This window comes from Neolamprologus brichardi, chromosome 16 (genome assembly GCF_056152115.1).
Source record: "Neolamprologus brichardi isolate AB-2024 chromosome 16, ASM5615211v1, whole genome shotgun sequence".
Taxonomy (NCBI): Eukaryota; Metazoa; Chordata; class Actinopteri; order Cichliformes; family Cichlidae; genus Neolamprologus; species Neolamprologus brichardi.
Window position 1 is genome coordinate 30,521,816 of NC_142119.1, and position 288,358 is coordinate 30,810,173.

The 288,358-nt window shown below is 39.0% G+C and overlaps 8 protein-coding genes across 19 annotated transcripts in view; 2 read left to right on the forward strand and 6 right to left on the reverse strand.

Annotated features, from left to right (window-relative positions):
* Positions 1-17,243: 17,243 nt before the first annotated feature.
* LOC148098306 (serine/threonine-protein kinase pim-1-like) lies at positions 17,244-22,431 on the reverse strand. 3 transcript variants are annotated; one of them, XM_087830246.1, is made up of 10 exons: positions 22,356-22,431; positions 20,962-21,087; positions 19,946-20,188; positions 19,672-19,824; positions 19,456-19,550; positions 19,271-19,318; positions 18,949-19,167; positions 18,083-18,263; positions 17,826-17,996; positions 17,244-17,736 (listed from the first exon to the last, which is right to left on the reverse strand). In XM_087830246.1, the coding sequence occupies exons 3-10, from the start codon at positions 20,172-20,174 to the stop codon at positions 17,645-17,647; spliced, it is 1,188 nt and encodes a 395-aa protein (XP_087686372.1). In that variant the 5' UTR covers positions 20,175-20,188; positions 20,962-21,087; positions 22,356-22,431; the 3' UTR covers positions 17,244-17,644. The 3 variants fall into 3 exon arrangements, with proteins under 3 accessions (XP_087686372.1, XP_087686370.1, XP_087686371.1); XM_087830244.1 differs by lacking the exon at positions 22,356-22,431 and having other exon boundaries at positions 20,962-21,216; XM_087830245.1 differs by lacking the exons at positions 20,962-21,087; positions 22,356-22,431 and adding an exon at positions 20,615-20,792.
* Positions 22,432-25,867: 3,436 nt separating this feature from the next.
* LOC148098307 (serine/threonine-protein kinase pim-1-like) lies at positions 25,868-37,211 on the reverse strand. Of its 7 annotated transcripts, XR_015716621.1 has the most exons (13): positions 37,125-37,211; positions 34,646-34,719; positions 33,177-33,356; positions 31,542-31,784; positions 31,262-31,414; positions 31,046-31,140; positions 30,861-30,908; positions 30,539-30,757; positions 29,373-29,553; positions 29,116-29,286; positions 28,624-29,025; positions 26,286-26,465; positions 25,868-26,203 (listed from the first exon to the last, which is right to left on the reverse strand). XR_015716621.1 is itself a non-coding variant. In XM_087830241.1 (11 exons), the coding sequence occupies exons 1-11, from the start codon at positions 37,163-37,165 to the stop codon at positions 28,934-28,936; spliced, it is 1,422 nt and encodes a 473-aa protein (XP_087686367.1). In that variant the 5' UTR covers positions 37,166-37,211; the 3' UTR covers positions 28,532-28,933. The 7 variants fall into 7 exon arrangements, 6 of the variants coding, with proteins under 6 accessions (XP_087686367.1, XP_087686366.1, XP_087686364.1 ...); XM_087830241.1 differs by lacking the exons at positions 25,868-26,203; positions 26,286-26,465 and having other exon boundaries at positions 28,532-29,025; positions 33,177-33,281; XM_087830240.1 differs by lacking the exons at positions 25,868-26,203; positions 26,286-26,465 and having other exon boundaries at positions 28,532-29,025; positions 33,177-33,302.
* Positions 37,212-55,382: 18,171 nt separating this feature from the next.
* gmppaa (GDP-mannose pyrophosphorylase Aa) lies at positions 55,383-69,581 on the reverse strand. 2 transcript variants are annotated; one of them, XM_087829802.1, is made up of 13 exons: positions 69,449-69,581; positions 67,300-67,397; positions 66,982-67,085; positions 65,139-65,331; positions 64,907-64,966; positions 64,690-64,820; positions 64,529-64,543; positions 59,453-59,587; positions 59,025-59,122; positions 58,887-58,933; positions 58,270-58,362; positions 56,345-56,513; positions 55,383-55,987 (listed from the first exon to the last, which is right to left on the reverse strand). In XM_087829802.1, the coding sequence occupies exons 1-13, from the start codon at positions 69,486-69,488 to the stop codon at positions 55,887-55,889; spliced, it is 1,284 nt and encodes a 427-aa protein (XP_087685928.1). In that variant the 5' UTR covers positions 69,489-69,581; the 3' UTR covers positions 55,383-55,886. The 2 variants fall into 2 exon arrangements, with proteins under 2 accessions (XP_087685928.1, XP_087685929.1); XM_087829803.1 differs by lacking the exon at positions 64,529-64,543.
* Positions 69,582-72,993: 3,412 nt separating this feature from the next.
* On the reverse strand, positions 72,994-81,031 carry pnkd (PNKD metallo-beta-lactamase domain containing). The gene is made up of 9 exons (XM_006799106.3): positions 80,861-81,031; positions 80,366-80,481; positions 80,048-80,160; positions 79,203-79,261; positions 78,128-78,220; positions 77,571-77,734; positions 76,207-76,293; positions 75,870-75,985; positions 72,994-74,430 (listed from the first exon to the last, which is right to left on the reverse strand). The coding sequence occupies exons 1-9, from the start codon at positions 81,013-81,015 to the stop codon at positions 74,257-74,259; spliced, it is 1,077 nt and encodes a 358-aa protein (XP_006799169.2). The 5' UTR covers positions 81,016-81,031; the 3' UTR covers positions 72,994-74,256.
* Positions 80,871-88,231, forward strand: LOC102778817 (protein lifeguard 3-like). Of its 3 annotated transcripts, XM_087830176.1 has the most exons (13): positions 80,871-81,070; positions 81,693-81,821; positions 83,595-83,864; positions 83,968-84,035; positions 84,128-84,192; positions 84,299-84,352; positions 84,476-84,526; positions 84,634-84,673; positions 84,869-84,906; positions 85,021-85,108; positions 85,468-85,563; positions 85,698-85,751; positions 87,452-88,231. In XM_087830176.1, the coding sequence occupies exons 3-13, from the start codon at positions 83,609-83,611 to the stop codon at positions 87,599-87,601; spliced, it is 960 nt and encodes a 319-aa protein (XP_087686302.1). In that variant the 5' UTR covers positions 80,871-81,070; positions 81,693-81,821; positions 83,595-83,608; the 3' UTR covers positions 87,602-88,231. The 3 variants fall into 3 exon arrangements, with proteins under 3 accessions (XP_087686302.1, XP_087686301.1, XP_035767172.1); XM_087830175.1 differs by having other exon boundaries at positions 83,595-84,035; XM_035911279.2 differs by lacking the exon at positions 80,871-81,070 and adding an exon at positions 81,388-81,605 and having other exon boundaries at positions 83,595-84,035.
* Positions 87,911-121,174, reverse strand: dars1 (aspartyl-tRNA synthetase 1). The gene is made up of 18 exons (XM_006799108.3): positions 121,026-121,174; positions 112,950-113,052; positions 109,762-109,791; positions 109,354-109,411; positions 107,560-107,652; positions 106,225-106,327; positions 101,374-101,476; positions 100,607-100,687; positions 98,951-99,010; positions 96,196-96,307; positions 94,102-94,236; positions 92,386-92,533; positions 90,104-90,250; positions 89,760-89,802; positions 89,301-89,381; positions 88,769-88,880; positions 88,565-88,636; positions 87,911-88,472 (listed from the first exon to the last, which is right to left on the reverse strand). The coding sequence occupies exons 1-18, from the start codon at positions 121,046-121,048 to the stop codon at positions 88,381-88,383; spliced, it is 1,596 nt and encodes a 531-aa protein (XP_006799171.2). The 5' UTR covers positions 121,049-121,174; the 3' UTR covers positions 87,911-88,380.
* A 2,752-nt stretch (positions 121,175-123,926) lies between these two features.
* Positions 123,927-126,062, reverse strand: cxcr4b (chemokine (C-X-C motif), receptor 4b). Its single transcript, XM_006799112.3, has 2 exons — positions 125,925-126,062; positions 123,927-125,546 (listed from the first exon to the last, which is right to left on the reverse strand). The coding sequence occupies exons 1-2, from the start codon at positions 125,940-125,942 to the stop codon at positions 124,416-124,418; spliced, it is 1,149 nt and encodes a 382-aa protein (XP_006799175.1). The 5' UTR covers positions 125,943-126,062; the 3' UTR covers positions 123,927-124,415.
* Positions 126,063-198,647: 72,585 nt separating this feature from the next.
* thsd7ba (thrombospondin, type I, domain containing 7Ba) overlaps positions 198,648-288,358 on the forward strand; it is a 196,442-nt gene continuing 106,731 nt past the window's right edge. Inside the window, exons 1-6 of the mRNA XM_087829901.1 lie at positions 198,648-198,866; positions 244,532-244,868; positions 248,164-248,340; positions 282,602-283,460; positions 286,186-286,434; positions 287,424-287,593. Coding sequence (XP_087686027.1) covers positions 248,181-248,340; positions 282,602-283,460; positions 286,186-286,434; positions 287,424-287,593 — 1,438 coding nt within the window. The 5' untranslated portion in view covers positions 198,648-198,866; positions 244,532-244,868; positions 248,164-248,180. The remainder of the gene's footprint in view (positions 198,867-244,531; positions 244,869-248,163; positions 248,341-282,601; positions 283,461-286,185; positions 286,435-287,423; positions 287,594-288,358) is intronic.

The following is a 288,358-nucleotide window of genomic DNA, read 5'->3' on the forward strand; positions in this document are numbered from 1 at the left end:
TGTGTGTGTATATATATATATATATATATATATATATATAGATAGTAATAAAAATGTTGAGGTTGCTCTCTAATTATTAGAGAAAGGATGGTTCAGTAGGTTTAATAATATTTTCCAAATCAGTTTAGCATGGCTATAAATGAAGCTGACTGCAAGACCGACAATAAGTCATGCAAACCTCATTAGGCTTTTCTTTTTGTGAGTGTGCGTGTGTAGTAGTTATACCATTTAACTATAATGCAGATCATGAGATAATAGCTTATTAAAATTCAAAGTTCACTGTGGTCGTGGAAATTAATTTCAGGTATGGAGCATAGCTTTTTGTAACATTTAAGTTTGCCAGACTTCCTTAATTGCACGACAAACAGAATTAGCCCAGTGGATAAGCTAATATAAAACTGCAGCGCTGTCATTTTCAGGGTGGCTGATGAATGTTGCAAGTAATGTCCACATGATTGTTATAAATGAGACAGTCAATTTGCTAAAAATATTTTTTATTGTCGGGATTAAGCATTAAATCACCCTGAAATGGCAATATCCTGTGTAATATGGTCTCATACAATGATTCTCTTTATTTTCTTTCAAAATGCTTTTAGTGTGGACTTGAAGGATTAAAATTTGCCACTGAACCGGTCTAATAAACCCTGAAACTTTCCGTTTCATTTACTGTTCACTCAATTTACTATTTAACCTTTTTCACTTTAGAAAATAAAGATCAGAAACTTCATCCACAAAGGCTTTCTTTGGTAAAGTCTGTAATTGACAATTATTGCACACTGCTTTGGACAGGTGTAATTATTTGTTTCATGAAAAAGGACACATGACTGAATAATTGGTAAGCAAGCCTGTTATTATAACTCCTGAAATGCCACAGTGGAAACACCCTGCCAAACACAAGAGTGGTCATATCCACCCATTTGAAAATGCTAAACTACAATCTTTACAGAGTAACAGAACTTTTTAAATTTAAAAATGTGACGCTACTGCTAAAAGCAAAGCTAAGCAGGGAGAGCAAGAAGAGATCACTTTTCATTGTGTTTCAGTCAAAACGTAAAATGGTAAAAAGAAACCAGCTTGTGCAACAAGAATAGGATCGAGTATCAAGTATACAACATTTTATGGAAATCTAGCTTCTGTCTTGCCTCTTAAACTATAACAACAGAGAAATATGACTATATCACTAAGACCAGAGAAATGTCACCTTCACACAGAAGCGGCAGTGTCATCTGTGCAAAATACGTCACCCTGCTAACCAAGATACTCGAGGAGAACTTCCTCACATTTAGTTGATGTGAAAGATAATTTAATCCAAATCATAATCTTTTCTGAAACTTACTCGTGTACTTTCATTGCTTAAATCTAACTAAAGCGTGACTAAAAATGTAAACAAAAACACAAAGAATTCCACCCATAGGACATGTACCCAAGTCATCTGAGTGAAAAAGTCATGAATCATTTTCTCTCATGACGAGTGTTCCGCAAGTTGGTGATTTGTCATCCAAATGTCAGTCTAGAATAGAAAATGCAAATGGAAGTGCGCAGTAGTTGTGCCTTTATGAAAAATGATCACCCCTAAAGCTAAAAAGGGAATCTTTCTGATGTACTTATATGCGTTTCCAAGTTTAGAGACCTCTACGGTCTTGCTGGGTAGGTGCGTGGGTGGTCTTTTCTCATCTTACTTAATAACGATCTCACTCAAATCATGTCTTCCCTCTTGGAAACACATTTAGAGCTCTTATCCTGTCTGTGATTTTAGCATAGCCGGGGTCTTCGCAGACCATTACTCTTCCTGAGTTTCTGAATCAAGGCTAAGGAGCTGAAAGCCTCTTGTGTGCTGCCAGGTCCTCCAACTGTACATCTCTCTCCATTAGTTGTGTCAGCCTGTCTCTGTCTGATCACGGTAACACACACACACACACACAGCCATATAAGCATACTAGTAGTACACATAAACACAGTTGGAGGTTGCAGATGGGCAGTGTCAGATAGCCTTGCTCTGCAAACAAGCTCGGGAGGACGACATCATGCCAAAACAGCTCATTAAACACTATTAGCCTGTCATTTCATCTAAGTAAATCCTTTCTCGATTCCTCTGCTTAGCAAACAGCTTTGGGGTCACAGCTAAAGACGAAGGTAAAAAAAGAGACAAGCAAATGAAGCAGGGCCACTCGCCCTAATGGTGCTTTTGGGACTGACATAGAGGATAATGTGTTGTCAACGATCAGAGAACAGAATTTCAATCTAATTATACACTGAAGAGCAGTGGATGGAGGATAGTTTGTGCTTTTGAGAACACGCGTACCCCCCCCCAAAAAAAAAAAAAACCCTAAATAACAACATCCAATGAGCTGTGTAACACAAAACAGTTATTCAAGTCATGCAAATTACCAATACAGTCACAGGCCAATTGCAGAGTTAATGTTGTGTTGGGAAACTGTAATAGTTTCAAGAGCATTGAAACAAGATAAACACAAGGATGCAAAAGCTGGTTAGAGACAGCACATGCAGATGTGCACACAGAAAAGAAATAAAGTCTTCTTGAAGGTCCAAAAAGACTAAATTTAAAAAAAAAAAAACAAAAAAAAAAAAAAAGAAAACAAACAAAAAAAAAAAAAAAACACTCAGTTTTTAAATCAATTGAACTACAGGAAATCCTTGTGGTTATGCACAATATTGTCTAAATTCATTAAATTAGCTTGTCTGGTACCATTTGGCCTTTACTAAGCCTGGTCCTAGCTGCTAAATCAGTCTTTGTTAAGACCTGTCTTTATAATGGATGTTACACTGTCTCCATCAAGATCAATTAAGTCTTAACTATGCCCAGTCTAAGCAATGCATGTGCATATAAATACACACACCTATGGCCATTGTCTAACAATATACCGTCATCAGAACATAGTGATTTCAACATGATAGCAAACTAACAGGAAATAAATCAATATTAAATAAAGACAGCCTTATTTAGAAAGCATCGTAAGGAAAAACCTGCTTTAAGCAGCAGAAAGTGGCAGTGGCCATCTGCTCACTTGTGGACACGACAAACAGCTCTTCAGTGAGCTTAAATCGATATTTTACAGATTCAAAACCACAGCTCCTCATTACTGTATACTGTATATCCAGCTGATTGCTTCTGCCTCCACTGCCTAAAAGTCAGTTTGTTCTGAACTCTACATGTGACTGGCAACATTACCTGTGGTGTTACAGGTCTCATAGAAATGGCCAAGATTCTGACTTTGCTCCCGGACTTGACAAGGCAGAGCCTCTTTGGTTAGTCTTGGTGTGAGGAAGGCCTAGATCAGGGGTCTCAAACTCCAGTCCTCGAGGGCCGGTGTTCTGCAACTTTTCCACATTTCTCTGTTGCAACACACCTGAATAAAATTAGCGGGTCATTAGCAAGACTCTATAGAACTTGATTGCATGCTGAGGTGGCAATTCAGCCATTTGATTCATGTTACAGCAGCTCATGAGTGAATGAACATGGTGCAATAAAAGTACTTTTAGAAGTACATTTTTCCATACACTTACATTTACTTAAAATTACCTGAGTAGGGTTGGGGGTTGCCACTTCAGCATGCAGTCAAGTTCTATACTCTTGCTAATGACCTATTCATTTTATTCAGGTGTGCTGCAACAGGGACACATGGAAAAGTTTCAGGACACTGGCCTTTGAGGACTGGAGTTTGAGACGCCTGTCCTAGATGCAACTGGCGGAAGTATTGGGTGGGACTCAGTACACCAAGTTGCAATCAGTTTAAGATAGTGTAAGTCCTGTTAGGATAATTAATTCCTGATGTATATCTTTACAGTAAAAATTCTATTATGCTATCATTCTGTCATTTTCATGCAATTCAAAAGATCAAGGATTTTTATTCAGTAAAGCAAGTGGTAATGTCTGTTAAAGAGTTGGATAGGATCTTCTTGAAAAATCCCTGATGACTCTGACAAGCATTCAAAGAGAAGCCAAGTGTTTTCACTTGAAATTTGAAGTGCAAAAATCATATATAATACAGCAAAGCCTTTAAAGTAAAGTCTATTATGATCTCACCAGTTTATTTATTTATTTATTCACTCTGATGAACAGGACCAAATGGTGTCATTCAACTTTATCTGAAAAGTTTTTGTCTGGTGCCTCCCTGCAGACGGCTGTATAAATCAATACGACTCAACAAAGACAGAATATAGCCTAAGTGGGGGCTAAACAGATGATTAATATGTCTCAAGGTTTTTATAAAGGTCGATTTCGTAAAAGTATGCATCGGTTTGAACCAATTACCACCAGTGATCTGGCTCCACCTGCAAAATTAGAGTTGCTATGGATACTTGCTGAGCAGGAAAGAGTGATGCTTACCCAGCATGACAACATTTTAAATGTATTCATTACATCTGTGTTTACCTGCCAGTAAAGCTGGACACATGGATTTCTTCTGAATATTCAGCAGCAGGATTTTGTTGTATATGTGGTAAACTATGTGCTTTCATTTTGGGAGAGCACATGACATTAACAGACATAATGTTTGTCTGTATAAAAAGAACTAGAGGCTTAACTCAAGCACCCAAATCATTATCTTTTTATGATGATAAAAAGCAATTCCTATATAATAATATATAGGAATTGCGAATTACAAATCCTGCCCCGATATGGCTGGCCAAATATTTTGGACTGGTTTCACCCCTTTTTTAATTATCATAATTATTATTTATTTTATTGACCCGCTATTGCCACCCTACTTCAACCTCGTGTTAGTCAGACTTCGCAGGTCTGACCCATGGATATTACAGGTAACTAAAACTACACAAAAAACTAAAACCACATATAAAAAAAAAATTAGAGTTAACTAAAATAAAAATTTAAAAAAAAAAAAGTTGTTTTTTTCATATAGAGCTAAAATATAGAGCTAATAGTTTTAGCATCTGTAAGTCTGGCAAAACAAAATTGTTATTGCAAATTATCTGATGAACCACTGATGGACATATTTTTTTAAACTTTGGGTGTCAAGACAACCGTTTTCAAAAAACAATGTTTTATTATAATAACTCTAGTGAGTTTCCAAAATCTTGCCTCTGACATACGTCCTCCATACAATAAATAAACAGAAACTATTTTTTTCCAATAATTACAAAAAATGCTAAAATAGGAAAATAAAGTCTGGACAGTAACTGAAACTAAACTGAATTAAACCAATAAGCTCCAATGAAATAAAAGGAAAAAACGTCTAATGCAAATGCAAAACTAATAAAGCTGACCTGAGCTTTAATTTAATCTCTCACTTTCAAAGTTTCATAACTATATCTTGCACACAGCTGTGATGAGATGCTAAAAGAACACTTCATTAGTTAACTAGGACCAGCATGTCTTGTAAAAACACCAACCTACACTGAAGTCATTTGTTTGTTTTCAAAACCAAAGCAAATTCAAGCATTGGTCAATTAAGTAATTATTAATGTAGTGCCACATATAGCACCTCATAGCCAATGCCATGTTTATTCTTCCCTCAGCACGCTCACACTTCTAACTTCATTTCTAAAATGACTAGATTTTCTTGCACTAACAAACCTGTCTCAAGTGATTTAATACACAGTAAATCAAATTTCCTAGTGTCACATATTGCTCAGGGATGAAAAACCTTACATCTTTCCTCTTCACACATTCTGAAATTGTTTCACAGATAATCCGTAACTCATCAGTGTCCCCATGTTCACCGAATCAGTGATCAAATCAGTATTTGAAATTGAATTTAGTGGTTCACCCCGAGTTAACTACAAAACAGTTTGACTCTCCAAGAGGGTGTGTTCACACACTGTCTAAAAGACAGATGTAGAATCTGAATTTGAAAAGTGGACTCTATGCAAAATTGCCAGGAACCCGAATTCTTTCTATTGGCCACAAGGAAGCAACTCCTCTACTTTCGAAAAGGAAGTCCAGTCGTATCGAAGCCTACAGGAAAATGATCCTTCATCTCTCTTGCCCAGTAGCCTGTTCAGTTTCGCTCATTGCCAGATTGTTAAGTGCGCTTGCCTACCTTTCAAGCTAAATTCAAATTAGATCATATTGTCTCAGTAAGTTATAATTACATTATTGATCAATAATCAGTGGGTAATTTAAAGGGTAATTAAGAGGGTAGAATAAAGAAAATGTGAAATATTCCAACATTCAAGCTTGGTTTTATTGCAGCTTATGCAATGTGGAAAAAACATTTTTCACATCACAGATACTAATCTGTTGAATGTTGTACATTAGTTAATGATGTTCGAACTGTTCTATCAGAGTCACCATCTTTCATTATATAATACGGTTTTATACATGCAATTTGCAGAGAAAGTAAGAAGAATAAAAAAAGCTGGCACACAATTTTCATCTGAGTAATTGAAGATTAGATAACTTCACATTAAGAACCAAAAGGTATATTACAACCCACAGACCACAAGGTCAGAGAAGCAAATACTCATGTAGTATATTTAAACATGGGAAGTGTCGAGCAACATACTCCCCCTGGCTCGGGGGGAGTATGAGATGCGACTTCTCCAAAGTAATAATTTAAACTTACAATTTTTCCACTTTATACTTGGCCCTAAAGGGTGACACCTCCATGCATCACTGTAATTCTTTCTCTGAAATATCTGCTGCTGTGTTTTGCAAACTTTTTTAACATCTTTAAATTAAATTAAGTAAGCAAAAAAAAGCACAGATTTTTATAAGATTCGGTGTTTCTCGCTGGCAAAATATAACACTTTCCTCAGTGTTATATTTTTAAGATATGGCTGTCATCCACATGATTTGCAAAACTGTCATTGTCAGTAAGATTTTAGCAGATATTAACATGGGGTTGTGACAAATATGATGATAAACCGAATCCCTTTCAGACGAAGATATCTCAGAGCAGTGACACTGCCTTCTAAGTGAGAAGGGTTTTAATTAAACCCACAAAGACAGAAGCTATCGATAAAGTTTTCACAACTTAATGCCCTGTGAGTTGCTGCCGTGGATGTGAGGAGGTTCGTGGGGCTATTTACACCATAGTGGCTCAGTTAATCTTCCTTGATGCTCTTAGATCTCTAATCAAATGGGAAGAGATTGTAAATACCACAGAATAATCCACCCAACCTTTGTGGTGAAGAGTCAGATGACTTTCAGAGTTTACACACAGAGTTCATCCGAACAAATTGGGCTTAGAGCATATGTAGTAAATACTCATTTGGGACTATTACTTCGGTTACTAAGTGCTGCTAAAAACCCATTAATAATTTAGAAAAAGCAAATCTCATATAGTGCATTTCCATTTATTTTTTATTTTTTATCCCACCACTTATTTGTTATGTTATTGTAGGTATGAGTTGAGTAAAATACAATGAGGTACCAACCATACAATTAGTTTAGTGGAGAAGACTGCAGGCGCAGAATAAATATTGGGGAAACAAATCCCATAGCAGCTGAGTAACCTTTTTTTTTTTTTTACTGCTTCTCAAGCAATAGCTCTCGTCAATTAGATTTCCCATTTTAAACTAATTTAGCACCACCCCCGTGCATACCTTGGTGCACTATGCTTTAATACTATTTCCAGAAGTTGATATGTTTCTCCTCTCTAACGTTCTCCTTTTGATATACAAATATTTTAATCTGCAAAAAAGAAAAAAAATTACATGTGGAAATTTTCCATGCAAAACAGATTTTCATAAAAGCTACAGACTTAAAAGAATCATCAGAACTAACTGTATTACAATTCCTCCACATAAGTAGTGATTATCAAATAAAATATGTATCCAGCAAGAAGTAAGGTAAAAAAAAAAAGAACTTTATGGTTAAATGTGGCTTGTAATTTAAAGAACTTGGAGTGATGAGGAAGATCAAAAAAGGTTAAATAAAAGATACTCCAGTTTATTCCATTAGGTGAATTTCAGTAATTGGACACACGAAGGATGTGGCACAGGTGAGAGGCAAACTGTACTAGCAGACTGGTGCAGCTGATACATAAAATACTTCTCTGCACAGAATGGGAGCAATATGGCCTTATAAATATACAAAGATATGACATTTTGACTTTCAAAGTAGCTTCAACACAAGAAATTCTGATGCTCCAGAATATACAAAATGCACTAGCACAGGTCTGATACAACTAACTAAAAATACAATGGAGAAATGGGGAAATTCTACAGTACAATGCAGATATTAAACAGAAAAAAAAATCCGCTTTGATGTCTAGTTACTGTCTTCGCAGATAAAAAAGTCTCCGGCGAGCTTGACGAAATTGAGGCAATGTGCATGTCCTCGCTATACTGGAAGAAAAGGTGTGTATATAACTCTGTCCATCTCTTATGAAACCAATCACACTCTGAAACCAGGTAAAAAATTAGGGGTGAAAGTCTTTGATTCTTCAATACACTGTGGTTTATATGCATATTTCTTGGTTTATTCATATCTCCTACACAACTGTGAGAGCCTTAAGGCCAAAACCTCTACTGAAAGGATTAAGTTCAAAGGCAAGCGAGAAAATTACTCACAGACTCAAAGTCTTCAGCTGTGCAGCTGGTCTTTCCAAAGCGACAAGACTTCACCATGTCCCACAGGCGGTGAGCTGAACGGTCGTACAGCTTTTCCCAGTCGAACTGGCCGCAGCATGGAAGCACTGCTTTGGTCCCATTGAGCTATTTCAAAGTTTCCCTATTCATCTCATACACAGAACTTGTGATGTTCCCTGTAAGCTTTGCAGGTATACCGCACATCTCTCTCAGACGTTCTGTGTCGCAGGCAGTGAGTTTAGACTTTCTAAGAGGATTTATATTACAGGATGTAATAGCAGGGAAGGTTTTCTCAGAAACTCTGATTTCTTCCAAGTTTGGTGATATGATGGAACTCAAAGTAGGTAGACAATCCCACTAATGCTGTAGCAGACAAAGAGTAAAAGACACCCAATGAACGAAAATGTCCAGAGGTAATGGTGGACCCTAGAGGATCCTTTGTCGACAACATTACCCACACCATGTAGAGAGGTCTCGCTGGCAAATTGCTGCAAACTCCCTTTCCTCTGAACTGATGTCAACATGTTTGGGGCAGGGAGTTGACACTGGGTACGTTTCACCCCAGGCCCTCAATGCTGAATGTGTTATTGTGCAGCTCATAATCATCTAACAAGCCTGAAGTGGAATCTAGTGCTTTTATAGGAAAGAGCGGGTGCTGCACAAAACAAAGAAGGAAGGCATTTCCATTCAAATACATTATCTCTATCCATAACAAAACCTTTTTCATCAACTATCCATCTCACACAAATCAAGTTCACGTCCACGTGGCCCATTATAAAACAAATAAAAGCAAAGTTTATGCAAAATGGAAGTTAATGAACACTCACATTGAAAGACTTTTTTTTGTCTGAATGAGAGAGGAATTTCTAATGCAACTTGCTCTCACTCGTGTTGATAAAAAGGAAAGATAAAGGTTCACTCGATAGACAATTAAGTATAATTTTTCTGCCAGAGCAGAAATAAATTTGATGATTCAAAATGTTGTTTTAGTCTGAAAGCACTGTAGCAAAACAAAATTATGCCCTAATTGTTTTCTCTGGAAACAATGGCAGTATAACTCTGTCTTAATGGTTTAGAGAACTAACATGCATTAACATGACTCTATCAGTAGATGCTTGTACACATGTGATTTATAGTTACTTCAAGGTAATAGGGTCATAGCACCAGAGCACGTATCCTCTCTGTCCCACTGCCCAACATATGTCAGTATAATTTCTACCATATTTAAGCTGCACATCATGATGCCAATCTCCCATTCCACCACATCTCAAGGGTGATCTGTTGGATTGAAAACTGGTCACTGTGGAGTCAATTTCAATACAGTGAACCCATTGTGATATTAAAGAAACCAGGTTGAGGTGATCTGAGCTTTGTGACATGGTGTGTTATCCTGCTGAAAGTCCCCATCACATGACGGGCACAATGTGGTCACAACATGATGAGACTGTCAGAAAAAATAAAGTGCTTTTACAGGGTGTGGTGTTAAAATGAAAATGGGTTGATACTCAGGGGTACCAAGAAGATATCTCTTACACCACTACATCACCACCAGCTGCCTAAACTGCTCATTCAATGCAGAATGGATCCAAGTTTTCATATTGTTTACTGCCCCAATCTGACACTGCTATCCAAATCTCACAGAGGAAATTGAAATTCAGACCAAGAAATGCTTTCCCAGTCTCCTGCTGTCCAAATTTAATGAGTGAGTTGTAACCTCGGTTTCCTTAGCTCCCAGTGGTGGCAGCCATTGTGTTCTTCTGCCGCTCTATCCTATCTTCTTCAAGATGCTGGAACTAGTTGTTTGGAAAAATCCCAATCTCACCAAAATCCCAGTATAATCTGAAATACTCAGCCCAGTCCATCTAGTACAAAATACTCAACTAACAGTGCTGAATCGTCTCATCAACAGTGGCCCTAAGACACTGTAGAGAAAAAAAGTGTAATTGTAATCATGATGTCTGTCATCTTGGGGAACTGTCTCGATAATAAGAAATATCAACATTCATAACTACACTTTATAAATTTAAAAGTAGAATGGGAGGCAGAGCCTTCAGTTTTCAGACCTCTCTTCTATGAAACCAGTTTCCAGTGTGGATTCCGGAGATGGACACCATCTCTACTTTTAAGATTAGGCTTAAAACTTTCCTTTTTGCTAAAGCATATAGTTAGGGCTGGATCAGGTGACCCTGAATCCTGCCTTAGTTATGCTGCAATAGGTGGAGGTTTCTTCTTGTTAAAAGGGAGTTTTTCCTTCCCACTGTCGCCAAAGTGCTTGCTCATAAGGGGTCACATGATTATTAGGTTTTTCCCTGTATGTATTATTGTAGGGTCTTCCTTACAATATAAAGCGCCTTGAGGCCACTGTTGTTGTGATTTGTTGCTCTATAAATAAAACTGAATTGAATAAATTAAAAAATGCATTTAATAGCACATTAAGCATTCTTGCTGCTGTGTCATTAAACTGTGTTTTCACAGTATGAAAACTTTATCAAGTAAAAATTTCAATATAAAAAATAACTAAGTAAGCCAGAACTGAAGGAGATAATTGGAATTCAGCCATCACTATTGGTATTATTTACAGCTCTGGTTTGCCACTGTGACACCTGAATAAGTAAAAATGTTCATTCCATGTAAGTCCACTACATTCTAAAAGACATCAAACAAATGAGCCTTTTTTAAATGAGTAGCACCGGCATGAAAAAATATTGTAGGCAGGGACTAAACCATGAACTACACCACAGCCATTACACTTAGATATGTGCATGAGATTTGAGTTAAAACACTGCTTTAACTCAAATCTCATGCACATATCTAAGGCTGACCTGAGTTAGAGTAATGTCTTGTTTTTTATTTACAACAGTAGTCAACAAAATATATCTCTGAACATATCTAAGTAACTTGTAAACCATAATCAGCTTTCTAGTAAATGACACTCACTAACCTTTTTAAAATGAAAAGGACAATGAGCACCCCATCCTTGTACATAACAAGTAGCTGGATTCTGTCTATGAAGTGTCAAATCTGGAGTACATAACAGAAGCTTAGAGGTTTACTGGCACAGAACATGCAGTGACAGGAAAGTGGCTTATTGCAAATGGTAAACACATCTGAGAAAGGTCTCTAATAACAACCCATGCAAATAAGAAAGTACCTGCTTTTGAAATATGCCAAATATTAGATATCAGGTAGGTATCAGCTTCGCAATTACTGTGCTTTAATGCCATTTCCATAAAAAACAGAGATTAAAACCTTCAGTGAATAAAGTTTAGAATGTGGTATTTTGAGCTGATAGCACAGTGCTGCACAGTGGATACATCTAATTTTTACAAACAGTGTGTAGTTAATAATGCTGATATGAAATACTTAGTGGATGTGTTGAACATCAAAATCTGGAATTATAATTTAATCTAAAATCTAAAAAATGTTATTCGTTTGTATGAAGTCTTGAAAGTTTTCTCAGACCTGGAAACATTCATAAAGTACACAATGTAGACTAAAACAGAGCATCTGACAGTGATTTAGCTTAATTTACATGTAAGAAATAACTTTAAGATTTACCAACAAAGTAATAAAAAATAAAAATAATTCTTGATTCTTGAACTCCAGTAAATTCTATATTCCTGTATCCACTGATCTTGGTGGATTTAGCCATCTGAATTTAACAAGATACAAGAAGATGTTATGTAAGCGAAATGCCTGATTTCCAACCTCTAAAATGCACTAAAATAGTACATCACTTTAAAATCAATCACATTAATGCATTAAACTAGTATACTCCTCCACTATTTGCCTGGTATTTTCTTGCAACCTCCAATTAGCAGAAATCAGGGTGTTCAAATATGTTTTGCATGTTTTTTTTTACAAAACCATTAAGGGTCACATCATCTATAGATCCAATATCTGATTTCAAAATGAATGAAGACATTACAAGTGAGCTTTACATTTCCAGTCTCATGTCACTTGTTGAGCTGTGCTTGGCTCTGAAAATAATGTATCATCCTTTCTCTGTTCTGTTTTTATCTTTTTCTTCATCTGTCAGTGCTGTATTAGCATTAACATTTTTGGGGAAACAACTGTACGTTGAGCTCATAGACACATTTCGTGACAAACTGTGCAGAAACACTATGTTTCACTGACATGTTTTACTCTGGTTACTCTCTTTATGCTTGTTCATATTCTGTATTGCTAGCCAGATGCTTAAGCATTGCGAATGCAACTTTACGTATGCACGACGAACGCATTGCAGGGATGTGAAGGATGTGTCCAGGCTATAAGCAGGCCATGGGATGTCATTATTTTCTTATTACTGAGCAAGAATCTCCATGCCATCACTGAAAGCAATGCCAGGCTGCAGCACATGAAAAATTAAGTCGTTCAATAGTAATATGCATTAACCTGCCTATCAGATTTAATTACTCATTAAATGAAGGTGGCGGCATGCCGTTCTGGATCGTTCAGGCCCACTTTAACCCCTGCTTATAGCTCTTTATGGTTAATACTGCATGTCTTAATTAGGAGTTACAGTATATCAGAAAACTCAACTCTGAAAGAAAAAGCTAATGTTTTAGATGCTTTAGAGCTGCAGTGACAAATAAGTGTCACAATGCAGAATGTCAAATCTCAACTTGATGCCAAATTTTCTAACCCATCTGAACTGTACGTCTCCAAGCTTATTAATTCTTATCAATTCTGGCATGTTTTACTGACAACAGGGAATTGCACAACAGTGATGATGAAATCAAACTCTGGACTGTAGAACTGGGGCCTTTTTTTTCCTGCTGTTTCCAAACAGTATTCAGACTGAAAGATAATACAAACATTGTATACGTTTTCTTGTCTCACACAGAAATCTAATCAGTAACAGAGGGTTAGGGTGACTAAGGGAATCGATAAAGAAGGTGACTAAAGCAGAAACAATAACACCGCTGATATCAATAATATTTTTTTAATATTCATCTCTTGCATTCATATGAAAGCAGTGATTGTGTTGATTTCTCCAAGTATCGTTCCAGCAAGGCCACATTAAGCACTTAAGCTTTAACCGAAAAATGAGCAGTCACAGTGACAACACTCATGCACCAGACACCATCGGTGGCAAAACATGAATAACTGACGTACAAACACTGGGTTTTTAAAAGCACACTGAGTTTCCTTTGAAGTTCAGAAGAGCTAAACCACCAATGATGCAGCATGTCAGTGTTTGGACTTTGTAAACAGGGAGATTCCTCATTAACTTGTGAATTAGTTGACATGGCAAACTGCACACAAGGAAAAAACACAATGATTGATGAGTTCTTAGATTGTTAGACTTTTCTGCCTTAGTTGGGTGATCCACACTTGTTTGTTGGTTTGTTTGTTTTTATCTACATCCTGTGACCCTTTGAACTTCAAATGAATACCATACAATACTGTCAGCTCAGCTAGCTGGAGGGAACATGCAGACTCACTAATATCACTAAACTGCACTTATCTGTATGTGTCACACTGTGTGTAAATCTGTCTAAATTCTAATTCTACCAGACACAGAACAGCAGGGCAAAAAATGCACTGCAGGAAACCACAATCCTGCCTTCTTTGCAGGATACACGCTCTCAGTATAACAATAACACGAAGATTACTACAGCATGTTAATTTTTTTTTTAAATAATCTAATAAAGTACATAAGGGCCTATAACACAATGATGTTCTCTCTGTTGCTTCTCATCAACTTTCACGTGGGTCAATTTTCCTTTTGCATTTGTTGATGGTGTCTTTAATTAAAGCTTAAAAGTTTAACGCTTGTCTGATAAATTTCTAGGTCTCAGTCGCTGAGAAATATGTTATCTTTGTAGTGGGTGCATAAGTCAATGCTGCTTAAAGATTTGTCATAAAAAGAGCCTAATAGTAGATCACGAAGCAGCATTTTTTACACTTTGACATCTCTCATACAGAACAGTTTCTAACTGTAAATGTAATCACGATTAAATTCAAGTCCATTCAACAGGGAATGAAGAGAATGTAGTAAAAAAATAAATAAATAAAAAATCCTGACCGCCCCATTCACAGGTCATTGTAGCAACGTTATAATCAAGATTAATTCAATGTCCACGGCACATTTTTCATTTATTCTGAAACTCCCCAAAGACCTCCATAATAACCTTTTTACAGTTTCCATCAAAAATAATCGATATTATTAAGGAAAAAAAATCCTCCTTGAATAATTCACATGCAGTAAGAGAAAGTTATCTTCCAATGTGCTACTTTCTGTCACACTCATTTCGATGTTGTTAATTGAGTTTAAAAATTCAGTCTCCTTCTAATTGTTCCCGATAAAGCCTCAGGCTATCTCTCAGTGTCATCACTGCTTAGGGATTTAACTCTCTTGCCAAAAACACGAAGAGTCCACTAACATCGATGGCATGTCAATTCTCTTTCAAGGATAGACTCTCTCTTAGACAAATGCAGTGAGTGTTTAACATGTTAAAAATTTCCCTAATACATAATTTCATCTCATATGTTTAATTACCATTACTTCTTTATATTTTTTTGTAGATTGACTGCTTTATGCTTCCCATGTCATTAATGACATCAGCTCACTGATCAACATGAATATTATTTGTTTGTTATCTAAAATGAGTCACTCACGTTCATGCAAAGACAGCTTCCTTTTTACATTTTATTGTTTAATGTATTCAGTGCAGTCATGAGCATACACTGTGGAAGCATAGTCTTTTAGACAAGGAAACAAAGTAGAGAAAAATGATAATCTGTAATCTTCTTAGTGTTTGTTTATCACTGCTACATTGTATAAATATTAAACTCACAGGATGACAATGGATGTTCATTAAACAGCGATAATGATTTTTTCCCCTTTTTTTAATATAGCTCAGTTTGTCCATAATGCTCTGAAATTACCCTGAACTAGCTGTGGGGTTTTGTACCTCTTATCTTTCCAAATAGAGTGAAAAACATGTTCTTTTTTTATATAATTACTTTCACAAAATTATAACACCCAGCTAATTAATATTTTCATGTCTGTCATCAGTAATAAAATGATGGATTAGATGGGATTACATTGGGTTGTGGTCTAATAAATTCATGTTTTAAGAGCATTCAGGGATGAGAATACTATTCAAAAATATAGATTCGAAAATGATTTCCATCTAGCCTCCCAGGAAAGACACCACCAAAACATAAAGATTACAGCAAACAGTGGAAATGTGAGGTTCAAGTCCAAGCACGTCCTTTCTCCAGTTTGCACAGTGACGGGTCAAGCCCTGTTTGTGTGTTACATGAAATGACTAAGTCTAATGTAGAATTCCAGTGTATTAGTGAATGGTAAAGGTTTTCATCATTATCAACTTTATCTTCTATTAATTAGGAAACAGGTTCACATACAGTGCCTAACAAATTTAGAAGATAATTTGTCATAAAAACAAGAAAATACAAATATTTATGTTTTTATAGCTGAAATTAGACTCTTCTGAGAAGTCAGAGACTAATTTAACCACTTAACCTTTATATTTATTTTTCTTCAGGAATGAAAGTAATTGAATGCAATGTGGCATCAGGAGCTTGGAAAGAAAAGCGTCTGGACTTCTTTAAGTTGCTTGAAGACGTTTCACCTCTCATCCGAGAAGCTTCTTCAGTTCTAAGAGTCAAATGGTGGAGAGTCCCAGATTTAAACCCAGTGGGAGAATCCCCCCACAGAGGGACAAAAGGACCCCCTGATGATCCTCTACCTAATCACATGAGCCAAGGTGTGAAAAAAATTATATTTTTGATCTAACTATTACAGAAACATAAAGACATATTTTGAAATCACCAATACTGTTAATCGAGGGCAGCTGTTGCATAAAGCTTAACAACAGTGGTTCTGTTCTGTTTTTAAAATTTCACACCTGACTTGACTAATTCAGTGAACGGACATACACGCAAATTCAGTCCAAGCTCAGATTGAGATTTAGTTTTTGAGATTGTTTTTGTCAATCTCTGCAGTCCTCAGTGAGGATGTTGAATATTTAGGTTAATGAAAGTACAAAGAACAAATGTGGAATTCACATATATATATAGAAATATTTATAGAAATAAATGAATAAACAGTTTGTTAAATTATTACGTTATGTCTTAACAGTAGCTTAACCAATATTGCATGAATTCCATCATTTTTAAATCCAGTAAATTGCCTGCTTCTGCACATCTCCGATAAATTACAGCAGTAATTTTGTGGCCAACCTTTGCAGACAGGTAAGAGAGCGCAGACTGTCATTAGCATCACAGCGCATTCTTTTGTCACACATTAGGTGATCAGTCAAACAGCTCACAGTTCACACCGAGTATAGATGGATATTAAGAAATATCAAACTTCCTTTCTTGAACGGAAATTAACAAATAAATTCAATCGTAACTATAGCATCAAATCACATCTGTCGTCTAGCGTCGCTTTACATCGTAAGGTAGAGAACCCACAATATTAGAGAAAGAATCCCACCAATCAGACAGCCCACTATGAACAAACAATCAGCAACAGTGGGAAGGAAAAACTGCTGCAACCTCTGCTAGAACCAGGAAATCTGTCAAGACTGGTTGGGGGTTAGGGCAACAGATGCAAGTCTTCAGAGCAGTGGCAGTGTGACTTTCTTTGTATATACCTGAACCTGATTTACCTTTTAATTTTCTTACTTTTCAAAATACATCGTAGGTAAAATACAATCCTTGAGATAGTAATAACACAGTATCCTCAGCAAAGATGAATTAAACAAGTTTTATTTTAATGGAAGTTTACTTCAAGTCTTCAGATTTTTACTGTCTTTTATTTGATTACTTTAAAGTATATGATTACATTAGAGTAATTAAATGAAGACAGTTTTGATGGAGCTCCTGACCCAGCCCAAGCTCTCTATGAAGACGAGGAAAAACTCCCCCGGGGGGCCAGATTGACGGGAAGAAACCTCGGGAAAGCCCATTCAAAGAGAGATCCCCTTTCCTGGGATGGCTGGGGGGGTTACAGGAATTCCGAAACACTGAAATTTAAAGTGGGGCAATTAAAAAAATTATTTCCTGTCAAACAGAAAAAAAGAAAGGTAATTCATAAATCACACATAAATGATAACGTCTGAATTGTGTGTGTTTGTGTGTGTGTGCGATAGGTTTATCTCAGCCAAGTGTGATGCTGTAGGCCCTCCAGCGTCGGCCGCATCTCCGGGACTTTGGTTAAACACGCGTCCAAGAAATCCTGGCAGTCTGGAAAGAAAGGAAAGAGAAAAAACATGAAGATGATAGTTCCAGTGGTCCAAGCCATTAGTCAGTCTTGAAGTGTGACATTTTCTTACCTTTGGACAGATGTCTTTTGAATTTCAGGCGCTTGTTGAGGAAACTCCTGGTGTTAAAGTCCCCCGCATGAAGCGCTTCGTACAGAACCACTCCCATTTGCCATACCGTGGTGGGTCCACACCTGTAGCAACTGCGCTTGTACCACTCGGGAGGGGAGTAAATGTCTGTACCTAATAAACAGACACAATTGCAATTTCTTCTAAAACAAAAGGCGAAAATTGTGACATCTGTGAAGAGCAAGAGTAGAATATGTTACCATAGAAGACGCGGTACTGCGACCGCTCCTTAACAAAGCAGCTCAGTCCAAAGTCAATGATACGAACACGCGGTACATCTGAGCCGGTCTCAATTAGAATGTTCTCACTCTTGATGTCCCGGTGAAAGATGTGTTTATCCTCCAGGTGCTTCGCAGCATCAACCAGCTGCTTCAGAATGACCTGGAAATAGAGCAGGGCGATATGACCAAAAATATTTATCACGATATACATTTAAAAAGTTGCGATAACCATATAACTGACGATATAATTGACACTAGACAAAATACTTTACAACTCCACAACTTTATTAGTGCAAAAAAACCCATCAATGTATTTTCACTTAAACAAGCAGCTGTTTTTTTATGTCCATTAAAGTTATATAAAAATGTAACAGTGCAAATTCCTTGCTGACAGTTTAACCAAAAGGCATTTCCAGCGGAAATCCTCAGCATAACCATGTATAATATCCACAAAACTTAAAAAGAGGTTATACACACACAATAATATAGTAATATAGTAATATAATGTTAAGGCGCAGTATGTATCACTCCGCGAGGCGCCTGCCTACGATAGCCGTAATGCTCCGACAATCCATCGAGCGGTGCGGCTTCGTAGCTTAGCAAAGTCGCCGTGTACATAAAATCGTTTCGAGGTCAGTAAACACAACCAGAATTCATACATAAGGCTCATTGGATTATAAGGGGCACTGTCGAGAAAAATCAAAGGATTGATTTTAAGTGTGCCGTATTTTCCAAACAACACGGTAATAACGACGGCCCAATCAATGGGTTAATGTTTCTCTAATACTCTGTGCTTTGATTGAATGATGTACAGTCTAAGGCTCTTCTAAGGCAAGTCAACTTGCCTTGGCCTTGTCCTCTGGCAAAAATCCTCCATTTTCTTTTATGTATTTATCCAGGTCCACAGCGGGGACAGGTCTCTCCATCACCAGGATCAGCTCTCTGCCAAAGTCAAACCACTCCAACAGAGACACTGGGGCTGATGATACCACTGATCCATCTGCTTCGGCTGCAAGCTTCAGCATGATGGCAACTTCCACTGACAGATGCTTCCCGTTATCATCCTGAAATATTTCAACAAAGTGGATGATGAGGCACAGACGTTCCACAGGTGAACACTGCATGCAATCCACTAATGTAAAAACAATTCAAGTCTTGCACATTTACCGTCACTTTGCAGTACACTTTCTCCTTTGGGATGTGTTTGATGGCCACCTAAAAGACACAGGGCATTGATGAGCATTTCCTCAGTGTGACATAATTAAAGGTGTAAAACAGCACACGTCTCAGCTTACGATATTATCCCTTATCTGCGTTACTGCCTGTCTTACTACCACCATCTGAACACTTACTTGTAAATGATCCTTTATGCGGTAGCCAGCAAACACTGCTCCGCATCCTCCTTCTCCAAGCCGGTGCTCCTCCACGTATCTCGCTCGGAAGTCACCTAAACAGACAAACACAAATTGGGTTTTACTACAGCTGTCACACACATTACTCTCTGCTGTACCCTAAATGTTCATTTTGCTCTTCACCTGAATATAAAAGCCAAGCTGCTTGCTACTTACGTTTCTGTTCAGCCACTGACTTTTTGGCAACACTTTTGCTTTTGTCCTGGTCCACGTTCTTTTTCTTAGGTGGGACCCTGCTGTCTCCCGCAGCTTTCCTTTTGCCAGCCTTTTTGTTTTTACTGCAGCTCTCTGAAATCTCTATGCTGCAGTCTGCAGAAAACACCAAAAGCACATCAGCTTAATAGACACAAGTATCTCCCAAACACTAATATCTTAAAACTAGCAACCAGATGTACACTTAATCTACCCCTCACTCAACTAATTAGCCTACCTTTACCAGTGTCCAACCAGGAAGATGCCTGCCCCTTGTCACCGCTCATATGGTCAAGAAGTTTACACTTTTTTACTGGATTGGTTGTCTCCGCTTCATCTTGTTGGACCTTTCGCTTGACTCCTCTGACCACATGAGCATCTGAGCTGGTGGAAGGACCAGCCTGCTCAGTGACCCTCCTTCTTTTTATGGGGGTCTTTTTTTCAGGACTGGCCTTTCTTTTAGCCATCCTGCTCTTACAATCTATAAACAACAACAACACATTAGTGAAAAAGAGCGCTCGACATCAGGACTAGAAGGATTTTGATACCATTAAATTTTAAATTAGTATTGCTTACAATATAATAACAAGTTTATCCTTTTGATAAAAAACACACCAGCACGAGTCCATATTAGGTCTACTAAGTCTAGATACTGATGACACTTCTTGCTCTGTTTTCACTGCTCAGTCCAAGAATAAACTTGTCACATTATTTTACCAAAAGACAAAGTGCCGCAGTAACCTTTCTTTGATTAGACATGTTGCACTTACGTTAGTTTCAATCAAAACTAGGATTTAAATCCTCTAAAAATGAATCATTTTATACACAGAGCCTCAACATTGTTAGAAATGTAGATTCTGTTATTTGGGGGATTTGAGCTAGATTTTCTTTTGTTTTTTTTACTTACTTTGATCTCCTGGATCTTTCTTATCTGCCTCAATCGTAACTTTTCTTGTTTCCTTTTTCATCTTAATTTTTTGAGAACTTTTAAAATAGAAAATGTCGCCTTAATGAGTGAATAGTCCTTCAAATGTCTGGATGCTTGACTTCTCTAACTAAGCTGTATAAGTCAGTTCTGTAAGTGAGCTTTAAAAGTAAACTCATGAGACTATGGCAACACAACATTAGAACCTTGCCTTTTAGTGACATCACTGACTGCCAGTAAAAGTGTCCCAAGTAGTTTAAAGAAAAACACTCTGGCAGACAAAGCCATAATATTTCATATAATTCAGTAATTGTTGCTGAATGCTGTACCTCCATGACTGCCTGGCAGGCTCTGCTCCTTCTGCCCTGGCAACCAGATGATTCTCAGCCAGGGTGGCTTGCTGGTCGACGGCAGGGGACCCCTCGGGTGGGCCACTTTGTCCAGCAAACCAATGACTGTAGAAAACATGGATGATCTAACAGTTCTCCAAAAGTACATGTACTTACCTAAAAAGCAGTTAATGTCATGTTGCATTTATTTATTGTTATTACATTGTTTTACAGCAGCTAATTAAAAACCATCATCTTTACTACATGTTTTGATTTTTTGTTCTTTGTTGTTGTTGCTTTGCACTTGTCCTGTAGGTGATGGTGTAGCACAGAGACTGAACTAGTGGCTAGCTAACAGAGAATGTCTTTATGAAAGACTCACAGGTTAAGTAACTTTACAATTTTCATATTCCAATATAATTTTAGAGCATGATTACAGCTCTGCCATCTTGATTGAAAATTAAATACATCTGGATGGTACCGATCTAAGTATGGATATCATCCATTAAGACCATTGTTTGAAAGATGAAAATTTTATCTACAGAAGAGATGCTAAGAAATGTCAGGAAAAAGCTGAGATTGCAATACGAAAAGTCTAAAGACAAGAGTTTTCACTTTAAGGAATGTCAACACATAACAAAAATGAAGACTGATATATTTGGCTTCATAATGACAAAAATACCCTTTAAATCTATCATGAATTTACTGAGAGGACCAGTGCCTTTTGCAGGCATCTTCTGACCTACCAATTGAATCAGGATAACTTGGGCTCCCCTGAGCTGTCTAGTATTAGGGTCACTGTGCACACCTCATGCTCTTATGGTAGCAAAAAGCACTCCAAGTTCACATTATGAAAAAAATTTATTATTGTTAATTTTCAGAAAAAAGACAGAATTTTGAGACTGAAGTCAAAATTAAATTACAAGAAAAAAATTTGAAATACTATTTAGAGAAAAAAAATGAAATGTGGAGATTACAGTTATTGTTTCAGGACAAACTCCCAAATCTGCTATACCCCCTAATAATTCTTTGTGTAGATGAGTTAGTGAAAGAACTTAATCATTCTCATCATGTCGTCTGATACAACATCCATCCTCCTTTTTTCTTAAACATGTAACAATCGAATTGCATCTTTCCATTGCCAGCCATCTCATTTTGTACAAATCCAGCCAACTCTTCCCAGTTTGTGTAGTTGTTGCAAGAATTGAAATGTGTCCCAAATATCTGTATCCCATCAGAGGCTAGTTTCTTAAAGGAGAGGTAGTAGCTGCTCCACCATGGGACCAGTAGGACCTCCAGCACACAATGAACACTTAATTAACATTAACACATTTATTAAAACACAATTTTAAACAATAACCCTTTTCTTTTAGTGTGTTTCAGTTTGTTCCTACCGCTCCATTGGAACGGTGTACTATTGGTCTCTCCAATGTAGAGGTCTGGTCATTCCTCGCTGCACTGTACAGCATACACCACATTGTTAAGTTTGTGTTTTGGAGTTTTGTCTTTCGGGTGAACCAGTTTTTGTTTGAGTGTGTTGCTGGGTCTCAAATGTACCGGGATGTCGTGCTTGGAGAAAACTTTCCTGAGTTTCTCTGATATCACATGATAGGGTGGGGCCAGGTTTCACAATGAGCTCACCTGAAACCCTGGCTGATTGTGACCCACACCTGTTTTCACTAGTGATGGGATTTCCGGCTCTTTTTCGAGAACCGGCTCTTTCAGTTCGGCTCACTAAAAAGATCCGTCTCTTTCGGCTCCGAACCGGCTCTTCAGGTTGTTTTGTTGCTTTAATTAATTTATTATTAACAATAATATAAAATTATGCACAAAAGGAATTACTAATGTGAAAAAAAAGGTTTTATTTATATATGTTTATATGTAAATATATGCGGTGGCCCCTAGAGACAAAACACGTACAAACTCCAAAAAGCATTTCTAGCATGAACTGAACTTCCAAAACAGAGCTACCTAGATCACTTAAATTACACAATTGAAAGCATGAAAGCATATGTGTATTGTTTGTGTATTTATACACAACCATTCATATATAGTCAAATAATAAAAAAAAAAAAAAAAAGTTCATTTACCTGTTATTACCACACACCAAATCCGGTCGTTGGTACTTGCTGGCTTGTGTAGCCCCTAGGTAACAAAAGCTCAACACTGCGCCTAGCATCCTGGAACACTTCTGTTGTGTTGTGTACGTGTTTTGAGTTTTTATGTGCTTCTGAGTTTTTACGTGTTTTGGAGTTTGTACGTGATTTGAAGTTTGTATGTGCTTTGTCTGTAGGGGCCACCGTAAATATACTTTTATTCATTTACTCCACATAAAATGTAATAAATAAATCATATAATACAAAAATCAACTATTCACATTTCAACTTTTAACTATTAAAATTTTCAGCTTTTTCCTTTTACAAATTTAAAGTGAAACAACACAAAACACTGCAAACCACAACACAATTAAATATAAATTAAAATATGAAAACAAAAAGAAGATGCATACTCTCTGTCATATGGACCTGCATGAATAAACTTTCTGAATCCTTTATCATCTGCAACTGAAAATAGTTGTGGATGATTACTATACCTTTCTAATGTGACGTTGTTGTCCCTGGCTCTCTTTCTCTGTTTTTCCCTCCTCTGTTCCTGTGCTACTGAGTGAAACTACCGCGGGGGTTTGAAGACGATGTGTCGGTCGTAGTGATGGGATTTCCGGCTCTTTTTCGAGAACCGGCTCTTTCAGTTCGGCTCACTAAAAAGAGCCGTCTCTTTCGGCTCCGAACCGGCTCTTCAGGTTGTTTTGTTGCTTTAATTAATTTATTATTAACAATAATATAAAATTATGCACAAAAGGAATTACTAACATAAAAAAGTGGTTTTATTTATATATGTTTATATATAAATATATGCGGTGGCCCCTAGAGACAAAACACGTACAAACTCCAAGACACATTTCTAGCATGAACTGAACTTCCAAAGCAGAGCTACTAGATCACTTAAATTACACAATTGAAAGCATGTATGTATTGTTTGGGTATTTATACACAGGCACTCATATATATTCAAATAATTTTTAAAAAAAAGTTAATTTACCTGTTATTACCACACACCAAATCCGGTCGTTGGTACTTGCTGGCTTGTGTAGCCACTAGGTAACAAAAGCTCAACACTGCCCCAAGCATCCTGGAGCACTTCTATTGTCTTTTGTACGTTTTTTGAGTTTTAACGTGCCTCGGAGTTTGTACGTGTTTTTACGTGTTTTGGAGTTTGTACGTGTTTTGGAGTTTGTACGTGTTTTTACGTGTTTTGGAGTTTGCACATGCTTCAGGGTTTGTACGTGCTTCAGAGTTTGTACGTGATTTGAAGTTTGTATGTGCTTCGGAGTTTTTATGTGCTTCGGAGTTTGTACGTGTTTTTACGTGTTTTGGAGTTTGTACGTGTTTTTACGTGTTTTTACGTGTTTTGGAGTTTGTACATGCTTCAGGGTTTGTACGTGCTTCAGAGTTTGTACGTGATTTGAAGTTTGTATGTGCTTTGTCTCTAGGGGCCACCGTAAATATACTTTTATTTACTTCCTTTTACAAATTTAAAGTGAAACAACACAAAACACTGCAAAAACCACAACACAATTAAATATAAATTAAAACATGAAAAAAAATAAGATGCACATTCTCTGTCATATGGGCCTGCATGAATAAACTTTCTGTATCCTTTATCATCTGCAACTGAAAATAGTTGTGGATGATTACTATACCTTTCTAATGTGACGTTGTTGTCCCTGGCTCTCTTTCTCCCTCTCTCCCTCTGGCTCTGTTCCTGTGCTACTGAGTGTAACTACCGCCCCTCCCCCCTCTGCCCAGCGTAAAGCACAAGGCTCGCGTGCTGAGTGAAGCAGAAAAAAAGTGCAAGAGAGAGGCTGAGAGAAAGAAAAAAAAAAAACCCACGTGACGGCTCGCGATAAGGAGCCGGCTCGCGTTGTTCACGTCAAAGAGCCGGCTCTAAGAGCCATTTCGTTCGCGAACGACCCATCACTAGTCGGTCGGCTAAGATATTTGAAGTTTACACATCTACATTCTCACCTGAAAATATGTTAAAAGTTTTTTTGCGACCCAGAAAGAGAAATAAGAGTAAAATTAAAACGAAGTCGCTGCCGCCATTGTTGGAAACTGGAATTGGCTGGGCTGCGCTATGAATTCTGCAATATGGTTTTTCAATTTTGTTGCCCGGGTGGAAAATCGGGAGAAATTCAGGAGAATGGTGACTCCGGGAGATTTTCGGGAGGGGCACTGAAATTCGGGATTCTCCCAGAAAAATCAGGAGGGTTGGCATGTATGGTTGTGGCAACATCACTAACCTTTTCAAACACCTCAGGGTAAATCATATCACAGAATATGACGAACGTATGTTGAGGCGAACTGAAGAGAAGGACAGGCACAGGTGCTGCTAGGGCGAGACAGACGTCTCTCACGGAGTCCTTTAGTGCTGCAGGCAGACGGTGTTCAAATAGTGCACAACTTCTGTTTTTATTTCTATATGATAAGCTCTGCATTATTAAGTGATAAGAACAAGTAATCTCATTTCCTGTAATCATTATGACGCTATAATTTGAGATACAATAAATAAAATACGTTTTTGTACAAAGTATCGGTATCGGATCAGTATCGTCAATACCACCCTGGACATTACTTGGTATCGGAATGGAAAGGAAATCAGTGTTATCGCACATCACTAGCGCGGAGTGAAGCGGTGCGAGAGAGAAGGTGAGAGAAAGAAAAGAAAAAGAAAACCCCACGGCTCGCGTTAAGGAGCCGGCTCGCGTCGTTCACGGCAAAGAGCCGGCTCTAAGAGCCATTTCGTTCGCGACCGACCCATCACTAGTTTTTCACACCCGTTTTCACACCTTGGCTCATGTGATTAGGTAGAGGATCATCAGGGGGTCCTTTGTCCCTCTTTGGGGGGATACTCCCACTGGGTTTAAATCTGGGACTCTCCGCCATTTGACTGTTAGAACTGAAGAAGCTTCTCGGTGTCACGCTGGACGGAGGCCAGCAACTTGAACAGAACCCAAGCGCAGACACACAGAGCGGAGGCAAGAGGGCCAATTTATTGGTGAATATATAATATGGGTGAAAACACAATAACGTGGCAAACTGCGGTGTGGAAACGTAGCCGTGGAACTATTAGGGTGGCATGAACGTGAGGACAACTGGATCTAGGCAGGTGAGTATTGGTCACACTGGGGAGAGAGGAGAGCGGAGTTAGAGCTGGGTTGAAGTGGATTACCAGAGAAGGTAATTAGGAGAGTCTCTTCAGCTTACTTGCAGGAGGTGGAGGTGTGGTATCGAGGGGGAGGTGAAACGGCTGACCTGGGGTTCGTTGGATCCAAAGTGGTGAGTGAGCAGGAGGGCAGGCAGGTGAGGTTTGGAGATATTTCCCAGTGAGGTGGAAAGGAGCTGAGATCCAAGCGGTGAGCAGCAGTCGACACTGGAGAATAGGTCCTGAAGCACAAGAGACAGCGTGAGTCAACAACTTGAGATTAGCAACATGAACGTGGGAGCCGGTTACCAACATCAGGTAGTTGACGAATTAGCAGGGAGGAGATGACACCGCAGAGCTTAAATCCCTCTTTGCAGTGTTGCCAACTCCTCAGTAAGGAAAATCGCTATTGGTTGTCCTAAAAGTCGCTAGAAGTCGATAAATGATGTCATCACCTAATTTGCATAATTGACCATGCTAATGTAATTGTAACCTACGTTGTTGGAGAGAGAAATAACATCGTGGAAGAGACATAAAGTGAGTAAAAAACGTCCTAAATGCATTTAGAATTTATTTAGAACTACAGATTAAATTTATTTTAGCAATTATTGTTTTTTTAATGTCACAATTCCAACCCTGCTCCTTTATCTGGGCTTGGACCGGCAAAAGTGACCCGAAATAGGCACTCTGGTGGAGTTACTTTGTGTTTTGTGTGTGTGTGTGTTTATTAGTAGTTTTAAAACTTGTGATCCACAAAACAGCATAACAGTACAATAAGATTTGACTGCGTTACAGTCAGTGCGGGAGCAGTGGCTTCACTCATGCGCGATTCATTTGCAGTTTGGACGCATAGGTGTGAACATCTTCTGCTCTGATAGCAGCTGGGGGAGGACTATCCTCCACCCGTGAGTGCTTTGGCACGGGTGAGGTGCACTGTGCCAAAGCACCGCTGCTTGTTGAGAGTAAGAGCGATACGCGCTTTCACATCAAAAAGTCGACATAAATAAGTCTCCAATAACACCAGAAAGTGTTGCCAGATTTGTCGCTTTTTAGAAAAAAAAAGTCGCTAAGAGGGTCTGAAAACTCGCTAAATATAGCGACAAAGTCGCTAAGTTGGCAACACTGCCTCTTTGGCCTGATTGCCCCAATTAGCTCCAGATGCGTGAAGCTGAGGAAGTCCTGCCCACGGGCGGAGCCAAGGGTGCTCTGGCACTGATGAAAAATCCCAGCTGCTCACCCAGACCATGACACTCGGATGAGAGGTGAAACGTCTTCAAGCAACTTAAAGAAGTCCAGACGCTTTTCTTTCCAAGCTCCTTAATTTTAAGCATTATATTTTTGATCTATTACAGAAACATAAAGACATATTTTGAAATCACCAATACTGTTAATCTAGGGCAGCTGTTGCATAAAGCTTAACAACAGTGGTTCTGTTCTGTTTTTAAAATGTCACACCTGACTTGACTAATTCAGTGAACGGACATACACGCAAATTCAGTCCAAGCTCAGATTGAGATATAGTTTTTGAGATTGTTTTTGTCAATCTCTGCAGTCCTCAGTGAGGATGTTGAATATTTAAGTTAATGAAAGTACAAAGAACAAATGTGGAATTCACATATATATATATAGAAATATTTATAGAAATAAATGAATAAACAGTTTGTTAAATTATTACCTTATGTCTTAACAGTAGCTTAACCAATATTGCATGAATTCCATCATTTTTAAATCCAGTAAATTGCCTCTGCTTCTGCACATCTCTGATAAATTACAGCAGTAATTTTGTGGCCAACCTTTGCAGACAGGTAAGAGAGCGCAGACTGTCATTAGCATCACAGCGCATTCTTTTGTCACACATTAGGTGATCAGTCAAACAGCTCACAGTTCACACCGAGTATAGATGGATATTAAGAAATATCAAACTTCCTTTCTTGACCGGAAATTAACAAATAAATTCAATCGTAACTATAGCATCAAATCACATCTGTCGTCTAGCGTCGCTTTACATCGTAAGGTAGAGAACCCACAATATTAGAGAAAGAATCCCACCAATCAGACAGCCCACTATGAACAAACAATCAGCAACAGTGGGAAGGAAAAACTGCTGCAACCTCTGCTAGAACCAGGAAATCTGTCAAGACTGGTTGGGGGTTAGGGCAACAGATGCAAGTCTTCAGAGCAGTGGCAGTGTGACTTTCTTTGTATATACCTGAACCTGATTTACCTTTTAATTTTCTTACTTTTCAAAATACATCGTAGGTAAAATACAATCCTTGAGATAGTAATAACACAGTATCCTCAGCAAAGATGAATTAAACAAGTTTTATTTTAATGGAAGTTTACTTCAAGTCTTCAGATTTTTACTGTCTTTTATTTGATTACTTTAAAGTATATGATTACATTAGAGTAATTAAATGAAGACAGTTTTGATGGAGCTCCTGACCCAGCCCAAGCTCTCTATGAAGACGAGGAAAAACTCCCCTGGGGGGGCCAGATTGACGGGAAGAAACCTCGGGAAAGCCCATTCAAAGAGAGATCCCCTTTCCTGGGATGGCTGGGGGGGTTACAGGAATTCTGAAACACTGAAATTTAAAGTGGGGCAATTAAAAAAATTATTTCCTGTCAAACAGAAAAAAAGAAAGGTAATTCATATATCACACATAAATGATAAGGTCTGAATTGTGTGTGTTTGTGTGTGTGTGCGATAGGTTTATCTCAGCCAAGTGTGATGCTGTAGGCCCTCCAGCGTCGGCCGCATCTCCGGGACTTTGGTTAAACACGCGTCCAAGAAATCCTGGCAGTCTGGAAAGAAAGGAAAGAGGAAAAAACATGAAGATGATAGTTCCAGTGGTCCAAGCCATTAGTCAGTCTTGAAGTGTGACATTTTCTTACTTTTGGACAGATGTCTTTTGAATTTTAGGCGCTTGTTGAGGAAACTCCTGGTGTTAAAGTCCCCCGCATGAAGTGCTTCGTACAGAACCACTCCCATTTGCCATACCGTGGTGGGTCCACACCTGTAGCAACTGCGCTTGTACCACTCGGGAGGGGAGTAAATGTCTGTACCTAATAAACAGACACAATTGCAATTTCTTCTAAAACAAAAGGCGAAAATTGTGACATCTGTGAAGAGCAAGAGCAGAATATGTTACCATAGAAGACGCGGTACTGCGACCGCTCCTTAACAAAGCAGCTCAGTCCAAAGTCAATGATACGAACACGCGGTACATCTGAGCCGGTCTCAATTAGAATGTTCTCACTCTTGATGTCCCGGTGAAAGATGTGTTTATCCTCCAGGTGCTTCGCAGCATCAACCAGCTGCTTCAGAATGACCTGGAAATAGAGCAGGGCGATATGACCAAAAATATTTATCACGATATACATTTAAAAAGTTGCGATAACGATATAACTGACGATATAATTGACACTAGACAAAATACTTTACAACTCCACAACTTTATTAGTGCAAAAAAACCCATCAATGTATTTTCACTTAAACAAGCAGCTGTTTTTTTATGTCCATTAAAGTTATATAAAAATGTAACAGTGCAAATTCCTTGCTGACAGTTTAACCAAAAGGCATTTCCAGCGGAAATCCTCAGCATAACCATGTATAATATCCACAAAACTTAAAAAGAGGTTATACACACACAATAATATAGTAATATATTAATATAATGTTAAGGCGCAGTATGTATCACTCCGCGAGGCGCCTGCCTACGATAGCCGTAATGCTCCGACAATCCATCGAGCGGTGCGGCTTCGTAGCTTAGCAAAGTCGCCGTGTACATAAAATCGTTTCGAGGTCAGTAAACACAACCAGAATTCATACATAAGGCTCATTGGATTATAAGGGGCACTGTCGAGAAAAATCAAAGGATTGATTTTAAGTGTGCCGTATTTTCCAAACAACACGGTAATAACGACGGCCCGCTAGCATGCGCTACCAAAAATTGTGCTTTGTTGTGTATCTGACGGACGAAAGCTAAACCAGTTCCACACCACTGAAGTTGCAGCATTTTTACAAACCAGTTCTGGTTTATCCGTTTCATTCAACGATTCTGCGTCACCGCCATGTGCGTATGTAAACATAGGCACTGCGCATGCGCGTTTTACCCATATTCTATAGCAATATTTCTTTTTGCTATCGTTGCCCAAAATTACACCGGTATTACCGTGAACGGTATGATATAGCCCAGCCCTACCTGGAAATGATGAAAAAGACAATAATCAATCAATGGGTTAATGTTTCTCTAATACTCTGTGCTTTGATTGAATGATGTACAGTCTAAGGCTCTTCGAAGGCAAGTCAACTTGCCTTGGCCTTGTCCTCTGGCAAAAATCCTCCATTTTCTTTTATGTATTTATCCAGGTCCACAGCGGGGACAGGTCTCTCCATCACCAGGATCAGCTCTCTGCCAAAGTCAAACCACTCCAACAGAGACACTGGGGCTGATGATACCACTGATCCATCTGCTTCAGCTGCAAGCTTCAGCATGATGGCAACTTCCACTGACAGAGGCTTCCCGTTATCATCCTGAAATATTTCAACAAAGTGGATGATGAGGCACAGACGTTCCACAGGTGAACGCTGCATGCAATCCACTAATGTAAAAACAATTCAAGTCTTGCACATTTACCGTCACTTTGCAGTACACTTTCTCCTTTGGGATGTGTTTGATGGCCACCTAAAAGACACAGGGCATTGATGAGCATTTCCTCAGTATGACATAATTAAAGGTGTAAAACAGCACACGTCTCAGCTTACGATATTATCCCTCATCTGCGTTACTGCCTGTCTTACTACCACCATCTGAACACTTACTGGTAAATGATCCTTTATGCGGTAGCCAGCAAACACTGCTCCGCATCCTCCTTCTCCAAGCCGGTGCTCCTCCACGTATCTCGCTCGGAAGTCACCTAAACAGACAAACACAAATTGGGTTTTACTACAGCTGTCACACACATTACTCTCTGCTGTACCCTAAATGTTCATTTTGCTCTTCACCTGAATATAAAAGCCAAGCTGCTTGCTACTTACGTTTCTGTTCAGCCACTGACTTTTTGGCAACACTTTTGGTTTTGTCCTGGTCCACGTTCTTTTTCTTAGGTGGGACCCTGCTGTCTCCCGCAGCTTTCCTTTTGCCAGCCTTTTTGTTTTTACTGCAGCTCTCTGAAATCTCTATGCTGCAGTCTGCAGATGTGGAAAACACCAAAAGCACATCAGCTTAATAGACACAAATATCTCCCAAACACTAATATCTTAAAACTAGCAACCAGATGTACACTTAATCTACCCCTCACTCAACTAATTAGCCTACCTTTACCAGTGTCCAACCAGGAAGATGCCTGCCCCTTGTCACCACTCATATGGTCAAGAAGTTTACACTTTTTTACTGGATTGGTTGTCTCCGCTTCATCTTGTTGGACCTTTCGCTTGACTCCTCTGACCACATGAGCATCTGAGCTGGTGGAAGGACCAGCCTGCTCAGTGACCCTCCTTCTTTTTATGGGGGTCTTTTTTTCAGGACTGGCCTTTCTTTTAGCCATCCTGCTCTTACAATCTATAAACAACAACAACAACACATTAGTGAAAAAGAGCGCTCGACATCAGGACTAGAAGGATTTTGATACCATTAAATTTTAAATTAGTATTGCTTACAATATAATAACAAGTTTATCCTTTTGATAAAAAACACACCAGCACGAGTCCATACTAGGTCTACTAAGTCTAGATACTGATGACACTTCTTGCTCTGTTTTCACTGCTCAGTCCAAGAATAAACTTGTCACATTATTTTACCAAAAGACAAAGTGCCCCAGTAACCTTTCTTTGATTAGACATGTTGCACTTACGTTAGTTTCAATCAAAACTAGGATTTAAATCCTCTAAAAATGAATCATTTTATACACAGAGCCTCAACATTGTTAGAAATGTAGATTCTGTTATTTGGGGGATTTGAGCTAGATTTTCTTTTGTTTTTTTTACTTACTTTGATCTCCTGGATCTTTCTTATCTGCCTCAGTCGTAACTTTTCTTGTTTCCTTTTTCATCTTAATTTTTTGAGAACTTTTAAAATAGAAAATGTCGCCTTAATGAGTGAATAGTCCTTCAAATGTCTGGATGCTTGACTTCTCTAACTAAGCTGTATAAGTCAGTTCTGTAAGTGAGCTTTAAAAGTAAACTCCGGAGACTATGGCAACACAACATTAGAACCTTGCCTTTTAGTGACATCACTGACTGCCAGTAAAAGTGTCCCAAGTAGTTTAAAGAAAAACACTCAAAGCCATAATATTCCATATAATTCAGTAATTTCACATTAAACTTTCTTTCATTATCCTTTCATTATTTGTTTAAAGACTTGATGTGTGGATGCTACTATGAAGACTTCTAGTTGAGCAAACACTAATAAACACTGACTAGTTTATCTGAGATAAAATATAACACTTTTTTATTAAGTCAGTGTTAACTCTATTTTTTTCTGTTAGGATCATTCAATAGTACAAAGCGAGGGTAGGTCCACGCGGCAGGAAGTGATCATCAATTTCTATCACTTTGTCAAAGGCTGAGCGTAGGGTGTCACCAGTGGAAAATCTTCTGTGGGGCGAATCATCGGAATCGGCGTCGGACAACCCTGCATCACCGCTGAACGCCACGCAGACACTACACACTACTTAATATTGTGATCAGAACACCACATACTGCACCAGAAGTTTATTAAATCCCTGTCAACGTGTTCCTAAAATTAGAAGACGCCACAGGCACAAACTGACTGCAGCCTTTATTCCATGTGTTTTGTCTGTGAATGCCCCCATGCACACATTTAACCTCCACCCACTGCAATACCGATAATGTCCCAGGGCGAAGCGGGGTTTGGTGAACCAGGAGCTGCGTGCAGCCCGTGTCCACCAAAGCCTGATGTATACCCCCTTGACACCTTATTAGAATGCTGTACCTCCATGACTGCCTGGCAGGCTCTGCTCCTTCTGCCCTGGCAACCAGATGATTCTCAGCCAGGGTGGCTTGCTGGTCGACGGCAGGGGACCCCTCGGGTGGGCCACTTTGTCCAGCAAACCAATGATTGTAGAAAACATGGATGATCTAACAGTTCTCCAAAAGTACATATAGTACTTACCTAAAAAGCAGTTAATGTCATGTTGCATTTATTTATTGTTATTACATTGTTTTACAGCAGCTAATTAAAAACCATCATCTTAACTACATGTTTTGTTTTTTCGTTCTTTGTTGTTGTTGTTGTTTTGCAGTTGTCCTGTAGGTGATGGTGTAGCACAGAGACTGAACTAGTGGCTAGCTAACATAAGAAGGATGTACTTGAAATGTACTGTACTTGAAACTTGCATCTCATCTTTGCAGCATTCACTTTGAAGAGAATGTCTTTACCAAGGACTCACAGGTTAAGTAACGTTACAATTTTCATATTCCAATATAATTTTAGAGCATGATTACAGCTCTGCCATCTTGATTGAAAATTAAATACATCTGGATGGCACCGATCTAAGTATGGATATCATCCATTAAGACCATTGTTTTAAAGAAGAAAATTCTGGCTACAGAAGAGATGCTAAGAAATGTCAGGAAAAAGCTGAGATTGCAATATGAAAAGTCTAAAGACAAGAGTTTTCACTTTAAGGAATGTCAACACATAACAAAAATGAAGACTGATATATATGGCTTCATAATGACAAAAATACCCTTTAAATTAAATTAAATTTACTGAGAGGACCAGTGCCTTTTGCAGGCATCTTCTGACCTACCAATTGAATCAGGATAACTTGGGCTCCCCTGAGCTGTCTAGTATTAGGGTCACTGTGCACACCCCATGGTCTTATGGTAGCAAAAAGCACTCCAAGTTCACATTATGAAAAAAATTCATTATTGTTAATTTTCAGACAAAAGTCAGAATTTTGAGACTGAAGTCAAAATTAAATTACAAGAAAAAAATTTGAAATACTATTTAGAGAAAAAAATGAAATGTGGAGATTACAGTTATTGTTTCAGGACAAACTTCCAAATCTGCTATACCCCCTAAAAATTCTTTGTGTAGATGAGTTAGTGAAAGAACTTAATCATTCTCATCATGTCGTCTGATACAACATCCATCCTCCTTATTTCTTAAACATGTAACAATCGAATTGCATCTTTCCATTGCCAGCCATCTCATTTTGTACAAATCCAGCCAACTCTTCCCAGTTTGTGTATTTTTTAAACCCTTGCAAGAATTGAAATGTGTCCCAAATATCTGTATCCCATCAGAGGCTAGTTTCTTAAAGGAGAGGTAGTAGCTGCTCCACCATAGGACCAGTAGGACCTCCAGCACACAATGAACACTTAATTAACACATTTATTAAAACACAATTTTAAACAATAACCCTTTTCTTTTAGTGTGTTTAAATTTGTTCCTACCGCTCCATTGGAACGGTGTACTATCCAGTAACAGCATCCAGCTGGCAGAAGCATACACCTGCAGCAAGGAGAATCTACCAGGCAGGATAGCGCAGTGGAGTCATCAGATGAGGATTATCATGAAGTGGTTTATCCAGCAGGAACAGGATACCAATAGGGGAGAGGGAAAAACACAGAAAGCATAGTCATGACCAGTGTTGGGACAGTAACTACGTTATTATTGTGGTAACGAGCACGGTAACTAGTTATTATGCCAAAATCAGGAACGCGTTAGTCATTACTGGGATTTAGATAGGCTCGTTACTCGTTACTTCGTGTGGTGGCTATCGCAGAGCTTCCACAGATTCAGTAACATTAGCAAGTGGTGGAGGCCAGCAGGTGGATGAGAGAAAGGGGAGGCAGGAGGAGGAGCAGAGACCCGAAGTGGTCCGACTGTCAGGTGAACTGAACTTCAGGTATGAAGTTATGACCTGCAGTCTGAGTCAGATATAAACCAAGTTTAGGTGGAGTTTATTTTCGTTATTCTGACTTTTTCCGTACTGCATACTAGCTAGCATGACGGAGTTTCTATACAGCTGGGTGGGTGCTATGAAGATGTTGAACTTTATTTTGTTCATAGGTTAATTATTAGAGTTTCCAACCGTCCCGTAAAAAACAGAATCGTCTCGTATTCAGAGAAAATATTGCGCGTTTCGTGTTGAGGTGAAAAGACACACAGTTTGTCCCGTACTTCAGCTACAATGAAAAAGACACAAAGCTGGAGTTATTCTGTGTCTTTGCTGCACAGCTGCTTCTTCTCTCATTCTCTCTCCCTCCCTCTCCTGTTTCTACTTCAATCATGAAAACTGATCAACGATCAGCTGATCGGCTTTTCTCTCTTGTTTATCGCCCACTTTGCGCCAGAGAGAAAAGAGCCGATGTCGCGTTAAACAACAGCAGCACGTTTAAGCTTGATCAGCTGTTGTTAGAATTTATTTAATATTAATTTCTACTATCAGCTGGTGTTTGCTGGAGCCACAGCTGTTAAGCTGCTGGTCATGATATCGGTTTGGTTATCTGGTGAGAGGGAAACATGAAGATGAAACCAGGAGATGTCCTTACTGAATCATCAGAGCTGAGCAAGTGATGGAGAAACAGGTTTACCTTTTAGGTGACATGAATGAGTTGAAGGGAAGTTATGAACTGTTTCTGAGAGACAGATAACACCAGGATCCTTTTTATGCTGACAGCTGGTAACTGTGCAGGGGAGGGTCTAGCAAAGTGTCAGGGGGGCAGGTAGGGCATTAACAGGGAGAGGGGGGCACAAAGAAATATTTTCTTTGTTATGTCATTTAAAATGTCTCGCTTTTAAAAAATAATTATCTGAATCTTACAACAAACGATTGATAGATTGATACATATATACCATCAGAACAGTGTACATCACTGTCACAACAGCGTTTGTTTTCATTCAAAGGCTTTATGATTTTTCCTATAATGGTGGGCCAGTCTCTAGTCAAAATGCCCGTGCCGATTTTTTGTCCCCGTCCAGCCCTGTATGCAGCTCATCTGCAGTCTGGTGTTGCTTACATCTTCCTATTCAGAAGTCAGAATTTCCGAGTACAATCAAAACCATCACGACTGCAGTTTTTGTGTTGGATGTAAAAAGCGCACATGATGCTGTGACGTAGGCTAGAATCATGGCCGCGGTCAATGACGGTCCAGGCGTGGGATTTCTCTCGTGGAAATATGCACATTATTATTATTTTTTCTATTGGTAGGTGGCACAGTGCACTTGTGGCAAGTAAGCAAGCTAGAAGACTGGCAAAGTTATGGAAGCAACACATTAACAAGAGAATTCTGAGTAAAGCCAAAGTTACTTTCCCTAGTAACTAGTTACTTTGAAAGTAACGAGTAACTTGAAGTAACTGAGTTACTTTTGATAGAAGTAACTAGTAATGTAACTAAGTTACTAATTTAAAGTAACTTACCCAACACTGGTCATGACTAACTCAGTGTCACTAACAGCTCATCTAGCAGTCTTAACATCATAAATATACAATGCTGGTCCATATAAAAAATATTAACAGAAAAAATAAATGCTGTTAACCAAATTTTCTTAGGCAAAAACACATAATCTTGATATTTGACCTTGTATCAGCCGCCATATTGGAAAGGTAGCCAGGTTTCCTTAGCTGCTAGCTTGCTAACAGTCTGCTATCCAGCCCGCTAATAACTTCATTCACATATTTTACAACATTTAGCTTTCTTCCTTAACAAAAACATCGCAGTTGTGGATTTGAATCTTGCTGCAGCATAATAAGACCCAGAACATTCAATTTGAACATGTGCTGCAAGCTAACTCCCCAGAGGAGTTCATGCAATGGCGAATTCCTGTCAGATTCGGCTCATGACTTCTCTCTCTGACAACACATTAAAACATCAGTTTCAAGTATATATGTTTCATAAACTTATCTACAACGACTCATATTAAATGTACCCAAGTTTCCAGCTGGCAGTGGGCACAAGAACACTCCTCATCAGATCAACAGGAGGAAAAGAAAATTCTAGAGCTGGGCTGGCTGGCTGCTATGCTCACGGCATTGTGGCACGTTCAATGACTGCCAAATAATCAGAAATCTCATACTTCAGAAAATAACCTTGGTTACAAGAGAATTCTTAAAAATCGCAAAATTAATGACTATCAATTGAAACATATTTACTATACCTCAAAAAAGTATGAGTGTACCAATTTTAATTGCCCATTGCCAATATGGTAAGTCATGAGGGTGCTAACCATGCTCTATGACTGTATGACTGACAGTTTTGCTATGCACCAAAATGTCAGTTATGTTTAACCCTTTAAAACCGGTCGGAGCGGGCACGCTCTGTTTTGCGTAACTATTTTTAAATCCCGGTAGCTCTGCAACCACGTGAGCTAGCGCAATATTTTTTTTTGCATATGAAACCTGAGGAGTTGTACTTACATCTTATGCCATCAGCTTGTCCTAAGTCACAGTTTCCTTCCACATATAGCTTTGCAAAAACTGCATAAAAGCACTTGCAGCAACAAAAACATAATATTCCAGAAACACGCTTTGCCGATCCGATCAGCTGTTTGTAACACTTCCTACATTGGATTAGACGGCAGCGCGAACGATCGCATGTCCGCCATGACCTGCCCGAAACCGGAAGTGACGTCATTTTCGCGGAAATGTAGTTTTTTACGGTCCGGGCCTCAGTGAGCCTATACTGGTGTTTTTAAAAGTTATGTTTGACTTTATAACTTTCTGTGTCGTTTCTGGGATACTTAGGACTCATATTGCACTGCTGGAAATAGTTTATTTTGATGCATATGCTGCTTTTTTGCAAATTTGCAGTATAATATTTATTTTCGTTTTTCCTGCTGTGTATAAAAATTGGTGTATTTCAAAAATAAAACTATGAAGGCACTCAAAATAAATTTCCTGTGGTGGGAAACTATTTTGTGCAACTTTTTTGTATTTACAGTTTTGAGGGATAAGCCTCTTAAATTTCTCTAACTAGAAATATATGTTAAAAAAACAAAAACGATTTTCAATTTTTTTGTAGTTTATTGCACTTTTTTGCAATTTATGTAATCACTATGCACTTAATTCCTACATATTATTAAAATCTAGGCTGTAATGGTTGTATTGATGTATAGCAACTTGAAATGCTCCCAAAAATGGCACTACAGCATGTAAAAATATAATATAAGCTCTGGCGGACTTGGTTCTATGGTAGGTCTTAAAGGGTTAATGCTATAAATAAAAATAACTTTACTTATATTTTAAGATAGGTATGTTAAGATGTGGGAATGTTAAAGCATGAATATTAGCTGTTGTAATTAGTATATTTTAATGAGTCGTTTTTTTGCACTGCACGAGTCACTTGGCTGAGTGACAAAAAGGTTCTTCCCACTGAAACCGCTATGTCCAGATGAACAAAATCCACTTTGGGGGATGTACTTACCTGGGTGACTGAGCATATATCAAGACAATGAGTCCTTTACTTTAGTAAAACTGTGTAATGCAACAAGCACAAAAAATGGGCTGTAAAAAAGAAAAGAAAAAATATCTGAACTATAGCACCGACTTTTAAATAGCAATCAAGCCCAATAAACAGTTTCTTTTGTTAAAAGAGGGGCCTAATGTCCTCCACAGTTATGTGAGATGATAAAGCCATACAGAAAATGATTACTTCAAGATATAGCTGCTAAAAGTCGTTCTACTACTGAATTATGCGCATGCGTCCTCTCTTGATTTATTTCCAAAGTTTACTCACTTGATTTGGATTACTGAATGGAACCTAATCATTTTATTAATCTATACACACAGAAATAGCCACACAAACTAAATTAGTTGGTCAAATTTTATCCAGACACTCGGTGAAATAATCATACAATGTAGTCCCTCTAATGACAGCAACATCCTCTTGTTAGGAGGTGGTGGGATTGTCACATGCAGTGAGCTAGCATGATTTACTTAAAGCTGATGTGATTCCCAGATTGGATGAACTATTTGCATTTTCCTCCTCATTATTTTTATTTTTGTTTTCTGATTGCTGATTGGTAGTGGTTACCAGAAATATTCTTTCGCTTAAAATACAGTGTTAGCCGCTAGTGCCTCAATTTCTTGGTTGTCTAAGAAATTCATCCTATCAGAGCCTTCAAAAACAAAAAGTAAAAACAAAAAATATATTTTACAAAACATAATTCCAATTAAAATTGTTAGCTGGGTAAAATGCCACATTTTTTATGTCATGGTACAGTTACGATTCATGATTCTTATGATAAAATGTAATTATATTTTAATCCCACAAATTTCTTTTTTTTTTATGAGCTCACACACTTAAAGGATATCCCAAAGTCACACATTTTACAACAGCAACCTCATTTTATAAATGCAATACACTACAAAACAAGGGGAATAAAAGCAAAACATTAAGAGCTTTTTATAGAATAAATTGCATGACTGCAGTGAGAAAGCAGTAACATCACGACAATGTCAGTAGGGAGCGGGAAGAGGGTTTTAGGAAGGATTTGAGTGCCAGGTCTTACAACTGCAGCACAGATCATAATAAAATTGCTATTTGCTTGGGTATTACCTTCATGAATGACATCCATATTAATAGGAAGCAAATTCTGCATCTTCAAGTTAGGATTTTAAGGGGGATAAGGGGCGGGGACACCAACTGATGTGCAACTTCTACTAAAGCTTTAGCATAGGAGTAATACTAATGATTCTTGACGCCACCGAGGCTGACAAAGTGGTGTAACCATTTGGGTTTTTTTTAAAGATAGAATTTCCGATTACTGACATCATCTAGAAACTAGGGTTTGACTCCTGTGTGAGACCGTAATTGTCTTTACTTTTCTTTATTTATGTAACTTTTGTTTTCACTGGCAATTTAGTGTTAGGTTAGGACAAAAAGTGAATTAGGAAGGTTTCTTAAGGCAGACAAGTTATGCCAGCTGGGTCAGTGTCATATTTGTTGTAATTGACGTCTGGTTTGTTCTGTTCCCTAGTGATGGGTAGGGATGGCTACCGGCACCGGATACCGGTACCCATATCTGACATAAACGGTAGTAACCAGACCGAAAAGCAGCGCACATTTTGGTGCTTTATTTCCTGAAATGTCATACACTTTGGATTCTAGCCAATCATTTTACCTTTGCAAGGATAGTAGGCGGGCCCAGGTACGTACGTTCTTTTAGAGCAGAGCTACAGATTAAAAATGCCCAAGGCGAAGCGGTTAAAGTCTGGCTGTACTTCACAGCAAAATATGCAAACTCAGCAGCCTGCAACAAGTGCTTTAAGGTGATACTGTGCAAAGGAGGTAACTCCTCGAATCTGATGAAACACCTGGCGACGTACAGCATTTTGTTAAAAGCCAAGAAATGCGCCGTATTTGATAGCTTGCTGCGAGACCTCACACCGGGCACATCTACTGCGGGTGGGTTGTGTTCTCCATTCTTTAAGCACCGGTTCGAGCACCGTTTAAGCACCGTTTCAAAAGTTCTGGTTTGGTACTGGTATCGGATAAAACCTAAACGATACCCATCCCTAGTGATGGGTTCATGCTACTCATCTCTCTGCTTTAGGCTTTCCACACATGCGTGTGGAAGGATTGGGACTTCTCAAAACAGACTCATGCTGTCAAATATAATTAAGTTTTTGCAACTGGAAATAATCATTTCTTTGAATAAAGTGGTCCTGAATGAGCTGTGATTGTTTACCTGAATAAGAGTGAGCAAAATATAAAAGGAGGAGGCAGGAATACAAATGGCGAAGAGATGTTCATTACAAATGTAACTGAAATGTCACAAAGGATCGTAACCCGAGAGGAAATACATTTCCATTCAAACATGATTAAAAAACGTAGTTTCGTTGTGCGAGAACCTTTTTTTTATTTGGAAACAAACTTGTGTGGATAGATTTTACTTGTACAGACTGACAGATGTATTCTATTTCCCCAGCATTGTTTAGTGCTAATTGTCAGCTTTTGAGTAGATGCGTCTGCCCCTCAGGACACCGTCAAACTGACTGTTCTCAAAAGTCATTAATATACGTGCCAGTACTGACTCGCTATTCAATATTCTACAAAGACATCATGCAAATATCAGAACTGTGGTGGTAAGAAAAGGCTGTGGTGATTTTCTTCATTCACTGACCTTGAAAGCCAGCAGCGGTTTCTCGGCATTGCAAAATACATCGCTATATATAGATATATATAGCGATGTATTTAGTATACTCGGTGCTGAGTGTTTTTCATAATTCTTCACAGAACTGATGTATTTGCCTGAGCTTGCTTTATCAGATGTTCCTTTTTTAATTATAAAGTAATCATGCCGCCATTCAATTCACTTCATTTAAACTGTATTTATGTCTTTACTTCTCAAAAACAGTCAAACTAAAGGTGACTATTCCTCATCAAAAGGAATTAAACAGAAGCTATAATTATGCACCAATATTCTTTAAAGAAAAAAAATCGTTTCTATTCTATCCTTAAACGACGTCCATCAACACACGATCACAGTTCTCTAGAAAATAACCTTAGCAATGACCCGAATCCAATCCACTGGAAGACATAATTGTTTCTGTTGTCAAAAACTGAAATGCGCAATTGATTTTGTTTCTTTTTTAGAAAGTTTTAACTGAATAAAATTTTATAGCTCAGAGTTCTAAACAATATCTAAGTACATTTCCACTTCTTTGATATGACTAAGGCCTTTCCTGTGAAACAAACATGAATTATGGACTTAAAAAGCATATTATTAAGTTTAACTGCACACTCTCATCTTATTATTGATCATCTTTAAGTTTCAAAAGCAACTAACAGCATTCTTGGAATTTTACCTGCTCTTATTTGTGCAGTCAGTGCGTTTGCTGTTGATTTAAAACTCGTCTAATTAATTATTCAAGGGTATTATTTTCTACATTGAATCTATTTCCTGCATCAGCGATGCCAGTAATGGCTCCCAGAGGATTCTGGAGTGCCATACTTTCACCTCCTCTGCTTATAAGAAAGTGCCTTCATAATAGGGCTGCAAACAAATTCAACACACACACAAGCACACAAAAATCGATGTTTCAAGGACTTGCAGTGTTTAACAAAGTACTAAGTGAATCTCTGTTCTTGTTAAAGTGCAAGTTTTTTTCCCCCCAGTATCCTCTATTCAGCTGAAGCTGTTTCAAAGATGTAATACCAGCTACAGTGCAGCTGAATAGTTTAGGTGAACTTAAATAGAGTATAAATTGAGTTTTGTGTGACTCATCATGCTATTGTACCAGAAGTCTGAAATGCCTGCCAAGTTCCACTCTTTGTTCAGAGCCCTATTGTATTATTAAAGAAATACGAAGTTAATGACTTTATTTTTCTTGTAAAGGTATATTTAATCAAAGCCAAGAGTGGCTAAAGTGGACACAGAGGACCAGCTGATTCATCTGACTGGTAATTGATGTTAATCTCAAGTATTACATAAACACACAGACATGTTACATATAATAAATAAATGTGAAGAAAAATGTGGGAGTAGTTATTTATAAAACCGCATTTCCATGGAGAAATAATGAAGATAATCTCCAAACAGGCTCTAGTCGTGACATAAATGATTCTCCCGTTGATTAGTTTAGATTAGTTAGAAATATTGGGGACATATGTGCTTCGAAGCCTGCGGTGAACTTTGCATGGTCTTTATGAAACGGAGCGACTGGAATTTTTAATTAAAGGTGTTAGAAATAAATGACCAGACACAAGGTGTTTTGAACAGGATGTGATGTGTCATATTTAAAAGAAGGGACCGTGGCTTTTCTTCTTCGCAACTTTTAAAAAATCTGCTTCTCTCATTTAAAAGATGGCTGATTAGACCTCTTATCTGTTCTGGTGTTATGTCATGGTAAATCATGTTCAGTTTAACAAACCTTAAACTCAAGTTTGCAAAAAAAACAACTTTTTCTGAAATAAGCCTACTGCACAAAAAAGCCATATAACCGTGATAAGCAGGACAACTCTTCAGATTATATTAGATTAGAGGAGATGAGTTACAGGGACAAAAAAGTACCAATATAATCTGAAGACACCAGAAAGGAACCCCTAAAAGTATTCTCAAGATATGTTGTCTCAAACTAAGGAATGTTTTGTGCCTTTAATGAACAATGTCCCCCAAATTACCACTCAGAGAGCCATTTAAACTTTGAAGCCAGTGGACAAAATAAACTACAATCATTTCTTCTAAAAATGTCCAGCTGCACAGTCTTCACTTCCAGAATAGTTTTTGACTGAAGGAAAAAAAACGTCCAGATGAAAAAATGCTGACCACCAAGAGTTAATATCTCTATACAGAGTTTAAATAAGGAGGCATGAGGCAGATTCCTCATCCAGAAGACCCGGTTAGCATGGGCCTGGTTAGGTGTAAACACTTACAGCTACTTAGTTAGGAAACAATCATGGTTCATTTTATACATAAACCATGTGATGAAAAATAAGCAGTGTCATTTCAATAAGCAGAGAACATTTGGAAGAACTCCATATGTTTTATTGAGATAGAAAAATTAATGAATTTATTTGGTAATTAGACTCTGATGACCCATCATGGCAGGGCTAAGTGGTTATAGGATTTAGGACGGGACACCCCCAGAGTCTAAGCGCTGGTGGTGGCGAAGATGAAGAGTGAGGCTTGGATGGAGCGCTGAGTGACTTGGATGACAAGAACTGCTCTTCACTGGATCTTCGTGTTAACTAGTAGTTGAACAGTTCCTACCTAAAAAGTACCTAAAAAAGTGGTTAGTGTGTGCATAGCTGCACTTTGGCTGTGCATAATACTAAAGATAATAAGCAGAAAAAGTCGAAGACTGAGCAGCTGCAGGCAATACCAAAGAAATGCATACAATATTGTTTTACATCCCACTGTTTGCTTAACAAGCATCACCACAATATTTGAATTAGTTCTGTTCATTTATTTCACATGCCATCAATTGTAGAGACAGGCCAAAAAAACCTTTGTTGTTCTTTAGAATTATGGCAAATACTACAAGTGTAGGCTGTCATCAACTGTCACCTGCAGCAATGTGTTAGTCGGGAATTAATAGAAAATGTTTTCAGGTAAAAGAATGACTCACCGAGCGGCTGCTGGGCTGCCAAGCTGAACAACATTTTATCACAATCTGCTACTTACAGCTTTTATAATCTGTTCTTTATGATACTAACAGAGCTGAATGTTGCTGTGTGCAGTCAGTGTCCTGACTGCTCTGTACACCTTAGTGCTTTTGAATCGATGAACCTCTGAAAAAGAAAAAAACATTACCACTATGGATAATTACAAGGCTGCCAGCCTGAGCAATTAGACTCTTAGATTAGAAAAAGATTTCTCTAATTCTAAGAATTTCTCAGTATATTTTACAAGTTAAAGAACAGCAGTGGTGAAGGGATGTAGGCAGCATGCATCCAGGGTTTGAGTCCTGGCTGTGTATAGCTGATCCAGCAAATGCTGTTTGGTAATTTTAAAGAACCTACAGAGTTAACTACCCTGAGAAAGTCCAGCCAGGAGTTCCAGTGCTGAGGGCGAGAGACTTAAAAGACCAAATCAGGAATAGTTACCTATAGGCAACCCTTGCCCAAGGATCTTCTGGTTGAGGCGTTACTCATTAGGGACCCATATATAAAGAGTTTAATTAAACATGTTAAACAGGTTAAGTTCTGATTATACAGGACTTGCTGGTGGACCCATTCCATAGAATCACACCAGTAAACATGATGGTGACCTCCTTCTGCCCCATCAGTAGTCAGCATTGCTATTAACACCCAGTCCTGGACCTTTGTGTGCAGCTATAAGCATAACCCATAAAAGGTCCAGTTGCAGAAAAGGGAAAAACGTTCAATTAAACATAATGCAGTATAATGTAATGTTTGGAATCCAGTGAATCCAAATACATTTAGTTTGTGCCGTGTGTATATTACATAGGTTATATTTCTTCCACTTTAAGGATTCTGCATACAAGAGTTAATAGAAAAACAATTTCAGATTAATCTTAGTAATATAATGCCAACATTATTTGCCCTTCCATTGCCAATTTTCTGATATCCAGTTTACAATTTTCTCCTACAACATAAATATTTTTTTCTCTCAAAACTGACAGTAATTGTAGTAAAGAGGACAATTAATAGCAATGTCAGCTTTGCCACAAATAATGTCTTCCATAGATAAACCCCATTTCATTTAAATGAATGTGCCAAGTTAATCCACTGTCTTATTATTGTCTGCTGATAATTTTGAGTGTTTTATAAACGATGTTTTGTAAAGCCAGGAGCAGAACAGATTCTGCATGACTCTCCCCATCAGAATGACACTTAAAAAAATCATTAAGCCTCTGCATTTAATTTAGTGAGCAAACCTCTATTTCTATAATAACAAAAGGATTGCATAAACAGGAACAGACAGATGAAGACACTGGAGGGAAGGCCAGTAGTAAATCTATATTTCTACGTTCATATACAATAGAAAAGAGTCAGGAGTGATAGGAAAAGATGGGTAAAAAGAAAGATGAATGAGAAATGACTTTACACAAAGGATAAAAGCATTCATTAATATAATTCTGTCCATTACTTCATTCAAAAGGACAACATTATAGAGACTCGTTGATGAAAGTGGCCAAGGAGCCTCACCTGCAAGATTTAAAGTCATTCTTCTTCTCTTAGGTATCGTTTCTCATTTGCATGACAGTAGGTAGATTTATATTAATGCATTCAAATGTTCCAGAATATTCTTATACATTTGGACCATATTAACACCTACTTTTAGGCTCATTCATGTATCTAAATCCAGTGGTGGGATCACAGCTTTGATTTGAGACAAAGGTTCCATAGATCAGTTTTGTGATCTTTAAAAAAAATATGATCTTTATTATTTTTATGTGTTTTTCCTGGACTTACAGGTGTAGGGAGAACACTAAAAGTACTCAGTCTCACAAAGTCTACACAGCTTTGCTCAAACACTGTAATCATTGGGTGGTCACACACAGACACACACACGAGAGACATGCCCGGCCTTAATGAATATCCACAGTGCCCTCTACTGGGGACAAAGAAACGCACCCTTTAACTTCACCTTTGAGAAGATTAATTTTGAACAGAAATCCCAGTTTAGGGAACAGGTGTTCACATCAATGACAGGAAGGAAATTTTGTTACTACTTTTATTGTGTGTGCATGTGTTTGTGTGTGTGCACTGATCGTTGTCTCAGCCACATTTCAAGAACCTGAGATCTGGAGAGCTGTGGGGGAAAAAACTATTTTGCAGTTTTCAAATAGTATAATTTCTACAGAGACAACTTAAAAGTGAATGTAGATTTAGCATTGTTTTAGCATATTTTAGTGCAAAAAACAAAATTCTGAATGTTTGAAGTTAACCAGCCTTCAAGAAGATGTTTCTTTGTTTTTCAAATCTCTTTCTAGTCTCAGAGGTAGTCATATCTTATTCTGTAACCACTTATAGGTTCATTTTCAGCTTGTTTTGAACATAATGGAAGATCAAAGATAACATCTTTTGTTTAATCGCTCACTTCTACCAGTAGACAACTGCATGGGACACATTGTTCCAACTGCACAACATGTGTTTTGCTCTAGTTTGGTAACCAGCTAACTCAGATGAAGGGAAGCTGATGTGTTACTGAACATAACTATACTTTGACAAGGCATCAATATACATAAGTCTATTTTAATGCAGGAGCTGTCTGACAGCTGCTGCCAGCACAGCAGAAGCAAATACCCCACCCCCAGGACAGGGTGTTTCTCAGATGCTTTAATCTTAGATGTACAGAATGTGCAAAATTATGATTTTATGGAAATGATGCAAATAATCACACTGCCATCCTCCATTAGTATGTGACAGCCTTACATTATGCAATGTTATGCATAGTGTTCTGTCCACCCACCACTATTGCAGTCAGAATGGAGAGTGATGGTGTGCATGTCTAATAAATATTGCAGGAGGATACATTTGGACCATCTACCAAACTGCATAAATCAAGAAGCTTTCCAGCCCCACATTATAAAGCCTTCTCTTGGCTGCATAGCTGCTTGGCCCTTCTACTCTCCAGCAACTGTCAGTGGTTACTCATAAGCATGTATGTATCTATGCTTTCATGTTTGCCTGCACTTGGATTAGTCTCTCAGCAAGACTGCACATGTAGTCCTCTAACGTCACATAAACCATGTACAATTAATTAGTACTCAACTGAGTAGAACGGGGCTAGCAGTTTCTACCAAATAACACCTGCCAGGTAAGACCTTCATTTATCAGTGTGGGATAAAAGTTTACTGCGCCCCATTTCTTAGAAAAACTGGGCTGGTTTGGCAGCTTTTTAATATGGGAAGCAACGACAGCAGGTATTGAAATCACTTTCAGTGAGAAAGGGCGAAGGTTTTAGGGATATGGCAGGTCAGGGTCCTGTGAGATTTGCAGCTTGTGTGCCACTAATCCACATCCTCAGGCACATCTCTGAGATACCAAAATTCCACTTTTTAAGATGACAACCCAGATTTATCATCCTTACCCTCAAAGTCCTTTTCTGACTTTGAGTTCACAATTGGAAGAAAATGTCATTTTATACTCTTAATTATTCAACTTTATAGTGTACATTATGCTGCAAATTTTTAAAAAGGGGTATACACAGAAAGGCTGGTGTTTGGGAGCCTTCCAGCTGATACTCTACTCAGCCATTTATTTGTCTTCAGTGAACATGACGAGTGGGCGAGCACATTACCTCGTGTGACCGTGGCTTTTGAAAAGTCCTTAGTGTGCAGTAATGCAGATTTGTATATAAGTGCAAACATAACGAAGCAAAGCAGAGACTGAATCAGGAACACTGCAGCTAGCCGGCTGGTGGGATTTAAAAATTCCAATGTTAGAGAATGGGATTTTGCACTTGGATTAAAGAAAAGTCAATCAGTCACTTTGTTGTGGTCAAACGTTCTTCTTCCTTCCTTCTTTCCTGCTATAGTGTAGTGTTACCTTCCTCAGTCTAGGGGTTGTGGGGAAGTAACAGTATATGTGTCCAGGAGAAAGAGGCAGGAAGCTAGAACTGGGAACAAAACAGAGGATTATTATTAATAATTAAACTCAAGAAGAAAGCCAAGTCAATATTACAACCAAGAACAGAAAGAAATGGTACAATAAAACTCAGAAGCTGGGAACAAGTCAATAAGAAGAGGGAGGGAAAAAGGAGCGCTCAACACAGACAGAGAAAAGACTTTTTACCGAGTCCTCTTCCTCTGCTTAACTACAAGAGCTGATTGCTGAGTGAAGCTTCAGGTGTGCACATTTCATCTCCAGAAGAAAGAGGCTGGTGTCTGTGACAAGAAGGAGAGAGCAATACCACACACCCACACAAGTGAAACCACTGCAGGTCTGCTAGGGCCATAATATCAAACAAGAGGAAAATATGTTAGTGATTGTTACCTCTACAGAACTTATACAGTGAGAGAAAATATCTTCAGGAAGAGGCTTTGGCCTTTGTCTGTATGTAGAGCTACTGCATAAGCTATTTGCAGGATTGTTTTTATGTTTGTTTAACGCCACATCACATCAGTATGCTACAGAAAATAGATAATAAATAGAAAAAATAGTAAAAATTCAAGATACTTTTTGAGCATGAATAGATAGCATGACTAGATAATGATTTTGTTGCCGTCTTGCTTGAAATATATTAGTCCAACCTTGCCTGACCTAAAACTTATGTTAATTAAGGGAAAATTCACAACATCAGTAAGAACAGCTCAGTGTATTAGAAATCCATTGATATAGGGCAGCACAGTTCATAGAGACACATAAGGACGTTCTACCAGAAACCTTTTCCAGTAATTAAATGATGTAATATTAGCAAACTATTGCTTAAAGGAACAAAATAAGGGAGGGAGGACTTGGGGTGGACTAATTAACAGTACACCTTAACAGCAAAGTCAAACAGAAGACCACTGCTGTGGGACAAGGTGCCTCACTTACTTCACTGCTTCTAAGAAAAATAACTATTTCACTGAACTCATCCATTTTACCTTTACTGTATTTAGTGACTTTTTTCTCTCTGCTAAGAGCTCAGAGGTGTGGGTTTGTTTGGGTTTCTTTTTTTTTAAAGATACCCAGAAGCTTAATGCTGAGCTGGAGCTCAGGAAGCACAAATGGCTGCTGATGAAATCAGTCACTGCCAAAGCTGTTGTAAAGTTGAAACTGAAACTTGGCCACACGTAGATGTGGATATTCCTTCAGAACTGAGGCAGGCAGCCTGTTATAGGTACGCTGCCAAAATAGCTGGAACACAAATTCTGTGACATTATATTACAGTTTATTATTTTCTATCAAACAGATAAGAGAACATGAGTAAAAAATAGAGAAAAAAAGGAAAGATGTTGGTTTTTTCTTGAGAGTAAGTGAATTTAAACAAGATTTGGGCAAAAGGGTTGCAGCAGCTGTCATCGTGGAGAATGTAAGAGCAAGTGGAGGTGGAGAGAGTCCACTGACTTTATATGAGGGTCTTCTTATTTTCAGTCCTGCGGTCTGTGGCACCTTCACTGCAGACTCAGAAAGGTTTTGCTGGAAAGCTTTAAGGTATCACTGGGTCCCAATGGCTCATTTCTATCCCTACTGAAGGACACTGAGTCCAGCATAATTAACAACATGCAAATTGGGCATCACAACATTATAAAGGAGTCTATTTTATACAGGTATGTCCCAGACTATTTTAACAGTATTCAGCTTCTTTGAAAGGAAACAGATTTAGACCCAACTCTTCCTCATAACTACTGTCCAATCTCCAAATTACCTCTACTTTCAAAAATTCTTTTTTACCGATTATCTCTTTTACCTTTTAGAGATAAACGAAACCAACGACGTTGACGCTTTAGAAAAAAACACCCCTTTTTACTTAGGGTTGTGGCATTTTAAAGAGTGCAGACTCAGGTAGTTTTACTGTTCTTATTTTACTAGAGCTGACTGCAGCATCTGACACAGCTGACCATACAATTCTCCTCAAAAGACTTAGAAATGAGGCTGATGTTAGTGGAAAGGTGCTGAAACTGTTCTCATCCTACATATCAAACAGAGTATTTACAGTTACTATTAACAATTTTACTTCATTAGCTGCTATCATGGCATTCGGGGTCCCAGAGGGCTCAATCGTTTTACCTGTTTTGTTTAGTTTATGCGTGTTGCAACTTAGTCATGTGATCAGTAGTTGTACTCAGCAGCCAGTTTGTTAGGTGTGTCTTACTAGAACGAGGTTGGACCCCCTTTTGTCTTGAGAGATCTTCGTAGTATAGTTTCAGCAAGGTGCTGGTAAGATTCCTCAGAGATTTTGGTCCATGTTGACATGCTTCACCACACAGTTGCTACAGATTTCCTAGTTACACATCCCTGACAAAAATCCACCACATCAACAACAACAAGTGGTTATTTGAGCTGCTGTTCCCTTCTATGAGCTCAAAGAAGTCTGGTCATTCTCTTCTGACCTCTGACCAAGAGAACTGCTGCTTACTGAATATTTTCTCTCTTTCATGTCATTCTTTGTGAACCGTAGAAATGGTTTTGTGCGAAAATTTCAGGAGATTTGCAGTTTTTTAAATACTCAAACCAGCCCAACTGTACTGGTATGGTAAATGGTAAATGGCCTGTATTTGTATAGCGCTTTACTAGTCGCTAAGGACCCCAAAGCGCTTTACATATCCAGTCATCCACCCATTCACACACACATTCACACACTACATTGTAGCCACAGCCACCCTGGGGCGCACTGACAGAGGCGAGGCTGCCAGACACTGGCGCCACCGGGCCCTCTGACCACCACCATACCATACTTTATCCTTCTTTTTCACTCTATAATTAACATAATGGCTGAAACCTGAAAGTCGATATTAACAGCAGGGGAGCAATCAGTTTTTTTCCACAACTAGACATGTTTAATCAACCACAGCTGTTGCCCTCTGTCGGCCAATGAAAGGATTGTTAAACTTAAGTTGCTTGACAGCCAGAAGCTATGTCCATCTTTTATGTACAGTCTATTGTCTACTTCCACTTGTCAAATGAGTATCATTGTGGTTTTGCATTTGATTTGCTGTTGTCAGTATCTCAGAATTTCTTTTATTCAATTATAAAGAGATCCTCAACAGTACTTTGAAGAAAGGTTAACTAATGCAGTGTCTGTGCATTGCAATAAAAGCATTTCACAAAAGTGTACTCTAAAAAGGGGGGTGGGGAGTTTATGCAATTGCAATTTTATTTCATTTCAGACATTGTGGTAAATCCTTTGCTGGAGAGACAGCAGCCAAGTTTATGAAAGTTCAGCCTGGTGAGAGAAGTGGAACTAAGACTGTTTCAATGTAGGGATTCGGACTTGGCTCAACCTCTCTGTATTAAACTTCACAAAGCATACAGAGAAAAGAAAAACACAAATGGAACTGTAAACATCATCGAACTGCAGAGCAACTTTGTTGAATTTGTGTTTTCAGAGCAGTATCTAAAAGCTACATTTAAAGTCCAGTTAAAGCTGTCAACTGGTGGAGTGGAATCACTGTGACAACCAGGCAGATTTCAAAAGAAAAATACTGTTATGTGGTGCCATGAAGGTATGAATCACAGCCATATTAGTCAGACTGTCAACATTTGAGCAAAAATCTATAGAGGCTGTATTTATCTTGCTAAATCCTGACTCAGTGTGCCCTGCAGAGGCTGAAATGAGCAGCTTGTGTGTATTTGTTAAGGCACCTTCAAGGACACATCTTGAAAAATCGTTCTGAAAAAATAAAGTAAGAATATGAAATGATCATTTCACTTGTTCAAGACTCTGTAAGTTGGATGTCATGTATATGGTATAATATTATCCACATTCATTTTTGTTTTTGCAGTGTACAGTATTTTATTAGTTTTTCTGCATTAAACAAGCTGTCCTCCTGTGTGTGCAAAAGGGAAAATATGCCTAACACATAAAAGATAAGAGAGGATTTATAGTATATGTCTGGTTGTTCAACAGGAGAAGCAACATTTTATTCATAAGAGGAAAAAAAAGATATCAAATCAGTTTCCACAAGGGGTTGAAAACAAATGCTGTAAAATTTGTACAAAATGTAACTTTAAATCTTGAGGGTTGAGACAAGTTTATTGTCTGGTTTTCTGTTATGTTTTGGTTTGTTTTACAATGCATTTTATGCATTTTTCAAAGTCAAAAACAAAAGATTTCTACAACACAGCACGTCTGCTGAGTAAGAACAAAAATGCCCCCTTTACACCTCTTCGGGGAACTGGTGGGCTTGGATGTTCTCAGAGCACAGTTTAGCAAAACATTAGCATTCACCGGCAATGCATCACAGCCAAATCCTGTTTTTCTTTACCGTATGAATTTGAGCACCGTGAGATGTCAGTTTCTATTTGACAGCTCATTTGTCAATCCTTTAGGCTTCTGTTAGGCATCTTCCTTTCAGTGTACTCACATGCAAACCCTTCACCTGTCCTCTCAAGTGGAAACTTCCCTGGACCTTTGCCCAAAGTTGGTCTAGCTTCCACTGTTAGCCCTCCTACACACATTCAGAGTATCTGAAAGCAAACAATGACCAGTGAAGCTGATTTCATTGTTTATTCTTTCATATCAGTGGACATTAAGTTTGTCCACTAAGGTTACGGGCCATCATCTCAGTTGGTAGTTTTGCTTTTTCAAAATCAAACCTTTGTAATGTGTATGTTGATGTTAATGCTGATGTGTACGTGAAGAAACATGCAGAATGTGACATGCATCGTTGCCATTGTCTTTGCATACCTCCTTGCTACCAAGATTGGAAAAAATACTACAGCTTGTGGGAATTATATTTTTATTATTTTGGCTATTATTACTGTCATACATCATCACATATTACATATTATTAAAACCTGGGGCTTATGTTATCCATTTCAATTGCATCTGAAACTTGGGCTTGTTATATTAATAGAGGCTAATGCAGTTTTCTGCCTATGCTGAGCTACATTTTGCATCCCTGGGCCCTCTAGTTCCACTAAAAGGAACTCTTTAATGCTTCAGCATATCAAGGTGTTTGTTGTTGTTTAGACAATTTCATGCTCCCAACTTTGTTGACGTTTGGAGATGACCACTTGCTGTTCCAACATGTCTGCATATCAGTGCACAAAGTAAGGTCCACAAAGACATGTATGAGCAATTTCAGTGAGTCCCGATCTAAAGCTGCAAAGAGTTTGCTTAAGACACAAATAAACATTAATCTAAGTCCCAAAAAGTTGATTCTGTTCATCTGGACGGAGCATTTTCAGTGGGAGAAACGTTTCATCACTCACCCAAGTTAATTTAAGTCATATTATAACAATTAAATTCGTGCGAACCTTTACTGAATACAGCGTATCGTGGTCTTTCAAGGAAGGGCTGCCCTGAAAAACTGGAAGATTCGACTCTCACTTTTTGAAGGGGTCACTGGAAATGAAATATGGTTCAAAGAGCTCAGCAGCGAGAAACATTCAGCATCGTAAGCACTGAAGCACACGCAGGACACACACGAGTCTAGTCTCAAACTGGCAGGAAGTGAGGCACTAGAATTGGATGTCACCAGCCAGCAGATCAATGGCTGCTCAATGGATCTTGACAAGGAGACAAGCACTTCACTAACCTGGCCTCTAATAGAAACAGTCAGAACTGTGGAAGTTGTGAATCATTAGCTTCAAAAATGTATTATTTAAATAAAAAGCAATTTGTTTAAAATTGATGTGTAAGCATCTAGTTAATTGTAATTGATCTACTTAGTGTCATCTGTTTAGATTAGAGTATCACCTTATATGAATACCTCACATGTCTGTAATAGACACAAGTCGTGATTCATGAATCAAGTTCTGCATTTTACCCAGTACAATACAATACAGTGGAGACTTTCTAAAGGCTAATAGAGACACTTAAGCTTTCCTCATGCTTTATTTGCTAAAGACACACTGTACTACCCAACTGTTAACCACAACATGTAGCACGAGAGTGGCTGGTCAGATTGTGGAAGCAGCTAGTAACAAAAGCTGGCATGAAAATGAAGAGGATGACCAACTACGATATATACAGCAGCTCTTCAGCAAACATTATTGTTTTCCTGATAATGAAATGTTCATCCATCCATCTATCTATCTAGAAGAACAAACAATCTTGGAATCAGTATTCATTTGCAACAAGTGGAGGTTACAGTGGTGATGACAATAATTATAACATACAGGCAACAAAGACATAAGAGCAGAGGAGTTTAAATACCCACTTCTAAAAATCTATGGTGACTGAAAAAGATGAGCACACACACTATGCTCTCTGACTCACCACACTGAAATGCTCTTCATTTAGCCCGAGCAGGGAGGATTTGTCACATGTCACCTCTGCTGCCTTTCCCACCTGATGGTTTCTGTCACTCTGTCCTGTATATTTTACACATGTTGTAAACATGGCTTCCCTGCTCACACACAAACCATTTCTCCCCAAAGGCCGAATGAAAAAAGAAAAGCTGGACAAGCATGCTGTTAGATGTTTGGTAAGTAATACTGCAATTTAGCCATACTAGTTCTACTACTTCTATAACTGCGAGTACTTCTCTGCGTAAATAAATTGTAATTTTTTACTGTTATGGGAGTGGAAAACCTATTTGATCTAATGAATTTTAGGACTGCCTTTCATCTGGGGAACGTGGAGATTTGCCTCATCCCAGGCTACAGGGCCTCATTATAGTGTTTTTATCCTCTTGGTGGGATAATCATCAACTGGGCTCAGTCTTTTGAAGCTCTAAGGCACCTGAATTAACAGTGAAAAGCATGTAAAACCTGACACCAACCCACCATGACTGAAAAAAATGTATGCTCAAATGTGCAAAACAGATTTGATTAAAATATATTATAAAGAACTTCCAGTATCAGAGTTTAGACTTTCTCGATAGACACTCTCATTGTAATAATTAAAGCAAAAGTACCGAAGTGATCATGGGTGCCTAATAAGTAAATGTTAATGTGCTGTATACATAAACTGGAAGAGTTTCTTCAGTGATTGCACAATTTAAGTATCTCGTGTTGCTGGGAGAAGCACCCCACTCCCACAAAATTCACATTTCCAAAGGCAACATTGCTTGATTGCAATGTAAATCTCAAGTCTGCTGATTTATTTTGATGGCAGACAATTCTTTAGACTAACAATGAAGCTGCTAAAAGGTTTTAATCAGCGCTCCAGAAAAATAATCACTTCTTAAAATTAACCACAGTTGGTAGCCAGTGATTTTTATTTTCCAATAATTTCCCGTCTCATGTTGAAGTAACAGTTCACGTTTGTCAAGGATGCCCTTGAGAAACAGAATATGTGTTATCTATAAACTCTTTTTTTTTTTATTATTTCATTTTTACATCATATTAAATCCAACTACATACATTACATTAGTGTCTGCGGTAATTTTACAGTTCGGTAAATTTGATAAGTAAAAACAATATAAAACCTCTGGCATGACGGAACCTTTCAAGGTGAATCAACATGCATGATTAGCCTCTCTCTAATGTTGCTGACACTCAATGTTGCATAAAGGCTCGAGGACAAATATATATAAAAAAAAAACTATTTCAAAACTATGAAATGAATCTTCCATATATTCATTTCTGACATCTTATATACAGTAACTCAGAGACAGAGCCAGCAGTTGGGCAGCAGCATCCTTCATCGGTGACAATAAGTGGACAGAAGCGTGAGGAAGATTAACTAGAGAATAATTTGGTTTTTGAAGCCGCGGTTGAGGTCTTTATGTGGGAGGACAATTGAGTTCAGTATAATCACCTCAGAGGGGATCGTCACGTTACAACCTGAGGAGACAAAGCAAGGCAGTATTAAGTCTCTGCAAAGGACAAAGACAGTTTATTGCTGTTCTGACTCTCACATCACTCCCTAACGTTATTTGTGTAGCTCTTTTTAGCCACAGTTTACTGAAATGTAAAAACAACTGTGACAATTAGAGAATTTTAATTTGCATACCACCTAATTCAAAGTGCCTTACCTGTGATTTACAAGCTTATTCACAAATATCTTAAATAACTATTCAAATACATGCAGGAACTGGGCCTTAGGTATTGGTTTCTTTCCAATAACTTTTCATTTCTCAGAACAATACACCGAACACAATACTTGAACAGATATATATTTTCAAGTCGGAGCAGGCTTACCTAGAATTGTAATTGAGGGCGTGAGTTTTCCTTCTCTGAAGAGTGTCTCGCTGTCGATCTTTGCATAGGGATCATTTGGATTTGGGTCACTTGGGGTTCCCTCTACTCTTGCCCACTTGCCAATGGTACTATCCCATCCCACAATGCTGTTCAAAACACAGCAGTGATCCTTGTGGAAGGGGGGGAAAGGAAGTTAGTGAAAAATTGGGAAGCCTTCAGCAGGTAATTGTTGTGTTTCAAGTCTCCACATCTGCTTTAATACAGGTGTTCCAAATTCTGGGGGAGACGGGGGATATGATGTCACGTATTCCAAGGATACCTGACCATAGTGTGTAACAATCAATTCAGTGATTCTATTGGCTCTCAGAGATAATAATAGAGGGTGGAATATGCTCTTTTTCTTTTCCTATGTGGTCCCCATCTTACACTTGATTATTTTGCAGAACCCTTGGCTATAGGTCATTAGTCCCTGGAAGCCCTGAAACTCCACTTTAAGCATCACTCCTCCATTAGATATTGTTCAAACATGAAGAGAGGAAAAAAGCAGTGAGTATTACAACAGGTAGTGATGATTTGTAAGTATTGCTTACATTACAAATTGTTCTTCTAGGCAATGCGCAATGAAAACAATAAGTCACCAGCACTATAAATTCATTTTAAAAGGCTGCCAGTCATTGCTGGAGGTGTGGGATTCAATTATTCAGGCCTCAAAATCGTTAAAAATGACATCTTTGTGTGAGTTGCATGCGACAATATTTCTAGTCTGACAGATGAGTAAAGATAAATTTCAGAGAGGTCACAGCTGAAGTGTGGATAAAATGACTAATAAAATATAAAGCTGATCACTTCAGATAAATTCACTTCCATGTCAATTAGTTTGATGTTTAGTATAATGCCAAGCAAGACATGATGTCTGATGAAGTGAAGCAAGTTGAGCAGGGAATTGGAAATTACACTGCTCAACTTTAAAGGAACGCTTTTAAATCAGAGCATCAAGTCAGTTAAACTTCTGGAATATTGATCTGGTCAGTTAAGTAGCAGAGAGGGTTGTTAATCAGTTTCAGGTGCTTTCGTCTTAATGAAATTAACAACAGGTGCACTAGAAAAGAAGCAGTGATGAAACAACATCCTTACTTCCTATTTTTTCACTGTAGTTTTGTATTCAGGTAGCGTCAGTGTCACCACTGGTAGCATGAGGTGATACCTGGACCCTACAGGGGTTGCATAGATAGTCCAACTCCCTCAGGAAGTCACATCAAGACATGCAATTACTAAAAGGTTTGCTTTGTCTATGAGCAGGGCCTCAAGAGCATGGAGGAGATAGACAGTTACTCAAGGAGAGCTGAACAGGGTCGTAGAAGCTTCCTAATCCATCAGCAGCACCGGCATCTGCTCCTTTGTGCAATGAGGAGAAGGTGCACAACAATGAATGGCCTCATGTGGCAGTTTGTATGCAGGCAGTTTCTAAAGAATGAAGGAGGTCATACCACCGACTGGCCCCCATGATCGCCCAACCTAAATCCAATCATGTTTCGGTCCATTCGATGCCGCATGGAACCTCAGACTGTCCCGGAGCTCAGTGACGCTGAGGTCCAGATGTGGGAGGATATCCCCCTGGATACCAGCTGCCTCATCATCAGGAACATGCGCCCGTATTGCCAGACATGCATACAAGCACGCGGGGCCACATGAACTACTGAGTACCATTTTGAGTTGCTGCAATGAAATTTCAGCAAAATAGACTGTCACGTCATTTTTTCCACTTCTGACTTTCAGGTGTCTTTGAATACAACCCTCTGTAAGGTGATCACTTTCATTTCCAACCTGTCATCCTTTCATTCCTAACACATTACCCAGTCCATATCAGTATCGATATCAAGCATGATTTTTTTCTAACAGTGTACTTTATATTCAGAGGCAGTCACCTGTAAATTTGCACCATGGAGGATGATAGATTCTCGAACTCTGACACCAGCGCCAATAGTCACTCCAGTGCCGATGGAAACGTTGGGACCCAACTGCAAAGAGAAAATAAATTACTGCATGAGATAATATCTGTACCATTTCAACTAGTAACCCCAAATTAACTTATCAGACCATCTAAAACAGGAGTGTCAAACTCAAATACACAGTGGGCCAAAATTCAAAACTGGTCGCGGGCTAACATTAATATTTATTGGAAAAAAAAAATCTTCCTCCAGATTTAAGAATGAATCTTTTCTTATGGACTCAAACAAGTTTTGCTGAAAAACTGAATATGGAACAAGCAAAGCTTAATACTAAACAATATATATATTAGCTGTATAATACCAGTAGGCCAGCTCCAATAGTAATTTGGTATGGCTTCGCGGGCCAAATGTAATTAGGCTGTGGGCCAAATGTGGCCCGCGGGCCAGAGTTTGACACCTATGATCTAAAAGCACATCCTTCTCTTTTTTAGAGTTGAATGCAGTACAAAAAAATTAATATGAGGCTCTGCTGTTAACAAGACATGGCATTTCTATTTAAAGCATATTGCAATACAACAAAGGAAAACCCTTACCACAGCTGTGGGATCAATATTAGCTGTAGGATGAATATAGACATTACCTGGAGAACGGAAAAGAAAGCGAGTCTAAATAGATTCGTTTGTTTTATTATGAGGAAGAAAAAAAAGATACAGGAAGTTAATAAATTGTACCAGTTATTTTGGGGCCTCCCTCCTTATTTGACGCCAGTCTTTCAGGATGAGTTGTGTGATACTGGTTGAGGTACAATCGACTGGCATAAATTGCAGACCTGAGGGGGAAAAAAAGTCAAAGAAATAAAATAAAGAAACAAGTATAAATCAAGAGTCTCTTCATTTAAGGTGGTAATTTTTTTGTACATTTTTGTACAGCTTATAGCGTAATCACACTGCACAAAGACTGCCTTGGTGAGTCTACATGGACTGTATAAACAACTATAAAAACTTACTCTCTGTGTCAAAAGAAATAAGTTGTACTTCAACAAGGTTTGGAACCAATATGTATGCAAGTCCAGTGTCTCCCATATTCTTTGACATTCAGGGTTGCAGTATCAAATTTATGCTATCTTGAATGCGACACCATTTATGACCCATTCACTCACCCTGCAGATTTAATCTGGCTCCAGAAGCTGAGGGTTTTATATACGTAGAGTTTTCCCTGTCCTGCCAGGGCAGTGAAAATGTCCTGCTCCAGCCTGATGGCCTCAGCTCGGTGCCAGCCGTTGGTTGGCTCCTCTCTGCCAGAAATAGATCATCAGTCGCACAGAGTTACAAATCCCATTTTTTAAAATATTGTGCACAAAGCTTGAGGCTGGAATTAAATTCAAGACAGAATCGGCATAAACTACCCTAAACTGAACGAAACTTTATTTTTCGAGTGTCAGCTGAAACCGTATATTTTCTGAATTTTGAAAAACATGAGATGACAAGTTTTCCAGAATTCATAACCTAAAGCTGTGGCCAAGCCTTGCCTGCTCACCAAGACGAAAACTGATGACTTGCATGCCAATGTTGCAGCGTAGACCAAGCACACCTATTTATAACCAGGGTTGGTCGTTAATGATCAGGTTCAGCTTTCTCTCCAAACATCAAATAAACAATTCACATATACAAAATGTGAAGTTTATCACGTTCCTTTTTCTTGCCAAAGGTGAATAAAGAAATGTGAATTACATCCCGTTTTCCCTTTCACTCCTCCCGTTCTTGAGTAGCTATTGAGATTCTTCAAATATTTAGTGTACAAAAAAACCCCAAAAAAACAACAACAACCCAGCGGTTCCCATTACCTCTAAAGTCTCTTCAGAAAACATGAATTTATTGCCCTACTATCCAGCCTGCAGAGTCAAATGAGAACACCGAGTTAAAATGCATCACTGTTCTCTTTGATGGTGTCAGTGCTGGGCTGAAACCAAAGCTGATTACCTAGTTGTGATCCAAAACTTAAGTAGAAGAGACTATGTGTTCCATACTAATCAGGGTCTCTGGCATAGTGTATTGTGAGAGCCCTGAGATGAAACAGAGTGTTAAATATTGATGAAAAGAATATTTTAAAGGATTGCACCCATAATCGAAGTTTTACCAAGAAGGAGGGGGTGTGGTTAGAGGCGAAGCGGTCCCCGAGAGACTGCAGTAAAAGCCTTCTTATTTCTATCAAGTATCTCTGATGTGTTCAACAATTTTGCTGATTCAGTGCCCAGCTTGATTTAAGTGCTATTGATGTTAGCAGGTGAATTATGCAAAGCGCGGTTTGACCTGTTGTAATATATTTCAAGTGTCCTTGGTGTGGTATTTGTTAGGTCAGCTACTGTACCGTGAAAACAAACTGAAAAAGTGTCAAAGATTGTATTTTTAAAAAACATATATTGATCCCATGTTTTATTGTATCTTCTGTGTCTGGGCGATCGTGGCTCAAGAGTTGGGAGTTCGCCTTGCAATCGGAAGGTTGCCAGTTCGAGCCCCGGCTTGGACAGTCTCGGTCGTTGTGTCCTTGGGCAAGACACTTCACCCGTTGCCTACTGGTGGTGGTCAGAGGGCCCGGTGGCGCCAGTGTCCGGCAGCCTGGCCTCTGTCAGTGCGCCCCAGGGTGGCTGTGGCTACAATGTAGCTGCCATCACCAGTGTGTGTGTGTGTGTGTGTGAATGGGTGGATGACTGGATATGTAAAGCGCTTTGGGGTCCTTAGGGACTAGTAAAGCGCTATATAAATACAGGCCATTTACCATTTACCATTTAAATAGCAGGGTACACTCAGTCCACATGCATATTATTATATTTTTTAAAAAAGCAAGTCCTCTAGTGAAGCGATGAGCAAAGCGAGACATCTGTATCAGTTTGACGTGAAGCTTCACTATCTCGATTATAGTTTTTTTTCTAGCTTATTCAGCAGAAACTATAGAGACAACTAAATGTGTTGAGCCTCTTTAAAAAAAATAAACAGACCATTTCAAAATGCAGTTCCTCAGAAGAGCAGGTTACGATAGCGTAGATGTTTCTTTAAACCTACGCATATGGATGTGAATTGCATTTTGTCTATACTCTATAAATTTGCAATTACTCCTGGAAAAAGTAAGAGGACTGAATAACCATTCTTATTAAATATGAACATTATCCTCCATTACAGATGCTTTATGTAGTGCTCTACACTAGAGGGGTTAGCGATGTTTCATAAAAGCAGGCAATGGGACCTCCTGATCTGAAGCTAGTTAAGCTTCTTTAATCTCTAGGACATACTGAAGTCAGCAGCAGCAAAATCTTGGCTCCTGTTAATCTTGCTCTTGCCAAGAGCTTCAGTTTACTGTGTTTACTGGTTCGTTCACTGCCTGCTAGTCCTTCAACATGACTGACTAGAGGTCAAAGACAGTAGGGAAAAATATGGGCAGAACAGAAGCTAGATGAATTTACTATCCTATCTAGAGGTGAAATGTGGTATTACACAGGCCAGACTAAAAGCCTATTTATACCTGCTCTTGTCACCATCCTGAAAAGCGATATCACAACTGCCGGCCTGAGTCATTTCAGTTTTTTGTGCCCCTTTTGACTTTTTGTAACTCGCCATGGGTGGCACAGTTGGATTGAAGAGTTGGAAGACACGAGTGTTCGATCAGTGATATATCAGTATATCAGGTGCTCAGGGTTTCCCAGATTATACAAGGGGAGATGCTGCAAAAGGCTCAAAAGATAAGACTTTATGAAGAAAACTTTGTGTTGCTTTTTTTTTTCTGGTTTCAATTTCTTCTACTCTTATAGCAGTGCTGATGCAGAGGGTTTTATCTGAGTGGTGACACGCATATTTCAGCAGAAGAATGCAGCAAGTCTGGCATGCGCTCAGTGTCAGTATAAAGGCTCGTTTATACTTCGCTGCAGACACCGACATGGACAGCAGGAGATCTGACAGCTGAGTAGTGATTCCTGTTATACCTCTTTGAAGCCTGCAGCTCATGAGTAGTTGGCGTACTATAATGTAAAATCTCCGTGGATGACTTGGCATGGTCGTGAACAACAGGCAGACACACAGAAGGCCGCACAGACCCATCGCACTCACTGTCTAATGACAAAATCTGCACTACTTTGACCTGAGCATGCCCTAGCAGACTTGCAGAAGTGGAAAGTATAATCAAGTATACTCAAGGTGGGTGGGGATGGCGCTGTGGTGATGTTACAGTTGTCATGTGACAACACGACTGCAACGACGATAAGCAAACAATAAGCTGGTTGGCATTCTAACATTACTAGATATCTTTTAAATACAATACAGAGACATCTTTGACGTAACATTATAGCTGTTGATACTTTTAGTTAATTTTCAACATCTTGAGCTGTTTCACAAAGCATAATCTTATTTATTTCTTAAAATAGTCCAGCTAGGACGTCATTAGTAAAACCTGGGTACACCAACAGAACAATGGTAAACTGAGTTTAAATTATGGCTTGTGTACAGACTGAAAAGTAGTGATGTGCGGATCGATCCTGAAATATCGATTCCTCCGATACCAGTCATTTATGTTCTAGAATCGATTCTCACATTAAAATATCGATATTTTAGTAATTTAGGGTTAATTTGTAGTTTATCATTAACAGGAACACAGTGGAAAGAAACTATAACATTCGGATTGTCTACATTCAAAGGAACTACTTCCTCTTCCGCCTTTCATAGTCATGTGCGAAATACGGCTGTATAAATGTCTCGCAGCCCCTTGGCGCGCGCACTCACAACAATGGCTGAGCGTAATTGTGGGGACTATTTTACCTCCGCAAACAGCTGAGACGTGGTTTGCGATACATGTGGCAAAAATGTGGCAACTCCTCACTCCAAGAGTGAGGAGTTGTGGCCAAACTTTCCCAACCTTGAGACCTCAGAATTAGGGAGACATTCAAAAGGGCTGTTGGGGGGGGGGGGGTGATAAATACATTTTACAGTGTTTATTTATCGGATAAAATACGTTAAATGTCACCGTTATTATTGGCCGGCCCGGAAACAGCGGGGGTGTCCAAATTCAGAGGCTGCTTCCACCTGAGGACCCGGCCTTCGCGGTCTAAAGAAAGCCGGGTAGTACGTCACGAGCTCCCTCGATGGAGTGAAACTGCCGTCTGCTCCTTCCTATCTAAAATATAACCGGGCGCTGGCGTAAACTCTCGACCGTCTCACACTTTCTTTAATTAGTTTTCTGTTTGATGTTTATTCAGCTGTGTGAAAACCCCGGAGGAACCCACCCGATGGATCAATAAAGTTACATTTAATTTAATCTAATCTAATAAATTTAATCTCAGCCAAACCGATTTACTCACGAACAAATAAAACACTAAAAAAGCCAAACAATAACATTTTTAAGTTATCAAAGTGACTTATATATCATGTTTAACCCGAGTAGCGAATTGGCTGGGCCGCGCTATGAATTCTGCGATATGGTTTTTTTAATTTTGTTGTCCAGGTGGAAATTCGGGAGAATGGTGGCTCCGGGATTCTCCCGGAAAAATCGGGAGGGTTGGCATGTATGGTTGTGGCAACATCACTAACCTTGTCAAACACCTCAGAGTAAATCATATCACAGAATATGACAAGCGTATGTTGAGGCGAAGTGAAGAGGAGGACAGGGACAGGTGCTGCTAGGGCGAGACAGACGTCTCTCACGGAGTCCTTTAGTGCTGCAGGCAGACAAGGTGTTCAAATAGCACAACTTCAGTTTTTTTATTTCTATATGATGAACTCTGCATTATTAAGTGATAAGAACAAGTAATCTGATGTCCTGTAATCATTATGACGCTATAATTTGAGATACAATAAATAAAATACGTTTTTGTACAAAGTATCGGTATCGGATCAGTATCGTTGATATCACCCTGAATATTACTTGGTATCGGATCGGAAAGGAAATCAGTGGTATCGCACATCACTACTGAAAAGTCCTACTGGAGAAACGTTTCCTACTAGGTGACATTTTTTCACCTAGAAATCCAAAGAGCTGTTTTACCAGTTTCCAGTCTTTGTGTTAAGCTAAACAAAACTGAACTGAATGTAAACAGTGCTCAAAATGTCAGACCATGAAATCTAAGAAACAAAAAAATATTGTTTCCATGTCACTGTGCACAGAAAAGTGATACAAGTAGCATTCACAAGGAATTCTCACCCCATACACTAAGTGCTCTAAAACCACACCATGCAACCTAATCATACCCACTTACCCATCATAGGGATATCTGATGATTGTATGAAGAGACAGAAAACATGGCAGGGAGGAGAAAGGAAGGAAAAAAGACAAATGAAGAGAAACAAAGAAATGGAATAAATGGTATTCACACACATTCCCACGCGCATACCAACAAGTGGGAGAGCTACGACTCACAGTAACATGTCCTGCTGGTTCTTCTGAAAGACTGCGCCAATATGTTGGAAGATGTTTGGGTTAAAGAGGTATATACCACAGTTGATGATGTCACTCACAAATGTGCTTGGCTTTTCCACATAATGCAAGACCTACATATCAAGAAAGAAAGATTAATCATAATTTTAAGTTTCAGAAGTACAGAGTAACTGTCTAGGAAGACCAAATGGTTAAATACCTCGTTCGATTCTTCGTGTTCCACAATACAGCCATAATTCATGGATTGCTTTCTGTTTGCCTAATTAGAGAAAATGTCAATATAATTTAGCATAATCTCAAATTCTATAAAGCGAAAAGATCTAATATAACCATTTTAATTGTAGTCAAAAAGTCAAAGAAAAACCAATCAAGTAAATCTAGTTTTACTTTCACTACAGTTCACGTTCCAGAAACTAATTATAACGTTTTACCGTTGTCCCAAGGATAACAAAGCTGTTTGGTTCTCCGTGTTCTTTCTGAAAGCTGAGCATCTCTGTAAGAGGAAATGCTGAACAAACATCAGCATTCAGTACAAAGAAAGCCTCTGGACTGCCAGAGACAATCTGATCTCTGAAGTGATAGATGCCCCCTCCAGTGCCCAGGGCTGCATACTCCTGCAAGTACCTGTGGTGAAGAGTTAAGAAGAGTGAAATATCTACAGGTATTCAGCAATGGGTGTACACAATGGCAAGTAAAGTATTACATTTACCACAAAAAAGAATAACTAAAGACAAACAGAATCAAAATGGTGTTCTGGTTTGTGTCGTATACAATAGAGATGGACAGATCCGATATTACGTATCGGTATCGGTCCGATACTGACCCAAATTACTGGATCGGATATCGGTGAGAAATAAAAAATGTAATCCGATCCATTAAATATCAAAAAAGCACCTCACAAAACTTGCTACAGGGCGTAACTCGGCTCATAACCGTAGCACGTTGCAGCAGTATGCATCACGTGATTGAGCGGCTGTGTGTATTTGTAGCGTCGCTACCAAACCAGCATTTCATCTCCGAGGAAGTTTTCCCAGAGAGAAGTAAAGCAAGTGTGTAAGTTCATCTCTGAATGTCTGTAAAGCATTCCCACCTTAAGCTTAACAACCGATATATGGAGCGACTGCCTCTCTCTCTCTCTCTCTCTCCTGCTGCTACTTCAATCATGAAACTGATCAATGATCAGCTGATCGGCTTTTCTGTTGCAAGTCCGTCTCTCTGCTTTGTTTTTGGCCCACTTCTCACCAGAAAGAGGAAACCAGCGGCTGAACAACAGCAGCACGTTTAAGCTTGATAAGCTGTTGTTAGAATTTATTTAATATTACTTTCTAGACCAGGATCTTTTTCTACGTAGCTGACGGCTGTAACTGTGCAGGGGCGGATCTAGCAAAGTTTAGCCAGGGGGGCCGACAGGGCATGAACAGGGAAAAGGGAAACATACTTTTCTTTCTTATTCTCATTTAAAATGTCGAGCTTTTAATAAATAATTATCTGACTCTTACACCCAAAGTTTTAATCTGATGTAAAATGTATAGAAGTCCTTTACTGTATATAGTAACTGTTAAGTCTAATATACCCTAGTAAGCTATACTACTTTTTCCTTTGGGAAAGTACCATCTGTGAATTCTGCAAGTCTGCAAAGATGTTGAATCTATTTAATTATTCTTGAAAAATAATTTAATTCTGTGCATTTTCCCCCTGCATCAAATTAAATTTGATTACATCGATTAAGCATCATGAGGTGGAGGTGGGGGATGATTCCCTATTTTTTTTTTGCTGGGAGTTTGCAACCCTATTAGTTAGGTTGCTTAATATTTCTGCTAAGTACTCTTTAAAATACTAGAATAGGGAGGATGGAGCAGGTTTAACTTTATTAGATTGATCAGTTTTGCTGAACTATGAAATATTTTGGGCGCAGGGTATTTTTTACATACAGGTATAACAGAATAGCTTTAGTGTTGTTGTTTATTTAAACTTGAGTATAAACTTATACAAAATGCAGCAAGATATTAAAAAAACGTTTAATTGATTAAAAAACACACTATATCGGATTCATATCGGTATCGGCAGATATCCAAATTTATGATATCGGTATCGGTATCGGACATAAAAAAGTGGTATTGTGCCATCTCTAGTATACAAAATGTATTTATAAATCTTGACACTGAACTATCACATCCTCCTAATTCTCACAAGCTCGTGTCGCTACTATCGATATACCTAGGAAATGTAAACATTTTTCTATAAAAAAGCAAAGCCAACAGCTCCACTGATTACCTGATTGAAATTTTGAACTCCTGCTGTGCATTTAACAGAAATCTATTCAGTTCTTCATTTGGCTGATAAAAACCAATGAGCAAAATCTCCTTCATGTTTGGAACCTATATATATAAAAAAAGAAAACAAAAAGGATCAGCATTAGAGTGATTGTGGGTGATGTCTGTCACAAAACACAGGCCAAGAAACTCCCAACACCAACTACTAATGAGGCGACAGTTGCTTTAGTATTTTAAGAATTACTAAGCTCTTACAAAAAAGAAAAAGAGCCAACATTTCAAAACTAGTGACAATCCAATACTTTAAAATGAAACTTGCCTTGGCACATGCTTCAATGTGGTGCTGAAGCATGGGAACACCAGCTACTGGAAACAGGGGTTTGGGCACTTCAAATGACAGTGGCCTGAATCTTGTGCCTAAAAAACAGTGTTTGGATATTTTAAGAAAAATAATAATAACAACTTTATTTGTATAGCACTTTTCAAAATAAAGGATTAAATGTGCTTAACAGTTCAAATTAAACTCACACATAGCAGATAGGTATACAAGTTAACATTAAGACAAACAGACACAATCAACCACATGATTAGACATTCATTCAAACATACACACATACACACAATTTTACTATAGTTGCAAATAAAGAGGAAAATTTAAGGGAAAGGTAACCTTTAAAAATTACTTTTTAGCTAATTTTAGAGTCATAGAGTCAGCAAACCTGATTGACTGAGGAAGGCAGTTGCACAGTTTAGGCAAAACAACCTAAAAAGCACAGTCACCTCTAGTTTTAAAGTCAGAGTGGCGGACAGGTTTTCTAACTCCTAAGGTGTAACTAGACGTTCTAGATGACTGAATAGCAGGTTTCATTTTTGTACCAGTTCTGAGGTGAATTAAAAAGACAAACAAGTGTCTTTTGAGATGCAAGCATTCGCTGAGGTAGGAGGGGCTCTTGAGGTTGTTGGGCTTGACAGAGAAGTACAATTATGTGTCATCTGCATAAAAAATGATAGGAGAATCCACTTAAACTACTAAGCAGAAGCACATGTAACGTATATAAAGAAAACAGAAATTGTCCAAGAACTGAGCCCTGAGGGGTTCAGAGGTGGACATACATTGACTAATATGAATTCTGAGGTATCTGTTCAATAAGTGTAAAGAAAACCATTTGAAAGCAGTACCAGTGATGCCAGCCTGTTTTGTAGTCTATTAATAAGAGTAGCATGAACAAAGGCTGCAGATAAGTCAATCAAGACTAAAATAGAATGTTCACCCTTCTCTTAGTGCATAAGAATATCATTGGCAATCTCCAATAAAGGTGTTTCAGTGCTGTGGTTTTGTTGGTAACCCGACTGAAATTTATTTAACTTATTTTAAGATGTTCTTCCTTCAACAATCTGAAGACACTGATGAGCAAGAACTTCCTCAAGGCTTTTAGAAATAAACAGGAGTTTGGAAATTGGCTTGTAATTATATAAAACAGTGGGATCTAAGGATATTTTTTCAGCAGAGGAAAGACACTCGCTGTTTTAATGCCACTGTTATAATATAATTATAATCTCAGGGTCTCAGTTGTGTCATCACTATACAACAAGGAGTTTATGCATGAGAAGATCTGCATTTACTAATCTGCCTGCAGTTCTAAGTGCTTGAGTTGGTAGTCTATTCTTCACATCACTTCCACCTTCACCATGCTCTCACACTCAATTCTGTCATCATCACTCTGTTCTTGCCTGCCTTCTGTGAGCTTCTGTTCTGTGTGCTTTACATGTCAGTCCTCTTCTATAATTTTGTCTTTCAATCTTTCTTGATTTATTTTTTTTATGTATTATTTTATTTATCTTATTATTTGTTTTGGGCTGTTCCTCCAAAGCATGCCATCTTCTGTTTTGTAAATGGAAAAGTCTGAGCAAATCATATCATGAGGGCTCAGTTGTTAAAAAGATAAGAATACAAAGCAGATACAGTAAAGTATTGTATCTGCTGTAAGTATGTAGCTGGTTTCTCCTAAGTATAAAATAAAAGACAGGCGATCTTGCCGAGCTATAGAACCTTTCATTACACATCCGTTAACTTTATTATTTAATCTTTACTAATTATTTTTTAATAGAATAAGTAATCTAAAATACTCTTCTATAAATAACTGTCACGCTTGCTGAGAGGAATGACATTAATGCATCAGTAGTGGAAGGCAAGCTAATGTTTTGGGGGGGGGGGGGGGGTTTCAAAAAAAAATCTGTGCTCAGGTTGGACTATAGTTTACAAGACGTGGTGATAAAATATTAGGGTATAAAAGCTATATGGGTAAGATTTTACTTCTTGTTCGTGGGACACGTTGTGACCAATGACTGTATTGGTTGTGACACGTCAGTGATAAAAACAACTTCAGCCAGCCTGTTACCATTAGCAGCCTAGCCTTGCTTTAAACACACGTTAATGACTTTGAAAACACGCCAAGGAAAAGAGTTACCTTTCTGGGGACCTCCGATTAAAATGACCGCCTTCAACATCTTGACAGAAACGCTGTTTGGTGACACGCAAGACCTGGCTGGAAACTATCTGCAGCAGTAAGCAACAGCTGTGAGAGCATTTCCCGCACTCACTTCCTGATTGTGACGTTACGAGATTATCGTGAAATCACGGACCAGAGTGTTCGGAGTGAAACGGAGTCAAGCGCCTGAAAGCTTTGGACTACAAATGCTCTTTTTGAAATCACCAGAATATGCCTTTGTGTACGTGCGACAATATTTCAAGATTATGTTTAACTGCATCAATTATGATGTTATTAATTTATAGTATGCTAAATATTATAAATACTAAAAATATATCATTTATAATACCACTGCAAACGCTTATATAAATTATATCCAGGCTCAGTAAACCTTGTGTACCTTATGTGTCTCCTATACATCAAACTAAACATCTGAACTTTTTTTTTCTTAAAACTCCTTCTTTGTGCTTTAATATTGTTGCATTATTTGTTTGTTTGTTTGTATATTTATTTTATGTAACACACTTCTTCTAGGTGCTTCCTTTAGAGGTCGTCACAGTGGATCTTCCTCCATCTCACTTTATCTCGAGCATTCAGTTTTATCACACCAAATCTCTGCATGTCCTTCAGTACATCCATGAACCTTTTCTATGGTCTTCCTTTTTTCCTCCTGCCTGGCAGCACAATTTAAAACACTCTTTGTCCAATATATATCCCCTGTCCCTCCTCTACGCATGTCCAAACCACTTCAGTCTTGTGTCTCTTAACTTTGTCTCCAGACCACTCAGCCCAAGCTGTCTCTCTGATGTGTTCATTTCTAATGTATTTCATTGTGGTCACTCCCAGTGAAAACATTGCATCTGTAAGTGTTCCACCTTCAGTTCCACCTCTTGTCAAACCAAACATGATAACATTTTTTTAATTTTTTTATATATACACCTAAGTGCTTTCGATCTAACTTTCACATTCCAACTTGGTATTCAGTATCTTGCCCATGGATACTTTGGCATGCAGACTGGATCAGCCACCCTTCAAGCAGCCACCCTTTGATCAAGTCATTGAACTACCAACCTCCTGATTAGTAGATAACATGTTCTACGCCCTGAGCTAAACCCCATACCACATTATACAAAATGTAGTCTTGAAAGACTTTGCAACCGTGTTGTGAAAACATTCTAAATGACCTTTTTTTAGTGAGAAAATAAGAGCATGAAGACCTGGGTCTGACATATCTTTGATTACTGCAGTAGATAGCCCAAGCATATCTAGACTAGACTAGATTACCACAGTATTAACTGATTATACTTAATCCTAAACCTGTAATGTGCCACAGTTTGCCACTTCTTACTTGCACTGTATTATAGCTCTTGTTTTAGTTCTAATAAATCCAGTTCTACCTTTGTAAAAAAAAATTTTTTAAAAAAACCTCCAAACAAACAAAAAACAAACAGGGTATAAAATCTGATTATTACAAAAGACAGGATTGTAATCCTACAGCTTGCTGTAATATTTTCTTACTGTTCATCTATTCCTTTTTTAGAACATCTCTTGCATCCACACAAAGTAGGTTATTCCCTTATTTCAGCTGAGGGAAGTTCTAGCAGTGGGGAAAATATCTCAGCTGTCAGTTTTGAATGCTTGCAAAGACAACACTTATACAGCTCTAATAGAAGAGTTTACTTTCATGCTTACTCATTAAAACATAACCTGAAGTAAAACAGTCTCCCATGTGGTAGTATTCATAACTCAAACATATGCAAATAAGGTGCGAGTCTGCATCAAACAAACAGAATAACATTTTAGTCAACAATCACCAAGGGACAAGGTGCTCTGGTACAGGCTTTTCTGGAGGAGCAACACAGAAATCTGAAGCGCTTTCAAACCCCCTCAAAAGTTTAAAGATTTATTTCTTTTTCATTTTGGCCCTCTGCACATAGACAGAAACTGCGTTATACTTCCTTTGTATAAAAAAAAGACACAAAGAAGGAAAACAAAATGTGCAAAAGACGACGTTTTCTCCACTGTATTGTCACACATTTTACGCTATCAAATGTTCTTATAAAATCCTAATCTAGTTAAATCCCTTCTGAAATTTGACGTTTAAATTCTAGCAAGACTGGATCATAAAAACTGTACGTCAAAGTTTCTTTTTAGCTCAGCTGCTGTAACACGTCTGTTTTTGTAGACGTTTTTTTAAATAAGTCCAAATTAACATCAGTTTTAGGCTAATTTGTTTTTACAACCAACATGAGCATGCATTGCAAAGATGCTTTGCAATCCTTGCAATGATTAATGTCTTAGACCCGATTCACTATTTAAATGTGAACTTCAGTGACATGAAAATACTGAATCTATGGAGAAGAGCTGGCAGAACTGGAAAAAACTCACTTTATCGATGGGCACAGTCACGTGACTTTCCACTCACAGTCGTTGGCAGACTTTAAAATGCCAAAGACTGTGAGGAGTGAGCATGTGACCAGACTGTGGGTGTAGCTGCTAAAGTATTAACATGAAATATCCATGAATATGGGAGTAAAACAATGGGATGATTCCTGCCATGATCATGACCAATAAGGATCATTGCATGGGATACAAGTGGTATGCAACATATAAAGGCAAAGCAATACTTTCAAACTTTCACATCATTTGGCACTTCATGAAGTTCATGAATATGTTAAAGACTGATAAATATGATTTAAATTGATTACTGTTCAAGACATCAGATGGTAAATGGCCTGTATTTATATAACGCTTTACTAGTCCTTAAGGACCCCAAAGCGCTTTACATATCTAGTCATCCACACACACACACATTCACACACTGGTGATGGCAAGCTACATTGTAGCCACAGCCACCGTGGGGCGCACTGACAGAGGCCAGGCTGCCGGACACTGGCGCCACCGGGCCCTCTGACCACCACCAGTAGGCAACGTGTGAAGTGTCTTGCCCAAAGACACAATGACTGAGACTGTCCAAGCCGGGGCTCGAACCGGCAACCTTCCGATTACAAGGCGAACTCCCAACTCTTGAGCCACGATCACCCCAGAGGCAAACATATTATGAGACTGGAAGAAGTATGCATGAAGGTTATAGTGTGAACATGGACAAGTGCCTATAAAAATGACCAAAAAAAGTGTCCTTGAGGACAATTTTGGTAAAGACCCATTAGATGATTATTGTGGGTAAGTTTGATTAAATTCTGATCAATACTATAGAAGTAGTAATTATTGTGACTTGTGGAAGGACAGTCCATTGGCAAGATGAGCTAATAGCAGAGCGATGACAGTTTGAATATGAGAGAGATGCGATAAAGTGGACGCTTAATAAGTTTGGGTCTGTTTTCTGAACAGGAAGCCATCCAAAAAAGCAACAATTTAACAGAAGCTGAGAGTAGTCACATCATGAAAATCATCCGATACAGTTAAAACGAACGAACGAACGAACGAACGAACAAACAAACAAACAAACAAACAAACAAACAAACAAACAAACAAACAAAAAAAACAAGACAAGAAAAGATAAATTTTGCATTCCAAAGGTTTTAATTGGTCAAATACACCAAAACAAAAAACAATATTTCTTTTGCCACAGTCACATTATAAATGCAGTCTTAATTCAATCGTCCCTTCAACATGAATTCAGTCATGTCTCACTACAGTTAAGTACCAGTTAGATCCTTCACATATTTTGTAGTTCACATTCAGGGAGTGAACAAATTTAAAATGATAACAAGAAGTTCACAAAAAAATGATTTGCTCACAGGCACAAAAGAGATCTGTTCAAGAAAATATACATTTTTGTCTTTGGCCCACTTGTTTACGTTCTTCACATCAACTATAACATGAACTATAATGTACGAATTCTTAAGGAAAACCAAAACCAAATTAAATAAAAAAACTAACAGTACAAGTAGCCCAAACACAACCGTTGCAAAGAATGAATGTTTGTGTTACTTTTTTTAAGTCAAACTAAAAAAAAAAAAAAACTGCATTATTAAACTGACTTATTATAAAAAAAAAAATTAATGTACAGACTTTTTTTGTCACATTGTGCTCACTTTCACACAAGGTACCAACAGCAAAGTGCCTTTGCGATTTATTAAATGAATCCTAGCATTAATTTGGTGAATATGTTGATATCACAATATCAAATATTCACAATCAAATACTCAAATCCCAAACTGTCAGTCTTTGGGGAAAAGATAATTACCCTTCAGCATCACTGTAAGTCTGAAACCAGGGTAACAAATACAGCGTGTGTACCAAAGATTGTCTCAGAAACCTTTTAAATATAATTTATTACTTGTTCTAAAAACTACTATTGAGTAAACAAATCAGTACCTAGCATGTAAACGGTTCAGTGTAGTGAATTGTTATCACCCTGTGTTTCAAAAAAAAGAAAAAATTCAATAAGAAAAAAAAATGTCTATGCTCTAGTAATGCAAAACAATAATATTTACATCCTATGTAAAAAGTAAAAACAAAATCAGCACTGCTCTTCCCATGAACAAAAAAATGACTGTAGTTTACAGCATTTGGAGAGGTAATAGAACTATTAATGAGTATTATGTAATAACGAAGTTGTGGTTACCATCCTAGCTACAGGTCTACAGGTCAGAAACTACTTAATGCCCCTTAACACTGAGAGAATAGATCAAACTGTTTCTACAGTACCTTTAGAGATCAGTTTATTATTAGCTTTCACCTGCAAATAGCTGCTTTTGTACCAGTGCCTGGTGCAGCTGAGCTCTGCTGTTCCCTAAAGTTTAGTGGACGTCTTGGTAGTACTATCTCCTGTTGTAGAGGTCTTTGCGTTTTCGCAGTTCCTCCAGCACCCTTGCCCTAAACTGGGTCCAGTCTTCTTCCTGGAATTGCTGGACGCCCAGAGCCAGGTGGAGCTCTGCAGAGTGGCTGCGCAGGAAAGGATTGTACTGCTTCTCTTCTCCAATCGTGGAGGGACACTGGAAACAAAGAGCACGTCAAAACGCAGCCCACCTCAAAGGCTCTTGATTGAACAGTGTCAATCATTTGTAGAAAGATTAAAAATAAAGGAATCTATCATAGAAGATAAAATAAGTGATTTCTGTTACTCCCTTCCCCATCACAAAACAGACAATGCATTTCTGCAGATGGCATCACCGTGAGTATTAAGAAAACACAGCAGCTAATTTGTTACCAGGATACACTGACGTTAATTTGGCAATAAACCTAAACAAAGCAGACACATATCACAACAGGAAAAGCGCAACCTGGATTCCTAGACATCTGCTTCCTCTTTCCAGCATCACAGCACAAAGGGATGCTTGAATAAAACTCGGTTAATTGTTAATAATGCTTGGTCTGTTCCTACTATGACAAGCCGAAAACAATCTGTTAAGTCAGACTTTCTATCCCTTACCAATAACAGTTTAAAATCCGCCAATGAGATCTGGAATTAGCAAAGGCATCAACCTTAATTTGAAAATCCTAGATGCTTTTCAGGAAAGGTCGCCTTTGACTTTGAGGTCAAGGTCTCCAGGATTTAAACCTGTCCAAGATTTTTAGTAACTGCATGGCATGAAGTTGAGAATCCTAGGTGACTTCCTTCTTGAGTTATTGCGCTCACAAGATTTTTAGAAAACTTGACCTCTGACCTTAACCTTGAGGTCGAGGGAAATGATATTCAAACTTGTTAGAGACTTTGAGTAGATGCACCTGTGGTATCAATTTTAAAATCCTACTTTACTTGTTGTTAAGTTCTCGCATTCGCAATCTTGGGTGTCCACGCCGCATGGCATTTAGTTTTTATTCAAAGGACCTGCTTAACCGAGTGAGTCACAGCAGTGCTACAGTTGCTGATACATTTGGTCAAATACAGATGCAGTGTTTCAGAAGTTTAGGTCATCACCTTCAGGCAGCTCTGCTATAAGGAAAACTTTACAGTTTTCATGCATGTTTTTTTGGTGTACTATATAGTTGATCTTTTTAATAAATAATACTCAAAGATCAAACTCAGGAGACATAAATAAGCAAAAGACTACGTGTGAAATGTGAAAACATGCAGACAGCAGAGGAAACGTTATAGTCATTCAATAAGTTTTGGAGGTGGAAATCATCAACTGGAAGCTCCAATCTCGTGAAACTGCCTTTAGAGGCATGTATTGATAACAGATAAAAAACTAATCTAAATTCAGGATGGGCACTTCACTGAACAGCAAACCTTTGCTCTGCTGCAGACTATATCACAGATGGACTCGACTGAGCCTGGAAGAGGGGAAAGCGAGAGGGCGGCGTGCACTCAAGAGTGCTGTCAGCACGAACGCTGTACGCAACTGATAAGCCCTTATTTCAGGTGTTGGACAACATGAATCCTGGGATGGCTCGCTTGAGAGGCATAACAATGGTGATACATCATTCTCACCGTGCACAGCTTCTGGCCTCGCTGCTGCAGCACCCACTGATATTTGTTTTCCCTGGCTGTGTTGTGCGGCTCAACCTCAGCAGCAAACAGCAGGTTGTCCTCTGCATACTCATGACCTGCGGGACAGCCAGTGGACACACAAGAAAAATATCACAGCCACATGTATAACCATACTTAAAAGCCTACAAACCTATGCAACCCGTTCTTATGGTTTGGCTGTATATAGATAAAACACTCTTTTTTAAAAGCAAAGACATATTAAAGCCACAACTTCATCCGCAGCACACAAACATAACTTTTTTGACACTGAATCAGACAACTGAATAGATTCTCCTACCAGGCCATAATAGAGTATCATCAGTCAAGGAGCCAACTGTGTCCAGAGATGACAGCATTGTTGTCGCACTGCCTTCAAACATTCTCCCTAGAAACAATAAAGACAGGTTAACAAAGAGATTCCAATTTCCAAACAGGGTTCCTGAAGCATTCATATGGTCTAATCTTTAGTATTACCAGGATATTTTCATTACTGCTATAGTTAGATTGTCAAATTGGTTAATTGGAAGATAAAAATGTCCAATTTCTCAAAGGTCATGAGGATGACCACTAGCTATTAAGACACAAACTACTGTACAAACTCTGTATAATACTTTCAACTTCTCTCTTATTTCCCAAAGGGGTCATCACATCAGATGGATCCACACATAGATTTTACCCAAGGCTGGGTTTGTGTCTCCTGCTGATCTCAATATTTTGTGCATAATGAAAATGTATTAATTGCTAAACCAGACAATCACTAAATTGCTATACAAAATCTATTGTATATTAAAGAACATGTTAGAAAAAAAGCCATTGGTATTACAAGGGAACCAAAACAGGCCACTAAATATACAATACTATAATTAAGTATATATTTTAAGTACTTTTTGACGCAACTGATTAAATTATTTCAAGTCTTAAAAAAAAATGTTACATTAAGTTATGCAAAGGAAATCTAATCAGCATTTCTGATGAAATATGAAAAGGTGTAATTTGCATGCAACAGTATTCAGTTAAGATGGTGCTGACTTGCATTAGCAATGTTAAACTTGCTTTTGAATGAGGTAATCTGGATGTGAACCAAAAATGACAGATGTGAATGCAGAAAAGGCATCAGGTCAAAGATCCTTTTTAAAATTGCACTGATTGAAACACTGATGACAGATAGGTTTTTCATATATATCACATGGTACAATTAAGTCAAAATCACGCTTCCTTTGTATCACACTTATGCATTTTAGCTGACTTTTAGAAAGTGCGATCATCAGGTTCTCAGACTTCAGCATTTTTACAGTATAGAAACCCCCCCCCCCCCCCCCCCAAAAAAAAAAAAAAACTCTAAAAACGCCACACCAGTTTTTTTTAAGTTGCTTTTACTTAAGCATAACATATATTTTGATCAAATTGCCAGGAATAAGAGGGCAATGCATAGACTTCTGTTAAGGTAACAACTATATCGACGTGCAGACAAATTGTGTTTGCATGCATAGTCACTCCCTGTAGAGAACAGTTTTGAGCCAGTAAAACCCAGAGAACCCGTGTAGAATGACTCCACATCAAACAAACTATTTCATCCTGCATTTTCAGTAACTCTGAAAACCCCCCAAAAAGAAGCAAACAGCTAGAATAATTCGTCTTGATCTGGTTTTCTGCATAACTTACCACATCCTGAGAGAAACACCAGGTCACCAGAGAAGAGGCTGGAGGGGGCACCGACTGTTTGACCATCCAAGAGGTAGATCATGTGGCCTACCGTGTGTCCAGGGGTAAAGAGGGCCTTAAAGCGCATACGCCCAACTGTTACCGAGTCATTGTGTGAGAGAGGGCTGGAAAGAAAAACAAGTAATGAAAAAACCTAAACCAAGAAGTGTGGAGTTACTGATTTTTAGTGAAAATTAAAAGATTAAAAATAACTGAAATAGACTTCCATTTCTGAAATGTACCAGTTGAGCAAAGGTATCAAAAACGACTACCTTCCCATATTATTTTTACATTATTAGAAAAAAAATGTGAAAAAAAAAAATCTTTAGTTTGGTGGTTTGGAATTCCTAAAATAACCCTCCATCCCCTCAGACATAACAGAATAGTCACTCATGCCACGATAATTTAGTGTGAAGTCAGCTGCTACCACTACTGACAGTGGGAACAAAACAGGACTTAGTACAGTGAGAATGATTCAAAGTGAGCCAGTGGGCTATACTGTGCAAGCTGGGACTTACTGCGTAAGGCCTGGAATGTTATCAGCCACATTTCCATAAACTCGGCATGAGCTGTGCAGCCGTTTCAACCCTTTGTTTCCCCCACTGTGGTCCCTGTACACGGATCACAAAGAAGGTTCACGCAGCAATTTAGACAATATCCACACATTACAGATACAAAGTACCTTTTTAAAAAAAAACACACTGTGCTTACTTTAATCAAACTGAAGGCAGGACTTTCAAAATGTGGGGAAAACATCTATACATACAAATGCATGGCATTCTTTTAATCTGCAGTACGGCAATAATAAGTCTAACTTCTTGTGTTAAAGATGTGAATCACATTTTTATTTTACTATACCTACTATATAGTAAATATTGTATGATTTTTTAACCTTTTGTGACATGCTGAGTCTTGTATGATTATCACATTAACATATATTTAGATTTTTTTGCCTTCAACTGCAAATTATTTCCTCGAAGTTAAACATTTTTAATATCTGTCTTATCCAATAAGATAAAGTTACCTCAGGAATTTTTTTAGCTACAAAAGGAGATGGTAAAGTACACCAAAACTGTCACTAAGACCTACTATAAATGTTACCAGTGTCATATTGAATGGGGTCAAGTTGGCAATGACATCCAATCTGTTTCTGATATTGCAGCAATTTACTGTTATAAATATTCAATAGCCACATTAAACTATTATATTTGCACTGATCAACCTTCCTGTTCTATAGGAATATAACCAGAATACAATGAGCTGGCAGCCCATTAAGTTTAAGTCCCTTCAAGTTGTAATCATTAATAAAGACTCGTTCAGACTGATGGCAAGATGTTGGCAATCTCTCTGCATTTATACATTTACAATCTGTCTCATAGTAATTCCAGTCAGTCCAAGCCAGACTGCATCTGTTTGCAGAAAGGTTGCCTCTTATCAGGTGAGATAAGCCCTCTTGTTCACAGTATTTCCAAAATAAAATATCGATAATTGGTGTCCCTGTATCAATATAACACTGCTATGCTAAATATCACAATACTATGCTGTCTTTCCCCCCTACTCCTTTTTTATACATACAAATTACATGAAACTCACCAGTGCTTGTGTGTACATAGTATTGCTTCTAACATTACTCCTTCTGCCTCGAGGACTGCCTGAAATAAAAAAATAAAATAAAAATAAATCTGGTGTTGGTAAAACCTTCAGTCAACACTTCAGATTCATGACACATCACAGCGTTATTATACTTGTGTATTTAATAAGGAGAGATACCATGGATACAAAACACACTCATTCACAACAGCTGGCTACGGACAGTCAACAGCTGCAGCTGAAGTAAAACACATGGTTGTAAGGTAGCAGAAAAATGACAGTGCAGAGATACCAGCTGTAAGAGAGAGAGGCTCCAATGTCAATGAGCCCTACAATTACAATCAAGCTTTCAATACAACTCAATTTTTTTGTTTACACACCTCATACTTTTATAAATACAGCAATAATTCTATACAGGCTTTCATATATTGTTTGTAACTCACACTATTTATACATTTTAACCCCATCTATGTCCTGTATGTGTATATAAACTGGCTTTGAACTGAATGACAATCATCACACTTTAATAGTATTATTCCAACTCCCCTAAAAAATATTTCGTTTTCTTAAAGATCTTAATACTAGATATTATACATTTCATATAATACCTTTAAGGATCAGAGTTGTGGTACATATACAAAATAATGCTGAACTAGAAGCAAATCAATCATGTTTCACTAATATCAGGCGATATCTGTCCTGACTTCTCTGCAGCAACATGTTCTTAAGAAAAAACAACAACTTTTCCCTTGGAACTAACTACACAGTTACTGATTGCTGTTTTCAGCGCAATAGCCTAAATCTATTAACCCATTCAAAGACACATAAGTGACATTAGAGGCACTCACCTGAACTATCTGAGGGTCTGCAGGGTCTACAACGACTGCGATGCTCGAGGCTCTGTCAATGATAAGGTAGCTGTAGTTGTCAGAGAGCACAGAGATAGGAATTATTTTAACACCTGTGGGCAGAGAAAGAAATGACATAATAATTATTCGGGACAACATTAAACATGCACTAATAAAAATATCCATCTTTAATGAAACAAATGCTAGAATTTTGTACTGATAGTAATAACAATTGGTTCTATGGTATGTACAGCGTGTGACAGCAAGGCATTGTTTGGCCCAGTGTCACCCAGTTAAACCAGTAATTGTTGCATATACCATTGAACTCCACGGGATCTGTAGCTGAATGCCCTCCAGGGTAATTTTCACGAGCTTTCCGCATTTGCCGTTTGTAGTACATGTAGCCAAGTCTGGTCTTAGTGTAGAGTGTGTACCTGGGAGACAATTGGAAATGTTATGTCCCAATAGTAAAAGCTGTTAACATTATTAACCTCGCCATGCAGTTACTGTCATTTCTTTGGTTTGTTGAATGAGCACAACTGACGTAACTTAAATGGTTGGTATGCAAACGTCTCTTAAAATAAAGTTGAAGCCACTGCAGCATATGCTGATAAAAAAAATGCCATTATCGCGAGAAGAGCCTCACAGCAGAATACCAACAGCTGTACTTTTCAAATGGTCTTGTCTAAATTAAATTACGTGGGATAAATCTATAGCACATAAAAATGGCTAGATGTTGCTAAGCTACGCCAAGAGAATCGCCAAGGAAACGACAGAAATCTCTGTCGCCAAGGAAAGTGGCGCCATACTCACGCTATTCGGAACAAGGGCTTCTCCGTTCGGGCCATTATCTTGCTGAACAATTTTCTCCAAAACACCTGTCCTGTCCGTCTGTAGCGAAGGCACAAACAAAAACAGATGAAGGATGAAGTGGCTACCAGTGTTATTATCCAGTCAGGAAGCGCCATAGCCTTTGAGCGGAACGTAATGACGTATCTAGCGACACGTCACAACAGTCCCCTGGTGACTTTTAGGCTCACTACCGGTGTTGTGCTAACACCTGATTTCTCGTGTTTACGTTATCTTTTATGTATTAAAACCGAGTATATTATATTTTTTTCTGTATATTTTCACTATACATTTTTCCCATCACATTTTGCTTAGGTTTAGGCATCAGAACCACTTGGGAAGTAGTAGTAGTAAATTAAATTAAATTTAAAAAAAAGGGTTTTGACAGTCTGTCAGGCAAACTTTAACATGCATATGAACTAGCAAAAATACTGTGTGATTTTACCTGTTTTATATCCAAATCCACTTTGTATCAAGAAACACATAAAATGGGAATTTCTGTTTTTATAATCACATTTCTTTCTGATGTAAATGTTGAATAATTATCTGTCTGTTGTTATAACCGTATTGTAGGTTAATTCTAATGATTTTTGTAGTACAAGAAAAAATACATTGACATATAATTATGACTTACAATTACCCTTAGACAAAATGCCAAAGCTGACTAGGTATCAAGGAAGCACTGGCATTTAACTAATTGCAGAGGCAGGTACAACCAGTAGTTTGTGTTTTGGTAATATTGGTACTTTTTAGCAGGAGGCGACATGAGTAACCAGTCTCCTCTTTCTGAGAGCAGCAGTAACAGTGTGAGTTTCAGCCAGCATATCCAGTTACAAAGGATGACATCCTCCTGTTGTGCACGGCTGCAAATCTCCAAGGCAGGACTGAAGGACACAGTGAACCCAACTCAGGCGCAAGCCACAAGGTAAGTAACCTTTTCTGCTTTGTTTTCATTTGTTTTCTGGGTGACCAGATCATAGCAAACCAAAAGTGGGTCAAAGAGATTACTTGAGTGCAGTGTTGTAGTGTTTTAAAATTTGTATATAATGTATGGCTGGGTTTTAAAAATAACACAGGCTTAATTTTCTGTTCACAATCGGCAGTATGCTTGCTTTTTTCTCTTTTCCTATCATAAAAATTCTTAAGTACAGTACTAATTTTTATGAGCAATCTGACTAGACTACATACAAAAAGAAAAATGTATGCAGTCTGGCCTTTTCAGACCGGTGAGGTGCTGCAGAGGGATTCGACTGCTCTTACAGGTGCTTTAATAGAATAAATGAAACTGAAGGTGAGCTGCATATTGAAAGAAGAAAAATCATAACTTTAGATGGGGGAACTTTCCTTGGCCTCCAAGTGTCCACATACACTTCATTCTTAAATTAAACAGAATTACAGTCATTGGGTTCTACTCTCATACTTTGCGCGACCCTTCTTATATTTTATCAAGCAATAAATGTGAACACATGGCATGACTGTGCCTTCCAGACACAATAATGTTTAAGTTGTTTAAATGTGTCTTGTGAAACTATATGTTGAATTACAACCAAGAGCTGAGTTAAACTATAATTCAAGCAACAGCACCAGACTGCTAACTTTCCCAGCTAACCACACCTTTTTTCAGCCCTTCAAAATATTGCAGTTTCATTACATGTGGCCCAATTATCCCGAACAAACGTGGCACTCTAATTTAAAATATTTATAGTAGTCAAATTAATTTTTAATTAGCAAGTGACTCACACTTAAAGTACAAGTGTAAGGAGACCAAGGGTGTCTGCGGTGTTACAGTACATACAGATATACAGAATGATAACAAAATTACATTTTTAATGTTAAATTTAAATGTAATTTATTATTGTGAGTTCCAAGTTTTCAAAAATCTGACATGGCTGCCGCTGTAACAGGGAAAATCTTCCACACTTACCCCACATACACATGTACAAAGCCAGAAATATGGAATAATACCTTTATCTAATACAGTTTTTAAACCAAAGAGGGAGACACAGTGAGCTTTATGCACAGTGAGAGGTTTTTGTACTCAAGAACTGTGCAAAAGTATCAAAATAACACATATGCACACGTTCCTGCTCCTGACTGCCACTTATTTTTCAGCATTTACCTGCCTTCTCTTTTTTATTCCCTCCCTCTTTCCTCCATCGTTCCCTTTCATCTGTTCAACGTGTCTAACGTTACCTGGTTCACGTCGCCTGCCTTGCTGAGAGAGACAGACAGAGCAACAGTTTTGCATGTCTTTGATGTGGTAGATTTGCGTGGTTCCTGCGTGGTGCTTGAACCAGCTGAAAGTTCACAGCAAGCCAAAACGTCCCCGAGGCCACCAGGACGTCCTGTAGAGACAGCCTTCCCTATTTTCTTTACAGCAACTGGAAACGAGTCAGACTTTAGAATTCTGTTATTCGGTGCTGATTTCTGAGAATCACATGTGAAACACAGAAAAACAGATAATAATGCTGTGCGCAAGGAGGGACTTGTGTGATCACCCTTTCTGAAACTAGGGTGACCACATACTTTCCAGGAAATAATAGCACAGAATTAAGCAACGCAACATACTGTGATTTACGATGTAATATAGAAGGAAGATTTTATTTTGTAATTGTGAAAATGGAAAGTCAGCAATAACTAGTGGATAGTGAAAAGATGTCAGTCTGACATAGCTTTGTACCACTCATCCTGTCTTTAGGGTAGTCCAGAAAAATGATGACATCTAAAATTGACAGTCCTCCCCCCTACGAGGAAGCACTGCATCATCCTAAGTGTGATAACTTCCCCTACCAGCCACAGCATGGCTCTCCTCTTCCCCCACCTCCATCTTACAGTCCCAGTCCTGGCTACTGGGGCCAAGGGGGTGTCTACCCGCCGATCAGCATGTGTCAAGGCCCTGGCCTTCCTCCATCTGGGATGCCCACCACAATACCGACTCTGTCTGCTGGACTGCCTGCCTCCAACCCAGGTTCTTAGCGAGTGGCACAGTCTTGAAGTAATCACACCCTGCAATATATTTAGATTAGGTGTAACAAGGATAAATTACCACTTGGCTCTTCCAAATTCTGCAGGAGAGATGGAGGATTTTCTCAGCACCCAGTGGGAAAGCACATCTGTTCGGCATGCCTTCATCAGAAAAGTAAGGGTTTGTGACTGTGTCTTAACTTGCTCTTTGTGCCGGTGACAATCCTGCTGCTCTGATCTTTCTTTTTTTCTTTCTTTTTTGGACAGGTTTACTTAATTTTATCAGCACAGCTTGCTGTCACCTTCTCAGTTGTTGCTGTCTTTACATTTGTGTAAGTTTCCCCATTTATACATCCATCTAGCCACTGGTGAATGTATCTGGTGAAGGGTAAGAAACACAGTCTGGCCTTTGGTGACGCCATGTATCTGCTTTCACAGTGACCCAGTGAGGATGTTTGTCATCAGTTACCCTGGCATCTACTGGGCATCTTTGTGAGTTACTTTTAAGAAACGACCGCACAGTTTTAGTGCAATTACATCAATTGATAAAAAAAACAAAACATGTGAAGAATATGATGCATGTAATAATAATCACAGTGGTGAATCTTTCCGTAGTGTGGTTTACTTTGTGGTTTACTGCATTCTCATCTGCTGCAAAGAGCCGAGGTAAGCATGGCCAAATAAGTTGGAAAAATTAAGTTTTATTATTGCTATTATTATGGCTTATTAAAATATTCATAAACAGTGATGTTTGTGGTTTCTGTACTTTTTAGGAGGCGTTTTCCATGGAATCTTGTGCTGCTTGGAGTATTTGTAAGTGTTGTTTATTAGACTAAGGGTCAGACATTGACACTGGTAATGCCACAGCAGATATATATGTGCAGAACTAACATAGTGTGAGGTGCTGAAGACTGAAAAAGTAAAGTCAGTAGAAATAAGACATCTCTAAAAAGTGCTAAAACTCGCTCTGACATTTAAGACACATTGTATTCATGTTTGATCTTGCAGACTCTTGCCTTGTCTTACATGGCCGGAGCAGTTTCAAGGTTTGTTTATTGGCTTTATTCAAACAACAGCTCAAAACAGCACATTTTGATCCTGATGGTATATATGTGCCTTTTTTTTTGTTTCGTTTTAATCGCTACATGTGTCCTTTACAGCTATTATGGAACCAAAGCAGTGTTTATCGCCATGGGAGTAACAGCATTAGTCTGTATAGCTGTGACAGTCTTCTGCTTCCAAACTAAGGTACACGGAGATGTAAACTGTCTCGCTGTAGCTCAGTAGCCTGTGGCTTGTCAAGGGATGTCTTTGTTGTCGGTGTAAAAGAACTCCTTTGTCTTGCATTACAATGGGGGCACTGAAATCCTTTAAATATTTATAACATTTTGGGATAAGATGCGAATCCAACTTCTCTGTCTGATGCAACTCGAGATACACAAGTTACATTTTTGGCTTCTACAAGACACGTTTCACACACGCACACACATATATTTCTCTTTCACCTTATTCCGATCCTCTTTCACAATAGTCTCACTGCTCTTTCATGTAGCTTGAAGCATATCAGCTTCACTTTCATCCCCTTAATGACTTGTTTCTCATCACAGGTGGACTTCACCTCCTGCGGCGGACTCCTCTGCATTGCGGCCGTTCTGCTCATGATCATTGGGATTGTTACAGCCATCGTCCTCTCCTTCCAATATGTGAGCCTGCTCTGGTCAAGTCATTTAATTTATTCTGTCTACTCGTGTTTCTCTGCGTGAGGAACAGCAGCTCCCAAGGGTGTATCTGTGTGACTGATTTCACATTCAGGAGCCTTTCTTATGTCACTCAACAGGTCCCCTGGCTGCATATGCTCTACGCTGCAATTGGAGCCATAGTTTACACTCTGGTGAGTCCACACTGACACAAAATTAGACCGAGTATTTCTTCTTGGGATTACGAGTCTGTTGTTGAAAAGCAAGCGAGACATTAGCAGTCCTTACACCCCCAATACATAGCTATTTAGGAGCCCTAAATAATGTGGTGATAATCTACTATTCATCATCGTATTTGTCTTGATTTTGATTGGTCTATCAAATAAAAGCTTTTTTCACCTTAGAACTATGGAAGTGTCGTGCCAGCTGACATGTTTTTTTGTGATTTGCCTTTCGTTAAATCAAGTTTTAGTCTAGGAGTGATGCCAAAGGAAGAAGCTCCAGCATGTCCAAAATTCCAAAACGGACATGATCAGTACATATCGTGGAAATTTTTCCACTGTGTTTTGATATGTGTAACAATGCCGCAGGCATTGTAGCAGAGATATTAGTCATTCTGTCTGCAACTTTAGTCCAGACAGGATAACTGCAAAAACTGCACTGCTTAACCAAAAAAACAAAGAAGGGAACACTCAATCTTCAGTTTAACACAAAGTCTGTTAACTTCAGAGATATCAGGATGTCCAGATAGAAAGCATAAACTATTGTGAATCCAATAAAAAGGTGATAACAGTTGCACGGGAAAGGCAACAACAAGACAACCTCCAGAAAGGGAAGGTTTTTTGATGGATTTTTCTCTAGTTTTGCTTTTTGCTGGGTCCTTTTTGCTACTTGGTAGCATGAGACAGCACCTGCAGCCTCCACAGGTTGCTCAGCTCCATCAGTAAGGCACAGGTTTGCCATGTCAACAGGCCCGTTACACGAGCAGCACTGCCAGAGCCCTACAAAGTGAACTCAACCAGGTTGTTTGTGCATGTTTACAACCAAAATGTCATCAAGAGACTCCTTGAACATGACATGAAGGCTCAGTGTTCCTAGGTGGGTTCTGTGGTCAGAAACCAGCATTGTGTAACTCAGCTTGCAGGTTCACCACCAACACAGTGTTCTTTTCACAGATGATGTTGCAACAAGCTAACGTTTATTACGGTGTCTCCTCTCCCTTTCACCCCTGTCACATGCTTTCTTTAGTAAAAGAGGTAAAATCAGTTTTCCCTAATCGAACAGACGGATATTCATGAAGTTCCAACTATGATCAAGTGTTCCTTTCATTTTTTGCGCAGTGTATAAAGTGAATTGGGTTGTTTTTGGGACATTTTATCATTTCCTGTTACAAACATGATTTCCACATTCATTGTCCCAATAGGTTTTTTAAACAGGAAATCTCACTGTATACATGTTATAGCACTTTTTAATGTGGTTTTCCCATAATGCTGGGGATTGTCTGACCTTTGCTTTTGTACCATTATATTCAAAATATAATTTACCCAAACTTTTTACCTTAGCCTTTGTTTACCATTCCTGTCAGTCTCAGCTATATTTGGAATTTTGTGTTAATGAGTAAATATTAACACAGCAACACACGAAAAGGGTTAAATTAAACGCACCACCACATGTTAAGAACAGAATCACAAAGCCATTAGTACAGTTGTAGCCTCACATGATACAGGATGTAAATTTTCTTGTTGGTCATAGTGAGTGACACGTAACAGTCCAAAAACCAAAAGTTTTCATTAATGGTCACAAACATGACAAAAGACTAGAAATGTTGCAGCATTTTTCCTTGTATTCATGTTTTTTATATCAATTTCCTCTTTCCTTTTTTTCCTTACATTAGTTTTTAGTGTACAACACCCAACTTCTTATCGGAAATCGGGAGTTGGCTATCAGCCCAGAGGAGTACGTCTACGGAGCGCTTTCTCTTTATGTTGATATTGTTCACATCTTCCTCTTCATCCTTCAAGTCAGCGGAGCTGCGACTGAATGAGCCAGCGGTTGGAGTTTGTATATTGTATTTGCTGGCAGACACACAGCAAACTGTCAGAAAGATTATTACTTATTTTTTCTACATCAGTAACACTCGAGCACTTTGTTTGTTGCGCTGTATGTAGCAGGACTGCAGCCGCAAAGCTTACACTTAGCCCGTGTAAAGGAAGAGAGCTGCTTAAGCTTTGCACATTTGTATGCATTTTAATATTTATGTTCACGTTAAGGAGTGTAGTACTCTCAACTATTACTTCGATCAAACCTCCTCATTAACAAAGTGTTTCTGCCTCCAAAAAAGGGAACGAAGCCATTTACAGATCAACACATTTGTTTTTATTATTGTCAGTGCTTAGACTTACAAAACATGTGTAGTTGGAGGCATACTGCTGGACACCACAATCATTAGTCAAACATCTGTGCTGGTAGTAAGAAGGTCTAAGATCTGTTTGTTATGTACTTTTCATTTTTCTAAAGAGAAAACCCAGAGAACACGGACTCACCGATTAAAAAAACAGAAAAGAGTTGTCTTCTTGAATCCCTGGCCATTTCCTTTGTTCTCTTTAATGTTTCTGTTATTTGTTGTTGTTAGAAAACGGTGCACACCGATCAATAAATCATACCTTACTGTTATAACTGCTTTCTTCATGTCGGTGGTTAATTACAGTAACACGTTAAGAGTTCTAGGGTGGCATTAGCTCCTATATATGTTCTCCCTTCCTTGATTGTGGATTAGTATTGTTTCCCGTCACCAGTATTTATGCGTCGTCCACACCGGAAGGTTTAAGGTGTCAGGCGCTTGGGGTCACGTGGGAACATGGAGGTCTGCCGGACGTTGTGGAGACCCAGGTAGAGCATGCAGACTCTCTCCAGGCCTGTGAAGAATGACATCTTTATCAGTTTTTTTATTCTTACAAAAAAACCAAAAACCATTCCTGTAGTTCCCCCGACAAAACATATTTCTTACCAATGCCTCCGCCGCCATGCGGGGGAGCTCCATACCGGAAGGAGTCGATGTATGCCTTGATCTTCTCCAGATCTGTACAACAAACAAAAGAGAGGCACAAAAATGTTCTAGTGTTGTTCCGCTGGTTGCCAACAGAGGGAGACAAATCATTTGAATTTCGCTCAATGCGCCTCAAAAAGAAATGGAAACATCTCTTTTTCTTACCGATCTGATGGTGGATGGCTCTTTCTGTCAGCAGCTGAGCATCGTGGACTCTCTGAGCTCCGGAGAGAATCTCTTCTCCTCTCATGAACATGTCATAAGAATTGGAGTATTTCTAGACAAAAATAAAACAAACTCAGAAATCAGGTTCTTCTCACATGTGATGATGACAGGAGGGGGTTAAAAAAAAAAAGAAAAGAAAAGAAAATTAAAGTCAACCAGACAAGGTAACACTGGCACAAAACTTGGGTAACAACAATGATTATGACAGGAAGATAAGGAAATGAAACCATATTCATTTTTTAAAGCCAAATATTAACAGAAATATCAGTCTGGCAATTGAAATTCACACAGGTAGCATAAAAAATGTAGTAAACTGGCAATTTTGTGGCATTGCTCATGGATGATGATGTTTTTTCTTGACTTGTTGGACAATATCAAGAAAAAAACCCCATTACGTTGCCCACAGGAGCCACAGTGCAAATTTAAGAGGCTGGTGTGTTTGGTATGTTTGATGTGTGAGTGAAAGACTTACAGGGTTGCTTGGATCAGGCATTGTGTAAAACGGTCTAACAGCCAGCGGGTACTTATCAAGCACATAGAAGTCAGTATCATACTGTGGAGAGGGGAAAAAAAAGAGGAGTGAGAGTCAATAACTGCATACAAAAGGATTAATAGAGACACACACGTATCCTCTTCTCTATTTATGTGATGCAACTGTGAGCTTGAATAATAAAATACTTCTCCAGGATACTGTAGAGTCTTTATCTTACAGCATAAAGCAGCTTTTACTGAAGGAGGTCGTCTGAAGAAGACTAACGGCTCATATATACAAATTCTGGAGTTCTAATATCCAAATTGGCTTTTTACTACTTTTAAAAATCACTCGTGTTTTTATCTGACCTTCATACATAAAGGCTACGTGATCCATTGTTGGATTATGTCACATTCATAATTTTGACATTCAATGACTGAATCACATTTGAAAACAAACCTTTTCCTTGACGAGGCGGCCAAGCAGCTTCTCGTTGGGTGTACTACAAAACAGCAAAAATACATTGAGTTTAATAAAGACAGACACATCTCACATTGTTAAAATATTACTTAAACTGATTGTAATCAGTGAATCATCTACAGTTATTATTTCTCAGACTGTTTTTTAACGTCACTGCAGATTACAGCTTTGATCACAAGGATTACTTCAATGCTGAGTTACTGATGTGATCTTTCACATCCTCTCTTTAAGCACATGTTACAATTTACTTCTGCTTTTATCAAAAGAAATCATCTGACAAGATGAGTTGGCTGTGGGGAAAAGGCTGTGTGATGTATTCTAACCTGAGGTCATCCTCGTCACCCATTTCGACCCCGGCCTCACGCAGCATGGCCACAGCCTCGGTGTACTCCAGTCTAAGAGTCGGCTCCAGGAATTTGAAAGGCTCACTTGGGAACTGCTTATTCACCGTCTGGATCTCTGTCTGGAAGCTGACGCAGAGGCACATGCATGGTTGAGTTTCCAGAGTGTTGAGAGGACATAATGCTGACTCCAATTCATTTTCCCCAAACCACTAATTTTTTTTAAACCAAACATAAAACTTCACATACGCCAATAGTTTTCCAATCATGATTGGAGTATGTAATGGTGATTTATATCTATGTAAAAATACTGTTACAAGTGTTACTGTGAAAAAGGGTCATGTCGCCCTTCTTCATATTTTGCTTCCAAGGAGACATGCTGTCTTAAAAAGCTTTAAAGTGGTATTGGATAATAGTTCTCCGGTTTTCTGAACCACTTTCAAAGTTCTCTCATTTTATGTCCAGTGGTTGTACCTGGACTTAAAATGACTGACCCTTAAATAAAACACTGACCCATAAATAATTAATGCACAAAAGGCCTCCCAACTCAAAGGGCAAACCAGTGTTTAAACATAACAGACAACTTAGCAAAGAACCAATCTAAATTGTATCTTTGTGCACTTTGTTAGCCTGATGCCCCCCCCCCTCCATTTTTTCCACTGTCTTTAGTTTAATCTACAAAAAATGACAATGATAACACAGTTTGATGAGCATAAAAGGATAATTTTGCACTAAAAAGGTGATTCCCAAAAGGCTATTAGCCAAAAAAACGTGGCATAACTTGGCACGGTGTGGAGTACGCGCCTAAAAAAAAATGTAGTAAACTAAACAAGTGGAGGACAAATGAAGAAGTAGCAGGCCTAAAATTCCACATGAAAAGCATCTGAAAGTCATACCCTTAATAAACAATTCAGCTAAGAAGTGAAACAGGGGCCTGAGAAGTGCATTTTTCTGGAGCCTCATCAGAAAACATCTCAAGAAGCCAATTTAAAGGAGGGGATTTGTGATAAAAGGCCAAACTACACAAGAAATGAACTGAAAGTCATCGGCTACAGGTCCGATGGACTGATGAATACATAAATTTGAAATTCGTGGCTCAAATTATTGTCAGTACACATGGTGGATGTCACAAGAGATGCCCATTTTTCTAGAAAAGAAAAAAAAAAGAAAAAGAAATGAGTGGTGATGCGAGACTTCTGCACAGTACTGCACGTACACAAACACAAACGACAATCTACCATCGAAGGACTCACAATTCTGTCCAGATGGAGACAAATACCAGACTAATGGTCACAACTCACATTTGACTCTATTTTCTTGGCCAAGCTGTACTAATGCCTTTCACTAATTTCTGATTCTTTGATTTTTTTATATCACAATTAGAAACATTATGACACCAAAAAGAGATTTTTAACAACTAAATGATATTTTTTAAAGACACCTAACAAATTTCACTTGTATTTACTGTGAAATTAAAAGGAGATGACAAACAGAGCATGGAAAGGACAAAGTCATCTGTGCTTCATGTGTTAAAACAGAAGTACAAAACGCATGCAAAACACTTTCACACGTCAAGGGAAACAGTCTGAAAAGTCATGAGAACAAAGGGCAAAAAGTCAAATGGGCCTGAGAAAGAGGAACAGTGGTCACAACCTGAAACTAACCAACGTCACAGACATTAAAAAGGGAATTCAAATTAAGCTAGTTGACACCTTACTCAGTGTTCCACTGATTTAACGTGGTTCCTCTGGGGATTTACTTTATAATAAAAGACTTGTAATCCCAGAATAAAGCATGAAGCACTGCAAACCCCCTTCTGAGTTTTCACTGTAATAAATACGTCCAAAAACCACTGACATTCACAGACGTATGTCGTCAGAAACGTTACAGTTTCCACACAGAAAGAGTTTCGCCCAGTATTCCTCTTTTATTTTAACCTTTGATGTTGAAGCTCTTATTGCCTGCTGTACCGAGTTCCACCACACAGAGGCAATAAACCCACATCTTATCGTCATCTTGCTGGCAGTTCACTAAACAGTTGGAGTGGAAATTGCTGACATTCATCTAAGCAGACAGCCATATGTGATGACATTTAATTAATCTAGATTTAGCAGTTACATAGTTTTACTTAGACGTACACACTTTGACATTTTGCTGGCTGTAAAACTAAATAATTCAGCTCAGTGTGTTGCAGAAGTTGGTCTGCAACACACCAACAGTTTTAGGTTCATCTTTTACCTTAACTCAATAACTGTGTATCTTACTTGTCTCTCAAACCCTTGAAGATCTGCACCATGGTGTCAGTGATGGAGTCGATCACTTCGTGGTAATGGTAGTTGAAGGCCATCTCAATATCCAGGCCCACAAACTCGGTCAGGTGACGGTGCGTGTTGGAGTCTTCCGCCCTGAAAACTGAAATGACGCTGATTTAATACGAGTGCCTAAACAAAGCAAACTGCGGTGGTGTGGAAGCAACGAAAGGTTTCTGCACATCTCCGGGAATAAAGTGTCATTGTACTCGAAATTCCTAAATTTGGACGGCTCACAAAACAGAAGCCCATATAAAGGATCATCAAGCTTACAACCTGGCTTCTGAATCACCGCCACGTAAAGGTTTGTGAAACAATGACGATGTGTAGATGAGCTGCATTGAAAGTTGACGAGAATCAAAACGCTTATATCACTGTGAAATGTAGGTGCTTGCACTATGGCTGATTGAGAGGTACTTTAGAAACTCTGTATGAATGCGGCTGCCAATAAATAATTCCTGACTACTGTATTATTCTAAAGCAGAGTACTTTACAAGTACTTGTATGGTGAATTAATAACATCATGGCTTCTACTTTCATTTAGTGGGAGTTAGCGGTCATACTCGAGGACGGCTGCTCGATTGCTGTTTTTACAGGTTTACAGACTGTCAAAAATGTTCTTAAAAAGGCACGGACACATCTGATTAAATGTGTTTCTGTATCTACATACTGTGGCTGGATTACCTGGAAACCACGCATGTGCACACGCACACAGTTTCACAATGACTGAGATTCAAAAATACAACCATGCATACAAAGTTTTATTCAATTGTGTCTGAAACAAAGTGTAAATGTTCATTCCTGCTTTTATATTCACACAGTGTTTGTCTAGAACCTGGAAAGTATTATGCGTCTGACCCCTGCATATATTTCAACAAACTGGAAAACGAAAATGATTCCAAGCATAAATATGGAGATGTGTGCTTCTCCGCAAGAAGATATGCTTCACGTTTCCCTCCGCTTCTTCTCTGGTGAACCTTTTTTAGTTGATTTCAAACAGTGGCGACATAGTTGTAGAACCTAAATTTAAACATGTTGTACTTTGCCACTGGGATTTAGAGGAGTGTTGATCCCACTTCTCCTTACATGCTGAATCAGTGAGTCTGTAAGTAAGGCAACCGTGGTGAGGACATTGTTGCCTCAGAAGCAGTAATGACCTTAAGCCCTTTGATTTCTCTGTGGTGTTACACACAAAACAAAACAAAAACCTCAGTCCAGTCAGTGGAATACCGATTGTGGATCCTTGTCCCAGATGTTTTATTTGATCTTGGGCGAGAATCCTGTATCGAATGAAAATCAGATACGTGTAGCAATCTAAAAAAACCGTAAAAAATTCACGACTATGTATAGAATAAATACTTTATGCACACAGATGAAGGCAGAGTTTGCTTAGATAATCAGATGGTGGCAGTGTTTGCTTGGATTTCCCCTAAACTCGGCTCTATAAAGTCTTTTACAAGTCCCACTGTGTCACTATCACACAGCTCTACAGCAGCTTTGACACAGTAAAAGCATCACAGGGAGGTCTGTTAAACTTTAACAGTCTAAATGCATTTAGTGACATTTTAAAACCGTTTTCACTTAATAGGGTCTAAATTTTTCATTATCCTCTCGCGTCTCTTTTTCCTGTTTGCCAGTGTATAAGGTGACATACTGGGGGGAGGGGCTTACCTGGACCTACACAGAAGACCTTGTCAAAGTCAGCACAGATGCACATCTGCTTGTAGAGCTGAGGCGACTGGGCCAGGAAGGCGCTGGTTTTAAAGTACGACACTGTGAAAACATTTGCGCCACCTTCACTGGCAGCTAAAAACGGACAAAGAAAATTTAATGACAAAGAGAAAAACATGAGGAAAAACAGCTATTACAGTCAAAACCTCACCCATCCCACCTAATGATATATACTGTGAATTTATTAGATGTTTCAGTAGGGACTATAATTGGCTAGCATACACACAAATAAATACCATCTTTTTTTTTTTAAAGGCCAGGCCTTTGATAATGGTTGGAGAGAGTCCAGAGTAAAAAAACTGTGGTGAAAAAAGTTTCAAAGTAAAAGTCTTATGACATAACTGTTGTCCACTGAAACACTCAGGCTTTTAATTTGAAACATCCATCCATCTTCATCCGCTTTATCCGAGGCCGGGTCGCGGGGGCAGCAGCCTAAGCAAAGAGGCCCAGACCTCCCTCTCCCCAGCCACCTCCTCCAGCTTATCCGGGGGAACACCAAGGCTCTCGATACAGGAGGAACAATGCGGTTTTCGTCCTGGTCGCGGAACACTGGACCAGCTCTTCATCCTCTCAAGGATACTTGAGGGTGCATGGGAGTTTGCCCAACCAGTCTACATGTGTTTTGTGGACTTGGAGAAGGCATTCGACCGTGTCCCTCGGGGTGTCCTGTGGGAGGTGTTGGAACGAGCAGATTGTCTGCTCGTTCCAGACAAAGACTTGTACTTAGAAACTCAAGTGATTCCTGTGATCTCCATCAGGAACCTTAGTAGGACAACCAGGAAAGGCTCAGAAAAGACAGTCATTATGTACTACTTTAAAAACTAGACTTTCCTGCCTCAGATACAGAGCTGAGGTCAATAAAGGAATGACGGCCCAACCTTTTGACTTATGCACCAGAACAACCCATTTCTTTTTTTACATGAATATGTAACCGCTGGGCATATTTTTCAAAACAAAGTCAGTGTTCAGGACATCATGTCCCAGACTCGTGTAACACTCGTAACACGTCAGAGGGCATCAACTGATATTTTCACACTCTCAAAAGGCGGGTGGGGCTGTACATATAGGACAAACTGTTCACGCTTGCACCATGGGTGGTGCCACGCAGGAAGATGTGGTTTTGTGTGTATTTTTTTCACAGGTGCCGCCAAAATAAAAGAGCGCCACTTTTGAATTTACCGTTCGAGTCGCAGCCACCGTCATTGGCTCTTTAAGAAAAGAGGAAGTGAGAGTGTGGAGGTTTCACCACAGTTAATTCAAAATATGGGAGGAATGTGGGGGCTGCGAACTATTGACATAAGACTACTGTGCTTCTGCTTCTTTTTTTATCATAAAGACTCCAAACGGATTATTTTAGATTATTAAAGCTTCAAACAGTACATTACATGTTTTAAGTAAAGGTTTGAATGGTGGAGCCTCCAAATTGAGTTAATGCTGGAAAAAAATAAAGAGATATGCCATTAAATGGTGAAAGCTCCAATAACTCTTTCTCCTGAATATTGGTGAGAAGATTTTTGTCTGAGTTCTAAGTTTCTCCCTTTCAGTCCTCCTTTTCTTCAATACAGTGAGATGAGATCCTTTGGGATTGATCTTAAGGAAAGCCTCTCCTGTCAAATTAGAAGGGCGCTGTGTGGAAATGTGAAAGCAGAGAGGCTGACGTGAGAGCTGGTCGATGCATCGAAATTCCCAGCGGTCTGGATTAAAACCCTCATAGGTCTGAAACGATGAAATTCTCTCTAATACCTTACTGTCTGTTGTCTCCTTTAGCATAGATGTGCATGACTGCGCATGTGTGTGTTTCAAAAGTTTTAGCTGAACTTTTTATTTTGTTCCTGATTTGAAGTGTAGTCTAGATCAGCCTGATGAGGAAGTCAACTTACAACTGCCACGCAATGACTCACGAAACACCTGTGGGCAGTGACGTGAAAACAAGTGTGCCTCTACTGAAACATCTAATCAAAAATGATTCAATGCATGCTAGTCTCCGCTTTCCCACGTGTCAATGGGGCAGAGGGTGGTTTTTTTTGTTTTTACCCGATATAATTTTCGGCGTCTGGATCTCCACAAAGCCCTTTTTGGTGAGGGTGTCCCTGAAGAGCTGGCACACACCTGACTGCAGGCGGAACACGGCCTGGCTGGTGGTCGTCTTTTCAGGAGGATACACAAAAATAAACACCATCAAGACGGTTGCAGTGATTCATCTACGTTATTACACAACCACAACAAATGTGTGAAAGACTGCCAGTTTCTTCAAGAACCTCCTGTCTATGTGAAGGGTGTGACAATTATTTGTTGGCAACGGCAACGTGTTCACATCCTGGAAGAGCCGCAGAAACTTAGAAATACCTTTATTTATTGTTTTTTTTGTTTTTACTGTGTTTCAGTATTTAGATTATCAAAATAAATACCGAAACCAAGGTGAGGCATAAAACTGCTGTGAAGAGGCACAAAAGCCCCCAAGAGTCAACAGTTGGGTGACAGAGCATGTCAAAATGCCAGTGAACACTCCCAGAAATCGACTGACTCATCTGAAATGACCACAAGATTTCTACAACTGATCTCGTCTGGTTTTCAAGTCTAGTTACCGTACATCATCATGAAGTTCTGCGTTAATTAAAGTGCTTCACATTCCACTCTTTGCCATCTCTAGTGCCTGTCCGGTCCTGAATAGTCTTCGTCTGACTAACAGCCAGCAGACTCGAAATATGATCGTGTCTAAATCCTGGGAAGCTCATTAATCTGCAGACAATGCTTCAGGGTTGTCTGGCTAAAACTTTTCCATCATTTACAATCTGGATACTTGACAGAAAGAAGAAGTGCAGAAAAATATAAAACGTCCCTGCTTAAAACACTTTTACAATCCTCTTTAAAAGGCACTGAAGCCAATCGTTCATTCTACCATCACACCACCTATGACTCATTTGTGTCACACATCACACATGGGGCTGTGCCCAGCGTTAAACGTGGGGAAACCGACCTAAAAACCAGACCTAATTTAAAAATTCGAAAGCGCTTCCTGTTTACAGCGAGTCTGCAGCGAGTAGGCGTAATAGTGAGTGGGTTGGTGGGTGGCAGTTACTATCCTGAAACTGGCAGTTCTTCTGATGGTGAGGGGCCTCGTGAAATATACCTTACTCTGGTATACCTCTCAATAGTTCATACCTCCTTGAAACCCAGCTGCGGTGAACACATACCACACAAAGGTTTCAAAGCTCAAAAAATTTAAACATTTGCCAGCAGCCAATTATGGGCTCATCATCGTACTCAAGAGGCTGTCGGTACGCGTACTTGGAGGTTGACCACAGTCTAGTGCTGGCCTCATTGTTCGTACAGCCTGTATGTGTACAGTATGTGTGGTAGTCAGAATACACCCTAACCCTTCCTAAAGAAACCTGAAATACACAAATCTGCATTAGGACATTTTGCTTTTGCACTTGTATCGAAATCACAGCTCTCTTCTCTTCAAAACCTTTGGACCTGTTCTGATAAAAACCCAACTGGCTTTACTTTCCATCTCCGACGCTCACATGTGAAACTTCACGAAGAGCCGGAGCATGAAGCAAAGGGAGAATGGTGTGTTTGATGTGGATCTGAATCTTTCTGAAAAATGACAGGACGGGGAATCGGTCTTTGTAGAAAATGAATTCTCAGAGTTTTCTTCTTTCCTTCTGGTTTAGGATAAAATTTGCTGTTGGGTGTCGCGCTTCTCTGCATTTGTAAAGCCAGCGACATAGGTAACACAGATTTATCACCTTTTTTATTTGATCTAAGGAAGCTGGATGCCGTTTTTACAGACCAAATATTATGATTAATCACAAAATAGCATAACGTAGGGCTCACAATCAATCACATTTCTTACATCTTGAAGGCTGAGGTAATGGGAGCACTAGTGTTAGAGGATTTGTTTGGACTCTATTCTACATCAGCCAGCACGTCCGGATGACAGTCCAGAAACTGTCTGCAAGTCCAGCCGTCTTTTAAAACTAAAAGTAAACTTTTAAACTTTAAAAATGTTCAAGTTAGAAATGGAGTTTCGTGTGAACTACATAATTATCAGGCGTTTTATGGTTTCCTTCTGAAGAGTTTGCCAGTGTGGGAAGCACTTTATAGCTTCAGCGGGCTCTTAACAGCAAAACTGATGACAGACCCAAGTCCATGAGCTCAAAGTGCACAGTGCTGCAGAAGCAGGTGTTGTTGTGAAGCTTGTGAACAAAGTGGCTCTGTGCTGTGGTGTTGCTGCCTTCCTGCTAGTCGTATCTTCCATGTGGGAGGAACATATCAAAACAATGAGACACTTTGCGGCTTAGTGTCTTCTGCTGCTCGCATAAGTTTAGCACATCTCTCAGCACTGTATAAGATTCATATCACCAGCCCACTAAATCACAGCCTTTTCTCTTTACTTTTAGAGGTGCGCTGGTTTGTTGTTTGCATTCCTTCACAAATATTTTACATTCACTCTCCAACAGCCTACATTTGTGGTGGAAGTTTTCTGTACTCGGAGACAGAATGTAAGCTGTAACATTATTGTTGTTATAATGGCAATAAATTTTTAGTTTTTAAATAAATGTATTTCAGCCAACTCTTCCAGGGAGACATTGAGGCAACCCCAAGCCTTCAGGTAGGACATCCTCACAAAAGAAGCACCCATAAAGCATCAAATTTATAATCTTTATGAACACCTTAGCATAAAACAGCTAAAACTTCACCATTATCCAACTGCAATATTACATGTATCAAACCAAATGCAAATTTTCACAGACTCACACGGTCACAGATGATAGAAACTTACCCTGAGATCAATCACTCTGTTGTCCAGCCGGGTGTCCTGGTTAACTGTGGCTCTCCCTTCCTGAAAACAAACACATTCATCTTACCAAAACCTCCTCAGCCTATGAAATATTAAAAATCATTACTGTGTTTGCCGTCAGTGTTATGGAAGCATTTTAGAGGCTTTTCACAACTCACAAGGAAAAACTATAACAAAAAAAACACAAAAAAAACCAAATCATTTTTAGCTTTAAAGCTATTGGCAGCTTGCAAACCTAAAACAATACAATCAGCCTGCAAAAACCTTCCTGGGAACAATGCAAAACTACCATTCTCCTGCAGCTTTACCACATCTACCTACTTAGCTCAGTGAATATAACAGAGTCAAGTGCAATAAAAGACACCTGCAATGTGGGACAACAGGACAAAAAGAATATAAAGAAAAGGAAAAAGGTAACAACTGAAAAGTAAATGTTTCATCACAGGAAGAGCCGCTCCTTCCAGGGTCGTGGATGTCAGGCTTCCTGAGAAGACCCACAGGGGTTTGAGCTAATAGCCTGTGTAGCCACATCCTGCTCCAAACAGCCACACGCAGAGGGACAAAGTGTTAGATGGGCAGACAGTTAGACAGACAGGGCTGTTGAGGCTAGTGTCTCTGGGGAAAGCAGGTGTTGCTACAAGTCTGTGACTGACATGCTGAATCCCAACAGAAAACACCTGAGCTACAGCTGCAGATATTAGCTTACTGGATAAACAAGGATGGGCCCTCAGCTGTCTTTGGTATTGATGAGACTCATATTAATGTGCACGCATGTACAGTGTGATGTATAATTCCACAGCAGATACGATGGCTCTAAAGCTACCAAAAAAATGACATCCTGCCGTTTTATGTGTTAAGCCGATTCAACGGCTACATCAGAAATGTTATTATTGAAAAATTCAATGTTTCCACTTTGCAAATCTGGGAGCTGTAGCTGATCCTCTACACTAAAATAATCATTTTTTGGTTTGAATCAGGAAACAGAGCCAAGTGCTTTGAGCTGGAATTCCGCTTAGCCATCGTTTTTTGGTGCTGCTAAACCAGCAGCCTCAAAGGTTTACATGTATTTCTAACCACCTACACTGCAGCTAGGAAAAAGAATGGCTTTTTAAATGCTTCGTGATTTTCTCGAATGATTCTGCATCACTGCACAATTCCTTAATTGCAATTCAGAGAACTCCCTCAACACTGGCAGCCGGCTCTTATAAACACTGTGCGATGAAATCACCATTTGCATGAGGAGGGTGATTCAAACAAGGTGATTAGGTTTAATCAGCCAATCCTTGACGCTGCCAAGAACACAAACCTCCATTCTCCTCACTGAAAACAGTCTCACTGAAAGAGCGCCGTTAGAGCTCAGCATGCACAGAATGCATTTCCATTTGGCTTTTGATATAAAGTATTCAGATAAAAACAGACTTATATTCACTGTGTAGTCAGACCAAACCCATCTGTGCACTCCATGACAGTGAATGGACTCTCACACACACAGTAACTATCGGGCCTTGTTCTTTTTACACTGACAGTCTGCTTTTAGAAGTTTTTAAGATCCTAAAATGCTACCAATGATGTCCAAATGAATAATAATTACTCGGCTAATACTCTAACTGCACTTTGACTCCCCTCATCCATCCTCACCTCTTCACCCTCTCCATCAGGCCTGACAGCGTCCTCCAGCTGCAACGGGAGACGAGGCTCAGCCTGGCTGATGACAAAAATCTGAGAAGAGAAACAGATTAAAAAAAAATATCACAAAAAATTAAAAGTGTGACAAACCACAGATGTTTTTATTCGATGCTGAGACAACGGAAAGTCCCTGGACTCCAGAAACAGGCAAAGAAGGTGAAAATGAAAGGGGCTAAAAAAGCTGCATCTGTTAAAACCTCATCAATGTGTGAGAAAATCACCTACGTGCTGCCGGTAACCATAGCTGTCAACTGTTGTTTTGTGTTTTTATGTTTTTCATTTACATTGGGCATCATAGCAGAGAAAATCTCGTCCCACCAAAATGTGATGCATTCACTACATCAACTTCTTTTGCAGTACAATACATAAGAGTAAAAAGGAGCCTTGAGGTGACTTTTGTTACATTTTCTTGGCATATAAATAAAATGGATGTTACTTGAAGCTCAGATACTGCGTTAAATCAAGAGTTTAAAAGGAAGAGTTAAATGGTCAATGCGCTACAGTGAAAACCTCTTTGGTAACTGCTTGAATAACATGAATTATGGATGCTTCATTGTCTGGGCACTGCATGTGCTGGGAGGCAAAATATACACCCTCTGGTATTTTTATTTATGTGTAGGAGACATCTGCGGCTTTAAAAGCAACTGTATTATCTTCTTTGTGTTTACATGTCTGTCTGCTAAGAAGTGCCCATTAAGGACTGCAGTGAAAGTGCCAACCCTTTCGACGTGGAGCTCGACGTCCTGCTGGGAACAGCTCTCGATCTTCTGCTCCACTTTCCTCACTGTCGCCTCCACATCGACGATGCTCTCCTTGGTGATGCTGGTGGAAACATTCAGGGGGAGGAAAGTGTAAGTGATGCACGCTAGTTACAAAACAGATTTATCTGTTTGGAAAGACGAGCAACTGTGGAAACCACATATCCGTTCAAGTATGTGCAATGCTTGTAGACAAGTTTTTTTTTACATTTTTCATGCTTTTATGCACCGAGGATAGTGCGGGGTATATGGGTGAGTGAATTTTTGACTGGGCGGTAGGTTTTTTTAAGCCCCCCCCCCCCCTCATGTGTTTTAAAATAAAAACAGCACTGATATTTGCATATGGGCTAATTGACATACTGCAAGAGCTTGTGGCGTAAGAAACCACATTGCCCAATTCATAATAATCGTGAACGTGAGACTACATTAGATTCAAATGAACAGGTTGCAACAAGGCAGAATATGCTATCATTTTCATCTTTTTCATGTATTTTTTAAACAAATGGGTGTCTGTTGGTGATTGTTTATCTTACATGGGAAGAAAACAAAACAAAAAACAAATGCAAAACCATTTTACCCACTAAAATTCATTTTAGGCCCCATGTGGTGAAATTTCTATCACCACATTATTTGTCAAAAGGTGTTTATTTAAAGACCTGGGTGAGACTCGGTCCATATCAAACAGCTAAGCAATTCAACAACCGTTTTTAACTCAGCTGGAACGATAAATTATAGCAATGTGCACAATCTTAACTTTCATATTGAAACAATCATTTCAGTCACAAAGGAAAAATAAACAAACACGAGCACTGGGGCTTGAAGGGGGATTTGTTAGCTTTGATAAAACTTGCCTCATACTACAGCTCCTGGAAAGTACCCAGCTCTACTACAAAAACTCTTTGACTTTGAGAGCTGGGGTAAGAATTTCCCTCTTGTGAGCCACAGCATACCAGGGGAACCCTTTCTAATTTATTTCATAATCAGTTTAAAAAAAGAAAAAAACAGTGCAGCATCCCCCTGCACAGGCTCCTCACTGAAACCCAAAGTAACATCTGAGGTACAACGCCCAATGTGTCACAGCAAACGGCCAGATGGGAAACCCGCTGTAATCCACCACTCGTTCTCATTACAAAGCAGTAATGAGGGACCGAACGCTGGGGTACCGCCGTCCCTTCAGCCCCACGACAGCTGCCACCAGACCCAATCCCCTCCAGTCGGAGATCAGCTAGATAAATAAATCCCCACATTAATAACCTCCGCTGCAGGACAAAAGTCTAATGACAACACACTGAGCGCACACCAACAGAAACAGATTCATTCAACACAAGAAGGAAAGAGAAAAGGGAGCGAGCGCTCGAATCAGTGATCCAGGAAGGACAAGCTGACTGGTTCGGCAAGCCTGACTCCAAACTGCCTCTAACTTTAACTGACTGAACAAGTGTTACAACATTAAATTCCTGGCTGTAGTCGCTTTCAGATTTCTTCAGCTTCGAATTTATAACATGTACCAATTTATAATACCACTTTGAACCCCAAGAACCAACAGTAAAATCAGCATATCATTCTAAATGGCCTCATACCAGCATTAAAATCGGAGCGACCGTGGCTCAGGGGGTTGGGAAGCGTATCTGTAGCTCTCTGTCCTGGTCGTTGTGTCCTTGGGCAAGACACTTCACCTACCGCCTACTGGTGTTGGCCAGAGGGGCCGATGGCGCGATATGGCAGCCTCGCTTCTGTCAGTCTACCCCAGGGCAGCTGTGGCTACAACTGTAGCTGCCTCCACCAGTGTGTGAAGGAATAGTGGCATTTTAAAGCGCTTTGGGTGCCTTGAAAGCGCTAAATAAATCCAATCCATTATTATTATTAAAAAGAAGGATTCTCGCCTCCTGTCAATGACCTCAGAGGACAGTGAATCTCATTTACCTGTAAATGAGATTTTAAATCTCAATGGGTTTTTCCTTGTTAAATAAAGTAATAAATAAACAACCCCCAGCAGGTGATGACACGTACTCTTCCCCGGCCACACAACAATTATGAAAAATAAATAGTTTTTAACATAACTGTTCCTTACTCTGCCACAAAAGTGATTTAAGAACCCTGCGAGTCAAATCTGTGTACATCCAGGTACAGTACATCATCACAAATTAGTGCTATTCACAAAATAAACAACCAACAGTTTTAAAAAGCGCTCTGAATTAAACCGACCGACTCCATAGCAAACAACTGACATGTTGTTCCTTTTCAGAGCTCAGCCACAATTTCTTCGCTGCTCGACATTCAGCACTTGAGAGGTACTTGAGAGTAAAGGTTGAGCACAGGCAGAAGATCACTTAATTAAACTGTGAGAATGGACGGATGATCACTTGGACATGCAATACAAGTAAGGGGATTCTCAGCAATGCAATCTCCGTCCTTAGAGCAGTTATGAGGGGATTTACTTGTAAATCAGCTTGTCAATCATCAGACCACATTGCCTGAAACTAAATGAGCGCCACAAAGCTACAGGAGTGATAGTGCCACCTGTTCTTAGAGATACATCAAAAAACAGAAGCACAGCAACAATGTTGTTTTGGAAACCTGCTTGGTAAGCGACTGCAAAGTGCTATGACTTTGCTGTTGTTTAGTTCTGATGTAAGATGGTGTCGTCTTGACAACCATGTCATCACTTTCACTTGCTGTGGTGTTAGGCTGTCAGGTGGCATAAGATTGCAAAACAATCCAACTGTCCGACCACAACATTGCAGAACAAGACTGAGGAAGTGCTGCACATAAAAGAAATCGCTGGTTACAAGTGCACGGAGAACACTATTTATATATAAATTTATATATAGAAAAAGGCACCAGCTTTTGACGTACCCTCATTTTCAAAACATAAAAAAAAAATTAAAAAAAGAAATTGCCAATAAGCCATAAGCTCAGTCCCACTGAGGAACATGTACACTCCACAGGGGCTCGTGTGGTTTTTGGGACCTGGATGTTCGGTTCTGTGGCGACTCTGTAGCTCAAGCATTTTTCAGAGCATCCTGTTGAGCTTTTTTCATGGTCAGGCTAAACCCTTGGCTTTTTCGTAGTGTCGCTCGGGCTGTTCTGGGGCAGTTTCAGTGCACAGACAGCGCACACCGTCCTAATGAAGGAGGCTGCTGTCAGGGACTGTCGGTGTGGATGTTGTACACCGGGGATTACCACAGCAATTGAATTTTAAATACATGGTTGGTGTTATTCATTTCATCTGTTCGGGGTTCAAATGTTGAGGCTTAAAGGAAATTACAGTTTGGAGCTGCAGACCCCTTTCTGCCTGTCTTTGGAGCTATTTTGAAAGCCCCGATGCCATATTACAACAGCGGCAAGAAAAAGGCCAGCTCAGTGACTATAAAGAGGAACTATGGCTGTGTCAGCAGTTGGTGATACTTGTTACAAAGTTAAGATCAAAACTCTGGTCTCAGCAGCAGAGACCTTGACCTCATTAGAAAAATTTGCCTGTGTCTGGGTTAAATTTCCCATGAACCTCACGATACCGCAACAAACTTACACCGAGATCTCAGGGCCTCATTTCTGAAAACATGAACATAATGCGTGCGTGTCAAATGGTAATTTAGGCACATGCTGCCTGTCATCAAACATTTAGCAGCTCCGGCTTGTTTACATACGGCTCAGACAGCTGTGTACATTAAAACCAACGTTCATTACTTATATCTTTCATCAAGTCTCGTGTTTTCAACAAACCGTAGCAAAAGAAAGCCAATGTTATCACAAGCATTACATGGAATTAATATTTGTTCAGCGGTTAGTTGTGTAGTTTTGTGTAGTCTAATACAACAGACTGTTTTGAATGTATTCAAGGGTGGATCAAGGATCAAGGTAGGAAAAACTCGGGGGAAATGCAGCGTGAGCAGCGCCTGCTGCCAATGAGGTCACCGTCTCGAACAGTTACGGAGGTTGACGACACTCCAAAGATGTTTGGCAGTTTTCAATCAAATCGTCTCATGCCAACTTATAAGCCTCAAATGTTTAAAAATGTTTTAAGCCTATCAGACCATCACACTTGTGCAACTGAATAGTAGCTACACTTTAAAAAAAACACGCACACACACATTCATTACTGCAATCCCTGCATTGCTTAAGATCAGTGTTATCCCATGTCTTAACTGTCATTTCAGTCTTGCAGATTACAGTCGGGGTGTTACCTTTTGCTTAATTTAGCAATGTCTAAGAAGAAGTATTATGTGATCATTAAGTTCTTCCCTCTTAAATTCACTAAATACTGGGCGTCCTTCAAAATAACTGTTTGGGTTTTTTAATGAATAAACTGCACATTTCAGTAAATTACATCAGGTGCATCATAAAGATTTTTTGTGTCAATTTAAAATCCCAATAGGGTTTCTTTTTAAACAAATAAGCCCTGCTGCAAACCTCTAATGTGAGCCTAATCTAACATCATTATCAGCAACACCCCTTTTGTTTCTTTAATAAAGTGCACATCCGTGGATGGTTATGTCCATTCATCGACTACCAGTAATGGGCTACAGTTTGGCTGCTAACATGACTAATGATTCTTGGCTCTTAAGTATTTCTCCCTCCTCTGATCCAAGGAGCTGTATCTGCCATCTTGACAGGAACTGCCCCATTAGGCCACTGCTGTATTCCGCCCTGTTGAAAGCCAGCTTTTACTGCCAAGTGAAAAAATGATTGATTTCCCCGCCCTCCACCTCAGTCAGACGTGTGAAAATGGATCAGTGGACCATTATGGCCAAGGCTTTTTTTCCCACCATTGTTTCTGCCCTCTCTGACAGGAAGAACAGTCTCGGTACTTACTTTGCGGCAAACTTGACCATCTGCTTGCTGGCACGATCCCCCACTGCGACCAGTGCCTGCACGTTAAACTGCTGCTGACGCAAGACCAAGAAGCATTGCTTCCCTGAAAGCAAAACAACAATAGATAGAGCTCGCTTTTTACAATATAAGCATAACAGCCTTGTCAGAATAATACCTTGGGCACTCTGTCTAAAGCTAAGTAGGTTTGTTCAGTCAAAAGGGCTGTGTGTGTGACTTGAGATGAGTGTCTCACAGCTGTAGGGATCAGATGACGTGTCAAACATTTGCAAACAGAGCCTTGTCTTTGAAGAGCACTGTGTGGAGAAAGGCTGATTGCTACCTTCCTATCAAACATATACAGGGACCTAGGAAGAGTGTAAACACGTTAGCCACAAAGACTGAGGGCAGGAGATAATCAGACCACCCAGTTACTTTGATGTTTGTTGCCTGTGAGAACAGGGCGGGTGGTGGAAATAATAGTGATGCCAAAATCCCACCAACAGATATACCTCATCTCACACAATTCAGGATGTTATTCTGCTCACACAGACATCCTACAGCGAGCAGAGAATGAAGACACAAGTGGAGAGGAAGTGGCTCTTGATTCTGGAAGTTATCTTTAAAGGAAATGGTTAAAAACAAAAACAAAAAAACAAACCATCACAGAGACTATAGTTTATTTGCAAAAAGCCTCACTGTTTATGGAGAGGAGCAATAACCAGGCAAAGCTCAGAGGGTTATTGTATTCAAACAGTGAAGCTTCGTGACTGCCAGCATCTGGAACTGAGGGGGGACGGGTTATCTGATCTTCCAGTTGGCAGTGACAAGCTAGCCTGACGGTGATATCAAAAACACCTTCAGGTTGTCAATCTGCTTAACAAGGAACGAGTGGAAAAACAAATCGGCTTTGTAACGCCTCACAATCTTAAAACAAAATTATTTCACAAACAGGAGCAAAAAGTCTTCTAAAATTCTGATTTTACTCTGGGAGTGTTTGGTGCATAAAGTTGCAATAAAAGCTTTATGCTTCTCTTCTAGCACAGGGCCTCCAGTGTTGAACCTAAAGACAGCGATGTCTGTCATTTACATCATTTGAAATGGAACACCAAGTGAAAGCCAAATGGCACTGCTGTTTGATCTTGAAGAGAAAGTGCTGCTGTGCATAAAAATGACCCCAAGGCAGATGTTATAATCTTTTCAGTATAGTTCACGGCGGATTAGCTGAGGGGGCATCTAATCACGGCCGTTTGTGTCTTTCGCACAAAAGAAAGCTGCAGAACCCAAAAAACAAACAAAAGAAAAACAAAAGGTGAACAAAGGAGGAGGTGATCTCACCTTTGGCTCGGCTGGTGTGGACTCGGGCGCGCAGCCAGATCAGCTGGTCAGCTTTCTCAGGAGTAAGGTTTTGGACCCGGACCAACTCCCTGTCTGGCTCGCACACGCACGCACACACACACACACACAAACACAAAATATTTTATTACTTCAAAGGACTTTGCTTCCTCCCTTTCCCCACCTGCGTGCAAAGAATCCCTCCCCTCTCGTCCCTACATACTCCCAAAGGCAGAAAGAAAAGCCAATGAGCATGCTTGTGCACGTGTAAAAGTGCAGACAATAAAATGCTCAAATTACAGGCATGCCTAATAAATAAGAAACACTAGGAGGCTTGCCAAAAGCTGTCTAACTCGTCTGCTCTCTTTGTGCTCTATGACAAATTGACTCTAGTTTCACCTGTGTTACTCAGAGGCATGCTTACTCTTCATTATCAGTGAGCAGAGAAGGCAGACACCCAGGCTACACCAGAGAAAACAGAGCCGCCCTGTTGGCTGAGAACTCTGTCAACCCACATGAAAGCCCTCAGGTTTCAGCCCCCACCTCTGCTCCAGCTCCAGCTCCATCCTCGGAGCTGAGCTTGCTATGCAGGTGAGGGAGGCACCACTTTGTTTGCTGCCAGTGGAGCTGAAAGTGCATCCAGACAGATGGACGACATCAACAGGTCCGCCTGCTGCCTCGTTTTTATCGTTTATCAAACATTATACGTTACCGCTATTATCACTAGCATCGCTTAAATGGCGACCCGAGATGACACCAAAAGGAATTTTCATGATGTTATCGTGTTAAATCAGTATGACTGACAGCCAGACAAAAGCTCAACTGTGAAGTTCTGGATTGGAAAGTCATCGTGTACACAAACATGCTGCAGAGTTTACACTTTGCACCACTGCACCAATGCTCAACCTGTTTTCCCCAAAAAGTGTCCGACCTACGTCACTGTTGTATAACCGACTTGGAATCTTTTGTTTTTGACGGCAGCTTAGTAGCCGGGCCACCGGCAATGATCTTGATTAGCCTTTTTTCTGTTTGTTTTTGCACTCGAGCCTGTTTTTCTGTCACCTTTTAACTTTTAACTGTAGCCTTACACTAGTTCCTGTTTCCAGCACTGAGTTGACTCATTTCTTAGTCTGTCCTTGTTTTTAATTTCATTATCAGAAATATATTTGTTACATTATGATGGAGACCTAAAATGTTATTGCCTCACCATGTTATTAATAATGCTACTGAAGTTTCCCAAGCTACTGGATCAGAGACAGAAACCACGTCTGTGTGTTTAATGCATCTATGGTATTGTCTTACTGTTAGTTCATTCATTCATAAATAATAAGAACAAATGATCAAAAATTCAGATATTTCTTTCACTCTTTCAAATTCAGGCAGACTCAAAATCATAAAGTTGTTCTGCAACATTAGAAAATAAAGACACGCCGACGATGACATTTACAATAATAAAACCTCCCTCCTATATTATCGTTGTGTCAACAGAAACTCTCATACTCTTATGAACCATCACGTCAGCCTCTCATTACATCATTTTCATCACTTAGGATACAACCAAACATTCCTGCTAATGTTAGTGATCCATCAAGTTGGCAAGCACAGAAACATAATTGAGTATTTCCACACTGCAACATGTGGAACTACTCAAATAAAGGAGCAGAATGGGACTATATGGCAATGTAAATCTAATAAAAATCTAATAAAAAGATGTTTTGTCTTCTTTTTCAATACAAATCAATTTCCGCTTTCAGATATGAAATGCCGATGAGTGAAGAAAGTAGCTCCCATACTAACCCGGCTTTTGTTGGGACTGGACCATAGCTGACACACCATATCGGTCCTTGGCAAAGTCCTTGAAAATCAAAAGGGTGAAATCTTTAGCAGCATTTCATTTAACCATTAAATGAAAACAGTACTGACGCATGCACGTGGACTTTTTTGTTCTCCGAGACAGTTCTGCCACTTTGACTTCATAAGCTTCTGACGTCTGTCTGTCTACTACATCTTAGACAGACACAACAGATAATGGGGCTTATCATAAAAAAACTGAACAGAAAACAGGCAGGGAGAGGTATGCGTGCAGGTATTTGCATACAAGTTGTTGCCACGGTGTGAATGCACAGGAGCCAAAATCAAAGTCAGTCATAGAAGCAGAGAGCTTGTATCGGAGGACGAGTGCTGTGATCTCTACGAGCCACTTACATCTTCCTCTGCGCTTTGTTGTTCAGAAGCCTGAAACACAAAGAGGAGAAAGGGATTTAAAGGACAAATAACTAAGAAATCACAACAAGAGGACTATCAATTAATTAAAAGTTTAAAACATCCAACTTAAAATGTTGTTGTTGTTTTTTTACACCAGGCATGTAAATCGATTTTTCATCTCACGCTACCAGGGATTTAAATACAAATAATAGACTGCAGTTCAATCCCAGAGCCAAGACTTAGATGCCTAGAATGCACAGCTTATCCACACATTGCTCCAGCCCATCAAAGACAATGAGTAATGGCAGCAGGAGATATTGCTTTGTAATAGAAACAGTGTAAGTGAACAGATATTCTTTATCTCCGCGCTGACTTCTGGGCAAATAACTCTCAGAGCGCGATGAGATCGAGTCTCGGAAAAGTTACAGTTCCATTTTCTATGCAAATTGACATTGGTGTACAGAAATATCTAGTGGCAGTTGAGTGAATTGGAATAGCCCATTCTTGCTGTGAAAATCCCGTCACATGATGGATGATATTACAGCTTGTGATCATGTGCATGCAAACAGGCTACGGCCACGAAGCAAGCCGAGCCCCATCGCTCCCACAAAAACGACAAGTGCTGGCAGAAAACCCTTGCAAAAAAGCGCAAAGCAGAAAATAACACAGCTAAGGCCCAATAAACATTCGGTTCAGCTTTGAGCTCTTCCCCTAGGCAATGCTTGCTATTCCAGAGTGATAGAGGCAGCAATATCCACTGGATTAAACAGTGACAGCACTTGCTTCTTCCATGAAACATGCTGACTGGATGAATTCAGCTGGAAGAAAGGATTCTTTGCTGTTTTCACTATCACAGGCACTTCAGTCATGATACGGCTATGCAAAGGGTGTCAAACTAGATGGCACATTTTCTAAAGATTCCCATATTTATATCCTGCAGATTCTGCTCTAAAGGTATGCCTACGGGAAAGAAAAATATGTAAGATCACATCAGTATCAATATCTGTGCATTTCATTATTGGAGAAATGTTACCAATTCACAATTTTCAAACTTTCTGCTACTTTTGTGCCGTTTCTACATGGCCTTCATAGCAAATACAGCTTAAAAGGGAAAGAAGCGTATTAATCTGAAACTACGATTAGCAAATGTGACCTGAACATTGTCAGGACCTTGTCTGGAAGCCATAATTGCATCAAAAGTCCAAGTGGTTAGCAGGCTTGCTGAGTCACGTGTTTAAACAAGCAAACAGCTTCTCTCTCAGTTCTCTGATAACACAGGATAGGATGTGCAGCATCATATCTGCACATCATTTAGTGGGTGGAGCTGCTGTTCGCTGTGTTTATTACATGTGAGACACCCAAAAAAAACCACCACTATTATCAGATCATCGGCCTAAGTTTGGGCAACAGCAGAAGTTCAGCAAAATGTCAAAGTTTGTGTAATATGAATAAATATGTGACTTCACTAGTTACTGTGACATTACAGAAACCCACTAAAAACTAATCCATCTGCATCACTGGACATCAAGAAACATATTTCTCAATCTGCACGTTGGTGGAAAATGTGTTCATTTCACTTGGTGCGATGGGGAGATAAGTCTTTGCAGCTGAAAGATCTAGTATCCCATCTATCCATTGTTCATTTTGTGTAGGGCTGGGTGATATCTCCGTTTAGGTTATATCAATCGATACCCATACATGTTTCACAATATAGATGAAATAATAACTTCTGCCAAGCTTAAACGCTCCTTTTTACTCCTAAACAAAGATATACGTTTAAATTTGCAATTTGTAAGTGCTTACTTTTGCAGAAACATGCTTTCGACACAGTTTGCAGTGCATGCGGCTCCATGTAGGAATGTCTCCATGGAGCCAAATTCATTGGACCCTTCTCTTATACAATGTCCTCGTGTTTTAAGCCTCAGGCTGCATCTGCTGGGTTGTCGTGTTTCGTAATGCTGTTGCTCAAGTTGACATTAACATGTTCTGTTGTTGTTGTTGCCATTTATCTTGCTGAAACTCCTGAAATACTAGTGTGTACGGCTGCAACAGCCCAGAGATTAGCACATGTGCTGCTGCCAGCTGCTCCTCCTACACTCTGTGTGTCAGCCCAACATGATGTGGCTTCAACTCTGTTTCAACATGATTGGTATGATGCGGCACTATCTTCATACATAAAATACAGAAAGAATCAGTTATCGCCTTTATATTGACCCATCTTTATCTTTATCTTTCTATCATCCAGCCCTAATTTTCTGTCTCTCGTGTCTGGGTCGTTGGGTCAGCAGTGTAGACAGAGAAGTCTTGACCTCCCTCTCTCCAACCACTTTCTCTAGCTCATCAAGTCTGCACCAGGATCTCCTCCTTGCCATCTCTACATTATTGTAGTGGAGGGGTTTGCATATCCCAATAATGCCCAGTACCCTAGTTTAGCGTGAGGGGCCAGACAAAAGTGATTCAGAAAACCAAAGAAAAGAATGCAAGGCACCAGTTCACCCTGTCTGGGAACCAAAGTTACTGAGGCCTCACCCTAGAGCCAAGCCTGAGAAGGGTGCTTAAAGAAGAGTCTGTGGTGACGGGGCTTTAGCCCAAGGGCACAGCCTGAAGAAACCCACCTTCCTGTGGGCTTGCCACTAGTAGTAATAGCATCAACAGCTAGTACTAGTGACATTTAAGACAGAATAAAATGTTAGCAAATAATAGACTAAATTATTGTTAATATGAAACATGGAGTGTGCTGTACAAGTGATCAGAACAGGAGTCAGGGGGTGAAGAGAAAACATAACAGTTGCTGGAGTTGGATGAAGACTGGCCAAATTCAAATCAGGTGTGATTTGTTTGTCCATTTTTTTTAATGAAACATGGTGAAGGGGACAGAAGGTTGGCGACCCAACACAACACAGCACACCTGTCAGCTTCATTTATTGTGGGCAAAAGCACAGTATCACAATAAGTGGCAAAATGGTTCAAATGGCATACTAGGAAGGAACTTTTCACTTGGTGTAGAAGAAAATAGCACTTTGTTTGGGTGGATATAAACACAGCCAAAATGACAGGAATAATTAAACAATGGAGTCTCCAACCCAGCTGAACCCCAAATGCCCACACAACAGCACGTCACACCCTTACCAGCTGTACAAGGGTGGCGGATGCAAAACAACAAAACAGAAGAAAACAAAACATCTGACCATTTTGGCCTGTTTCTCAGCCTTCTTTGCAGCTTTCTCCGCTTCCTTCTGCTGTTTCTTCAGGGCTTTCTTTGACTGAGCCTGCTGCTCCTCCTCTGTTGCCCTGAAACAGGAAGAAACGCACAACATAAACATTTCCTTCGACTTCCACCTCCTATTTCTTGTGCATCCCACAAGGAAGTTATTGACCGCCTGGGAAAATTAATTCTGAACCATCACCACCTCCAGCCTTTAAGTATGCACTACTTTTATTCCCATTGTTGTTCTAAACAAAAACTGCTGGAGCCTGTGTGAACCGAGGCACAGCCGAGAAAAGTCTGAACTAAGATCGCCTGGATACACAGTGCAGCTTTAAGAAGACGCTAGCCTGAAAATCTAGCATAGAAAAATGGAGCTCATTCAATTATGATAACACTGTGATAACACCGTGCCTTATCTGAAAGTAAAAGATGTCTGTATTTGCACAACAACCACTATACTACACAGCACAACAGAACGCAGGAGCTGATAAGTATTCAACTTTTGCTTGTAGAAAAATCTGGTTTATGCAAGCAACAGGTCAACAGACACTCTCATATGTAGGTGAACATGTAAGTCACAAAAAAACATAACGGTAAAAAAGATAAGCAGAGATAAAAACGATCATATAAAATATTGGGACTTTTTGCTTTTCCGTCAGCTGTTGTAAACGTGTGCTAAGATGACAGGTGTATGAATGAGACCAGGTGTCTAATCCTGAAGGAAGCACGCAAGCTATAAAGGACCCGCTCCTATTTAGTCACAGGAAATAACACGGATCAAAGGCCGACTATGAATAGCAATAAAACCTAAACAAGACACAGAAATCACAACATATTTTGACTTCAGACCAAACTCGTACTTCCCCCAAGGATCCACATTTAATAGTGACACTAGGGCTGGGCGATATGACCCAAAATTCATATCTCGATATTTTTTACCTGGACGGCGATATAAGATATATATCTCGATTTTTTTTTTTTTAAGCCATAAAGTAAGAACAAAAAGAGAGTTCTTAGTCAAAGCTGTGTCCCAGATGTCACACAGGCACTTTTATTAACATAGAGGATAGATGTACATAAAATTTACTCAAAAATAAATTATCAGCATTTATTAAATAATAATGCTCCATAAATAAAAGAAAACAATGTTGTTTAACAAAAAGCTCACAATTGTGCAGTCAAAATGTAAACTAACAGACGCAGAGCATAATAACAAAGACAGATTTCACAGCTGCTCTGTTCCCAACTTCTACTGTGTGACTGACAGCATTGAGTTTGAAATCCTCTTCGTAACCACGTCTCTTAACAGGTGCCATTTATGGTCCTTATACACAGTAGGGTAATATTACGTTGAAGCACAGTACGTATCACTCCGCGAGGCTCCTCGGTAGCCGTAATGCGCCGACAATCCATCAACCGGTGAAGCACCGTAGCTTACCAAAGTCGTACTAAAACATTTTTTGACAGATTGCCGAGCACTGTGTACCACATAAAATCGGTTCGCGGTCATCAAGCACAACCAGAATTCATACATAAGGCGCGCTGTCAACTTTTGAGAAAATGAAAGGATTTTAGGCTGTGCAGCGCCTCTGGGCTGCATGGCGTTAGCGTGGTTAGCTCGTTAGCGTGGTTAGCTAGCTAACACGTTGAGGGCGTCCAGCCCCACGCACTGGGCGATGCGCAGTAACTCGTTAACGGAGATTTTCCGTGTCCATCTTGTCGCTTCCTGCAGGTGAAGCGATGGGGGAGCAGGGGGAGTTGTGTTCAGTGAAGGAGGGGCGAGGCCGAGTAATGTTGCGTAAAGACAAAAGTGGACGAAAGAGAGGCAAACTTGTGGCTCCACAAGTATAGTTATAACGTAACATAGACTATATCGATATAAAGGATATTGTCACATCTTATATCTCGTATAAAAATATATCGATATTTTTTAAAAACTCGATATATCGCCCAGCTCTAAGTGACACCACTGTCCCAACAACCACCACTGAGATCTTTTATGATTTAGCACCACACCATATATTTTCCCATTGAAATGACAAAAAATACACCACGATTCAGGTGGCGAGGCTCATTCTAATTCAGCACACATGAAATTCAAATGTTTCTCACCTACACCTAAAACTCTTTGTCACATTATCCTGTTTTAAAAGACAGTTTTGAGGCAGCCTATTGGTTGGTCTGTTGCTACCTTGTGCTATAAGCGTGTTTGGAACCTGGATGAAAACGGCACAAAGCAGACCAATTAAAATGCACTCAGGTTGGATTACTTATGTGTTCTGCCAACCGGCTGAATTCGTTAAACTGGATCAACAGCCTTTCCCCCCTCAGGCGAGTGAGATCAGCCTGTGGTGCAGATGTCCACACACATTTATAATCAGCAAACTCTAAGCCTTTGTACTTCTTAAAAACACATCATTTAATGACAGACATACTGCCATATGTTGCACAGTCAGCTTTTTTTTTTGCAGTTGTCAGTTAACACATGCGTAGTATAGATCACATGGGCGTGTGCCCAACAGTTACCAAGTCCTAACACAACATATTGTTGTAACAACATTTCTAATATTATCGTATCATAAAAGACAAACAGTTAATAATAGTTTAATATGAAACAAAGTGGTACCAGTCATTGGCTGAGACTCAGCAGTGTAAAGGATGTTACCAGAGCAGCAGAAAGCTCGAGATGGACCGATCCGATATACAGTATCAGTCCGATTCAGACCTAAATTACTGGAATGGATATCGGGGAGAAATAAAAATTTAACTCCATCTATTACATTTCACAAAAGCACCTCACAAAACTAACTCAGGTTAGTTTTGTGACTTGTACTTAAAAACCAGAAGAAAAAAAATTCTCGCTGAACACTCACAGTTAAGGCTTTAGTGTTTAATTTGAAGCTTATTCTTTTATTATTATTTTTCGTCCACATTAGTGCCCATCACTTAATCTGGGCACTAATGTGGAATAAATCTTCCTTGGAATAAAGATGAATTGAGGAGTTAATGGAGAGGGAGAGGTTGAGGAAGAGTGTAGACTAAACCACCTTAGCAAGTTGGAGCAGTGTGCATCACGTGACAGAGCGGCTGTTGCGTGTGAGACCTGTTAGTGGTCTGGAGTTACTTCACACTGAAAGCATCTGGAGCCTCGCTACGTGCTGCCAAACCAGCATTTCATCTCCAAGCAAGCATTCCCAGAGACGTAAAGCAAGTGTGTAAGTTCATCTCTGAATGTTTGTAAAGCATTCCTACGTTAAGCTTAACAACCGATACATGGAGCTCAGATGTTTGTGCGTTGTCATAGCAAAGTCTGACTGTACAATGGATGGACTCAAGCTTTACTTTTTTTTGGGGGGGGGGGGAAGCAGTGCAGCCTAAACAGTTCTGTGGTTCAAAAAAACCCTATGAAAGACACTTTTATTCATACTTGTGTTAAGTTTTGCACAGAAATTGCACAAAATTCACTCTCAGGCTAAATGTGATAGAAACAGCTTACACTTACATCCATCTTGACAAAAGATGAGTGTCATGAAGCCATGTTTGCATTTATTTGCACTGCTTTCCACTCTGGATGTCTATTTATGTTAAGCTTTAAGTATAAAAGGGTCCATTTTACAACCTGATGTTTTTCGTTGTTCAACATAAACATTATTTTGTGCTGATGTGCTTCTTTTTTTCAGAACCAAAGAGTTTTTGAAATCTGCATCAAATTGCATTTTAAATTACTTTTTGAAATATTACTTTAAATACTTAGATTTAAAGTTCTGCTAGAAGTTTAAATGAAAAGATCAGTATTACTGAACTGAAAAATATTTTGGGTGCAGTGTAATTTTGCATACAGGTATAATAGAATAGCTTTAGTGTTTTGTCTTTTTAAATTTGAGTATGAACAAAATGCAGCAAGATATATATATATATATATATATATATATATATATATATATATATATATATATACACACACACACACATTAAAAAACAGTTTTACTGATTATAAAATAGACTATATCGGATTCATGTCGGTATCGGCAGATATCTAAATTTATGATATCGGATATAAAAAAGTGGTATTGTGCCATTTCTACTGTCTACACGGGATGTGTCTAGCTACGTCACACCAACCAGAGACTACTGAACATCAGCGATATTGAGCAACTTCAAGACACTGCAGGCTAAAAAAATACTAGCAACAAAAAGTGGTTGGGATAGCGTTGACTGACGTGACCTAGAAACAAATACATTAGGCCAGCGGTCCCCAACCCCCGGGCCTCGGACCGGTACCGGTCCGTGAGTCGTTTGGTACCGGGCCGCAAGAGTTGAGGCTCAGGTGTGAAATGTATGGTTTTCAGGGTTTTTAATCGGTTTTCAGCGTTATTTTGTTATCGTATTTATCGTTTACTCGGTTTTCCTGGGTCTTTTCACGTGTGTTATGAATAAATTTTCTTTTTTTCGGTTACGGTACTAGTTTTATTTTGTTGTATTCATTCGCGACACCTTAAAGGCCGGTCCGTGAAAATATTGTCGGGCATAAATCGGTCCGTGGCGCAAAAAAGGTTGGGGACCGCTGCATTAGGCTACCTAGGGACATTCTCCTTGGTGTCTTCAGCAGTTTCTTCCCCTGTAGTTGCCTAAAGTTGCTAAAAGTCATTGACTTCACTGGCTCTCCCAGTTTCCCTGTTTCTTCCTCCTCCTCCTTTATGACTCCTTCCAAGCAGTCATAAACTACTGACTCTTACCAGAATAGCCAATAAAACGCATGCCACTTCAAACATGTTTTGCGTTCGCACCTGTCAACTTTCACAAGTCATTTAATGGCAATAATAGACTCATGGAGCTGTAGGGATTAAGGATTATAGCTATAATGTCAGTGGCTGATATTAAATAACATGAAATGAGAGAAACACTACGCAAAATGACAGCGCACACAAGGGAACTGATGTGTTATTAATCTTCTATTTCATGTTACCAAGCTGGTGACTCCACTCATTCAAACTGGCTGGTGAGATATTAATCTAAAGCTTTACAGCAGCTTGTCTGCAAATAACTAAGCTGGCAGTCTCAACACAAACATTGTAAGTACTGTGATATTTACTTTGGACTTTTTTTCTGCTTTACATGTGCTGATTTTTTATTTTTATGGTGACTCACTCATGTTCTATTGTAGTTTTGAATGACTTAACCATCCACTTTAAAGTTTTGATGTGGCCCATAAATGGAAATGGCACGAGTAGACTCTAGAATGAGCATGAACAAAAACCATCAAGTCTGACATCTGCAAACGTGACTTTTAAACTACCTTTGTCCAGTAAAGTTATTCTTTAAAATCCTCTGGGCTGTTAGCCTTCTTAAGTTATTAATCATGTATGAAAAGGACAAACATTCTGCTCACCAGATTATTTTCTTTAAAATGAATACAGACCTCCAAAAACCCAAGATAAACACAGCTATCATTTAAAGGAGAACAGATGATAGTAAAAGTTATTTTCAACTTTGCAAGTAATAGAATCAGTGTATCATATTTTAAAGTGAAAGGATAATTGGAATAGCTGACTTCTCGCAATTACAGTTGTGGTCAAAAGTATACACTAGTATTTGGTTTAATGTCACACCTCGACCAGACATTTTTCGTAGCCATCAACAAATTTCTGGGATTCTGGCTGGAGATTTGACCACTGATGGCAGATTTGGTAGAGTTCATTTAAACTGGTTGGTTTCTTCACACAGACATGGCCACTCCAGTAGTTTAATGTTAGCCTGTTTTATCCATTCCAAATCCAGTTTTCAATTTTTTGTTGGACATCAGTTTCCTGTTTGAACACTCAATTAAATCAAAGTTTCAACTGTCTATTGATGTTAGGTGCAGTGAAGAATTTAAAGGTAGTCCTCCTTACTTATTCAGTTCACTCTGTGTACTATACCTGTATCACTGGCAGCAACTAAGCCCCAGAACATGATGCTACCACCACCATGCTTGACAGATGCCCCAGTGGTCTTAAGTCTAAAAGCCTGACTTTTACTCCTCCTATCAGCAATCTCTGCCTCATTTGACCTTAAAGCTTTTCTCTAGAAGGCATCTGGCTTGTAAATGTGGGCAACTGCAAATTACAGTCAAAGTTGGAAGTACTGACTTTGGAGCATGGGTTTCTTTCTTGGTGAGCAGCCTCTTAGTCCGTGGCAATCTGCTCTTTAAGTCTGATGTCATTAGCCATGACTGGGCGCAAAAATCTGCTGCAGGTCCCTAAGTCAACCTATCACTGCGGCATCACTCAGAGTTGAAAAGCTGTCTAAATTCTTTCATCTGTAATAAAATGATCAGTGTGGCTGCTGGACCAGGTGTAACAATTAAGTTTAACATGCAGGCATCAATGAAAACAGAATTTATGAAATTTAACGGAGTTAGAAGTTAGCCGGGAGTTAGCTCGCTAATTTCCAGCTAAATAAAATATACCATGTTCAGACTGAGAGAGTTCTGCAACAAATTAAGACGTACAGCTCTGCTATCATTTCCGACATAAATGAAGACAGGAAAGTAAACAGCAGTGATGTTTTGTAGGGTTACTCAGGTTTTGCTTGCTGGTACATAATGCTGTGCTACGTGATCGCTAGCAACACAGTTATGTTAGCATAATATAAACACAGTGAAGCTGGAGGATGAATGCTAACTTTTTTTCCACTCAATAAAAGTTCATGTGAGGATTCCCAATGGTTAGGGAAAAATGCAATCACATGGCAGGATGCTGTAAACGGACCGAACTTCAGTCAGGAGAGCAACTGCAATACGAGGTTAGTCATTCATATACTGCTGCATCGGCTGGGCTGTAGTTAAATCGTAAGGTTTTAAAAACTGTACTTTAAAATGAATAGTGGTAATAGAAGCCGAGAGAGGCCGACAGTGATCACTGACTGTTTTTAGGGGCTTGTTGAGAATAAACAGAACAAGATACAAAGCATTAAAACACATTAAAAACACAGCAGCCTTAATAAACGCAGAGTGGTTTGGGCCTGGAAGCAGGGTTCATCACGTCATCACTTAAAGACCGGATATTAAAACTCTGCAGCGGACAGTGACGATGGTGATACAGTAGTTTCCAGTTCATGACAGGCTTGAGCCCTGGTGGTTCCGGTTTTGGGTATGAACATCTTCCAAACTTTGGCGAAGTGGTGACACATCTGAACACTTTGTGTACAATTGTTAGCGCTGACAATCTTGGCATTTTGATCAGCTACATGCTCGAAAGAGAAACTACCAGTTGTTGCCAATCGTGATCACTAATGAGGACTTAACAATAGGGCTTTCAAGAAAAAAAAGACCTAGAACATTTAGCACTATTAAAATTAGTGAGTGTATGTATACAGTTAAACCTGTATGTATACTTTGGACTTAGACATTAGACTAGAGAAAAGCACAGCTATTTTGTTTCCTTTGTCCCGTTTTCTTTGTTAGTTCATTAAAGATTTATACTGTACAATCATTCCACCCTGGAATTAAAAAAACAGTTCAAAGAAATCATTCCAATTAACAATTACCATATCATTCATGCCTGTAATGAGACTATGCAAACTTCTCACAGCTGTACATGACGCATTGAAAGTATATATAGTGCAGCTAATGTGTGAAAAATTTGCTTAAATGTGACATTATTTAATTCAGATTCCAGGTTTCACTCAGCTGCAAAGACACACAAGTAAAGTATAATGTTTTAAAACAATTTTAACCCACTTATAAAACCATCAGAACACCTGTACCACTTCTAAGAAGTCGTATTATCTTCTAAAAACTTCTCACCAGAAAATCGAGTGAAGCCAGTATGAAGTCAAATTTCACAGTAATGTGAGCAGGTTAAACTAGCCATGGCTTCGTTTTGTTTTTTGTCTCACACTTCTGACACCTTTAAGCTTTTAATTTTGCAGCAGCAGAACTTTAAAGTGTCTGATGCAATCATCTGTCATATTAAGGCAATGCTAGCCGCCTGCTCTCCGAGTTAGCATACCGCAGTAAGATCATTTTGCGCCCCGAGATATGAGGCACAGCTTAACACTTTATTCATATTCTTACCCCTGCAATTCTTCTTTCGTCATGTCGACTTATTCGCTTGTAAAAACTTGGGACAAAATGTTTCACGACTGTGTGACAGTGAGGAGCACGACATCAGCTGTTCGCAGCATGCACGGGCACGGGAACAAGGGACCTGTTTTGACGGCGCACAGAATACCGGATGTTCGAGATCCCGGCTAGAAACTAAATTACACTACGCAGTTCCGACTGACTGAGGTTTATCCGGCAGGTTGACAGAGCAGACAAAACAGCCCTATTGCAAACAAATGAAGGAAATTTACATAAATCAAGAGTAATCTGTTGAAAAGGTGCAAAACAATCAAGGAAGCACGTTCAAGCCCTTTGTTTTTCTCATGTTTTTTTTTAATCAATGTTCAGACTGAGACGATAAAAGAGTATTCTCTAAAAACAGGTTGAGATAACAGATGTAAGTCCTAGATCCAAAACGACATCATGTCTAAGCCCAAAGTCTGTTATAATATTATACAATTGAAATGAAAGAAAATGTCTTTTCCCCAATATAAAACTTAATATTGGCAGCTGATTTAAAATACCAAGTTCAAAGAATTTTCCAGTAAGCAATTACAGTGCACATACTTTTCTTTGTTATCATGAATTAAAGTGGGACTCTGCAGATTAAACAGAACACATTTTTTTAAAGAGTTACTATTATTAATAACAGAAATTATTGTTGGTGCCAAAAAACGGACTGATGGCACTTTATTTCCTGAAAAAAAAAAAATATTGTATGCTTATCACTCTTATTTCACTGATGGGTTACAAAACAATTACATTTAAGAAAATAACATCTGAACTAATGAACCCACCAATGGCAACATACACACAAGGAAAACAACAAAAGTGACCACATGTGTGAGCTGTTTTACACATCCACATGAACACTAAAAGTGACACTCCATGAAATTACTTTCACGCCTTTGGTTGAGTGCACTAAGTCCATCCAGGTATCCAGTGACCTTTGGAGGAACGACGTGCACAGCGAGTGATGGTGGTTTGAATACAGTGGGGGTGTCATCAAAGCTTTTCTCAGGCTGCTACCCACAGGAGCTCCTGATAGAGGAAGCAGCCTTCCTGCTGCTCACTTTTCAACCAAAACAACATAACCTTTAGTGGAGCATGTAACCGCCCTGTGGCATTTGTGTTTCTTTCCTGCTTAGCTCGCATTAGTCCTTTAAAATCATCTCTGCGCTTACCGGACATGTCACTCATAATTTTAATATACATCTCTCGACAGGAACAGTTAAATGAGCCTCTGCGCACACTGAACAATAGGCTGAAGTCCCAGTCTGAAACTTTGCACCAGAATCCATAGAGATAATGAATGACCAATTGAAACAATTTCCTGCCTACTTCAACAGCTTTGGCCTTTAACCCAGAAAGCCAAACAAGAAACACTTCTCTGCACGGGTTTGTTTTGCCTGCTACATCACATGTCAGAAAGTTTGCATTTTTGCAAGAGAGGATATTGATGTTTTGCAACAAAAAACACAACACTGGCAGTGCAGTAGGGTAGCAGTGTAGACTTGAGTTGTTCAACAGTATATTTTGACCAAACAGAGAGAATAATGGCTTTAATAATGGATGAAAGGGCACCTTCTTGCAGCCAAGGATGGATTCCCTCGGGGGGCTGACCACTTAAAATTTATGCACTTAAATGGGCACTTTAGTCAGGAAAACGGCATCTGCGTATCCATTTTATTAGACCGATGCTCTGTGTTTCTGAAAAGGAAATGATCAAAACGTATAATCAGTCAAGTCCATTAACAGATGATACAGATATTTCTGTGTTCAATACCTGATATCAATTCACTCGAGTAGTGCATAACCCTGATATGTGTCATCTGAGTGCAATCTTGCACACGATAGTTGTGATGATCACCATCCAGCAAAAAGGAATGCGGATCAAGAACAGTTATGTGAGTTATGTGAATACAGTAAAGGGTATTTTCCTGCACTTTGTGATAAAAGCAAACTCTTATGCTAATTCTGGATCGTTTGGGTCCATTTCCAAATCCAAAAAGCGCCTCATGTTTAATTCTGCTTTACTGTGAGAGGAAAATACCCACTAACTTTGTGGGTGGATGGAAGCACTTCTCACCTTTTCTATATGTAAAGACATGGAAATGTATCTCAGTTGAAGCTTTGAACGAATGAATGACTGCACTGCATGGCACAGCAGCTTGATGCAAGGACTTCTCACCTCTTCTACATGTAGACATGGAAATCCACTGAATAAATGCCAGGGCTGCATTGTACTGCAGCCATTTGATGGCTTTATTCTACTTGAAAGCTATTGTTGTCCTTCCTAGCCCGAGCATCTCTCTTGTCTTTGTTCTTTGCACATTAAATGTTTAGTGTGATGAAAGAAGATAAAAGATTCAGAACAGAAAGACTGGTGCTTCTGTTCAAAGCAATATATTTGATGTTGTCACTGTATAATATCAGATTTAATCCTTCTTATTTTGCATCTTCAGACTTCAGTTCTAAATGATTATTTCCATTCTGTGAGTCAAAGAATGACCAAGTTGAGTCATTGAACTTCTGAATGACAGAGAATGATAAAAGTCAATAAGTCAAGGGGGACCTTAATCTTTCTTAAGACCCATATGGTCACTAATTAAAACTGAAGACTTTAGCTTTTGTGTCACAGCTGCTTAAGATGTAAAAGTGCACAGATGTTCTTGCAATTACAGGGCCTGTCTGTTCATTCCTCCTGCTTTTCAGCCAGTTCAGGTGGCGACATTTGTGTGACACTCCCCCAACCCCCTTGATAATACACATGCACACACGGGAGTAGAAGCCAGTGAAAAGGCGCACCACAAAATATGTTTGAGTTTCTTTTATTTTCAATACAAACACATAAAAAAACAGTACAAAAAAATCATTTTGAAGGACTTTTACAAAAGTTATTTTACAAAACTCCAGTGTGGATGACAGCAATAAATTATAGCTTTCAGATAATCGCACAGCTTAGGTGCGAACATAGATATGCTACAAACTATGTACATGTTTCAAAAAGCAGCTACCAGTCCTAAAAAACCCCCAGAAAGGACATTGTGTGTTCAAGCTTTGATACAGCATCAAAGACTATAGGATAAAAACTAGGACAATGGGTATTGATTGTAAAACTGAATGAATGGAAACGAGGCACTGCCTGAGGACACGATCTGCTTTGAGGAACAGAAAATAAAATACAGAAAATAAGAACCACAAAAGCCCCACGACTGAAATACAAAGGCACACACACAAAAAAAATCTTCACGTATAAAAACTCTTTCATTTACAATTGTACAGATTGTAGTTCTTTGAAATTACAGCTTAGCTTTTTCACTCCTGAGAGTATCAAGTCACAGACCCCGAGGCTGACAGTTAACTTGACAAAACACTCGAGGACTCCGACTCGGTTGACACAGATGAAATTGGCCCTCGCTTTTTTGTCATGAGAGTCACTTTCTGACTTGATCTGCTGCTCGCTGTCAGTGCACTCTTAGCTGATTTCTTAAACTTAACTCCCAAGAAAGCATAGAGGATGGGGTTTAGGCAGCAGTGAAAATAGGCTAGCGCCTCAGTGACAGAAATCCACTTGCCCAGCGCTTGCTGCAGTTCACATGAGGGGGAGAGCACACTCAGCATCACGAGGTTGTCCAAAAAGATGCCAACACAGTAGGGGAGCCAGCAACAAAAAAAGCAAAAGATAAGAATGATTGTGGTCTTCAATGCCTTTTTCTTCAGTGTCTGGCCCTTTGCGCCTTGTGCCAGCTTTGTTATGATAATGCAGTAGCAGATGAGGATAACCAAGCCTGGCAGAACGAAGCCCACCAGGATGTGCTGGAAGCGGAAAACAACTATCCATATGACTTCACTTTCCACTGGATACATGCGCTGGCAGATAGTCCTGGAGTCTGCCGTGTCCTTGCTTTGTTCTTTGAAGTTGATATTTGAAGAGCTCACGCTCTGCACTCTTGCAAAGACCATGTCAGGTATGGTCAGAATGGTTGCCGGCAGCCACACACCCACGTAGATCACTCTATTTGCAAGAAGCTTCCTCGTGGCTTGGCTGTTGGTAGCCCGTACAACTGCCAAGTATCTGTCCAGACTGATGAAGGCCAGAATCAGCACGCTACTGTACAGGTTGATGGTGTAGATCATGTGCACAGACACGCAGAGGAAACCTCCAAAGTACCAGTTTTTGGCTACATCCACAGCCCAAAAGGGCAGAGTGAGGACAAACAGGAGGTCAGCGACAGACAGATGGAGCCGGTACTTGTCCGTCATTGTTTTGACCTTTTTCTGGTAACCCATGACTAGTACAACTAATCCATTACCAACTATCCCAAGAATGGATATTATTCCGTACACTGTAGGTAGGAAGATTTTGTTGAATTCATTGCTGAATGTCTGGCCACAGATCTCTGGTAAATTCAGGTCTGGAAAATCAAATCCAGACCCTTCTGACATGTTGTCAGAAGTGTTGCTGGTAAAAATATAGTCATAGTTGAACTGGAAAAGAGAAAAAAGATTCAAAAGTTAGAAAACAGAAGAGATCTAAGAGGATGATTTAATTACTTAAGAGCAGCAGATTACCTAAAATGTATTATACATCTCCTATAAATACATTATAATATTTTATCATAACTTTTGTCTTAAGTTGGAAGTGACAATGAGAAAGTCCTCTTCTTCCTCTTCTTCTTCAAATTACTTTCTATCTTCGAATTACTTTGTATGGAAGGAGACACTAAGTTTAAGACCAGTGAATTACTCGACTGCGAACACGTGGAAAACGTAAACTTTATTCACGCAAAAAAAAAAAAAAGTCACACATACAACAAGAAAAACCATCCCACACACGGGTTGGGGGAACAACAGAAAAACACTCACCTCCACGCTTTCATCCATGGTGATAACAATCCAACTTTGGGACTAGTGAGTAAAGGTTGGCATGAGACGCACGACGATAAGTTGTTTGTTTCAGCGCCTGCCAATAAATACTATTCCGTGCCATTAACTCCTCCCCCGAAAGGGAGGGAGGGGCAGCAGCAGGATGCACGCAAAGTCTCCAAAAAGGTTCGCTATAAATCAAACTTCTGTACTTGTGGTAAGGGCGTTTGTGAAAGTATGTGTTTGAAAAACGTTTGGTTTTACCTGCTACATTAAAAAAAAAACGCGAGGAGCTGAAGTACGCGTCTGTATAAAACCAATTTGGCAACTGTGAAAAATGTGTAATTAATGAAATCTCGGATTAGGTTCAAGAATAAACATTTTTGTTGATGTTTTGTCTCTTTTTCATTAAACCTCGATAGATTTATGTTTTTTAAATGTAAAAAGTTAAGAGCGCCGCAGTGAAATGTTGTGCTCACTCAATGACGTTTTGGAGAACATATAAATACCACCACACGCGATTACAGACACTAAAAGAGGAAAAAGGCTCCCTACAAAAGTCCCAACAGTTGAGTTATATGGAAATTAGGGCAATTTTAGGATTACACGGGCTTTTTCACGTTACACGTAATCTGGCTCACATTTAGCGCTTCACTCCTCAGGCTGCGTAAAGTGAGGTCTGACATTTAAGCTGGTCATTAAGCCCCCACACCCTCGCTGTCTTATATTTCTCCTAACAAATCACTTAATAACCGTTTCCGATGACAGATTTCATCAGCAGAGGACTGAGTTTCTCCTCACCTTTATACACAACCTGTCACTTTTCAAGCGCTGTTATGTCTGCGCTCTTAAGTGCTAAATGACCCCCAGCGGATCTAAAAAAGAACCACACACCCTATAACTTTTTTTTTTCCAAACGACTTTCAAGCCTCAGTGTGCAAAGCATTCATTCTCCCACGGCTCCACCAAACCACTCTGATTTCAGTTGGGTAATGACAGCGCGACCGGGCCACACAAAACTCCCCGCCCTCCTCTGAGACGGAACTGACGGTAGTTTGAAACTGAATACGCTCCATGTGGCACGCAAATACCACTTCTTGTCTTTGATATATGAGAGCAGTGATAGATTTCGTGAGTCCCATCTTCATCACTAATCTCCTCCTTATGATAAGGGCTGATCTTGGCTTTCTAGACGCATTCGTTTTGAATTATGGGAGACACGTGTTTCCCCCCCTTGCCTATATCAACTCTGAGCACATTTATAAAGCGGTATATCAAAGTAGGCATCATTAAAGTTTAAAAGCTAAAAGCACTCTGCTAGAGACACATACCGTTTAAAAACATTAACAGCCTTGAAAAAGTCTCCACAGTTCACAATTTAATTAAATAAAATCGGCAACAAAGGTTTAAGAGAACATCATGGTGCTCAAAATGAGGAAGTTTTTTTTGGAAAATACCATAGTCATGCCTTACTCATAAAATTCCTGCTAATATAAGAAGATGGACCGAAACTGACATTTATTTGTTTTGTGGCTGTGGCATTATGTTTCAATAAAATGTCCAATGTAAAAAACGAAGGTGACCTAAGGAGAGTCAGTCCTGCTTGTCACTCAAACTGATGTAACGAATTGATATTAGCCGTTCAGTCAGTCTCTTATATCTTTCTGTCCTTGATGTATTTGTAAAATCCCCGGCAGTGCGGCAGCGACAGAGATGTGCGTTTTACGTTTTCACTTTCTGTAGTTGTGGCGTGTGCAGCTTGCTGTACGTGTAAAAGTAAAAATGAAACAACTGTAGTAAATAGCACAGATCAATATTCTCAGAGATATTAATCACACATCACAGGGTGTGAATTAAACCGACTGAAACGGTTACGCGTTGAAACTCTGCTGTAGCTTAATCCTGTTTGTTGTGCTCAGATCCCCATGCAGCTGGACTCCCGAGGGGAGGAAACAAGGGGAACCTGCAGCTCAGAGAAAGGCCACTGTATTGGTATGATGCTGTTATCAATGCCGTTCAGACGGAGACAGTTGTTCTGTTATCAGTCCACGAGCAGAACTGCTGGATTCCATCTCAGTGCTGAATAACACAAAGCATTTAATTTTCTACATTCCATAAATCATTTTGGCCACAGAGGGGAATTCTAACTCACGCACTCACTTTTTGAAGATATTTTCAGAACTATTTTTCTTTCTCAAGCTTTTGTAGGTTGAAAACCAAACATTTTGCTTATATTCCCAAGGCCTGTTTTCAATTCCAAGGTTTTGTGTTGTGGATTTAAAGGTTTTTGAAATTACACAGCTGAGAACATACAGCTGCAGCAGTCTAAACTATGCTTTTTGAGGGACACTTTAAAAAAAGACTTAGCAGGCTATTGGGTAAAGCATCAATCTATTATAATCTATTACTGGCGATTTTCAGTCAGGTCAGTGGAGGGAGAAAGTTGGCAAATCCGATTATTAATGAAACCAGCTGAAAGTGGAGCAAAAATTAAGAAATACTTGTGTTGTAGTAGCTCCTACAGTGTCTGATGTAAGTCTTGCCCATGCTGGTTTCAAATGTCACCCCACACTTGAAAGGTCTTTATAAATGGTAATCACTCTTATAGGCTTGGCCTTGTAGTCCAGAAAGTGCCTTATTAAGTTCTAATAGGTGATAAGCAGAAAACAACCCAGTAGTAGTTTTTGGTGCCTAAATATAATCAAATAATGAGTCTTAATCTTCTTTTTTGGTGCTGAAAAATTAAGCCAAAGCAGAAAAACAAAGAACTGCAATTCCTCTAATGGCCATGGGAGGTTTTCTCCAACCACCCTATAGACGACTATGTTAAAATACCCAATTAGCAGCATTAAAGCCCAAGTTTACAGCCTAGTACCTTTTCAAAAACAACTATACAGTGGGTGCATTTCAAACTTGACATTGAAGTTAAAGACGTAGTTGCTTTGATTGCAAAATGTCCTTACACAAGGAGTGTAGCAGATAGCTTTCTGTTTGCCCTCACTTCTGCTAATTTGACACACTGAACTGTCCCAGTATATCATGTCTGTGGTCTTTGTTTTTTGTAGATTTATCTGACTAGTACAAACCAAATGCGATGGAGGCCAAGATGCTAAGAATGAAGCTTCAAAATGTGGAGCCTAAAAACAATAAGTAACACCACAGTCAAAATCCCTGTGTTTTATATCTGTTGTCTCAAATTGAAGTCTGGCATGTAAGTGTCATTAATTATGGCACACCCACCCCTTCTCCACCCTCATGCAGAGTTTAGTTTTAAGCACTATACTGCTTGAAAGTGGCAATACCCAACCCATTATTGTTGTGCAGCAAGGCAGAACATCCACCATCAAATTAGGTGATACCTGCCTATTGAGCCTGCTAGGTGGCTCAATAGGCAGGTACTAATGACATCTACAGGAGTTCTTTCAACTGATAACAACCATTCAATGATGAAACGGGTGATGAGTGCTGACTGGCATAAACCATTGTGGTGTGGTCATGAGGGAAGCCAGGTGACGTAGCTTCTCTCATAACTCAAATGCAAATCTTGCTGAAAAAGTGAGGCTTGCGGAAATGCATACATTTGTTTTTCTAATGACCAATGTGGGAAGTGTGACTCCTTGAATTCCAAAAATAAGTCACATTGTTTAGAAGGGAATAGAAAATGTTCCCTTGATCTGTGATCTCAGTTTCTACTTTCAAATCCTCTTAGCACAATGGGATGCTAATTTTAAACAGTGTGGCCCTGTCAAAATAAAAGATAAGTGTTAAATCAGAACGGCCACAAAGGCATGGCAATGTTTTATATTAATTAAGTTGCTAATTTAACGGCCCTTTTCTATAGGAATTGGTTGCCTTTTTGCTCATTTTCAGTCGAGTCCCTTTGACTGACCATTTTCAGAGGAATTTTTTTTAGCCTAGTCACCCAACAGTGACCTATAAATCATTCACACAAAAGAAAAAGAACCTAAATCAAGACATGAACCAGTGTTATTCCTACATGTAATCATCAACTTAACAAGAAGACAAACAAAAAACCCCAAACATTATTGTATCTTCAGGCACTTCGTTGCTAGCAGCCTGTCACAAAACACATAATCTGTGCGTATTTCTTTTTTATCTATGAAAATGCCAAAGATGACACAGTTTGACGTTAAAAAGTGTTTATGCAGCAGTAGGTGATTCCCGAAAATGCATTAACTTGGCAGTCCTTTACAAATAGAGGAAACTGAAAAAGCACTGTAGAGAATAAATGAAGAAGTCAAAGGCCTAAAAAATATCTCCAGCAAATAAACAGTATCTGGAAGTTGTGTTCTTAAGAAATATAAAGAAAATCCAGCAAGGACCTGACACAGAACCTGTGAGATGCATGAGGTTACCACCTGGTGGCTGTGAAGAAGCCATTTTTAAGCAAGGGAAACAGGAAGAAAAGGGTCTCACCGAATGTTAATTTTCAAGCATGTTAATTAGTCCAAACGTTGACTAATATCGAGTATTTGCACCTATTTCCCATTTACCTAGGAAAATATAAAGAAACAAGTGGTGGCTCAAAACATCTGCACAGGTCTGTGGAGCAGGCACCTATTTTCTATTAGCTTCCCAATTAATATGACCAATGTCACAGTTAATAACAGATGCGTCTTCTAGCTAAACTGAGAAGGTAATGCGAGCTGATGCTGGCTTACCTTCTCGTCCTCATCCATCTTTTATATTCGGTACGGACCTGCCGATGGACGACACAAAACGTTTTGCTTGTCTTCTTTGCTGCTTGGCATTTAGTTGGGTGCTTTTGGGTTTTTAATTAATTTTATTCATATCTCTTTTATGAAATGTAAATAAGAAAATTAAATTCCTAGGCATTAACCATTCAGAGCAATCTATCCTGTTTTAGAGCTCACCCTTCTCATCGCTTTTAGAATGTGTGCACACAGTGCTTGCCTTTTTTTTTAGGATTTAAACAAAACAGATCTCACTACTCAAAATAAATAAGACTCTTTCTGGCTCCAGGAGGATATCTCCAGCCTCCCATGTCAGCATGAGGATTCAGATTGCTATCGGCCCAGAATACAAAAGATCTCTGAGCTACTTAGAATACAAATCACTAGAAGTGTGAACAGCAGCAAAGGGGGCTCTTCAGTAAAGAATGGCTATTGAAATGAGGCAGAAGAATGCCAGTGAGATAAAGAAAAGAATGAGCGGTGCGATTCAGTCAACGCCAGCCCTCCAGTTCCAACTCATCCCGCCCCCCCTCGGCAAGTCGACATGGGATAATTTTTCATAATGATAGCTCTGCTCAAATATCTCCCGCACGTTTTTTAAAATCACCACATAGAAAATAACATCCACCCTTTGTTATTGAAGCTGACTTTGGGTGTTGCCCGTAAATATACCAAAGGTTTTGGTAACTCAAATACCTTTAATCTCTTGTCTGAGGAATTAAATGTGGTCTGCGTGTAGAGTCTCCCTGTACATGCAAAGAACTGTGTGTGCTTACAAATGTACTAGCAGGGTTTCACTGGCAGTTGAATTTGGTGCTTCAAGAAACATCCTCGAGTTATTACAGTGCTGTTGCTGGATCAGATATTTTTACCCTGACCTTATCCACACTGTCAGAGCCATATGAATCATGTATAGTAAGTATTACATCTGTTTTGTGGAAAGCAGGTCACGTGGGGCTCTGTAATGTACAAGGACTGAAGCTTTGTGTTTTTAAATGACTTAATATCATCTGAATTCATTCCCTCATGTTTACACATATTTCAATGCATTATGTACCCTGGAATGCAAAACGTCTTTATCTGTCTATCAGTCAGTGCTCCGTAAGGGTACGCTTTGTTTTCTTAATCGTGAAGGTTTGTACAAGGGACAAGGTTGCTTGTGGGGGTTGGGTGGTTGGAGCCTCTCGTCCAACGCCAGAGACTCATCCTTCTTTCTCTCTGCGCCTTTGTTTGGGTTTTGTCTTGTGTCGAGACAAGACGCATCAAGCCTCAGTGTGTAAAACATGACAGCGGGGAGCTGATACTCTTAAAACTTATCTCATGACTTTAATTATAAAAGCGGGTATTTTACAGAAACGACCATAACCCCACTCCTTTTTTTTCTCCGTTATTTGAATGGTACGCAGTGGCTGTCATTGTCAGAGGAATATAGTTTGGTTGGCACAAAGACTTATTAATGATTATATTTCCTCAAAAATGTTGTAAAAGTATCCGGCTTGCTTGGTATCTGTGTTTGTATTTGAGGAAAGGGATCGAGTTTGAACAATAGAGCCACTTTAAAGACAAAGCTTGCTCCTTATCTTTGGAAAGCACCCTCTTAAACTTCCTACTTTGCTGTTGGGTTGCATGTGTCGCCGACCCTTTTAAAGAACTCGACCTCAGTCAAGGTCACGATAACTTGGTGAAATCAGTGTTAAATGCAAGGCTGTGCAGGTAGTTTTTACACTGCAAATTCATGTCCATGTTGATTAATTGGAAGGAAGCGTGAGTTTGTTACTTCTAATCTGCGGTCTTTTGACTTCTGTCTTTTTCATCGCTTTGTGCCCCCAAATCTTATCTGCACAATGATGTGTTTGAGTGTCTGTGTGCAATTAGAGAAAGAGTTTGCAACATTTAGCCCAGTGGGTTTGAAACGAACCTTTAAGTATCCGGTTCTGTGGGGTTAAAGTGAGTTTAAAATATGTTAATCATTCTGACTGCAGCGATGAAGTCAATTTGGGGTCACAGTAGGACAGCAACACACACGCGTTATGCCTTCAACATGAGGCCCAAGTGATTTATTTTCGTATTTCCTACATGATACTAACAAGCTTACTCCTTTGCCACTGGTCTGACAACGTTGGTGGGCGACAACTGGAAGCAGGCAATTTTTACTCCAGCACATTTTCACGCTGATTACCCCGAATCCTGCTGCTGCCTGTCCTGACATGGAGTCCCTGCAGAATTAGACACAAGGGCATGAACCAATAAAAAGTGAAATGGTTGACACTGCCCTCAAGCAGTTAGGAGAAATTTATCCACACATGGCGCAGATCCAAGGCAAGTTACAGCCGCTTGAGAAATGCAGCCAGTTTTTACATAGGAAGGGTGTTTTCTATGAGTCCATGATAAATGCAACCAGGGTTCCTTTTCCTTTTTCAGCAACGTCTCCACTGTGGTTTTGCCTTGCAACAGTGTTAAAATACTATCAAAACAGACTCCAGTGCCTAGTGGAGTTTATCAGTCATGAGTGGAAGTACGTTATGGAAAAAAACCCCAAAAAACAAGCAGACATTTGCCTCTGTGGATGATTAAACCGGGTTCATTTGCACGGCAGTTTAGATGTTCAATCTTTTCTTTTCAAGTTTTCTCAAAGAAACAAGGTTATATAACTTGCACTGCCTCTGCACATCAGAGACCTGCCGTAGAAGGAATGTAAATCATTTTCTGAAAGAGTTCCCTGAGTTACTTTTTTTTTTTACAGACACTGAGGGAGATCCCTCTCCTGCATTTGTATACGACAGAAGATCACAGCGAGTGTTCTTTCAGGGTCCCCGCAGGTGAAGGTCCTCCATCTGGCCCGTGTGGATGTGGAAGGACGGGGGTGGGGATGGGGGGTGGGGGTGGGGGGGGGACTCAAATGTGAACAGAGGCTCAGCTCAGCACTGATCACCTCAGATAGCAGAAACAATAGACCAGATGACAGTAGATAAGCTTTCCAGGGTCGAGTAACCACAGAAGGGAAAGAGGGAATAAACCTGATGCCATGCCAGACTGTCTTTTCAACCGCTGCTCCTAACTTCAAAAGTTTTGCAGGATTTTTTTAGCAGCAGTTTTTCTCAGAAAAAACTAACCAGCACACAAATGCATTTTTAAACTGTTGCAATTTATCTCAATTTGCAACTAATTAGGCCACACAACATAACACATTTTCTAATTTATAATTTTAAACCAAATTTGTAGCTGTAAAAAAACAAACAAACAAATACTTGATGGCATATTTTTCTGGGAATTGCTGGCTTTTAGTCAACATGCTGAAATATTTTAGAAAAAAACTGGAGCACAAAAAGTGCATTTGCATACCATACCATACCACCTTTATTTATAAAGCACTTTAACATAAAACCAGAGTTCACAAAGTGCTGTACATGCTAATAGCATAAGTAAATAAAAATTAAAATGAGATAAGATAAGATAAAATAAAAAACTAAAATAAATTGAAACATGTTAAAACAAATAGAGTCAACCCCTCTAATCAATGCCAAAGGCTTCAGCGAATAAATATGTTTTAAGAAGACTTTTAAATTCAGAAAGAGAAGAGGCCTGCCTAACATGCAAAGGTAGATCATTCCACAACTTTGGAGCAACTACAGCAAAAGCACGATCACCTTTAAATTTATACTTAGTTTTCGGTACCTTAAGGAGCTGCTGATTGGCGGACCTAAGGGAACGGGCAGGTGTATATGGTTGTAGTAGCTCCGAGAGGTAGGGGCGGGCCAGGCCATTAAGAGATTTAAAAGCAAATAAGAGAATTTTAAAAACAATCCTAAAATGTACAGGTAGCCAGTGGAGTGAAATTAAAATTGGGGTAATGTGCTCAGACTTTTTCGTTCCAGTTAAAAGACGTGCTGCAGCATTTTGCACAACCTGCAGGCGCCTAATGGACGCATCACTAACCCCAAAATAATGCATTTTTGCATTTGCAAAATGAAACGTAAGTGATGTTATTTTATTTTGCCGGTCAGCACCAGACCAAACATAGCGAGGTATAAGCATTACCAAGTGTCAGATTATTCTGCAAAAACATAGCATTTTAAGCTTTCCACAGAGGGAGTGTGCGTGTGTTTGTAAAACCTATTGTATTGCCTTGGGCAGTTTGCTTTTAGTGCTGATTTATAGCTCCACTCAGCACAAGGAGACGGGCTTCATTCATTATTTAAACCCACTGATGGAAAACTGACAAGGTGGATTTGTGTATCGATGGACAGAGGTTGCTGTGATGAGTGACATTACTCTCCGATCCAGAGCGAGTGTCCAGCACCAGACCAGAACAAAGCACCACAGGAGGAATATATATATATATATATATATATCAGCCTCGGCCAGAGGGATGCTTCACCGCCCACGTGGTGCCGCCCTGTCTTAAAAATGACACTGTCTACACTAACTGCCTGAAGCGAACACAAAGCAAATAATTGTTTTATGTTCTTTTTCCTACCGTCTCCAGGAAAGGGCAGCGGGTTGTAAAACAACAAAATTTTTGTTTTTCTGCTATGGTTCTCGCTTTATGAGTCACATGAGTTAATCATCGTCTACCGGTTACACTGGAGCCTCTTGTGAAGCAATTCCAACCATGTGCCAATTTTCTATTTCACCTGGAATAAACACAGGTGAACTTGCTGAGTGTTTTCTTCGCTCTGGCAATGTCAAAGCTTTTTCATCTGATACTGAAGATATGGAAACAAAGGAAGCGCTTATACTGAAATGTGCATTATTTAAGAAAGGAGCATCCTGATGCTATTGGAGGGAGTCACGACACTGTTTCTACTCATGTTTGTATCAAGGCAGACAAGGAGCGCCCCTTGTGAATAAAAAATAGCAGGATTTAGAGCTAAACAAACCGACCGTCAGTACTCCCTCGGCCTTATGATAGAGTTTCCCCCTTAAACCGACTCTTTGGTTGATTCCTGAAGGTGCTCGCTTGGGAGTCAAGGCCCTTTGTACTAAGCTGCCTTTGGGTTTATTTTCTCAGCACAATTGAATTCTTTTCTTTTCTAAAAACTGCAAAGACCATAGATCCCGCCGCTGATACTGGGCCTTCCCTACCCCCTAGTGCCCCAAATCTGTGAGGATTATTGTGTTTTTGTGTAAACAAAAGTAAGGAGTAAATAATACATGTGGGTTTGCTGTGCCTAGCTCAGCATCCGGTCTTCGGATTTTGATTATTTAGCTGGAGCATGCTTCTGACTTGTTTATGACAGGATATAGGATGGGCACTGGTCACTCTATCAGCATACCAATAGCACGGCATTCCCACAGGAAGGGAATTGATCAGGATACGACAGATGCTGTTTGTTTTAGCGCTTGTTCTCTTTGTTCTTCTGAAAATTATAATCCGGTATCCCCTCAGCATTCGAGGGTCCATTTGCTCAAAGTACATTCCCTTCTGACAAACCGTGAATTATTAGCGGCAGGTCAACAGCGCACATGAGTTTGAAGAGCAGGGTGTGATAAAATGTTGCTTTTCTGGACACAGACAGAGGTGTTTCAGGCCCCAGGTGGAAGCAAGTTCCTCTGAACTCATATTGTTTAGACTGATTATTATCTGTCAAGCAGCGAGACACTTAGATATTTGCTTTGAGCTGTGGTGGCCAGAAAGGACTGCCGCTAGGCAGGTGGCAGAATGTGTCATTATCAGGAGTGTCAACAAAGCTTCTGGGTTATCATCAATAACATCTGTATGACAGTAAGAGCAGGATGTGTGTTTCGGCTGGTATCATGTCTTGCTGTGATTCACTGTTTACTTTGGTCTTGTATCTTAGATAAACCTTGTGTGTTTTGAAGTGTTTATTGGACACTACTGGCAACCTTCACACTCGACCATGTGCTAGTCTATTAGATTAGACTGCTAAAGAACCTTTCAGTGGCTCATCTTTCAGTCAAACTGTATGGAAAGTACTGACAATTTTTTTTGTTTTGTTTTCTTCTAGCGCTTGTTTTATTTTCTGTTTGTTTTAGACACGTTGCAGCTGCAAATCACATCAGTTCCTGTGTATCACAGGGGTTTTCCTGACGTGTATCACACAGTAAAGGCTTTTACAAGCGCTAGAAACGAGAGTAGCAACACAGTGATTTTCAGAAATGAAACGCATACAAACAGCCAGCGGTAAAATGAAAATATGCTCAGCTACGATAATGTCTCATACATTTCTAAGGAACTACGTCATTTCCATTTACTGATGTTTTGCTGTATACGTCTACGTCACTACAAAGAGAGGGGGAATTTTTGTGCTTTGTAGTCACCACATTTCTTTACTTTTAGGATTTTAAAGTAGTAGTCAAGGCTGGCATGCGTATCTGTACCTGTAGTACTCATGAGTTATAGATAATCGTACTGAAACACCAACATGTATTGTACACTGTCCCTATAGCATTAAAGCATTAAATTGCTCATTTTACAGTCACATAAACGCATAATGCCTGCACAAACTCTGCAAACCTTCCCATATTTACAGCATTTGTTAATTTGGCACACTGTTATAACCAGTGTATTAATATCAAATAATATGTTAAGTGTGAATTATTTGAATTCTTCTTCCAACAGTGTAAACAACACATCTTATCTATTTTATGCAAAAAAAATATATAAATAAATAAAATAAAAAAGAACAAAATAACATCTCTCTGTGTGGCGGGCGCTTTCTTTTTGCTCCTCAGTGCTGATAAGGACTCAGATTTGGATTTCAAAGCCATGATTCACCGCTGTGTGTAGGTGGGGAAGACGTGAGACAAGTAACCAGAATTATTATTATGTGTAAACAGAAGAATCTCAGGTAAGGCTTGGGCACGTCCATTGCATGTGAAACAGTGAATATTTAATGACTGCCAATTGAAAAAAAATCAAATAATTTCTGTGTTTGTCTCCAAGACGCGACAGCTCAGACACGGTGTGGTGAAATAGCTTGCAGCTGGAATTCTCTTATTGTTCCACTCTGTGAATCAACAATTCATTTCCAGATGATTTGTACAAAAGGTGATTGTTAGCAGCAGGTCCAGCCTGTCCACTTACAGTTTCCTGAGTGAACCCTCTGGACAGCCATTGCTCAATCACGGTTCACCTCTCTGGCAGAGGGCATGGACGTCGGCTTTCACCCTCACTTTAAATCAAATCAATGCGTGATCCGTCATGGGCCTCTTTCCTTCAGGGCAGCTTTGGATCTGTAAGAACTACTCTCTGTGGTATCAACAAGCTGCTTATGTCTTAGGCTGATGCATGTGTGTGTGTGTGTGTGTGTGTGTGTGTACACAGCAAAATAGAATTAATGAGGGCCCCTCTCCCTCTAGGGAGCCTTCCATCTGGTTCTATATGTTATCTGACAAAATTAGGTGACTTTGACACATATATTAGCAGATGTTGAGACAGCGTGCTGGAGAAAAGAAGGTGCTTTTGAGTATAGCTGTGAGGTTTCACACTGAGGAGTTACTTCTAAACCAGAGATGAGTATATCATTTATTTGAAATATGCCTCATGTATATGACTCTGGGTTTTCTGCTTAAATTTATTGGAAAAAAAAAAACAAAAAACAAAACTGCAGAAGTGACATTTCAATTTCACCCAAGTCTCAAGCATTTGATGTGGATAAACAAAAACATCACTTCCCTTTTCTTTAAAAAAACGTTTCCATGTCCAATTTCGGAAAATGTCACAAGATAAGATTACATGTGACAGTCATTACAAAGAAATATGAAAGACGTTCTATCAAGAACCATGAAGATAATGCATTTTGGAATTTTAAACCTACCACACAAGACATGGAAATTTTAAAGAAACACGTTTTGTTTAAACAATTTATAGGTTTAAACATGAGAGTGACACAAAACTCATTTGATGAAGCTGATGATGTACCATCAAATTTTGGGAGGGCAATATCCTTCCGTTTCTCACCTTAAAGGATGTTTTATGTTGTCTGGTTAAAGAGAGGGCACATTTATTTGGGACTTCTGCTTTTGACTAGCAGCACAACTCACACGACTGACAATCACCCAGTCACAAAGCAGACAGAAATATTTTCTGTCTGCTTTCACATACTCAAGTGGTTAAAATAGATATTGTTTTTTGTGGCAACCATGTGTCAAACGGGTACATACGACAGCGTGACGACAATGGGACTTTTTAAATAATATTTTCTTGCTTTGTGGACCAAACCCTAAAAGCTGAAGTTCATAAACGTGTCTGATTTGGAAGCCAGAATCACGTTTTTCTGAAGTGCTTCCTTCCATGGCGATGGCATAAAAGTGTAATAAAGCTTGGCTTTTAATAAACAAGACAGTGAGTTTTATGTCCTGTGGCTCAAGATAAAAGTATCACATTAAAACAAACACACTAACAGAAGCGATTACAGAGTAAAAGACAAATACAAAAGCAGGTGGGGGGACAGGGAGCTGCTCTTTTATACCAAAATGCCAAGAAATGGGGTTAAACCACCGACATGACAGCTTTAAATTTGTTCGCAGAGCAAAAGCAAAATCTTGACAAATCCCTGAAGCGTTAAGTATTGGTGCACGCATTTTAAATATACAGCTGGAAGTAAGAACTGAATGCAATCCATGTGAAAAGGATTGCTCTTAGTGACCTATAGAGAATAATCACCTCAATCTTCAGCCCCCCTCAGCTAACTGACCTTTATAACGAGCTGCCTGCCCCACAGTTGTTTCACTCTAATGCTGTTTGATGTGTCAGTGATTCAGCTTTAATGGTAGTTGTAGGTTTTTATTTATTCTAATCACTGGACAGAGCCTGGCCGGACTTTCCCCACTGCCTCCAGTAGTCAGGCTAACCTAAGCTAATTGCCCTTTAGGTGCAGCTATGTAATTAACCCAGCAAACATTTTCAGGTTGAATAACCGTCAGCTGCCTGAAAAAGCTGCCTGAAAGATAGTAAGTTGTGCCGACATCGGACGTGTGTTAACTGACGCCGCTGAGTTATCTGACAACACAATAAAGCGCTCACATCACAGGTTTCATGCAGCAAATGACGCAGAGTTTACACTTAGACTGACACGACTTCAAAGTGTTGTTGATATTAAGAAAACCAGACTGATATTACTCTGATCTATGAATTCGGAGTGGGTGTTGTGTGGATGTCTATTTACGGCTGTTTGCTAACCAAATGACTTCTTCATTTCTTGCAGTAATCGCATCAGTAGTTCCGTCTTTACTGCTATCATATGTGGAAACGACCTCAACATTCGTCTGTCCGTCCTGTCGTTCTACCATCCATTTAGTTCCTTAATCGCTTATCAAGTTCATGGTGGAAGCAGTGATGGAGCTTGTTCTAGCTGTCATTGTGTGGGTCACCGGCTGTCGCAGGGCCAACCTAGACTGACAGACAGACCATCACAAAATCATATCCACCCCAGTAAACCTAACATGCATGTCTGTGGACAGACCCAGCCTGTCCACAGACATGCACAAGACAAGGGAGGACGCTATAACCCATGCAGGGAGAAGATGCAAACACCACACAGAGGGTTTGAACCGTCTTTTTGTGGAGTTAGGGTGTCCCCAATATATAATGCTGATATATTTGCTATTTCATTGTTATTACATGCATTTATTACTTCCAGGCTGGACTACTGCAATTCATTATTATCAGGATGTCCAAAAAACTCACTGAAAAGCCTTCAGCTAATCCAAAATGCTGCAGCAAGAGTACTGACAGGGACTAGAAAGAGAGAGCAGATTTCTCCTGTTTTGGCTTCCCTTCATTGGCTTCCTGTTAAATCCAGAATTGAATTCAAAATCCTGCTCCTCACATACAAGGTCGTAAATAATCAGGCCCCATCTTATCTTAATGACCTTGTAGTACCATATCACCCTATTAGAGCACTTCGCTCTCGCTCTGCAGGCCTACTTGTTGTTCCTAGAGTATTTAAAAGTAGAATGGGAGGGAGAGCCTTCAGTTTTCAGGCCCCTCTTCTGTGGAACCAGCTTCCAGTTTGGATTCGGGAGACAGACACTATCTCTACTTTCAAGATTAGGCTTCAAACTTTCCTTTTTGCTAAAGCATATAGTTAGGGCTGGAACAGGTGACCCTGAATCCTCCCTTAGTTATGCTGCAATAGATGTAGGCTGCCGGGGGATTCCCATGATGCATTGAGTTTTTCCTTTCCAGTCACCTTTCTCACTCACTATGTATTAACAGACCTCTCTGCATTGAATCATATCTGTTATTAATCTCTGTCTCTCTTCCACAGCATGTCTTTTATCCTGTCTTCCTTCTCTCACCCCAACCGGTCGCAGCAGATGGCCGCCCCTCCCTGAGCCTGGTTCTGCCGGAGGTTTCTTCCTGTTAAAAGGGAGTTTTTCCTTCCCACTGTCGCCAAAGTGCTGCTCATAGGGGGTCATATGATTGTTGGGTTTTTCTCTGTATCTATGAAGCGCCTTGAGGCGACTTTTGTTGTGATTTGGCGCTATATAAATAAAATTGAATTGAATTGAATTGAATTAAGCTAGTGTTTTGGTTACATCTGAGCTGGCTATAAAGATTATTAGCTGGCTTTATTCAGGTCAGCGTTGGAATTTAATCCAACGTTATCATGTAACCCATTGATCTCTTAAAGGGCCTTATGTTGTGTTATAATCCCTGCCTCTGATGGTGTGAAATGCAAAGGTAAACAGACTTTCTCTTGCACCTGTAAGTTGATCTTACTCACCTTTCCCTTCTTCAGACTTATTATTAGTCTTACTCACCATGTATGAGGCCTCCAACAGCGCTCCAGTAATGGTGACTCATGCAACACCTACTGGTTTTTTTTTGTTGTTTTTTTTAACCTTTTTTCCCTTCCTGGCATGCCGAGCACACCAACTTCTCATTCCCCATGATTCATAACATTTACTGCGTTTTAAAGCCCGGCGGCAAGCTGCCATCATAATACACTAAGAAAGATCTTCTTCTTCTTTTTTCTTTTTTTCCATCGTCAGGCTTCTAAATCCTCTGCAGGGCTTTTCTATTTCTCCTACATAGATAATGATAGTACATCAGCTTTGTAACACTTCAGGCAACAAGATGTCATAAATCAAGTTTTTTAAAGACTCTATTTTATGTTTGCTTATGTAATGCATAATTCTCACGGCTCCTCTGATCCATCTTCGACTTGTCTCTCTTCTGTCCTGTGAAATTGTATATCTAACCCAAACTCATCCGCAGAGGAAACTTATCGAACTGACGTGTGGTGAGAAAGTCAGTATCGCAGTTTACTCATGTTGCTTTTTCTTCTGCAGCAGATTATCTTGAAGCTTCAAGCAAACGTCTGGATAAAATGTTTTTGCCAGCCAGCAGCTGAGCTCGCGAAAGAATTTGAAGCCAGTTTTCTCAGCATCATTTATTATTTGTGGCCAGTGCATGGCCATTTTTCACTGCCTTGATAATTAAATGATAGCTACAGATGCACAGCTTATCTCTTTTGCTGCTTTTTCTTTCTTTCTTTTTTCAGAGCACCTCGTGTGTAAGTGAACCCTTTAACTTTCAGTGTTCTGTGCAGCGAGTGGGAGGAAGCAAGGCAGGGCTCCATGGGGAGAGAAAGAGAAATAAACAGAAAGAGGACCAAGCGAAACAAAAACAAGTTGCTTATGTGAGACATGCAGAGAAACAGGGTGAACTTTTAGTGAACCTGTTTGTCTGGCTATTGTTTGTCTGCCCGCTGTATCACACACACACACATAAAACCACTCCACTGTGCCCTCACTTCCTCTCTCGCACGCTGACAGTTCTCCTGATAGATGCCACAGATGTCCACAGAGAGATCAATAACCTCCCCGCACCTCCCGCCCCTACACCGCCACAGATCACGAGACACTGCAGTAGCCCCAGTCTGCTAGAGTCGCACTTCCCTCATCTCAGATTGCGTGAGAGGTTTGAAAATATGAGTGAGTCTTGTTTTCGCCTCTTCGCTCTGCTATTCTGGCGTCAGACTGTGTCAAAACACCAGCTCCGTCTTGTTGACACGGGTGCGGAGCATTGTGCCATGAATTTTTACGCAATAAACGGTTTTATATCTTAGTCAGAGAAAAGTCAAACTTTTAGATGTGTTGCTCAAAAACAAAAAAAACAAAAACCCCGCCACAGGTGATTAAGTCATCAGCACTAAAGCAACTGAGCTGCTGCTTACGAAACAGGCAGAGCAGCCTCCTCAGATGAACTCTGGCTTCTGGTTGTAGAGCCTGTTGGCTGTTTGACAGCAAGAGGCAGTGAATGAATTCTTAACAGCAGAAAAGGCTTGCTCATTAGTGGACTCCACTGATCTGGTCATTGTGTTGCTGCTGCTGGGGGCAGATGGCCGATCCTTCTGCAGTAATGGGGCAGTGTGTGTGTGTGTTAGTATTTATGTATCTTTGTGTGCCTGTCTATGAACGTGCCCTTGGGCGTGTCGTGTCTGTGTGTATATGGTGTTTTCACGTTTCTCTGGGTGTATGTTGGTATGTAGAACACGTCTCAATTCATTCCTGCTATTTCTGGGTGGGTAATTGCATTTCACAGCAAAAATGAAACCAATGAATGAAGAGGGCTCCTTCTACCAGTTCATGTACAAATGAACTTATCTGAGAAAATTAAAAGTAATTTTCTAGATTCTCATGCAGCCTTTTGCTGAAATCTATCGAGGCTGTTATACCATTTTCTTAAATGAGGGGAAGTGTACGACAAAAAGCTTTCTTGTTTTGAGAAAAATACATCTTAAATACTGAATATGAGAACAAACGACACTGTTATATTGCTCAGCGTGGGCAGGCAGGCGCAAGCAGCATAAATGTAAATGGCACCACATCTCACTCTGAATGTGAATACCCTACGACCATTGAGCCTGGTGTGTGCTTTGTTGCTGCTGACAATACAGACCTGACAGCACATCTGGCAGCAGAGCCATAGTGTTTGTCTCCCCCACCGGGATATGCTCTCCGCACCATTAGACGCTCGCAAGGCAGGAAAAGACCAGCTACATGTGCTCTACTACCGTCACTCATTCACGATGCATTCACTGAACACACTCATCCCATGCTCACACTAGAGCTGCGCCCATCCTTCTGCATTCATGTATCCAGAGTTAGCATTTCATTCCCGCAGCTGATAGTCGTGAAAATGTTAAAACCACAGAAATTCCCAATTCTCCTGAAGCAGCTGCATGTTCCACCTGTTCTTCAAGAGCACCTGTATTTTAGTTCAGTTTTATTTAGACCAAAAACCCCGAGATCAGAGATCAAACTGTGCATGCGTACAGAAGCTCGAGCTGAGACAGTCACGTGAAACGGTTATCGCCTAAACGGAAACTGTAATTAGATAATCACAACCCCAGAGAGCGGAGAAGAGGGATATGCAGCCCAAATTCAACAACAACAACAACAAAATTTAACCATCCAGACTGCAACCAACTCTAATGTCTCCCTGCCTCACTTCAGATACTTTCATTAGTGTCCTTCCAGTACACCACATTCGATAATACTGAACAGAGTCACGTTGTCTCGAATCAAACATGCTGCACATTTGGAAAGCTGGTGCATTTGCAAGCATTTACTATATGTCGAATAAATATGAATGCACTTTCAGTAAGATGCATAACCCTCAAACTAAGTTTAATGAACAGATTAGTGTTAAAAGCAATACATTTATAGAGTTCTGCACAGACACACTGCTATTGATCACATTCTATAAGCTGGTTTGTGGCGTTAACTGTTCCACCTTTTTCCAAAACACAGTTGACAATAGAGACTTTTGAAGCTTTAAAAGTAATAGCGATACATTTTGGGGCCTTTGGGTTAATTGAGACCCCTAAATTAGAATTAGGCTGCTGTGTCAAATTTTGTGTTAAGGACCCTTCAAACAAACAAAGAAAACTGACCCCGTGGTGAAAGATGGAAAGGAGAGCTCTTCCCAGTGTTTGTTCAGGGAATTCCAACTAATCAAAGCCCTAACAAGCACAGAGCCACGAAGACCTCAGAGTATGCAGTTAAAGTGACCCGCACCTAATGGCTGAAAGGGGAAAGCCTTTGTAAATGACTTTGTTTGGTGCTGAGTATTTCACACAATAATTGCAACAAAGCTATTTCCAAATCGTTACTTGGCTTAGAGCTAAAGTCTAGATGATTAGGATTCAATCCACGGACTTATTGAGTACACTTATTCCTCTCTAATTTTGAGGTGATGCATAACACCTTGTGGCAGTTGCACCGGGAAAATACAAAGCAATTTGGAAAGGTGATACGAACAACAGCTCCGCAGCTACAGCCCTATTTAAATTATTAAGGCGTCCTGAGGTCGATATCGCACATTATTACTGAAATAGCTGCAAAAATGCAATTATATCAGCTATGAAACATCGGGAAATGTGTTTTTATGGTTGCAACCTCCTAACCTTTGCAGCAGTTTTACTCTCCCAGCGCACAGATTTTATGGCATAAAACGTAACACGGTGCTGCCACTATACTCTCCAAAGCAGCAGAATTTATTGCCCAGTAAATTTTGTTATATGCTTCGCCCCCAGAAGCTTCCTGGTTTCAACGTGTGACATTAGCAACATGAGTGAGTGCTGGTGTGACCCCTGTCAGGCTATTATATCTCTTATTGGTTAACTAAGACAGATCACGGCCACAGACGCCTGTTTGGACCACAGGTGATAAAATTATAGGCCTTTAAAGGTGGCTGCCTCACTTTTCCCTCAAAGGGTCATGCTCAAAGACACACACATAGAGCAGCTGGAGAGAAATGTCACAATTTCAGTGAGTTTTGTTTGTTAATTCATCCATGTTCTTCTCTTTTTCTATATATAGAGCATAAACAGCTCTAAAGACATAAAGTCAACAGACCGCCCTGGGTGGTACTTTACAGCCAAACATTATGTTGTAAAAGAGAATACTGCCTGAGCAGTTAGTGACCTCTGTGCACCTACTTTCCCCTGCTGCAACAGAGCCTTATTACAAATAGAAAGTCCACAAGTTGTTAGGTGTTTTCCTCATCACATGCAGAGTGAATTAAGAGCAGCCAGGGCCATCAAAACAAAATCCACCAGATGGTGCTCACTACTTCCTCATTTGACTTTTTCCTCAATTTTCATCTAATCCTTTATGAATTTTAATGCAAACATCAGGCTCACCTTCCAATCCCCATCCGTGCGCACTCACACTCGAGTCGGAGACGACTGTGATTGTCAGTGTTCTTTTTTTATGGGTGTACATGTCTGCTTTAATGACTTATTGATGGACGACTGCCTTTCATCTGAGCGGGGCTTTCTTGCCCACTTGAGTGGCCAGCCGTTCCCATGTCTAAGGTTTCGCTTCGGACTTTCTCCTTTTTGATCATCCCCCAGTCTTTTTCAATCTATTTCAAGTCAAATAGGCCCACATACCAGCTCCCTGCTGCAGTGCCTCTTTGAATTCTCCATGAGGATAAATGTGTTGAAAAGAAAGGGGCTAGAGGAGGCCTGACAAGCTTGTGTTACCGCAGAGAGATTTACATGGGGCCATAAAAGCCAGGGTGAAAGGAGAGGAGATACAGCCCATATTAAAGGGTCAGAGTGTGGGGACTGAGAGGTAAACTGACCCAGCAAAGATGAAGGCCGGACAGCCTACACATACCACCTGCAGACACTCCCGTTCCCACCCTGCCCTCTGGTCAGTGACTTTTTGGCTTTGGACAAATTACCGCCACCCAACTATCCTCCTCCTCTCAGTCACTGAGCTGTCTACTGTTTCCTTTAGAAGAGTATTCAGCCTTTATCTTATTTTTTTGTTATGTTTTTCATTGTTTCTGGACCATAAATCACTAAGAGAAATGGTACCAGCTCTACCAGTGCTGCTTAGCTTGTGCCTTGAAGCCATGTCAAGGCTGAGCAGTCCTCTGACACCCAGTATTCCCTTGTGGGCCAGTGTGGAAGAATCTCAGAGTACCATGCTTCCAGAAGAAAGGAAAGAAACCTTGTAATATCGCGAGCAGGAGCTGGGGTGTCATGCGAGGTGGAAAAAAAAGGCATTTAGCTCTGAGATGTTTATGAAAGGCCTTGGGAGGGGAATCCATCATTGAAGAGAGAACAGTTTCTATCCAGCACAAGAAAGGGACTGACATCTCCCATCACGCACAGTTCTTCTTAGGTTTTGGTGCGTCAAATTCGTCGTCCACTGCACAAGCCAACGTTCATTCGGGCAGAAAACTACAGCAGTTTGTTTTGCTTCACGTTGCTAAGCAGAATGATTTCAATATAGAATTGCGTGTGACACAGTCTGGTGAGCAAACCACTTCCTCAAATGAGGAGAACACACTGTACTCTGCATATCACTTCTTGTTTTCAATGAGGGAGGCTATTTTTGACTTACTACGTCTTTGTGGTGTTTATGGGGGCACATTTTGAACTTTTTCCCCCCTCCAAACATTTTACTCGTGCATAATTTTACATAAATTAAATAATTGAAACTGAATAATTAATCAATGCCTTTGAAGGGACAAGCCAATGAGCATACAAGTATAAGAACGTTACAGTGCACACAAGTCATGAAAAAACACTGCAGAAGAAAAAAATCCAATAAATTAATGTTCACAAAACTGACAATTGGGCTCTAAGTTCTGGGGTTTCTAATTAATTTTCTAATTAATTTTCTAATTGGCCATCAGCCTTTGAGTTCAAATATGAACTCTGTGGAAACATTGCATGTTAGTGGCTGTTGCTTTCCTTCACTGAGGCAAGAATTGAGCAGTAATGAGATCAAGCGCTAATGAACAGGAATCCTAAAGAGGCAGCACAGCTGGGTGCAAGGGCCATCTAGTGGAAACATGTATGCCATTACACAGATGGATTGTCCCACAGATTACTGATCGCAGTCAAAGCGTTTCAAATTTATATGCACAGATCCACGTGGATAGCATTCAAATGTAGTCATTTATTATGGCACGCCATTTGTAAAGCAGTTAATATGATCATCTATCCCCGAGGATTGTGATAGAGTCCACTGTTTTCTGTTGGGTTCAATAATTTCCACTCCTTTGTAGGAATGCGACTCCAGAACTAGGAGACAGAAATGATGTCAGACTGTTAGTAATAAAATTTGGGAAACTAGTGCAAGCAAGTAAATGAGGAAATCTGGCTGTTCTTGGATGAATCAGTTTGACTGTAACGCACAGTTGGACAAGAGATCGCAGTCTAAAACACACAATCACAGTGCAGTTAAGGATATGTGCCACTTTTAGGAGCTGTGATTCTTTTTAGAAAGGCTAAAACATCTAAAGACCTAAAAACACCTCGGTGATGTGCTGTGCAGGCTGCATGGAGAATTGTGTCCGATGGGGAAACTGCCTTTCAATAATACAAAAGTGTTCATTGTTTGGACTGCTTGTGGATGGAGGTATTTTAAAATGAAATGAATTCACTATAAATGATGCAGTGAAGTTCAGTTTTAAAAAAGATTCAGCAGATGAGTCACTCATCCAAGACACAGTGTATTTTAATTTTCCATCATTTCACTTTGAGAAGCATTTTTCACCTTTATTTCCAGCTCAGGTTAAGAAGCTCTATTGCCAATTCCAAGTTTATGCGGTTATAGTGAAATACTGTTTCTTCAATGTCGGGCTGTACAAAAAGGCAGTAAGCATATTCTAACGGTTTCCTCCAAATTATTCACAAAATAGACTCTACTATGAAAATTGTTGACTGTGTGTTCTGTGAATTCTCCAACCTTACTGGGATGCTGGTTCTGCAAAGAAAAGTAACTGTTGAATTATTCAGGAACACCACAAATTAAATTTCATTTACCTCTATTGCCGTAGGGTAAAAACAAATCTCAGAGAGTAATATCTTAGAACCTGAGCAGAATCGTATTCATAGCTGGATAGCAGGAGGGAAAGTTCGTATATTTTTTATTTTAATATGGCTGAAATTAGCCTTTAGCATAAAAGATCAGAGTACAAGTGGGTTTTAACAAGAGATGATCTCAGGCTCGATGCTACCTGCATCAAAATATTCTTCTCTGCGAGCTACAGCTCTCTCCTGCGGTCTACAGCTGGCTTATGAGAATGACAATGAGTTCATTTTTGCATTATTAGGAAATCATTTTAATTCATTGCTTTTCTGAAAAATTAATAATGTTTTTTTATCATGAAGTTGTGTTGATAGAAATTCATGAAGGACGAACACAGCGCTAAATAACACTCACTTCTTTAAAAACAGAAGTGATTCATGGAGGAAACCTGTGAGCGCCAATGTCGGAGCGCTAACCCCAAATGCTGAAAAATTCAGCATATAAATCTGAGCTCAGGGAACATATTGCCCTCCTGTGATTACCATTAGCTTAAATTGCCAGTGGTAGATGCTCTACATCTCCTAGCAACACTGGCTGCAAGTTTTTACATAGCAAAGTCGTTTTGGAAAGCAGATAACATCACAGATAATAGCTGCTTTATCACCTGGGATGGACTTTGATTTGCATAGCATTTTATCTAGTCTGACTGACCAGTCAAGTCACTTTACCGCTACAAGCCTTTTTCACACATACTCATACAGCACTTAAGCACTTTATCTAACTTGCATGAACACTGATCTCCATTTTTGAATTATCAATGAAGCTACATCACATGTCTCTGAGCTGTGCGAAGAAGCCAGAGCCCCCAGTGGGAACCTCTGCAGGCGCATGAAGAACATGCAAAGTCCACGCAGAACGGGTGATTTGAAGCAAGACCCATCCACAATGCACTGTATTATCAAACTCTTTCTTTTGCCATTGACTGTTGCAAAATAACAGCATATTGTTGAAGCGTGAATTTCTGATTTAGTTCTTGTTTCGTCTTTGAATTGTTTCACTCGGCAGGATTAGTTCATCAAACTGTACAGCGTGTTTAGTGAATGTGCAGTGAATTATGAGAAGACTTAAGCTGTGGCTAAATAACGACTAAACAACAGTGATGAGAGATTTCGTCTTTTCATCTTTGTTGCAGAAAATCCCATAAATCCCAAAATTAACACCGCTTGTTACTCTCTGTTCTCGTCTTTTTTTTTTTTGTATTTTCCCCTCAGGCTCATCTTTCGAGTTGTTTTTGGCATCCAGCATCAAAACACTTGATACTTACCAGGCTCAGTTAACCAGCATAAACAAGAACTGAACGCTGGGTCTCTTACCATCCCCTCCTACACAGTTTGATTGACAAGCCTGTTTAAAAATGGAAATGCAAAGGAAGGAGTTTCTTTGCATTTGAATTTTGGCTGGGAAGATGAAAGCCATGCAAAAGTAATCATGTAAATTAGGCTGAATTAGATTATTGAATAGCTTATGAAACAAAGAGCATTCAAATCAGATGTTAACGGACTATTTTAATTCCTATTTCCTTTTCATCACACTAACGCGCAATTAGGATGATAAACTAAAATATTGAGGTATATTGTTGGCTGGGTTGTATTAACGATGACGGGAAAATGGTTTTCATTTTATATAATGAGACATCACTTAGCGGACACATGAAAACAAAATGCAATTGTTGATCTTCATCTTTAGATTACTCGTCCTGCAGATCACATCTGTCACTTGGACAATGAAAGCACTGAGGGGAAATCCTTCTAAGGTATAAAAGCAGACAAGCTTTACAACACATGATGATGAAGTATTACACAACTCCTCTGGAAACATCAACAAACCCTAAGCGGCTACTGTAAATGGCGCTGATGCTTGCTGTAATCCCAGACGCTTTTCCGTTTTGATTCATTCAGGCATTTTTTCCTGTTTCCCCAAATAGCTTCGTGTTTATCAGCTGCAATTGAGATAAAATTCTCTCATTTAACTCAGCGTCTACGGGACTGAAGACGCTAAGAACATAATGACCCCCACATTCATGATTATTTACTTGCTTTTTTCACTGAGAAGACAAGAGAACAGCTTGCATTAGCTCATTAATCTTTTGGTACGGGCAGTTTGTCCAAAAAATGGCTTTACACAAATCAAGGTAAATGCAGATAGTTTTTTTCCCCTAATGTCAGCAAAGCTATTGGGGAAGATGTTGTCTTACCAAACTGGTTTGTCAAAGGTTACACAAGCCTTTAAATTACATTGTCAGCATTTATAACAGCTGTTGGTGGTGAAATAGCACTCATTTCTTCTGCTCTAAACGCTGTCTGGGCACTGCCACTATTTGCTAAACCTCCATAAAGTCTCCTAAAGGAGCGTAAAGCAATGAAGACACGGTGTTGGAGGAGCCCCAGCAGCATTTATTTGAATGAAATGGAAAAGTGACAGGTATGCGACTGTGCAGTAAACCACACATGAATGTTTGCTGTATAATAAAGTCACTCTCTCGCATCTAATAAATGACTCTTACCTGACATCACTGGTACAAGATATGAGGGTTTTAATTTTTATACGCTAATAATTAAAGCTGGACGTCGGGACACGACATCGCTTTAATAGCTCCTCTCCTTTCTGCACGGATTGAGATTCTCTTGATCGCGTTGAGGATTGAAGTGGGCAGGTCGGGGAGCACTGTGAGCCAGGATATTGGGAACAAATTGACAAGGCCGTCTATTCTGTCTCACTCTTCATTTAGGCCAGAATGATCCAGACCAGCTGGCTGGCAGCCAATTTATCTCGGAGACGACGAGAGTGTGAGGAAGGTTCCTGTTGAAACGACTCCAGAGGACATCCTGAGATGTAATGAGAAAACTTTCCCTTTTTTTCATGGCTTTACCTTTACCGTTCACCATCGTTCATTTTGTGACTCAGTATCCTATAAATTACAGTTTAATGCACGCAAATAAAATAGCATGCTACATTTTGTTAGACAGGGGATGCTTGATTTTGCCTTTTTTTTATAGCATTCTTTAATTACAATATCTGCTTCTGACAACTAAATTATAGTTTTTATGTTGCTTTTTATGCAAGACAAAATAGTTGTTGACATTTAGTGGAACGCAACTGCTAGCAATCTGAATACTGGATAAGTAGACTTGCAACTTGAAATACAAAAATTACTAGATTGTGATATGTTTTTGCCGCTTAGTGCTGCTGCTGTGTGTCAAATCCAGGAGTGAATGACAAGCACTGAGGGAACAATAGATTGCAGAAGTTATGCTGCTTACTGCAGGAAAGTTTTCCACACTAACAGCGTTGTGTAGATTGATTTAGCTCACAGTGAATCATTCTTGCAATGCTTACACTGCCATTATTGGCAGTGTGTGTTTAGGTAATTTACAGGAGCCATTTGTCTCTGCACTAACAGAGAGAGAGCGACAGAGAGAGCTATACTTGCTTGTCTGAATAGAAGGAAGGTAGCTGAAAAGAGCTGCTGTGGGACTTGGAGTTAGAGGATGAACTCACTGTAGGCAGAATGAAGCACTGCAGACTCACTGATGGATGATTCTTAAAAATGACTCTTTTGTTTCTGTTGGGTTTTTTTTTTTTTTTTTTTTTTTGCTTTTCTTTTCCAGCACTTATAAATATCTGGCAACCGGGGACTCCTTCTGGTCCATGTAGCTTTTCAGTCACATCTAAAACATTTATGTAGAAACTCCAGTGCAGCTAAATGAACTCAAACATAGTGAGCCTCATTACCTTTGCCAAATGTGCACCGCATACACAACACCTTGCTAAGTGAAACAAATGTGACGTGTTTAAACAATTTCCCGAAGAGGTAGGAAGACGCAGTGCTCAGGAAAAAAAAAAAGTTCCTTCAAGATAAAATATTTCTCTTTATTTTTTTGTGTGTTACATAGTGAAAGCATTGCAGAAAATGCAGAGGTAAATCCACGCCTTTAATGTCAGCGGTCTTTTGGCTTAAATGTAATTGATTGGCCTGTTAAGAGTCTGAAAGTGGCACACATATAACATTTTAGCTAGGAACTGAAAAGAAAAAGGAAAAGTCAGTGGAGTCTCTGTGATCACATCTATTAGATGGATGGAGAAATGGACTACAACGCAAATTAAGCTGCTGACTGACCAATATCTCCATCCCCGGAAGCCGCTGCTTGAAAAAACAAAAAAGCCAAATAAGATTCAGTCAGAGTATCTTCTAAGTTAAAAAAGCTGAAAGAGCCACAGGTCCAGTCATACAATGTTTCCTGTCATATTACTGTACAGGCAAAAGCCAGACTCACATAAAGTTTATAGCAATGCTGTTACGACGGGGTACGCCGGTGTGTTTTGTTGATTGGACCCAGAAGCAGACCTTGAAGAGAGGAGTTGCTGGTTGAACAAAAAGCGATCCTTTATTTGGATGATAGCAATAACACTAAGTGCAATACTCTTTCTGGCATCGTTGTATAATGCTCATATTGTATATACCGCCCCCCCACCCCATTGCAAGGGGGGGGGGGGGGGTATGAAAAGGGGGGGAAAAACGCTTGGACAATGCTAGCATGAGGCTCCCACACAAACACAAAGCAGGAGATGAAGCATCGCTGAATATGTTTCCAAACCAACTTCATTCTAAGCCAAAGACTAGAAAATATGGTGAAGCACGTCTGCCCTTTGGCTTCACCTGCACAAGTGCCGAGGTAGGTCTCCCCTGATTTTTAGTTCACAAACACTTGTAATGACTAAATGACTAAACTTGTAATGACTAAAGAGCTAACATCTCCAAAATGTCAGGAGTAGTTATAACTACTCCTGACATTTTGGAGATGTTAGCTCTTTATACAGTAAAGTTACAGTGGGATACAAATAATATCAGGCTGATCCTGCCACGATTCAGACCACAGTTGTTTTTAAACCCATTTTGCACAGAGAGGCATTTTTTGAAAAATGTATTGATAGCAATGTTGATTATTATTACACAGGAAAAAAACAACTGCACGTAAAATAATCACACAAATAGAGGGACAGTAACTGCGTGTGTGTATGTAAGCGTTTAAAATCTGAAGATAGTCAGATTAACAGTATTTTGTCTCTATCTGCCATTCTGCAATTCATTCATTCATTCATCTCATGTAAACAATAACGTGGCACACAGCGTGACGTGAAAATAGCCACATACCTTTGACGTTGCGTGACGAACTCTGTATTCCTCGTCCACACGTAAACGCAAAAAAAGAATTTTAAAAAATCTCAATTTTCGGTGATTCGAAACGCTGTTTACATGTGGACGAAACAGCTGCGTTTTCAAAAATACCCGTGTAGGTGTGGACGTAGCGTAAAAGAGTTAGTAGTTTATTTCATTGCTACCTGTAATTTATTGCAGATTACTTGTATTTGCTTAATTGTTTACTAAATGTTTGAGGTGTGAAAGAAACCGCAATGGAGCAAAATATGGGTGTGTGTGGTTGGAGGATGTGCTTGTTGAGGGCACAAACATTTTTCTTGTAAAACAAAGGGGGGCCCAGCAAAAAAAGTTTGGGAACCACTGTCTTGTCTTATCTTATCTTATGATGGCACAAGTTTAAACATGAAAGACTAAATAAACTAAGAAACACTGTGAAAACACTATGGCTATGACAAACCACTAAGCCACACTATGACTGTGACTAAAGTGGAGATAACAGATAACCTGACGATGACATACAGAAAACAGAGGACTTAAATACACACAGGAGTGATCAGGGGAAGTGGGAACACATGGGGAAACAGCTGACTGACATGAACCTAGCAACAGGACAGGGGAAGTGAAACTAAATACAATGAACAAAGAACACAAGACCCCTTCAAAATAAAACAGGAAACACGGAGAACCAGTACAAATGCTGTAAGAATCCTCTCATTAATAGTTCATTAGGTCACTACATCCAAAGTGCAGCGAACAGAGAAAAACAGATACTTGGCAGGTTATTCCAAGAATACTGGAAAACTTGTTTTGGGGGATTTTTTCCATGTGACTGTGCCCGTTTGTCATTTTGGAATTCGGGACAGACCCACTGCGTCCATCGGGATATTGCATGATATAAGATCTAAATAGCAAAAAAGGTGAACAAAGCAAATGGGAAACTGACAAACCATGAATTAATCCTTCTACCACGATATGACCTACTTCCACACACAACTACAGTTTTAATATGATCATTCTCTGCTTTGTAGCATCAAAACAGAGCGTTAAATTGATCTTAAATCTGTTGCTAACTGCTCCTACACGGTGATATCATTGGTCCCTGGTGACTCCCATCTCAGTGTTTGTTGGCCCGTCTGTGCACTGAGGCTCTTTATGCAAGAGTTGTTTGTTTTCTGAACGTTAACAATGACCTGCCAGTCATCACTGCTGATCAGAGCACTGAATGAGCTTTTCCTTCCTGTCTGCACCCTCGAGTTTGATTTTCAGGTCCCCAGGCAATTACAGTTCATTTGGTTGCATGCAAGGGAAACAGCCTTGCCCTACTTCTCAGGCTCTACAGCTTTGTTAAAGGGTAGGCACACTGTACTTAAAAAGGGTCTATTTATTCCTTTTTATTCCATTCTATTCCATATGACTGTGTCCAAGTCTATTCATGTTTTCTATGCCGAATCAAAACCTGAAAAAAATGTATTTCTTCAGCAAATAATCTCACTGAAGCACAAAAGAGACACCAAAAATATCAGCCTTTATGTCTTTGCACACTGTGTTATGAGTTTGTGCTTCAACACCATGCAGCATTAAAATGCCACATTCGAAGATGAAGGAGTCGATATGCAGAGAAGAGAATTCAGCAGAAGCACAGTGGGCTAGACGCTTGTCATGAAGCCGGTGCTATAAACCACAAAGAGTGAAGCTGTTTCTATTTAATCACAAAAGGTTTATGTGCTGTCTTTGTCCCAGTGGCTGTGGTTTGTTCCAGTATGTCTTTTTCAACACTTTGTTCCCCAGTCTTTCTCCATTGTAAGGTTCTGTATTGTTCATCTAGCTGTTTTGGTCCTCTTGATGCATGGGAAATCAATGATGCTGTTCAGAATCTATATGAGTTTATCTCCAGGCCATAGTACATATTAGCAACCTCCTGCTCCTGCACCTTTATTGTTGGAAACCGCTGCCATTTGTAAAAGCTAAGTCAAAATGATCAATGTTGTTTACAAATTCAGCAGGTAGGCTGCAAAAATTTTGCCTGATAAATCATGCAGCCCGCCTGCTCCCTGCGATCGCCAGACAGATATCTACTCACGATGGCATCCCTGTCAGACGAGGGGGAAAGAGAAGCTGGCTGCCAAACTCAGCTTTCTGTAATCTCAGATGTCTCCTAATTAATCTGGACAGCTTCCAACGACGTGAGAGGCCCGCACTGGTTCATCTTTCACCCTGCGAGAGCGAGAGTGAGTGTTGGCCAAACTGTCACTTTTCAGCACAATTCTCTGTGAAGACAGTCACACACTTTAACCTCATCCATGTCAGCTCGGCACACTGCCACACTCTCAAAGTTTAAGTTTAGCGGCGAACCTCATGCCAGCAAAAAGCAACAAGATGTTCAGCACAAGAGGAAAAATCTGAATCTTTTTTTCTTTTTTCTCTTACTGTTTACTGGATAAAACAAGTGGAAATGTTTCAATATATTTCCCTACTCTGGTTTCATTGGCTCTCACCTTCTGTCGAACATAATTTCATATCCCCTTTCCTTCTTCCTATATATCCTGTTAAAGGGAATAAAGGAAAAAATTACATTCCATATGAGAATCCCAGCAAATCCCTCTTAGTCGTGCCGCACTAGCAGAGGCACATCTCGAGCAGGATTCTAATTTTGAAGATTGACTTTGTTGAGGTCAAAAGATAGACATGTCAGTATATATCTCAGATATGAATTGTCAAAGCCTGAAGGGAAAACTCTATAACCAGAATGCCATAAAGTACCTCAGGTTCATGTTGCTTGGCAACAAAGAGTCTCGGAGAAGATTTGAATGCAGCTCAGACACAACTAAATGAAAAGCTGCTTGAGGTAAATATCTGCCTTAGCTGCGTCTTCTCTGTGATGTTCTTTAATTATAAGGCAGCCGGGCTGCTGAGTTTGGAATATGCAGGCTGCATCAAACCAGAAAACTTGGCTAATCTTTCCACCTCACCTCAGCTGTTCGTGGTGGAGCAACTTTGCTTTATCTCAGAGGCTGGAGTTAAGGTAATTAGCTGTTTATGTAGTGAGCTTAATTAGTATTGTTTAATTACCCTCATCAGATGAAACACTCCACTTTCATTAACAAATTTGGCACACTTGCTTTGCAGTTTAGAACATTTACCGGAAACATTTTTCACTGTGCACAGAAATGAAGAGTAGGTGCAGTCTGTAAAGGATTGATCGCTAAACAAACGTTGCATTTAGGTTAAGCAACAACCTCCTGGCTCCTAAAGCAAAGTAGTCCCTGTAGATTTTGATGTTAAAATGGCAAAATCCGCAGTGGAAATCTGCATATTTATTTAATATAGACTATGCATATTAATAGACTTAAGTGTTAAGGTTCAATGCAGGGGACTCAAACACGGGACTCCTGAATCAGCTGAACACAAGGATTTATTTACAGAGTTCACCAGGTATATCTACAGAGAGTGCCGGGCAGTGCTATATACAACAATGTAAGGGACGGGGCTCCAGGGAAATCCAAGGGGGGAGGGGGGGGAATCACTCGCTCTCCAACTCTCCACATACACGACTGCAGTTCCTTTCTTCACACTTGACACACAGATTCACACGGGAAAGGTTATCCAGGGGTCTGTAGATGAGGAAACAGGAATGAGTGCAATATTCACAAAAGACACTTGACTCATCTTGAGCTGTAGCTTGACTCTCACTGACGCGTGGTAGACAACGATCCAGCGAAGACCAGCAGTCACCTCCTGGCTTAAATGCCGTTCACCTTGATGGGCATCAGGTGTGTTCTTTTCCGTGGGCGCGGGCCGAGGGCGTGAACCCACAATGAGTTCAAAAGAAAGAAAAAGGCCGATCAGCGTCTCGCCGATCCCCCAGGCCGTGACATTAAGTGCTTAAATTAATCATGTAAATATGCCAGACTTGGGCATACAGGAGAATTTTAATAATAATCAAGAAAAAAACAAACATGCAAAGTCATCTGAGCAAAATACCCATATAGGATCTGAAACAAACAAAAAAACATTAAAAACAATCTTACACTGGCTCTTTCACATTACTACAGTATATTTGATTAAACAATAAAGGCTGTTTTATAGAGCTGGAGAAAGAAATGAAAGATGGTATGTTCTTTAATTCTGTGCGTAGAGTACAGTATAGATATAAAAGATGGTATGTGGCTGTTGTTTTCAGTTTGAGCTGGGCCACTAATTTCCTCATAATAAGAATCTATACCAAAGGATGAACCATAGATTTATTTATAGTGTAAATAGACTAGTTAACTAGCTAATTAACAAATGGTTAACTTTTCTTTTGCCTAAAAACAAATATCTATTATCACAGAATATCATGTCCTGTTTTACCTAAGACGTCAAGGACAAGCATGATGATTTAAACAAATTTTATTGATAATAATGAAACCGGCAACACTGTGGAACTGTTGGGATTCATTATCCTCATACCACCATCTGTAATTATCGACATGATTTATCACTCAAAAACAAAAGATAAAAAAAAAATGCTGGTTGCAAACCGGTCTGTGCATTCAAAACACCTAAGAAACGTTGTGTTTGTGGGGCTTGTTTGTGTATTCCCCACTGAATTGGCAACTTTATACTTTTATGACTGCCAGATGAAAAGGTTCTGCTTTAATATTCGTTAGCTCTCAGTTTAATTTCAGTACACTCAGAATAGATCGATAATAATTATTTTTAGATTTTGCTAGATTGCAGGTTGCAAACCTAATGCAATGTACTTGCATTTATGTAGCACCCAAAGCTTTTTTTGTATAAACTTTAAACACTTTATCTGGCCACTTAAACCGGACATGCATTTCATTGTGCTGCCAGAATATCTGTAGGAAACCCATGCAGGCACTGAAAGACGATGCAAACAACCCAAAAAGGGAATTTAACCAGGAACCTTCTCGCTGTGAGGCAACAGTGCTAACCACTCTGACCTCTGTATGGCCCCCGTTCCTTTTGTGCTCCAGATATGATCACTCCTGTGGTGTTTACTAGGAAACTCTTTGGAGATTCCCTGTATAACCATTCAAAGACCAGCAGGTGTCTGTCTCCATGGGAAACTGAGTAAATGTGGTGGGAACACAAACAATTCTCATGACAATGTCAAGGTCTCCCTGAACTCTGTCACTGCTGTCTCATAAAAAATACACACAGACATGCAGTTTCACAGTTTCGAGATTCCCTGGAAGATTTCCCTTCATTTGACCCCCTTTTAAAAAGATACAGTTCAAATAGCCAAGAACAGCCACCAATGTATGTATTAGATTATACCACATGTACAAAAGCATACAGTTTTTTAATATATTCATTGTATTTTTGGTAACTTTAGGGAAAATCATCAAATTTTGAAAACTGAAGAAATTACATTTAGGGTGGCTATTTTTACCACTTAAATGTCAAACTGTCATATGCAAGGGTGCTTGCCGAGTTATATTATATTCAGGCTTAAAGATATTCAAGTTAGAGGTGTGGCCGCTTTGATTGACAGGTGGTAGCAGCTGGCTCTCTGCTAGGTTTCACCTTTTGCGAAATGAAGTCATGAAACACGACCTTCTGGCTGTGACTGCTGTGTTGGTGCCTTTTGGAGCATTTTAATGCAGTTATCTGACTGAACTGTTGTGCAGTTTGTCATACCAATGGGCCATCAAGGCTTGCAATTGGCTGATAATTAACGATCCAGTCTGTTATCTAAATGTGGCCACTTTTTGCTCCAAAAATAAAAACCAATAACATGGCTAAAACCAGTGGAAGATGTCACAGTAGTTATCTTTTATGTACAGCAACCTGAATGACATATTTTTTTTAAGGATTAATACAGATTTTACTCTTGTACAGACTAAGCAACCACCCAAGAAACTTTCATCCTACAATAAAAATGAAACCGATCCTTTGCTTACAAGCAAAAAAGAAAAAAAAAATCCTAAGGATAATTCGAGATGATGAAATACAGAGAAAATCATCTTCACATCCAGACACACACAGAGGCTGCTCCACCCACTCACTTACATTCCCAGATTCTCAACCACACTGACAAATCACCTACAGCTTCATGCAGACTGAATCCCCCCCACCCCTCCCCGCTGAGTTGCCCACAGCTTTATTGCACTCAGGGAATCAGTCTCAGTGATCAACTCTGCCGAGGACGCCGCATGCTTTACCTCCCGCCCTGTAGTCAAAGCCGCCACATGCACTACTCCAATTTCTGCTCACTCATGTAATTAGCACAGAATTAACACGGCATAAGCACGGTGTCCTACAGGACACGCGGTGCAAAGTTTGGTCTTTACTTGAGAGCCAAAGTGCCTTGTATTCACGCATTGTAATGGAAAAGAGTTGGCACCGAGAGCCTGTCCCCTCTTTGATTACTCTTCTTTCTCCTGTGAAGCAAAAAGGGACGCGCATGTGAATAGCTTCTGCACTGCCAGGGTTTTTATTTGATTCAACCAAATTGGAAGCCATACAAAGCAAGTGGTGTGCTGACAAACGCTATCTACGATCCTCTGAAATCGGGCCAGAGTAATTTATTATTATGTGACATAATTATCTCTCTTCTTGCTCTGTGGGTGAAGGCTGCTGTTAATGCTTGCTCAGCAAAAGAAAGACCAGCCAGCATGTGTCTAAGATAGCATCTTAAGTCTCCTGGTCTCCATCTGCCTGTCCCTTATTATATCCTACCTCCAATTTGTCTCTATGGGATCTTATCTACATTTCCATTAGCCCCAGGCCGGGGCTTTGCCATGATTGCTAATTGGATGCACTGGGCAGGCTGGGTCCTCTGTCTGTTCCTGTGACCCAGGTCTGTCTGCTATTTCCCATTAATGTCTCATGGGATGAAATCTGCTGCGGATATGTGTATTGAAGAAAGATCAGACAGAAAGTGTGCGCTATTATGGTGCTCGGCAGTCAATATCTCCCGCTGCTTTACTTAGGTTTCTGTGCTCCTGTAACTTAGCAAAGAGCATCCCATTTAGTAAGCGAGGACACGTTTCTCTACAGTGCTATCATGATATGTAATTTCACTCTATGAACTCTGTGAACTAAACAAATTGCCTTTACAACTGATGTGTAGGAGTTTGATTTCATGTGATATGATATGATTTAATTTCATATATACATATAATTGGTTTGCAGAACAGAAAAAAGACTGAAGTTTAGTCTCCTACTCAGCTTTATAAACAGTACCAGTTGGGGGTCAGTTGGCTGTGAAGTGGCTCAAAGTGATGGACTATTGATACCCAATCAAGTATTTCTTTGTGATGAATAAAGCTATTCCTTGGAGACCAGTCCAGTTCTTTCTTCTTTTTCTTCTTTTAAGCTTAGCAAAAGACAGACAGGTGCAAGTGAATGCTTAAATTAATTTGATTTAAGCGGGACAATTGCATGTTCTACCTTTTGCTTGTGCAATTATCTTCTGCATCCTCGCATCAGTCAGCTGTATCATTTGTTCATGTTTGGAAAGACATCCCTGCTTTAGAGAAGTACCTGATAAGTAAATGCAAAGCTTGGTTGAGCGAACAGCTACTTGTTTACCTCATTATGGCAACGTGAAAAAAATAGTGTTGTGCCCCAGCCGCCCACTAGATGGCCCACTATCATATAGTTTCCATTGTGCTGCAATAGCAGAGAGGCTGCTCTCAATTTGGTGACAGGAGCTTATATCCACACGAGACACTGCAATCCAATTTTAAACCTTTTGTGTACAGGTAACTTAGTTCTTCCAATCTTACTTGTGGATGATGAATCATTCTGTCACTGTGTGGATTCTATCATAACTAGATCTCCTTTTTAAAAAGATAAATCTTAGTGGCCTCTATTGCAATGGACAACTGATGAGTCAGTTATTTCACGTCAGTCACAGATTGAGATGCTCTGCTTTTGTGCTCCTTTTCTTGAAGACTTCGAGCGTGTAGCAGAAAGGGGAAGAGAGTGTCACAGCTGTTGCTTATGAAGCCATAGAGCACCCTGCAGGAGTAATGCAGGTAAAGTCAGGCATTTCACACAGAAAGCCATTTCTGATACACTCTACCCTCTGTTCAGGGTTGGGTGCACTAACAGAATAACATCTGCAAGAGACTGCCTCTTTATTGCCTTTCCCCCCGTGACTTTCAAGCTTTAACAAACGATATTATTCTTGTCCCTTATCACTGCGTCAGACACTCACAAAAGCATTAAACTGATCCCGATGCATGAAGGTGTTGGAAGTTTTTACACTACTTTAAAATGCAACTTGGCCTCTAGTCAAGCTGTGCATTGTTTCTGCACATTTCTGGTAGCTATTTCTGTACCAGATGTGTTTAACACTCTCTCAAAGACAATGACCGTAGAGCAGATGGTAGCACTGATGACTGCAGTGCCTCGATCCATTTGGTGGACAATCAGGTTTTGGCTGCGGAACAATGAAAATGACAAAATCTAAAAAATAAAATCAAAAAGAAGAGAAAAAAGCAGATGTTTATTCAGACACCGAGCTGACTCGCTGGATGTATTTTTCCAGTTCCCAGCTGATGACATTCATCACCACCTTCCCATTCTCTTCCTGTTTAAGTGTCTCATTTACTTGTCTCCAAAGCTGCCTGGCATAATTGCTCTGTTCGGATTGTATGCAGCATTTTAACAGGCTTGGCGCTGGAATCTGAGGAGACACACTCGAGTCTGCAGGTGTTTTCCTGCACCAGCTCAGTAAGCCTCTGCTCTATCTCATATAATTAGGAGATAATGAACCCCCACCCCCCTCAGCTCTGGAATCATCTGCCTCTGTTGAACTGTCAAATGTGATTCCGATAGATCCTCCGCACCGCTTCCCTCAGCTACGACTTCAAACTTGTCAGCATGTCTTCTTCTCAGCATTTGCTTAAAGAGGAAAATGCTGTATTATTTGCTCACCGCTTGCAAAATTAAACCTCAATGAAATCCAAGCAAACAACCATAAAAATGAAATATTATGCTGTTTCTTATTGCCTTTAATGACAAATGATTAATTAGTTTTGTATTATCTAGGGAGATTTTAAAGAAACAACTGAAAGCAGTGCTTCTTATCGCTTCTGCCATGTTGCACTCTGCTGTTCGGTTTCAGAATTTGGTGCAGGCACAGCTGTGGGTTGAATTTGAGGCTTGAAGGCTCAAGGAAATATTTAAGGCATACAACAAGTACAGCAGCTGTCACAGAATTCGTCTGCTCAGTAAAGACAGTGCTGGCCCAATTTAGACACAGTTTGTGTTTAACCCTAACTCTGCTCAGCTTCCAGAATAGCCATCAGGAAACTTTCCACTGAGATGATGACAAGCAATATGGTGATATCGGTATAAAAGGCTATCAGAAGATGGTCCCCAGTAATGGAGCATATGGCAGGAAGTGGTGTTTGGGATATATTTATTTTTCAAAGGAGCTTCATAAACAGAAACAGTCCTTTGAAATAAAACAAACATGCACCTGTCAAGGAAAGTAAAGGGTGGTGCTTAAAGGCATTCTGGGTTTTTTAAAAAAAAATCTGCATGAAATTCACCTGTTTCTTTGTACAGCCCGGGGATGATTTAATCACACTGTGAAGATTTGATTCTTAACATTTGTAGTTTTGCCATTTGTCTGTCTACGAGACGCCTCCTAGACACGGGAACTCCAGTATTTGTTGTGTTGCAAAAGTGGATCCAGATTAAAACCACATTAAAGAGTGTTTAGATCCTATTTATTTTAACAAGCTGTCAAGGAAACTCAAGTGGTTGACAAGTGACAAAGGGTATATCTGAATCCTCATTAATGCAGTCACACCTCACAGTACTGATTAACAAGCAGATTGTTATGCAACGAACACCAGACGTTCACATCTGCCAGTGGATTAAAGGATGTCTTTTCTCTTAGAAATTATATAGCTTAGATTTAGAGTCATAACTATTAATATGCTATTAAACAGAAGCTGTTATTATTGCCAAATTTGAAAGTCTCATCAATGACTATAAGAAAGACTGCTTAATGAGGTAGTCAAAACTCACAATGTGCACAAATACAGCATGAATTTTGAGCCTTCACTAGTGTTGCTGTGAGTCTAAAAATTCAATATCGCTACACTTTACTGCAGAAGCCAGAGTTCATGGTGGACTTTTTGATAGACCTCTTGCAGTTTAGGGTTTTCATCAGGCACTCACAGAGAGACAGATACAACAACTTTAAAGAGGTGATGGATACTGTGACCTTCCCGGTACGGGATGGCACTGCTAACCAATGGAGAAAGCTGCACACCGATTTCATTGACCAATTATGTTATATACAGAGTGCAAAGCTTTGTTTGAACTTATTTGCTTAACTTATTATTGGGAAAATTATTGCCAATGCTCCTTCTGTAAATTTTTCCCACTTTTTCTAGAGGTCAAAATGCTGCCGTGTGTGCCATATGCGAGTGAAAATCGTAATAGGAAAGCAAAGTAATAAAGTAATGCAAATAATTTGACTTCAAGCTGAATATTTGAAAAGCAGCCGGGATTGTTCTGAATGGACTTAACATTGCTCTATGTGTAAGATTCATAGACTTTGTCAAAAGTAGGTATCCCTGCTGTTGGTCTGAGATTGGTCTGAGTAAATCTTCGATTTACTTCAGCTTGCCAACACAAGGTTTGTCAAAACCACATTTTTCAGCATTTCACAAAGGAGCAGAATTAGATACAGCTGAGGTGTAAAACGGTATCATTTATTTGAAACTTACCTTCTTTTCCTCTTAGGAGTTCCCTTGAGTTTGAGGCTGTTAGTGAACAAATGAAGAATGGATATCCATTTGCAAATTTAAAATTTTACATAAAGAGAAATACTGAAGGAACAATAGATTGCAATTAGCTTTACAAGTTTTTAAATACACTATTTTACTTTGAAATAATTCAGCAAATAAAGAATCTAACCACTTCTCCAAGAAGTTCAGTTGAAAACTGAGTTTTTACAGTTTTACAAGCATTAAAGTTAATATTTGATATTACCACCTTTATTCATCAACACAGCCTAATCCAGACTAACCATGACCAACAGTGCTCAAATGTATGTTTTTCTATTCAGATGTGCTTTTACTGGCAGTGTCTTTGGGATCAGTGAAAATTAAGCCATTGCCAATCAGATGCTTTCCTGATTGTATTACATGGTATATTAAAGTCTGATGGTACTTTTTTGTAAATCCATCAGATTTGATAATGCAGCCCCAAACCATGACAAAGCCGCGGCTGTGTTTTACAGTCGGCAGAAGACACACACTGTTGTATCTCTCGCATGAGTGAGGACAAATTTAGATTCATCGCTCCATCAGACCTGTTGCCACTGATTTTTAATTCGGTTTTTGAGTAACTTAGTATGCGTTAGCCCTTTCTCCCTGCTTCCCTTCTTTTAGAGTGGTTTCTTGACATCAAACTTCCACTGAGAACATTTTTGATGGAGGTCAAGATCCGCATTGGTGCTATGGAGGGCCATAGGGGGGCAGGCCTGTGCAATATATTAGTGTGTCCTCTGACAAAAGAAAAGTGAAATACATTTACAGCTATAGAGCTAACTCTCCTTTAGCCAATTAAAATCAACTACCATATTCACATTGTTTGATCATCACCTTGTAGGTAGAAGTGTCAAGTGTGCGGTACTAATGTGGAGATTTTCTTTGCGGTAAGGAAGGTTAGCTCAGATGCTATATGTCAGAAGCTATGTGTACAAAGTGCATCGCTCGGTAAATAAAAATGGATATCAGAAAGCGGTTTGGAGCATCCACATCAGGAATATGTCACAGCAGTGACCGCGAAGCCTGGGTTAACGATTCGCCTAACTATAACCCCGCAATTACAACACCTGACCCAGAGACCCAGCTAAGCTGCAGCAATGGAGGTAGCATTAGCATCCAGGATTACATGAGTGCTGCTGGGATTAAGCAGCTAGTGGACGTTTTTTAAGTTCAGCTTGTGCAGTTAGCGTTTAAACAAGATCTAACACAAAAATTGCAAAATGAGTAGAAGGATGTTATGTTGAGGAGATTTAGCAGCTGCAGCTTCTGATGGTGAGTTCATTAATCCACCTGTTCAAGATACTAACCCCAACTTGAATGTGTGTCCATTCCTAACGCACTTGCGCCGACCCAGGTCCAGATGCATCTCTCAGGTCATGTATCAACTCTTTGCTGGACTTTTTCATGCTTGAATAAATGTCTATTTTATGCCTTTTTATTCTTGAATGATTAATTGTCATTTGTCAGAGTCTGGTGACTTCATGTTAATGTTTTATGTTTATCAATTTTTTGAATTTTTCTTGTTTTTTGTTATTATTTTTCCAGTGTTTAGGCGTTCTCTGTGCTCCCCTTGTGTTCGTGTTATTTTACTTTGACGGTCTCTTGTTTCATGTCTGTGTCTCTAGCCTTGTCTCCCCCTAGTCTCGTCAAGTGTGATCTGTCGCAGCTGTGCTCTCCTCCTGTGTCCGATTCCCTCGTTATCCCTCAGTGTATTTTAGCCCTGTGTTTCTCTCTATCACGTTGTCCCCTCATGCCGGGTTTCTCCTGTAGTGCTCCCTGAGATCGCCATCTCTAGTTTCCCATTGTTTTGTTCTTAGTTCCCAGTTTCTAGGTGTTTGTTTGGTTTTGTAAGTGTTTTTTTTGTGCAGGTTTTGCCACTGCAATAAAGCAGCCTCCTTCAGTTCATCCCCGTGTTTTGAGTTCTACATTTGAGTCCTTTCTCCTGCCTGCCTCAGCTGTTTCATGACATTAGATCAGTGTTAACAGCAACAAAAATATGTCAGGTGCAAAAAGTGGACTGTAAATGAGTCGAAAAGCACTCAAAGAATTTTTTTTGAAATACCTTCAGAAAGCCTGGTGATCTATGCCTTAGTCCACTTATAAAAAAATAGAAAATAAAGTCTGGGTCATCAGGACTCAAATATAAAGAAATGAAGGGTTGGCTGAAGCCTTGCACAGTTCTTTGTATCGAGAAACATGAGCAACATGAATTTCTCTTTTGGGGATCAACAGAGTTACCCTGGGGACCTGAGATCTTGCATGAGAACCCAGATCTAGGCAACTGAATCCTAATAATCCTAATAAACTGTCAATTTATGATTCATATTCTTCAGCCATGCAACTCCTTTACCTTATATGGGACACAGAACAGACCTGTTAACATGGTGCAACATAAAGAAAAAGAAAAAAAAAGGTTTTGCTCTTTTAACAAAAGCATTAACGGTAAACAGAAAGCAGGAGCAATAATTGCATTAGTGGGTCGAAAAAGATTACAGGTCTACAGAGCGATATTCAAAATGTCATACCACGTAAACACAGGTGGGGATAAAAAGATTATATTATCGCTCCATCTTTTTTATCTCAATAAGGGAATGTCCTTGTGTCCCTCACACAAAATGCACCACACAACGTGACAACTGAATAGATTATTTGTATCCTTATCATTTGGGTATTTTAGAAAACAACTGCGTTCGCATTAGGGAATCCACCTTTTAAAGGTTGTGGTAAAGGGCAGCAGCCACAGGGGTGGGCAGAGCCCCAGCTGATATTGGCAGCATCTCTAAGTGATGTCTCCAGATCCTTCATACATTATTCAAACATCGACTGGGGGGACGACTTTCCCCAACTAGACTTCCCTCAGAGATTTCACACTAGCCTGTGTCTATGTCATCTTTGTTTAGGTTAAAGAGCATACCTGGAAGGAAAATACACTATATTTATCTTTTACATATTTATTGGGTGTTAGCACTCAGAATAAACCATGTATCAGAATCTAGTAATGGGAACAAAGCTGCATATATTCATAAAAAAGTAGTCTGCAGTATTCCAAGAAACTATCATAAAGTTTCAAGCACTTGTCTACAGTTGTAACAATATTATAAATACGCGTGGGTCACCCCTAAGTTAATTAATATAGATAAATGAATGAAGATTCTGCATTTAATAATCCCAGACACCTGGTAATTACGTGTAATAGTTTCAAATCGCGTTCATTTATTATGCTGATTAAAGGCTTAGAATTTACAGCTGTGCCTTAGAGGCTAATTTTGTTAAAGAAACAACTAGTTTTGAGGCAGTTACAAGCTGGCCTTTTTTTCCTTTAGATCAATGTTAGTCTTTCATCAATTGATGATCTTTTAGCTGCCACAGAATTGTTCATTTATCTCCACAAGGGTGATGGATACAATTGACCTTCTCCATCTAATGAAATGGCATTTGTACTGCCAAGCTGCGGACAAAACATTGTTGCTCTAAGAACTGTGCTTGTTAGCTGCATTAATTCCCTTCCTTATTTTTTTCCAACACTGCCATGAAAGGCTGATGAAAAAAATGGACACCTTTACTATACAATCAACATCATGCAAAATGTCTAATTGCAATGCTAAAACATCCTCTTCACACTCTGCAGTGTTAAATAGACTATTCAAGATCATTTATCACTTCCTTCACTTACTGTAGAATTGAAATTTGTTGAAATTTGCAATCAGTAACAACTGTTAATTCTACATATGAGTGCTGCACTAAATAGATCAATATCTAAAGTTTCACATCTGCACATGAAAAGGGGAAAAACGGATGGAGGTTAAGTGGTGAAATGAGCTCTATTATGCTGCAAAGTTATTTTCGTCCCTTTTTCTCTCTTACTTAGATGAATGTCAAGTGAAACAGGTGTGTGCTGATGCAGGAAATGCATTCTCTATGATGCAGTCCTCTTTTCAGGTTAATACATTTAACGTGCTGTGGGAGATGACGGTAGGGAAGTGGTGGGAGCAAAAGAGCGCAAAGTGATGACTCGCTATTCCTTCAAAGGGCCGAAAATCAGGGCTGCAGTGAAGTGTGCGCTTTGCCATCTGTTGTGAATGCGGTAGTGAATGTAGGTCGCTAATATTCATTATGAATGCACCTCTAATCATTTTCTGTTACAGTAGTTACAATAGTACTTTTGTCGATGAAGGTCACATCATTTTCCCTGATAGCCAGTAACACAACAACATTTCAAGGAAAGACCAGGTACTTAAAGTTCAGCGAGGAACTACAATTAGATAAATGATACTGTTGCCATGTTCAGATACACTATATCGCCCACACTGTGTGCTGATCTGTCTTCACATGCATATGAACTTCAGTGATATCCCTGTCTTCATACAGAGGGTTAATGAGGTCGGCACATCATTTGCAGCTATAACAGCTTCAACTCTTCTGGGAAGGCTTTCCACAAGGTTTATGACTGGATTTATGGGAATTTTTGACAATTTTTCCAGAAGCGCATTTGTGAGGTCAGACATTGATGCTGGACAAGAAGGCCTGGCTCAGTTTCCTGTCTAATTCATTCCAAAGGTGTTCTAATTTGAAGGCTACATAAAGTTTGGAGGTCTTTAGTAACTGACTCTGCAGAAAGTTGGTAACCTCTGCGGATTATCCGTGGCCTATTATAATACCACTAAAAGTTTACTGTAGAACATTTGGTAGCAAGGAAATTTCTGAACTCGACTTTTTGCACAGGTAGAATCCTATCACGGTACCATGCTGGTATTCAGTGGGCTCCTGAGAGCGAACGTTTGTAGAACCAGTTTACATACCAAGGTTCTTGATTTTACACACCTGGGGCCACAGGGGTGATCCAGTGATTTGGATAGCGAATACTTTTGGCAATATAGCGTATTGATATTGGTACTGGTAATATACCAGTGTTCAATATCAGACAGGTTTACCATCAGAGGGACATCTGGTTGTATACTAACATTCGCTAATGAGTGCTAAACATTAAGTATATTTGACACTTCAGGTTCTTCCTCTTTTTCTTGTGGATGTTGTTACAAACATTTCTATACATTCCAGTATTGATGATAATGTTCTTTTAAGTGTGGTTTAAAAAAGAGAGCTCACAATTTATTTTGTTTTGATTCCGTTTATTAAATAGAAATTGTTCACTGCTGTTAAATTGTAAAGAATTAATATATTAAAATATTAAGATGTGTCACCTGCTTTGGATTAATAGGTAATCATGAAAAACCTGTAATTCATCAGCAGTCTGAAATGCTGTTGTCACACTTGGAAAAGCAGAATGGCACGACCAAAATGATCACGACTGTGTGCAATGAACGTGCAGTTTTGTTGACTTTGAAATGGTCACTTCGAAGATGGTGACTAGCAGCAGTCAGCTGCCATTTTTAAAGGGACTCTGGTGTTTTAAGACAGCAGTAAAATGGCATTTGAACAGAGTCTGACTCCCATCGGTTTGTACTCCACCACAGTTGGGTTACATAGATTCACTCCTGGAATTCTACCTTTATATACTTACATCTGCTTATATCTTGTGGTATTCAGCTGGTTAAACGCACAAAGAAAACTGAATCTCAGAGCAATACTGGAACATACAATAATTTTTGTTTTACATGACTTACTTGTAAGGGATTTCTTTCATCATAGTGTTTTGCTACACCTAATCTTAGCATTCATTCATCCGCCAAATCCCACATTTAACCTATAATGAAATATTTTCTGTTTTGAAGCTGTGTGCAGGGATGCACGATCTGATATCCTCGTGTTGGTGTTGTTCCCAGATCATCATACTAAAGGTTGTTCCAGGATCAACATTGCAAGTGACCAATCAGAATGTTGTGATGTCATACTTTTGCGACTTCGGGAAAAACCGGCGTAAAACAAAAAACTGTACTTAAGCTGCGAGAAACCGCCTTTGTCCGCCGATCAACGGACCCTAACCCTGACCCTTTAATAAACGCTAAGCAGAATTGATATTGTCCTTGCAACATTGGAATTTCATAAATGCACGAATGGGTTGGTGCGCAAAAGAATAACGTCACAACAATGTGATTGGTCACTTGCAATGTTGAACCTGGAACAACATTTTCATGATGATCTGGGAACAACACCAACATGACGATATCAGATCATCCGTGCAGGGATACATATCAGTATACCACACACTAATAACTGAAGTGTAAACAGCAAATGACAGTACTGACTGTAATGAGGTAAACTATTTTTCTTGTCTTTTGTTCAAAGAGATTCATTACTTTTAAAAAAAATCTGTGCTTAGAAATACATAAATGTCGCCAATAAAAAAAAGTTATCGTGGGGTGTTATTTATTTATTTATTTTCAATTAGTCACATTAAAATAGTTCTGTTTTTTTCAACCCAGGAATCAAATATAATACCTTTACACATTTAAATCCAATATCACCTCTCAGAATCTGTGCCAGTCTATTTCTGAACAAGAAATATTTTGGCTGACAGGATATAAAGTCCAACAAATCAAGAGCCACATGTACTGCAAGCAATATGTTGAAAAAGACTGCATGAATAATCAGTTCATTTGTCCGTTCATTCATCATTTCGCCCCGAACATTTCCCACCTGGAACGTATAAATTTACAGGTGCCACTGAAATCCAGACTATTTCTGTAACAATAGCGTACAGGACTCTGCTCAGAGAACCGAGGACTTCAGATTGAATCTTTTTCTTGTTCTATTTTCTGTCGGTGTGAAATCACAAACAGACAAGTGTGATTAAAATAAGATTGTGCTATGATTTAGCTAAAAAAAAAAGTGTTTCTTTCCTCTTGATGCATATTTTCCACATGTATTGAGGGCTTTTTTTTCTTGCAAAAGCTTCAGAATAAGTACACCTCTACACCCAAACTCTGAGTTTGAAGTCTTACTAGGCTGAGTGAATCCTGTTTCATTGTGATGGTGGACACTGTGTCTTTGTCAAAGTGATGAGGTGCAGGGCTGACATTAAACCAGTCCTTCTCTGTCCTAGGGGAAAGGCTGGTGTTTCTCCGCATCAGATTTTCTCTCTAATCTGTTTCTTCCCTCAATTCTCTGTGGGACCTGCACTTATCTGTGCTGTTGATGGAGGGAAAGAACCTCAGACTCAGAGAGAATGGAGCCCTCACTGCACTGAAGGTTGAGAACAAAAGGCCTGCCATTGTCACGGTCCCCTTGTATCTTGCCACAACTCTTAAATAGCTCTTCTGGTGGCTATAGGCTGTTATCTTCCATTCACTCGTTTACCCCCTTTAGCAGCTGCATGGGCTATTATCAGATTCAGCTGTTTTCATTTCCCTTTATTGAAAAAACATGAGCAAAGTTAGTGTTGAAACGCTTACTAGGCACAATTGCAAATGTCTCCTAATGCTGGGAGGTGCTGTAAGGTTACTGTGAAAATGAGAATTGACTCATTGTTTCCAAACCATTTGAAAAGCCCAGTAACTGAAGATTGCTTATTTATTGTTGAGAGGTGCTTTTACTTGCCTGTCAGACAGGCAAGTAAAAGCACCTGCCCTCGGTCAGCTAACGTTAACCAAGCAATGTGCTTTGTAAAGAAATGCCCATGAGAAAATGGATGCAGGCATCACAAAGCAGCAATCTTTCAGAGACAAAGGCTAGTTTAAAACGATGTCCACCATAGATAATCTGCACTTTCCTCTTACTCTAATATACACGAGAAAACCTTGAACATGAGTTTTCAGTTTGCAGTCAGGGTCATTGTCTTTAGAAGTTATTCAAAATCCTTCTGCACAGATCTACTCCAGCTTTCCGTATTTTCAAGTGTGGTTGAAATGCCTCATTTCACTCGTGTCACCTCATGTCTTTCAACATCTTGCATAGCTCTGTCACAGAAAACATTTAAAATTGCATTTAGCTTCTTGTATTTGGGAGAAAATGTTTGAAACCAGACCGTGGCTTTTATGATGAAACAGTGTGAAATGACAATAGTTTAATGGACTCACTGAATCTACATTAGGCATATGCCAGCTTGCATTTCCTTAGTTTGATGAGCCATTAATACAATGTCTCAGAACTTAAATTGCATCATCTTTAAGCTTCACTGGGCTGTAATTTGTGCAATTGCACTCTTTCCAGTGAGTTATTTATGAATAACGAAAAGCTGGACAAGTTGAGAGCTGCAAGTGCCGGAGAGAATTCATACTTGTGCAGCATGGGTGACCTATGTCAAATGCCCTCTGTCTCTTGTCACAGAGCAGCATGGGTCCTTGTTACAGAGAACTCATTTGACCAGAAGTCGATGGAGTCGCACCATAGTGAGCACAGATAGGGTTAGCTTAGCCTTCTTCCTGCACAGTCTTATTTGAAGCCATGTCCAAGATCCAGGACTGATTTATAATTTTACTGGCACCTTAAAAAAATTAAATTAAAAATTTAAATTAAAAATTGTGACAGTACCACAAGAACAAACATGAAAAGATCATTCTAGTTTATTTCACCTTGACATATTTTCCATAAATGTGTTTTTTTGTAATACTAACTTTGTACTCTCCACTGCAGTTGTAATTAGTTGTTGCATTTTGAGAATGGTACTGACACACACACACACACACACACACACACACACACACACACACGTTAAAAACCAGGCCCCAGCACATTGTTGTCAGATACTGAAGGCTTTTCAGAGAAAGGACAGGCTCCTTTGGTGTCCATCCTTTTATGCAAAATTGGATGCTGAGAGATAACGTTCCCCTTTTATTGAGCGACATAGTAAACATTTGGAGGTTAGAACATTTGTGGTAAATGGTAAATGGCCTGTATTTGTATAGCGCTTTTTTTTGTGGTGGCGTGATTAAACATTTTTCAGCTAGGAAAATTCAGTTTGTCTTATTTGTTAGCTTTGTGTTTTGGGAGCTTTTTATCATTTTGCTTTTGCTTGCTGATTAGCTCATTTGTACCTGCCTTTTGCTTTTCCTTTCACACACTGGTTTACTTTCGATACCAAAAACTACTTCTCTGGTTTAGGCACTAAACAGTGTTGGGGTTTTTAAGAAAATATAATGATTTGGGTAACTATGTCTGTCATGAACTGGGAGAAGAGGAACCAAATACAGACTTGGTGGCAGTCAAAAATAAACGCAGAGCACAACTTTATTTAGGCTGATTTCAAAATCCAAAATCACAAAGCCCACAGAAATGTTTAGAGAGACATACAGGGAAAGTAACAGATGCTGGAACAAAGGCTGAAGGGAAGACGGCACTATATGTCACACACGAGGGTCATTAGAAGGACACCGTTGGGAAATGACACACAGGTGAAGATAATCAAAGAAATTGATCATTCTAACAGTAACTAAAGACTCCAAAATAATCAAGAAAACATAAAGCTGAGTAAACAAAACTATGAACATCAAACAAAAAATTCAACGTAAAAAGATCAAAAGCCCCAGTCATCCCTGGGATCTTCACAATGCCAAGGGGGTCCTGAAGAAGTCCAAATGTGATGAGTTAGGAAATCTAGATCCATCTCGTTGTTTCCATAAACCAATCCCAAAGAACACATTGTGCTTTTCTGTGAGAATTTGCCAGCAAACATAAGAATAGTCTGCTCATGAACAAACAGCTGATCAGATCACCTTAGTTGCCCCTGATGGAGATCTCTAACACAGCTGGCAAAGTGGTTATTTTCAGGTAGCGTTTTTCTGTGTTTACTTTAAGTGAGACTTAATCAGAAATATTAAAAATGACAGATGGAAAGTCGGATAGTTGTGTACCGTTTTGCGCGAGTGTCCTTCTTTTACTGAATCTTTAGATGACAGTGGGTGAGTGGAAATTGAGAATGATCCACAGTGGTAAAATAGCCACATTAAAGGGAAATATGCCAGCTTGAAATAAACTGGATTTCTCCTTTAACTGTACCACAGTGTTCATTTAATGGTCTCTTCAGTAATATTTCACCAGACACCAGCACAAAATAACCTTAATAACCCCAAAAGAGCTTTCCAGCTTTGCTGATCAATGCCAGTCATCCCACGTCTCTTTTTCTAGGCTGCTGAGATTTCAAATACTCCAGAAATACTGCAATCTTCCAATCTCATCTACCCTAAACACCAGAAATATCAACGTTTTTTTTTCTAATTTATTGTTATTCATTTTCATTTTGATTTTTAGCTTTCAAAACCTAAAACTTCAATTCCAGTTCAGTTTATGTTAGTTTCTAGTTAGTATGTAACTTCTAGTTTTTCTGATTATAGTTTCATGATATTAGAATACATATTACAAAACAAACCCAGTGCTATTTTTTCACTTTTTAAGCCATCTGACTAACAGCTGTTAATAAAGATTGTAATAAACTTTGACACTGATAAAGAGTAAAACTAAAGACACGTCTTGCATGTTTTGATTTAATTTCAGTTAGGTTGATATGAGCAGCATCATTTTCCATTTCTTGTTTTTCACATCTATGTCCTTTTTTTCAACATTTCTTTCAAGCGCACAGTTTTACTTTTTAGTATAGAGTAGTTAATTATAGTAACAACTGCGTAACATTTAAAAGCTAAAGGAAATGACAGAGTAAGCCAGGGATGTTTTTATTATGTATTACTTAACATGAGTTTGTTTATACTTATGGAATTACAGTAAGTTCTTCTATAAAAGGTGAGTTACTTTACACAGAAATGAAAGAAATAATGACAATTTGAATGTCAGGAAAATAAATAAAGATGAGGCATTTCTTTTAACACTCTCACATTTCTTGTGACACCGGGGGCCCTTTCTCTCTATGCCACTTATGAGATCTACCGGGTCATCAAACATCATCTAATCCTGTTTATTTAGTTCTTTAAAGCCGCAAGAGAATTGGATTATCTAAGCTGGATTCATCAATCGAGATGATTGTGTGCTCTTGTGATCACTGACTTGGCAAATCCCATAATTACCGGAAACCATGATTAGCAACTCTAATAAGAGGAATGACGAATGGGAGATTCCTTGTTTTACTGGAACAAGAGATTCTATTTGAGGGCTGTGCATTAAAGGTCAAATCATAAAGGCAGTAAGAACAAAAAGTGGTAACAAAATAAAAACATGCAATCCTCTGCACACACTTCGAAAACAACTAATTTCAAATTTTTCTTTGGACTATTAATTAATTAACTATAATTAAAACGGAAAAGCGAATCAAAAACTCTATTTCATCAACTCTCAGATAACATAGCCCAATACTTTATTATAGTTGTTCAAAAAATCAAAGTGAAGGTCAATACACACTGAAGAAGACAAGACAAACAGCGTAGGAGAATATCTCAAAAGCAGAAAGCTAGATAAATGTGTGTCCCTTTTAAGTTAGCTCTAGTACCCTTTGTTTGTCCACTGCAATAATGATCTTATTATTTATACAGTCTTATCATGTATTCTTTAGTATTCAAACTGAGTAGCAGCACACCAAGGACATCAGAACAAAAAAGGGAAAATACACAAATAGTTGTCAAATGGCTCGGTAGGATTTTTCTATTAGACCTATTTAATAGGCTCCAAAGCAATTAATGTTGTCTGCCATTTAAAAGCAAATAGAAAGAGGGCAGATTTTGGGGAAAAAACTACTAACCTATTACTTTATAGGCAATGAAAATATTAATTAGTTGCTTTTAGAGGGTGTGAAAGAAGAGAGCTCTTGTGGCAGACTTCTTGACGATGCATGTGGCCCTTCGGTTGATCCATCTACTGTTCACTGAAGCCTCATTAGAAATGGTCTCAGTGGCAGGCTGGCTGTCAAGAAATCATTCTTAAGGGGAACAGCAAGAAACATCAAGAAAAGGCTGAGGCAGACCAAGTTACACATGACCTGGACTGAAACTCTGTGGCAACAGGACTTATGGGTGATCCAAGTTTGACATATTTGTCATGGACAAGGTTAGGAGAGAGCTACAACAGTAAGTGTCTGCTGCTATCTGTAAAACACATTGAAGACTGTCATGGTATGGTGCTGCATGTTGGTTGTTGCTTGTTATATCTGATGGAAATATTTAACGTAGAAAAGCGTGATCTAATTTTAATACACCACAAAATGCCATCTTGAAAACAATCGTAATGGCAATGCCTTCATTTTGCCTTCAGCAATGATTCCAAACCCACTATCAATGCAGTAAAACATACTGATAGAAAAACACACACTGGAAAACTACCAGCCATGGATTGGCCTCCCCAGAGCTTTTAAGAAGCCTCAAAAAATATATTCCTGAAGAAAGCTAAAATTGTATTTTTGCATATGTTTCAATAAATCACTGCATCTATTTCTCACTTTTCCAGAAAAAATATAAAAATGAGTGCTGGTTTAAGACTTTTAGACAGTACTGTCTATCTAATATCTAAATCATTTACTCCTGATATCTCTATGAAAGTAAGGTTACGATATACTACAGGTCCATGATATTCCTACAGTTTCCTCTCCACCTGAAATGCTGTTATTACATCTCATAAATTCACCAAATGCAACCGGTTGCTCCAACAAGAAACCATCAGCCTTCTTTCTCCCTTTCCTATCCCTCACTCATGTCTGTCCTGTCTGTAACAACTGAAAATAAAATAAAATAAATAATAAAAACAAAGGTCGATCAAATGGCCCAATACTGCAATGCCATGATGATACATTTGGCAAAATAAATCCATTGGGTATCCTTGTTGGTCTTCAGACAACAATTCTGACAGCTAAAGAACCAAATGGGACAGGGAAAAAAAAAAGAAACCATCAGCCATGGCTGGACAACACTTAAGTAACGATATTATCTTATTTACATTAATTAAACCAGCTCCATGGTTCAACTTCATGGCTATGCGCCTTTGCAGAACTGAAATATTCAGGATAGCTGAAGCTTTAATCCATATACGTAGAATGAGCCCATAGTCATATATTCAGTAAAAACCAAATATACTGTACAACAGCAATCTTTGAACTTCTGAAAATTGTTGTTGTAGAAATATATTTTAGAAAATATTGCTCCTTATAGACTTATAAGGCCTGGCTTAATGAGGACATCTGCTCAAAGAAAAGTGGAAAAGTACAAAGTAGAAAATACATGGAGGGGACTGCACATTCTTAGTATTTCTTTGATCTTATAAACAGAATTACAGACATCCCTTCAATATTAATCTTTTCCATGGTAGCATTCAAATCAGCCATCTAACCAATAATTGCTATAATTAGTTAATCCTTTTCCTGTTCACTGGTCAATGTTCTAGCTCACGTCTTCAAAAATGTATTTCATTCAATTTGTCCATTTATTATAGCTATTATCAGTTCTTCACACATAGCCCATCTGTTCAAGTACCTGGACATGGATATTATTTGGAGTTTGACGACTTTTCTAAAAGCCACTTCATCCACTGGTTTTAAATAGCTCCAAACTTCTCCTCTTGGCTACAGTCTCGGGGAAAAAAAATAGTCACCGAGCAGTTCATATAATTAGACGAACAGCAACACTATCTGATAGATTTCTGTCCAGTTATAGAAAAGGCAATAGCACTGAGACAGCAGTTCTTCCTAATGAAATTCTTCTTCAAGCCAGCAGTGGTCAAACATCAGTTTTTTAACTCTCTGGTCTTAAAGTTGCTTTAGATTCATTTTACGACTTGATTTCAATTGAATGTCACGGACTTGGTCAGGTATTCTGATACTGTGGCATATCAAGTATCATTTATTTATTTCATTTATCATTTAGGTCGTGTCTCAAAAATTCTCACAGTGTCTCAAAAAGGAAAGCCTTGAGGTTCATTTTATTTTCATGTGATGGTTTTACAAACACGCTAATTCTGACAAAAAATTGTGACACTGTGTAAAATGTAAATAAAAAAAGTCTGAAATTAAACTTAGAAGGTCATTACTCATAAGCGCCTTAAGGATACCATTAATACTGGCACTGAAATACATTAAAGACATGTCTTGGGCTTGTGGTTATTGTAAGTTGAAGCCTTGATGTGTGCAAACTTCTTTAATATGACTGCCATATTAAGGCAGATTGTATGAAGGCAGCTGAACTAATAAATATAAAACTAAAGCCTGCTCTAGTTTGGTAAAAACAGTATATACATAATCACATTCACAAGCTCAGTCATAGAATCATATTTGACTGATTGTAATAAATGAGTCAAATGTGATGAAAAGCTTAAACGTTTCATGGTTTTACCTAAAAATAAGGTTTAAGATAATTTTTCATGCAAAATATTGTAATATGCATGAAAAAAGGACAGTTCAGTTTCAGCTCAGCGGTTTTGGTTAAATTTTGGCACTGGGATTGGCAACAAGTCAGTAACATTGGGTGTCAAGAGAGAGCATAATGCCATCAAAAGCTTCAAGAAACATGAAGAAATCTCTGTGTGTAAAACACAAGGCTCAAAATTAATCTTAGATGTCCTGTAATCTTTGGGCCCTCGGCAATGCATTCGAAATATTTATGATTCAAGATTCTGTCATGGAAATCATTCCATAAGGTCAGGAATACAAGAAGTCATTGTCTATTAACACAGTTTGCTGTGCCACAAATGCATTTTGAAGCTCTACCATGGAAAGGAGAAGCGATATGTGAATTTCATCCAGATTGTCTGGGCTGAAGCTCAATTAAAATGGACTGAGGTGCAGTGGAAATCTGTTCTGTGGAAATTCTTTTTCATAACTATGAATGCTGTATCCTGTGGACTAAGGAGGAGAGGGAACATCAGCGCTTAGTTTAAAAGCCTGCAGCTTGGTTGGCATAGGATTTGACAGCCTGCACATCTGGAAAGGCACCATCAACACTCAAAGGTATGTACCGCTTTTAGAACAACATGTGCACTCATCCAGATGATTTCTTTTCAGGGAAGATCTCAGCCAAAAGTCCATACTGCATCAATGACAACAGCATTACTTCACAGTAGAAGGGTACAGTCCAGACTGTTCATCAACTGAAAGCATTTGGTCCATTTTCTCAGTCTTTGTTCTTTTGTAAATAAAGTATTGGTTTACAAGGTTTGTAAATTATTGTATTCACTTTTAATTCACACTTCAGACAGCGTTCCAACTTAGTCAATAATTAAGAAACTTCAACTTTTTTCTGCAAACCAAATTCTGACAGTCTTTGTCATGTAGGGGTGTATTTCAGACTATAGAGAGTTAGCATAGGGGACCAAGTTTTCAACCCTAAAATACTGGAATCCCCAGTCTTCTGCAGTTCACCCTTTTTCCTCTCCAGAGAGAGCAGTTGGAAAAACAGCTGCTGTAGGAAAGATGTTATTCTCAGCTCAGAATACTATTCTTGTGGTCCCTGATGCCATCTAAAATAATTATGGCGGTCTCAAGGCAGTTATGGAAAATTCTGCAGAACAGTATTATATTATTAGATATTGATAGAGTTCATGGGTGAGTTGCTCTATTCAGCCAGTGCAGTGTGCATGTAAATCAAATATGTCAGATAAAGAGAAATCCATCTAAATTATGTCAAACTCTATAGCGTCCTTCTTGCTCAGCATGGTAAATGTTAAATTAGGAATGTCTTGCATAGGGGTAGTCTGCATGAATCCTTGGGCAAGATACGATATGAATGTGCGTGAGTGGTTGTTAGAAAGCACTTCAAAAGATAGAAACAGTGTTTGTGTAAATGGGTGAATGTGGCATGTTGTTTAGAGCGCTTTGGGTACTCCAGGAGAGTAGAGAGCGCTATATAAGAATCAGTCCATTTACCATTTGCATAGCACTCTATGAAAGTACATACAGATCAGCTACATTAAAATCATAAAATCACGATTATCTTAGTATAATGTTCCGCTGGGAAATCTTGGGTTTCATGTGAATGTCGTTTGGAAATGCTATCCATGCAAACACTAATGCAGAACAACCACACCCAACAAACTGCAAAAATGGTAAATGGACTGGTTCTTATATAGTGCTTTTCTACTCTACCTGACTACTGAAAGAGCTTTTTACAACATATCTCACTCACCCTTTCACATCAATCCATACAAGCAGTGCTTTCTAAAACTAACTTACATTCACACTCTTATGGATTTGTCGGACAGCATCTTGGATCTTGTAGACAACCTGCTCCACCTTCTGAGCTTCTACAGCCACTGCAACAGAATACACCGAATATCTGTGTCAAAACTATTTTAGTGTGTACATATAGACATGGTTTTCATGTTCTGGGACTGTTATGTTCCTCACTACTTCGTGGTCAACTCTCAACACAACATGTTGAGTCGTTAATATTCAAACACCACCCTTCTCACCAAATAGCATGTCATAGAGAACAAGTGTAACACACCCAAAGAAAGATTTTAGGTCTGACCAACCGTCTCAGTCTTGGGCAAAAAGATGACAGTCAATAAAATTCTAAAAGATAATTTATTGACAAAAAAATATCAAGAGATAAAAGATAACAGTCCAGTGTCCCATTCATGAATCAAATAAAAACACACAGTCCCAAGGCCAGAGCCAGCTATGCCACATGGCCAGTTGCACTCCACATGTTGCCTTTAACAGGGGTAGAAGTTGTCCTTGGAGACCCACCACCCTGCAAGCATATAGCCAGTGGTCACTCCAGCCTCCGCAACTCTGCTGCCTTTAGGCTGTGGCATATAATAGGCCCTGGCCTGCACAGAGAGACAAAACGACACCTTCAGTATAAAATTCATAGCGCAAAACCCATCCATCCCAAACATATCAGATTTCATCACATTACATACCTGCACAGAGAGACAAAACGACACAGCAGTGTTTGTAGTGTGGGCTATAAGTAGACCAGTGTATCAGTGCAATCAAGTACACCTGCCTCTAATTAGTCCAACCCCATTCCAGCCATTGGCTCACCAAAAATGTGACACACACAAAAAAACCACTCCCAACCCAGTGCAACTTCACACAATAATATGGAGCTGAATTAACACAGGCACATTAGTCTACCATGTTACACAAGTCTTGATGATAAAGCCAAATTCTCATTGGGAAGAAGTGAATACACTGTAGTGTGCAGCAAATCAAGATGCCTTAAATGACCTAAATTAGTCAAAAAGCAATTGAAAACTCAAAAAGTCATCAAAGCGTAGCTGCTCCCCTTCCTCAGAAAGCAAGATTTGGTGATGTTCAGATATTGTGAACATTTTTTAATGTGTTATAGTGTTTGATAGAATTACAAGGCATTTTAAAATGATGTACGGACATGTCTTATTTTTTTAATTTCAGGCTTGATGCACTTATTTATTTATTTTTTCTGGGGAGGGATTCAGCACTTATACCTCCGGGTGGTCCTCTTGTGGGTAATCCTATCCAAGCCTAGTTTTACAATTCAGGATTTCAAGTCCCAATTGTGTGAAGAATCACGCCAATATCTCATGTCTTGTTTAATGGCATGTTGGTGTAACACTGCCGCCTCAGCACATTAACTATATTTACTACCACTCTTTTCCTCAGGAAATTGCCTTGGCAGGGTGAAGAAGCACAAGCAGGGCAGTTCCAAAATTTAAGTCACCGCAATTTATAAAGGAGTATTTCCAGAATCACATTTTTCACATCTCTCAGTTCCAGTCTTGTGTTGCCTTGCTTATGCAGTAGCTATTGATGAAACCCATTGTAATCTATACATGGTAATGGCAAAGGTTGCCAAGGGAAAAACAAGAAGTGTGACACAAACAATGCTGTAAACCATCTGTCATGGAGGGGTTAAAGGAAGATGGGAAGTAAATTTCCATCCTAACTTAACGTTGCATCATAGGTAGCTGCATGATAATAGTTGTGCAAGGAAGAGAGAATATATTTATGAATGTGCAGGTGTGCACAGTGCACAGCAGCTGGCCCATGGAAATGAACAAGCTATAAAAATATCCAGCTAGCGATTCTTCTGTCCATCTCATGTAACTGTGCAGTGACCTGTCATATCTATTTCCATCAGCTACTTTCCATTTGAATTTAAGCTCTTATATAAGAAATGATATTATTCCCGAGTGTGTGTTTACAGGATGCTTGCTTCTAGCTAACCTTTTGTCATGTTATCTCATCTCATAATCTTAGATTCTTTTCTCCTTCACTTGTCAATCTCTCTCAGCCCACATGAATTCCCAACCTAATGCAGGGTCGTAACAAAGGTGAAATTGTGAATGTTGCTGTGGACCAAACTGACACGGGAAGAGCTATCAGAAATAAAATAATGGGACAAACAGTCACCTAGATACTGTCAAGGGAGATGAGGTCGAGCTGGATGAGCTGATATGACCAAAGTTCTTTTGGGACATTGATTAAACAGTATTTTTTCTCAGAGTGCTTTAAGAGATAAATCTTTCACAGAATGGAGAGTCTTGGGGAGTGAGCTGATGGTTAGTGGTATGATTTTACTGTGTGCTACACAGAAGCATAACAGTTTGTACAATAAAATTATGTTTTTTATCTTAAAATAACATTCATTGTGACATGCAAAAATAAATTATATTTACATGGCCCTATGTGATAAAGTGATTCCCCCCTCCTCCATCACATCTTTGGAAACCTGAGTTCAATTTCTCTAGCCAAACCCAGGTCTGATTACTGCCATACCTATTCTCAATCAAGAAATCACTTAAACAGGACCTGACTGACAAAGCTGAGTAAACCAAAAGATCCTCCAAAGTCAGACATCATGCTGGGATCAAAGGACGTTTAGGAGCAATAAGAAACAAAGTAATTGAGATCTCTCAGTCTTGAAAAGATTATAAATTAATTACTAAAGTTGTGGGACTCCAGCAAACCGTAGTGAGAACTGTTATCCACAAATGGCGAAAACATGGAACCATGGCAAACCTTCTGGGGAGTGTCCGGTCGACCAAAATTACCCCAAGAGCGCAGTGATGGCCAGTGTTGGTCAAGTTACTTAAAAAAAGTAATCAGTAATTAATAACTGATTACTTCCCCAAAAAAGTAATCCCGTTACTTTACTAATTACTTATTTTCAAAAGTAATTAATTACTTAGTTACTTAGTTACTTTTTAAAAACATGATTTACAACCTGAATAGGTGATAAAGCGATAGATCTTTCAGCCCAATTCTACTTTTTCTACATAATCTATCATACAAAATGTAATCAAATGGAAAAGTCTCTTTTTAAAACTTGTTTTGTTAGTTTTAATCTTTTAACTTTATGCATGAAGCAAAATTTTAATTATATGCACCATTCTCTGACTTGAAGAAATTAGTTTAACATTTAAATATATATATATATATATATATATATATATATATATTTTTTTTTTTTTTAATTTATTTATTTTTTTGTGTTTACACTCACTCTTTCAGATGCAAGTAAAACACAGCAGAAAATAAATAATGTCAAAGACTAGCGGTCCTTTTGCTCTATTTTCACCTGTAAAGCAGGAGTAGAGTAGGCGGAGGTTTATCCTGGTGCAGGTGTGCCGCAGCGGTCAGTGGAAGGATACCGCAGTTTCTCTGTGAGTTTCTCGTTACGTCGTAGCTACTCGGTGCTTGCTTGGAAGTTTAGGGGGTTTTTTCGCTGTAAAAAGAAGTTTTCTTCCCACGCACAGCGGACACTAATGTTTTTGTCACTTTTTACGGAATCAAACTCAAAGTAAGGTCAGTACTTCCACGCTTTAAACGCTGCACGCTCATACTCTCTCCCGCACTCGATATATTATCCATTGTTGATCTGCACACAGCTGTTGTCACGAACATCACACTCGCTTACGTCACTGTCATGAGACATTATCGCAAGAAAATCACGGTTTTAGTAACGCAGTAACGCAGCGTTCCTACGGGAAAGTAACGGTAATCTAATTACCGTTTTTGCAATAGTAATCCCTTACTTTACTCGTTACTTGAAAAAGTAATCGGATTACAGTAACGCGTTACAAGTAACACGTTACTGCCCATCTCTGGTGATGGCTCATCCATGATGTCACAAAAACCCCAGAACATCATCCAAAGACCTCCAGGCCTCACTCGCCTCAGTTAAGGTCAGTGTTCATGTCTCCACCATAAGAACGAGACTGGGCAAAAATGGCCAGCATGGCAAAGTTTCAAGATGAAAACCATTGCTGAGCAAAAGGAACATAAAGGCTCGTCTCAGTTTTACCAGAAACATCTTGATGATCCCCAAGAATTTTGAGAAAATACTCTGTGGACTGAGAAATCAAAAGCTGAATGTGCGTGTCCCATTACATCTGATGTAAAAGTAACACAGCATTTTAGGGAAGTAACATCATACCAACAGTAAAACATAATGGTGGTAGTTTGATGGTCTGGGGCTGTTTTGCCCCCTCAGGACCTGAAAAATGTCCTGTGGTAAATGGAACCATGGAACCAGATGTCTGGCCATCTGTTTGTGACCTCAAGCTGAAGGACACTTGGGTTCTGCAGCAAGACGATGATCTGAAACACACCAGCGAGTCCACCTCTGACTAGGCCACTCCAAACTCTTCATTTTGTTTCTCTTAAGCCAGTCAAAGTCCTGACCTGACTCCCATTGCTGTAGCATGAACTTAAAAAGGCGGTTAATGCTCAAACGCTCTCCAATGTGGCTGCAATTCTGCAAAGATGAGTAGGCACAAATTCCTCCACAGTGCTGTAAAAGACTCATTGCCACTTATCGCTTTTTCACACAGGGCCATGTAAGTTTGGATTTTTTTCACACCTTCATTTAGAAACTCAATTTTGTATTTACGTGTGTCATCTCTGTATAATATTTAAATTTGATTGATTTGATCTGAAACATTTAAGCGTGACAAACATAAAAAAATGGGAAACCAGGAAGGGGGAAACACTTTTTCAGACCACTGTATGTATATTACACCTCCCATAGCTCATATGGTTATCTTTGTCTCCGTGTTAGCTCTGTAATAGGCTGGTGCCCAATCCAGAATTTCACAACCCTGAATTGTATAAGGCTCTGGTCACATCTAGTCAGTGACTATCTTGAAACCATCAGTTGTTTGGTGGAAGTTACTGGCAGATGCTGTGAATATTGCTAAACCCTGATCACTTAGAGACCAGTTATTGAATGTGTATTACATGACCAGCTGGCAAGTTGGTGCTGACTAGTTGCTGGAAGTTCCCATAGTGAAATTAATCGCAAAGAGGTATATAGTTCTACACAGGAAATTTCTTTGCAAATGTTCTGGTCACTAACAGGTTGCCATGGTCACAAGCATGAAAGACAGACTCGTCAGCAAACACTCAAAGTCCTCACCAGGAAGTAGCTTGAAGCAAACTGGAAATGGAGAATGTTGAAGGGTGCTGGTTATAGCAGCAGGGCACAACTTTTACTTTGTGTTTTGCTTCAACCTTTTTCGAGTTTCACTGCAGCTCAGAGAGTAAATTTGCAGACAAGTCTTTCATGCATCTTTCGGGCAACTACATCATTCTGCTAGTGACCATTAATCATAATTATTTTTGCTTAATTATTGTAAGCAATTGTTTTTTTGCGGCACCCTCTTCGGTTTCACCCGGCTTCCTCCAATCTCAAATGACTTGCCAACCAGTTGGGGGAAAAAATATTTTTCCCTGGTGGAGGCAGGTTGGCAAGTGGGAGCTTGCCAAGTGGTGGCTGAGTGATTTTTAGGCCTGTGTGATTGAAGCCCAAGGTGTTAAGAGGATGGATGGATGAATGGACGGATGAATAGCATAAACAGCTTTCATGTTTAAGATTCTGTGGAGTTTACAGTATGTTTCTGTTTTTAAACATGATACCTTTAGACTGAACACATTATTCTTTTAGTCTTTTGTACCTCATTCACACTATGACTTCTATGTTTCCAAGAGGAAGAACAATCCTCCACTGAACAAAAGGGGGGAAATTTACACCCAGAGGCACCCATGCAAGTAAGGCAGAGCAGTTATTTAATAGAAGTTATTTTCTGGTACATTGGATTAATTGGAATGGCTACAGTACTTCCCCTGTAAACACATTTGTAATTGTTCTCACTCTGGGAATAGATGTCTGTGTTTTACAAATTGTAGCTCACTGGTGCTGCGCTTAAATACCGCATCCAGCTGTTCAGCAAATACTTTTTGTTAGATCTCAATCTTGCAAATGCTGCATCTGTGACAGCCTTCACCAAGGACATATATCGCAAAATTTGCAGAAGTTATGTATGCTACGCAGGAGCCTGTATAAGTGTGTGCCATCATAGGAAACGCGAAAAGGAAATTTGAAAGCATCTATTAGAGCTCCCTTTTTATTAAAGGTAATTAGCTTTCCTATCTTTGCTGTATTTATGCTTTTCACATGTCATGTTGTATAACATTTTTAACCCTTTTAGTATATGACTATAAATTTCCATACTGCATGCTACTTGCATTGCTGAAAATACTAAATACTGTTATTGTTACTGTTTATTTGATAAAGATTTGTGTAAGTTAGAGCTGATAAGTAATGGCTGGCACATTTACACTTGTGAGCATTCAGATATTGCTTCCAAATCACAAAAGATAACATGGATTTATAAAGTAGCATAAAGTAATATTCCTCATAGAGGAAAGCTGAAGTCATTGTTCTCTGCCCTTTTAGCTCTGCTTTTGATCACTTTTGTAACTCTTCATGGCCCTTTAACCGTTAAATGCTCATCAGCTAATTACGATGTATGTCTGCTGCTTAATGCTGGACAGGTAGTGTTTAATGATACAGTAGTTTAATAACCCTACTTGATTACTGACAATAAAATAGGCAGTGAAGCTTTGGTAATGCCCAAACAGAAAGCTAAAAGACCATAAAACTCTGCAGAGCTTAGAAAAACTGCAGTGGTTGAAATTTTTTCACTCTCTTGTAATTGCAAAAAACCCATTCAGACCAAAGTGTCACCACAGTGATGTGTACTGGTCATGGAGTTCTCAATATACTGCATGCTGCAGTGGGGGGCATAAAAAAATCCAGTACCTTTTAGATAAACATATACTGTACTAGTCATTAAATTACAGAAAAAGCATACTTTGGACAACCACTGGACAGAAAATATTTAAATAGATGAAGGAAAATCAGTTCTTCTATGCAATATCGAATATATTGTGGGAGGATTTAGGCCGTCTGGAGAAATGGTGGAAAAGATCAGAGCTTTAACTGCTTGCACTAGAGCATAGATGACTTAGAAAAAGCCCTGAAGATAATCGTGCAATAGAAAAGACTAAGGACAGGGGCAATATGAGTTATAAAAGATACAGGAGAAGGAAGGTGGCACTAATTTTGTAGTACCTTGGAGTCAGGAAAAGTAATTTTTAAGCTTTTGTAAACTTCTGTAAGTATTATTAGCTGCCTACATCTCAGGTTGAAGAGGTTTTTCTTTTTCTTTGAAGTCCCTGTCAAAGCATATCCAGTTTAAGTTTCTTCTATCACAGGGCTGACACAGAGACAGACAACCATTCACACTCACATTCACACCTATGGGCAAATTAGAATCACCAATCAGACTAACCTGTATGTCTTTGGACTGTAGGAGGTGGCTAGAGCACCTGAAGCCTCTTAGGCTAATTGACGATTCTAAATTGGTAAGTTGGGTGTGAATGTGAGTGTGAATGGTTGTCTGTCTCTGTGTCAGCCCTCTGATAAACTGGAAACCTGTCTAGGGAGTAGCCCGTCTTTCAACCTTTGCAAGAAAATGGATAGAGCCTATCCTAGCTGTCAAAGTGGAAGCAAATAGATGGAATGGCTGAAAACGCATGAAGGACTGAGAACTATGTTGTTTTAAATTGTAGATTTAGGCCACTGAACTGTTTTCATCACTCCTGTGTTCAATTTTTTTTTTGGCCAATCTAAAATAAACTCTCAGTTGAAACATTACTTGCCTAACAATAATATTTTAAGTGAAATTAAGGCTGGCTTTAGCTTGGGTCATGGTACCATAACAACTGCAATGTTGGTATCAAATGGTGTTGTTCATGCTTGAGTCCCAGTTGCTTTGTGTGTTTAGAGGGTTAACTTTGAGTCATAGCTTCCTTACCCTAGTAAACTAATTTTACAAAACACTGTATGAGGTATAATCCTCTAATGTAGACTTAAAAGGTGTTGCCAGCAGCTGCTTTTTGTTTTTTAAAAGGTTTTAATCTACCTTTGTGGTTCATAGCACATTTTATTTGGTCCATGAACTCAAAAGTCATTTCATACTGCTTTACATGGAATTTGAGCATCATCTTGGAAGTGACTGTTAGTGTAGCTGATCATTTTGACTTGTAAATATAATTATTATCTTCATGTCTTCCATCATTTTTCCTGTCAGTCTTCACTGCACCTATCCAAAAAAGCCAGAAGAAAGGCCAAAAGTAAATACAAGGAAACATGACGTTAATATTCTTTCCCCAGGAGGAGACTTTATCAAACATATTGATCCTATATATATTTTGGTATCTGGATGAATGATAGACTTTCTCCTTGAGTACATAGAGCACTTGGTGAAAATTTTATTTTATTATCAAAACAGAGCCAGTATTAATTTATCAGTTAGGGAAATATTTTCATCATAGTTGTTTGTTTTATATAAAAGTCACTGTATGGCACATATCATGATGTAATTTAAATTTGGCTCTTTGGCCTTCATTAGCCTAAGAAAACAACAGCACTGGTATAATTTCTTTATGTAATAAAACCCATATTGGGTAAACTTTCTTGTTGTCTGTCTAAAACCTTCAAACAAATGCTGTGATTTGTGCTCTTTTTTTTTTTGGCTGTTTTTTGATTTGTGCCCAGACTTTTTTCTGGATGTGCTCGAACAGAATTCTGTAATTTTGCACCTTGGCTGTGGAATGACCTTTAGAGTAAACTAAAGTTGAATGCTATTGTCTGCCTCCGAGAGTTCAGAGCTCTACAGTCTTCTGTCTTCTGGACTTTTTATTTTGTATTAGGTTACTTGCTGACTTGTTGTGTTTTGTTTTATGTGTATTTACGTTGTAGTTTATTTATTTATTTTCTCAGTTGTAATTTTGTTGACATGCCTTTTTGTCCACATCTTACTAGAAAAAGTGACTTTTGGCTGCTCCCTTGTCACAAGGAATCACCACAGTGGACAGGTCCACATGTTTGATTTGGCATAGTTATATCCCCTTCCTGATACAGCCACAAAAGGGATTTGTGCCTCCATCTGTTAAAAAAAATATTTTTGTTCTCTTTTTAAATAAAGGTTAAATCATAAATAAATACATTTGGAGAAAAGCTTTTTATTTAAATATCCTAAGTACGATGATTTATAAAAAGGTGGTTTGATTCGGTGTGGTAAGAGCAACACTGATGATCACCACTAACACTCATCTGTGCTGTTACACTGTAGTTCACAAGTATAACACTGGGATTCATGGACAATCTGCTATTACTGTTGAGGGGGATTTACCAACTACTGCTTTTACTTGCCTGATTGACAGCCAGTCCTATTATTGGCACTAGTTCCCAACAATGAGTCCCAGTTGCTTTGTGCGTTTAGAGGACTATAACTTGAGTCATAGCTTCCTAGGTTAAGCTAATTCTACAAAATGTTGAATTAGGTACAACCCCCTAATGTAGTTTTAAAAGGTGTTGCCAGAATCTGCTTATTCTTTAACAATTTTGAAACATAAACTTAAATTCTTGATTTTCAAAAGACATTTAATACTGCTTTCCATGGAATTTGATGATCATATTTGAATTGATGGTTAGTGTAACTGGTAAAAAAATTTTTTTTTTTAAATAAAAAATAAGAAATGTCATGCCACATTTTCCAGTCAGGTGTGTCAGTTGTGATGGAGTCGATGACAGTTGATGGAGTTGATGATGCCCTTCAGCTGGTAATGAAAAGTCGTAACGAAAAAACTTTAGACGCGCTGGTGAAAAAACACGTTGCTGCATGAATGATTTTAAATTTGACATTATTGCATCTGCTATGATTATGGATGAGCTTATAAATCGTAGCTGGAAAAATGTAAAACTAGTTATTTATAATGATGGATTGCACTTATCAGCGTGGCAGTTTCTGCCAAATGTTTTCTGCGAAAACAATGAGAGCCTGTGGGAAAACCCAAATTATACATTAAACTTGCATCGCTTTTACACACACCACTGCCACCTTGTAGACTGTCCCGGACCTTGGCTTTATCAATCATGTGACTCTGCCCATCAGCAGCAGATTAAAAGACTGTTAACCCTGTCATGAGGGAGAGAGAGCAGGGTTGGCATCAGAGAAAGGCTTGTCTAAATGTAAATAGGAACTGCATTTCTGGGTGAGCTTACCCTCCTCCTGGTACTCTCAGCTATAATGGATAACACTGCCAAGCCTGCAATTACTCACTGTCTCTTGCCAGCACTGTTTCATTACACCTTTTAGAATGAGTCCCATAAAAATAAATTAACTAAGCTTAAATAAAATAAAGCTATCTACATTGATGTTCTGATGACATCTCTGAAACTCTGTAGCCGCAGCCTTGGCTCTCACATTGCCTGAGATTGCTATTTGTGCACGCACAATCTTTAATTTATAGATTAAAAACAGACATTTAAAAGAAAAAAAACGATGCTAAAAAAGCTAATACTAATTCTAAGACACATCAAAAAATACAAAAGACAGCATATATAAAAGTCACACACAAATCCAGGCAAAAAGTAACCTTTTCATCTTAAGATTAAATATTTAAGCACAATTCTCACTTGTCACATTTAATGGTAACTTTATTATTATTTCATTAAGCCTCAGTAAGTCTCAGCGTCGGCATGAACAATTCTTTTTCTCCACAGCAGACGTTGGAGCTTGTAAAGGAAAAGCACACCGATGGAGGTAAAAATGCTATATACCTTGTCATTCTGGGGTGATAGTATTGGGCATGTTGATTCACTGTCATGGCTTATTGGGACACTTAATGGAAGTGAGCCGTTGCTAATAAAATTTGTACATGTGCGTTTCCTGGTCTGCCATGAAAGAGGTTGATATCAGGACACTGAAATGAAACAGCTAAATTGAATTCTCTTATTTACATGTGCGCTTTCTCCTGTGATATATCTTCCATGAAAAAGAGCTGCTGGTCTCAGGTATGTGTGTGTGTAACACACAAACTGCTGGATTGTCCTGGTGTGTAGTCATTATTTTTATGTTTAACCATAGATTTTCTCAAAATCACTTGCAGTTAAACACAGTTCTCCTAGCTTGCGGTGTCTAATTTTCATCTGCTGATTTAAATTATTGGTGCACTGCTCATTGCTTCACTGTATTCTTAGTTTTGAAAACATAGTTCAACACAATTGTGATACAGTCTGCTAACTGACAGTATCACCACTGAGTGATAAGAAGACCCTCTGTATTAAAGCCTGATTAACTGAACATCAAATTTAACGATGTAAACTGCAGCTGGGTTTTATTTTTATACTAATTAACATTAATCAGCAAGGTGTACAGTCTGTAAGCTAACATTAACCTCAGCTTCACCAGATCATTCCTAAATGGGGTGGTACTCCAAGTCTATGTATGCTTACAAGCGGTACTCACAAAATACATAAAGCAATATGCAGGGAATACTTGCTGACATAAAAAAGTAGGGGAAGTTGGCTTTTGGTTCACAGAAATAATTCAGAAATGGCCTATAAACTGAAGACAGTGTTTATTACTGCTATCAATGAACTATTTATTGAATAAATATGAACGTCAACTAAAGTTCAGAATTTCTTATTTTTTATCTCATGTTTCCTCAGACACAGGGGATCCAGTCAAACTTAATGGTACAAACACTTTAATTTGAAATAATTTAAACAGCAAAAAAAAAAGTTTAAAATATAATAAACAAATATTTTGATACAATATATTTCTATATACAAACTTAAAGCTCAAAGTCTAAGAGCATCATCTGCAGTATGTTCCCCTACTCCATACAGAGCTTTGAAATCTGTTCATTTACTGAGATCAAGTGCAAAAGTCAGTAAATATGTGAAACCGACCCGACTCTGTAATGTGTTTTATAGTTATGTACTGCTGGTTGTAATCTGTGAATGATGGTCAGGTCAGGATTTATCTTTTCACACAGAAGTGGCTGCCCTGCCAGTTGCAAAGCCAACAAACTCAGTGGATGGACTGAATCATCTCACTGTCGCACGATTGAGTGCTGAAATTGAAAGTCAGTTTCTGATTTGATTGCTGTTTGTGCTGTAAAATGTTCCGAGGTGGAATGCTAAAAATCAGAGGGGTGAGGGATTTTTTAAATATGTTTATATCCCAACAGCTGTAAAACTAATTTAACACAGGCATGGACGTATAGACCATCCTCCAATTCTCCTTTTTTTTCCCACAAGGTTTCAGTTGTAGTTAAACGCTATTTTCTAAGTGTTACAGCATCAGAAGTCCCTTTACAGGATTTGCCTTTTTGATTTCTCACATCAAGCGAGCACAGAATTTCTAACAGCAGCTGCTTCACATCTCTCACAATAGACCACCATAACCAGCTGCTTCATATAGCCACATATAAGTTTCTGTTTTGATTTCGCTTCGTCTCTTATAGTTAATATTTGAAAATGGGTGCCATCAAGAGAGTGAGTAGAATCTGCATATATTAGCCGAAAATGCAAAAAATGTATCCGTTGCTATAAGCAAATATAAAGATTTTATTTCTTACACATATTTATGGTGTACTACATTTAAAATAAATAAATTTTCAAATTTGGTGTAATTATTTTTGCCATTAAGCTCCATGCACTCTTGTTCACTGAGGAATATCTCATGAGTGCTCTCTAGGTGCATTGCACCCAATTTCCACACAATAGCATTAATAGTAAGGGAACAGACTCTGCACATTGTTGCAGATTTAACCTTTTAGTTGCACTTTTTTTTCTTGTTTTTGTGTGTGTGTGTGTGTGTGTGTGTGTGAAACACAGCTCAAAAAGGGCTATGCATTTAGCTCATGCTAAATGATAGCTTGAACTGAACCCCTTAACAATTTGACCACTATCATGACGTTTATTATGTTTATTTTGAGATATGTTTAAGAGTTCTGTCAAAAGAAACGTCCAGGGTAAAAAAAAAAGTGAAAACTGTGAAAAAAGTACAGGATATTCTTTTGTTAAATACAAAAAAAAAATGTGTTTTAATGTTTAATAAACCAATTTCAACACAAGTTTGACTTTTGCTGTTTCTTGCTGTAAATACATTTTTCCATGTCATTTCTAGTATTTCTTAAACAGCATTCACATTTAATGTTCTTTTAAAATTTTCCATTTGAGTAAACTGATCACAGCTTTGAATAGGGATGGGTAGCGGTATCGTTCTGACATAAACGGTAGTAACCAGACCAAAAAGCAGTGCACATTTCGGTGCTTTATTTCGGTGCTTTTTTTTCCTGAGCTGTGACACACTTTAGATTCTAGCCAATCATTTTATGTTTCGAGGATAGTAGGCGGGCCCAGGTACGTACGTTCTTTTAGAGCAGAGCTACAGATTAAAAATGCCCAAGGCGAAGCGGTCAAAGTCTGGCTGTACTTCATAGCAAAAGATGCAAACTCAGCAGCCTGTAACAAGTGCTTTAAGGTGATACTGTGATACTGTGCAAAGGAGGTAACACCTCAAATCCGATGAAACACCTGGCGACGCATAGCGTTTTTTTTAAAAGCCGAGAAATGCGCGGTATTTGATAGCTTGCTGCGAGACCTCACACCGTGCACATCTTCTGCGGGTGTGGTGCCTGTTATCAGACCCGGAGTTAGCAACATCCCCCAAAAAGGCCCCTAGCCCTGCCAGTGTAGCAGAAATGATGACGGATGATGATGGCAGCAGCAGCCGTTCTTCTCTGCGTGAGTAGCTTAATGTTGTTCGTGTTTAATTTAGGTTGAGTAGGCTAACCACGTTATTACATTAATGCATGTAAGGTGAACTAGCAAACATCATCATAGCTACATGCGGCTGTCTTCTTGTTTGATGGCAGATACTCCCTTCACCCTGGCTAAAAAGGCAAGTTAAACATGAGAGGTTTTTGGACAAAGTTTGTGTTTTTTCCATTGTTTAAGCACTGCTTCCAGCCAAGAGTGATACCATATATGCTCTATAGCTGCAGAAAAGGCTAACATTGTTATCTTTTTACAAAAAAACAGCTGAACATGAGAGGTGTTTGGACCAATTTTGTGTTCTCCATTATTTAAGCACCGGTTTGAGCACCGTTTAAGCACCGGCACCGTTTCAAAAGTACCGGTTTGGCACCAGTATCAGATAAAACCTAAAGGATACCCATCCCTAGCTTTGAATATCTTTTCACTTCTTATCACTTAATAACATAATGGAAACTTAATAATCACTGAAGAAGACTAAAGAAAAATCATAAATCTGAAATACTTTAATGTATCTCAGTTTTCTACTTTGTTTAATGACTTAATGTCTTCTTGAACATTGCACCTTCTAAAATACTTTAAAGTGCGTGAATTAAAATCTCTGTTCTGCTCTTGATTAGATATGAATTTCTCATTCTCTCTTTCTTTTAGCAAACTTTGTTTCCTATTTACAAAATGCTTGGTTTAATCACTCCAGTAATTATGTGATATATTATATTTTAAAAACTGATAAGATGGTTTATAATTAAGAAGGTATTTTATTTCTTGAGGACTCTGATAGCAATGAGTTCCAGTAGTACCTAATATGATAAGCGAATTTAACCACAGGCATTTTATGATAGAGATCTAGGAGCTTGCTAGTGGCTGACACTGACATTTGAGGTTAATTCTTCAAAGGCAAACAGGCAGACAACCCGATGGGAAGCCTGATTGGTACTTGGAAAGAACAGCTTTAAATAAAATGCATAATCAGATAGCAAACCGCAGGCAGCCAGCCATAGTACTTCATGTGATTCTATGGATAGGAAAGAGCATCCAGAGGCAGTGAGTCAGCTATCAGCCCCAGCAGCACCGGGTGATTTGAATTTACTGTCAGGATTAATGCCATCCCTAGATTTCGATTTGGTATGTGGCTGTTTCGTTTGTTAGCGACTAGACTGAAAGTGTCTGTGTAGCTAGGTAGAATACTGCTGGAGTTTTCTCCATGTATCTTTTTGTGATGGAAGAACCTCAAAAAAGGAATATGTTCAACTTGGACAAAAGCTTCTTACAGCCTTGTCACATGTGAAGCTCAAAGTGAAATTCTTAATGATAACAAATGAAGAGAGGATGACACTGGAAGACATCTCAGATTTTTTTTTTTAGTCACTGCTTGAGGACGAATGCTTTCTCAGATGTTTCTTTCCACTTCATAAATTAGCAAACGTTTCCCCTTTTGGTCCTCTGAAGCAAAAAGGAATGACTGTCTCTCTTTGCTGTCAAATTAATTAGAATTATCCTGTTTTTAATAATTCTGCTAGATCCTGTTGTGGGTCACCTGTTAGCTGGCTCTTGTCACAGGGAGGTTTCTCGTTTCTGAAGAGCGGGGTAAGTTGTTAGGGAGGGAAGGGGAAAAAATCCCAATTACCTTAGGTTATATTTCTCTTTGGTTACAGGATATGATGGTATAAATGATGTCAGGGCAGAATGACAGGAACTCAAAAGAGGTTATCTGTAGCACAGCCAATTACTCCACAGTGGGCCAGTGAGAAAAGTATGGGTCAAACAAAAGGAGTCCATCAAAAATGCAATTATAGAACGAAACTGCCAACAGATAGGGTTGTGTCCCAACAGGGAGGTAGTTCAACAGTGCCACTAAATACACTAGTGACATTTTAACAGATGTGCTCATTCATTAGAAATGATGAATGAAAACACAATAAACAGAAAAAGCTTTGGGAATAAAAATACACTAAAGACAATTGCAGCATACAAAGTAGTGATATATATGCCAGCCATAATTTGACAGCTCCATTGTTAATATTTAATTACAGGGACCTTTTACATTCAGCGGCTGTAAAAAGTTGTACAGTATGTGGAAAAATAGGCTAACTGCTTATGGTGTCACTAATGTCATTAGAGTTTCTGAGCTTGGGTCTAAACATCATAGTAGACAAGGATGATCTTGGTTTGCAAAAAGCAAAAAAAATATTCAACATTATTATTTTCACTAACTAGTACAGAACACTAGATTTGCTAGAGACAATGGCAGTGACAAAAAGACAGGAGCCATAGCTGGAGATGTTATGGTTGTCATTGGGACTGGCCAGGTTGGACACGATTAGAAATGAGTTTATCATAGAGACAGCTCAGGTTGAGTGGTTTGGAAATAAAGCTAGAGAGGCAAGGCCAAAATGGGCACGTGCAGAGGATGGTTAGTGGATTTATTGGGCAAAGGATGTTGAAGATGGAGCTGCCAGGCAGGAGAAAAAGAGGAAAATCACACAGAAGGTTTATGGATGTGGTGAAGGATGACATGCAGAGGTCAGCATGAAAGGAGAAGATGCAAATGACAGGGTGAGATGGAGGCATATGATATGCTATGGTGACCCATGAAGGTAGTAGCAGAAGATGAAAAAAGGCGGCTAGACAACTTCATATTTGGCAAGGTGTTACAGCATTAACGTCAGTCCTAAGCATGCCAGTGAGCGCTAACGAGATAAGCTAATGATTTCACGTTGAGTTTATTTTAGATTAAGCTGTAGAACTGATGGAAAATGAAAAATGGGTGATAATTGTTTGTAAATTTGACACTATTAGCAGAGATCACCCCATTACTGCCCTGGCTGATTATCAGACCAGATATTTGTTGTTTTCAGAATCCATACTTAATCCCATTGCTGCTTAAATAACAAATGTCTCTGTTTTGCTGTAATGGATCTTTTTGAACAGTTACTGCTTGCAGGCTCATAGACGAATGGAAAGAGTAAATTATTACTGAGATTATTTTTGTTTTAAAGATCATCTGCCACATGTCTCAAGATTTGCAGTTGAATGGCTGCGATGTGCACCAGATCTCCTTCACAGTGTTAAAATTGTGATTTTATTTTGGGGAAGAGGGAACACTTGCAATGACAATCAGGGTGAGAAGGGCAGTGAATGAAGATGCTGGATGGGAAACACAATGGTGGAGGCTGCTTTCGTGAAATTCTCTCGATCAAATTCATGGCGCGCACTTCTATGTTAATGATGTGACTGAAGAAACAACCACTATTCCAAGTTTCAGTGTGGATCACTGGCCGGATTAAAAACTTTCAAAGTTTTTTTAATTGCAGTACATTTAATGTTGCACCATTGATGTTAGAAAGTAAAAATGGCAATAAAAGCACAATCCCAGCATATATTGAGTGTGCAAAATATTGTAATAAACAGTACACTGCTGTTTTCATGTGTTATTTTACGTATCCAGCTGTTAAATAATTGCATATCTGGAAAGTTTTTCTTATGAAAATGCATTAAGTCATATTTTTTTATACATACATAAAGTCATATTTCAGACATAATTGCTTTGTGAATGTATGATGGTACTCACAATTAGTCATTTTATTCAGTAACACCACTTGAAAACTCTAATATTGTACTGTATTCATATTAAGAATTTCATATTTTTTTTATAACTCCCACACATTTGAGAAAGTTGGATTGCTGTAACAAATTTAAAAAGTTAGAATAAATCAATAAACTTGAAGTAATGTATATAACTGTGGTTTTCTGCTCAAGACCTGACCACCTTAATTGTGTTTTTTTAAAAAAAAAAAACCCTGCCACAATCTGGATGAATCGATTAAAACAATGAAAAAGCAAAACAAATGTGCATACCAGCATTTGAAACTTCCAAAAGTTAGTAACGCTTATTAAAAGTAAAAGCAGTGAATGAGTTATTTTTTTCTTACAAGCTAAAAGAGCTAGAGAGACATTCTCTCCATAATGGCCAAAAAAACCAACATAGGTAAAAAGGGTAAGTCTTTACAATATATAGATCACAAAGCGCCACTTATAGTGTCTAGGTTTTTGAAAGCTATTGGAAAAGGCAAAGAGTATCTTGCGAAAAAAAAGACACAGTTGAAAGGGGAAGCAATTTTGAATTGAAAGACAAAAACACTTTCTGCAACAATTGTGATAAATGACAATGCGTGTGTAGCGGGGGACCTCAGAGAATAAAGAAACGGGAAAGTGCCTAGGAGGAGGAAAAATAGGGCAAATGAAGTGGCAAAGACAATCTTTGCAGACTGCACGGAAAAAAGAATATCGGTCTGTGTCTTTGTGCATGTGTAGGTGTGTATGCGTGTCTATGTGTGTGTTGGAGTGGGTGGGTGTGCATACATCTGCGTATGCATATGCAGTGGGAAAGAAGGAGGGGGTGTGTTCACTTGGAGACAGCAGGGATGGCTTATTAGGAAATCATTCCTTTTAGCCAATGGTTTTTAAGAGAGAGGCAGATGTCATTTGGCTGAGAAGTACCACCTCCGAGAGCCAGCACATCCCCTTCAGTGTAACGCCGCGCAGTGTGAGAGCACCACTATCCCTGCTGTCTCCTCTCTGGCTATTTCTCCCGTTTGGTCCACAGACACTTTCTCGCCTTCTCCCTGATTCCTCCTGCTCCCTCTCTTTCTCTGCGCTCTGCTCGCCCCTCCTCTCTCCTTGCCTTTCCCCCCTTCTCTCTCTCCTTCTTTCTCTGTGATTCTGAACCATAGACACAGATAGGATCTGTTACAGCATCAGCATCAGCAAGAGCTCAGGTAAGACCCTTTTTTCTTTTTGGTTTGTTTTTTCTTCGCTTTGCAATGAGGGTTCATAAAATTTAAAGCATAAAGCCTGATTGCTTGCTTCCCGTAGTGGACAAATTGATTTCTCCACATTTCTAGTTTCTCCTTGCTGTGTTCGCCGTGATGAATTTGAAGTGGAGGTCTGATCATTTTAAGAGAGACAGTCTGAGCAAAGTTGAGGAACTCAAATGTCATTTTTTAAGTGCTTTTATTGCAAATAAGTTGTGACAATAACAACTTCAGGAATTTCACTTCAGGCAGAGGAGTGTACCTGATAGGTAGGACTGAATATACCCTTAGATAAAAAGGAAAACATGGATATAATGTATTAAACAAAGATGAGCAATGAGGCTGAAAGAATGAGAAATAAAGCCCGCAGCATGGGACAAAACAGCAAATGGGCTTTCGCTGGTCAAAGCTGGTGGTACAAAGTGAGTTAAGAGTTAGGGAAGCTCAAGTGTTCACAGATCGGCAGGTGCCCAGCGGACGCAGTTTATCAGGACCTGTCATCCTTCCTGAACAAAGATATTTTTCTCTTTGGTATATTTATAGAGTGATCACATGTGACTTTGTGTACAACAAAGAAAAACACGATAGTAAAGCTGTTAGTGTTCTATGCAAGAACAGTTTTTCTCATCTTCAGAGTCTGTCAGAACATCTGAGGCTATACAGTATGACTGACTTGATTTTTTTTTTAATGTATTCTTTTAATCTTGGCTTAAGATGGTTACATTGCAAATCTATGCCTACTGAAATGAGCAAGTGAGAGAATCCGTAGGTTTATTCTACAACTGCGTGTTACAAGAGAAGGTTAGGTCATAGTGTTAACCATATAGTAATTGCTGGTCATGGATATAGCATTTGTGAAAACAGTTCCCTTTCAAAGTGTAATCTTTATAAATGCAAATGACTATATAAATTTGCATAAATTACAGAAGCAGACCTTGCTTTTTGCCTCCCTCATTTCGGAGATGTTAGAATGAGTTTAAGACTGCCCCATGAGCAACGCTTAGCCTTTGAAGTTTAAATAAACAATAGGACTGTGCAATTGTACTTCAACAGTGAAGCACATTAGTGTCACTTAAATCATGTCTCATGGTGGGTTTGTCTGCTTTGGAGCACCTTTGCAAGAGAGCCTTTGCTGTAATGATGAATGCTGAAAGGTGGTCTTTGCTGATAAGTAATCTTTCAAGTTCGTCTTTAGCTAATATTTTCTCGAGGACCGATGCCCTATTGGTCGTTTCTGTGGTGTAAGAATATTCATCATACTGATGAATTTAGATGAAATCTGAAAATAGCTCTGAGCAAAGTTGCGTCGGGTCTCATAAGTAATACAGCGGTGTGCTTATATTTCATTCATGACATAGTTTGCAGTGCTCTCTTGGACTGTGGAGAGAAATGAGAGAAATAGCTTTGTGATGTGAAAAGACACTGGTTGTTGAGGTGAGAGAACAACCAGATACACTGCAGTGGAAACACTAACAGCTGGAGCTGAAACTGCACTTTAATTTATGGACACACACAGAAAACGTGCTCATTTTAACCAGACTTGCCATATTCCACAACAGTTCTGAGGCATGTATGCTGTTTGCTTGGCAATGCAACCCACACTGCACACAGCAACGAGGAAAGGCATGGTATGGGCTTTTTTGACATCTGTTAATGATACAAAATCAGTGACAGAACTACAAACCAAGAGATGTAAACGTCTTTTGTGCAGTATGTGTTGTATGTTGGCCATATAGGTTACCAAATGTGTTAATGTTTTCTAGAGCAAAAAGAAGCTGCCTCAGCTTGCCTGACACAGCCTCTTTCATTAACCCAGCATTCAGCTGGAGACCCAGAAAAATATCCGCGTTTTGAGGAAATGAGAGACAGAGAAATGGGGAAGCTGGTGCCTTTTCAGTCCGCTGAGGGTTCTGTGCTGACAGCTACACTCCGTCTTTTTTTCTGGTTGGTTGTGAGCTGCCCCAGGTGTGACAGGCAGCCGGAGTAATGGGGGACATTTGACAGATGCATATTTCCAGCCTTGAAAGCTTCATATAAAGAAGATAGACGGCATGGATTCAGGCTGAGCGTGGGACAAACTGTTGGGCTGTGAATCACCTCAATGAGTGCGCCGCCTCTCTGCTCGATTGATCCGTCACGTGACTCTCACAAGCCTTCCAAGTTACTAATTGTATCCCCACCTGATTATTGATTGAAATATGAGGGTGGTATATTGGACTCAAGGAGGCAGGCAGAATGTTGCGCCCACTTAGACTGGTGGAGGTGGCTGAATTACAGACAGAGGGACCCCACAGATTTCACTGGTTTGATTTCAAAAAAGAAATATTTGGAATGAAAAGTCTGACTTCTGTGTAGGTTGTGTGTGCATGTGTCTGCATGCACATGTGCATGGGGTTGAGGTATCACTTGTGTGCTGGATCCATTTTTGCAGCATCGTGGGAGAATTGTACTAATAATGCTGGCTTTATGCGATAATTAATCTTTTACAAGGCTATAAGGGCACATAACTAGGAGTCAAGGTAGGAGGATTAGATTACAGTTTGTAAAGTAGATGGAAGCGTTTCTTGGCAATCAGACTTCATCTGGCAGTCAGTCAGCCCAGGGAAACGCTAACTGAGCAATGAATTCTCCAATTTAAGGTATATTTGTCTCCATTGTGCCCCTATGTCATTTAAAGTCCCTGTATAATTTTAATTTACAGATTGGCCCATTTTTACTTGTTAAAGAACACATGTTAGGTGCTTTGAGCTAATATGCTCACAGGGATACTGACATGTTTGGCTATTAAAGTAGATGTCATGTTTGCCATGTTCACCATCTGGGTTTAACATTATAGCATACTAGCGTTTGTGCTCAACTCAAGCACAATGAAGCTTCTTCTTCTTACTATTCTGAATGTCTGTACATGGCAATCCATACAATAGTTGCTGTCTGACTGATCACCATATTGAGATGAGCTGAAGGTACATTTCCACTCATGCGTGCGTCTAGAAGATAGATGCAGCCAACATAAAGTCACCCATTGGTTTTAGACTGCACATTTTCACCGCTCAGCACCTTGTTAAGTTTTCAAAGGCAGATGTTGCTATTAGAGATGGCACGATACCACTTTTTTATGTCCGATACCAATACCGATATCATAAATTTGGATATCTGCCGATACCGATATGAATCCGATATAGTGTGTTTTTTATTCAATAAAACGTTTTTTTAATATCTTGCTGCATTTTGTATAAGTTTATACTCAAGTTCAAATAAATAACAACACGAAAGCTATTCTGTTATACCTGTATGTAAAAAATACACTGCACCCAAAATATTTCATAGTTCAGCAATACTGATCTAATAAAGTTAAACCTGCTCCATCCTCCCTATTCTGGTATTTTAAAGAGTACTTAGCAGAAATATTAAGCAACCTAACTAATAGGGTTGCAAACTCCCAGCAAAAAAAAAATAGGGAACCACCCTCCACCTCATGATGCTTAATCGATGTAATCAAATTTAATTTGATGCAGGGGGAAAATGCACAGAAATAAATTATTTTTCAAGAATAATTAAATAGATTCAACATCTTTCTTCAACAAAATTGCAGACTGCACAGATGGTGTCTTCCCAAAGGAAAAAGTACTATAGCTTACTATGGTATATTAGAATTAACAGTTACTATATACAGTAATGGACTTATATATATATTTTACATCAGGTTAAAACTTTCGGTGTAAGAGAGATAATTATTTATTAAAAGCTCGACATTTTAAATGAGAATAAGAAAGAAAAATATGTCTTTGTGCCCCCTTTTCCCTGTTCATGCCCTGTCGGCCCCCCTGGCTAAACTTTGCTAGATCCGCCCCTGCACAGTTACCAGCCGTCAGCTGTAGAAAAAGATCCTGGTCTAGAAAGTAATAATAAATAAATTCTAACAACAGCTTATCAAGCTTAAACGTGCTGCTGTTGTTCAGCCGCTGGTTTCCTCTTTCTGGTGAGAAGTGGGCCAAAAACAAAGAAGAGAGACGGACTCGCGACAGAAAAGCCGATCAGCTGATCATTAAGCAGTTTCATGATTGAAGTAGCAGCAGGAGAGGGAGGGGGAGAGAGGCAGTCACTCCATATATCGGTTGTTAAGCTTAACGCTGGAACGCTTTACAAACATTCAGAGATGAACTTACACACTTGCTTTACTTCTCTCTGGGAAAACTTCCTCGGAGATGAAATGCTGGTTTGGTAGCAGGCTACAAATACACACAGCCGCTCTATCACGTGATGCACACTGCTGCAACGTGCTATGGTTATGAGCCGGGTTACGCCGTGTAGCAAGTTTTGTGAGGTGCTTTTTTGATATTTAATGGATCGGATTACATTTTTTATTTCTCGCCGATATCCGATCCAAGAATTTGGGTCAGTATCAGACCGATACCGATACGTAATATCGGATCGGTCCATCTCTAGTTGCTATATTGGGATAAGATGTAGTGATAAGCTATCAGCTTGATTTTAAAGCTGCATGGGTGGACATGAAGGTACAGACATCTAATAAGCACAAAGTAAGAGGTTAAAATACTAGAACTTCACTTAGCAAACCTTTGTGGATGGTCTGTACCACAGCAGGCAGTGATTTTGTCAGATAGGTCCATTAAAAAGCTCCAAAGGCCACCAAAGCGGCAAACATGGTGGAAAGGTCTACCAGTGTCTCCCATTAGTGGACGTTGAGTGCATCAGATACCTTTAGCTACAGCAAACTGATTGGCAGGTTTCCCCAAAACAAAGTGGCCATGCCCATAGCCCACAAAAGTACAGTGCAGTTATATTACAGTTATTATGAAGGAAGCTATCCATAGAGATGCCCAGTTTTGTGGACCATGTAAGTCATATATGAAGCATGTAAAGTTTCTTAACCTTGTAAAGATGTCATTTTAACAAAGGAGTCTATGGCAATGGACTGTATTTAGGAGGCAGACTGAACTAGATTTCAAAGGATACACTTATTGGTATTTTACATTGGCTTCCTTTTTCAGTCTTGGGAGTTGACCAACAAAATCATGCACAGACCAGCCACAACATTATAACTACTGACCAGTGAAACAAATTATCTCATTATAATGCAATGTTCTCCATGTGTGCTGGTATTCATGTGGCTGACCACCCACTGAAGGATTGTTCCAGATCAATCACACTCCCACAGCATTGACATTGACCCAGCCTTCAAACTCCCTCGATCCCAATCTGATCAATTATCTGCAAGATGTAAGCCAGATCCACAGAGGCCCCATACTGCAACCAGGAACCGAAGGATATGCAGCCAAAAGCCTGGTGCCACACACACCACAGGATATCGTAGACCCACTGTGTCCATGCTCTGATGGGTCAGAGCTGGCATAAGAAACATGTGAAAAAGATAGCAGGTGGTTTTACCGTGGTCGATGATTGACGATTACACACAAACTAGAAAGATCACGTTTAATAAAATACAGCTAAAAATATAATTTAAGAAACGTTCTCCAAAGTTTTTGTGTCTCAGCCCCACATTCTGTTCAGACAGACTGTTGTTAAGTAACTCTATAGAGGAAAAACTGCAGTCAGTGATTGCAACTTAACTGAGTGCAACTTCTCCACTGTGTAGGTGTATGCTGTATTTGAAAATGCCTATGGTGTTTCAAATAATATAGATAATCAAAGTGATATTTATGAACAAATTTGCATTAAAATATTTCTTTTGACTAAATCACAGTGATCACAGTGATCACAGTTTCTCCGTCTGTATAGCAAGCACATGTGGCCACTTCCATTTGTATTAAATAATAAACATAAGTTCTCTTTTGAAGTCATGAACTGTGAGCAAGTGTTCTGGGCTGCAAGTAAAATGTTACACAACTGTTTTCTTTATGTGAAAGCGTTGGCACTATAAAACGATAAAGGACAGATGGCTTAGTGCATACTTCTTTATCGCTAAGGGCTCTTCATATTACAGTTTATTCTGCCGTAATATGATGCAATGAGAGTGCTGAGCAAGTACAAAGTTATTTGTCAATTACACCTCCCTGTTAATAGGATTAGATGCATCTGAAAAGCTCTCAAAAGCGTTGTTTGCAGTGAATATGCTGTTCACAACTGTGACAGAGAGGCACGGCTCATGCTGAGGCTATGAGCAATAAATTGTGACAATGTTTTGGAGGAAAGTTGATTATTGGTTGTAAAGAGTCCATCAGTCTGTATATGTGGGTTTTTTGTACTATTTTAATTGAAATACTCAGACAAAAATGATGACGTAATTTCACAGTTGGTCAATTAGGAATACTTTCCCAGGATGGATACACTGTTGTGTGCTCAAATGATATATATGCATAATCACTTTAATCAGTCAGTTGATAGTCAAGGCATGCATTTAACTGGATAACCTCTCTGTTATTTTTCATTTTGGTTTATTAAAATTAGTGAACAACAAGACAAACATGTGCACATATGTTCCCAACATAATACTGGATGGTTGTATTGACCATCTCAACAGATTGTTAGAGATTCTATAAAATAGTAGAAATTCCCTCAAAGAAATCTTTTTCTTTCTGTCATCGGTGAAACCAAATTGGCCTTTTGAAAGTATGTCCATTAGTTTGTTTGTTTGAAGTAAAGAAAGTCCTGTTTTTTTCCTGATTGAAATGCAACTGTGATACATATTTAAAAAAAAATAGCAGACATGTTTTTGATTTTATTTTCCCCTCTTAATGCATTCACAAACCAAAGCAAAAAAGGCATCCCCTTGAATTTTTTAAAAGCTATTTACTATATATGATAGATCTGCATTAAGAAAATATAACCTATCTCCTTTGATGGTTTAATTTGACTACTTTGTGGAGAGGACTGCCAGGATGTGTTTTGACAATGTCTTCATCTCGAGAAATATCAAATCACAGAAGTTCAAAAGCAGTTTGTAACCAACAGGAACACTTTAGGGGTTTGGTATGCCTGCAAAATGTTTCTGGGCTGTAATATATTTCCCCCTTCACTCACTTTACTGCTTTACACCCTTTTCACATGAAAAGCGACACCCGCTACTATTCAATTCATTTTTAATGAGAAGCATGTGGGCAGTGAGGGACTTGTGTGCACGCACCGTGGAAGCATGGGATTTATCACAATTGTCAGAGATCACATTTTATGTTGAGGTCACGAGAAGGAGGAAAATTTAATTTTGGCCGGGTTGGACTGCCCCGGAGCTGTAATGTACATATTTAAATTTACAGGGATATAAACTAAAAGGCACATGTCAGTAAAGGGAGGCTCAGCGAGCTGTTTGTTCTGAGACGAGAAGAATGTACTCTTGTGACCGTGTCCTCTGGTAATGTTTTGTGTAAAGGCAGAGTACTATCAAAGCAGCTCTTATTGTGTCAACAGCTAGCAATATTGTAAATGTGTGTGTCAGTGAAAAACGGTGCAGCAATAAAGTAGAAATGTGATATCCTGATTGCACAAACTAAATATTGCAAACGGTTAGCTTGAATGTTGATGCTAGCCAAAGTTAGCTATCTTTAGCAAATTAGCTGGTGGCAGAATTGAGCATGATGTCGTTTATATATTGTTATGGACTGCTCTAGTAAAGTGAGTGGAGAATGATTGAAAACATCCCTTCATGATGGTTTGATTACTCTGCTGTTCCCATGGTTACTTCATTGCACATGTACTGTATCGATACCCCAGATGGTGTGTTTGTTTCTCACATGCAGCAGGATGTGGACCTCAGATTGGAGACTGCTTCCATCTGAAAGCACCTTTCTCATGACACATGCAGTTATACCATTAAGCTAGCTGCCATTTATTTTAATTTGAGCATGTGTGGGCCATTCATGGAAAAGTAATTCATATTCCACCCTGCTTTGCAGCTTCCCTGTGATGATTCCAGGATATGTTTTCAATTCCAATTCTGAGTATGGCCTTTAAAGAGTTACATAACTTTAAAAAACTCTTTCCTCCTAGGTATGTACTTACACCCTGCTGTCTTCAGGTGGCTTGAAAAGAAACGCTTGTTTGCTGTGTGAGTTTTAATTCTTCTTTTTCTACATTATCACGTGGGATTGTATATAAATATCATGCTATTTTAGGCGCATCTGGTGCTTCTTTAAGCCTTTTCTTGCCATTTTATGTTGGCATCCGAAATATTTTGGGTTAGGTCAGGTTGGGGTTGAGAATTTAATGCCATAACATGGCACATTAAAATCAAAAACATTGTGATAACACAAGAAATGTCTTGCTGTTATAGTTATGTACCATTTTAAGGTACAAGTTTGGGAAAAAAAATATTGCATGTCTCTCCTTTATGTTAGAGAGCTGCAATTTTCAGCTTTTTCAAAGCAATTGCTATTTTAGCTCGTGATTAGGGTTCAGCATTTTTTTAAATATCTATGGAGAGAATGGAAACCTATACTTAACAACTGAACCAAGTGGTGGTTCTATATTTCAGCTCCACAAAAAGAATATTCTCACATCTAGTGCAAACATGCTGTATGCACAGAGTATAAATTAGAGTTACAGCTGCTACATTCATCTGGGGTAACCTGCATTACGGCATAAACTGTTCGGGAAGAGTAATAGTGAAAGAAATGTGTTCATTTACTGCAGTTTATATAAGCAACTATTTGTCTGATTGCTATATTCATGAGCTCTTGTGATATTAAAATGTAGTTTTTTTACACTTCTGGCACAGTGGTTAGTACTGTCTCCTCAATGGAAGACGATTTGAATTTGCTGCCGAGGACTTTCTGTGTGGAGTTTGTGTGTTCTTCCTGTGCCACCAAAGACATTTATGATGGATCAATTGGCAGTGAGTGTGAGTGATTGCCTGCTTCTCTGTGTGAGGAACTAGTGACGCCTTTTGGGAAATATCAGTTTAGATGGGACATCGGCATTGGCTTCACAACCCTGCGACCTTAGTTAGATAATCACCTAAGAAAATCCACAGATGGATTTTCATAAATCATAAGAGCTTAACAAACTGCTTTGATAGTTATCCCTGAAAAATGGAGATATGAGTTTGGTTTCATTTTAGGGTGAATTCTAGATTACTTAAAAACCTTGCAAGCATTTGGCTATATATATGCAGGTTATCCTCAAAGATTACTTTTAAAATATGCACTCAGATACCTCAGTTTCAAAACTGTGGCTGCTAGAAACGTGTTTTTTTTTTAGAGCCAGACGTGAGCACATTCTTGCGAAGGCAGAATGCTAAGTTACAACAGAGAGCCTAAAAGGTGCATCCACATCCTGTATGTTAGACAGAAAACCAGTTTGAACCGGGTTGTAAACATGCTTATTCCTGCTGCAAAGTTAGCCATTTTTACATGGAATTCTGTGGGGACGGACCTGCTTTTAGAGCCAGCGTGATATGGTTACTCGTGACAACTAAAGTTTTTGGCACTTCCACATTGTCTTCATTTCTAACCCCTGAGAGGTTGCTGCTGTGTTTGCTTGCTGAGTAACTGGAGCTTCCAGTGAGTCATTTATCTTGCTACATTAGCAGCCATACCGTAGATATGTATACAGACTTGCATCATGGTGGAACTTTTATGAGGTACAATACTGTAAAAGGTGACTTTAAACAACACATTCTCACTCCCAAAGCGTAACATTTTACGCTAGGTGACAAATCGTCAACATATTACGTTTTCGGCTACCCACCACGTTCCTGAATGATGACCTCGGAAAAATGAGGAAATATGAGAACCGTATGGACTCAATCTACACATGTTCGCTCTTTTTCTTCAAATCGCTTAGAAACACGCTATTTAACATAATTAAAGTTCTGGTTAAGATCAGGAAAAAGGTTACGGTTAGGGCTAGGGATAAGGTTAGGTTTAGGGCTGGAATACAGGGCTGGAATACAGGGCTGGAACGTCTATTACCGCGGGAGCGTCATTGCACTGGATTTCAGCCATAACCCGCCGCGTACCATAAGAACGCCGAAGGTCTCCTTTCGAGTTCCTCAGGAACGCCGCGGGACGTGACAAAACGTCGGCATGTTACGCCTCGGTAGTGAGAACGGGCTGCTTTAAAAATGTAATTTTCCCCCCAAATGGTTTATTTTGTTGCTGCTTCTTTAATTTTCTATAAAAAAATATGTGGTTGAATTAGGACCCTAACCCATTCACAATTAAACTACCAAAGTGTGGCTCTTGGAAACAATTGTTTCCTCTTTTGACCTCAACTTAAAAAATGTACCCTTTTTCACCTAAGCTTAAAAACACCTGACTCCATTAAAATAAAGAAATCCTTCTTAGAGGAAACCACTTAGAAAATGCTACCCTTGACATGGTTAGTGGTGATGATTTCATGCTCCTATTCCTCTTCACATCAAACTGATAGAGGGTAGGATGGAAGCTATTATTTGGACAGAAGAATCATAATTCTCTGCAGGGCTGTTGCTACTTCACATTGCTACCCAAAACACAAACACTTTTTTTTTTCCCAGAGTCTATTGAATTTGCTGACCCCCAACACCCCAACAGTTTTCAATTACATTAGCCCCCACCCTGCAATCCACTTGGAATACAAATGCAGAAGCTTGAACAAGCCTTCTCTTAAGAGTCTTTGTCAAGTAGCCGGCTTATTTGTCTATAGTTCTTTCCATCTGGCCACACAGGTTATTCGTTGGCTGTTTTGTAGTTGTCAGGCAGCTGAAGGAGTCTGTCACAAAACCCAGTCAGCTCACTGGCCTTTAGCTTAGATCTCCTGCTTTTCTCACCCCAATTAACTTTGGATCACTGGCTATATTCACTAAATCTTCCTTGCGCGTAATAGAATTAGTGCAGCAATACAATTCGTTCTTAATGGTCAAATGTGTCTTTTTCTTGGCCTTCTGTACAGACATTCTGTCTCAATTGGCGTTTTTTTCTTTGGTTATTCTGCTGCTGTCTTTGAGGTGTCAGCGGTAATTACATTTAATGAGGAAGGAATGGAGTTGTTCACCTGAACAAAACGCACGACCTCTGATAAAAGAATGCCGTTTCTGCTTATGAAAATGTGCAGTCAGTCAGTCAGTCAGTTGCGATGCTACTCTGAGATTCGTTGTTTGAATCGATTTTGAACAGTCTTTTGTGCAATATGGATTCAGAAAGAGGCGATGTCACAACTAATGACTGGTAACTAAAGGGAGCGTGTACTTTAAGACTTAGTAATGTAGACTGAAGAGGTGAGAGTGAGCTGCTTAAGATCAACGTTCTTTTGATTTGCTGAGGCTCTTTTAAATGCTGCTGTTGCATCTTGTCTGATTTACCATGATAAGAAGCTGTCTTCAAGCTGAAATTACTAATGAGATGGGAATATTTTTTTAAAAAGTATATTAAGAGAAATCCGGTGTTGCTCACTTGGTGTTACCACAGCCAAATATGATTTCCCTTGCAATGCATTTACTCTCTATCTCATCCAGCGACTTAGTATTTGCAGTGATCTGTGGTGTGAGTGGAAACATCATCTGACGTGAAACTGAAAGATAAAGAAGTCCTAAGGCAGATATATTTCATCACATTTCTGAATCTTTACATTTTAATTAATTAATGCTTATTATAAATGCTAATTATACTGATGTTACATAGACTGCTGTGTACTTTATGTCTCACTTTAAAAAAAGTCAGAATTTCATGTAATTTTTAAAGTGGTCTTGATCAATATTTCTTTGGACTTTTTGAAAAGTTTTCAGTGTTTCTTTGGACACTGGCTACTTTTTCACTCACATTCAGTCGAGTGTTTGTACCTGATCATTTTCACAGAAATGTTTATCTACTTTCTTAAGCCACTTATCATTCTTTTAACGCATCAATCTGCACCTGAGGAATGAATGAGTGTTGTGTCTACACATAATAGACAATCTGGCAAACAACCAATTTTAGATTTAGATTTAGGAGCTCAGCTTGGTGTGCAGTGTGTCTTTAAAACAAAAAATGAGGAAACTAGAGGAGAGGAGGAGAAAGAATCTATCAAAGACCTGACACAGAAGCATCTGACCTTTCAGTCAATCCATCCACTTCATTGAATTGTCAAGAAGTCATGCTGAAGGAAGGGTAACAGTGAGGCCAAGATATGCCAAATCATAAATAGAAGAAGAGAAAATAAGCAGCAACAGGTCTCATGGAGTGATGAATCCAAATGTGAAAATATTTGTTCAAATGAATTTTTAGTTAAAATCACTGTTAGTATGTATGGAAGAGGTTATAAAAGAGGTACAACAATTATTATCTACACCCATCCATTGGTATGGTCTGTTTTTGATTAGTTTTTTTGGTTTTAGTTGGGAGTTAGTTTTGTGTTACTGCTTCCTGTTTTATTTTGATAGTAGTTTGTCTCGTGTGCCTTGTATTTAGTTTTACTTTCCTGCCTTGTTCTAATTAGTTTCAGCTGTGTCTCGTCATCCTCCCGTGTCCACTTTCCTTGACAACCTCATGTGGGAGTATTTAAGGCCAACCTTTCCCTTTTCTTGTTTTCAGAGAGTCTGTTAATCCTTTAAAGCCGGTCGGAGCGGGCACGCTCTGTTTTGCGTAACTATTTTTAAATCCCGGTAGCTCTGCAACCGCGTAAGCTAGCGCAATAATTTTTTTTGCATATGAAACCGGAGGAGTTGTACTTACATCTTATGCCATCAGCGTGTCCTAGGTCACAGTTTCCTTCCACATATAGCTTTGCAAAAACTGCATAAAAAGCACTTGCAGCAACAAAAACATAATATTCCAGAAACACGCTTTGCCGATCCGATCAGCTGTTCATAACACTTCCTAGTTGGAATAGACGTCAGTGCGAACTTTTGCATGTCCGCCATTACCTGCCCGAAACCGGAAGTGACGTCATTTTCGCGGAAATGTAGTTTTTTTTTACCATCAGGCCCTTATGAACCTATACTGGTGTTTTTACAAGTTATCTTTGACTTTATGACTTTCTGTGTCGTTTCTGGGAAGCTTAGGACTCATATTGCACTGCTGGAAATAGTTTATTTTGATGCATATGCTGTTTTTTTGCAAATTTGCATTATAATATTTATTTTCGTTTTTCCTGCAGTATATAAAAATTGGTGTATTTCAAAAATAAAACTATGAAGACACTCAAAATAAATTTCCTGTGGTGGGAAACTATTTTGTGCAACTTTTTTGTATTTACAGTTTTGAGGGATAAGCTTCTTAAATTTCTCTAACTAGAAATATATGTTAAAAAAGCAAAAACGATTTTCAATTTTTCTGTAGTTTATTGCACTTTTTTGCAATTTATGTAATTACTATGCTCTTAATGCAGACATATTATTAAAATCTGGGCTATAATGGTTGTATTGATGTATAGCAACTTGAAATGCTCCCCAAAATGGCTCCACAGCATGTAAAAATATAATATAAGCTCTGGCGGACTTGGTTCTATGGTAGGTCTTAAAGGGTTAATCCTCCTTGTGTGTTACTGGCTTGTGTTTTGAATTCGTTTTTTTTTAGCACTTTTTCCCAGTTCTTATTCTGAACTATGTATAAGGTCCTAAATATGTATAATTACATGAGCAAGAGTAAATAGTTAATTTGCTGTAGTTTAGAGGCAAACTGTGCATCTATGTATTTGTCATTATTGATAAATAAAGTAGGACAAGCTCAGTAGAAAGGGAGCGTTTCCTCAGCATACAATAGAGTGGCTCATGGATGTGCGTGCTTTTTCTTAACACTATAATTGTAGCTTTGGCTACACAGGTAGTATGTATTTAGTACTGGAGCTGCAAATTGCCATTGCAAAAAAATATTTTTTGCTTAATGTATAGCTGTATGTTAGTGCTTTATGCAAGCACAGATATATATGGTTATATTGGTCAAATCCACATAGTCCATATAATCCTATTTCTTCATTTACTTAATTGCCATCCACATTGCTAGTACGGCGTCATTATGCATAAACAGACAAAAACACCCACACACAGATGTACATTCCATTAAACAACCCTCATTTTTGTCTGTCTTTGAATATTGCATATATATAACATGAGTATAATGACAACGAGAACTCAACTTTCTTAAAAGTTTTGAAAAATCCATGTAGTGTTGTCCTTATCTTCCTGGACTCCTTCTCTGTGTAGATACACTCTGTCTTCATTCATTCTACATGTAATTAACGGTAGATAAGCGAACATTTTAAAAACATCTACTGATTCACTTATTGCTGTTTGGGTCTTGTGTTGACATGTGGATGAGATGCTGCGAGGATGCGTTTTTAACAATCGTATTTCACCCTTTTGCCCTGACACCTGAGGTGCAAGAATCAGTGTTGCATTGTCACGATGCTGCATTGGCCCTTTGCTCTCCACAGCAGCTGCCCGCTTCAAAAGGCCGCCTGTTGATGTGCTCTGCTCTCTACAGGAGAAGCTCCTGTGATAGTTCATTATTTTATTACACTTCAACCTGCAGCAACAGGCTGTGAGACATGTCTCTCCTCATTGGTAGTGCTAGATACAGTTTCTCTGCTCTTTTGCATCTAATTAGGACAAGCTGTGTGCCTCCAAACAATGGGATAATGGCTGGCACTCACTGGCTGTGCTGGTGCTGAGTGCCTTCTGGCCAAGCACCAGAACCTTGGAGTGGAAATCTCTCCTTACACAAATGTGGCACAGTTACGAGTGCCAGGGTATGCTGGTGCTTATTGGTATCCACATCACATCCACATCATGGACTCTGGAGGAGCTTTAGACTGTCTGGTGTTTTAATTGTTAAATATTTTACTCCGTTTATAGCTCATGAAGATTTGAGAAGAAAAATATTTGTTGTGGCACAGTTGTCTCACAGAAACAAGGTCCTGGTTTGCAGCTTTAGGTTGGCTGCAACCTTTTTGTGTGCACTTAGCACGTTTTCCCTGTACCTGGATGAGTTGTTTTCAGATTCCTTCCACAGTCCAAACATAGCTTGTTAGGCTAATTGGTGATTCTAAATTGGCTGTAGGTATAGATCTGACAATGTATCCCTATCTGCCTGAGTTCACCCTGTGATGACCTTACTTCCTTTCCAGGGTGTACCCGCCTTTCACCTAAGGGTCAACAACAGGTGACCCCCCCTCCACCCCCTCCTTGACCCTGAACTAAAGAAAGAAAGTAAAGAAAATCTAAACATGATTAGTTTGTTGATTTATATTTCCACATGAAACCGATTTTTTTTAAAATCCTGTTGTTTCTAAAAACCTGATTGACATTTGCATTTCAGTATCACAAAATAATAAAAAAAAAAAAAGTCCTCTATTCATATCATGCTGCTGTATAATTTTGTTTAATCAAAGGCAATTTAGATTTTTAAGAGACGTGCGGGACCCTTTGTTGTGTTGATGAATGTTTAGCAATGAATTGCCTTCATCAAAGAGATGTAACATTTTAAATTTTTAAAAAAAGAGCTATGACATTCTGTCATCTATCTGCAATATGTCATCCTCAGCCTCAGTAAATAATACAACGGTACAAGGATTAGACCACTTAACGTTTCAAATGTGCCGCCCTGTGGATTTTCTTCTCAAATAGCTTTTACTTTCCTGGAGCAAACCCTTTCTCGTGCTCATAATAATTGTTTTTTTTTCATAGTTTTTCATTTGCCTATTGATGTTATTCTGAAATGGATTGAAAAAGACATTTAAAAATGAGAGATTAAATATGTCTGGATAATATGTCTGGATCATTCTTATTTATTATCTTAAATAAGGTATATGAGGCCATATATTATAAATTGTATAATTTGCAACCCAGCGTTTTCGGGTGCATAAATTATATCTTTTGTTATTTATAAACAAGCTATACACCGAGCACCCCTTAAATGAAGAAGCAGGTTGTAATAGCATGTTAGGGTGCAGAAGCTGTAATGTTTGATGGTGTGGCAACATGTGAATTGCTTAGTGCCACTGAAAAGAGTTTTAGCAGAGAAAGGTGTTCTACAGAGGACTGGAGGCTTCTACACTGGTGTTTTGTTCTCCCCTGCTTAACATTGTTTTCCCAATGGCAGGTCTCCATACATTGCCTTGTCATGCATAAGTGTCTTCATTAGAGCAGCGTCAGTGCAGTTGTCTCTGTTGTGACAGCTCTAGTATCACAACAAACTGAAGAAAATACTGTCTTGGACTCTTAACCCTGTAAGACCCAACCCATCAAAAAATTCTGATTTATTTGGAACTCAGATGTTTTTTAACCCTTATAACAAAATACACTTTTTTCTTTTGCTATATCTTGTTGTGTACGATATATTTTTATTATACATTTATTATATTTTTTGTTACATGTTTTTGGGAACTTTTTTGTTAACAACAACAATGTTAATTTTAGACAAAAAAAACATTTTGAAATTATAGCAAGTATTGATCATGCCGATGAGATAGAGGTCTCAGAAACTCATGTTTCAAATATCAACTCATGTAAACTCTATGTATCATCTATCAAGGGCATTATAGGCTTAAATTCTCAGGGAAGAAGACCATTAGTTTAGCAACATAACGTAGTAACAACCATGTAAAGAGTCAGCGCGAAAAAGAAATCAGTAGTGATGCACTTGGCCAGTTGCTGACAACTCATCCTACTCTTTACCTGATTTCGGAGAGATAATCGGATGCATTTTGACCCCTGAGCATTGCTATTCTAATGTTAATACTCTCATAAATGCTCTGATCCATGAATGGCTAAACAACTAACTTCTCTTGTATTATAACTTAATCTTAATCTTGAATCTGTTTTTCTTAAAATGCTTTAATGCCAAGTAAAATCCTGCTTCGAGCAAAACTTGTGACTCAGCTGTAGGACTGTCTACCCATAAGGCACCACTCGCATCATGAGGCCAATCTGGAAAGCGAAACCTAATTTTAATCTTTCAATTATTACATTGCTCTGCATTATTTAGATAGAAATATTACTAAAAACTGGTATTTTTTTAGTCATTGTTGAATTAATTAATCAATTGGGCTTTTAACGATCTAATTTATGCATATAAAGGTTACAATGTTAAATTGCTTGTTTTTAATGGGAGGCTGTGCATTAACTTTATACTTTAACTTTTTAATTTTTGGTTTTACAGAGAAAAGCTGCAATTAGGTTTGCAAATCCTAGCTTAATGGACAGATATAGAAAGAGCTATAGATGAAAGCGTACACTGCTGAACACATGCTGCCTGTGGAAATTAGTTTTACAAATGCTAAGAACATGCACTCTGTATTCTTATCAAACCCAGGAGGGCTCTTCAATATAAGGCTGCAAACCTTGATGAGTAATGCCTCCTCCAAGTCATGGTCACACTGCATGTTCTATAAGATATAACTGCTCTTTGCTCTCGTTAACAATAACCACATCTGCCATTTTTAGCAATGACACTGGAAAAGATCAAAAATATATACGTGATATATGTTGTGTGTGTTAACAAACCCAGTAATTCACAATCAAATAGGAAGTAGATATCCTTGTAGGTACATACGCATGAAAATTCTGGTTTCTTGGATACTGTCAGGGTTCCTGGGTCGGTGACCCAGTGTTTTCAGTTTTCCCACATCAATGTTTTCACTTCCTGTTTTTTCTTGTCTCTCGTGTCATTAGTCAGATTATGTTCAGCTCTGTACTCACCTGTTTCCAATCATTGTCGTCATTCAACCTGTGTATTTAAGTTCCTCGGTTTCACCAGTTCTTTGTCGTGTCATTGACGTTCGTGTGATGTTATGTTGTCGTTTCCACCTTCGTTCAGTCAGCCAGCCATTCAGTCTTTCAGTCAGTCATTCAGTCAGTCGTCCAGCCAGCCATTTCCTTCCTCTGTTCTGTTTGTTCACTCCATCGATAATAAAACACCAACCTTCACCTACCTACCTGTGAGTCCAGCGTTTGGGCCTCCTTCTCTCATCCACTCAGCAACCCCTGACAGATACAAACACTGAGCGTGAACTTATTAAGAAACCACATGTTTGTTCTTTCTTGGAAACATCATGTGCATCAACTTTAGTCATGGCAATTAAAATGTGTCATTGTAATAGCTCTCACAAAGATATAAATAGTTTACCAACATTATGTAAAATAGAATACAAGTTTTTCTATTCTGTCGTGTCAAGAAAAATATGTAAAGGGTTATCAGCACATTGCTGGTGCTACAGTTGAATAATTATTTAGAGTAAATAATAACAGCTGAATAAGATTCCAGTGGGCACAACCTAAATAGAAGGACAAATGCTTTATTGCTGCTGTTGACAACACTTGCAGCTTTTTGGTCAGTGGCTCACACCGGACTTCAAGGTGTTGTTTCTAAAGCAAACCATATATTGACAGATGATGTCATCACAGTCGTGGCCTATTGGGAAATCTAAAAAAAAAAAAGAGGTAAAATCTAAAAAAACCATAACAGTCCCTTTGGAGACTGTCCAAAGTGCCAAATGTTGCTGATGGAAAACCAAAGGTACACTGATTGGCATACAAGTGCCACATGGCAGTTCTAGTTGATTTATTCATGATTCTATAAAAATAAGATATGTTCACATTAGCATACTACTTGACAGAGTCACGGCTTAATCCTCAGTGCCAGTTCCAAGTTGTCAACTCCAAAAACAAGATGCAGCAACCCCTGCAGCCAGCTTACAGTCTGCCTTTACTTACCATCTATTTGACATTTTACATATAAAACTGTGCATTATTAAGTCGAAAATAAAAAAAAATTAAAATGTGAATTTATAATCCATCAGCTTTCTTATCTCATCAGCTTATCCAACTTCACAAGAAGCTGGAGCTCTACATAAGGCAAGAGACAGGCTACACCTAGGGTTAACATAAAGAGACGATCACACAAAGTCTATTTAGAATCATCAGGTAACCTAGCAAGCATTTTTTTTCAACTATGGGAAGAAGCTGGAGTACTCAGAGGAAACCTACCCAGGCACAGGGAGAACTTGCAAACTCAACACAGAAAGGCCCATGAGGTTTGAATCAGGATCAGTCTTGCTGTGAAGTGAGAGTACTAACGATTGTGTCACACCTCTTATCACATGTTTTTTGACATGGAATTCATTTCATTTTTAATTTTTTTATTTTATTTTTTGTATTTCAAAGACCTTCACTCTGTGTGGAAATGAAAGCTTGGCTCACCATTGATAAAACAAGTTACATAAGATAAGTCAATTCCTTGCATTTTATTACACGGAGAGAATTATTGTGTTTAAGCTTTCAAGTCCTCTTTTTGAAATTGCAGCATTAGAAAGGAAGAGGCATAGCAAGAGATCATTAGAGTTCTTTGTGACACTGTCTGAGAGTATAAGCTGATTTGATCACTGTGCTGGGAATGTTGGGGAAAATTCAGGTGGTCATGTTTGAAGCCACAGATGGTATGTGAATCTACATTAGTGTGCTCATTGACTTTACGTCGTGTTTTCTTTAACTGGCAGATGGAGCATCAGCATTTAATCTCACGAATAAACTCTGCCATCATGGTCATTTATTACTTGTAATTAGTTGTATCATTTACAACCTCGGCATAAAAGCGGAATGTATCCGCTCTTCTGCGTTGCTACATCTTAGAAATGACTGGAAAAGCAAGAAGGTTGTAATAATTACTGGCTTTAAATTCCAATCACTCACCACAAATTGACAGTCAGAAAGCATGGTGTGATAAACTGATTAAATAATGAGATTATATTGTTATGATTACGCATTAACTCCCCTGTTAAAAATAATCATTAGGGTATTAATTGTTAAGAGATTAACTTCACTGCACACTGATTAAAATAAGTCACCTGCAGGCTTATATTTTTTTCTCTTTTTTTTTTTTCTTTACAAATGAAGACTTTTGGTCAATTACTTGACCTCTTATTGTAGTTTTTAAAAGAGTGCAGTTACACATGCATGCACATGCACAACTTTACTTTATTCAGTCCATTTCCTTTCACAATACAGTGAAATATGAACTGCAAAAAATCATGCAGCATATGAGAAAGATCATCTTCTTACCATAATGGTTGCAAAACAGCTTCTGAATATAACTTTTTTCCCTTTGGTGGACTAATGGAATTGTTCAAATTCTTACAACTAATTAATAAAGAGAATAATATTGGAAAAGTACAAGAAATATTTAGTTTTATCTCCTGCCTTGCCTTGTAATTTTTCACCAGCTTCTGCATCTGTGAATATCTTCCACCTGGAGCTTATCTCCAAAACTGAAGGTGGGCAAAAACCAGCCACTGACAGATTGGGCCTGTCAGCTCTCGAAACATTTGATTGGATTTGGTGGCCACTGTGAGGTCTCTGCTTTCACAAAGTGAACCTGCGCAGGGTTTTCCACAGAGACAGAATGTTCAATAAAGTCCTACTTTCAGCCTTCCCTTGCTCCCTCCTCCCTTATCTGGGAAGCACAACCAGATAAGTGCCTCACCCAACAAAGGCGATAGAGCACTCACACTGTGAATCCATATGTCATGCTGTGTCTTCCACCCCAGAGTTGATAGAGCATCAATTAGACCTCTAGTGTGGGGGGGTTAAATTTTCCTGTAATTGTTATCAATGTGTAATATAGTCCTGAGGGGTTCCTATCAAAGTACCATATTTAATTATGCTGCAATTACAGTGTCGCTGTATCGTCTTTGTTTAATCCCAACTACAATACTGCAAACTATAGGTGCCATTTTTTGCACAGCATGTCATTGATAAACTTTTCTAAGCATTAACTGCACATAGTTGCAAATGTATTCTATATGCATGTATAAGAGGTGTAGTATTTAGTAAACTCAATGCAAACTGAAAGGTTAACTTCTAACTATCTAACTATTTAGATTGGGTCAGTGAATGGGACAGCAGGCATCTGCTTAGATCAGTCAAGGAAAACTTCAAACAGTTTAGGCCTTATTAAATAAATAATTTTGTTCCCTTTTAGTATTTCCTTCCCAAAAAAGCATCTCAAAGACGTCACTCACAAAGTGGTAAACAACTAATCCAGGCTAATCCAGGCGTATATCACTGAGTTATTCTCAGAGAGGCTCATGCTTAATGAATGTCAGCTGCTCTCGGTTTAATTGCATGTTTATTCAGCACTGTCATTTTCATAACATCACGCACCGATTTTTTTAAAAATCTTTTATTTTTTGTTGCTTTGCTTGGTGCACAAAAGCTGCACATTTTTTTTTTAGTCAGTGCTATATCCCCGTGCAATGCAGAATATAAAATGTTAATGAAATGAAACTCTAACTAAGGGCATCAAGAAAAATCTTCTAATTTGTTTTGTAAAAAAATATGGAGGAAAACAAAAGTGTTTACATGGTACCAGGCGATGGAATCTGGGCCACAATAATGAACCAATATATTAATTCAGACAGGCCACTTTTTTAAAGTCTGCTCTAAAACGATTAATTATGATGGAACAGTGGGGGAAAATTCAACTTTTGCACCTCTGAATTTATTGTTTGCCACTTTGACAAAACTTGTTTGTAGCCATTTCAGATTAAATGCAGCCACGGTTAAGAATGCATTGTTTTGTCTTGGTTTCTGGTTGCAGCATGAGGTCTGCTGATCTCGTATTGTCATCGGTGCTATGCTGGAGACAGAAGGTAAGTTTTTATATAGCATCCTGCTGGAGATAAGGAAAACTGTAAATTGTATTGTTCTTATCATAGACTTGGTGGATAAAATGAACAGCTATTTTGCTTTCATTTCGTTTTATTTTATACTTCTATTTTATACGTCTTTATCTACTCTGATAGTCTAATGTCTAGTGATTAGCTGCATTTAAATGCATGCGTGTAACAGTTAATATTCTAAACTAGTACATGGCATTATGACTTTGTGCCTCTGACAGGTGTGGCCAGAGACATTGTGTTTTGGGGCTGTCAGTCCATACAACAGGTTTCCTTACATAAAACATTTATTGAAAAAACCCAATGCAACATTAACATCAAAAGGTTCGATGCCAGAATGGAAGAAAGAGCCTAAATAGTTCATCTGGGTCTGTTTTTGTAGCCTTGAAGACCAAGGAGAGCTGCATCAGCTGACCCTCCCTTGTAAGGCAATTATTGAAAACTTCCTTGGAGACAGTGGGAGGGGCCTGAGAGACTGCAAGATGAACTCATTAGATGATTTTGATGATTAAAATGCAAAAACAAAACTAAAGAAATGTGGTGCATGCCAATTAAATCGTAATCTTCACTATGGTTATATATCCTGTGAGTCTGGAGAGCCCGTGCAGTCTATAACTTCACTGGTTGTCAGAGGCATACAACTGCAAGGCACTAATTATGGTTGTTGTTTGTAAACAATTTACAGTGTGTGTATTTCAGAAATGTTCCTGGGATATTGAGAGGAATGTTACTTGTCAAAATTTCAATTACCATCTAACTCACAGCAGGCACTGCCCTCCTCTACTCTGTCTCATATGTCTCTATGGCACATTGTTGTTATGAGGAATGCATTATTCAGTGCAGCAGTTGGTTACTGAGTGTTGATCCAAGACTCCATTTCCTGTTCTAGATTTGTTTATTCAAATGTGACAGTTGTGAAAAAGCTGTCTTAACGCTCTGCAACTGAAGGTCTGAGTAGATTACAAGATTAGACGATATAGAGATGTTCCTGTCTCTGTACTGTCAGCTCCTATAAGACAGATTAGTCACATACTGTTATGTTGTGAAAGCTTCATAGACCACAGTGACCTTTCCTTATTTCTTTAGCAATTACACAAACCACAGATATGTAATACCTACTTTTATTTTAAATGAATATAGGCCTCGATCTTTAATACCATATGTGTACACATATTAGTGAATGAGGACAAAGAAATGAGCAGAAAATGGGAATACATTCAAATTTGTTTGCAGACATCAGGAATAGGCTATGTGCACATTTCTCTAAATAGAAAAATATGGTTGTCTTGAGGTGTATGGAGTAAGCAGTAAAGTTGGAGAAAACCATGACTGAGGTGGATGCTGCAAGGCACACTTCTCTAAAGTGCTGCAATAATTGATGCGCTGAATGTAAGCCATCAGTCATCATTATTTGTCTTCTGAGACTGAACTGGGGCTTAGGTAAAAAAAGAATTTGGATTGAAATAAAACAAACAACAACAACAAAACCAAAACAGAGAAACAGAATAATGGACCAGAAGATAAAAACATTTATATGTAGGAGGGTGGCCTGACATGTGGTGGAAAGGAATCAGTTCCAGCAAGGACTTTCAACAACATGTAATTTCTTAAACATAGTCCAATCGGTGTAACGTTTATATTTTGTTGAAGAAAAAAAAAGGCGATGCAAACAAACTTTTTCCCAGCTATTTTAAACTGTAGGCCAGTGTGATGCTGGGATGGAGTGGCCACTATCCATATATTCCACTGTCCAAGAATGTGATCGACATGCCCACTTATTGACTTGCTAGGTTGTCTACAACCAGCTTCAGTGAAGCATTTATATATATGTATATATAATATAGGATTTTTATCAAAAATGTCACCTTAACATTAGGCATTCAACTGACTAACAGTTCAGTTCAAAGACACTGAACTAAGTCTTGGTGAGCCTGAATTGCTGCCCCTCCAGTTCCATCATTGGTTGTGTGTCCTGTAGCTGGCAGACAAGTTGCTGCTCTGTTCCAGATGGTAAAGGAATGTAATGTGCTATTGCAATGTTGTGAAGGACACAGCATGCCAGAATGATCATGCATACCTTTTCAGGGCTGTAGAGTAACCCCAGCTGTGTCCAAACACCTCCAATGACCCTTGAGCTGCCTAAAGTGTGCTGCGTTATGGTGCAAGGAAGTGTTTGTAGCAGAATCTCTCGAGTAGTCATGGGTTTAGCAAATCAGGTCAGGCCAGGTTTGTCAGATAAAAATATGGCAAAGAGAATCCAGTGTTTAGAATTAGTAAATTACATACTGCAAAAGACTTTCTGTGTTTGGTTTCCACCTTCTCAAAGCCATTGTAGGTTCTCTCTGTGTGCTGTGGCCTGTCCATCAGTGCAAAGACACGATTGTTGGATTCATCTGTGATTCTAAATTGGCCGTAGATAAAGATGTGAGCGTTTGCTTGTCAGTCTGTTTGTGTTAGCCCCGTGATAGACGGGGTTGACCTGTGCAGGCTGTACACTGTTTTATGACAGGTTGGCTCCAGGCCAGATCGCCCATGAACCTAAGGTGAATAAGTGCTTTAGAAAATGTATTCATATATTTTATTAAGTAGGCAGACTGAGCACAAACACATGGGTGCAGTACATTTCTCCAATAATTTCTGGCACTCGAGCAATGTCATGGAATTCCCTCTTAATGTTGCTCATCACAAGGAAATTAAATATGCTTGGACAAAGTCCTGATGATGATTTTAAAACCTTTGGAATTGAATAGTTCAGGGAATACTACAAGATCTGCGCTTTCCCTCTGGAAAAAAGCTATTGGGTTAGCGTGGTCTGTCTGAAGACTTGAATGTTGTTCCAAGGAGTTGTGTAGCTGCTGCAAAACTTCTCTTGGCAGTCAGGGATTTCTGACAAGCCATTTGTTACACTTCAAAATTTGTTATGTTGGTCTCTGAAGATGGATCTCCTGAAGGCGTGGGCTGCAATATATTCCAGCAAGGCTAGATCTGCCTTCATAACACCTGCTTGTGTTGGAGTCATTTATACACCCTCTCTGCCTAGGCTATAAAGTAACCAGTTGGTTACCAACTGCATATATTTAATTTTATGACACTACAAATTAGCAAGAGTTCCTCAGAGTAGACTGGAACGCTCCTATATTAACATTAAATATTTTAATAGGAAGAAAACTGCAAATATATATTGGATATTTAATAGGATGCACTTGGGCAATTAATCCAAATAATTTAGTAAATTACGAGCTATTCTATGTATTCATTATGTGCTTTTCTTGTGTTACAGCTGGTATGTGACTAATTTATATGCATTAAAACTATAATAGATTACTTAGATATGGTTGGGTAAAATTGGATCCCTTGGCAGACGTCAGTGTAGGAAAATGAAAGGAATTTAACTTAATAAAGGAATTTAGAGATTTTCGCAGTTGCCATTTTGTGTTTAAAATGTATATTCAGAAACAAATGTTTTTCTTAGTTGACCAGACAGCTGTGAGCAACACAGACAAGATTTGCAAATCTAAAGTTTGATATCTGCATCTGTCTGTCCACTGAACAAGTTGTGCTGACTCTGCATCCAAAAGAAGTTGCTCATTAAGAGTCCCACCCCTCGTGAGAGATACTGGCTCTATGCTACACTACATCCTCAGCAATAGTAAAACTGCCAGCACAGAGTGGAGAGTTATTTCCAGAGCTAATGGGATCCAGACACTTTTATCTAGAGGTTTTATCAGTTGATTAACTAATGCATTGTTCTTCGTCAAGATGTAGCGAGTTGGTTCCGTCACCCTGGGATGAAGAGGTCAAGGCAAGGTGAGATCCAATCAGGCCAACAGCACTGTCCCAGGCTGGAGGGTCCTGGTGTAATTACACTCTCCAAGATGCCTGGTGAAGTTACAGATAAGGTGTGGGCATTGTTAGGGGACGTTGGGAAGCCTTGTCTACACAAACACATTGTTTCACATTTTTCATGTTAATTGCATTGTCAGGATTTGGTGTTGCTTTGCATCATAAGCTTAAAGTTTCAAGGTGACTTTTTGTGCTTTAAGATTGTGGTGTGGAAAGCCTAGGGTGATAAATCCAAGCCTCTTGTGATCATTGTTAAGGCGCTTATATGTGTATTTTAACTTTCTGAGGTCTAAGACATCACCATTGATGACCAACACCCCAAGCTATGAACTCTAACCCTGAATTTTGGATAACCGCAAAAAGTAAATAGTTTATTTTCTTTCTTTGTATGCTGAATGCCAATACATCAGAGAGCATTTACAAAAATTAACTTAAAGTTAAGAAATATTTATCTTTAACAGGAACGTTTTTTTTTCTATTTTCCTTTTTCTTTTCAATTTCTTTGGTTGTCAAGTTGTTTTTATAGCTGTTATTGTTTTGGAAAACGTTTTACGCATTTTGTCCTATGTTTGTTTTCACTGTTAAGTGTTCATGTTACGCTTTGATTTTGGTATTATATAAAAAGAAGTTACGAAACAAAGTTCCTCTCTGAAAGATCGGTGTTTGAGTGTGCATTTAACACGAGATAGAAATATGAAGTATGATATAGCTTGGGATGCTTCCAAGAACGCTTTCCACCATTTATGTTTTTACTGCACGCATGCAGATTGCTTCATTGTCTTGTACTAGTTCTAGAGCCTTGTATGGAATAGACAACAGCAAGGTTTCTGTTTGTCCCGTGTCTCGTTGCACACAGCACATCCATTAAAATGAAGACAATAAGTGCACAAAAATAATTTCTGTTGGTCTGTTATGAAACAAAAGTGGTTTTTGATCAATTATTTAAAAAAGTAAACACGTATTATTGAATGGTACCTCCTATTATTCTATCAACATGCTGTCTCTGCCCTTTATTTCCATTAAGTTGTATCGTGTGAGCCATTGGATGTTGAATTAAAACATTTCTGAATTTTGGTAACCCTTTTTTTGTGTGACTAAAAGTAGAGACTGGAGCAGTCAGCCCATTAAAAAGACAAAACCATAACCGGCCATTAAAACTATTAGAAAAAATATAATTGAAGAATATCTCTGCGGTCAACATGAACTTTGAATATCCATTAACCGAAAGCATATCACTAATCAAATTTCTGATGCATGTGAAATTGAATTACACATATGCCGAAGATCAGCATTATTTCCGACCAGTGAGAGGCTCATAGTGTCCAGGTCATCCTTCTCACTCCCCCCGTCTCAAGGCCCAATGCAGCAGAGTAAATTTGTATCCTCTTGTGCATTGGCGTGTCTGATTGGTAGATCAAGTTTTATGTCCCCCTGTCTGTGACTCTCATTGAATTACCGCCATGTGGGCTGAGCAGCTGTTCCTGCTGGTCGCAGCAGGCTGCTGTCGTTAATTGAAGCGTAATGGGCTCAACAGCAGGGAAGGTCAGACAGAGCGCTCTGCTGATGCACAGCCCCTGTCTGATCATATATACAGTATACCGAGAAACTTTTTAACTCCTCTCCTGTGTTACACCTCCGCCAACCAGACATGTGAGTCAACTGTTATCTTAATGCATAAGTAATACTAAAATTGCATTTCTTTCTTTGCGAAGCAGGTTTACCTTAAGCATGTTAACTTAATAATACTCAATGAAAAGAATATAGTGGACAGGATTTTCTTTTTGCTGTGATAACCTTTTGTTCAGCAACCTGATTTGATTTAAATGCGGAACAATTTGGTCTGCAATTTAACATTTCTTTGTTTTCTCTCCTCTTAGTCTGGTTTTCTTGCAGTTCGTGTAGAACTCTTTAACACAATACTACCTCAAGATACGTTCACACTGCAGGTCTTTATGCTCAATTCCAATTTTTTTGATCAAATCGGATTTTTTTGTCCGCTCGTTCACACTACAAATAAAATGCGACAGCAAACGCGGTCTAGTGTGAACGCTCAAAGCGGCCCGCATGCGCAAAAGAAGACGTCACCCACAACGCGCTCTGTTTAGACCCAGATATGTCTGTGAAGGTTCTCAGTCATCCAGGTCATCGTAGTCAAAGGAGCTTGCAAAGAAAAGCGTCTGGACTTCAGACACCAGCGAGGGAGGATAAGAAGGACAGACGCAACAACATTGTCATCCCCTATGTAGCCGGTGTATCAGAGAAACTCAGGAGGGTTTTCTCCAAGCATGACATCCCAGTGTACTTCAGACCCAGCAACACACTCAGACAAAAACTGGTTCACCCGAAAGACAAAACGCCAAAACACAGACTTAACAATGTGGTGTTTGCTGTACAGTGCAGCGAGGAATGCTCAAACCTCTACATTGGAGAGACCAAACAGCCACTTCACAAGCGCATGGCACAACACAGAAGAGCCACCTCCACAGGACAAGACTCAGCTGTCCAGCTGCATCTTAAGGATAAAGGACACTCTTTCGAGGATGCCAATGTTCACAGTTTGGACAGAGAGGACAGATGGTTTGAAAGAGGAGTGAAAGAAGCATCTATGTCCACTGTGAGCGACCATCTTTGAACAGAGGTGCTGGTTTACGACACCAACTCTCTGCCATCTATAATCCAGTTTTGAGATCCCTTCCCAGACACCTTAACGCCCACTCACACCCTGGGCCATCTGACCTCAGGAATTCGCATGATAAGGTGGGGCCAGGTTTCACAATGAGCTCACCCGAAACTCTGGCTGATTGGGACCCACACACAGTTCCACACCTTGGCTCAGGCGATTAGAGGATCATCAGGGGGTCCTTTTGTCCCTCTGTGGGGGGAAACTCCCACCAGGTTTATATCTGGGACTCTCCACCATTTGACCTTAGAACTGAAGAAGCTTCTCGGATGAGAGGTGAAACGTCTTCAAGTAACTTAAAGAAGTCCAGATGCTTTTCTTTGCAAGCTCCTTTGACTTTAGACCCAGAGCAAACAGTATTGTTTGACAGATGGCCATTATTATAAAGACTTCGGACTTTACACTTCCCAATTTTTGCTTTAAGTTATTTGTAAATAACCTAATAATTATCCTTATTTTCTGTTTTAGAAAGGAGCGGTGCTTATATATTATATGTGTTATATATAATATGTTATATATTTATATAAATCTTTGCGTATACTAACCTTGATTTGCTTGATCTTTATGTTGGGTGTCCAATCTCAGAAGACAGTTTGCTCCAGCAATAGCATAGCCATTCATCTCAGTGCTCACACCTCAGAGCACCATGAATTATCCTCCGAGCTCTATTTATGTTTGAGGATTCAAAAAAGATTTCATGGATCACTGGCAGGAGATCAGAGAGGCAGTTTTATGAATCACAGAACCACAATCCTATTGAACACAGTGCAGTTATTGCAGGCATTGTTTGGCTACTTGAAACTGATTCTGTATTGTGCCGCTGACATTCTGAGGTTCTCCTTACAACAATAGTTGCTTTGATGAAATATCCTACGAAATCTTGATTGTATTGCAAACCAGGATTTGTGACGTTGTGGGGCATCCTGGTTTAAGTTGAACTGGAGATGTAGATTTGGTGTGTTTATGGGTATGGATGAGTCCCATATCCCACTGTGCTGCTGGAAGTCAAGTGGGAATATTTTAATCCTTTTTTTTCTTTTTATCCTGCTTCCTTAGTGAGATTCTTAGATGCTTGACCATGACCTAGTTTAAAAATGTATGTCAACTGAAGAAAACTATAAGCTGTGTTTCTGATTGACCTTATGTCTCTAGCTCAAGTTGAATCTTCCTGACTGAGACCAAGAAATGTTACATTTCGTCAGCTAAAAATCTTTCTTTTTCTCCTCTTTCTGATTTGAGGTTATGTTGAAAACATTTCTCTGTTGCCAAAAGTTATAAGGCTATAGGGTAGAAAGGTCTACTTTTCCCCAAAGTAATCAGAGATATGTAACTGCACATTGTTTAATGCTTAAAATAATAATGACACATCTGAAAGGTTTTGACTAAACCTGATGAACTTTTTACATTATTTTTTGGCACATTCTATCCTATTAAACAAACCCACAAGGCTGTAATAACAAGTAGGGGGAAAAAAAGCTCAGCTAAATGATCTTTCCTTTGTGTTTTAAACTCTCCGTTCCTGTTCAATTTGTACAGCTGCTTTTACATTTTGTCAACAATATCTATCCATTTCATAGCTGGATAGTGTAGGGATATTCACAGTAATTACATGTACATGCAATTTCACGGCAGAAGCCAAGTACAAATCAGTTTGAACTCCTCTGGGTTGTTCAGTAAAGTGGTGCAACATGCTTGGCCTTTTGTAGAGGAATGTATTTCCATTATTTGGCAAGAAATTCAGCGAATTTAAAGATGACGCGACTTAGCAATTCATAATATCTTTTACAAAGGTTACGCTCTTATTAACGCATTTTGACTTATTAAATTCTTTCATCAGATAATGAATGCAAGCACAAACAGATACAAGCTTCCATCCTTCGTCCATCTTAACATCTCGTTAAACCATTGCAGACGTATTCGTTAAATGAAATGACAAAGTAAAGGTCATTTTGAAGTTGCGTTGCCAATCATAATACAATGATCTTTATAAAACAACTTGTGTATTTTCATTCTTCTGGTATAGTATCAAAGCAATGCTGTACTGATGTGTCATTTTCGCTTGTTGTTACACTGAAAATGCTTTATTTTGCTTAGTATTCTGTTTCTGTCCTTTATGCTCTCAAAATGGAGGGAAAAAACAACTGGCCTGTCTTAGAGTAGAATTGGTGTACCACTTCCTAAATCCTAATCCCGATCAGGTTGAGTGGAGTTTCTTTTGATTTCTTTTGATTGTGTGTGTGTATATATATATATATATATATATATATATATATATATATATATATATATATATATATATATATATATATATATATATATATATATATATATACACACAGTGGGGCAAAAAAGTATTTAGTCAGCCACCGATTGTGCAAGTTCCCCCACTTAAAATGATGACAGAGGTCAGTAATTTGCACCAGAGGTACACTTCAACTGTGAGAGACAGAATGTGAAAAAAAAATCCATGAATTCACATGGTAGGATTTGTAAAGAATTTATTCGTAAATCAGGGTGGAAAATAAGTATTTGGTCACCTCAAACAAGGAAAATCCCTGGCTCTCACAGACCTGTAACGTCTTCTGTAAGAAGCTTTTCTGTCCCCCACTCGTTACCTGTATGAATGGCACCTGTTAGACCTCATCATCTGTATAAAAGACACCTGTCCACAGCCTCAACCAGTCAGACTCCAAACTCCGCCATGGCCAAGACCAAAGAGCTTTCGAAGGACACCAGGAAAAGAATTGTAGACCTGCACCAGACTGGGAAGAGTGAATCTACAATAGGCAAGCAGCTTGGTGTGAAAAAATCAACTGTGGGAGCAATCATCAGAAAATGGAAGACATACAAGACCACTGATAATCTCCCTCGATCTGGGGCTCCACGCAAGATCTCATCCCGTGGGGTCAAAATGATCATGAGAACGGTGAGCAAAGATCCCAGAACCACACGGGGGGACCTGGTGAATGACCTGCAGAGAGCTGGGACCAAAGTAACAAAGGTCACCATCAGTAACACACTACAACGGCAGGGAATCAAATCCCGCAGTGCCAGACGTGTTCCGCTGCTGAAGCCAGTGCATGTCCAGGCCCGTCTGAAGTTTGCCAGAGAGCACATGGATGATACAGCAGAGGATTGGGAGAATGTCATGTGGTCAGATGAAACCAAAGTAGAACTTTTTGGTATAAACTCAACTCGTCGTGTTTGGAGGAAGAAGAATACTGAGTTGCATCCCAAGAACACCATACCTACTGTGAAGCATGGGGGTGGAAACATCATGCTATGGGGCTGTTTTTCTGCCAAGGGGACAGGACGACTGATCCGTGTTAAGGACAGAATGAATGGGGCCAAGTATCGTGAGATTTTGAGCCAAAACCTCCTTCCATCAGTGAGAACTTTGAAGATGAAACGAGGCTGGGTCTTCCAACATGACAATGATCCAAAACACACCGCCCGGGCAACAAAGGAGTGGCTCCGTAAGAAGCATTTGAAAGTCCTGGAGTGGCCTAGCCAGTCTCCAGACCTCAACCCCATAGAAAATCTGTGGTGGGAGTTGAAAGTCCGTGTTGCTCGGCAACAGCCCCAAAACATCACTGCTCTTGAGAAGATCTGCATGGAGGAATGGGCCAAAATACCAGCTACTGTGTGTGCAAACCTGGTAAAGACCTATAGTAAACGTTTGACCTCTGTTATTGCCAACAAAGGTTATGTTACAAAGTATTGAGTTGTATTTTTGTTATTGACCAAATACTTATTTTCCACCCTGATTTACGAATAAATTCTTTACAAATCCTACCATGTGAATTCATGGATTTTTTTTTCACATTCTGTCTCTCACAGTTGAAGTGTACCTCTGGTGCAAATTACTGACCTCTGTCATCATTTTAAGTGGGGGAACTTGCACAATCGGTGGCTGACTAAATACTTTTTTGCCCCACTGTATATATATATATATATATATATACACATACTGGTTGCAGCTGCTTCCGCATAACCAAAGCATAAAACCATGCATTGAAGGTAGTAATAAAGTATTGTACAGCTTTCAGCTATGTGGTTATGTTGTATACTTTCAACATTTGACATTTTTTCTAGTTAAAAAAATAATCTAATTTAATATGCATCTTTAAAATAATGTTTTATACCAACACTTTCAAGACTGTGATTGCACAGATCTTACTTTACAATACCACAATACCCTGAGTTCAGCATGGCACCATTTATGAAGATGTCACTTGTTCTTTTCTGCCCTTAAAATGCACACTAGTGCTGATGTAAGTCCTCCTTATTGTATGCTTGGCTCAACAAGCTGCTGGGTTTAGCAGTTTTATTCACTGTCATTTTCCCTAAGCTAGACCTAAGCCATCATTTCTCTGTGTCAAAGCACTTTTGAATTGAATTACAGAAATTCCTTATCCCTCACCCAGTTTTACACACAGAATAAAAGGCTGACAGCTGCCTGTCAAACCAAGTGCTTTGCACATTGTGACTAGAACAAGATTGAAGAGGTCTGGAATACAGAAAGCCACTTTTGAACTCTATCCATGTTTTTTTTATTAGTTTTTTTTTTCCGTCATGAATCTTTCTGAAAAGATAAGACGCAACACTGCACTTCTAGCTCTGGTCTGTACATTGACTTATTTCAATATATTTTTCGAAGATAAAGAGAGGCAAAACTGTTCATATTAAAATAGCTGGATGTTGCATTATACCTCTGCAAAATCATGGCAGTCCGTTTCTTCTCACTCTGCGCTCAGACCTTTCCGCTCTCTACCTCTGCAAGAAAGCTTGGTCATATTTGCTCACAAGTTCTTGTCATCATTGTCAAGTCTGAAACTTTAGTACTAGGTTTAGTAACTTTACAGACACCCAGTGGCTTCCTGGATCAACCTTAACCATGCTTTCTGTAAAAGATTGCACAACCCCACGAAACTTCAGCTGCTGGCACTCTTCTCTGCTCCTACTCTGCTTTTTGACCGCTAGCAGCACATTCAGCTGAACTGTGAATGACCTTTCTCTTTAGTTATCATTGTATATCCAAATATACTCAAAATCACAACACAACATCTTTAATTATTTGCGAACTGATTATGTCAAACAATATCAGGTTAGGAAAAAAAAACAGTGACCACCTGGTAGGAAATTTACTGGAGCTGATTGGCGAGAAATATATTAGACTGGAAACATCATCTTTTTTTTACCAAAAACAGACACCTCCACAAGGAAAAATGAGAACAGCTATACGGGACTGCTTGGAAAATATATGTACATGAGCACAGAGAGTAAAAGAGGCGAACACAAGGCTGACACCAGCTGACACTTGGCAAAATGCAAGTATGATGCAATAGCGTCATGGACATGCTAATTAGTGCATGATGCCATTCAAGCATGCTTTTGCAGTTTTTTATTTAACTTCTAAAACATGGAGTGAGGGTGTGCATTTTTAAATAGGGAGGGAACTAGATGATAATGTCCCGCTTGGTTGTGATTTGAGTAATTTGGAACACATACGCCTCACATGCCAAATAAGCCCAAGCTGAACTCAATTTAAGAAAGACACAAAAAAAACCAACTTTATAACTGTTAATTTGTGAAAATTTAAAGAGCCTCAGCTGTGGGAAAGTACAAATGAGAACTGCACGAGGCCATTTGGAGATTACATCTTCTGTCACTTCTTGCAGCGCTTCTTCATCAGATCATGGAGTAAACATAACAGAAAAATCAGTCAGACTTTATCATGGTAGCTGTGTGTCAGAGTTAATTAGATCACTGTGTTTTTAGCCTTAAAGCTATTTTGCTAATGACAATATCAAAAAACAGTGTCGTGGTAACAGTCGATGAGGTCAGTTACAGAGCAGATGTAGTTTGTGGGTACACCGTGTTCTGTCAGGACAAGCTAAGAGTTACTAATATACATACATTTAATTCATATTACAGAAAGAGTGTTGTCTTTTGTGCGATATTATTTTGAGTGTTTTTAGAAATGTCATTATTCCTGAAAGACTGTATTTTTCTACATTACAGCTCACACTTGGCATATTGTAAAAATAAAGTCTGGGAAAACTGTTAGACTGGAACAAAAGGCTGGAGTCGCTCTGCAGCTGCAGCGGCAAAGAAACTGCAGGAGGCCACAGCTCTATGTTGGTCATAAACTGAATACTGTCTTCAAAGTTGCGCAACTCCTTCATACACCAAAAAAAGCATGTGCACATTTGCCTTTGGGCACTTTCTTTAGCTCAGCATGCATATCCAAGACTTTTGCTAACCAAGCCAGATGACTTCCTGTAGCCTCTGCGCACACTTGAGAATGATAAGACTGAAGAAACATATGGTTCCTTTAGAAAGCTTGTGTATCCATAGTTTAAACTGTTTTTCTCTATGAGTAGTTCATTTTTTGGAAAAGTGTGACAAAAAGAAAATTGTATTAGTTTGTACTAGAATTAATAGCAGTATAAAAGCTTTATTAAAGCTTTTTACCATTGACTTATAAAAATGAATAATTGTGTTTAGTTTGATAAGTGTGTTTGTGGCTGCAGACATGAAAGTTTATATTGTTTATGCGACTTCAATTCATCTGGCTTCAATTACTATTTCTTTTCTCGGTTTAAGTGAGGGTATGATAAGTGTGGTCATCTTATTTGTTGTCTAGTTAATCAGCTACAATCGTGAAGAAGAACGTTTTCATGGATGATGCATGGACTGTATTTTCTACTGCTGCAAAATACTTAACTATATAAAACATGATTTATAGCTGGGTTAGACTTAAAAGCTTGATGCAGTTCATCCAGGATGATGTAATGATGTTGCATTAAAAGATACACTGATATTTCAACACAGTAGTAGAAGTAATATTATGTTATTATTTACTTTTATCTTTTATATAATTAAATTTTTACAAAGGTAATTTACTTTTGCTCGGTTGTGGTTGTATTAGAATTCCACAAGTCCACAAGACCAGTTCTAATTCTAAAATTGATTTAATCACTTTTTAAAGTAGTTTTTTTTTCAATTACATTGATTTATTTAATCATGAGCTTTTATTTCCACATGCCCAGTGTTAACAAAGACACAAAATCTTATGTTTTCACAGACTGAATGATAAAAAAAACTGTTAAAAGTATGAGCAGTATCTAGCTACCTTATATGAAATCGCCTAAAAAAAACAGTTGAAACAGCAAATGCAAATGTTATTTTTATAACAGGTCATAGAGTGTGCATACATTCACAGTCACAGATATGCACAATCTGTGTTGTATGCATTGTTTTGTGCTTTCAAGTGCTGGAACAAAGTTTGGCCTGGTTTTCTGTTTCACTGTCACGTTGACGTTATCTCTGAAACTGTACACGGCGCTGTTCAAAATAGTCATAATAAAATTATTTATAAACATGATCCAGAACGAGATAGAATAGATGCATGAGATAACTGACACCAATCGCAAACATAAACAATTTAAGCATTTGTGCATTTGTGTGTGAAAGTATATTTTAAAATGTGTAAATTGTAACGTCTATTGATTTTGAAGAATGCTTAACAACTGCAAAAACATCATCACAATCACAATCCACTTACTCTTGCAAATGAGATTCGGCTATAGCGAACGCTAAAGTGTGCTTAGGGAGCACAGTAGCCAATCATGTACGAGGGAGAGTTGAATTATTCAATGTACACTTTGCAGCCATTACAATCATCTCTGATTATTGTGCATTCTTCGAAAGTCTACAGCGGGTGAATACAACTCTATCGAACAGCCTCCCACTCGGCAAAGAGCTTCATTGTTATTGCCAAAACAAAGTAGGCACTTATTTCGTTTCATGCCATACCCAACATAAACACCCAAGGAGTGAGTGACAAATTGCCTCTCGAGTCTATGCTGATCAGCCTGGTGCGGCACTAACACTTGCGAGCGACATCAGTTATCCTAATGGTGAGCTGATAGCACTGGCTTTTTTCCAGTGGACATGGCTGCCTGTCAGATCTGAGTCAAACATTTGAAAATAATAGCTTTCTTTTGTTCAGCAAACCTGACATTGTGCATGTGGCACCACATTTTACACACCTATTCCTTTCTAGGATTTCTCTTTATTACTTTGAATCTTTTATTTGTTGGCCTGTAGATAAAAATCAGATGTGTAGGTGCTTAAGCTGAATTTTATGTAGCAATTAAAATTAAGAAATCAGCGAGGGGAAATGCAGCAGCTGTCTCGTGACCAGAGCTCTTCCCTTATATCCAGACTCACAAAGAAAACTGGATCAATATAAGGTTAAGGTTTAATCCCTGGAACACCCGCCAATCAATACAGGAAGTCAGCCATTTGAGTGCTTTTCTTCTGTGTGGAACCATAATTCCCAGTAAGAGACTCTGGGCCAGCCTCCCCATCTTCTGCCCTCCTCTTTTCCATCCATGGCTGCGCTTTGATAATCCATACAGCTACAGGCTGTCTTTATCTATTGTCCTGAGCCCTTATCTCTTGGCACAGTACTGGTGCCACCTTAAAGCACAAAATGTCAACTTGTTCCCCCTCACATCCCTAAATGTGAACTTTGAGTTCTGACGCAGTGGAGCTTATAGAGGACACTTCAAAAACTGTGAGTGTTTGAGCGGTTGTGTCTGCGTGCGTGCGTGGAACTGCGCTCACCTAACGACTTTCTGTTGTTGAAGATTTACTTTACTTGTGTTTGATGGCAGGGAAATTTGAATATGTTGTGCTCTTGGGCAGGTGCTTTAATGTTTTTTAAAAAACTGAATGTTTCTAAATGGCAAACCCCATATAATGTGTTTTTATTAAGTGTGAAATCATCGTCTTTGTTTCAGTCCCACTCGCAGTTTTGGAGTGATGCACATGACGGCATTAATAAACACAATAATTCATTGCATAAAAATGATCTCATTGTTTCAAATATGTAAATAGCACAGTGTGAGGGAAAAAAAACATAGTGGCGTGTGACTGGGTTATTAGCGCTGTCGTCAGTGTTGATGGGTTTGGAAAGGTCAGTGAACAAAGTGAACATAATGTTCTGACATTTAGATCTGAGAGGGGGGGAGATAATAATAATGTTTTTGATGACTCAAAATACAAAAATTATCCCTTTATACAGGAGCTAAATCCTTGTCTTAGGCTCTGTTTAGGTACTGATACTAATTCCTATTTTTTGTAGTCTTACAGATCTTATTTTGAACATTTGTAATCTATTTGTCCTTTGACTTGTTCCCAATGACAAAAAAAACTCTTTGCAACATCTTGACTCTGAAAATATCAAATTCAAAGATGAATTTCACCTGCAGTGGAGCAGCTTTCCTCTTTAGCTGATTTTGGCCAATTGCAGGATTGAGCATATGACAGAGTATTGTTTGATATATTCATAGACACTAAAACCAGCAAAGCCTGTTTTTTTTTGTTAACTGTTAACACTGATTTAATTTTTGCAAAGAAAATCAAATCCTGTGTCAAACTAGAACGCTACATTTTCAGTTTCCTCTTTCACACAGCGTGCAACCTCTTCTTTCCTCAACACACTGGAACATTTTGACATTTTTTTTACACCACCCCAGATTACCACTTACAAAAAAGAACACACTTCCCATCGTCACCACTTATCACAAGAAGCAGGCTTTTAATTTCACCCATGGTTCCCCTCTTCTCCACGTTTTTTCCCCTCTGTATAATTGACTTTTTACAGGTTTCAACCATCTCTGGACATCTTCTGCAGGCTAGGCAGGTATCAGCTCCTCCTCTACCTCTACTACACACACAAACATACACTTGGACACACACAAACACACACTTGGACACACGCAGATAAATGCACACAGCTCTCAGTACATTAACAGTTATTTTCCAGGGTAACATTCGTGGCTTCAGGGTCCAGGTGTCGCTGCAGCTGCTGACCCATGTTATCAGCTAACCTCAGCAACCAGGCCTCCTCGAAATTAATCCTGACGCTGTCACGCTACTTCTCTTGCTCACACTGATGGCTCCCTTTCTGTGCGACAATCCCCTCCGGATCCTAAGCAGTCGGGACTCAGACACGCTCACCTGCATACCCTAGTCCCACGAGATGTGCCTATCAATTGAAAAGGGGAGATGGAGTGACCAGGATTACAGCCACGGCTGAGATAATTATAAACTTTTTTAATGAAGGGGCGGTGGGGGCTGGGAGGCCAGGTGGAACAGCTGCACAAAACAAATCCGATTATCCAGGAACCGTTTTTTTCCTCTTTCAGCTTCAGCATCTATCGCTGCCTTTTGTAGAATATTTCCCCGATCTGCTTCAAACATTTCACACATTGGCTTTTAGAGTTTCTGTTTCTGCACCAAATCCTTATTTATTTGTGCATTTTTTTTGCTCTGTTTTGTACATACTGTCAGCACCTTTAATTTGACTGAGAATGACCTACCTGTAACATGAACCAAATCATAGTTACCATGCATGAGCGACACCCTCTCAGTAAAGTGTAAATTAACCTTGACAAAAAATCTCATGCAGCCTTAATCACTTAAAAAAAGAAGCGAGTGTTACTTGTGTTATTCAAGTGTGTCAGAGGAAAAAAAAAGTAACAAAAACGAGCCTTTCTCCAAAAATAGACGCATAAAGACAGACACGTATTTTATTTCTCTCCTTTCTAAAACAAGTGACGCTGCTCATCTGAAAATGTAATTTACACAAGTGGCGGTATCAGTAGTCCTGTATGAAAGTTATGTGTGACACTTTTTATGGCAATATCATTTGTAGGAGAAGTGCGAAATGCAGAAAACGGGTTTAATTTATTTAGACATAAAAGTGCACAAAACCTGATGTAGTTTCACATGTAATGGTTTAAAACCACTTCACGAGGCCATGTGGACAATTGTATTAGTTGCATTAAAACTCTAAAAGCTTGTAATTTAAAACATGTGTTGGTAGGAGTCTCTTCCAAGCATCGGTCTTTGAATGAATGCGTCTTTAGGTTAGTCCAAGCGAAAAGCACTAAAATCCCAAACAAGAGGCAAACTACTTGAGGCAGCTTCTTGAAAACATCCATTGATATATCTGTCATAGAAAGACCCTTGATCAAGGTGAAAATGATTTGGAGAGATGAGCACAGCTTCATCAGTGACAGGCTGCACCTGCAACAGACCCCAGGCGTCCTCACTCTCAGAAGCCTGCTTCATAGCCAATAAATGCAATTATTAGACAACTGTTCATAGTAACGTGAAGAAACGACAGCTTGAGAAATCTGTTTTTTCACATGTTTATTTGTTACCCAATTAAATTAAATTAATATAGCACCAATTCACTGTAACAGTCACCTCAGTCCATCCACCAGGGTGGTATCACCGTTGTATATGAATGAAGTCAGCTGTAATTTGGTGCTTCCTCTTTCTTCTTCTCCCCTGCGGTGTCCCCCTTCTGTCATCCTCACAGAAACCCTGAAGTGCTTCACAAAGATACTAAAATAAAAAACAAATCTTCACACTGTACTCACACCAATACAATTAGTATTAACTTTTTCTTCTAGCTCTTGGTAAAACTTGCAAATTCCAAACAAATTTCACTGCAACTCTGTTCGCTCTTTTAAAGTGCAACTATAAAAACTTATCAGTGTTGTAGATGTTATGAAGATCATCACGACGTAGTACAGGGAGGCCTTGCAGTACAGTGGTGCACTTGTCTGTGAAATCTGGCTTGCAGAACTAAACAATGAACAAATGGATTACAACATCATGAAACATTCAATAGCACAAAAAACTTCCAAAAACAGTAAAAGCACCATGTTGTTTGAGCTAACAACTACTGACTGGAGAAATGAAAACTCATAGGTTTATTGTAATCAGCAGTAACGAACAAAACCGCTCATAAAATAATGTCAATTTTCAACAATTTAAAATAGCAATTTAAGTTTTACATGTTACTTGTTTACTGTTGCCGCACAGCAAGAAGGTCCTGAGTTCAATTCCAACATCAGGCCGGGGTCTTTCTGTGTGGAGTTTGCATGTTCTCCCCGTGTTTGCGTGGGTTCCCTCCGGGTACTCCGGCTTCCTCCCACCGACCAAAGACATGCAGCTTGTGGGGATAGGTTAATTGGAAAATCCAAATTGCCATTAGGTGTGAATGTGAGCGCGAATGGTGTCTGTCCCTGTGTGTTGGCCCTGTGACAGACTGGCGACCTGTCCAGGGTGTACCCCGCCTCTCGCCCTATGACAGCTGGGATAAGCTCCAGTGCCCCCCGCAACCCTGAAAAGGAGAAGTGGAAGCGAATGGATGGATGGATGGATGAGTTTATACTCACAATCTGCAGGATTTAGGCTCTTAACTTAAATGTTGTTATTGGGCCATTTCATCCACATCCTAATTTACTTACAATATATAATAACACAGAAATAGTTTCAGCCATGCAAGTTCAATATAATAATGGGAGAACAATCTATGGAGTGAAGTCAGGCTCTTATAGAAACAGTCATGTTTCTATGCAAATTATACTTAAAATAATTGTCAGATATGATCCTAAACTCTTGACTCGTCTGTGGAGAATTTACATTACAATGGTAAATGGTAAATGGCCTGTATTTATATAGCGCCTTACTAGTCCCTAAGGACCCCAAAGCGCTTTACATATCCAGTCATCTACCCATTCACACACTGGTGATGGCAAGCTACATTGTAGCCACAGCCACCCTGGGGCGCACTGACAGAGGCGAGGCTGCCGGACACTGGCGCCACCGGGCCCTCTGACCACCACCAGTAGGCAACGGGTGAAGTGTCTTGCCCAAGGACACAACGACCGAGACTGTCCAAGTCGGGGCTCGAACCGGCAACCTTCTGATTACAAGGCGAACTCCCAACTCTTGAGCCACGATCGCCCCATACAATGCACTACGAATGCGCTTTAGGTGGCGAACTTCAAACAGGCCATTGGGTTTTTTAGCTCTCCACATCTGTCCACAATACACAATTTAGATTTGAAGTTAACGAAGCAATCCCAAATTTGCTGCTCTTCTTCTTCTTCTTCTCCATCTATTCGGCAGATTCAGCACAGTTTAATGCAGTTTCCTTTCTCCCCATGAAACAATGTCATTGTTTCCTTTGTTGTCACTCAATTTGTTTAACATTGCTCCACAAAAATGAGTAAACTGCAACTCAATACAAGCTAGTATATTCTTCATTTCCAAAAAAGGTAAGTAATGAATGTAAGCCACAAAAGCTACTGGAATTAACAGTGTACAGTGAGGCAACTTAAGCTCTTTACAGTGTTTTTGAGGGAGACTTATCTTTTTCTTATCAAAAATGTTCACATCAGTAAAAGGGAAAAAGCTCATTATTTTGCAGCTTTGTTCTGGTTGTGCTAATTTGACATTCTCGAGGTCCTTTTTCATGTCTGCGATGAAATATTTATGGTGTGAAGAAAATATTCTGTGAGAATTATCTGGCCATCAACACAATGCTCTGTGGCTTTGTGTTAGGCATTACATCAATTGGAATAAATGTTTTTCTAAAGGCCATTGATTCACTTTGAACAAGGAAATCTGTGAACAATTAAAAGGTGCATGAATATCTACCGGTGAAATTTAACAGCTTTTACATGCCTAAAACCACTTTGATGCCCAAAGGTGTCCTTTCACCTTCAGCAGTAGAATACATCAGACAGTCTTCCAAATGAGTTTCTGTCAATTTTTTTGGGATGAACATTAGAGGCACAGTAATTATTATTTTCTGTCAGAGGTTTGATTTTGATCAGTAGAGCAGAGGAGCTTGTATGTTCAGACAGCTGTGGGCTACAGCTTTGCCTAGTTTAATTGTTCCTTTCGTCAGATACAGAAATATGGAAACATTGATGAACTAAAATCTTCACATTAAGGCTCAATTTAAAAATAGACTTCACCAAACGCCAAAAATCCCCCTAAAATACTTCCCCAAACAAAACAAGACTGGCAAAAAGATTTCCTCTCTGTATGAGAGTATGTCTGATGTCCTATTACATGTGACACAACTCATTTGATTAAGAGATTCTCTGCAGCTTGTGCATATTTAAATATCATATGGAGCATTTTCGTCTGATCACATTTACTTTGTCATTTATCTTCCAGGCATTCACTGAATTTCCAGCCCAGCGCAAAGTTATTTTTTAAAATAACCATACAGAAACTGAGAAAAACAATCAACAAATTGTGATAAAAAAGACCCAAAAAAATCAACGAATAGATCAGAATTAAGATGGGTGGTATTGTTTAGCTCATCTTTATTTGGTGACACTTATGGCCATGGCTTATTTATATATGTATTTTTTCTCCTGTTATCAGTACTGTGACCCCCCGTTGGCTGGCTTAACTGGCCATACCACTGCATCTATAGCTCACAGAGGCAGGGAAAAAGAGCCATAGTAAGTTTGGTGCCACAGTGATAAACATGCAGCTGATTGAGTTCACAACCCTGGCTTCAGGAGCAGCTGCTTGGTCTGCCAGACTGTTTGAGGTGCTGGCAGAATTGAGATACCTCTCTCTTTCAGATACTGCCACATACAACATCTTAACAGTCTGGGACTGAATTCATGTACGCATTGCATAATATACTGTCTGTTTTAGTGAGGTGATTAGTGACTTTGCAGTGCAGCTGTCTCTGATGTTTGTCTGCCAAGGTACCGAGCTGGGAACTGCTTTATGATATGGTGAAAAGCTTGGGTCTGTGGATGCTGCCAAGCCTGTTCATTAAATGCGGAGCTTCTTTTGAGATGCAGAATTTAATTTATTCAATGTTTGGATTAAAGTCTTAACTCTAAAATGTAAGAGCAACTAGAAATCATTTAGCAGATGGCAATACACAAGGAATGGCCAAGTATAGTGTATCAGCTGATGTTTTCAGAGCACACATTAGACATTTATTTTGTTTTATATATATGTGTCCTAAGTTTACATTGGCAAAATATCAAGGTCTTGACTTCCAGCAGTGAGGCAGGTAGCTGAGGAGGGATTAGCAAATTCCACTTTTACAGTTTTATAGTAATAGTACATGCATAGTATTAATAGTACTTATTAGCAGTTTTTGGAAAAGCTATGAAAGACTGTAGAAATCATTACTTTTTTTTCTATTCTCTTTTTTATTGAATTTTTGTGAACCTCTGCGAATGGGATGGACATTTTAGACAACCTTAATGTCATTTACAGAGCTCAATAATTTCAAGAAACACACTTGCACACATTGCAGAGCAAACACTCTGAGCGAGCTTTTAGCTGTGGGACTGCAGTGTAGTGCCAAGCCAGGCGAGGTAAGCTCCTGAAGGGAGGTGAAAAGCATAAGGCAGGTTTAAGGTTGGAGGCAATTGTTGTCAGGAGAGAGGATGGCAAACACTTCTGCCTTTGAGCTTAACTTAAAAGCAGAAGATGTTAAGCAGAGAAAGCTGAAGAGACTGCACTGACCCAGTGTCAAATAGATGTGGTGGCTTAGTGTAATACATAATCTAGAGTTTGAACTACTACACTTATTTAAGCTAAAGCAGATACTAATTTATTTTAATCACCCAGTTTAATTACTCTTTGTAATTGCTAGATGTGAAATGAGGTAATCAGAATTCATTCATGTGTGATGTAAATGTGTATATTAAATTAGATGCCATTCTGTCAAAATGTTGATGAGATATTTCATCCATCCATCTTCATCCGCTTTATCCGAGGCCGGGTCGCGGGGGCAGCAGCCTAAGCAAAGAGGCCCAGACCTCCCTCTCCCCAGCCACCTCCTCCCGCTCGTCCGGGGGAACACCAAGGCGTTCCCAGGCCAGCCGAGAGATATAATCTCTCCAGCGTGTCCTGGGTCTGTCCCGGGGCCTCCTCCCGGTGGGACATGCCTGGAACACCTCACCCAGGAGGCGCCCAGGAGGCATCCTTGTCAGATGCCCGAACCACCTCAGCTGGCTCCTTTCGATGTGGAGCAGCAGCGGCTCTACTCTGAGCCCCTCCCGGATGGCTGAACTTCTCACCCTATCTTTAAGGGAGAGGCCAGCCACCCTTCGGAGGAAGCTCATTTCCGCCGCTTGTATCCGCGATCTCATTCTTTCGGTCACTACCCACAGCTCGTGGCCATAGGTGAGGGTAGGGACGTAGATCGACCGGTAAATTGAGAGCTTCGCTTTTACACTCAGCTCCCTCTTCACCACAACGGACCGGTGCAGCGTCTGCATTACTGCAGCTGCAGCCCCAATCCGTCTGTCGATCTCCGGCTCCCTTCTCCCATCACTATCGAACAAGACCCCGAGATACTTGAACTCCTCCACTTGAGATATTTCAGTGAAACACTAAATTTTCACCCCACTGTGGTGCTAGATAAGGAGTCGCCAAGATTAATCACGTGCAGACTCTGCATCTAGTCTGTGGGATGTGTTTGAGCAGACTAATTGTTATTTTTCAGTCTGGACTAAAGTGGAAAAACTGGTTAACAGACTGGCAGTGACATCCCTTAAGCCGCATTGGCAAAATCAAAAGTGGTTGATTTAAAGCTCCCAGGATTGTACGAAGATGCCGTATTGTCCATCTTAAGGTTACTGTTGGGATTTAAAGCACACAAAAATACTTATTTCATTATCAACTTAAGGCAGAAATTCACAAGCGGTAAGAAAATGATACGTCACACATGCACCTTGACTCTAATAAACAACAGACTGAATAAAAAATGAATGAACTGTGTGTACATACTTGAAATTGAAATGTTTGCAATTGATTTTTCTCCATCTACCAAGAGTACCTTCCTTCCACCCTATTTGTTGCCTTTTATTAAGTTAGTTGCCCGCTGGAGGAGGCGGAGTGCAGCTGCAGAGACAAGCTCATTTGAGCCACAATGGAATGGCAGGGCAAAGCACTTAAAGGCCTTGGGAAATCAGGTCATTATGAGCCGTGGTTTTCAGGAGTATGACCAGAAAGGTCAATAAGAGAGCATGGAAGCGCTGAGACAAAGAAGGCGTTAATAGGACTCAATTTTCATCTGGGTGAGCTCTCAGAAAGAGGCTAGAGGGTTGACAGGTCGTCATTGAATATTATGGGAAGCAACTTCAACTCCTCAATTGTCATTGTCTTACATGCCCCCTGGAGACTGAGGGATAGACAAATAATCACAGCAAACCTTGCAGATTTATGCAAAATTTGTCGACAACAAACTCACCTGCTGCTATGATGCACAACTTGCCCTTCGCCTTTTTAACAGCAGTACGTCTGAAAACTGGAAACATAATAATCCTTTTTTCTTATGCACAGAAACTTTCTCGGGGATCTTTGCACTGAGATGAAGAGTAGAGCGAATAAGAGAGAACAGATGAGTGGATTATAAATCACAGCAAAGTCCTACCTCTGGACCAGTATTTGCTGATCGTGTGTAAAAAAGGACATTGCATTCATGTCATGCATCTCTGTAGAGCTTCCCTGCATTTCTACACTGTTATTCATTACTTCTTGCCTTTTGCAGCTCACTAGCTATCAACTGTGTATCGTGTGAAACATAAATAATAAAATGTCATTGCACGAGGCGTCAGATTTTTTGCACTGTAGTTGAAAGATGTGAACATCATTGCCTCTTTTTTTCCTTGTCTGTTTTTGTCTTCCTCAGATTCCTTACAGTAGCTCGGGCTGCCTTGTGTCAACCAGAGTAGAAACATCAGTGGGTGGGTGCTTGACAGAGCCAGCACCGGGGAGTTAATACCAGTCACTGCTGGAGGTGTGACACAGTCCCAGCCCACAACACATTGATTCACACAGGATTAAGCCACTGCATGATGCTTCAGGTTGAAGGCCTGGTGCAGGTGATTTACTCTCCCTGTCAAACTTAACATCTTTGGACCTTCCTCTGCCCTGTTCCTGCTTTCGGTGGGACTACTAAAAAAAAAGCATCTGCTACTGTAACAACCAGATCACCGAAAGGGATGACTGGCAGTCATCTTGCTCAGGTACATTTTACATCAATTAAGAGTGCAGCTGTTTATGAATTTAGTTATCCAAATGTGTGTTTTCTTTATTTTAAGGGTGGAAAAACGTTTTTCTTTTTCAGAATTTATGATCAGATTGAGACTAATGCTCAACTGTGAAGATGCTGACTCCCACGATTCCCTTTAAACTGAAAGGGATTGAATATAGAAGTTTTATACCACGGAAATATCAAAATTGGTCCACTCATTTTGAGCTATATATCTGTGCTCTTGTGTTTTACAGCTGCAATGAAAATACAAAAGAAGCTAAACATTCTGGAAGTGACAAACACGTTTTATATATTGAGCTGTCACCATCCAGTCAGGCAACATAATAGTGACACTGTCTTTGTTACAGTTCTGAATAGGATAAAACTCCTGGTGTCAAAGGAATTAAAGAATCAAATGTAGTGCAATACTCTTTAAATACTAATCTATACAGAAACAGAAGAAACCGGCTGCTAAAATAAGCCTCGGATCAAAGGAATACAAAAAAATGTGTTGTGCATTTGTGATTCTTTCAATGCTGTCATGGTCATTCATGCCAAGGAAAACATCTGCAAAAATCAGCTCCTTTGGATGTAGATGGATTTCTGTTTTCATATTGCCAAACCCAATCAAAAACAATTACATGCGCTACAATGTGGAAAAAATACTTGCAGCTGTGTTAACCTGAATCCACTTGATGCAACACACAAAGAATGGCGCAGCGATATAGATGCGAGTTTAAGCTTCGAATCTGAAGCGGGAATGAGCTGGTTGGCTACATAATTATGTGGAAATCCAGAGAAGAGGGAGGGTGGCATCTCTGGTAAACAGACTGGGATCAAATGCCTTTGTTTTCACTCCAGACAGAACAGGGTGTTTGGCTTATTTAAAGAGTGGCTGGAGGATCGCATGGTGATTGTTCAGAGCCTTGGCATACCAAATTAGCTTTTGCCATTCATTTGGAAACATCTAATCAAACATTAATTATTGTGACCACCTGTGAAAGGGAGGGGTGTAGAGCGTTGCTCATCTGCTCCCTTATGCTAGCTGCAGGGTTTTTCTCGCTGAATTCAATGAGTGAGCCCCAAACAAGGACCACAGGAGACAGAGGAGCAGATTGCATTCCATCAGATCGTGGAGTATCTAATAAGACTCACAACAGCATCTGAGCCATGCTGCTGTTTGCCAGGTTTTCTACGGCCACTGAGAGCCTGGCATGATTCCTTTGACCCAGATATTTAGCAGCTTAAGAGCTTTTCTTTTTTTAAGATTTTCAGGATAGCCTGTATTACTCCCCCATTCTGAGACGCGCTGGCTGGATGAGCACATTTGCTGCTGAATCTCGCAAAGATGTCTTACAGTAGAGTAATCTCGATTGTCTACCTTTTTGTACTTTGAAAAACAAAACTGGCATGCCTTGGGGTCATGCTTGTTTCCATTGCTTGTTTGTGTTCAAGACCATGTTTTCCAATCAGTTGTGACATGGTCTGTCAGCCCAAGAAGAGTGCTGCTTGTCCTGTGCATAGTCAAATTAGAGTGGCTGGAGGGTGGGTGTAATATAGATGCAGTCAGGTATGGCTTCCAGAGCAGTGCAGCCCAAGAGAATGGCTAGTAATCAGCAACCAGAGGTGTCTAATTGGCATATGGCTGTGTGAGTGCCAGACTGGTCTGCTCACTCATCCAAGTAGAATACATCTTCTAGCCATCAAAAAATGTGAGACAAAGGCAGTTCTAATAAAAATTGTGAATACATTATCTTCAGCGTGGATGAGTTATTTAAAGGAGAAAGTGGAAGAGATGGAGAGGGAGACAGAGCAGGAGCGAAAAAGAGCACTCGCTGTTCTTTGCCTGACAGAACCCCATGAGGCAAATTGGTATTGAGAATAGATACAAACAATAGTTATGTGTTGAATTGCCAAACCCTTGGGCCTGAAGCTCTCCAACACACACAAAAAAGAGCAAGCCATTTTGACTATAGAATAACACATCAAAGCCAGAGGAGAATTGGACAGTCCATCAAAAACTGTGCATCTGGCAGCCCACTTCTGGGCACCAAGCCATCTCCATCCAAGCATTTCTTTCTCATTAAACAAATTTTACCCCCACCAAAACATAGCTAAAGCAGCAAAGTCAAAATCTAATTTCCCTGAATGAAATCAAGCAAAAATAATTCAGCTGCCAGCGCTTTCACAGGCACGCCATGTGTAAATAATCTTAAATCTCAAATGGCTGCTGCCTCTCAGAAGTTAATCTAGCATTAGATACTCTCTATGATACTTACCATCGTATCTTATCGGGACAAAATGTAGAAAAGCCTCTTTGTTGTATTGATCTGGAATGTCAAAAGAAAAATTAAAAACTTGTCCTGTACAGAATCAGTAGATTAGAAAATGCTTACCACAGCCGCACTGATTACATCTATTTCATGACAGATGTGACTTTGAAATAAAATAAACTCCCAGTAATGTTAGTATTGGATGTGTGGATCACCAGCTTAATACCTCGGCTTGCATAAACATAAAATGTTTTGCTATTCTTTATGTGCTGCAAATTCCCACGGTGCCCAAATCAGCTGTATTTGATATTAAGACCAATTTTTTGCTAAACCTATGCAGCAGAAATTGCTTCTGTCTCATGTTTTATGATTACAGAATGTCAAAAAACTGCAGGGGAGCTCAGTGGGACGATAAGTCAATAATAACAAATCTCTCAATACCCAAGTGCTACAGTGTAGCAAAAATTGTTTTTGGAATCACTGCAGTCATGAACACCAGTCTTTCAAAGCATCAAGTGTTACAGATTTAATTTCATATTCATTAATTTTGCTGTTGGTGCAACACAATTAGAGGCCTAGTGAATCCAAGACTAATCCTTAACACTCCTAGGACACGAATCACAGTAGCAGGAGATAGGAATAAATGAGCTGCAATAAAAAGGTACTAATACCCTGTATTACTCCAAGCTTAGAGTCTCCCCTTCCATCAGTGCTTGTTTCCACACCTCCTTTGGGACGCTGAGATACTCTTGCCACTCTGTCTATTATTTCTGATCTATGTAGGTGGAGAAGAAGTCATAGTATCCTACAACTATCAACTACAACAGCAAAGCTGTTTTACAAGTCAAATCTTATCCATCCAGCACTATGATCCATGTGTGAAAAAGTCTGATGGACTTGGAAAGTGACGCCTAATATTACATTTCTGGGCTGGAGGATTCAGTGGGAAGGTGACCAAGGTTTCTGATCATATTTATGAATGAGCTGATGATGAATTTCATTTTCCTCCCACAGGAGTAAGAGAGGAAGCAATGGGCTGGACTATGACTCTAAAAGATGACTTTGGGGTCATTGCCTGGACACGGCAAGCTGGGAGCTACCTCAGCCTCTTCCTCCTCTTGTCTCTCTTTTCCATATCTGTCCGTTTAGACAACGTGTATCCTAGAGACCACCATTTTTCATGGAAAGCAGGTAAAATATTTATTTTGCGTTATTACAAGTGCATTAATAAAGGTCCTGTTTTGACTTATATTTAAATTAAGATATGCAATCCACCTGCTTGCATGTAAAACAACATAACTTTGTTCTCTTTGAACCTGTTGAGGATCATGGAGATAAGATACGCAGCATGTGGAAGCACACATTTGCACACATGCATTTTCAGTGAAACCAGTTTTGTGGGGAACACACAAATTGACACACATTGAACTGCAGTTGGACATCATCAAGCCTTCAGGCCCAAGTGCCTGGGGTGAAGAGAATAATAATGCTTTTCTTTTTTTTTCTTGTAGAGTATTCACTCACAGCCCCAAAATGACAAGGACAGCTACAGTTGCTACAGTAGAGTGGCATGGTTATTAAGATATTGAGGCATATGAAATAGTCTTCCTGGCATGTTTAGTGAATTTATGGCCCCAGTTATATATAGTACACATTGTTGTAATGGAAAACATGCTGCGTATTGAGCTGTACAAATCCCTTATTCACACACATTCACATGCACTCACACCTAAAATGTGTTTTACATCTCATGTGTGTCATTTATGCATCCATTTGGTAAATGGATGCATAAATGCAAATTATGCAAATTATTAACATTTTTGTAAATTAATCACCTTTTGGAAACCTGTAGTGTAAGCTGATGTCATTCTTTTTTAACAAGAATTTTGAGGCAAACTCAGAATTCATCCTTTGTTCGCTTCACCAATTCAATTGAAAATGCATTTGCAAAGCAGCTTGAGGAGGAAAATTTGGCCTTCCCACACAAAAGCCCCACTTGCTGTGCGATTAGCACTTTCATTTCTCACTCTGTGGTTGGGTAATGACACTGCCCAAGTGATAAAGAGATTGATTAATTTCACTTGAAAGAGCTTATGTTCAAAACGGATGTAACCGGAACACCAAGTGTGAGGATTTGACATCCTTGCAGAGCTAAGATGGCTTATAAGTTGTTTCTTAAATGGAAATGAAAATCAATTTACAAAGAAGAAAGGGAATCTCAAATTTAACACACCTCACCTCTGAATAAATCCTCCTAATGTCTGTTTGACTGCAGGAAAACTGTTCGTCTCAAACTGCTGTTATCACAATGCTTTGATTTGAACTGCGGAACGACTCAAACTCGAGTCGCACAAACACAGATTGAACACTTACTGTATTCGCATTGTATTGTGCTGATGAATGTCATTGATGTGAGCCACATATTTGTCTTAATGTCGGCAGCGGCTCCAAGCTTAATGTCTTAACTCAGACTATTAGGTTCATGTTGGCAAATATTGACAGGAACCATTTGAATATTTAATTTAGCTGACAGGCAAATCTTTTTCTTTAGGAATTGTCATTGTAGCAAAGATCTGTTCTCAATTAGCACAGCCACCCTTTTGTATGTCTGGCGTGTCTATCTAGGCCAGCAGCATTGTGGGGTAAGTCTTTTGTGTGAGCCAGTTCCCAGAGCTGTGGCTAAGCTGCGAGTCTCAGGCTGAAACAGGGAGCTGGAGCTATTTAAGCTTGACCTTCATCAGTGTCTTGAAGAACAAAATAGAACAGTGAGACACTGCTGCTAATGGCATTATTATTTCACCCTTAAAATAAATTGCTAAAAGAAATTCCCTTTAACATCTATAGATCACTTTCCTGGCAGTCAGTGCCACATTTCCAGGGTCATAGTCAGAATGCAGATATCGTGAGTGGAGCATTTTAAGTAGGATTTATTTAAGCATCTGCTTTTAAACATGCCACTGTGCTCATCCGGTGTCAGCTTTAGTCTACTGAAGTAAGTAACGGCTTCTTTTCCAAGTTTTCAGTTGTCATCGCTGAGATTAACGTAACTGTTCCAAAGAGGGTCTAAGGTGTTGGATTTAGCTCTCAAAATGTATTTGTCTTTTTTTATAGTAAAGAAACAAGAAAACTGTCTTCCTGGGTACGTGTTAGCGTTCATCCCAAATGATTTCTATTATACATCAAAGCTTGTTTTTTTTCTGTCTAAAAAACAAAAATAAAACGACACCCTCATTTAAGTTTTTATTTTCCTTCTTTGACTTGAGGACCAAGCTAATTCAGGAAACTGATATATCTTTAAATCCCAGAAGAAGAAGACAACATTGGTATTCCATCGTATTTTAACAGTACACTGGAGACTGCACTTTCTATTTTTTAACTAATGTTATTTCCCTATTTACACCTCTTAGTTCTTCCTCCTTTTTTTATTATACAAAATATTATTTTCTTGTACTGTTGGCTGGAGTCTGCTAAAAAAACTCCAGGATGTAATCTACTCTTCATCTAAATTATGTGGGAACCTTCAGCAGGAAGATTCAGCTGAAGGGCAATGATTTTCAAAAGATTGAGAAATCAATAAAAGTTTTCCTTAATGAGAGAAATCTCAGCCGCTCCTGGATTATTTAAAGGACTTACGGGGCTGAAGCCCCAGGATCCAGTCTGTAAATCATCTTAAATTGGTTCAGCTTAAAAGCGTAAGAGTCCCTGCTGCTTTAAAAATGTGACTTAATTGAACTTGGGTAGAATCATTTTTTAAAAAACAGTGTGAGCAAACGGAACTTGGAGAATCAAGTTAAAGAAACCTAAGAGATTCAGTTCAATTCAATTCAATTTTATTTATATAGTGCCAAATCACAACAAAAGTCGCCTGTATCTATCTAAAAGTCGCCTGTCTGTAAAGTCGCCTGTCTGTAAAGTCGCCTGTCTGTATCTATGAAGCGCCCAAGGCGCTTCATAGATACAGAGAAAAACCCAACAATCATATGACCCCCTATGAGCAAGCACTTTGGCGACAGTGGGGAGGAAAAACTCCCTTTTAACAGGAAGAAACCTCCAACAGAACCAGGCTCAGGGAGGGGCGGCCATCTGCTGCGACCGGTTGGGGTGAGAGAAGGAAGACAGGATAAAAGACATGCTGTGGAAGAGAGACAGAGGTTAATAACAGATATGATACAATGCAGAGAGGTCTATTGATACATAGTGAGTGAGAAAGGTGACTGGAAAGGAAAAACTCAATGCATCATGGGAATCCCCCAGCAGCCTACATCTATTGCAGCATAACTAAGGGAGGATTCAGGGTCACCTGGTCCAGCCCTAACTATATGCTTCAGCAAAAAGGAAAGTTTGAAGCCTAATCTTAAAAGTAGAGATAGTGTCTGTCTCCTGAATCCAAACTGGAAGCTGGTTCCACAGAAGAGGGGCCTGAAAACTGAAGGCTCTCCCTCCCATTCTACTTTTAAATACTCTAGGAACAACAAGTAGGCCTGCAGAGCGGGAGCGAAGTGCTCTAATAGGGTGATATGGTACTACAGACGGTCGGCATTGTTTTCAAATGTCTGTTTTCTTCAAGCTCCCAAAAAACAAAGGATGATGGGAAGATTTTCAGGTGCACATTGTTTTAAAGTCAAAAGACTTTAAAAGAAGAAAAGTTCTATAGTTGTGTAGAATAACAAAACCAAACTCCTCCAAAAACAGCACAGATGTATTTAAAATTCAACTTGAAGTCAACAGTACATAATCACCTTAGTTGATCCCACTTAATTCCCGTATAAATATAGGGACCCAATGGAGTTGCTGACGAGCTATGGTTAAAACAATCATTACAGCGCTGCATATGTGAGATGTTTGACTGTAAGAAAAAATAAACTCATATGTGCTTTGATACAGTCAGGCAACATTTACATTTCATTTCAGGGTCTGAGTGTATTTATTTGCAATTTCACCAGACTGTTGCACCATCAAAGCTGAAATCAAACATCACTACTGCACAGAGCTTCTGTTGTTTCTCAAAAATAAGCTCAAAGGAGGCAGTGTGCAAGGATCAAATCTTTGGGGATTCACTTTTAACCAAATGGCACTGAATAATTTACAGAGGTCTTTTTTGATTTACCGTGGCAAAGAAAAAAACAACACACACACACACTACTACTTCTATAGTCAGCCCTATGGCGTGTAGGTAGTTAAATTGTTTTCCTTTTTTTACTGGGCATCAAAAGTTGTCCTGACAAGGGGGACATTCAAGAGTGCATCATAATTATGCACAGTAATTATTATGCGCAGTACTAGTTAGAGATGTGCTTATTTGAAGTTTTGTAAGTAGCAACGGGGAATAACACAAACAGTAGATACTCTGGTGTGACCAGTAGCACTGATTCAAAAGGGCCTTCACAAAGAAGATAAGTTGAAAATGACAAATTACGTGCTCAAAAGGAAAAAAGAAAAGCTTTTTGGAAATCAGAGAATCTATTTGCAAGCACCCACTGTAACCTGATTACTCACAGAAGATGAATCCAAATAGTCCAGAACCCATTTGGAGTGCATGAATTCAGCCATTCCACCTTGAACACACAGTTATTTATACTTCAACATATCTAGCTACATCTGTGAAAGACGTTATTGTATTTCATCTAGGTATGCTGCTAGGCTCCAGTATTCTGTGACTGTTTTGAGGTTGTAGCCTCGCTAAGTAGCTCAAAAAGATGTTTTTCAAAAATGGGATCAAAACTGGAAATGTCACTCTCACATTAAACATTAATAAACACACAATAGCACAGACTAACCATCCTAAGAAAAGGCAGGATGCTGCTTTTAGCATAAGGCAATTTAACCCCCTTCAAATGAATATTAGAGAGACTGATAACGACATGAAAAAAACTCACTTTTAAGTAATATTGATCTTTTTCTACCACACTAATTTGTTTTAGGGTGGAAAAAGCATTATAGGATGCTGCTGAACTGAAAGCTCCAACAGGAGGTCGAGTGTAGTAGCCAACACCAGGCAATCTTATATGTTTGCAAACAACAAAAGCAAAACCACTCACCCATTAGCGCATTATCCATGCTACATAAATATCATGTTGCGCTTATTACTCACAAATGATCAGCTTCACTACCAAAGCTGACAGGGATGTAATTAGATTTTGTGTATTTCTAATCAGCATTAGAAATAATAATGGTCATTTGTTCCCTAAAACCTAAAATTGTGGCGCATCTGGAGGAGGTCAAGTCTCTTTTGCAAACACAGCGTCCTAATCCAATAAAACAGATCATTTCCCCGCGAGTCAAGTGATAACATCAGTTAGTAATGCTGTTAAATTACATAAATCCACTTGTTTTTTCAGCTAATCAATAAGGACTGCTCTGAAACAAAATTACATGAAGTTGAAAATAATACAATGCATACTTTTACCAACACCATGTTATACAAACCTTTATTTTATGTTGGCTCATTTGTTGTTTAATACTGTTGTTAATTATGTCACAAATGACTGTGCACCTGACCAGCAGCCAACCCACACACTGAACACCTGTGGGTGGAGGGCAGACCCATTAGCACTTTTAGGTTATGCTTGACTGGGTCCAATGTGTTAAAGCTACCAGACCTGGATCTAGAGTGACAACCTGGTAACCCTGTCCCAGGCCCATGCCACTTGATCGCTTGATCTCCATGTCGACATAGAGGTCAATCAATCTTATTCTGTTTCCTCACCCAAGACCACTTAACCCCACCAGTGGCAAACATAAACATACAACCCACCCCATCATGACAAGTTGTCAATTTCTGGAGAAGAGTTAAGTTGGTTTGGACATCTGAAGAGTACGCCTCCGTGATGCCTCCTAGGCAAGGTGTTTCAGGCATGTGGTACTGGGAGAAGGTCCTGGAGCAGACCCAGGACAAACTCTGGAGATTATATTTCTTGGCTGGCTTGGTAATGCCTCATTGACCTCCCAGATGAACAGGGAGGCTAGAGGGGTGATTTTCTGCTAAGAGAATTCTCTGCTGCCTTGATGACCCAAACCTGGAAAAGTGTCAGAACATGGATGGATGGATGGATGGATGAGGTCACCCAGCACTCCCAGTACTGGCACCAAGCCTGGATTAATGGCCTGTGGCAAACCCTTGGAAAATAAGGGAGCAGTCTGTCTGCATGAAAACTGCTCGTCAATTAACTGACTTGAACAAAACAATCAAAAATGAACAAGTGGCAGAATTTACAATAAAAAAAAATATTGTCAACAACACTGTAAGTGACAGCTCAATTATTTATGAATTATGAATTCAAACCATGAAGAAGGTGATTTTTGTAGTGCTGTAGAGCTCAAAAACAGCTCCCTGTAGCGACAGACCCTTATCAATACACAATTAGAAACAGATTGGTGTTTGAAGAGTGTTAACTCCTAAATTCATGTGCCGATCACGTTTCTTAATAAATAGACTAAATGACTGAAGCGAACTCTGAGCATAATGTTAAATCAAGAGATTTCATGTCAGAAGTCGTGTTTATGCACTTCCAAACTGAAAACTCAAAATGACAGTTTTTGCAAGTTATATATTTTTATCATGTTGATGAAAAACAGTTTAATTTGCTCCACTAAATTCCAATACAAAGTCTCAAAGCTTACACGCAGATCTTTCTCCTTAATCCAGCCGACATCATTCCCATAAAAGCCAAATCTGGAAAATGGGGAAGAGGTAACTTTTAATTCAGTGAGTGAATTCATAGCACTTAACGCTTTGATAGCATCAAACTGAGGAAAAACCATTTTCATAATTTTTCACCATGAATTTTAACAGGATTTAACAAAGCTACTTGTCCACACTCTGTTATTTAATGGCTTCCTCCTCGCTCAATGTATAATGCGTTAGTTTGTGTCATAGCAGTAAATACGTGTGAATCAATGGTTTCTTTTGACTCATTAAGTTGTTTAAAAATAATTATTACGTGTTTTCATTTTAAGTAATACGGTATCTGTAGAGTGTTGTGATATAGAGACTAAGCACAGTCCTTTTACAAATCACCTCTAGCCCACAGTTATTTCTCAGATCCAGCAGGGATAGGATTTTGTGCTTTTGTTTATGGATTACATACAGATATTCATTATTTACTCTCATTTTGTTTGTTCTAAACAATCTAAAGGGAAGATACAAATGTATCGGAGATGGCAGGTTTCCTAAAAGTTTAATATGTTTTTAGAAAATATGCTCACAGAACTCATTTATTTTAATGCAATCATAACAAACACCACTGCCAGGTGATTTGTCCTGCGGGCTCTGGCGTTGTCAGCAGTTTGACAACAGCTGTGGATCCTTGTCACAGTGGGATTTCTTCTGCCGCAAATGAAGAGCTTTAAAAGTAAATAAGCTGTGATTCGCACAGGGAAGAAAGCGGCTGGTGCTGCACAGCTCTGTGACAATGCAGTGATTTAACAAACTATTTTATTTTAAGTTTTAGATTACTCTTCTTTAGCGGCAAGCCACAGCGGTTATTTTTTGTTTTGTTTTACTGCACAACAAGATCCCACTGTTATTAAAACTTAAAATTCCATCCATACAATTTTGCAGAAGAAGAAAAATAGGGCGTTCGTGTTTAAATATTGTGTTGTCAGAAATGTCTGTTATGCGCAAGATGTCCTTTGGTGGTGGTGCGTGATGTGCCTAGTTATGGCATTAGTTAGATGCAGCTGTCACTACCAACTTGTCATTTTCCCCCACAAAGTAACATTGGTATGAAAAGATCTTTTTCTTTATCTTAACCAAACAGCAATTAAATTGCCTAATTTAGTAAATGCCTTTACCTTCCAAAGCCTAGCCAACAACCTTTTAGAGCCTAAACCTAACAAAGCAGATTTTAGGAGAACTTCAAAGAAAACTAGACAGAGATGTGGGGTGGGGGGCAAAAACAAATGCAACACAGAAACAGGCCTGAGCTATGGGTTGTGGTAAATCAATTTCCTCTTATAAAACTATTTCAGTGAGAAAATGCAGGAAATAAGCTAAATCTTCTCGACCCTGATGAGAGGCAAAGTCATGCAGCACAGTCCTAGATAAAGACAATGTTAGCACCCCCAGAGATACTGACAGAGGTGGAGCAGAGTGAGCAAAACCAGGAGAAGTGAAAGAGGAATGCTCATTAGACGTACTAAAAGGTAGTGTGGCAGACAATAATGAATACAAAAAACATCGACTGTGGTCTGACGGCCTTGGAGTACAGAGACAAACCCATCATTAGCCAAGACACTGAAACTGACAATGAGGAGATATTTACAGCATGGGGAAAATGGAAGTGACAACAAAATAGACCAGCACGAATAGCTCTTATGACATTGAGGAATGGAGGGAAAATATAAGAGAACATGCAGACCTTCCTTGCTAAATTTATGCATGAACTTAATTTCCTGTGGAAGGTACTTAATCTGAGTGTTTTCTCTGTTTGCCTTTGATAAAAACTGTCAAACTTTTAAAAATATTTCTCATATTTTATTTGTGTGCTATTAATTATGCAGGTTGCAAAAAAACAATTCAGCAAATTGCTACAAGTATGTGCAGATGTTATTCCATTAAAAATTGCATTTTTTTTTCTGCTTCCACACATGTCCCTTGGGTTGTGTAAGCCTAGTGCACAAAGTCAGCCTGATTAGGACGAAGGTGAATAAAATGTAGCATTGACTATTGATCTGAATACACCCATTTTTTTCTTCTTCTTGGTTTTTTTTGGTTAAACCACTCATTGCATTTTTAAACATTGCCTCGGGTGTGTCTTTGACAGAAAACGCCAAGAACAAAGTTAATAGGAAACAAATTATTTCCTTGAAGTATTTCAATTAGATCACCATAAAAACGGATATTTATTAATGGCAAGCTGCATTATTTTAAGCTATCAAACAACCTTGACAAAATCAGTTTTGTATGTTGATTGTTGACGTTGATCTCATTTGAACTTGCGTCCTTCCTTTTGACTGGAATGGAACAGACTGAGGTTATCATAAAAGCCGGTGGCTAGTCTCATGAGAGCTACAAGGCAGTACAATCCAAGCAGTCAGATCCTTAATCCTATGAGAATATTCTCACAGAACAGTTAGCTTTCAGATCAGCTCTCCTCTCTGAAGTCTCTTTCAAACGAAGCGAAGGCCTTTCACATCGCTCTTATACAAAATGTTCCAATTCTGAACAAATCTTCCCCAGTTTACATTTTCCATAAGAGGATTGAAGGAGGAATTGGCAGTGACACACAGCCATAACTAGTTTGTAACAGGAGACAGAAGAAATTATAAAGAGCTCCTGTGGCTACTGGATATATCCAGCCTGGAGTGTCACTGTAGAAAAGATGAGAATCAAATTTGGAAGGTCATTACTGAATAGCTCTTGCGGCTTCAATTAATACTGATATTGAAATACATAAAAGGCATGTCTTGGTCTTCTGATTTTTGTCAGATGAAGCCCCATGTGTGCAAACTTCCTTAAGACACGACTCCCATATAAATGAAGGCAGCGTGAGGGCTGTTGAAACTTTGCTTCATTTTGGTCTCTATATAACTCTATATAATCATTGAATCATTCATAGAATATAATCATATATTCAAATTTGACTGATTGTAATCAGTTAGCCAGATTCCATTTAAGCCATTATAACAGGCATGCACAAAATACAGTTCAATTTCCAGAGAGCTGAAATGAGTGTCTGTGAGATCATATGCCATGCAACTGAATGCTTTAGATCAGGGGTCTCGAACTCCAGGCCTCGATGGCCGCTGTCCTGCAGGCTTTAGATGTGTCCTTGATCCAACACAGCTGATTTAAATGGCTAAATTACTTCCTCAACATGTCTTGAAGTTCTCCAGAGGCCTGATAATGACCTAATCATTTGATTCAGGTGTGTTGACCCAGGGTGAGATCTAAAATCTGCAGGACACTGGCCCTCGAGGCCTGGAGTTCGAGACCCTGCTTTAGATATAGTATGATGACCAATAAAATGAACTAAGAAGTAATAGATTACATAAGATACATTTCTACTACAGTAATGCAACAATGCCGAGCACTGCTTTCACAATTTTCAGCTGTGCTCTTGCATCTCTGGAACATCACATATGGATTACATATGGATTATTTTCCAGCTCAGTCATTCATTGGTTCTTTTTTAGTCGGGTGTTATACAAATTACACATAAATCATACATCATACAAACACAACTAGAAAAAGCTGGGATGCTGTGCAGAATGCAGAAACAATCAGAATGCAATTAACTTCTTAGAAACACAGTAATCAGTATATTTGATGGGACCAACAAGTCTCAAAATAGTTGGGTCCTCATCACTAGCTCACGCTCCTTCCCAACCAGAGAGGTGACATTCCAAGTCCCAGTTGCTAGTTTAAAGATCCAGGAATTGGTCCACTAGGATCTCTGACCCTGGCCACCGCCCAGCGGCCGCTATGGTAACTCCTGCAGATGGTTGGCCTACAGTAGGGTGGGCCCATGTCCCTTCTTTGGGCTGTGCAGTGTTCCCTAGATCTTTTACTCATGGCTTAATAGTAGAATAGTCCAAGTGCTGAACTGACCTGCCTGAAGTCCATTAATAAGACATTTTTAGTACAGCATCCACTTTCCAAAGCATGTATACAGCGCTTTATCATATACACTTTAAGAACTTTGTCGCCTTTTGGATTACCAGTTAATCTAACATGAATGTCTTTAAACAGTAGGGGAAAGCCATTGTACCCAGAAAAAACATGCAGAAACAGGGAGAACATGCACACAGAAAGACCAGACGAGTCAACCTCACTAAACTTGCTTGCTGTTAGGTGAAATTACTAACCACTGCACTTCTGTGCCGCCCAAGGAGTTATTTTTGCTGATACTTGTGACTGAAATAAAAGCAGAGCTAAATTAGTCATCTAGAATAAAATTTGAGAATGCAGCTATACCCCAGAAGCATTAAGTCACAATAGTGAAATTTGGTTAGTCAACATGTTCAGATTCTTGAATGCAAATGAAGTAAACCTGCTGACAGGATGTTCTCCTGTTCTGCTGCTGCAAACTGGCTCAAGTGCAAACATTTCAGTAAATCAGCAGTGAGGGGAGTCAGGCAGGAGCAAGCCCTTCTCTTTGATGTCTTACTGGAAGTTGGAAGTATTGAGTTTTGCGGCTGATGTTAGTGACCTTGTACTTTGTGTTTTATGCATGTCTGTTTAAAGGTTAGGCACAAAAAGAGACCATAAAAGTAATTTGTCACTGCATGGAATGATGGGACAAAGCATCTGATATCCTTGGTTGCACACTGCAAAATGAATTAAGCCTCAGTGTCACAGAGTATTATTACTCTATCATTCTGTTCCTCATTTTTTGTTGGGTTTCTTAATATGCTCTATAAATGCTCTCTAGTGAGGAAGCTTCATTGTAATTCCAGATTTAAAAAAAAATAGAAGGCCATTTGGTGCTTTAACAAAACATGACACGCCTGTTGTAATTACACTAGCTTTAATGAGATGAACTCTTTGCTCTGCAAAAAAATAGCCTGAAAGTCTCAACCAGACTGAGGCAGGATGAATACAGAGAGAAGCAGAATATTGCAGGGGAGCAAAAACCTAAACGCTTTGAAAAAAAAAAAACGTTTTGTGTTCGTCTTCCTCATAGTGCATTTTCCTTGACAAGCTGCTCTCCATACTAGAGTGCTGTATCTTTGTCAGCACAATTGTTTATACCCCCTACTGCAGACAGAGCTAGAAGTAAATAGGTTACCAACTGATACGATTTCCCATTTCCCTGGCAAGTTACACTTATTTCTATCACTGTATCCCCAACTGTTTGATAATTAATGATGCGGTATTTGTTTCCTGAGCTGGAGGTTTCACTCCACAAAAATGATCCTTTCTGTATTATAATGGAGGGGAACTCCTTTGTAATGCATTACGCATAGCAAGAAAAAAAAAAAAAGAAACTGCTAAAAATGTTCTTTGTGTTTAAAAAGCAGCCTCTACTGAGACCTGTTAAAATAGCCCCGTCTGTTTACTGTGTATTTGACCCGGTGGGGAACGCACTAGAGAGACAGCGAGGTGAAACCAAATGGATTTCATTCTTACCTGAGAAACACTCCCATATGAGTCATTTTCTGATTGCAGAGTGCTGTCTATCAGAGCCGCTTGTTTTGTTTTACCCTTTGATCAACTGCTGTGCTGAAAAAGACAAGTAAAAACAGAAGGTAAACAAGAGGAGAGTGGAAAAGTGTGAAGACAGGCTGAGAGCCAGGGGTTGTAGACTGGCTATACTGCCAGCAATAGTAGCCAATGAAAATGACACAGTTTTAATTATGGAACATGTCACGTTAAACAGAAAATGGAAAATCATGCTTACAGCTATGAGATGTGGATTCAGCTTCTAAAAACTGTGCTCGCAGTATCTATATAGAGCACATCGTGTAGATTGTACACACAAGCATGTATATCATAAAATAAAATAATTATATTATTATTAACCCTTTAAAGCCGGCCGGAGCTGGCATGCTCCTTTTGCGTAACTATTCTTAAATCCCGGTAGCACTGCAACCACCTGAGCTAGCGCAATATTTGTTTTTGCATATGAAACCGGAGGAGTTGTACTTACATCTTATGCCATCAGCTTGTCCTCGGTCACGGTTTCCTTCCACATATAGCTTTGCAAAAACTGCATAAAAAGCGCTTGCAGCAACAAAAACATAATATTCCAGAAACACGCTTTGCCGATCCAATCAGCTGTTTGTAACACTTCCTATGTCCATCAGCACGAACTATCGCATGTCCGCCATGACCTGCCCAAAACCGGAAGTGACGTCATTTTGCGGAAATGTAGTTTTTTACCATCAAGGCCTCATGAGCCTATACTGGTGTTTTTAAAAGTTATCTTTGACTTTATGACTTTGTGTCGTTTCTGGGATGCTTAGGACTCATATTGCACTGCTGGAAATAGTTTATTTTGATGCATATGCTGTTATTTTTGCAAATTTGCATTATAATATTTATTTTTGTTTTTCCTGCAGTATATAAAAATTGGTGTATTTCAAAAATAAAACTATGAAGACACTCAAAATAAATTTCCTGTGGTGGGAAACTAGTTTGTGCAACTTTTTTGTATTTACAGTTTTGAGGGCTAAGCCTCTTAAATTTCTCTAACTAGAAATATATGTTAAAAAAACAAAAACGATTTTCAATATTTTTGTAGTTTAATGCACTTTTTTGCAATTTATGTAATTACTATGCACTTAATGCAGACATATTATTAAAATTTAGGCTTTAATGGTTGCATTGATGTATATCAACTTGAAATGCTCCCAAAAATGGCTCCACAGCATGTAGAAATATAATATAAGCTCTGGTGGACTTGGTTCTATGGTAGGTCTTAAAGGGTTAATAATAATACAAAAACAGAAAATAGTAAAAAGAAGAAAGTCTGAGACACTACAAACCATTCTTATATTCTTAAATGCAAGGCTTATTTTTTCTTTTATCTGTATCTTGTTTTTAATAATTGTGCTTTATGCAGTTGTTTAAAAATTATTTTTCTTTTCATACTTTCCATACTGAGGTGGGTTACTCTTGAGTGATTGAGAGTCCCACCTGTGACTTTCTACACCCACTGTTTCTGTTTCTACTTCTGTTTACATTTCCGTTTCTCTGAAGATGCCTACACTTAAACGCATCCAAAATCTTCTGAAGAACGATTCACGAGATAAATAAAACTACTGTGATGTAATGTGTGTTTGGGAAGGAATACAACTTCCTGTACTCTCAATCACAAAATGGTAGAAGTGAATGCAGGACGAACTAGGACCAATATCCTTCCTGAATTCAGTTTAGTTCATTTCAGTCATAATGTCTCTGCTGATTTCTTTAAAAATGAAAGAAACTAATATTAGGGGTTTTTAGAAATATATGGAACATTATTTAAGCCACAACTTTTTAACGATTTTCCACTTACTTTTCTGCTGCATGTAATTTGTTTTCATTCAGCGTTATCATTTTGTTCATTCTCAATCGTCCTGTCCTGGGAAGAGCAGCTGAATAATTCTTTGTTGTTGAGAGCAGTGGGAGAGCTGGATCAACGTATTGGACTCAATGGTCACAACAACCCAATTTAATTAATTCTGTTAATGCTTGGCTTTCATTCTCTGCCGGATTTTTCTTTTTTGTGCGAGTGACTTCTTAATCACATTGTAGACAGTTTTCAATTTTGTGTTGTACTCATGAGCTGAAAGAGGGTTTTTTCATAAATGAGAAAAAATTAAATCCAGGAGACATCACTGGTCTCACGTTCTAAACTTCCTGAAAATATTAATTTTCAGGAAATTCAAGGCAGCAGTATGATTGCTGTGTTTTTATGATCTTTCTAAACTATACACTGCATTGATGTACATATGCGGTTAATGGGACCAGCTCTGGTTGCTGAATCATATTAACTTTGTCCTGCATTCATGATAGGTGCTGGAAATCTGTATTGGGTAGGTGGAACCTGGCAAGCAGGAAACTAAGACAATACAGCTGTTTAGTATGTGTGTAATGATGAAAATGGATGTATTTTTCCAAAACACTAGGTTAGTTAGGCAAAAGTAAAAGTAGTGTAGTACCTGTGTGTAATATGACCCTGTATTTCAGGTATACATTAGACAAACTAATATCATGCATGGTTTCATGCTCTTGACAGTGTTTATGTTACATAAAACACAACCCCAAATACTGTTAAACATATTGAAGGACTGTTGCACTGTCTCTAGTCAAGTTCTTCAATTTATGCTAATATTTAAAAGCTAATTTTCTAGTTGCCTCTTTGTGTTTTCTGGGCTCTGATTAGTCTCACAGGTATCCAGGAGCTGGACAATTAAAGGCCTAGAACACAACTGTCTGGGCTCAAATCTAGTTATATTTGCTTAAAAAATAAGTTGAAGTACATAAAATGTTCATTTTTAAAAGCAATAAGACAATCAATTCAGTAGGGTTGGTGCCTGTAATCCTTTCATTGCTCCTTTCATATATATATATGCCATGTCACATAAGTGACGTAACTTTTGCATTTTAAAAACAAGACCAGGTATCGTGTTACATATTTACAGTGGGTTTGGTCACTAAATTATATAAGAAAGAATTCAACTGCCCGGGCAAAACTGGCCTATATTTAGTGAGCAACGATCAGGGCTATATGAAGGCAGGAACAAAGATACAATGTTATATTCTATCTACTTCTCAGAGGGGAGCATGAATGTTTTAACTATATTTCACAGTAGTGATATTTAAGAGAAACTGAAAGTAAATAAAAAAAAGAGATCAGTGCTAAATTAAAAATGAGGTAATTGACAGGGTCATCAGTCCACTCCAGCTGAAGATGAAAGTATTTCTAACTGGTTTTGAGATGTTTTAATATGAGACCAAATAGCCATACACCCCATGAACCGCACAGATCTTGTGCCTAAAAAACGAGCCACTGTGACAGTGTTATTAGTAATTGATTACCTTTGAATGTACCTACTCTATATTTGAGTGTTTGTAAAAGAAAATGTAACCAATAATTTGTAACATTTACCATGTTGTTGATCTTTGAAGTCTCAAAATCTCTCTAGGGTAGTATGTACATATGGTTTTATAATAATTCATCTCAACAAAGTTGATCCACCTCGGGATTACATCTCCTCAGCCTCCACCTCAGAGTTGTGTTAAAAAATAGTATTGAATTTCATAAACCTGAAGTTGTAATGTTGAACTTGTGTAGAAGTCAAGTGGGAGCACAGTTCACAAAGATTTAAATGAGGCCCTTACAAAGTTGCATTTCAATAAGATGTAACTAGGGGAGAGAACACTAGTGTAATGATAAACAGACAGTGGTGGGAAAAGGGTGCTGGTGGGTTTTGCTGTAGGGATGCTTGGGGGGCTTCCCTTGATCAGGGATCATGCTCTCTCTCAAACTGGCTTTTTGGCAGCATGAGGCCCGAGCCACTGAATGGCAGAAGCAGCTCAATGACAAAGTTAGATTATTCAAAGATGTTCCTCATCACAAATGAACTTCTAGTTTGAGCGGAAACTGTAAAGTTGTTAAAGTTATGTGTAGGTCTGAGTTTGCATACAGCCATCCTTAGGAGAGTTTAAAACAAATAAATAAAACGTTTGAAACTGTGGATCTCACAATTAGTTTGTATATTATATATATATATATGTGTGTGTGTGTATATATATATATATATATATATATATATATATATATATGTATATGTAAGCAATACATGCATACATACATATATATATATATATATATATATATATATATATATATATATATATATATATATATATATATATATATATATATATATATATATATATATATATATGATCCCTGGCAAATTTAACAATAGAAGGTCATTCCAATTACATTTTGGATCAGAGCATGAGCATAATTGCATTTACTTGTGGTTATTCTCTTATTAAGAGAGACAAAGAGAACTGCACAGTGTTCGTGATTAGAACAAGACCATTAGACTTATATCTGGCGGCAATAAAATCATCCTCGTCATTAGTGGACCACAGGTGCTACAGGAAGTGCCACTCTCACAAGCTGAACTCATTATAGACATGAAAATAGACTATAGCCTGCACACACTATTGAATTTCAGCTAAGATTTGTTTTAAACATCAGATGAAATAAAGCAGCAGACACAGACGAGACTCAAGTCAAGAGTGAATACACTGCTTTATTTGTCATGAACTAGAACACAAGTATTGCTTCAATTTATCAAGGTTGGAAATGTTCTCCTCTAAAGCTGTGAAAGTACAAACAGTAACACTATATTGATATTATAATTTATACTATAATTTATATTAGTTCTGGAGAATTAGCTCCAGAAGCCACTGTTGTGATCTTTTAGCAAAAATGAGCACATCTTCTTTGGCAGATTTTATAAAGTCATGTGTGGGATTTTGTTTTTAATGGAAAGTTCCAAAAAGGACACTTAAGTTAAGGTTTTGCAGGAGAAACTTATTGCACATAATTAATATAAGTTTGACATGCTATGCATCATTTTCTACCCCAGACGCCCAGCACTTAAACATGAGGAAAGAAGCCAGTTGAACTCTTAATTAGTATTTGTGGAGTGATGTTTGATCTGTTATTACCTTCACTATGAAAGCAACAGGACTCTGTCTTTGTGCGTATTAGATAATAGCTGCAAATCTTATCCCAGTTGACAGTTAACCAAAAATGTATTTTCTGATGTATTAATGATCCACTTTTAATATGAGTGTAGACAACAAGGATGAAGAAACCAGTAACACTCTAACAGTGATTTGGTCATTTTTAGTTGTCCACTTATTCGTGTTTTTTGTTTTTTAGGTTGTCGCCCACAAAAAACATCTTGACTGTGTTTTTTGCAATAGTAACTACTCATCTTTCCTATTGTGTAATGGATGAGCTTAGTAATTATATTAGGTAAAAATTGAAAACGGTTATGACCGGGCATGTTCCTTCCAGGGTAACCCATCATCAAAGCTGTTACCTTCAAAATGGAAACGCATATATTTTAATTATTGAGCTGTTTTTGAATCTGTGTGACTTATTATGATTATGATGACTGCAGGTGGAAGACAGGTGGGATCTGTGGAAGGTTTCAATGGATAAGCCTTTAAAAAACTAATCTGCATGAGAAAATTGGTCAGGGGATTATTTCTTAATAGAAGTAGAAATATCCTTGATTAATGTTCAGTGAGCTGTAAAATGCCAGTAAGAAAGAATCTCTTTCTGACTCGTTTAAATGAGTTTTAGCTTTGCAGCTGTAAGGTGTTTGTTTTTATGATCTGAAGAACTGGCACCACCACCGCATCCTGGAACTGTTTACACTCTCCACTAAGAATAAGGCTGGATGTTAAGTTGAAAATTTTGATTGGTAATGGTACCATACGTTCTAAGTGCAAGAACCGAAACAGTGCATTTCTTGTGCTAAATAACATATGTATGTTTATACATGACACCGACATGGGTTATATGGAAAGGCTTTTAGATTATTTCTATTTTAAAGCACGGCACTGCTTAGTATTCATGATTAAAACACGACCATCAGGCAAAGAAATCTGGTGGCAGTCAGATCATCCTTATGCTATAACGAGGGACTGTGTGCTGATCTAATGAGCTGAACTCATTATTGAAACAGAAATGAACTACAGTCTTAACATTAGCGTAAAAAGGTCTCTCTCTCACTATATATACACACACACACATATATATGTATATTTGTGTGTGTTTGTGTGGATGTAAATTTAACTGTGAATACAGGCAAGTCAACTTTTTTAGAAGAGAAAAGGGTTATAATAATAAAAGGAATGTCTAGCAGGAAAATGAATGTTAAAGGGAAACCCAAGCAGTGGCCATTACGAGAATCCTTTTAGCCTAGAACCTGTTGATAATTTGACTACATACTTACAAAAATTCATTTCTTCTTTTATTGAACCAAAGCACATTTTGTTTTCATCTGGAGACTGTTTACCTCTAAATACTTAGCGGATGATCCAAAATTGTCCGAAATTAGGAGATGATCACAGTACTTATCAGTTGATACTGTTTAGTCTAAGAAGCTGTATTTCATTCTTGCCTGTAATGAAGTATGAAGTACACTTTAGCATTAATTTTATTCATAGCATTGTTTTGATCTTGATTTTATATTTTTTGATCAAATCAACATTGTATTGATAGAATATTGGAAAATGAAAATTAACTTTGTGTTTATAATTTGGAAATCAGATAGATTTATTTATTCCCGAAGCGCATCTGTAACTGGAAAGTCGCCGGTTCGATCCCCGGGCTCTCTGTCCTGGTCGTTGTGTCCTTGGGCAAGTCACTTCACCTACCGCCTACTGGTGTTGGCCAGAGGGGCCGATGGCGCGATATGGCAGCCTCGCTTCTGTCAGTCTGCCCCAGGGCAGCTGTGGCTACAACTGTAGATTGCCTCCACCAGTGTGTGAATGTGAGAGTGAATGAATAATGGAATTGTAAAGCGCTTTGGGTGGCTTGAAAAGCGCTATATAAATCCAATCCATTATTATTATTATTTTGGTAGAAAAAGCCATTTTGCACGGTGGTGAATACTCAGTTCAGAGCTGTGAATGCCAATGGCTGTGGAAGTTTTAATTGTTGCTTTAAATGAGAGTTGGGTGTAGTTATGGGCCACAAAATCCACGCCACACACTCATACCAGTTGAGTTGCACCAGGTTTTATGATATTTAAAATCTATGCATTACACCCACATTTCCCTCCCTGATGTTTGCTTACATAACTGCCCTTCTTATTTTATATGCATTCAAAAATGGAGATGGCAATGACACAAGCGTTGAATATATCATTTACACAGTCAGCGCACACTTAACAGGTTTTTTTTTTTTTTGGTTTTGTTTTCACACAGTGTGGGGGGAGAAAAAGAAAAAAGAAGCAGCCCTGTTTCCAGTGAGAGCTACAGCAATCAGTGAAGGACTCAAAATATAGTGTTGCATTACAGTACTGCAGATGAAAGAATGTGTTTGATAGCCGAGCCTTTTTAACATTTTGACTTTTTTTTTCTGAGCTGCTGACTGACTGACTGCTCTTTTGTGATTCAGTCAACAATTTTGTCAGGATCACTTCAAGCTACGGTTGCTCTGTGGAGCAAGTGGACTTGCCAGAGTAAGCACTGCTATAAGTCCAAGGATTTCCTTTTTCATTTTTCAGCTCTCCTTCTTATGTGGATTTCACAGAGCACACAGGCATCTTGTTTTAAACCTTTACAATCATCTACATAAACTTTGTAACAGCATGCATTTTACTTACCACAATTGCTCTTTTTGCTGTGTTCTGTGTCTAAAATAACAATATTTGTTAGGCTCTGCTTCCAGTCTATAGTGTTTGAATGTATCATATATACATGCGGACGAAGGATGTGGACTTCTGCTGCTAGTAACATATTGTTTTCGCCACAGCTTAGGTGTGCTTAGTTTTTCCAAGCATGAAATGTAGACAATGTCAGGAGACTCAAGTCTAAGCATCATCGGATGTTTCCCTTTTAAACTACAGGACAAAATCTAAACTTTCACTACAAGAAATCCACTGTTAGGTTTAGATGAGGAAGCTGCCTGGGTAGAGCATGCAGTAGGCAGGACAAAGGATGCCCACTGCTTTGGTGTTAATATTTTAGACTATTACTTGTGCTTTTCTTATATAGTAATCAGACATCACTGCTGGAAGACTGAAAGCTGTTAAAGGTCCAATCTCAGTGCACTGGATATTCACATTCTCACATCCATTGGTGATGTCTTGAAAAGTTCAGGAATGTGTGAAAATATGTATAGAATAAGCTGAGTTCCAAAGCTGTTTAGTCCCTTTTGGTTGCAGTAATGTAAAAGCTGGCCTCATGGATATGTCCGTGCTGAATGTTTTCCCAGTGCAACTCTGACAAAATACCACAAGTTCAAAAGGCATTTGGTGAAGAAAAAAAAAAATTCCTATCCAATAATACCTCTATAGCAAAAATCACTAAAGCTCTTACAGCTAAGTGTTTGTCCAATATTTCACAGCAATCCATACAACAGACTCAACCAAAACACTTCAGCCTACTAAAAAAACAGAGGATAACAAAGCAAAATGAGAATCAATGGAAACAATTACCGTCTGCACAAAATTCTATGACAGTTAATCCAGTTACTTGTGGACATATTTCAGTCGAGACCAAAATGATAGCTATCACAGAGTAACAGACTTACTCTACCATCCCAACAGTGCTTCGCCTCTACCAGTTTTTGCCTTGTTTGCAAGATGCAGTCACAGTGTTGTTCTTGTTATCAGAGAGAGATTAAGGCACCAGCAGCCATCAGAACTCTCAAACTATCCATTAGTCTTTCGCCCATTCCTGTGAGCGGGTCCAGGAAAGAAATATGAAGTGTCTGCATATCTCTAATAGACACGCTGATAACAACTACCTTGCACAGTGGTTGATGGTTTTGTTGGGAAGTCCAATAAAGAAAGCCCAGAAACTCTTAGGTTTTGTGTTTTGGGTAAAGTGACTGTGTGGGTCCAACCGCAAATGTGAGCTTTGTGAGAGTATAGTGAAAGCATACTGTATTTTTAACTTTATTTTACTTTCACTACGAGGTGTGATTTAAAAAAAATAATCCAGTCACACTGAAATTGGTAAAGTTTAGATGAGCAGTGTTAGGGAGGTTGGCAAATTATAATTTTCTCCAGTAATTATTTATTTAGCCTCCCACAGATAGTCATAAAACAAGGGAGCATCTGATTAATAACTGAGGGACAAAGGGGAGGCAAATGACAGATGGAGGATAGGTGAAGTGTTTAGCCTCCACAGGTTACACTCTGCAGGTTACCTGACTTGGGTAATCTGCACTTCTGTCTGTGGAAATTTTGGGTCCTTACAGAAATGGTCCATTCACTATTTTTCCTTTATTAAAGGAACAAACAAACTACTCCAAAATAATTAAAGTAAAATGACTCTAGAACACTGTCGAGAAGGAAGTTGTCAAAAACAACAGCAAATTCACGAGTTCCTATCACGTTTAGTGCCAGTCAGTATTTTTAGAAAGGGATGGAAGGGGTGGTGGTGGTGGTGTGGAGGATTCTTGTCTTTCTGAATTAAATGTTACAGACATTTTTTCCTTTTATGGCAGTCCCTTTTCTTTAGTTCAAGTCCAAAAATAAAATAAAGAGAAGCTAATAATAATGTGAGTCAGGAACATTTGCTCCCTTTTATCTATTCAAGGCTCATATTTTGAGACACAGACAAAGAAAAGCAATGGCAATTACTGCGAATATAGGTTCCTGAACCGGCCTGCTTTGACTAAAATACGGATACACTTATATAATTCCATATATTCTTGAATGCACTTAATGGTATTGTAAAGTTTGCAGTTGTGATCAGCTAGACCTAGTATATGTAATTTTTTTAAACCTTTTCTGTACTATCAGTCCACTTTAATTAAGAAATTTAGAAATACAGTCATGTTATGCTATGCTGGTCTTTGCATAGAGGTTTTCTAGATTTATTGATGACTCTGACCACTTTTGCACATGGATCACATGGATATGTTGCTCAAGAACACTTTGACATGCTCACTGAAGGAACTGGGGATCTAATTGAATAGTGGACAACTCAATCTATCTTCTGAGTCACAGCCTGCCCAAGGTGGTATACTTGACAGTTCAAGGAAAATGTTCTTTTTCAAGCATATATATTTTTTAAATGAAATATTCTTATGTGTAAAAGCGTGTCCTTGCTGTCAGCAGCTGGTATTGTCACTTGTAGTAGAAATAACTTGTTACAGGATTTTTGCATAACTGGCCACCAGTTTCCAACATTGGCTTACTGAAAATTTTGACCATTCTGCCATGCAAAATCTCTTCAGTTGCAATATGTTTCAGGAGTTTCTTGAATATACTACCTATTGCAAACAGGTTCATTTTAAATCCCACCTCACTGGGATTTGATATAGGATTCAGGTCTTGGCTTAGATATGGCCATGTTGCTTTATTTCTTAGTTTTGTTGCTCTTTTGGTAGATTTGCCAGTGTGCATAGGATCATTATCCTGCTGAAACTTTAACTTCAACCCTTTGAGGGACAGCCTTACATAGCTCTAAAACACTAATTAATATGATATAGAATAAATAGTCTTGTCAGTGACCACTAAGTACCGAGTCTCAGGGGTCCCAGCAAACAAAACAAAACCAAAAACAAAACCCCAAATGGTTGCTTTTTCATCGGAAGACTGTAGTTTTTAGTTTGGCTCTGTGTTTTGTATAGCTAAAGGGTTTTTATTGGCACCCATTCCATGGAGGTTTGATTTTTCACACCAAGAGTGACCTTCAGATTCTTGAATGAACTTTAAGAGCTCTTGTGTTCAACTCTTGGGAGATATTTGCTGGGGCTATGAGATCCGATTTATATTATGTGCAGCAAGATTGATAAAACATAGTCATAAGCAAATAGTGTTATTTTGCAGGTGCCGATATTCACTCCCACTCATACTTGTTTGCAAATTCGAAAAGACCTTGCATATATAACTAAAATAGAATAGAATAGAATAGCCCTTTATTGTCATTGTGCATGTACAACAAAGTGTACAAATGAGCTACTATGCATGTGACAGTGTCTGCTCTACAATTACTGCACGACTCAGCTCTAACCTCAAAGCTGAATTCAGCCTGTGCAAAACAGTCTGACGTGACAGTTTTCAAAATATTTGAACATAAAGTTTGCAAATCTTGTCTTTTTGCCCCAGACACATGTTAAATACACCTACTTGCCTTAGAATTCTTTGGTTATTCAATCTTTTCAGTCATCAAAGTAAATCGGTGAGAGTTGTCAGAACATCCAAAGATACACGGCTTAATGCGCTATATAAATCCAATCCATTATTATTATTATCAATGTGTGCAAGTAAAATTCAGCCTACCAGTCACACACTCATGTTCATGGTGGCTGCTTTGTTCACTTGGCTGCTTATTTCTACTTGAGTGTGTTATTGAATTTGCAAGTGAGGACTTCATATTTTGCAACTGGTAGTGAACCTAAAGTAATATGTTTTAATAATGGCTAAATTCCACTTGACAAAGGTCCTGCACGCACATTGGTTTGCTCCTAAAGCTTACAGGAATACTTAAGGGAACCGAGCCCTAGTAGTTTCACCTATGCTTGCCCTGCTACAAAGCAAATCTGTCATCAAAAAGGTCTGTTACTATATAAACCTGTTATGGTGAATGTGTTCACAAGAGTTCCCTATTTGTACATCTAGCCACATGAAGGAATATTAGTGTTGATTTGAAGTGACTGTGGCAACCCGTAAGTCCACAGCTCACTCTGCTCTTACCTCTGTTTTGCTTTCCATCAACTCTTGTAACTTTGTCTGATTGCTATTTGGTACATGACAGGTAGTGTGCAGTGGGCATCAAAGCTTTTCTCTGAAAAGCAAGCTGTCTGCTGCAAATGGAAAAAGGTTGAGTTGATAAGATTGGTTGATAAAAGTGGTGAGACTGAAGCAAACAGTAAAGCTGCAACTATAAAAAGAATAAAGCCAGAGGTTAAAAACGCTGTATAGCTAACGAAAGCTACTACATGTTACAAGAATCCGTTGAAAATATTCTAGTATGAATAATGTTTTACCAAATTAATTAGCTTTTATTTTGTTGACAATTACCTGGTAAACCAATGATTTGGAGTACTTTCTCCTCAGACAAAATCGCAGAGAAGCACTTCAGGAATTGCTGCTTGCTTCTCAGTCTAAGAGCACCTCAAGGAAAGCCACTCGGGTACATCATTAATCAGCTCTCAAATTAAGTTACAGCAGATGTTTTTAGCCATGAAGGCAACCTTGTCATGGCCCCCTTCAACCAATTAAGATTAGTATTTATTCATAGTCTTAAATCCAGTTTATCCCCAGTTTCCCCTGCTGGTATTCCAGTTTTATCTGATGGATTTTCTTTTGATGTAGGGCAGAGACTTAAATCTTGTACGATATACACAAATTCCCCCAGGGACTGCATCATAACAGTTGCCATGGGTGCAATTTTAAATTTGTCAGCGATACAATTGTCACTTTATCTCTGTTCTTTCATGCCCTGGTCACCTGCATTATCTAAACACCAGGGTCTTTCCTCAGGTTGCTGTCTGTAGATACGGCCATTAGTTCTGCTCCTGTGCTTAAGAGAGAAATCCCAGGTCAGCGGAAGGCAGTGAGACAGAGGAGTGAATGACATCCTATCCAATTACTTGTCACCTCTACATAGGCTGGTACAGGGACTTGAGAAGACCACATGAGACAAGCAGTTACTCGGAAAAAGATTCTGATCACTGCAGAGGCATAGCACACCTCACATCCCCCACTGTTGTTTTCACATTTTAAAGTGATACTGACTAAAGTACTGTGGCATTTATAAGTGTAAACACATTGATTTCAGCAGGAGCACCCCTCTGGGGATCTCACAAACAATCAGAGTGGGATCTATGTATATAAATGAGATCTTAGAGGAAATACAATATCCGCTTGGTAGATGAACTACCATGTCTCTCAAGGCTAGTTAATAGAATGACCAAGCATTGATTCTGTGGGGAGAAGAAGTTCTGTCTGAGTCTAAACATTGGCGTATTTTTAGTATGACAGCATGACATGCCAATGCTGCTAAAAGGAAATGTCACTGGATTCATTGCTCAAACTGAGGAAAGAAAAATGAGTTCCCTGTTGTGTGGTTTTGACATCATATGACACATGACCAAATACCCTCTGGTCACCTGAACGGTTTTCTTTCTTTTCTTTTTTTTTCATTTTTGGACCTTTTGGTTTTCAGGAATCTGTCTTCTTTCTCTGACTTTTAAATCCTTTAACGGTCCTAGTTCCACAGTATTTTATGCTACTTATTTAAGTATAAAAGCCATGTCTCACAGTGTCATCATATATGCAAAGATATCAGCAATTGTATTTGAAAGTTAATTGTTATCATCATCCCAAGGTGGAATGGGCCTATCTACAAAACGATCGTATCTATAGAAATACACCAAGACTCAAATAGAAAGAAACAATCTATATACAACTCAGTCAGTAGGCAACCTGTAATAAGTCAGTCCAGGATCTCTATTAGGAAGCTATAGAAAGCCAGGAAAAAAAGATTTCTGTGTGTGCTATTTCAAATATGTCTGCCACCTACAGCTTGTTTTCTCTCTTGACTTAACAAACAGAAAACTGTGTTTTCAGCAGCAACCATTTAAAATTCTCTGAGAGCTCTCACCCAGGGCAGGTTAAATATACAGACACGCAACTCAACAATTGGCAAGAAATAATGACTGTTAGAAGGGAAAATAAGGTGATCACAACTGAAAAATATTTGATTTCATCACACTGATACATTTATATAAGGGAAAAACAACAGAAAGAATAATGCATAACTATTTAAATCACTGGCCACTTTTTTAGGTATGCCTATTCAACTCTTTGTTACCACAAATATTGAATCACCCAATGACAGGACAGGAAATTACCGCATTTAGACATGTAGACATGATGAAGACGACGACCTGGTAAAGATCATACTGAGCATCAGACAGGGGAACAAAGGTTATTTAGTGACTTAACCTCCTAAGACCCGAACTCTTTCATGGCATGCATTTTTAATTTCTCTTTGATATTTGGGCTGATTGGGACCCGATGAATGTAAAAACAAAGAATCAATAGAAAAGGGACAGTATAATGTCCTCGTAAGTGGACGTCAGGCCCTATTGAGCAAAATTCAATATTTTGGTCTAAATAACCCAAAATGTGATGTCCACATATGTGGACGCCAGGTCCTAGGAGGGCAAATGCATCATGGTTGTTGGTACCACATGGGCTGGTTTGCTTGGGTTTTCCCACACAAGCATGTGTAGGGTTTACAGAGAATGGTCTAAAAAAGATGGCGACAGGAAGCAAATCAATCGACCGCTTGTTACAACCAAGATATGTGCAACTCTGAATGCACATCATGCTGAAAACCCCTTCTGCCAGGTTCACCAAAATTGCATAAGAGAATACTGGAAAAATGTTTTCTGGTCTTATGAGTTTGATGCAAATTTGGTTCAAAAGACATGGATCCATCTAACCTTGTATCAATGGCTGGAGTTGCAGTTAGTGTAATGGTGTGGGGACATTGTCTTGGCATGGTTTAGGGTTCTTATTACCAATTGACCTTCATTTTAACACCACAGCTTACCTGATCATTATTGCTGACTACAGTGTGCACATCACCGGATCTTAATCCAATAGAGTTCCTTTGGGATGTAAACAGGTGTAATAGGAGAGAATCTTGGGGTTTGTGTCTGACCCAAGGATATTTGGGAGGCAGACTGGAGCAGCCAGGAATCGAACCACTAACCTTCCAATATTGATAGATAGATAAATAGTCAGAAAACAAAAGTTTGTACGTGCTTCTAAACAGAAAAAAGAAAGAAAATTAAAAAATGATTTGAACATAAGCTGGTCATGGGAAATACTGTAGATTCCTGTTATTTATTTTTGTAGCCTTATACCTATAACTGATGTGCAGTTATTTTCCGTAGTGCACAAAGTACTATTATTTCTGGAGCCTGAAACACCACTAAGTAGTTTGTTTTGCTTTAGTTAAAAAATGAAAATATCTGGGAAATAGAAATATAATATATCAGAAGGAGCATAGCTTTGTTATGATGGTTATTATTTCTCAGGGGTGAACCATACTTTGTTGTTTGCCTGCCATGCATTTTGGAAAATCTCCTCACTCCACTGTGTGATAACTCTGAAGAAGTCATGATTGATCATCCACTTAGAAATCTTCATCATCAAGATTTATCGAAGCTTGGATTTAAAATAACATAAATCAAAACAGAGGACAGTGGTTTTCCTACTTTAGCGTTTTTATTATATCTTTTTTCAGTGTCATGTAGAGATGTTTGTTTTTCCTCTTTGCTAAACATTATATTTTATTTTAAAAGCATATTCTTTGGTCAAAAACTGGATAGTCTTACGGTGTTTATTTATTTATTTACTTTTATGGATTGGCCCAAGTGGGCATTACATCACTCAGTGGGCACAACATGTGTTAGTGTTGTCTAGTGTTTATACTGTTGGCCATTTAAAAAGTGATTGGCTATTCAAGTAGGTCTGGCATGGATGCTGTGGGCCTGAATACTAAATTATAACAAAAGCTTAGTGGGGCAGTGTGTATAGTACTGCAGCCCCAAGGAACATAATTCATTAGTTTGGGATGTTAAAGCTGCATTTGATGCTTCTTCCCTGCAGATAATCCAAGCACATTAAGTATCTCATTGTCAATCCAAAACAAAAGTGCTATAATACATTCACTTATTGAGCATTTATGGAAATATATGATTTATATTCAAGCGCGAAGGTCAAACATCTCTCAGAAGTGGCTCATTTTTTATCATCACATAAAGTTTTTATTTTTAGCTCGAGGTCATGAGTGTTATTGTCACTTAATTTGCCTGATGATGATATTTTGCACATATTTTTCTCCGGATGTCCTTCTAACCTGCTACATAAACACTGCGGATTCGTGTTTGTGTAGCATGTAAGGAGAAATGAGCTGATTCAGGCCTTCGGGAGATGGATCGAGTGGCTGATGATAATTTGATGAATTTCTGCATATATTAATGTTGTAAGTGAATATGAACCACAGTGCTCATAAATTACAACTGATGGAAGTGTGTCACTGGGGATAGCTTTGCGCATAATTAGGCTCGGTGGCATAGGTATTTAATTAAAAGTGTTGTGACAAAGGACGCATGTGTACAAACAGTGAAGCTTAACTGAGGGAGATAAGTTGAAGATGGATGGCAAGTAAATTCACTACATCCTTGTGAGGAAATGTACGAAAAGCTGCAGCATAATAAGAGAATGACCGATAATCAAATATTACCAACAGTGAAATAGTTTAATTAAGAAGCTTGCCTAAAACTGGCATTGCTAAGTTGCTAAGTTTTATATACTATTATTTACACAAATGTTTGAAAAAGTACAGAAGAACAAAAATACTCTTAGACTTAGATTTTAAAGGCAGTATAGGAAGGAAAACATACCACCCTGTCTTTACAGAATAGTGTTTGGTTGTCTAAAATAATATAAATAATAAAAATATATGCATTTGGGGTGCCAGTTTAGCTCAGTTGGCTGAGCAGGCGACCATAGCAGGTGGCCGCCCCGGGTTCGAGTCTGACCCACAGCCTTTTGCTGCATGTCTCCCTCTCTCTTTCCCTCTGCTTTCCTGTCAATCTACACTGCATCTATCTAATCAAGCTGAAAAAAGCCAATAATATTTCTAAATAATATATATATATATAAAGATTGATAGATATATTGATATATATATATATATATATATATATATATATATATATATATATATATATATATGTATATGTATATGTATATATATATGTATATATATATATATATATATATATATATATATATATATATATATATATTTATATTTATATGTATATTTATATTTATATGTATATATATCTATATAGATATATATGTATATATATAGATATATATATATATATATAGATTGATAGATTGATAGATAGATCGATATACATATATGCATTTGTGCAGGTTATACATTAACAAACCTAAAATAGCAGAATAAAGTTCATACAGCAAGTACACCAGCCTGTGATCCTACAGGGGTTTTTTTTCACTGACCTGAATCAGTGATGCTTTTACCAAATGTAATTAAATGGATAAGAAAGCCAAGCATTTCAACAGTAGCGAGTGCGGTTGCTGTTTAGGAGACAGTTTATTGCTCTTTTCTTTGCTGCTTCTTTCCCTCATCTGTCTGGTTTCGGGGCAGAGTGGAAATTGCTTTTGTTGTGTTACTTGCTATTATTGTACAGCTTTAGCATCATTTGTCTAACTTAAGGGTTGAACTGAACGCTACTGAGGAAGATAATACGTGTTCAGTCACACTACACTGGCTAAGTTTAATTTCTGCATTTTCCCATAATGTAGTGAAGTCTGCTCATCTGCTTTTGCTTCATTCAATTTCAGTTTTCAAACTGAATGGTAAATATAGCAGAAGCTCAATGGGTGCCAGAGCCCCCAGAGGTGCGAGCAAGGCGACTAAGTGCCACGGGAATGAAGGAGCTGTGGGCAACTGGTTCCTCCTGAGGGGCTGACAGATGCTGATGCTGACAGATCGAGAGAGTGATTATTCAGAGCTTAGAAGATGAACTAGTGCTTGTGTTAGCTGGCTCCCTTTGCAGCAGAATCACTCCCAATCACACCTCCATAAATCAGGCACTCACACCCTGGCACAGTTTGAAAACAGCACTACTGAGCAAAGGTGGTCATGCCGATGAAAGGGTGTTTATCATGAAAGAGTGCCACTAGTGACCACAAAGGCTGTATGCTTACTTGGAAGAAACATGGGTGCTTGTGGCCCTGAACATCTGTAACCTTAATTTTGACTAACTATTCAAATTGTATTTCTGTAACTTCTGGACTCTTGGCAGCTTTGACTGAAGTCTAAAGGTCCCAAAGTGTAAGTAGTGAGTAAAGTAAGTAGTGCTGTGACAGAAACAACCACAGCCCCTCTCCAATAAACCTCTGCTCAATCCCAAATCATTCTGGTATCTCCAATGAGACTGGTATAAAAAGGCAAATAAACAAGCCAAACTGCACGTCTAAAGAAGCACAGACGGTGCAAACTTTTTTCACTTTGAAATATGCAGAAAACATTCAAATTACATTTAATAACCTCTATGTGTTTACTGAACCAGACACAAACGGTAAGGTAATTGCACCTCTTTACATGAAAATGTATATACAACCCCATATGTTTATTTCCATCTAAAATGCTGCAATTAGCTTTTTTTGAGTTTTTAGCCAAAACAGGAATTCATTTATTCATCCTTGCAGTGTCAAAATCTCACTGTAAATTAAAGTTGCATAATATGTTAAGTTTAAATGCTCTGTGTGACGTGCAGTGGCCGATACATGATGTGGTTCTTGGAGTGGGTCTGTTGGAAGATTAAAACACTCTGTCATTCTTTTTTTTTTAATCAAATTCTGAAGCAATTACTGGGTCTGTCTTTGTTTCTCAATATGCCCCCATGCGTTTTTTTTCACTGTTTAACGGCAAAGAGAAAGAAACTTTTATTTTGAAGAGTTCTGTGCAAACATAATTGAGCAAATAGCCAAAGAGAGCCTATAGGACACTCAAGTCCAACATACCCAACACGTTCTCACTCCCAAAGCGTAACATTTTACGCTAGGTGACAAATCGTCAACATATTACGTTTTCGGCTACCCACCACGTTCCTAAATTACGACCTCGGAAAAATGAGGAAATATGAGAACCGTATGGACTCAATCTACACATGTTCGCTCTTTTCCTTCAAATGCTTAGAAACACGCTATTTAACATCATTAAAGTCATGGTTAACCTCAGGAAAAAGGTTATGGTTAGGGCTAGGGATAAGGTTAGGTTTAGGGCTGGAATACAGGGCTGGAACGTCTATTACCGCGGGAGCGTCATTGCACTGGATTTCGCCCATAACCCGCCGCGTACCATAAGAACGCCGAAGGTCTCCTTTCGCGTTCCTCTGGAACGCCGCAGGACGTGAAAAAACGTCGGCATGTTACGCCTCGGGAGTGAGAACGGGCTCACATACCAATGAAATACAACATCTCATTTGTTTTCTTGTTTATTTTTGTGTTTATGTTTTGATTTTTTGGGAACAAGTGAAAAGAAATGCCCTTTCTTGTGTTTGATTTTTTTTATCTTAACAAAAAGAACCAAAATAAAGTGTTAGAAGAAACAAGCAAACAACAAAAAGAAACATGGTATCACAGTCGACTGTATTTCTACCTTTAGAGCTTCAGCAGCAGCAGCAGCAGCATTTTCAGTTTGACACATTGTACTTTTGATGCAAATATGATCTATGCTCTTTGATCATAATAATATATTAGTGACAGTCTCATTAGCATCACAGTGCCAGGACAAAGAAACTCAACATTGTGCTTCAATGAACTGTGAATAAAAATGTGTACTTTAGACTATTCCTCCTTTAAGCAAACAAACAAAGGAGCCTTAAAATGCTAGCTATAGGCCAGGAAGCAAAGTGTTAACAACAGATTTGCTCTGGCATAAAAAGACATAAAACAGTTTGAACAGGTTGTCATTCAAAAGCAATTTGGGAAGCAGTAGGATCTCATTATTACATCAATTTAATTCCAATTAGAAGAAATGAATCAAATTATCTTTTTCATAGCATGTGGCAAAATAACTAAGAACATGACTGACGAAGATAATCACATCATATCAGGAAATTGATTTATGTCTACTTCTTTTAATGATGAGGACAAAAAGGTTAAAAATGTATTTAAGATTTGTTGGGCTTGGTATTCAAAACTTAACATTTTATAAAAACTGACAATCAGCTACTGTTTTTGTTGACACATAATCTATATATTTGTTACATTTAAATACAAATATCACTGCATTATTTGTAACTAAAACCCCAGATGAAGAAAATAACCCCAGCATCTGATACAACTCTTTTTGGTGATATTCATCAATATATTTGTCACATATTTAACTACAAATATGATTGGCTCATTAATTTTTTTTAAAAAAAGTCCTATTTGAATAAAATGATGAGGGTCTGATGCAGCTCTAGCAAAATTAATAGCCTTAATATCCAAAAGGAAATCTCCGCGTATGATTGCGTGAAATATGTTCCTCTGAAACAGTGCAGTAGTCTATAAATGAATTGCTGCCTTTGAAGCTAACCAACGTTAAGATCACTTAAAATATCATGCTTTCATAAATAAATAAGTTAATAACTAAAATGTTACAGAGTTCATGTCACTTTCATAACTGCCATCTGTCCTGTATAATCTGTTCTGTTTTTGTTCCAACACATAAACCTGGCCTTAGATGAAGGTTTGTACTTTTCATCAAAACAGAAGTAGTCTGAGGTCAATTGAGAGGAGAATTTAAGCTACAATTTGAAGCTGAGTGATTTTTTTACAATGGAAAAAGGTATCTACAATTTTGCTCCCTCTCTGACCTCAAAGTATTTTCCACCATTTATTGAAAAGGGAAACGACTTCAAGCACAAACGATGTTCCAAAGTAGTGACTGTCGATTGCAGTTTGGCTTTAGGTCCCAGAAGTGAACCACATCACTACAAATAGGATGAATGTTTATAAATAAAGTTTCTATTCTATGTCCTAATTTACAGTGAGCATTTTTATGCGTATTAATTTACGTGGCTTCTCAGTTACCTTAGCCTCCAAACACACGACTAAGCAAAACATTCAAATCATTTTTGCTCACGATGTGTATTTCAAAGTTTGCAATGTAAATGGAATTAAAGAGCACTGTTATACTTGAATGAATGTGAGTGCAAACCAGGGTGTACCCTGCCTCTCTCCCTGTGGTAGCTGGGATGGACTCCAGCACCCCTGCAACCCTGAATTGGATAAGGGAAAGAAAATGGATGGGTTAGATTGCAGAATACCAAACAGTTTTACAATATATAAGAAAGAAAAATTCACCTCTTGTTTGAAGTTTTTGGAAACACATCTTTGAGGCCAATTTCATCAACAGACAGAAATTTTTGAAATGACCGTAATATAACAGAGCATGCAAAAGGTTAAAATGATGTAGAAATCCATAAAAAAAAGAAGAATTCAAATCAAGAGCCAATTTTGGATATTATTTTGATGAGCCATTATGTTAGATTAATAAAGACTTCATAGGTGAATTGTGAAGTGGAGTTGTAGAGGGTTCAGTCAAATACGGCACTGTCCCCAAGGAGAGAGTCGGTTAACTCTCTTTTGGCATTTCTAAAATGATTGGGGATTTAAGATACACTTATTCCTTAGCTAATTAACAAGAAACTGAAAAAGTCCCGACACAGGTTAGACACCCTAGTCCTCTGGATTAATGTCTTAGCTTTGAGCCACTCCCCTAACACACCTATCTCTCTCTAGCTTTTTGGGTTATAGTTACCTGATGTGAACCAAAGAATTTCTGTGTTCACAACAACAAGGGTCTTATTTATATTATTATTATCTATTATTATATTATATCTATTATTTATATTTATTTGTGTGGCTCTGAATTTACACCCATTATTTGCCACCGTCCCTTAATGTGAGTAAAGAGGTCATTTCCATTTCACATAGTTCTTTGAAAGCAGGTGACTCAGAACTTCTGAGACAAAAATATCTGACTGGATGTTTGTGAGCTGACCCTTTTGAGTGATCAATATTACATTTCCTTAAGTATTAAGCAGAAATTTCTTTCCTAAATGTTGCACTATGCTAATGCTAATGCTAATGCTAGCACTGGTTAATTGATTGACATATTGTGACAATTATTGTTTGTTAAACAAGTTCAAAAGCATCTAATTTATCATTTTTGTTTGAAAGATCTCTTAAAATCACCATTGTACACCATTTCACCTTTGCAGACATTACATTTAAGCATTTGCATGCTTTTACTGTTAAAGGAGAGGCTTTGTTGTAATGAAGTAATAATACAAATTATAATAATGATAATAACGGCCCGCAGAATTCAAGTTAATAGCATATCTTATCATAATACCCAAGTGAACTCCTAACCATACTATACATGACCAAAAATATTGATCAGTTTGAGCTCAAGAACCTAAAAATTAATTTAATCCTTTGTGACCAAGAAACTGATCTTGTATTGTCTTTATATTGATGTCCGCCACTGGTTTGATTACTTTGTGTTCCTTTGTTCCTTTTTTCCTCAGTTCATGAATAAAGCAATCATGGAGGTTAAGTGAATGCCCTTGAATTTTGCTTGATTGCAAGCTGCTAGATTGCTGCAATTTAAATCATTTCCCCCCTAAAGCTTCAGTTTTTAATGAAAATGCCCTCTCTGTGTGTTTTTTGTTTGCTCCAGGCCAGTGGGGTCAGTGTACCGGTGAGGAGTGTGGCTCTGGTGGGGTTCAGACAAGGACAATATGGTGCATCCACATGGAGGGCTGGACCACGCATCACTCCCACTGCCATCACATGGAGAAACCAGAAAGCCAGAGACAGTGTTTTAAAGTCTGCGACTGGCACCAGGATCTCTTCGAGTGGGAGGCGTCAGAGTGGGGGAGCTGTGTTCTTGTTCCTTTCTTTTCCAATGAGCTCAAATTGAGGGCAACTGAGTGCATTACAGCACAGCATGGGATCCAGAGGCGCAAAGTCTACTGCGTACGCACCTCAAATCGAACCACAGTCAGTTCGAGGATATGTGAATTCTTTTCCCAAAAACCACCTGTGGAGCAGGCATGCCTTGTCCCCTGCCCCCAGGACTGTGTGGTTTCAGACTTCAACTCTTGGTCAAGTTGCAGCAAAACCTGCGGTGCTGGCCTGCAGCATCGGACTCGACATGTTCTGGCCACATCAATGTATGGAGGGGCAAACTGCCCCAACCTAACTGAGACCAGGACTTGTTCCAGCCATGTTGACTGCCCGGCTGGGGAGGACGAGTACCAGTACAGCCTTAAAGTAGGGGCCTGGAGTGAGTGCCGAATGCCCCATCATAAGGATGCCCTATTAAGTGGAAGGACCACAGTGGACTTCAGCACTATGTCCAACGAGAACAACACAGCCACGCTGCACACACTAGCGTCTCACCAGCATTTCCATCACACCCACCAGCACCTTGCTCATGCGCACATTAAGTACCCCGCGTCGTGGGAACTAGAGGTGGGATACCAGACACGACATGTTCGCTGCACAAGAAGCGATGGCAAAAATGCTATGCTGAGGTAAGCAACATGCTTCAAACCATAAAGAATAGGAAAATCATCTTAATATGGTATATTATAAGGAATACTTATGCCTTTTTCAGTCATTATGCCCCCAAAGTGGCCACCCTACCCCTTCACAACTCTTCAATGCAAAATTCCATCAGTTACATGATCGTTTAAACTTTTCTTGGTAGATTTCTTACTGTACTTTAAATCTTCAGGTCCCCGGCACTGTGCTGCATTCAAATCTATAACATTTTCTTTGCCATCCTTCACAGTTGGTTTAAAAATGTTCTTTTTGAAAGCTGTCTTTGGTCTGCCCCAAACACATCTACTTTTACCACTGTCAAAAAGTTGTATGCTGGATTTGTCTTTCCAGAGTACATTATTTAATCCCCCACTGCAAATTTATCTGACAGTATACACTTACAGTTTGTTCATCCTAGAATAAAATGCGGGCTTTACTGGAAACTGTTTTTCAGATGCACTGCTCTAAGGCTGACATTGCTGGGGAAATCAATCCTGGAAAAATTGGCAGTTCTTTGAAATCAACCATACATGTAAAAAATTTTGCTTTTTGTTTCTTTTCCCCACTGGGATCCACGAACCCATTTTTCCCTCTGTCAGACCACATACCTCACTGGTATAGAAAGACTGATTCCACCTGTTACCCCCTAAGGACATTCTAATAATTGGCGCCAAATAGAACCCTGGATTCTAATTTTCTGGATTTCAAGGTGTGATAAATGTTGTGGTGCACCTGATTTGTTCTCATATGAAAACAGCAGTGCTGTATAATCTGTCTTTCTTCTTGTATGTTTTTTTTTTTGTACTGTATCCAAGCGGAAATGTTTGCAGGTTTAATAATTCTCTTTCATCAGTTTAGTTTTCCTCTGATGAAGCGTGTGGAGAGTTTTCAAAATTATAGGAGCTGAATGTTGTTGTTGTCTGTCAGGCAAAATAATCCTAATGGACACTATTGTCGATTTTTTTTAATAAAAGAGAGGAATAATCAATGCTCACCACCTCTCATGAGGTGTATTCAGTGAAATAAAATGGTTTTTATTGATGGTGGTTATTTATTCAATTATTACTAGATTATATGAGGGCGGCTGTTTGACCAGCATTTCAGCAAGGAAGGGAGGCATTATTGTGTTAAATGTCAAGTGTTGCCCCCCTTCCACTCTCTGCTGTTAGAGCTAACCTTGGTATTTGGATTTGATAAGAATGGATTTTTCTACACGTACTTGCGCACAAAGCAAAAAGCAGAGCACACACAAATGCACACCTACACATGCTGTGTCTCACACACACACATACACAAATACACAGTAACAAACAACATTCTGTCTTGTGCTATTTTGTTTTGCTTTGTTTTTCTCATACAGAAAGAAAATCATTGCATGTATATTACATTGATTAAATGCCACCATACCATTTTCTTGGTGTAAAGTGTCATTATTAGCTGGCTGTTAAAATCCATTTCTGACTGCCATCATTGTTTCAGAGACCACATTTCAATCATGTTGTTTCAATTGAGCCTTTTTATTGCTCCATATTACTTTTTTATTTATAATAAGGCATACTGCATTGAAGTTGTACAGCATTTAATTGTCATATCAATTTTCTTGTGATTGCTCTTGCTTGTTGCCATTTTGGACAGAGTAGTTTAAAAGTCGTTTATCTTGCCACAGATCTCTTTTCACTGACATGTTTTTTTGTCCTGTGGTTTGAAAAAAGGATTTTATTTTGCATTGCTCGATTAGCACTTATTTTATCTAAGGAGGTGTGGCGCTTTTAAAATAGATTTCCCATGTGTATTGTGCTTCATTTTACTCTACTTACAGCCTCATTACAAGGAGAAAGTCTAAAAATTGTCTTGTATCTCAATAGCCTGACTAATTCAACTTCCAAGAGCCAACAAAAACTGTAATTGGATGAGAAAACCCATGCTTTTGGTTTGGGATTAGCCTATTAAATGGCCATAGTCTGGTTATCGTGGCTAAGGATATGGCTAATTTAGGCCTACCACCACCACCTAGATGGTTCACTGGGTTATGACTTCATTTATGGGGTCATTATACAGTGGTGAAAAAGATCACACATGAGCTTTTGCTGTTAGAGCTTTTTTCTGATAGAACAACAAAAGTCAATTCTTGGCAGTCCCAGATTTACTACTGGTACAAGTTGACTGTACTTTCCCCCAGGAGATCAGTGTTTGTGCCATGTGATATTGTTGTTGTTTTTTAAACTCTCATTTCCATTTATTTCCATGTCACTCTTTTAGTTTTTGTCACACAAAAAACTATCGTGCAGAGGACGTATGGGTCAGTTACATGGTTTGGCACTATAGTGGGTTGGACAGCAGCAGCAGCAGTTTAATGGGATAATAGCATTAAAATCATGACTAATGACTTGTGCTTGGTTAACATCTCTGAGTGAGCTCTTTGTGGCACTTGTGTAAAAGATTGACTTTGTCTTGAGATCTGTGTTAACAGGATGTACTTTAAATTCTTGAGTGGAAGAAGTAAAGGTCATTAATTCAACAACAAATCAACATAACCACTTGCTCATAGGGTCTCATACCTCTCCATCGGCAAATCCAATTAAAACCCAACAACATCTATTTATAGCTTGCTTTGTGTACAACTGCACTCTCAAACTTTAAAGGGGTCACAAAGATATCGTGTTATGAAATAAAATTTCCTTAACATGACAGTAATTTACTCTCCTCAATCTGCAGCCTCTGTACGAAGGACAAATCCCCACTGACCTTCCAAACATGCGTGATCCCCAAAGACTGTCAGACATCCGATTGGTCATCGTGGAGCCCCTGCTCTAAGACCTGCCGGTCCACCGACCTATCCCCTGGCTACCGCCTCCGGTCACGGATCATGACTCAGATCCCAGTTGGCGGGGGGAAGCGATGTCCTGCCCTTGAGGAAAAAGAAGCTTGCAATATCATAGGCGATTTACTTCCAAACTGCCCCAGGTAATTTTTATTTATTTATTTATTTTTACAGAGATCATCTTTATTGCTTCTTAAGGCCACAATCTTCAAATGAACGTTCTTTTCATTTGCAGTTTCCCCAACGCACGACAAACTCGAGGACCAAATAAGGGTTTTTAATTTGCGTTCTTTGAACAAATTCACCTTAATAATTATGAGAGAAAGCCTAGAGGTTAAAATATGTATGACTTTACTATTGAATTGATTTGTGCACACTATTTTTTTTAGCATAATTTTAATTATCTTGTGGCAGCCACAATAATCTTGTGTACTGTAGGGAGTTCCTGACCCAAAAGACATGACATGATAAAAAGAGGGCTTGACAGAATGCCATTGTATTGGGGCATTTGGGTTACGATAGGATTTAGCTAATATAACATGCACACAACAAAGTAGTCAATGGAGAATTACTTTCCCTGCTGGTAGATTTTGTTTTATTTGCTGAATCTACACTGAGTGCCTGAAAGCAGAGGATTTACATGATTAGGGAAAACTCATTACGGAAATTAAGCATTTGATAGATTACTACAGGCTGTTGTTCTGGTAAACTCCTCAAATATTATTGCTTTCTGCATCACTGCATTTTTCATAGATGAAACCAAACATTTGTTTAGAAGTTTTGAAATCAAAATAATCACCCCCCCCCACACCCCCACACCCCCTTCTTCTGACATACTGTGAGAGATGCTTTTGCCAGAGACTGCTCTCACTAATTTGTCTTTTGCTTTGTGTGACTCTTTGAAAGCAACTGGCACGGCTTTGTGTATACCGAGGCTTTATCCTTCTTAAGTACGATCATTTATCAATTTATTTCTTAATGGATTACAACTTTGTTTTTGAAAATACACAAACAAGTGTTGACTTTTTGTAATACATATCAAACAGTGGCTCCATCACTGATTCAATTTAACAGCTTTTAACTCATTAACATTGCAAATATAACTAATTAGCATCCTTGCATGCTCTGTTAGGTATGTGTGGAGGACCACTGACTGGGGCGAATGTCGGATTCTACCCTTACTCAGCCAGCAGAACCGGAGACTGGCAAACATCAGCCTTTTATGTGGAGGGGGCATCCAGACCAGGAAGACCTACTGTGTTCAAGTCCCTGATGTCTCAGCACCACATCACAGAAAGGAGGGTAAGGGGAAAAATACTTTTATTTCAGTTGACCTTGAGCTTGCTGGAAAAACACAGTGACTCAAGAGATGCACCATAAATAATTTTCCATGGTTTGTTTGTGGTTTACATTATTAAAGTGAAGCAGAAAAATACAAACCCAATTCCCACAATATTTGGATGCTGTTTTAAATGTAAATTAAAATGTAAATTAAAAAAAAATGTAAATAAAACCTTTAAACAATAGTCTGTAAATATCTGGGAGCCAAGAAAACCTGTTGCTGGACTTTAAGAAGAGGAGTGTTGCCCTTTTCTTGCCTGATAAAAGATTCTAGGTGCTCAACAGTCCTGGGTGTTTGCTGTCATATTCTGCACTCCATAATACATCAAGTGTTTTCAGTTGGGGAAAGGTGTGTACTGCAGGCACCAGGAGTCTTCTGCTACAAAGCTATGCTTTTCCAGTAGCTACAAAACATGGTTTAGCATCGTCTTCCTGAAATATGCACGGGTCATCCTTGAAAAAAGGAGCGTATGTAGCTGTAAAACCAGCGTATGCCTTTAAGCATTGATGTGAAAGGTACAGGGGTTCGTCTAAATTTACGAAGGTGCACTGATGGACCCCCATACTATCAAAGATGCAGGCTTTTTCAGTGAGCACTGATAACAAGCTCGTCACTGCCTCTCCTCTTTAGTTCAGAGGGCACGACATCCATATTTTACAGAAAGTACTTCAAATTTCAATTCTGACCACAGAAGAGTTTTCCACTTCCCCTCGGTCCATTTTAAA

Bases quoted from the DNA above. Each gene is read 5' to 3' on its own strand.
- LOC148098307 (XM_087830238.1), bottom strand. From the start codon at position 37,165: ATGAGGAGTGTTCTTGTGCCCACTGCCAGCTGGAAACTTGG. The intron at 34,720-37,124 runs GTACATTTAATA...CCTGCCTGGTAG, and splicing joins ACTGCCAGCTGGAAACTTGG to ATTCTCCTTGCTGCAGGTGT. The intron at 29,287-29,372 runs GTAACATATTCT...TCTGTTTATTAG, and splicing joins GCAGTACCGCGTCTTCTATG to GTACAGACATTTACTCCCCT.
- LOC148098306 (XM_087830244.1), bottom strand. From the start codon at position 21,166: ATGCAACATGACATTAACTGCTTTTTAGGTAAGTACATGTACTTTTGG. The intron at 19,551-19,671 runs GTAAGTAGCAAG...TTGTCTGTTTAG, and splicing joins GTCAGTGGCTGAACAGAAAC to GTGACTTCCGAGCGAGATAC. The intron at 18,264-18,948 runs GCAAGTTGACTT...CTCTATTTCCAG, and splicing joins TGCCAGAGGACAAGGCCAAG to GTCATTCTGAAGCAGCTGGT.
- pnkd (XM_006799106.3), bottom strand. From the start codon at position 81,015: ATGGCGCTTCCTGACTGGATAATAACACTGGTAGCCACTTCATCCTTC. The intron at 79,262-80,047 runs GTGAGTGCCTCT...TTTTTATTTCAG, and splicing joins CAGACCCTCAGATAGTTCAG to GCAGTCCTCGAGGCAGAAGG. The intron at 75,986-76,206 runs GTAGGAGAATCT...GCTGTCCCGCAG, and splicing joins TGATACTCTATTATGGCCTG to GTCATGAGTATGCAGAGGAC.
- LOC102778817 (XM_087830175.1), top strand. From the start codon at position 83,697: ATGGCTCTCCTCTTCCCCCACCTCCATCTTACAGTCCCAGTCCTGGCT. The intron at 84,907-85,020 runs GTTTGTTTATTG...TGTCCTTTACAG, and splicing joins ATGGCCGGAGCAGTTTCAAG to CTATTATGGAACCAAAGCAG. The intron at 85,752-87,451 runs GTGAGTCCACAC...TCCTTACATTAG, and splicing joins GAGCCATAGTTTACACTCTG to TTTTTAGTGTACAACACCCA.
- dars1 (XM_006799108.3), bottom strand. From the start codon at position 121,048: ATGACGAAAGAAGAATTGCAGGG. The intron at 99,011-100,606 runs GTGAGGATGGAT...GTTTGTTTTCAG, and splicing joins CTGATGGAGAGGGTGAAGAG to GAAGGGAGAGCCACAGTTAA. The intron at 88,637-88,768 runs GTAAGAAAAAGA...TTTGTTGTACAG, and splicing joins AGCCATCCACCATCAGATCG to ATCTGGAGAAGATCAAGGCA.
- gmppaa (XM_087829802.1), bottom strand. From the start codon at position 69,488: ATGTTGAAGGCGGTCATTTTAATCGGAGGTCCCCAGAAAG. The intron at 59,123-59,452 runs GTGAGTGAATGG...TTTCCCCCTCAG, and splicing joins AGCCAGATTAAATCTGCAGG to GTCTGCAATTTATGCCAGTC. The intron at 58,934-59,024 runs GTACAATTTATT...TCCGTTCTCCAG, and splicing joins GGGAGGCCCCAAAATAACTG to GTAATGTCTATATTCATCCT.